This window comes from Natrix helvetica (assembly GCF_964273705.1).
Source record: "Natrix helvetica genome assembly, chromosome: W".
Taxonomy (NCBI): Eukaryota; Metazoa; Chordata; class Lepidosauria; order Squamata; family Natricidae; genus Natrix; species Natrix helvetica.
The window spans coordinates 15592575-15880932 of record NC_138555.1 but is presented as its reverse complement, the minus strand read 5'-3'; the positions used below and the strand labels follow the sequence as shown (position 1 = coordinate 15880932).

The 288358-nt window shown below is 45.6% G+C and overlaps 1 protein-coding gene across 1 annotated transcript; it reads left to right on the top strand.

The window, feature by feature from the left end:
* Positions 1–90727: 90727 nt before the first annotated feature.
* Positions 90728–92038, top strand: LOC309400554 (uncharacterized protein F54H12.2-like; the record flags this gene model as incomplete). The annotated part of the gene is made up of 1 exon (XM_081969124.1): positions 90728–92038. The coding sequence occupies one exon, from the start codon at positions 90728–90730 to the stop codon at positions 92036–92038; it is 1311 nt and encodes a 436-aa protein (XP_081825250.1).
* Positions 92039–288358: the final 196320 nt, after the last annotated feature.

The window sequence follows — 288358 nt, the reverse complement described above, 5'->3', positions numbered from 1 at the left end:
ATTTGGGCGTCCTCCTAGATGCCCGGCTGTCGATGGATGACCATGTGGCAGCCGTGGCAAGGGGGGCGTTCCACCAGGTTTGTCTGGTGCGCCAATTGCGCCCCCTATTGGACCGGGACGCCCTACGCACAGTCACTCATGCGCTGGTGACGTCTCGTCTGGACTACTGCAATGCTCTCTACATGGGGCTCCCCTTGAGATGCACCCGAGGACTACAGCTAGTTCAGAATGCGGCCGCGCGGGCTATCATGGGGAGTACTAGGTACTCCCACATAACACCTCTCCTGCGCGAGCTGCACTGGCTGCCTGTGGTTTTTCGGGTGCGTTTCAAGGTGTTGATCACCATCTTCAAAGCGCTCCATGGCACAGGACCTAGTTATCTGCGGGATCGCATCCTACCGCATACATCCCTGCGACCAATTCGCTCTCACAGGGAGGGACTCCTCCGGGTGCCGTCCACCAAGCAATGCCAACGGGCGGCGCCTAGGAGTAGAGCCTTCTCTGTGATGGGCCCAACCCTCTGGAATTACCTCCCCCCCGATATTAGAACTACTACCGACTTCCGCTCCTTCCGACAAAAACTTAAGGCTCACCTGTTCCAATTAGCCGTCCTGGCCCATCTATAGTTCCACTCTTACCTCCTGGCGGATATTTTTATTTGGGATAGTTTTTAGGGTTAATGTTTTTTAAATTTTTTAAATTTTAATCTAACTTAAACTAAATTTGTACAGTGAACTATTGCTACCTCCTCCAGTCCTATATTTATTTTATTTATCGTATATTTATACTATGTATCTTTATTGTTCAATTGTTTTAATATGACTGTACACCGCCCCGAGTCTCTTCTGAGAGAGGGGCGGTCTAGAAATTGAATAAAGTTAAGTTAAGTTACCCTCAGCTCACAAGCTGGCCAAACTGTTCCTGAAGCACACCTACCGTCTGCATGGAGTACCTCGAAGAATTATCTCAGACAGAGGGGTCCAATTCACAGCTAAGTTCTGGAGGGAGTTCCTGCGGTCCATTGGGCATCCCAGGGCCTTAGCTTGGCTTTTCACCTGAGCACCAATGGTGGTGGTGGGGGGGGGGGGGAGAGAGACTGAATGCTATGGTAGAGCAGTACCTGAGGTGCTACATGAACTATCAGCAGTCCAATTGGGCAAACCTTCTGACCTTCGCTGAGGTTGCATACAATAATGCTGTTCACAGCAGCACAGGACTAACACCGTTCAAAGTAGTAAGCGGCATGGAATTTGTCCCAATGCCTGAGTATCCAAGGGATCCCCCTTCCTCAGTCAGTTTGACTGAGTGGATGTCAATGCTAAAAGCAGCCTGGGAGAATGTAAAAAAAGTGCTAGGTAAAGCAGCACAAACCTATAAAAAACAGGCAGATAAACACCGAGCTCCACAACCACCATTCCTGGTGGGAGAGAAGGTTTACCTCTCCACAAAATATTTGAGGTTAAGACTCCCTAGCAAGAAACTGGGACCAAAGTTTTTGGGACCATTCCCCATAGTAAAGATAATCAACCCAGTCACAGTGCAATTGAAACTGCCTCGATTGTTGGGGAAGATACACCCAGCATTCCATAGCAGCCTCTTAAAACCCATGATTGGATCCACTCTGAGACCACTACCCCAGGAGCCCCCGGGCCCTATGGTCATAGGGGGCCAAACCCATTATGAGGTGCAACACATCCTTGATTCGAGGTGGCACAGGAGGCAACTCCAGTACTTAATTAAGTGGAAGGGCTATCCCTTGTCAGAGGCATCTTGAGTAAAGAGTAGAAATATCCAGGCTGATCGCCTTATAGAGAGATTCCTTGAAAAAAATCCAAACAAGCCTGGGGGGAGGACATAGCCTTGAATCCCATACTGGCACTCAAATTGTTTTTGCTTGCACAGATTGCCTTTGAAAAGTGAGGAGAGCCGGATGTCAACTCTCTGTGTTGACATTCCATGCAGAGCGTCGGCGGAGCCGGATCTCAGATTACAGTAGCTGAGTTGAGATGAATGAAACTATTGGATAACGTGATTTATTGACAAAGACTGAAGGGAGGGAAGAAACATGGGCAAAGTTCAAAAGCAGATAAAGAAAGCAAAAAAGATGGCTGCGAATAAGAAATGCCTAATGAAGAATGCCTAATGAAGCTGTTAATAAATCACTGCTTTTTGTATTACAATATCGGGTCGCTTATTATGAAGCAGGCATCGTTAGGGTACTTTACAAGAGTAAACTCAGCGCCTCCCCTGTTCGGGTTCAGGTACCCCCTCAGGTGTGGCTTTCCTTGAGATGGTGGGTCTCTGCTGTCCTGGCCAAGGGATGTGTGTTCAGGGAGCCGGAAAGGCTCACCCTGACCATGGATGCGAGCCTTTGCGGTTGTGAGGCGTTGCTGGGTACACAATTGGCACAGGGCCGCTGGTACCCCTCGGACCTTACTCATAACATAAATTGGCTGGAACTGCAGGTGGCTCATCTAGCCCTTTGACACTTTCAGGCCCTTGTAGAGCACAAACATGTCCTGCTATTGACAGACAACGTAGCTGCAAAGGCGCATGTAAACAGGCTGGGAGGCACGCATTCCAGGGCCCTCTGGGCAGAGTCTCAACGTCTCGGATTGTGGGCAGAGAGACACCTGCTGTCCATCAAGGTTGAACACATCTCCGGGGAAGGGAATCACCAAGCTGAATGGCTGAGCAGGGCCACGGTGGACCAGACGGAGTGGCAGCTGGACCCGGAGCTGTTTGAGGAGATCTGCCGGAGATTTGGACGGCCAGAGGTGGACCTCTTTACGTCTCCAGAAAATGGGCAACTCCCCAGGTTTTTTACGAGGTTCCCAACTTGGGGAGCAGAGGGGAGCAGTGTCTTGCGCAGCAAGTGGCCCCGGGGGTTGCTTTATGCTTTTCCCCCACTCCCGTTGATTCCGGGGGTGCTGGGGAAGATTGTGGCAGAGGGGGCAGAAGTAATCCTGGTCGCCCCATATTGGCCATGCAGACTGTGGTTCGCGGACCTCGTAGGTCTGTCCATTGCCAAACCCTGGAGGATTCCGCAGGAGAGGATCTCCCTTCGCCAGGGGGTCCTGGTTCATCCGGAGCTGCAGTGGCTCCGGATGACCGCCTGGTATTTGAAAGGGAGATCCTGAAGGAGGTGAGGTTCTCATCACAAGTGATTCACACCATCGTAGCCTCTAGGCGCCCTTCCACGACCAGAGTTTACAACGCCACATGGTCTACCTTTTGTAGTTGGTGTTGTTCGGCACGGGTGGATCCCAAATGCCAATCTCTGCCTGCTATCCTGGAATTTCTCCAGGATGGGCTGGAGAGGGGCCTGTCCCATAATACCCTTCATAGGCAGGTTTCGCCCCTGTCCACTGTCCTGGTGCTGGATGGTTGGGAGGGTCTGAGCTGCCATCCTGTAGTGAAGAGGTTTTTGAAAGGGGCGGCAAATCACTGTCCCCTGGTAGTTCACAGGTTCCCCTTTGTGGGATTTGTCCACGGTTCTTCTGGCTCTTGTGGATCCCCCCTTTGAGCCTCTGAGAACGGTCTCCCTGCAGTTCCTTACCTTGAAGGTGGCCTTCTTGGTCGCCATCACATCTGCACGGAGGATCTCCAAGCTAGGGGCTCTGTCGGTCAGAGAGGACCTCTTTATTTTCCATCCTAACACAGTCATTTTGAGACTTGACCCCGCTTTCATCCCCAAGATTAATTCATACTTTCATAGGGCTCAGGAGCTAGTTCTCCCAGATTTTTGTCCCAATCCCACACACAAAAAGGAGAAGACCTGGCACAAGTTGGATGTACGGAGGGCTCTCCGGTGTTATATTAAGAGGACAAAGCCTTCCAGGAAGACTGAGGCCTTGTTTGTCTCGTTCTAGCCGTTAGTGATAGGATCTAGGGTGTCCCCTTCTACCATTGGGTGGTGGTTATGGGCTTGCATTGCCCGGGCCTATGAGGCCTGGGGTAAGCTGGTGCCTCAAGGGATAACTGCCCATTCCACTAGGAACCATCTCAGGCTGATGTTTGAGGATCCCATTAAAAGAGAAACAGCCACTAGACTACTCAAGGTGCTGCAGCAGGGCCGTGGCTCCTTGCAGGATTATGTCAGCGAATTCCGGCTGCTTAGTCAGGACTCAGCTTGGAATGAGCCAGCCCTCATGGACACTTTTCAGGACGGGCTGTCAGATGACCTGCAGGACGAGCTGGTGAGGGTGGACAGGCCTCCGATGTTCGACGCGTTGGTTCACTTGTGTCTCCGGATAGATGCCTGGCTGCAGAGGCGGAGGCCTTGCCGCGCGTCCCAGGAGACTACTAGGGTGCCGGTCCCTCAGGAGACTACAGTTGCACGGGAGGAGCCCATGGAGTTGGGTGCCGCCAAACCCCGCTTGTCGTGCACGGAGATGGACAGACGGCGTGCAGGGGGGTTGTGTTTCTACTGTGGGGATTCTGGACACCTGGCTTTGGTTTGCCCCAAGAAGGGTAGGGGGGCTGCACGGCCTGCGGCCTCCCCCTCAATTCTGGAACAATGTGTCAAGAAACGGGCGGAGCCCGATCTGAGGGAGACTTTAGGTTGGGCGCAGGCCAAAACAGAGGTGGACGGGCCTCCACGGCACATAATCTTAGCAGCGCACATCCTCTTGTCAGGTAGTCCACAGGGAATTCCGGCCCATGCCTTGGTCAATTCTGGGGCTACCACGAACTTTATGGATGCGGCGTTTGCTACAAAGTACAACGTCCCTCTGTTTCCGGTGGACCCACCGATGCGTGTTGAGACCATTGACGGCTGGGTGCTTCTGTCTGGGCCTATCAAGGCCGCCACGCAGCCTTTGCGCCTGATCCTCAGGGAGCACGAGGAGGCCATCCAATTTTACGTGGCTTCAGGCCTGCATTTCTCCGTGGTTTTGGGCTTGGCTTGTCTGCGGGCACACGACCCTCAGATCTACTGGTCGCAGAACCTGATCACGTTCCCGTCCCTGCAATGCGTCGACCACACCCGGCAGGTCTGTGCGACCCAGGTACCCAGCTCGCCAAAGGTGGACGTGCCTCTGGGTTTAGCGGAGTTCGCAGATGTCTTCAGCGAACAGGAGGCAGATCAACTGCCGCCACACCGGCCTTATGACTGTCCCATCGATCTGGTACCTGATGCGAAGCTCCCTACGGGTCGTCTGTACTCCATGTCTGAGCCGGAGTTGGCTGCATTGTGGGACTTTCTTGACAAGAACCTCGCCCAGGGGTTTATCCGGCCTTCGTCCTCGCCCTTGTCTGCCCCAGTTTTGTTCGTGAAAAAGAAGACCGGGGATCTGAGACTCTGTTGTGATTACCGGCGCCTGAATGCCATCACAGTACGCAACCGTTACCCGCTGCCCCTGATTCCTGAGTTGTTGGAGCGGCTCCGGGAGGCAACAGTGTTCACAAACCTGGACTTGCGTGGGGCTTACAACCTGGTCCGAGTCAGGGCGGGGGACAAATGGAAGATGGCCTTTGGCATGCGATATGGACATTTCAAGTACACGGTCATGCCGTTTGGGTTGACCAATGCCCCGGCAGTCTTCCAACACTTCATGAATGACATCTTCCGGGACCTTTTGGATCAGTTTGTCGTCATTTACCTGGACGACATCTTGATCTACTCGACGTCCCGGAGAGATCATCAACATCACTTGCGTCTGGTCTTGCAGCAACTCTGAGAACATCATTTATTTGCCAAGCTGGAGAAGTGTCAGTTCTGGCAGACTACCATCGAGTTCCTGGTGCACCGTATCTCCCCTGAAGGAATTGCGATGGAGCCGGGCAAGGTGGAGGCGTTACGTAGTTGGCAACCTCCTCGATGTATGAAGGATGTTCAGAGACTCCTCGGGTTTGCCAACTATTACCGGACCTTCATCCCCAGCTTTGATTTCTTGACCGCGCCCCTCACTCGGCTCCTGCAAAAGAAAGTGCTGTTTCGCTGGGGGCCCACGGAGCAACAGGCGTTCGTGGCCCTGAAGCGCGCTTTTACAAGGGAGCCGATCCTGAAGCACCCTGATCCCCATTGTCCATTTGTAGTGGAGGCGGACGCGTCTGACATCACGGTGGGGGCGGTGTTACTGCAGGCACACGCCCCTGATGGTACCCTTTTCCCTTGCGCTTACTACTCTTGGAAAATCAATCCTTCCGAGCGCAATTACACCATCTGGGAGAAGGAGTTGTTGGCTATCAAGGTGGCATTCGAGGCCTGGAGGCATCACCTGGAGGGGGCCAGGCATCAGGTCGAGGTCCGGACGGACCATCGGAATTTAGAGTTTTTGACCACGGCGCGTAAGCTGAACCAACGCCAGATCCGGTGGTCTCTGTTCTTTGCCCGGTTCAATTTTAAAGTGATGTACATCCCTAGTGTGCTGAATCAAAGGGCGGATGCCCTGTCTAGGAAACCGGAGAACTCTGACCCTACAGACTCACTTCCACCCCGGACTGTTCTACCCATCGAATCCTTTGCTGCAGTTCAGTAACCCGTGGACTTACGGTCTGTGATATGGGATCCGCAGCAGGACGACGAGTGGGTAGAACAACGGCGGGCAGAGGTAGGGCCGGCTTCCCCGTGGACTTTGATGATGCCTGCAGGGCCCCTCCGTGGATTGGTTCATGACACTCCAGCAGCGGGACATTTTGGCCTTTTCAAGACATTGCACCTGGTCTCCCGTACTTTCTGGTGGCCCTGTTTGCGACATGACGTGCAGACGTACATCACGTCGTGTGTGCAGTGTCGACAGGCCAAGTCAGCAACGGTAGCTCCTCCAGGCTTGTTGCAGCCATTGCCGACCCCGGACAGACCCTGGGGGGCCGTGTCAATGGACTTCTTGATGGAACTGCCTCCGTCTTCAGGTTTTACCACAGTCTTTGTGGTGGTGGACATGCTCACCAAGATGGCGCATTTCATCCCCTGTCGGAGATTGCCGACAGCCCGCGACACCGCCCACATGTTCATCCAGCACGTGTTCCGGCTGCACGGCCTACCTGACCAGGTCGTATCAGATCGTGGGACACAATTCACGGCCCAGTTCTGGAAAGGGCTGATGGCGGCTCTAGATGTCCAGGTTTGTTTGTCCTCGGTGCACCATCCCGAAACCGATGGGGGGATGGAGAAGGTGATTGGGATTCTGGAACAATATCTGCGCTGCTTCGTGAATCAGCAGCAGAACAACTGGGTGGAGTACCTGGCCGTGGTGGAGTTCGCGTTTAACAACTCGCAGCACACCTCCACACGGACGACGCCCTTCATGGCTAACGTTGGGTACCACCCTCGCTTTTTCCCTCTCACCCCAGTGGACTCTCCGGTCCCTGCAGCGCAGGACTTCCTCTCTGAGCTCCAGGCGGTCCACCAAGTGGTGCGCCGCTATCTGAATCAGGCAAAGGAGGACTACAAAAGGGTAGCAGATAAGTCTCGACATGTGGTGCCGGAGTTGGCTGTGGGAGATTGTGTGTGGCTGTCCACGCGGCATCTTCCGTCCCACCGGCCGACTAAGAAGTTGGACCACCGGTATCTTGGGCCGTTCCCCATGGAGGCCGTTATCAACCCGGTGGCCTATCGCCTGACCCTCCCACGCTCGATGCGAGTGCACCCAGTGTTCCATCGCTCGCTCCTGATCCCTGAGCGGTCGGCTTGTCCTCTCCGCCAACCCTCTTCCCCCCAGCCGTCATCGCGTGAGGTGGACACGCGGCCACCGCACGAAGTGACCCGGATCCATGACTCGAGATGGCTCAAGGGATGGTTCCAGTATTTGGTAGACTGGACGGACGAGGGGTCGGACGGGGGGACCTGGACCGATGCGACGGCTGTGCATGCCCCTGCTCTGGTGCGAACCTATCATGCGCAATATCCCTCGAGGCCACATCCCGAGCGTCAGACCTGGGGGAAGGGCCCTGCGGTGAGGGATAGTGTTGTGGGCCAGCAGGAGCCATTGGAGCTGCCACTGGACTCCAAGAGTGAGGGTCCCTATGAGTCGGCTCTGGAGGATGTGGAGGACCCTGGACAGGGTTCCGACTCCGAGCAGGGATCAGAGAGGCTGGTTGGCCACCAGGAGGCGCCTGAGGCATGGAGCAGTGGTGAAAGCCAAAGGGAGTGTGTTCCTGATGTCATATCTTGGAGCAGTGGGGAGGAGACAAGGGAGTGTGAGTCGGACGTCAGCATTGAGTTGTTGCTGGATGCTCGTCACCGTGGAGCTAATAGGTGTCAGGAACAGTTGCGCAGTTACAGGAGGTAATTGCACTCGGCTGATGGCAATTAGACTCCTCTGCAGACTATAAAAGGACTGCTTGTGCACACGCCCTTTTGCAGAAGTCAACGCATTAACTACTGTTGGAGAACAGTATTGTGGCTTGGCAGGCTGGATTGCTGCTGAAGCTTATCTGTGTTGGATTGCTGCCAAGGACCTGTCTGTCTGTAAATAAATTCTGTAACTTATCTTTGGCTTGGAGTGTGTGTTGGTGGGGGACGAGGGGGGTCAGAACAACAATGTATATATAGGTATTGGTACAACATGGGGAAATTGGATGTAAATTGTAAACAGTGATTTGGAAAGGAAGATTAGAAACCTTTATTACTAAATATTATTGATGTTTAGCTAGAATAGGCCATAAGGAATTGTGTTATTGGGATACTAGATATAGCAAATGAGATGCCAGTATGTGGTTATGTCTTGCATTTTGGTATGTTTTATGATGAAGGACGTTTAAACAATTATAGTCAAATGAGAATGGGGGTATGATGATGGTAATATGTACAAATATATTTGATGTGAAATACTAGAATTAATATGAATCATGGTTGACTGTGAAAGAAACGTACGAAAAAATTTTTGTAACCAACTGATACACTTTCTACAGTATGTAAAAAAAGAGGATTTTTTGTGTTGTGTCTGTTTTGAAAAATAAAAATAAAAAACTTTTAATAAAAAGCACCTTTGGGACAACCATGACCTGGATGACTGAAGATCTCCATAGACATTACATGCACCAGGTTATGCATAGCCAGTGATGGGATTCAAATTGTTTTGCTACTGGTTCTGTGGGCGTGGCTGGGTGGTCATGTGAGTGGCTGAGTGTGGCCAACTCAATGTCATTCCCACCCAGTCACATGGCACACACACACACCCAGCCACACCTACCCAGGTTTTGTGGCTCCCTGTGTTTTCTGTGGGAAATGGGTCATGTGACTGGGTGGGCATGACCAATTTGATTGGTCTCAACCGGTTCTCATCAATAGTTAGCTAATTGCTTATGCAGTTAATTGCTTATGCAATTTCTCCTTAGTCCAACTCACAATAAAAGAGCACTGTTCCAATATTTAGAATAGAATAACAAAGATGGAAGGGACCTTGGAGTCCAACCCCCTGCTTAGGCAGGAAACCCTACACCACTTCAGACAAGTGATTGTCCAATCTCTTCTTAAAAACCTCCAGTGTTGGAGCATTTACAACTTCTGGAGGCAAGTTGTTCCACTGATTAATTGTTCTGACAGAAAATTGAGGAGCTCCTACAAAAATGAGGGGGTCCATCTATTTTCCAAAGCACCAAAAGGCACAACAAGAAACAATGGATGGAAACTAACCAAAGAGAGAAGCAACCTAGGACTAAGGCAAAAATTCCTAAGGGTGAGCTCAATCAACTAATGGAATAGCTTGCCTTCAGAAGTTGTGGGTGCTCCATCCCTAGAGGCTTTCAAAAAGAGTGAGGTAAGTACACCCCAAAAGAACAGTGCCAAGAACCACTAAAACAATGCAGAAAACTTAAAACAGCCATTCCCCTTTTTAAAAAAGAGTCAACCCCAAAGCAAACACAGCAGCTGAGAGGGAAACTAAGAGTTTAACTGTTAAGAGTAACTGTTGGTGAGAACCGGTTGAATCCCACCTGTATGCATGGCTGGCCCTTACCTGAAGTTCCCGATATTGGAGTTCTTCGTCTTCTACAGTTTTCTGCAGGCTGAGGAGGAGATCACTCTGGTGGGATACAGTGTCCTTCAGCTTCCTCACCAGGATCTTCAGAACTGCTGCTTCCTCAGGGATGCAATACAGAGCATGATCGTGGAGAGCTGTCTGTTCCAATGGGCTGGGCTGGGTGGTGGAGAGGCTGGCTGCCACGGTTCGTCCCCTCAACTGCTAAGGTCAGGTCAACAAGACATGGGGCAGCTTCTGCTATGGAGAGATGGGGTTCCAAGTGCTTAAACTGTCACACCGATGGCCCAGGACCTGAGCATTTCTCTGGACCTTGGGCAAACTCTGAGAGAACAGTGGAGGACAGGAGGGGCCTGGCATGCTATGGTCCATGAGGTCGCAAAGAGTCAGATACAACTTAGCAAGTGAATACCACCACCTAAGAATCCACTGACATCCATCTCAATTACCATCATAGGTAGTCCTTGACTTTCAACCATTCATTTAGCGACCATTCAAAATTACAGAGGCACTGAAAAAAACGATTTATGACCAATCCTCACACTTACACCACTCACACCATCCCCTCAGTCACTGATCAAAATTCTGGTGCTTGGCAACTGGCATGTGTTTACAACAATTGCAGGATCACAGGGTCACATGATTGCCATTTGTGACCTTCCCAGCTGGCTTCCGACAAGCAAAGTCAATGGGGGATGCCGGATTCACTTCATCACTACATGAGTCACTTAACAATTACAGATGGTCCTTGGCTTACAATTCACTTAGTGGACCGTTCAAAGTTACAATGGCACTGAAAAAAGTGACTTATGATTTTTCACTCGTATGATTTGCAGAACCCCATGGTCATATGATTTACATTTGGATGCTTGGCAATTTGTTTATATTTATGATGGTTGCAATGTCCCAGGGTCATGTGATCATCTTTTGCGACCTGACAAGCAAAATCAATGGGGAACTCAGCTTCAATTAGCAACCATGTTACTAAAATAACAACTGCAATGATTCACTTAACAAACCTGGCAAGAAAAGTCATAAAATGGGGCAAAATTCACTTAACAAATTTCTCACTTAGCAACATAAATTCTGGGCTCAATTGTGATCGTAAGTCAAGGACTACCTCTATAGTAATAACTATAGCCAAAAAGGTTATAAAATTGGGCATGACTCACTTAACAACTATTACTGACTTAACAAACATTATAATGTTTAGTAATGGAAATTCTTGTCCTGTTGTGGTTGTAAGTCGAGGACTGAAATATGCTATAGTTTCCACAATACAGTTCCTTTCAAGAATTATAGAGCTGAAGTCTTGTTTATAAAGAAGGGCATGGATTATTTACGCAGGTGCTCTCTGGATGCTTGTTGCTAGCTGGAAAGAAGTGAAAACAAAGATTTGTTTTTAAACTAGAGTGGCCATAACACTACAACAGATTATGTCAGGAATTCAAAAATTATTAGAAACAACAGAGAGAGGAGGAGGAGCCAATGTTGCGATGATACAGACGTGCGGTCTCGATGCTCTGAGACTGCAGCCGATACTTTTGCCGCTGGGTGGTCCAATCGGACCTAAACCGTCCCGTAGAGATGGTGAACAGGAAGAATACGTCTTGCTGATCTCAGGGACGTCGCAAAATCCCTGATCGATCCAAGAGAAGTTCTTCAAGCCAGCGACAAAAAGTCCAGCCACCAGGCTGATGAAGTCAGGGCAGCTCCGAAACGGAAGGATACGGGAAGAGAAAGTGTTTCCAGCTGGTGAGGAATTTTTACTGTTTTAAAAGAGACTGCCTATAAAAAAACTGAAAGTTGATTTAAATTTGAGAACAGAATAAATAAGCGGCGGAATTAAGCTTTGAATGGTTTTGGACAGTGGGTCATCTTACTTTTTAAATGTTATTTTCATGGATGGAATTTATGTAAGCCTTTTAAAATGAATGGATTAAGTTTTCTTCCTTTTTCATTATTATTTTTTGCAACCTATGGACTAAAATTCTCCTTCATTACTGCGTGTGTTTTTCCCTTTTTCTTCTCTATTTCATTCAAGAATTTGACTTTTTTTTTTAACTTGGAATAAAAAAAATACAAAAAGCAACAAAGAAAATTGTAACAACAGAGGGAAAGATGACACTACTACTCGGAGGCTGGAGGTTTGTGTATTGGAAACAAAACACTTTTACTTTCCTCACTGATTATTCTGGCTTGGCACTTCAAGGTCTCACTGTTTTGTCTATAGAGAGTGATAAGAAGAAAAGCATACAGATGTTCCTTTGAAGTATATCTTTAACCAGAGAAAAGTGAAAATAAGACCTTATTGTGAATTTATGCTTAATCTTGTAAAAACCTTCCAAGCCAAAGCAGCAGTGTTTGTCAGCTGGAGATAATGGCACAATCTCAACAGCAGAAAGAAACTTGAAGTTTGCAAAAGATATTGTTAGAAATTCAGAAATTATCAAACACATTTGAGAGGACGGAGAAGAAGTTGGAAAATCTAGAGCATCTAACAGCAAAATATGATGAAGAAGTTGGAGATGTTTATCAAGTGGAAAAAGTGGAGGTTAGAGTCCTAAAAACCGAAGAGAAAAATGACCACAAAGAAATTAAATCCGCTGATATCTATGGTGATTGGTTTGTGTCTGGAAATGGAAAGAGTGGAATACAGAAAGAGGAATTAAATGGAGGGGAACTCTACCCCAGATGGCAAGATACAGAAGAAGAAAAAATAAAAGAATTTATGGATTTAAAGAGAAATTTTGTTAGCAACATCATTGAAAACACCACTGACAATTAAAGATAAGCTGATTAAGGAAACAGAAGAAGGGCATCGAAATTACATGAGAGACTTAATAAGCAATGAGTTGCAAAGAAGATTCCATACAAATTTGATTGAGGAGATGATTAGAGGACTGATACCACAAATGGCAGAAGACATGAGATTGTTTTGCTACTGGAAAGATACAAGTTGATAGATGAAAGTGTATTATCTAAAACTAGTTAAACTTAGTGAAATTTAGTGACAATACATACAGTTAAATAAATAATTGATAATGATAATAATGTATACATATGTATTGCTATGATAAGTAATAATTGGATATGAATATTGAATGGTACCTATGAAAGGTAGATTAGTTTTTTTTGGTTATATATAAAGGTTAATAAAAAAGAACTAAGTTGAATTCATCTAAGTTTTGATTATTGGGGGGGAAATGCTATGATAATGGATAGAGTTAAATGAAGGAGGGATAATGATACAAAGGAAAATATATATGCATGGGTACAACATAAGAAAACTGGATGTAAATTGTTAACAGTGATTTGGAAAGGAGGATTAGAAATTTTTGTTACTAGATATTATGGATGTTTAGCCAGAATAGGCCATAAGGATTCAGTGTTATTGGAGGATATTAGAAATAGCAAATGAAATGCCAGTATGTGGTTATGTATTAAATCTTAATATATTTTATGATGAAGGACGTTTAAACAATTGTAGTCAAATGAAAATGGAGGTATGATGGTGGTAATATGTATAAATATATCTGAGTTAAAATACTTGAGTTAATATGAATTATGGTTGATGACTGTGGAAGAGATGCACGAAAGTCTTTTGTAACCAACTGATACACTTTCTACAGTATGTAAAGAAGGAGGATTCTTTGTGTTGTGTCTGTTTTGAAAATTAAAAATTTTATATATATGTATGTATGTATGTATGTATTTGTGTTACAACCCCTGGTATGCCCAAATATGGGAGGGAGCTCACTACTCCCCCTTTCTGTTCTTCGGCTCATTACAGAGGACCATCCAGGCAGAAAACCATATTTTTATTTTCAATGTTGCCTTTTTATATTTGTGTTGCATTTGTGCTGATAAATAAATAAAGGGAGACTAGTATAGCTCTATTTCAAGCTATTTAGCTCTCATCAGCTAGCCATACCCTTACTGGGAATCGAACCAGGGCTGTATTGCATATTAGGCTGATGTAATTGCCACTAAGCCACAGGCTCTCTTCCTTATCAGCTAGGCCAGGGAAATAGGTATGTATTTGTGTTACAACCCCTGGTATGCCCTGGTTCGATTCCCAGTAAGGGTATGGCTAGCTGATGAGAGCTAAATAGCTTGAAATAGATCTATACTAGTCTCCCTTTATTTATTTATCAGCACAAATACAACACAAATATTAAAAGGCAATATTACAACCCCTGGTATGCCCAAATATGGGAGGGAGCTCACTACTCCCCCTTTCTGTCCTTCGGCTCATTACTTATCTTTATATTTATCAGCATACCAGTTCAAATCCCAGTAAGGGTATGGCTAGCTGATGAGAGCTAAATAGCTTGAAATAGATCTATACTAGTCTCCCTTTATTTATTTATCAGCACAAATACTATATATATATGTGTGTGTGTGTGTGTGTGTGTGTGTGTGTGTGTGTGTGTAAGAAACAACAGAGAATTGAGAAGAGATTGGAAAATATTGAAGATATAAACTTTATTGTGGCAAAACCTGATGGAAAAATGGAAGATACTCAGCAAATAGAAGATATTCAGCAAATGGAAAAAGTGGAGGCTGGAGTCCTAAAAACCCAGGGGAAAAATGAACAAAGAAGCAAGATAACCGTGGATATTGACAGTGAACTGAGTGTGGTTGGAGATGGAAAGAGTGGAACAAGGAAAGGGAAGATAGATGGAAAGGTGCTTTACTATAGATTTCATGGTATAGAAGAAAGAAAAAGAGAAGAATGGATGGACTTAAGGAGAGAAATTTTGACCAAAACACTACTGATAACCAAAGATAAACTGGTTAAGGAAGCTGATGGAGGGTTTTGAGATTTTATAAGATATGTAATAAGCAACAAGTTGCGAAGAGAAGTCCACACAAATTTGATTAAGGAAATAACCAGAAGACTAATTCCACAAATGGCAAAAGACATAAGACTGCACTATTACTGGAAAGACACAGGTTGAGATATGAAAACTAATAATAAAATTCTAGTCAAATTTAGTTAAAATTAGAGCATTATGTTAAAAATGTAGTGATAATGACAAAGTTAGGTAAATAATTGATAATGATAGCAATGTATACATATGTATTGGTTTGATAAGAGGAAATTGGGTAAAAAAATTTAATGGTGAAAAAAGGGGAAAAAGTAAGTTAAACTTAGTCAAACTATGTTAAATAAATGACTGATAATGATGATAATGTAATTTGTATTGACAGGATAAAAGGGAAACTGGATATAAATTGTAAACAATGATTAAGAAAAGAGGTTTAAAAATTTTGTTAAAATTAGAGAATTATGTTAAAAATGTAGTTTAATGGATAAAGTTAGATAAATAATTGATAAGGATAACAATATATATATATATATATATATATATATATATATATATATATATATATGTATGTATGTATGTATGTATGTATGTATGTATGTATGTATGTATTGGTTTGATAAGAGGAAATTTGGTAAAAATTTTAAATGATGAAAAAAGGGGGAAAAAGTTAGTTAAACTTAGTCAAACTATTGCTAAATAAATGACTGATAATGATAACAATGTAATAATTTGTATTGACAGGATAAAAGGGAAATTGGATAAAAGTTGTAAACAATGATTAAGAAAAGAGGTTAAAAACTTCATTAAACATAATTAATTTTTTATTTTGAATGTGTTATAAAGGAATAATGTGATTGGATATTGAAAATAGATAAGGGAATGCCACTATGTGGTTTTGTTTTAAATTTTGGAATGTTTGTTATAAAGGGACGTTAAAACAACTATAGTCATATGAAGGATGAGGTATGATGATAGCAATTATATATAAATATATGTGATGTAAAGTAGATAATTTGATATGAATTAGAGGTGATGACGGTGGAAGGGATGCAGGAAAACTCTGTGTAACCAATTGACACACTTTCTACAACTTTGTAATGGAGGATGATTTTATTTGTTTTTATTTAAAAAATAAAAAAATGGGGGGAAAAAAGAATTATAGAGCTGAAGTGCTGAATTGGGACAAGGAAGAATCAGAGTGACAAGCTACTTTCCCAAAGGCTTGTCTGGATAACAGGCCAGTTGTTAGGATGATGTTCACCCAACACACCTTACCTAAGGTGACCAGATTTTAACATTGGTAAAGTGGGACACCATTGATGGGGGGGGGGGGGGGGCTCTTGATTAAAAATTTGGTCTATATCCTTGCACCCCTAACCCTTTAGGGAAAAAAACCCCAGGGGTCTTCAAACCTGACAGCTTTAAGACTTGTGGACTTCAACTCCCAGAATTCCTCCTCCAGTCATGTTGGCTCAGGAACTCTGGCATTGAAGTGTGCAAGTCTTAAAGCTGTCAAGTTACAAGACCCTTGCTCCCCTAACCCTTTAGGGAAAAAAACCCCAGGGGTCTTCAAACCTGACAGCTTTAAGACTTGTGGACTTCAACTCCCAGAATTCCTCCTCCAGTCATGTTGGCTCAGGAACTCTGGCATTGAAGTGTGCAAGTCTTAAAGCTGTCAGGTTACAAGACCCTTGCACCCCTAACCCTTTAGGGAAAAAAACCCCAGGGGTCTTCAAACCTGACAGCTTTAAGACTTGTGGACTTCAACTCCCAGAATTCCTCCTCCAGTCATGTTGTGGCGACATCATCTGCGTGGATCTGCTCCATCTTTGGTTTTTTTCACCAGGGGCAGGGCTGCCGCTGAAGATGCTGATGAGCCCCCGCCGCCACCAGAATAACTGTTGCCGCCTCCTCCTCCTCCAACAGCATCACCACATTTGCTGCCCGGCGCTGCGGCTGAGGTGAAGCTGCCAAAGCTCCCGCTGGCGCCTCCACCCATGGCAGTGGCGGCAGCGCCACCCCCTCCGCTCGGAGCACCTGAGCTCGGCCCCGCGTTACCCCTGCTGCCTCCTCCTCCTCCGCCATGCTTTTGAGAAGCCATGAGGTGTTTTTTTCCTGCTCCCGCCCCCTCCGCCGCCTTCCTACTGGCTCCCGCGGCCTCATGGCTCCTCAAAAGCATGGCGGAGGAGGAGGGGGCAGGGGTAACGCGGGGCCCAGCTCAGGTGCTCCGAGCGGAGGGGGAGGCGCTGCTGCCACGGGCAGGGGCGCCAGCTGGAGCTTTGGCGGCTTCACCTCAGCTGCAGCGCCGGGCAGCAAATGTGGTGGTGCTGTTGGAGGGGGAGGAGGAGGAGGCGGCAGCAGCAGTTATTCTAGTGGCGGCGGGGGCTTTGGGGGTTCACTTCAGCCGCAGCGCCAGGCGCAAGCGGCTAGGACTGGCTGCCCACAAAGGACCTCCCCAGGCTTGCTTTGCTGAACATGGGGCGACTGACAATAGTTTGAGCGGGCGCGGCCGGCGCAAACTACCGTCAGTCGCCTCGCGCTGATCAAAACAAGTCCGGGGAGGTCCTTTGCGGGCGGCCATTTCTAGCCGCCTGCAAAGGACCTCCCCAGCTTCCGGAGCCTGTGACAGTAGAAATCACTGCTCGGCAGTTGCAAACTGCTGCGCGGTGTTTTCTTGCCACGTGCGCGGCCGCACACCTTACCAAAAATCGGGACTTTTTAAAAACGCCGCGGGACAAATTATTAAAAATTGGGACTGTCCCTCCAAAAGCGGGACGTCTGGTCACCTTAACCTTACCACAATTACCCATGCCCATTTTAGCCTAGCGTAGTGTGTGAACGAGGCTCTGTGGATTTGCTATGTCCTGAAAGGGCAGAAAATTGGATTAAAATGAGTAAGCAGGTGATGAAATCAGCTCCATCTCATCTTCAGAAATTGTGAAGACGAAGGAAGCATTCCTGCTTTGATATATGTGCCACTCTGAGCTCCCAGAGAAAAAAAGAAGAAGTATTTAAATGCATCCATTAATAAATAATAAAAAAAATGAGCCAGATTGTTGTGACATTTCTCAGTCGGATGAATGCTAAATTGCTGGAGGCAAGAAATAAACCTCTTTGAAATCCTATCCAAATACATACATGGTGAACCATTGAGATCTTAGTGTAGCATTTCCCAAATAAATCCTACTTGTAGTCTGTTCTTTTTAATTAACTAAAGCCTGTTCTTTATAAGTCACTTCCATAACTGTTTAAGAAATCTTACCAGGTGAAGTTTTTTTAAAAAATTGCTTAGGCCACGGGTGTCAAACTCACTGCGTCACGTTGCCATCACATGACATTTCACGAAGTTTTTGGGGTGGGTGTGGCCTGCACATGACACATCCAGTCCACAGACCGCCAGTTTGACACCCCTGGCTTAGGCCACTAAGATTTATGTAAACCATTATCAAGGGCTGCAACTGAGCTTTTTTAAAATTGTGTTCTTGTATTCACTTTTATTATGTGGTTAAAAAAAGGAAAATGAATGCTATTTGTTTTTAGCTGTTATTCTCGGCAAGCTACTGTCTGATATCAGCAGAGTAGGAAGTTTAATTAATCAGTTGTCTTTCCCAGAGCAGGTAATTCTGCTGCATTCTGCAGTGGGAGTGATTTATTATTTATTTATTGGCTGATAACCAATCTTCAACTTTTGGTTTGGCAGATGTGAAGAGAAATGAAATTTTGAGATGCACAAAGTCCTTGCTCAAAGCTTAAGGGAGTGACGGGGAAGAACAGGGCTACCTTTTCCAATCTGCGTCTTCCGAAGCCTTGGGCTTCAGTTCTCATCACCTCCCACTTGATGGCTCTGCTGGCTGATTTTAAAACATTGAAGTCCACTAGACTGGCAGAGTATTGTGATTGTATTGTGATGGGGCAGCCTGAAATAGAGGACGAAGGATGAGAGTGCCAGGAAAGTATTTTGGGCCAGCCTAATTTTTCTTCTTTGGATACAACTGGAATCCAATTGAAAAACACTATGCCCTACATTTTTCTCTAGAATGTCTGCATACATGGATGCTGCGGCTGGGTGCTCTTTCAGTGTACGGCGTGGATGATTCTGTGTGTTTTGAATTTTTTCCTTGATTAAACCCTGTGGGGCAAGGGGTATCTATAATCAGCAAGCCTTGTTACAAATTGAACTGAAAGGTGAAAAGGCTATTACAGATGATTTTATATGTTTTCATAACATACTGGAGGAGGCAGCTAGGACCCTGGGGGAGCCATGGATTACTATCCCTGCTGGAAGGAGGCGGAGGAAGCGGAGAAAATGGAGGGACAGAAGGAGAAAGAGAGGCTGTCCTGCCAGCATTCTTTTCAAGCTGAGTAAGTTTCCACACAAGCCTTCAATTCCAAGTATATCTCTTACCAATGCAATATTGCTTACTAATGGATGAATTAAGGCTACAGACTGCAATTCGTCAATGACTGCTGTGTTTTATTAATCACAGAAACTTGGCTTCATTCACTCCTTCCGGATGCAACTGTTGAGCTGGTAGGCTATATAGCTCACCGGCAGGACAGGAGTAGAGAGTCCTGTAAGAGCAAAAAAGGTGTCAGGTTTCCGAAATATGCCCTAATTAATTCATGAGCCTCAGCCAAGTTTCAAAAGAAATCCAGTCATTTATTAGGAGCACCATTTCGGCAATACCCTATTGCAGTCAGATCTGATCTCATTTTAATTATGGCTGAACTTTACCCCTGTTTCCTCCCCCCCCCCCCTCAGTCGGTCATAAATCACATTCACCAACGAGGTGCATGGCTCACAAGCCTACTGTAGTAATCTGAGATCCGACTCTAGCTGAAGGTATGCGTGGAATGCGTTCCCCCCCCTTTCCTCACCATGGCAACTTTATGAGTTGGCAGGGGGAGGTTTAAGCCTTTATGTGAACAAAAGCTGGTGTATCAATACAAAGACTAGACAACCACTGCTCCATGGATCTGAAGTATATGACTGTTAAATGTAGACCTATATATCTTCCACAGGAATTCAGTGTGGTGTCAGCCCTCAGGCTGCCATCCAGGGGGACCCTGTCCATCACCATGCCCACCATGCAACGCTGCCATGTTGATGTTGCCTCTCTGATGTAGATTGAGCCTATAGCTGCATGTGGCTCTTCTACCCGGGTGCAACTGTCTCCTCTGATGTAACTCTTCTCCTTGGGTGCAACTGCCTACTCTGATGTAACTCTTCTACTTGGGTGCAATTGCCTACTCTGATGTACCTCTTTTGCTCAGATGCAGCTAACCAGGAAAGAGACTATGATGACACTGAGTGGGGGTGTGGCTGGAGGTGTGGGTCATGGTGATTGGTGATGGTGGGTGGGTGTCATCTGGGTGGAGTTGTGGGTGGAGCTGGGTGGGGTAATGGGTGATGGTGTTAACTTGGTTAGAACTGACTTGGATTTGATTACCTTTGTATCATTGTCATTTAGTGCTGGTTATCACGTAGCTTGTTAGATAGAGATAAACGTTTTTCACCAAACAAACTGAATCTCTGTTTGTATGCAATGTGAACACCGGAATGTGACAGCGTGGTTTTGATTACTGTAGTCTATATCCCACCTGATGCCAATACTACTGTAGCTTTGGGATTCTTGTACAACATTGTTAGTAATCAGCAGAATAAGTATCCTGACGCTGTGCATATTATAGCAGGGGACTTTAATCATGCTGATTTAAAAGCAGTGCTCCCTAAATTCTATCAGCATGTTAAGTGTTCCACTAGAGGAGCAAACATATTGGACAATATGTGACCACAGGTGGCACGCAGAGCAATCTCTGAGGGCATGCTAGCCATTGCCCTAGGTCAGCTGCAGCACTCGTGTGCACTGGCCAACTGATTTTTGGCCTTCAAAGGGCCTCTGGAGGGCCGGGGAGGCCACTTTGACCCTCTCCAGGCTTCAGGAAAGCCTCCAAAGCCTGGTAAGGACGAAAAACGGGCCTACCAGAAGTAGGGGTGGGGGTGGGGGGCAGTGTGTTGTGTGTGTGTCATGCATGCATGCGAGGGGGCGCACTGGGGGATTGAATTATGTGTGTTCATGCACGTGCATGCTTTCGGCACCTGAGCCAAAAAAGGTTAGCTACCACTGGTATATACCAACATTAAACATGGCTATAGGGTTATACAATTACCACATTTGGGACAATCAGACCATATGTCACTGCTTTTAGCACCAGCATACATCCCTCTCAGGAGACAGGCTCCGCCTATAATAAAGATGGTGAAATCTTGGCCATAAGATGCTTCCCAACAACTTCAGGATTGTTTTCAGAACAGAAATTGGGGCATCTTTTACCATCCTGACTTAGAGGAGCACACTGAAGCTGTTCTGTGCTATATCAAACACTGCACAGATACTGTCACTGGATAAATGTATTAGGATCTAATATGGAGCCGCATGCGACTCTTTCAGCCCTCTGCTGTGGCTCCCTGCTGAACCGGATACCATCACTGGCTGGCCCTGCCCCTCCCCCCTCCCCTCCCAGTCACTCCTCGCCTGGCCTGAGAATGTAAGGGCAACGGTGGGGGACGGAGAATGGACCAGGGCTGATTCTCTGGTGTCTCACCTCTTGCTGGGTCCCACGGGTGCTTCTTCCAGCCCTTGTTGGTGTTGGGTGTGCCTTGCTCGGAGAGATGTGCGACCTGCTCTCTGCCCTGAGACACTGACCTGACCCAGCTGTGGCCAACGCCGGCCTCACTAACATGAGGGCTGGTGGTGTGGGAATGGGATCTGGAAGGAGGGGACAACGGAAAGGAGGACAGGCCTGCTGCGTCCAGTTGCAGCTTTAAATCTTACATGGGGGAGTATCGCTGCCCGGAGAGCGCTTTTCAACTGGTCCTTTTCCCATATAGCCCATCGTCTCTCCGTCTCTGTTAGTTTTCGGGAGGTATAAGCGCAAGGCTGCAGGTTCCCATCAGTGTACGTTTGAAGTAATACTGCCCCCACCGCTACATCACTAGTGTCAGCTTGAACGATAAATGGTGCATCCATGTCCGGGTGTTTCAAAATGGGTTCAGCTGCAAAGAGTCGCTTCAGTTTTTCAAATGCGGCTTGAAATTCCATAGTCCATTTTAATGGCTTCCCCGGTTTGGGTTTGGCCTCCCCTTTTGATTTTAGGAGATTTGTAATGGGTAGCGAAATGCTGGCGAACGAGGGAATAAATTGACGATAAAAATTCGCAAATCCCAAAAAACTTTGTAATTGTTTGCTTGTGCGGGGGGGGGGGGGGCATTCGGTGACGGCCTGGACTTTTGCTGGGTCCATCTCGATGCCATTGTGGGAGATGCGATATCCAAGGTAGTCAATTTTTTCCTGATGAAATTCACATTTAGATAATTTGGCGTAGAGTTCCGCGGCCCAGAATTTTTTGAGAACAGAATGCACCAATGTCACGTGTTCTTCACATGTTTCTGTGTAAATAAGGATGTCATCAAGATAGACCATCACACCCTTGTACAGGTGATCATGCAAAACTTCATTTATTAGTTGCATGAAAACTGCTGGTGCCTCCTGTAGGCCAAATGGGAGTACTCGGAATTGGAAACAACCAAGTGGACAGTTGAAAGCAGTTTTCCATTCATCTCCCTTTTCAATCCTGACTCTGTAATAGGCTTCTCTTAGGTCCAATTTCGTGAAAATCTTTCCTTTGCCCAATTGGGCCAACATATCCTTCATCAGAGGGAGGGGGTAAACATTTTGTATACGCACAGCATTTAAGTTTTTGTAATTTACACAGAGACGAAAGGAGCCATCTTTCTTTTCTCTAAGCAACACTGGAGCAGCTACTCGGGGCCTGGCAGGTTCAATAAACCTCCTTTGTAAATTCTTGTCAATACATTTTCGTAATTCATCCATTTCACGGGGGGTCATTGAATAGATTTGGGGTTTTGGAAGTTTTACCCCTGGGAGGATATCAATGGTGCAATCTGTTGCGCGGTGAGAGGGTAATTTATCAGAGGATTTTTCACTCAAAACTTCCCTTAGGTCCCAATATTCTTTTGGGATTTTCTCCTCCCCCACGATTTTTTCTTGCTCTGTGGCTGCCAGGTTAGCTTCAGCGTCAGCAGACTTGGGAGCCCACCCCCTCCCTCAGGGGGTGTAGCAGATCGGATGCGCAACCACCCTTTCCTCCAATTGATGTGTGGGTTCCATTTCCGTAACCAGGGTAAGACCAATATGAGAGGCCGATCCATTCCTGGGGCGACAATAAAACTTATTGTCTCTTGGTGAGTTCCCATCCACATGTCTATTGGTTCAGTCACAAAATGGGCAGGGCTCCCCCCAGCTATTGAGCCGTCCAGCTGGCAAAAAGCAATGGGGACTTTTAAAGTTCTCAGTTTTAGGCCCAATTTTTCCACTACCTCAGGGCTAATGATGCAACGTGTGCAACCCGAATCTAAAAGGGCCAGCATTTTTTCTTGCGCTCCAGTAGAGGGCACTTTAAGTTCTACTGGGTTAGTCATGGGGCCCGATCGGGAACTTACCAGACGTTCGTCGTCAGATTCAGTTTCGTTTTCCTCCGATGAGGATGATGGTTCCTCTTCCCCTGGAGTAGGACGGAACTGTGCAGTAGGCTCCACCCCTTTCATGGCGGTCTCCCTTCTCTTCCCGGGCTTTTTGTCTGGTTTTCTCTCTCCCCCGACAGAAGGCTTTGGGCCCATCTTGGTGCGGCAGTTTGCTGCTCGGTGCCCCTCCTTCCCGCAACGGAAACAGATGATAGGCCTGGGCTGGCTAGTAGACCAATTTTTCCCTCCTTTTGGAGCTCCTTGGGGGGGGGGGGGTTAGGGGGGTAGCCTTCTCTTTTTCACTGTCATCACGGTACTTGTCTCGGGCTAAATCGATTTCCACATCCGCTGCCAATTCATACCAGGGCTGCAATCTACGGGGGCCCCCACTGTTTACACAGTTCTGGTATATATCTTTGTTTAAACCGTCCATGCAGCCATCCAACAGGGCCTCTTCGGACTAACCCCACATATAAACAGACAATTCACGAAATTCTTGTATATATTCAGCAACTGGCCTGTTCCCCTGGGTGAGGGTTTTGAACTTAGTTCTAGCTTTTCGCTCTGTGAGCGGATCATCAAAGTGTTTCCTCACGGCGGCCATAAATCTATTATAGTCTCTCAGTAGGGGGGGATCAGCGTTATGCAGAGCAACCATCCAAGTCGCTGCTTTATCTTCTAATGCCATGGTAACGACTCTTACCTTGGTTTCTTCTGTAGGGAGGTCTTCGCCGAATTGTTGCATGTAATTCCATACTTGAACCAGAAAAAACCCAAGATCTTTAGATTCTCTGCCAAATTTCATACCAAGTGGAGGAAATTTAGCCATCCGGTGTCTGCACCCCCTCCCCTCTTGGGATGGCTCTGGTGGCTGCTGCTGCTGGGGTTGGGGCTCGTTCATCCTGATCAGTTCCACCATCTGCCCCCCCCCCCAGCCTCTCTTGGGCAGAACAGACCCTCTGCAGTTCTCTCCTCAGTTTCTAGGAGATCAGCTTCTCTTTCAGGACCACTCTCAGGTAAGCGTCGCCTCTCCCAAGCCTCTTCAAAGAGTTTCATAGCCTGGAACATCATAAGGTTCTCCTTATTGACCTCCTGCCAAGCAGCTGCTGGTCGCCTCTGTCTCCTTGTGGTGACCCCAATCGGAGTTTCCTCGGAGTCATACTTCTGTCCCACTCCCAACGTCCATCTGGGGCGAACGGATCATTCTTCCAAGTGTAGTCCAGCCATTCGCTCCATTTCCAGGGGGCACGAAGATGCAGCCACCCCTATGTCATCGTCCTGGTCGCTGCCTGGGTGGGACATTCTTTTGAAGGTTGGGATTTTGTTGCACTCCCCTCAGAAGGTGTTAGCTCCGGGTTGAGTGCGAAACTGAGATCTTGCTTAATGTCAGGGCAGCCTCCCTCAGTAACCAAGAAAAAAACCACTCAACTCCATTTTTTTTAGAATTAAGAGATGTACCTCCTTAAATTCTCTGGTATTGTATCTATAAAGATATGCCCACAATCTAAGATTTCCGATCACCACCGTTTAACAAAAATATATATCTTTGGTCTACAGTATTAATAGTCCTGTCAGGTCCATTAATTACTTGTAGATCCCTTAAGGGTAGGTGCTTCCTTTATTCTTCTTCCTCCAGCAATCAAAATTATAATCCACATAGGTCTGTCGATGCTGCTATTGTTATATTCCTTTTGCAAATGCTTTTAAGAATTAAAATATATAGTCCAAATGTCAGGGGAGCCTCCATCAGTAACCAAAAAAGAAACCACTCAACTCCATTTTTCAGAATTAAGAGTACTTTTACTGGTTATGAGTAGATAGCAGCTAGGCAAAGCAAGATCTGAGGCAAAAGCGTGCGTAATCATAGATATCTGTTGTGGCCCAGCAGGAGCCGTTGGAGCTGCAACCAGACTCTGATAGTGAGGGTCCCTATGAGTCGGCTCTGGAGGACACTGGGCAGGGTTCTGACTCTGAGCAGGGATCGGAGAGTCTGGTCGGCCACCAGGAGGTGCCTGAGGCATGGAGCAGCGGTGAGAGCCAAAGGAGGGGGGCTCCTGATGCCATGCCTTGGAGCAGTGGGGAGGAGTCACGGGACAGTGACTCAGACATAAGCAGGGAGCTCTTAGATGCCCGTTATCGCCGCGCCCACAGGCGCAAGGAGCAAGGGCGCAGTTACCGGTGGTAATTGCTCTCAGCTGCTGATAAGTAGACTCCCCTTCAGTCTATAAAAGGATTGATTGAGCATACGCCCTTTGCAGAAGTCAACAAAGGAAATATTCGGAAAGTTCTGTCTTGGAAGCTTAGCATGCTGGACAGCTGCTATCGTGTCTCTGTGCCGGAGGGTTCTGAGAGTCTTGTTGTGGTGGATTGCTGCCAAGGATCTGTCTGTCTGTTGGTGCAATAAATCCTGTTGAAGTAGTTTTGGTCTGGAGTGTATTCTGTGTTGGCGAGGGAAGAAGGGGGGTCAGAACAGATATCAATACGTGACCCAATACCCTCCCCCTGGAAACCCCATCCCACAGTCCAATCTGCACACCGCACCGGTGTCATGTGGGTTTCATCTTCAAAAAGCATCATCAGGTTGGTATGACGGACAGTTGGCCTTGGCGGCAATTCCACTATCTTCAGCATGCGCAGTATTTATTTATTTATTTATTTATTTATTTATTTATTTATTTATTTATTTATTTATTTGACTTCTTAGTCGCCCCCTCTCCCCCAAGGGACTTGGGGCGACGTACAGAAGCAACGGTCACAACAATACAATATGGAGGAGGTGGAACAATATATAAATAAATTGCAGTACTTTAAAACAATTAAAACCCCAATGATAATTAAAGTTTAAAAATTAAAATTACCAATTAAAAATGCCCAAGAGGTGGAGAAGCTCTAAATTAAGCCAGGCCGGCTAATCGGAACAGGTGGGTCTTAAGTTTCATACGGAAGGAGCGGAGGTCAGTTGTTGTCCTAATGTCTGGGGGGAGGTCATTCCAAAGGGTAGGGCCCATCACAGAGAAGGCCCTGTCACGATGTTAAAAAGTTTGCTAGGCCTGAACTGCCTAAACTGACACTCAAGAGTTAAACTAAGAAAGCTTTATTGCGCAGGTCATAAAACAAAAAAAGGTTCTTATCTGAAAGTGATTTATTGCGCACGCGTTACACATTCCAAATTCCTCTCTTCTTTGTTCGGCAGCCAACTTTGGCTGAGGAGCTTTCATTATCAAAATGTAACCTTTAGTTATTTCTGTATCATTTATTTTTTTATTTTATTATTAAAGTTTGTTTATTAATTAGAATATTTTCTTAAAGACTATTTCTTTTCTAAATATCTCAAAAGATATGCGGAAGGGAATCAGCCACGGTCCATCGATCTCCAACAGGGTGTTTTTTTCCCCTGACAACTTGGTAGCAGAGTTTTGGCTTTTGATGATACAAGCTGAGATGACTACAATTTATGGCTGTATTTTCCCTTCATGCTATCTAAAGATAACCGACTAAGCCTAATTAGCCATGTCGAAGAAGAGAAAGAAAAAGAAAGATGGGGCGAACACAGATGGATCAGCTTCCTCTGACAAGGAGGCTCCCTCGGACACAGAGAAGCAAGATCAAAACGTGCTTCAGGAACAACAAATTCCTTCAGGTGCCGAGCCAAATATGGGAGAAGGAGCTACAGGACGCGACATCCACGAAACGAGGTCAGTGGTTCCTCCTTCTAAAATATCTCCAGGAGATTATGAATTTTTGGGGGCCAAGCCAAAACTTCCCACTCTGCCAGAGCCACTCCATTCCCAGACCCTCGCAGATTATCAAACGATTGATGAATGGCAACTGCCGGCACAGAAAAAATCCTCCCACGCAGAAAGCAGATTTTATAACATCTCCCCAGATGAGCAAGAAATGCAAAGCTATCTAGATCAAATAGAACTGTTTGAAAAATATGCTAGGGAGGCGAGAGTGTGTTTTGAAGAGATAAGGCGAAGTAGAAGAAGCTCCCCCACTCCCAAAATGTCTGAGGACGCCATCTTGTCTTCTTCAAAACAACAGCCTAAGACACACCCCACAGAGTTCATTGGTCAATTAGAACAAAGAGACATGTACACGTCACCGAGGTCACGTGGTCCCTTTGAGTCAACTGAACTTCCGCATACGTATAGAAAGGAGAGGCAGCCAAAAAGTGAAGCTGCACTGCCATCTGCTGGCGGAGAAAAATTATTACAGCAAAAGATTAAGCAATTGGACCAGATTTTCAGAGATATGTCTATGAGTTTTACAGAAGCCCAAACTTTGCCCTCAAAGGTTAAGTCTTCAACACCCCCTGGCGGTGTGGAATTCTCCCTAGATGAAAAAAGGCAAAGCCAAAGGCAAATTCGAGGAAGCCAATTTGATGTTGCCACGCAAAGGCCAATGATGCAACCCCAGCATCCCCTGGTTCAACAACCAGCTTTGCAACCTGCGCAACAAATTGTTCCGATGCACATTCCTCAGCAGGTATTCACAGTCACCCCCTTGACTGGTGAGTCCAAATTAAAGGAGTCAGGAGAGAATTATAAAGCCTGGGTCAGTGAAATTGCGCTCTTGCTTCGAAGAGAAGGCACATATTCCATGATTTTTAATCCTCCTCCTCCACCGTGGACGCCTGCAATAAGAGACCTTGAAAACAGAGCTATCACGACTTTACTCATGTCAATGGAAATTGAGATCCAAGGTATCTTTCCACCTGATGCAACTGCCCAAGAAATATGGGCTATTTTGGAAGATTGCTACAGGCCCGTTTCAATTGAATCCTCATGTTTGCTCATGTCTGAGTTCCATGGTTCGAAGTTGAAACCTGGTGAACGAATTGGTGGACATTTGACCAAACTGAAAAGAATGAGAAGTGAATTGAGACAAAATGGCCATGTAATCGATGATATCCAAATGATTAGCATCATCATTAACTCATTGAATTATGAATGGAAAGATGCTGTTGCAAAGATTAACTACGTGCCTATTGCTCAACGCACAGTTAACCACGTTTGCAGACTTTTAGTGGAAGACGAAGCTATCAGGTTAGCTACCCCACATCTGCAACGGCCTCCAGCACCAAAGGCTCCAGCCAGACGTCCCTTCCGAGGAAGAGGCTACGCTCCAAGGATGCCAAAATGCTACACCTGCAACCGTGTGGGACATGACACCCGGGATTGTCCCCAACGAGTTCCAGCTCCCGCCACGTACCAGCCCAGAGGAACAGATTCCAGAGGCAGAGGTAGAGGCGGAAGACAAGGTCGTCGTGGTCCAAGGCGTGATCCACAAGCTCCGCTTGCAACACTGGCCATAACCAACGTTCCACAACCTGATCCAAAGTTCGACAGACGTCTTTTGTGGACTTTAGATAGTGGAGCAGCTGTGCACGTTACCCATAGAAGGGAGCTTTTCACAGAGATGGGCGAACCAGAGCCCGAGTATCGAGAACTGTATTCCTTCACCAACCACACTTGCAAGGTTATGGGAAAAGGAACTGTTTACATTGAAGAGCTCGATACACACATCCCTGATGTTTATTACATACCTTCAGCAACCAGTAATTTGCTTAGTCAAAGTCACTTGTCTAGAGAGTTAAAGTTCCAGGTTCACCACCTCGAAAAAGCAAGTTACTTAGTTAAAGATGGTGATATTGTTGCTGAAACCATGCTGATTGGTGGTGTTTATTACTTAAAGCCAAAGCCTAAAGGGCAAGCACAGGCAAGTATGCAAACTCCAAAAAGGCACAACGCAAACCCAGAGAGAGTTGTCCCAGAGAGAGAAAGCGTTACTGTGCCAAAGGCTCCTAAAGCCAACAAACAAAGAAAACAGAAACAGATTGCTCAGAGTAAGCCTGAGGGTCCTCATGAAACTGTTAATGTTGAGAATTCACTAACTGGTAAACCTTTGCATTCCAGGTGTATTCACAAGTGGCACAGAAGATTGGGGCATGCCAGTTTCCGTGTTCTTAGAAAGATGCCGGAGTTCGCAAAAGGATTGGATCTAAAGGGGTGTAAGGTGTTTTTGGATTGTGCGGTTTGCAAAAAGGCCAAATCCAAGGCGGCTGCAATTCCCAAACACGCTACACGCCGGTCAACACGCATTTTTGATTTGGTACACACTGACATAGTGGGTCCTTTCCCACCAACACTTGGTGGCAGAAAGTATTTTTTAACAATTGTAGATAATCATTCTAGATATGGATTTGTATATCCTATGAGAGAGAAATCTGAGACCTTTCAGATCTTTAAAGACTTTGCAGCGTTTGTTTCTACACAATACCAAGTTCGCATCGCCAGAATCCAGAGTGACCGTGGTGCAGAATTCATGTCTCAGCGTTTCCAGGACTGGATGCGTAAGAATGGAATTCTTCATCAGACATCTGCTCCATATACACCGGCTCATAACGGAGTCGTAGAAAGAAGACAAGGGGTTCTACAAACCATGATGCGTTGTCTTCTAGAAGATGCCAATCTCAGTAACGCATACTGGGGTGAAGCAATCAAATATGCAAATTACATTGTCAACCGTACTTGGAGCAGTGTAATCAATCAAACTCCTTTCTACATGCTGTATGGCTACAAGCCTGATCTCAAGAACCTCCATATTTTTGGTTCATATGCTATGGTGAACACTCCCTTAAGTCAAAGAAGAAAGGGAGGTACAGTAGCAAAGAGACTGAGATTTATGGGTATTGATGATAATTCAAAATGGTACAAATTCATTGATACTAAACATGTGATTGTCATTTCACAATCTGCTAATTTTGAGGAAGACATTGACTGGTCCAGGATTCATTCCAATGATCCTGAAGTTTATTTTCCTAGAGATGGTGTTCCAGATGCCACGCAGCCTGATGACAATTCGCAGGCAGATGTTCCTTCTACCAGTTCTTCACAACCTGATGTTCCGTCTTCTCAAGCCGCGGATGCTGATGCTAGCGACGAACGTGAGGACGAGGATGATGATGAAGAAGAAGAAGAAGACTGGACTGATGTTCCTAGACGCTCCAAGAGGGCCACAAAAGGAATCCCTCCACAACGTTATTCATGGCAACTGACAAAAACACCATTACCTTTGATTTGCAACGTTACTCTTCCTCCAGAGACATTCACACAAATCAAACAGCTTCCTGATTCAGAACAAGACAAATGGTATGATGCAATGCAGGATGAAATGGACAGTTTGAAGAAACTTAATGTATTCACACCTGCAAAAACTCCAGCAAACAAGAAAGTCATTGGCACCCGATGGGTCTACAGAATCAAGAAGAAACCGAATGGTGAGTCTTTATACAAAGCCAGACTGGTAGCTCAGGGTTTCGCTCAACGTTATCCTGAGGACTACACAAACACTTACTCACCAACAGTCAGAACTGAAAGTGTAAAAATTGCTTTAACCACTGCAACTATTCTTGGTTTAGAAGTTTTTCAATTTGATGTGGACACAGCTTATCTACATGCAGACCTAGATGAAGAGATCTACGTGAGAAGCCCTCCAGGATTCCGAAAGCAAGAAGGGGATACCTGGTTCCTGAACAAAAGTCTTTATGGTCTGAAACAGTCAGGTTTAATGTGGTATTTATGTCTTACTGACAAACTAAATTCAATGGGCTTTATTAAGTCCGAAACTGATGAATGCGTGTTCACAAAAAGATCTAACAATGCATATGAGATAATTCTTGTTTATGTTGATGATATTGTTTATATTGGTCCAAATAAGAAAATGAGTGAGATTTTTGCCAAAAGTTTGCAGAGATACTTCACACTAAAATCTTTAGGACACATTAGCACTTATTTAGGTGTTCAAATTGAAAAGACACAGAAGGGGTTTAGTCTTTCACAAGAGGAGAAAATTGACCACATTCTACATCATTGCAACATGAAAGATGCTAGCACAACAAAGACACCCATGCAAACAGATTTTCACAACTTAACACATGAACCAAGTCCTGAGTTCGAGGATCAAACACTCTATCGTTCAGTCATTGGTTCACTATTATACATTAGTAGTTGGACCAGACCTGACATCGCACTTAGTGTTAATCTTTTATCACGACACGTAGGTAAGGCAACACAATTTCATTGGTCATGCATTAAGAAGTTGTTGAAATACCTAAAACACACTAAGCACATGAAGTTATTGCTAGAACCAACACACACTGATCAACCAAAGTTGATTTGTTTTGCCGACGCCGACTGGGCGAGCGACAAGAAGTCACGCAAAAGCACTTCTGGTTACATGATGTTCCTAAATGGTTGTCCTGTTTACTGGCAAGTGAGAAAACAGAGTTTTGTTTCATGTTCATCTACTGAAGCTGAATATGCTTGTGTTTCAGATGCTTGTAATTCTCTAACGTGGTTTGATGCTTTGATCACAGATATCTGGACACGTCCGATTCGACCAATCACCGTGATGGAAGATAATGTATCTGTTGTCTATATTTCTGAGTCACATTTTACAGGTTCTAGGTCCAGACACATTGACATTCGTTATCAAAACACAAAGCAATTAGTTAAGCAAGGTTTTGTTAAATTGCAATATGTTTCTACACATGATCAGATCGCAGACATGCTTAACAAACCACTCGCCGCAAATCAACACGAGTATCTGCGAAAGAAGATGTGCCTTAATTGATGATTTGATGATGTCAGCCCAGACTAGCAAAAGAAGGGGTGTCACGATGTTAAAAAGTTTGCTAGGCCTGAACTGCCTAAACTGACACTCAAGAGTTAAACTAAGAAAGCTTTATTGCGCAGGTCATAAAACAAAAAAAGGTTCTTATCTGAAAGTGATTTATTGCGCACGCGTTACACATTCCAAATTCCTCTCTTCTTTGTTCGGCAGCCAACTTTGGCTGAGGAGCTTTCATTATCAAAATGTAACCTTTAGTTATTTCTGTATCATTTATTTTTTTATTTTATTATTAAAGTTTGTTTATTAATTAGAATATTTTCTTAAAGACTATTTCTTTTCTAAATATCTCAAAAGATATGCGGAAGGGAATCAGCCACGGTCCATCGATCTCCAACAGGGTGTTTTTTTCCCCTGACAGGCCCTACTCCTGGGCGCCGCCCTCTGACACTCTCTGGAGGACGGCACCCGGAGAAGTCCCTCTCTGTGCGAGCGAATAGGTCGCAGGGATGTGTGGGGCAGAACGCGATCCCGCAGGTAACTAGGCCCTGTGCCATGGAGCGCTTTGAAGATGGTGACTAACACCTTGAAGCGCACCCGGTAGGCCACAGGAAGCCAGTGCAGCTCGCGCAGGAGAGGTGCTGTATGGGAGAACCTCGTTCTCCCCATAATTGCCCGCGCGGCTGCATTCTGGACCAACTGCAATCTCCGGGCGCACCTCAAGGGGAGCCCCATGTAGAGAGCATTGCAGTGGTCCAGGCGGGACGTCACCAGCGCGTGAGTGACTGTGCGCAAGGCATCCCGGTCCAAAAGGGGTCGCAATTGGCGCACCAGGCGAACCTGGTGGAACGCCCCCCTCGCCACGGCTGCCACATGGTCATCCATGGCCAGCCGGGCATCTAGGAGGACTCCCAAATTGCGCGCCCGTTCCACCGGGGCTAATTGCTCGTCCCCGATGACCAGAGATGGGATGTACTGGTTGAACCGGGAAGCCGGAAGCCACAGCCACTCTGTCTTGGAGGGGTTGAGCTTGAGCCTGTTGTCCCCCATCCAGACCCGCACGGCTTCCAGACACCGGGACATCACTTCGACGGCCTCGTTGGGGTGGTTTGGGGTGGAAATGTACAGCTGCGTGTCGTCAGCGTACAGGTGGTATCCCACCCCAAAACCACGGATGATCTCGCCTAGCGGCTTCATATATGTGTTGAACAGGAGAGGCGAGAGGACCGACCCCTGTGGGACCCCACAAGTAAGGGGCCTCGGGGTCGACCTCTGCTCCCCTGCCAACACACATTGCGTCCGGCCAGAGAGGTAGGAGCGGAACCACCGCAACATGGTGCCTCCTACCCCCAACCCCTGCAGACGGCGCAATAGGATACCATGGTCGATGGTATCGAAAGCCGCCGAGAGGTCTAATAGGACAAGGACAGAGGAGCAACCCCTATCCTTTGCCCTCCAGAGATCATCTACCAACACGACCAAGGCCGTCTCCGTGCTGTGTCCGGGTCGGAAGCCGGACTGGCGCGGGTCTAGATAATCAGATTCCTCCAGGTGACGCGGGAACTGCTGAGCCACCACACTCTCAACAACCTTCGCTAAGAAAGGAAGGTTGGAGACAGGACGATAATTAGCTAGTTCCGTTGGGTCCAGAGAAGGCTTCTTGAGCAGGGGCCTCACCACTGCCTCTTTCAAGGTGGCTGGTAGAAGGCCCTCACTCAACGAAGCGTTCACCAGTCCCAGTAGCCAGCCTCGTGAGCCCTCCCAGGATGCCAGTACAAGCCAGGAGGGACACGGGTCCAGTAAACATGTGGTGGCTCGCAGTCGCCTGCGCAACCTGTCCAAATCTTTGGTGACAACAGGGTCAAACTCCTCCCAGCGTGGTCTCTCAAGACTCGCCTCGGACGCCCCCCCTGGAGCACTGAAGGGGGTCCATTCCCTCCGGATCTGATCGATTTTATCCTGCAGGTATTCCCCGAATTCCTCTGCCCTGCCCTGCAAAGGGGGATCCCGCTGCCCCTGTGACAGAAGGGAGCGGGTCACCCGAAACAGGGCAGCAGGGCGGTTCTCTGCGGACGCAATAAGGGTGGCACAAAATCGGCGTTTGGCCACTCTTATTGCCACAATGTAGGTCCTTAAGTAGGCTCTTACCTGCGTTCGGTCAGATTCGGAGCGGGAGGATCTCCACTTGCTCTCTAGGCGTCTCCTGTGGCGTTTCATCGCCCTTAGCTCCCCGTTAAACCAGGGATCCCGGGTTGATCATTGCCACCGGAGAGGCCGCAAAGGCGCAACCCGGTCTAAGGCTCCGGCAGCCGCATTATTCCATGCAGCTACCAGGTCCTCTGCCCGGGAGCGGGACAGGTCTGCAGGAGGTGGCCCAAGCTCCGCCTGGAACCTATCTGGTTCCATCAGACGCCTGGGGCGGAACCATCTAGGACAATCTGGTTCCGCCTCCCCGCGGCGGGGGGTAGCGCCAGGGAAGTCCAGCTGAAGAAGTGAGTGATCTGACCATGACAGGGGCGTGATGGCTAAATCCCCTATTCCCAGATCACTCGTCCACTGGTCAGAGACAAACACAAGGTCCAGTGTGTGGCCTCTCTCGTGTGTGGGGTCCCGAATTACTTGAGTCAGATCCATGGCTGTCATGGAAGCCATGAATTCCCGAGCTACCTCGGATGCTTCTCCCATCGACGGCAGGTTGAAATCCCCCATCACTAATAGCTTGGGGGTTTCAACCGCCATCTCAGCGATCCGCTCGAGGAGTCCGGGCAGGGCCGTTGATGTATAGCGGGGAGCCAAGTATACTATCAACAGGCCCAACTGTCTCCCTGGGCCCCATCTCACGCCTAGAGACTCACACCCAGATATCCACCCACCCAGTAGATGGTCAGAACAAACCTCCCTTTTCCACTAACTCCTGCACTAAAAGCTTCCCCTCCCAAATACCACGTCACCCCCTCCCCGTTTCAATGGCAGCCGAAAGCAAGTAGCAAAGCAGAGGCTGACAGGTGGGGAGGGGGGTAAACAATTCAAAGCAACAACAACAAAAGAATCATCCACATAATCTCTTGCTCACTTCATACCTTAATTGCTATGCTTTAAAAGAAAGAGAGGAAAAAGGAAAAGTGAATCAAAACAATAAACAATAAAATCATCTATCCATCATCTCTTGCCTGCTTCAATACTTTAATTGCTTTGCTTTTTATTTTTACTAGCCTCCCAAATTCCCCTCTTCTATCTCTGTATTTGTGTCAGGTTCCTGAGTAACAAACAAAGACTCCAAACCACAGTTAAGAATTGTTAATTCTTTACTGGCTTCCTCAGGCACAAGCTGACATTCATGTTGCAAAATGAATTCATTGGTAGGGCTACTGGCCCGTGGTTCCCATCACCTTATAAGTGCTTGCCTCCCAGCCCCTCCCACTCATGTGCATGGCTCCTCCCACATGACCCTAGATTGCTCCACCCCTATACACACGTGATAAGCAAGTCAAGCGGGAGGAGCTTCCTGGAGGATGGCGGTCGGTCTCTGATCGTATGTTTACGGGGCTCTTTTTGACGGGCTGGGTTGCTGCCGGTCCTCTTCACGATCTGGAGGACCGGGAACCTACTTAATGACCACCCTGGCTCATTCTAGGACCCAGGTGGTCCCCCAGGGTGGTCGGACACTAAAGGAGAACGAGAAGAATGGGCCGACCGTTCAGCCGAAGGGGAAGGCCCCCATATGAAATCTGCGGAGAGCCGGGAAATGGCGGCTGGCGCGCTGGCGGCTAGCGCGCTGGCGCGTTGGTACGTTCCGGGAGGTTGCAGGCGTCGGCGGCGTTGGAGTTGGTGATTTGTGAACAGCGACAACCCGAGGTTTGAGAGCAGCGACGCCCTGAGCGGCTAGCGGCGAGGGAAGCGATGGCGACCCGAGCGAGGGACAGCGGAGGAAGGTGGCGTCGGCGTCCCGAGCGGCGGCGACCTGAACGGCGACCCGGGACGCCAAACACCAGATCCCCGACCTGCCGCGAGCCCCGAACTTACCGGAGGCCTAGCGAAGGCCATGCAAATGGCCGAGCTAGGCTTGAGACGCCGGAGGCGCCGGAGGACGCCGGAGGCCGGCGGAAGGCCGGAGGAAAGATCAGAAGCCGGCTGGAGCGGCGCTGGGGCTTGGAAGGATGGCTGGGAGCCGCTGATCCTCCCCTCGCCCACCACGGACCATCTGCTAGCCCCTTACATCGATTTTCTGACCAGCTTAACCTCCCCTCATCGAGGACTGCGGACTACTGGCTCTTATCTATCCCTTCTCGTCTTGGAGCCCTGGCTGTCAATCTATTTTGGTTCCTAAGGTATATATGCCTAACATCATCAGCACCCAGAAACGACCTCAGGCCCTGTTGAAACTATAATCCATCACGTATCTGAGGTCTGACCTGATTCTACTGCGGGAGTCCCCCCTCTCGCAGGTATGGCCCTCCGCCCTTTCGAGGGCCCACCTTGATGACGGATTCATTAATCCAGAGAGGTGGAGGAAGCGGAGACTCAGGGGTTTTTTATGTAAATGTTTTTTAACTATTTTAGGGGGATCCAGGGTGGGGGGAAGGGTTAACCAAGCCAGGAATGGGGGCAGGGCCAGGCGAACAGGTGTGGTTGGGAGGGAAGTGAGCAGAGTGGGGGAGGGGAAGGAGAATGACGTTCCTGCAGGGGGTTCTTTTATTCCAACGGTCGTTGGAAGGGGTGGATGCGAGGACAGACGGAGATTCTGCAGTCGGTTGGGAGACCGTGGCCGCTGGACACACCCAGTCATCTGTACCAACCCCCGCATTCTAGGTGGTCAGGACCTACAGAGCCATGGCCTGAGGCTGATGTTGTGCAACGCAAGGTCCGTTGTCAATAAGGCCCCCCTCATCTACGATTTGATCTCAGAGGGGGAGCCGGACCTTGCAGGGATTACGGAGACCTGGTTGGGCCACGAGGGGGGCTTACCCCTCGTGGAAATGTGCCCACCAGGATACCGTGCATTCCATCAGCCTCGTGCCCGGGGTAGGGGTGGTGGGGTAGCGGTAATTATACGGGAAGGTCTGGAACCGAGAGAATTCACTATGCCACAGATATCCTGGTGTGAGTCTCTTGGTGTGAGATGGGGCCCAGGGAGTCAGTTGGGCCTGCTGATTGTATACTTGGCTCCTCGCTATGCATCAGCGGCCCTGCCAGAGCTCCTCAAGATGATTGCAGGGATGGCGGTTGAAACCCACAAGCTATTAGTTATGGGTGACTTCAACCTGCCGTCGACGGGCGAGTCATCCGAGGCGGCTCGGGAGTTCATGGCTTCCATGACAGCCATGGACCTGACCCAAATAATTCAGGGCCCCACACACGAGGGAGGCCACACACTGGACCTTATTTTTGTCTCTGGCCAGTGGAAGAGTGATCTGGGAATAGGGGATTTAGTTATTGCACCCCTGTCATGGTCAGATCACTCGCTTCTCCGGCTTGACTTCCCAGGCGTTACCCCCCATCGCGAGGAGGCGGAACCAGAAGGTCCTAGATGGTTCCGCCCCAGGCGACTGATGGAACCTGATAGGTTCCAGACGGAGCTTGGGCCACTTCCTGTAGCCCTGACCCGCTCCCGGATGGAGGACCTGGTGGCTGCATGGAACAATGCGGCGGCCGGGGCCTTGGACCGGGTTGCGCCTTTGCGGCCTCTCCTGCGGCAGCGAACCACCCTGGCCCCTTGGTTTACCGAGGAGCTAAGGGTGATGAAATGCCACAAGAAACGCCTAGAGAGCAGATGGAGATCCTCTCGCTCCGAATCTGACCGAACACAGGTAAGAGCCTACTTACGGACCTACCTTGTGGCACTAAGAGCAGCCAAACATAGACATTGTGCCGCTCTTATTGCGTCCGCTGATAACCGCCCTGCCGCCCTGTTTCGGGTGACCCGCTCCCTCCTTTCACAGAGGCTGCGGGAAGCCCCCCTGCAGGGTAGAGCAGAGGAATTTGGGGAATATCTGCAGGACAAAATCGCTCAGATCCGGAGTGAATGGGTCTCCTTCAGTGATCCAGAGGAGACGTTGGAGGCGAGTCTTGAGGGACCATTCTGGGAGGAGTTTGACTCTGTTGCCTCCGAGGATATGGACAGGTTACATGGGCGACTGCGGGCCACCACATGTTTACTGGACCCGTGTCCCTCCTGGCTTATACTGGCAGCCTGGGAGGTCACACGAGGCTGGCTCCAGGGACTAGTGAACGCTTCGTTGAGCGAGGGGTCCTTGCCGGCCATCTTGAAAGATGCGGTGGTGAGGCCCCTGCTTAAGAAGCCTTCTCTGGACCCAGCAGAGTTAGCCAATTATCGTCCCGTCTCCAACCTTCCCTTCCTAGCGAAGGTTGTAGAGAGTGTGGTGGCGCAACAGTTCCCTCGACACCTGGAGGAAATTTATTATCTAGACCCGCGCCAGTCCGGTTTCTGGCCCGGTCACAGCACGGAGACGGCTTTGGTCGCATTGGTGGATGATCTCTGGAGGGCCAGGGATAGGGGTTGTTCCTCCATCCTGGTCCTATTAGATCTCTCAGCGGCTTTCGATACCATCGACCATGGTATCCTATTGCGTCGGCTGGAGGGGTTGGGGGTGAGGGGCACCGTATTGCGGTGGTTCTCCTCCTACCTCTCCGGTCGGACGCAATGTGTGTTGGCAGGGGAGCAGAGGTCGACCTTGAGGCCACTCACGTGTGGGGTGCCACAGGGGTCGGTCCTCTCACCTCTCCTGTTCAACACATACATGAAACCGCTGGGCGAGATCATTCGAGGGTTCGGGGTTGAGTATCATCTGTATGCCGATGATACTCAGTTATACATCTCTACCCCGAACCACCCCAACGAAGCCGTCGAGGTGATGTCCGGGTGTCTGGAGGCCGTACGGGTCTGGATGGGAGACAACAGACTCAGGCTCAACCCTTCCATGACGGAGTGGCTGTGGTTAACGGCGCCCCGCTTCAGCCAGTGGGTTCCATCTCTGGCCATTGGGGGCGAACAACTGCCCCCCGTGGACAGGGCGCGCAATTTGGGCTTCCTCCTAGATACCCGGCTGTCGCTGGATGACCATGTGACGGCCGTGGCTGGGGGGGCGTTCCACCAGGTTTGCCTGGTCCGCCAATTGCGCCCCCTACTGGATCGGGACGCCCTTCGCACAGTCACTCATGCCCTGGTGACGTCCCGCCTGGACTACTGCAATGCTCTCTACATGGGGCTCCCCTTGAGATGCACCCGAAGGCTGCAGTTGGTCCAGAATGCAGCCGCGCGGGCAATTATGGGGAGTACTAGGTACTCCCATATAACACCGCTCCTGCGCGAGCTGCACTGGCTACCTGTGGCTTTTCGGGTGCGTTTCAAGGTGTTGATTATCACCTTTAAAGTGCTCCATGGCTCAGGACCTAGCTATCTGCGGGATCGCATCCTACCCCACACATCCCTGCGACCAATTCGCTCTCACAGAGAGGGACTCCTCCGGGTACCATCCGCTAAGCAATGCCGGCGGGCGGTGCCCAGGTGTAGGGCCTTCTCTGTGATGGGCCCAACCCTCTGGAATGACCTCCCCCCCCGATATTAGAATTACTGCTGATCTCCGCTCCTTCCGTAAGAAACTCAAGACCCACCTGTTCCAATTAGCTGGCCTGGCCCAATCATAATCATAATCATAATCTAATCCCGACCCTCCTGGCTGGTATTTTAAATTTCAAATTTTGGGGTATTTTAATTGGTTTTAATTATTAGCTAATTTTATGATCATTGTACAGACTTTTTGTTTAATTTGTCTTTCTGGGGTTTTGTATTTCTGTTGTTTATAGTGTATTTTATTTCTGTCTGTACACCGCCCCGAGTCCCTTCAGGGAGAGGGGGCGGTTTATAAGTCTAATAAATGAAATGAAATGAATGACATGCCCGCCTCCAAATTGTGCCTTTCAGGCTGTTGGAAAGACTCTGGCTCTTCCATGGTATGAAAACTCCTGATTGGGTCTGAGTCAGCATGGTAAGCAGTTTGACAGCCTTTTGAATTCAGCGGGCTGTCAGTTCTCCATGGTTGGCTGTCCCATTTCTATGACATCAGGGGCGGCTGACTGCAGGCAAGCGGGCTGGAAGCTTCCAAACGCCTCGGAAACAAAGGAATCTTGCAACAGATGACCCCAGTGGTGAAGGTACAGCTCGTTGAGGCGCCAGGCTGTGAAGACAGTTGAACAACCTCGCCCCGGGATTGGGCTTGTTACTGCTGCCACACACCCTCCCAAATGGCAGCTCCAGGCTGTGTGGCATGTGACCCCCCCCTACCATGGGGACAGCATCTGGAAGACAAAGAGTATGATGAGTGGAGGAAGAAGCAGTAAAAGCCCCTCCCAGTTTCCCAGTATGCTTATGGTGGAACCTAGCTATCAGACTGGGGGCTTGTATGTCTCTCTCAGGGACCCATGAGGCTTCAGAGAATGGGCATCCCTTCCACAATACTAGATACTGTAGCTTTCCTCTGTGCCACAGGGTATCTAGGATCTTTGTGATTTTGAAATGTTGGTCCCCATTTATGGTTACAGGTGGAGACGGCTCTGGGAGGGGGCCCCTTAGGGGTGAGGTGTATGTTGGACGTAAGAACCTGCAATGGAACACAGGGTGCATTTTTCCTAGCAGTTGGGGTAGTTTGAGTTGTACCGTAACGCGGTTGATTATTTTTACCACTGTAAATGGACCGATGTACTTCAGTCCTAGTTTTTTGCAGGGGAACTTTAATTTCAAATACCTTGTAGATAGGTACACTCGTTGCCCTACATAGAAAGGTGTTTTGGCCCAGCAGGATCCGGTTGAGCTGCTGATGGACTCGGATAGGGAGGAACCATATGAGTCTGCCCTGGATGATGTGGAGGACCCTGTGCAGAGTTCAGACTCAGAGCAGGGACCAGAGAGGCTGGTTGGCCACCAGGAGGCGCCTGAGGCATGAATCAGTGGGGAGGATCAAAGGCAGTTTGTCCCTGATGCTAGATTGGGAAGGGCTGAGAAATGGAAGCAGCAACTCCGTAGGCAGACTCACAGAAGATGATTAAGCACAGGTGGTTGTGGATTGGCCCCTCCCAAGAGAGATTATAGGTGAGGCGTTGGGAGGGGACATTTGCAGGAAACAACCGTTCGAATTAGTAGTTAACAAAATCTATCTGTTAGGGTTCTAAATACCATGCAGAAATAAATCATTGTCCAAGGCAAAACATCCTTAAAAGTGCAATTTATTCCGCAGGCATGTTAGCACGGCTATGGAAAATTTCAACTCTGAATTACATCCTGTAAGTTCACCCAGTTGAAAGTTCATGATCTCTCCCCACACCCACAAATCCATCACATGTTCCAATCATCATCTTCCACGCTGGCATGTACACCCATCTTCTTCCGGCCAGGTGTCGAGGTGCTGAGACAAAAGATGACCTTGGCTTCTACAAAAGAATGTCAACAATCCATTCTACAATCCTACTCCTTTCTATTCCCCCCTCCCAACTACTACACTATTGAAACAGCATAGAAAATTATAAGAAAGTGTGGCAGGCCAAAGATCCTAAAAAGAACATAACTACAGGCCTGACAGGCCGCCTCTCCTCAAAAGAAAAACGTTTCCTGCAAAGAGAATAACATAAAAGTTAACATAACAAAATTAACCACCTTTTCTCCACCCAGGGGAACCCCTTGACTTCTCGGGAAACTTCCCATTGACTTGCTTTCCTAACTTCTCCACTTTTAGGTTCCCACTGTTCACCCAATTAAGCTTCAGACCAAGGGTAACCCTTCCAATGCACTAAGTACTGTAAGCAACCCCTATTCAGCCTGAAATCTACAATTTTTTCCACCTCAGATTGTGTTTCCCCTTCCATCACTACAGGAGGAGATTGAGCTTGGGTGGATGCTCTTCTGTTAGACCCAATTACTGGTTTCAACAAGCTACAATGAAATTCTGGGTCAATTTCCCCTAGACTTCTGGGTAGACCGAGTTGAACTGTAACTGAGTTAACTATCTTCACTATTGGGAATGGACCTAGAAATTTTGGACCCAATTCCTTGCTAAGCATTTCTAATCTTATGTATTTGGTAGATACAAAAACATTGTCCCCCACACGGTAGGGGTTTAGGAGTGAGCGACGTTGATCATCTTGCTTCTGGTAGGCTTCTGCCGCAACTGCTAGAGCCTTCTTCGTATTCTCCCATCCTTTCTTTAGCATGTCCATCCATTCACTCAAAGACATGAAAGAAGGAGGTTCTCTAGGCAACTCAGGCATGGCAACAACTTCCATGCCACTGGTAATCTGGAAACCCGCTAATCCTCTGCTGCTGTGGACCGCATCGTTGTACGCCACTTCGGCGAAGGGTAGCAAGTCCGACCAGTTGTCGTGCTGATAGTCCACAAAACACTTGATGTATTGTTCCACCACTGCATTGGCTCCCTCTGCTGCACCGTTCATGCTGGGATGAACCTCTGAGCTCAGTTCTTGTGTGGACCCAATAGATCTCAGGACCTCTCTCCAGAACTTGGTTGTGAACTGGACTCCGCGGTCTGAAATTATCCTCTTGGGTACTCCGTGCAGGCGATAAATGTGTTTCACAAACATTTTCGCTAATTCGTTTGCGGATGGCAATCCTGAGCAAGCAATGAAGTGTGACTGCTTAGAAAACAAATCAATAACAGTCCAAATTACTTTATGCCCACTGCTGTCTGGGAGTTCCACGATGAAGTCCATTGCGACCTCTTCCCATGGCCGTTTAGGGCTCTCTGCTGCAGGTGCTGTAGGTTCTGGGCTCTTGGATTCAATCATCCACGGCTGGCCTTGTTCCTCCTCCGAGGCCTCCCCCTTGGTAGGACTCTTCGTCACCTGAAGTTGAGGGTCCTCTTCCAGAGGTCGGTTGGGCATTTCCCCCTCCGAGGCCTCCCCCTTAGTTGGACTCTTTGTCACCTTCAGTTGGGGAACCTCCTCCGGAGATTGTTTGCCCTTTTCCTCTTCCAAGGCCTCCCCCTTGGTAGGACACTTTGTCACTTTAAGTTGGAGATCCTCTTCCAGAGGCTGTTGGCCCAGATGACTTTTCTGTGCGGGCATCTGGGGCCCTTTCTTAACCACCGTGGCAATTGGTACACACGTTTGTTCTTCGGCAATTCCCTCCTCCAAGGCCTCCCCCTTGGTAGGACTCTTTGTCACCTTAAGTTGGGGATCCTCTTCCAGAGGTCGTTTGCCCAGATGACTTTTCGGTTCTGGCATCTGGGGCCCTCTCTTTACCACCATGGTGACTGGTACACACATTTGTTCTTCGGCAATTCCCTCCTCCGAGGCCTCCCCCTTGGTAGGACTCTTCGCCACCTGAAGTTGGGGATCCTCTTCCAGAGGTCGTTTAGGCTTTTCCCCCTCCGAGGCCTCCCCCTTAGTTGGACTCTTTGTCACCTTAAGTTGGGGATCCTCCTCCGGAGATTGTCTGCCCTTTTCCTCTTCCGAGGCCTCCCCCTTGGTAGGACACTTCCTCACCTTAAGTTGGGGATCCTCTTCCAGAGGTTGTTGGCCCAGATGACTCTTCTGTGGTGGCATCTGGGACCCTCTCTTTACCGCCGTGGTGGTTGGTGTGCACGTTTGTGGCATTGGGGCTGGAGCCAAGCACTCTGACGCTCTGTGGCCAAGTTGACAACAATGGTGGCATTTAATTGCCCCCCACGAGGAATGGAACCTAGTTACATCTCTAAACTTAGGAACCGTTTCATCACACTGCCTTGCTGTCCAACTTGCAGCTGCCCCCTTGGTAAACCCTTCTTCCATGGTGGAGATTGCTTCTCTGTAGGAAGGTGGAGTAAGAACCTTTTGGGGCATTGCAGATGCACCTTGTTCCGCTTCCCATCTTGCAGGCCTGGCTTTGGTAATCCCTTCTTCCATGTTGGTGATTGCTACTCTGTAGGAAGGTGGGGTAAGAACCACTTGTGGCCTTGCAGGCGCACATTTTCCCGCCATCCACAATGCAGGCCTCTGTTTGGTAATCCCTTCTTCCATGGAGATTTCTTCTCTGTAGGAAGGTCTGGTAAGAACCTTTTGGGGCCTTGCAGGGGAGACTGGAACCGGTGGGGAGGTCAATCCCTCGGTTGGCCACTGCCCAGCTTTCTGCCATGGTGCCATCTGCTGAGGGAGGGCAGGTGCCCACTGGCATCCCTCCCATCCATGACCTGGGGTTAAGACCCATCCTGGGGTTGCCTGCTTCACAGGTTGCAGCTCAACCAATGATGGCTGGCTAAGGGGTTTTACGTGCCAAGGACCCTCCTGCTGGCTTGGAGGAGTTATGGGCCAAGTAGGTGCCCTTTGCTGGCTTGGAGCATTTCCCCATGCTGATGGCAAAGGAGTTGGTAAGTAGCATCTCTTCCATCCAAGTCCTGGGAGGAAAGCCCAATTTACTGCCCAATTTGCTTCATTTACTGGTTGCAGCCCCATTTGTGGTGGCTTGCAAGTGACAGATGCTGGAGAAATTCCTTCTTCCTGCCTCCTTTGAAATTCCCATTTTGAAAGGGAATCTTTCTCCCAGCTAGTTGCAGGGTGACAAGCCATTTCATTTATTGCCGTCTGGAAGGAGCCCAAACCTCTGTTCTAGGTTTTTTTTTCCCCAAGCCTTGTTTCCAAGCTGGGGGGAAGGAGGGGGAGCATGCACTCACAATTTGCTGAAGAAATATTTCTGCGACCTTCCTTCGTCTTGTCGTGTCTCCTCCTGCATTCCTCCTGATGCAATTAAACTGGAAGCAGCATTCCATTGCCTTTGAAGTTCCGCACTCAGCTTCTTATCACCAAAAGCTTCTCATTTATTATTCGCTGATATTTACGCTGTCCCGGTCAGCGTTGGGAATGCCGAGACCCCCATCACCAGCCCCCCCCTGCGAGGGGGGGTGCTAGTGAATTATTTTGAGAGAGAGAGTTGAAATAATGTTAGGGTTCTAAATACCATGCAGAAATAAATCATTGTCCAAGGCAAAACATCCTTAAAAGTGCAATTTATTCCGCAGGCATGTTAGCACGGCTATGGAAAATTTCAACTCTGAATTACATCCTGTAAGTTCACCCAGTTGAAAGTTCATGATCTCTCCCCACACCCACAAATCCATCACATGTTCCAATCATCATCTTCCACGCTGGCATGTACACCCATCTTCTTCCGGCCAGGTGTCGAGATGCGAAGACAAAAGATGACCTTGGCTTCTACAAAAGAATGTCAACAATCCATTCTACAATCCTACTCCTTTCTATTCCCCCCTCCCAACTACTACACTATTGAAACAGCATAGAAAATGATAAGAAAGTGTGGCAGGCCAAAGATCCTAAAAAGAACATAACTACAGGCCTGACACTATCTATGTATTCTAGCCGTGTCTATGTCAGCGTTCCAAATACCATGCAGGTATAAATCAAAGTCCGAGGCAGAATCATCCTTAAAGGTCCAATTTAATATACAGGCATGTTGGCACATCTGTGGAATTCCAACTCTGATTTACATCCTGAGAGTTCACCCAGTTGAAAGTTCATGATCTATCCCCACACCCAGAATCAATCACATGCCCCAATCCTTTTCTTCCACGCTGGCATCTCCACCCAGCTTCTTCCGGTCAAATGTCAAGGTGCGGAGACTAAAGATGACCTTGGCTTCTAGAAAAGAATCACAACAACACATTCCACAATCCTACTCCTTTCTATTCCCCCCTCCCAATTACTACACTAATGAAACAGCATAGGAAATTATAAGAGAGTGTGGCAGGCCAAAGATTCTTAAAGGAACCTCTGCAGGCCTAACAGGCGGCCTCTCTTCAAAAAAACCACGTTTTCTGCAAAAGAAGTAAAAGTAGAAATTACTATACACAACTATACACCAGGGGGACCCTTTGGCTTATCAGGGAACTTCTCATGGAATTGTTTCACTAATTTATCCGCTTTCAGATCCCAACTTTTCACCCACGTAGCTTCAGACAAAGGGTAGCCCTTCCAATGCACTAAATATTGTAAGCGACCCCTATACAGCCTGGAATCTAAGATTTTTTTCACCTCATAATGTGTTTCCCCTTCTACCACTACAGGAGGAGGTGGAGCTTGGGTGGATGGCCTTATGCTAGACCCCATTACTGGCTTCAATAAGCTACAATGGAATACCGGGTAAATTTCTCCTAGGAGTCTGGGTAGACTGAGTCGAACTGTAACTGTGGCACTGGGGGTAGGGCAGGGACCAGGGGCTGCCCTGGTGACTAGCAGGAGGCTCAACGCCAGGTTTGGCAGAGGATCCATCGGCCTCCTGCCAGCTGCCTGCTTGGCTGTGTCCATCCGCTCCTCGCTGACTATTTACCAACTATCTGCCCTTGTTTACTATCTGGTTGTGTCCATCCGCTCCCCGCTGACTGTCTGTGCGCGCCTGTTGGATCACCCCCTACCATCTTTACCCCTGCCGTTTTTACTGTCCATTTGCCTCCTCCGCTCACTACCAACTACCAACTATGGGCTATCTGCCCCTTACCGCCCACCACTGATTGCCTTCCAGCCTCCATCTATAGACCATCTGACCAGCTTACCATCCCTCCCATCTAGGATGTGGACTATTAGCACTTGTTAACCTCTTTTCGCATGGAACCCTGGCTTGCTAATTTATGCTAACATCGACAGCACCCAGTAACGAGCTTTGGCCCTGCTGCAGTTATAAGTTCATCATATATCTGAGGTCAGACCTGCTCCTACTGCGGGAGTCCCCCCTCTCGCAGGTATGGCCCTCTGCCCTTTCAAGGGCCCACCTTGATGACGGATTCATTAATCCAGAGAGGTGGAGGAAGCAGAGACTCAGGGGTTTTTTAACTAGATGTTTTTTAACTGTTTTAGGGGGTTCCAGGGTGGGGGGGAGGGTTAACCAGGCCAGGAGTGGGATTAGTGCCAGGCGAACAGGTGTGGTCGGGAGGGGAGTGAGCGGAGGGGGGGAGGGGAGGGAGAATGATATTCCAGCAGAGGGCCTTTTTATTCCAACGGTCGTAGGGAGGGGTGGGTGCGAGGATAGACGAAATTTCTTGTAGTCGGTTGGGAGACCGTGGCCGTTGGACACGCCTGGTCACTTGCACCAACCCCCGCACTCTAGGTGGCCAGGACTTACAGAGCCAGGGCCTGAGGCTGATGTTATGCAACGCGAGGTCTGTTGTCAATAAGGCCCCCCTCATTAATGATCTGATTTCGGAGGGGGAGCCGGACCTTGCAGGGATAACGGAGACCTGGTTGGGCCACGAGGGGGGTTTACCCCTCGTGGAAATGTGCCCACAGGGCTACCGTGCATTCCATCAGCCACGGGCCCTGGGTAGGGGTGGTGGGGTAGCGGTGATTATACGGGAGGGTCTGGAACCGAGAGAGTTCACTGTGCCACAGATATCCGGGTGTGAGTCTCTTGGCGTGAAGTGGGGCCCAGGGAGACAGTTGGGCTTGCTGATTGTATACTTGGCTCCTCGCTATGCATCAGCGGCCCTGCCTGAGCTCCTTGAGCTGATCGCAGAGATAGTGGTTGAGACCCCCAAACTTTTGGTTATGGGGGATTTCAACCTGCCGTTGATGGGTGAAGTATCCGAGGTGGCTCGGGAGTTCATGGCTTCCATGACAGCCATGGACCTGACCCAATTAATTCAGGGCCCCACACACGAGGGAGGCCACACACTGGACCTTGTTTTTGTCTCTGGCCAGTGGACGAGTGATCTGGGAATAGGGGATTTAGTTACTACGCCCCTGTCATGGTAAGATCACTCATCTCTCCGGCTTGACTTCCCTGGCGCTACCCCCCACCACGGGGAGGCGGAGCCAGAATGTCCTAGATGGTTCCGCCCCAGGCGCCTGATGGAACCGGATAGGTTCCAGACGGAGCTTGAGCCACTTCCTGTAGCCCTGACCCGCTCCCGGATGGAGGACCTAGTGGCCGCATGGAATCGTGCGGCTGCCGGGGCCTTGAACCGGGTTGCGCCTTTGCGGCCTCTCCTGCGGCAGCGAACCACCCTGGCCCCTTGGTTCACCGAGGAGCTAAGGGTGATGAAACGCCACAAGAGACGCCTAGAGAGCAGATGGAGATCCTCATGCTCCGAATCTGACCGAACACAGGTAAGAGCCTATTTACGGACCTACCTTGTGGCATTAAGAGTGGCCAAGCGTCGACACTGTGCCGCTCTTATTGCGTCCGCAGACAACCGCCCTGCTGCCCTGTTTTGGGTGACCCGCTCCCTCCTGTAACAGAGGCCGCGGGAAGCCCCCTTGCAGGGCAGAGCAGAGGAATTTGGGGAATATCTGCAGGACATAATCGCTCAAATCCGGAGTGAATGGGTCCCCCTCAGTGGTCTAGAAGGGACGTCGGAGGTGAGTCTTGAGGGACCATTCTGGGAGGAGTTTGACTCTGTTGCCGCCGATGATATGGACAGGTTGCGTGGGCGACTGCGAGCCACGACATGTTTACTGGACCCGTGTCCCTCCTGGCTTATACTGGCATCCTGGGAAGTCACACGAGGCTGGCTCCTGGGACTAGTGAACGCTTCATTGAGTGAAGGGTCCTTGCCGGCCGCCTTGAAAGAGGCGGTGGTGAGGCCCTTACTCAAGAAGCCTTCTCTGGACCCAGCCGAGTTAGCTAATTACCGTCCCGTCTTCAACCTTCCCTTTCTAGCGAAGGTTGTAGAGAGTGTGGTGGCACAACAGTTCCCACGTCACCTGGAGGAAATTGACTATCTAGACCCGCGCCAGTCCGGTTTCCGGCTCGGTCACAGCACGGAGACGGCCTTGGTCGCTTTGGTGGATGATCTCTGGAGGGCCAGGGATAGGGGTTGTTCCTCCATCCTGGTCCTATTAGACCTCTCAGCGGCTTTTGATACCATCGACCATGGTATCCTACTGCGCCGTCTGTAGGGGTTGGGGGTGAGGGGCACCGTTTTGCGGTGGTTCTCCTCCTACCTCTCTGACCGGATGCAATGCGTGTTGGCAGGGGAGCAGAGGTCGAGCCTCAGGCCGCTCACCTGTGGGGTGCCGCAGTGGTCGGTACTCTCACCTCTCCTGTTCAACACATATATGAAGCAGCTGGGTGAGATCATTCGTGGTTTTGGGGTCGAGTACCATCTGTACGCTGATGATACTCAGCTGTACATCTCCACCCCGAACCACCCCAATGAGGCCGTCAAAGTGATGTCCCGGTGTTTGGAAGCCGTACGGGTCTGGATGGGAAGCAACAGACTGAAACTCAACCCCTCCAAGACGGAGTGGCTGTGGCTACCGGCGCCCCGGTTCAACCAGTGGGCTCCATCGCTGGCCATTGGGGGCGAGCAACTGGCCCCTGTGGAGCGGGCGCGCAATTTGGGCGTCCTCCTGGATGACCATGTGGCAGCCGTGTCGAGGGGGGCATTCCACCAGGTTCGCCTGCTGCGCCAATTGCGTCCCCCATTGGACCGGGACACCCTTCGCACAGTCACTCATGCACTGGTGACATCCCGTCTGGACTACTGCAACGCTCTCTACATGGGGCTCCCCTTGAGATGCACCCGAAGACTGCAGCTGGTCCAGAATGCGGCCGCGCGGGCAATTACGGTGAATACTAACTACTCCCATATAACACCGCTCCTGCGCGAGCTGCACTGGCTACCTGTGGTTTTTCGGGTGCGTTTCAAGGTGTTGATTACCATCTTTAAAGCGCTCCATGGCACAGGACCTAGTTACCTGCGGGATCGCATCCTACCCCATACATCCCTGCGACCAATTCGCACTCTCAGCAATGCCAGCGGGCGGCGCCCAGGAGTAGGGCCTTCTCTGTGATGGGCCCAACCCTCTGGAATGACCTCCCCGCCGATATTAGAATCACCACTGACCTCCGCTCCTTCCGCAAGAAACTCAAGACCCACCTGTTCCAATTAGCTGGCCTGGCCCAGTTATAGTTTTATTCTTCAATCCTCCTGGCCGGTATTTTAAATTTTTGGGGTAGATTTTATACAATAATACAATAATACAATAGTAGAGTTGGAAGGGACCTTGGAGGTCTTCTAGTCCAACCCCCTGCCTAGGCAGGAAACCCTATACCGTTCCAGACAAATGGCTATCCAACATCTTCTTAAAGACTTCCAGTGTTGGGGCATTCACAACTTCTGGAGGCAAGCTGTTCCACTGATTAATTGTTCTAACTGTCAGGAAGTTTCTCCTCAGTTCTAAGTTGCTTCTCTCCTTGATTAGTTTCCACCCATTGCTTCTTGTTCTGTCCTCAGGTGCCTTGGAGAATAGCTTGACTCCCTCTTCTTTGTGGCAACCCCTGAGATATTGGAACACTGCTATCATGTCTCCCCTAGTCCTTCTTTCTCTTAAGCTAGACATACCTAGTTCCTGCAACCGTTCTTCATATGTTTTAGTCTCCAGTCCCCTAATCATCTTTGTTGCTCTTCTCTGCACTCTTTCTAGAGTCTCCACATCTTTTTTACATCGTGGCGACCAGAACTGAATGCAGTATTCCAAGTGTGGCCTTACCAAGGCATTATAAAGTAGTATTAACACTTCACGTGATCTTGATTCTATCCCTCTGTTGATGCAGCCTAGAACTGTGTTGGCTTTTTTGGCAGCTGCTGCACACGGCTGGCTCATATTTAAATGATTGTCCACTAGAACTCCAAGATCCCTCTCACAGTTACTACTATTGAGCACGGTACCACCTATACTGTACCTGTGCATTCCGTTTTTGTTGCCTAAATGTAGAACCTTACTCTTTTCACCATTGAATTTCATTTTATTAGATAGTGCCCAATGTTCAAGTTTGTCAAGATCCTTCTGTACCTTAAGCCTATGTTCTGGAGTGTTGGCTATTCCTGCCAGCTTGGTGTCATCTGCAAATTTGATGAGTTCCCCATTTATTCCCTCATCCAAATCATTGATGAAGATGTTGAAGAGTACTGGGCCTAAAACAGAGCCTTGGGGTACTCCACTGCATAACTCCCTCCATGTAGATGCAGTTCCATTGAGGACTACACGTTGAGTGCGGTTGGTCAGCCAGTTACGAATCCATCTGGTGGTGATGCTGTCTAACCCACATTCTTCTACTTTATCTAGTAGTAGGTTATGGTCTACCTTATCAAAAGCCTTACTGAAGTCCAAGTAAACTATATCAACGGCATTCCTCTGGTCCACTAATTTTGTCACATTATCAAAGAATGCAATAAGATTAGTCTGGCATGATCTGTTTTTGACAAATCCATGTTGACTTTTGGCTATTACTTTGTTTGCTTCTAGGTGTTTGCAAATTCGTTGCTTGATTGTTGTGGCCCAGCCGGTGCCGCTGCCACCAGACTCCGACAGCGAGGTGTCCTCTGAGTCGGCTCAAGAGGAGGTGGGGGACCCTGGACAGGGTTCCGACGCTGAGCAGGGCGCAGAGAGGCTGGTTGGCCACCAGGGGGGGCCTGAGGCATGGAGCAGTGGTGAAAGCCAAAGGAAGGGGGCTCCTGATGTCATGCCTTGGAGCAGTGGGGAGGAGTCACAGGACAGTGAGTCAGACAGCAGTGAGCTATTAGATGCTCGTTACCGACATGCTACCCGGCGTAAGGAGCAATTGAGCAATTACTGGAGGTAATGGCTCTCAGCTGCTGATCATTAGACTCCTCTCCAGACTATAAAGGGACTGCTTGTGGACACACCCTTTGCAGGAATCAACTGATCATTGGAGTTGGAGAAGCTCAGATCTGTGTCGTACTTTGGCAGGCTGGATTGCTGCTAAAGGTTTTACCTGGATTACTGTCAATCTGTTCCCTGGACCTTGGCTACTAAGGTGATTATCTGGAGCTTGGTAGCTGGATTGCTGCCAAGGGGTGTCGCTGTAGCTGGATTGCTGCCCAGAGTGCTATCTTGACCTTGGCAGGCTGGATTGCTGCCAAGGTGGAACCTGTATGTCAATAAACATCTTTGAAGAGACTTTGTGTCGGAGTGTCTTGGTATACAAGAGGAGGGGGTCAGAACACTTGATTATTTTTTCCAGAATCTTTCCTGGTATTGAGGTCAGGCTGATAGGTCTGTAGTTTCCTGGATGTATTTTTTTCCCTTTTTTGAAGATGGGAACCACATCAGCTCTTTTCCAGTCCTCTGGTAGTTCCCCGGTGTTCCAGGATCTCTGAAAGATATAATTCAGTGGTTCTGAGATCTCATCTGCTAGTTCCCTCAGAACCCTGGGGTTTAATCCATCCGGTCCTGGTGATTTGAAGTCATCTAGGGTAGACAGGTGCTCACTTACCATTTTCTTCCCTATTTCAATTTGTGTTCCTAATCTGATTTTTGTGGTGCTGCTTTTGACAGGTTGGACTGTTTTATCCCTTTGTGTAAAGACAGATGCAAAACATGAGTTAAATAGTTCTGCTTTCTCCCTGTTGCTTGTCACCTTCTTGCCACTTTCTCCTAGCAATGGACCAATTGTTTCCTTAACTTTTTTCTTGTTTTTAACATGTTGGAATAAGCTTTTTTTGTTAATTTTTACTTTTGTGGCAAGCCTTTCTTCATTGTGAGCCTTAGCTTTCCTCACTTCAACTTTACAGGCTCGGGCTGTTTGCTGATATTCTGCCTTAGTTATGTCCCCCTCCTTCCACTTTTTATACTTACCTTTTTTGTCTTTCAGTTTTAATGAAACTGAAATTTTAATGTTGTTTTAATTTTATTATTATTGTACAGATTTTTATGTAATTCGTTTTTACGGGGTTTGGATGTTTTTTATGTATATGGTATTTTAACTTTTGTCTGTACACCGCCCCGAGTCCCTTCGGGGAGAGGGAGCGGTTTATAAATTTAATAAATAAATAAATAAATAAAAATAAATAAACTGGGTTAATTATCTTTTCTATTGGGAAAGGACCTAGAAATTTTGGACCTAATTTCTTACTAGGCATCCTTAATCTTATGTATTTAGTAGACACAAAAACTTTGTCCCCCACTCGAAAGGGGGGTTGGAGGGAGCGATGTTTATCACCTTGCTGCTTGTAGGCTTCTGCCGCATCTGTTAGGGCCTTTTTCGTATTTTCCCATCCCTTCTTTAGTGCCTCCAGCCATTCATTCAGAGACATGGAGGAGGGAGGTTCTTTAGGTAGTTCAGGCATGGGAACAAATTCCATGCCACTGGTAATCTGGAAAGGAGTTAATCCGGTACTGCTGTGGACCGCATTATTATATGCTACTTTGGCGAAGTGTAGCAAGTCCGACCAATTGTCTTGCTGATAGTCCACATAACACCGGATGTACTGTTCCACCATCGCATTGGCCCTCTCTGCTGCCCCATTTGTGCTGGGATGAAATGCTGAGCTGAGTCCCTGTGTAGACCTGATCGATTTTAGGAATTCTCTCCAGAACTTGGCGGTGAATTGAACTCCGTGATCTGAAATGATCCTTTTTGGTACCCCATGTAGGCGATAAATGTGTTTCACAAACATTTTCACTAATTTCTTTGCAGATGGTAGGCCTGAACAAGCGATAAAATGTGCTTGCTTGGAAAACAAATCAATAACTGTCCAGATTACTCTATTACCACTGCTATCTGGAAGCTCAACGATGAAGTCCATTGCTATCTCTTCCCATGGTCGGCTAGGGTTGGCCACTTGTTGTAGTAGTCCAGGGGGCTTTCCCGGCCGGGTTTTCATCGTGGCACAAGTAGCACACTTTTTACATAATCTTCCACCTCCGATCTCATCTTCGGCCACCAAAATTGATGCCTGGCGAGGTGGAGAGTTTTCAGGAATCCGAAATGACCTCCAAGTTACGCATCATGACTCCGCTGTAGTACTTGCAGTCTCATCTCTGCAGGGACGTACAGTTTGGACCCCTTCCAGGCTACGCCATCATTCATCGTTAGGATGTCCTTGTTGTTGAACCACGGGTCTGTCCGGAGGGCCGCTTTCAGCTCGGTTTTCAGCTTATCTTGGCTTCGAGTGGTGACTTGAGCTGCCTTTTGGTGAGAAGGAGATATGATGGGGTGTACAACTTCTTCCTTCTTACTGTCAAACTGGGGTTTTCTCGACAGCACATCTGCTAACAAGTTCTTTCCTGCGGGGATGTGTTTAATTTCAAATTTGAACCTTTGGAAATATTGGGCCCAACGAACTTGTTTGGGGGATAACTTTCAATGGGCAAGGAGAGCTTTGAGGTTTTTATGATCAGTCCATACCTCGAACGGTATATCCCCCCCCCCTCCAGGAGATGTCTCCAGGTGAGCATGCTCCACTTGATCGTGAATGTCTCCTTCTCCCAAATGGCCCACCTTCTTTCCATAGTGGTGAGTTTCTTGGAGATGTGTTGCGGCCCAGCAGGAGCCGTTGGAGCTGCCATCAGACTCTAACAGCGAGGGTCCCTATGAGTCGGCTCTGGAGGATGTGGAGGACCCTGGACAGGGTTCTGACTCCGAGCAGGGTGCAGAGAGGCTGGTTGGCCACCAGGAGGCGCCTGAGCCTTGGACCAGTGGGGAGGAGACAAGGGAGTGTGAGTCGGACGTCAGCAGTGAGTTGTTTCTGGATGCTCGTCACCGCAGAGCTAATAGGCGTAAGGAACAGTTGCACAGTTACAGGAGGTAAATGCACTCGGCTGATGGTAATTAGACTCCTCTCCAGACTATAAAAGGACTGCTTGTGCACATGCCCTTTTGTAGAAGTCAATGCATGAACTAATGTGGGAGAACAGTCTTGTGAGCGTGGCAGGCTGGATTGCTGCTAATGCTTATCAGTGCCGGGTTGCTGCTAAGGCTTATCTGTGTTGGTTTTCTGCCAAGGACCTGTCTGTCTGTCAATAAATCTTGTAAGGTATCTTTGGCTCGGAGTATTTTGGTGTGGATGAAGAGGGGGGGCGGTCAGAACAGAGATGTAAGCGCATGGCAAGAGGTGGCCTTCTTTACTCTTTTGCAGTAGCACCACGGCTATCGCAACATCACTGGCATCCATTTGGATTATGAAAGGTCGCTCTGGATTGGGGTGTTGCAATATGGGTTCTTGGGCAAAGAGGTGTTTTAATTTCTCAAAGGCCTTTTCACAGTCCATTGTCCATTTTAATGGTTGGTTTGCTTTCGGTTTATTTGGGGAAGGCCCCGTCTTTAATAGTTCAGTCAATGGTAGGGCAATTTCAGCAGATGTCGGAATAAACTGCCTATAAAAATGTATAAATCCAAGGAAGCTTTGTAATTGTTTGCGAGTGCTTGGAGGTTTCCATTCTAACATCGCTTTCACTTTTCCTGGATCCATTTCTACTCCTTCATTGGAGATACGATACCCCAGGTAATCTAGCGAGGTCTTGTGGAACTCACACTTTGACAATTTTGCGTATAGTTTGGCAGCTAGAAGTTTTTTCAGGACTTGCCGACCAGTTTCACATGTTCTTCCAGGGTCTCAGAGAAGATCAAGATGTCATCTAAATAGACGAGTACTCCGCGGTACAGGTGGTGATGTAGCACTTCATTTATGTACTGCATGAATACTGTGAGTGCTCCTTGTAGTCCAAAAGGCATGACTTTATACTGGAAGCTGCCCAGGGGAGTGTTAAAAGCGGTCTTCCACTCATCCCCTTTCTGGATTCGTATACGGTAATATGCCTCTCTCAAGTCCAGCTTGGTGAAGATCTTGCCTTTAGCCAAGTGGTTCAACATATCTTTCATGAGAGGGAGGGGATAGGTATTCTTTTCGCATATCACATTCAGAGCTCGTAAATCCACACAGAGGCAAACTCCGCCATCTTTCTTTTCTCTGAAGAGCACTGGGGCCGCTACTTTCGATTTTGCTGGTTCAATAAAACCTCTTTTCAAATTGGTGTCGATGTAGTTCCTCAATTCTATCATCTCCTTAGGAGTCATAGAGTACATTTTTGGTAATGTTGCCCCAGGTTTGAAGTCTATGGCAGTCTGTGGGGCGGTGAGGTGGAAGGTAGTTTCCGTCTTCCTCACTGAATACCTCCGCCAGATCCCAATAGATCTTTGGGACTCATTGGATTCCCGGAGGTTTAGTGTTTGCTGCGGTTGCTGCAGGTTCTGGATGGGTTGGGTTGTTGGGTTCAAACGTTCCTGGGTGGCCTTTTTGTTCCACTGGTGGTAACGGCCCAAACCCAATAATCACCTTTCTAATGCCATCCTCCCACTTTATAGTAGGTGCCCACTTGTCCAACCATGCAAGTCCCAGGATAATTGACTCCTGCATTCCAGGGGCCACAATGAATCTGAGGAACTCATAGTGGTGGCCTATCACTAGCTTTACTAACTCAGTGATCTTTGTAGCCGAAGCTCCCCCAATTAGGGTTCCATCTACTTGCTCAAATGGAATGGGATGTTTTAGGGGTCTGGTGCGTAAACCTAGTTGCTCCACAATTGACATGCTGATTAAGCATCAGGTGCAGCCGGTATCTATAATCACCCCAAATTCCCCTTCTACCCCCATTTTTGGTATTTGGAGTTTGGCTTTTATCTGGAAGGGTCGGATAGGTGCACTCACCATTGGGTCGTCTTATGGATTTCCTTCCTCCTCCTCTTGGCAGGGGCGTTTTTAGTGGCTTTGCTCTCTGCCTCTGCTGGCTGTTGTACCAGACGACTCTTTTCTGGTGGTTTTCTGGTGGTTTTCTTGATTGTGCTGGCAGGTGGTTGGTGCGGTTGTGGAACTGGGGCTGGAGCCTGGCATGTTGATGCCCGGTGGCCAAGCTGACCACATCGGTAGCACTTTATTTCGGGGTCCCAGGAATGAGGGAATGGTGGGGGCTTTTCAGTTTGCTGCCTCTGTGTTTGGTGGGCCAACGGTTTTTTGGCAGGGGTTCTGGTACCAGGCTTTGGATAGGTGTTAATCTCATGGTCCAGTATGATTGCAGTGGTGTACCAATCTTGGAGACGATCTGGGGTCCCCCTTACGGCACACGCTTCTTTCAGTTTGGGATCTAAGGCCTTTTTGAACGTATAGACCAAGAGTCTTTCTGGCCAGTATCGTAGTCTCCCAGCTATTCTCCGGAACTCCTAAACTAATTCTTTTACCGGACGACCACCCTGTCGTAATTCCTGGATTTGGTCTTCAGCATCCACCTGTTGGCCACATCGTAAAATCGGGCACGCATCAGTTGGATGAACCCCGTTACATCATCTAACTCGGGAGCTGCTTCTTCATGGAGTTCCGCTATCCATTGTGCAGCCTCTCCTTCATTCATCCCCTCTGCTATTTCTTGGATCAATTCTCGATCCGTCGGGTATTGTGGGCCTACTTGGTCAACGTATGCCAATACTCAATTCATGAAGTAAGCTAGCTTGTCTGGGGTCCCATCGAACGTTGCACGAAAACGTGGGGGTGTTGGAGGAGGAGAGGGTGCTGGTGGTTGAACCAGAGCTAACGGTTGGCCTGCTGCTTGGGGTGGTAAGCCCCTTTGTTGGGCCACACCCATCGGTTGGGCAAAAGCCTGCTGAGGCATTGGTGGGTGGGCTGGACCTGGTGGTGGTCTCAGTCCCTGGCTCTGCCTAGGTGCAGCCATCTGAGATGGTGCCATTTGTTGGCAAGGGGCAGGCATCCATTGGCATTGAGCCCATCCATGACCCGGGAAGAAAGCCCAACCTGGAGTGGCTTGATTCATGGGTTCAGAGCCACTACTTTGCAGAGGGGGGAGGTGAAAGTGCTCCAGGCCCCTTTCGGCTGGCTGGCTTTAACTTCCCAACTTTGTTGCACTCCAGGAGGGGGGGGGGGTGCTGATTCGCTGGTGGCTGTGTGGAAAGAACCAAGGTCTCCACTCCACTGCGCAGCAGTTTCTCTGCTGGGAAAGGATAATTTGGGCTTTGCCAGGCTCTACCTGGGTGGTCCTGGGGGGCTGAGGGGTTTGAATTCACTCACATTTAGGCGTCCGAATTGGTCTTGAAGGCCCATCAAAGAATGGCTGTGTGAGGGCGGCTGAGACCTCCATTCATTAGACCTTCTCCCCATCCTCCAGTCGTCTGTCGGAGTTCCCTTGGGGGCCCCCTCTCCTTCTAGCAGGCATTCCTGAGAAGCTATAAATCCTGAAGCTTCATCTCACAGGTCTAATTCCGTCTGCGAGGGAAGTCTGGGTTTCTGTTCCTTTCACCAGGCTCCCAGCTGAAGTTCCCTTTCCCTCACCTCTGCAAGTTCAACTATTTCTTTAGAAGGTGCATAGATAGTATCGACAAATATAAGCGATCCGTTATCCTTAGCCTTCTCTGCTGCATTCTTTCCTTTCTCCATCTTCACTGAAATTTCATCCTGCCCAGTATTGGGTCAGAACTGGGATTCAGTACCCCTATAAAAGTAAAAAAAAAATTATGGGAAAGTTGGAATAATGTCAGCGTTCCAAATACCATGCAGATATAAATCAAAGTCCGAGGCAGAATCATCCTTAAAGGTCCAATTTAATATACAGGCATGTTGGCACATCTGTGGAATTCCAACTCTGATTTACATCCTGAGAGTTCACCCAGTTGAAAGTTCATGATCTATCCCCACACCCATAATCAATCACATGCCCCAATCCTTTTCTTCCACGCTGGCATCTCCACCCAGCTTCTTCCGGTCAAATGTTGAGGTGCGGAGACTAAAGATGACCTTGGCTTCTAGAGAAGAATCACAACAACACGTTCCACAATCCTACTCCTTTCTATTCCCCCCTCCCAATTACTACACTAATGAAACAGCATAGGAAATTATAAGAAAGTGTGGCAGGCCAAAGATTCTTAAAGGAACATCTGCAGGCCTGACAGTCTGCTCGATTGGACTATCTGTGTTGCTTCATTTGAATTATCTGGGTTGCTCTATTGAACGTGAGTTGTATGGGCCCTCAGCCAAAGGATTTGTTATCTCAGTAATTAAACAGTGGCAAACAGCCAAGCCTGTGTTCTGGTTTATTCACAGGCGTGGAGAGGGGGGTCAGAACAGAAAGGAGTTTGTGTTTGTCAGCTTGTTGTTTATATGATATAGCTGCCTTCTCTAAGGCTTCCCGTACCACCGTCCATACTTTTTTCATTCGTGAGACCCATTCCTGTATGTTGGGTGTTTCTTGGGATCCCTGAGGGCATTTGGGTATTGGTACAAACTCTCTACCTGTTGCTACCTGAAAGGGGGTAAAACCGGTACTATCGTGTACGGCATTGTTGTACGCTACTGCTGCAAAAGGAAGCAGGCCGGCCCAGTAGGTCTCTTGATGGTTGATGTAACAGTGTAAGTACCGTTCTACCATTGCGTTAGCTCTTTCTGATGCCCCATTTGTAGCTGGATGGAAGGCAGTACTAAGACCTTGTGTTGATCCCACCCTTGCTAGGAAACCACGCCAGAACTTGGCGGTAAATTGTACACCTCGGTCAGAGATAACACGGGTTGGGATGCTATGGAGCTGACAGACATGAACAATAAAAAGCTTTACCAGTTTCCTAGCAGATGGAAGGCCAGGGCAGGCGACAAAATATGCCTGTTTTGAGAATAGATCAATAACTGTCCAGATGACGGTATTTCCCTGGCTTTCTGGTAGATCTACTGTGAAGTCCATGGTTATCTGCTCCCATGGCTGGGTTGGGGAGGCTACAGGTTGCAAGAGACCAGGAGGTTTTCCAGGCTGACTTTTCATGGTAGCAAAGATTGTACAACTACGCACATATTCTTCAATTTCTTTTTTCATGTGCGGACACCAGAATTGTCAATTTGCTAAATGCATGGTTTTTAAAAACCCAAAATGGCCAGTAGGACAGATGTTGTGGCATTGCCGTAATATGTCTTTTCTAACGGTGCTCGGTATGTATAGCTTGTCCCCCTTCCAACCAAATCCATCCGTCTGGGACAACCATGATAGATTCTCCTGAAACCATTGGTCTGCAGGTACAGCCTCTTGAATAGCTCAAGGTATATCATTATCAGGGGTACACAGTGGCCCTGACACTGGCATCTGCTGAGACGCCTTTGCAGGAATCATCGGCTGTACAGCCTCCCATCCAGTATTGTACTGAGGTTTCCTTGATAAAGTATCCGCCAAGAAGTTATTCCCGCTTGGGATGTACAATACCATAACCAGAAATTAAATCTGCAAAAATACAGGGCCCACCTGACCTGTTTCAGGTACAATTGCCATGCGGTCTGGAGTGCCTCTAGGTTTTTATGGTCCGTCCAGACCTCAAATGGTAACCCACCCACCCTCCAGTAAATGTCTCCAGGTCTGCAATGCCCACCGCACAGCAAATGTCTCCACGTCTGCAATGCCCACCGCACAGCAAATGCCTCCTTCTCTCAAATAGGCCAATTGCACTCCGTGTTGTTCAATTTTCTGGATGTATACACACATGGTTGGAGGGATCCCTGCTCGTTACCCTGTAAAAGGACAGTGCCCACTGCAACATCACTAGCATCTGCCTGTACCACAAAGGGTTTTGACAGATCCAGGTGTCTTAGCACAGGCTTATAAAGGTGCTCATGCAGAACTTCATTGATAAACTGCATGAACACAGCTGGTGCCCCCTGTAAACCGAATGGCATAACCCGGTATTGATAGCTGCCCAAAGGGCAATTGAAGGCCGTTTTCCACTCATCTCCAGATCTTATCTGCACCCTGTAATAAGCTTCCCTGAGATCCAGTTTGGTGAAGATGTGTGCTTCACCCAGATGAGCCATCAGATCTTTTAGTAAAGAGAGGGGGTAGAGGTGTTCTACGCACACCATGTTGATGCCCCTAAAGTCGACACACAGTTGTAGCCCACCATCCTTTTTCTCCCTAAAGAGAACTGGTGCCACAAACTGGGACCTGACTGGCTGGATGAAACCCCTCTTTAAGTTCCATTCTATGTAGGCCCTCATCTCGGCCAGTTCCTGAGGGGTTATTGAATACATCCTGGGTTTTGGCAATTTGGCCCCAGGAAGGATCTCAATGCCACAATCAGTGGACCGGTGGGGCGGTAGAATATCACACTCTTTTTCACTAGTTACTTCTTGTAAGCCACTGGCAGCATTGCCAAACTCTGGAAAGAAACTTGAGGAGGACCTGTTCTTAGTTATCAGGGAGTCACTTTCTGGTCAGTCCTCCTGATTTGGCCTCTTTTAGATTTAATCAGCATTAAGGTATTGCCTGTAACATTTACTTTATATATAATATTTACCTTTCAAAGCCTACAGACAATCTCAATAGGGTTTATATAATTTGAAATCTGTTCATTTTAAATATAGTAAGAAATGCAGATTAATATTGCTGGAAGTAGTAACAAAAGGTCATTCCATGAGTTAAATGCATCAGAAATCAATTTACAATACATAAGATAAAGGTATATGGTGCATTCAGAGAAATGCAATGCTAATGGATTTTAAAGTGATTCTCTTTCCCAAATCTTGGGGTTTTTAATTGCAGTTTTAATTGGTGCAGTTCTCAGTCTGGTTTATTGTATGGGCTTCTGAAACATATAATCAGGAGTTATTTTGAAGGAAATCCTGTTTGTTTTATTCTTTTTAATGGCCTATTTTAAGGAGCCTGAAGCTGCTGCTGTACTGAAGTTAGGCAAGTGACAAGAAAGTGTGTGCTCTCGCTACTGGCTGCACTGGGCGCCCAGGAAAACTCCACGGTGCAGTTCCAGGGTGGCGGAGAGCCCTGCCCTGCTGTTCTCAGCCTGCTTGTTTTGTGGAGCGAGCTGGGAAAAGGATAGCAGGAGTCGCCAGAGAAGCAGCACGCAAACAGCAGTCTTCATTCCTCGGCAAGCTGCTGAAGGCGTCTCGTCAGCAAAACAGAATTCAAGCCTACATGGAAAGGAACAAGATTGGGCCCCTCTTTGAGGTAAGAGCCCCTAAGAGCCTCCGGCTTGCTTGGCTTGGACCGAGGCAGCAGCTCTCACAAGGCGAGAGGCCAGGCAAGGTGCCCCTTGATGTGAGTGACGTCAAGTTGGCCACGCCCACCCAGTCACATGACCAACCAGTTAGGACCAACCAGTCACATGACCAACAAGCCACACCCACCATCACATGACCAACAAGCCACACCCACCAAACAAGCCATGCCCACAGAACCGGTAGTAAAAAAAAATGTGAAACCCACCCCTGCTGCATTCCCATTCATGCCAGTAATACTATTATTAAATTTGCAGATGATACAACAGTGGTGGGACTCATCTCCGGGGGGATGACTCTGCCTATCGAGATGAGGTGGGCCAGTTGCTTTCGTGGTGTGGAGACAATAACTTGGTCCTTAACACCAATAAGACCAAGGAGCTTTTAGTGGACTACAGAAGGAATAGATCAGACATCCAGCCCTTGGTTATCAATGGAGACCAAGTGGAGCAAGTGGCTAGTTTTAAGTTTCTGGGTGTTATCATAAAAGAGGACCTGACCTAGGGCACTCACATTACAGCACTGGTCAAAAGGGCCCAGCAGAGATTATACGACCCGAGACTTCTCAGGAAACAACAACTGAATGAAAAACTGCTGGTGACCTTCTACTGCTGCACCATAGAGAGTATTTTAACTTACTGCACCTGTGTATGGTTTGCCCAGAGGATTATTGGTTGCCCTCTCCCCTCTTTGGAAGAGCTTTATAGCTCCCACTGCCTTAAGAAAGTTCAAAACATTCTTAAAGATACAGCTCATCCTGGGCACTCTTTTTTTTGAACTATACATCTGGCAGATGGTATGGAACAATAAAAATAAGGACAAATAGACTGAAAAACAGCTTCTACCCCAGAGCAGTAATTATATTGAATACTACTGTATAGTGCCCTATGGCACGTGTGCCGGAAGTGGCACACAGTGCCATCTCTCCGGGCACACGGAGCCATCGCCCGTTGCTCTTCCGGGTTCCGGCGCACTGGCCAGCTGGTTTTCATGTGCATGGGTGCGCTGGAAACCGGAAGAGCAACCGCCCATTGTACATGCGTGCACCAGGAAGTTAATCTTCCTGTTTCCAGTGTGCGCATGTGCGTTGGCCACTGGCGTGCATGCACGTGTGAAGACCAGCAATGGGAAGAGCAATGGGCACGCATGCCAAAAGATGCGGAGATCTCGTTGTATGAGGTGCAATGACAATAAAGTAAACTAATTTTCCTTTTCTCTTATTTCTGGCAGATCAACAAAATCAAGGTCAGGGGTGGTCAACTATGGCCCCTTTATGACCTGTGAACTTCAACTTCCAGAATTCCTGAGCCAGGCTGGATTTTTTTGATTATATGGTTGCAGCTGCCATCTTAAATTTTTTGACAGATGGATACCTCTAGATCAGGGTTGTCAAACTCACAGCCCATGGGTCGGATGAATCACGGGCTGGCCATGCCCACGCCCGGTTTAGCGAAGGGGAAAATAGTCCCAATGCGTCACATGATGCCACTGTGACGATGCGAGTTTGACACCCCTCCTCTAGATCCATCCAATCATGCTAATCCAGTAATTCTTTAATCTCCACCACTCTAGGTGAAGATAGTAGAACAAACAGGTGCTCCAATTTGTGCACTCCTGAACGTATAAGTAGTCCTTGTGTCATGACCACAATCAAGATCAGAATTTCCATTGCTACGCAAGACAAATGTTAAGTGAGTTGTCCCCAATTTTATGACCTTTTTGCCATCATTGTTATGTGAATCACAACAGTTAAGTGAATTAAGTGAGCAGTCATTAAGTGAATCTGGCTTTCCCATTGACTTTGCTTGTCAGAAGCCAGCTGGGAAAGTCAAAAATGGCAATCATATGACCCTGGGACACGGCAACTGTTGTAAATATATTGCAAGTTGCCAAGCACCTGAATTTTGATCAGGTGACCATGGTGATGCTGCAATGGTCATTAGTGCGATTACTAGTCATAAATCATTTTTTTCTGTGCCCTTGTAACTTCGAATGGTTGCTAAATGAATGGCTGAAAGTTGAATCTGTATCTGTCAAACGAACTCCAGATCATTTCATTCATTTCATTTCATTTATTGGATTTGTCAACCGCTCCCTCTCCCCAAAGGGACTCGGGGCGGTGTACAGACAGAATAAAAAACATTATATACAACAATTACAAAACCCCATAAAAACAAATTAAACACAAGTCTGTACAATAGTGCAAATTAATTAGTGATTAAAACCAAATTAAAATACCCCAAAATTTAAAATAACCAGCCAGGAGAGTCAAGGGATTAGATCATAATTGTGATTGGGCCAGGCCTGCTAATTGGAACAGGTGGGTCTTTCTTATGGAAGGAGCGGAGATCAGTAATGATTCTAATGTCAGGGGGGAGGTCGTTCCAGAGGGTCGGGCCCATCACAGAGAAGGCCCTACTCCTGGGCGTCACCCGCCGGCATTGTTTGACGGATGGCACCCGGAGGAGTCCCTCTCTGTGAGAGCGAATTGGTCGCAGGGATGTATGGGGTAGGATGCGATCCCGCAAATAACTAGGTCCTGAGCCATGGAGCGCTTTAAAGGTGAGAATGAACACCTTGAAACGCACCCAAAAAGCCACAGGTAGCCAGTACAGCTCGCGCAGGAGAGGTGTTACATGGGAGTACCTAGTACTCCCCATAATTGCCCGTGCGGCCGCATTCTGGACCAGCTGCAGCCCTCGGGTGCATCTCAAGGGGAGCCCCATGTAGAGAGCATTGCAGTAATCCAGACGGGACGTCACCAGGGCATGAGTGACTGTGCGAAGGGGCGTCCCGGTCCAGTAGATCAGCCGATAAAATATCTTACTTGTCCTGTGATCTGCCCCTTGTATTTGGCTTCATGAAACACACAATGGTACTTTTGTTGGAGGTTTAGTATTATGCTTTTACCCAGCCAATTGTGGTTTATTCAATATGCCATGGTTATTATTATGATACATAAACCAGGTCAGCATAGCTCAGTGATTGTAATCCATTTCCTAATCATGGAGATGGTTTGGAAGCTGCTGACTAAGCAGGATATGTGATGCTTGATATCCTTTAGGCACTACCTCATATTAGTTCTATGAAAGCTATAGTAGTTGCCTAGACACTTCTGGCTTGCCTTTTTTATAGCAGGGTCATTCCATGTCAACTGGTCTGATTTCAGAAAAGTGCCCTGCTTGACCATCATGGATTTTGATGAAATTTGGTGTTAACATGCACACACGTCCCCAATGAACATTGGTAAAGTGTTACATTTGCCGATGCAATACTTGTGGAGATATAGTCATTTGTTTGACCCCATAACGCAGCCTTCTACAGCAGTGTTTCTCAAACTTGGCGACTTTAAGTCCTGTGGACTTCAACTCCCAGAATTCCCCAGCCAGCTATGCTGGCTGGGGGATTCTGGGAGTTGAAGTCCACAGGACTTAAAGTCGCCAAGTTTGAGAAACACTGTTCTACAGTATGACTCTGAGGGTTCAGCAACTTTGAGACACAATATCTCCAGCAATATTTTGTTGAGAGAAACAAAACGTGGCCAACTTGTACAACTTGTGCTCTATTAAACAAAATAATAAAAACATTCTCATGAGCGATTTCCATCTAGATAAGTTGGAGCAAAGTTGACCAAAAATGACTGTGGCTCAAAAAAAGGTTAAAGTTTGGCTTTTTGTATCTCTGCAAGGAAAGGTATGAGAAATGTGAAATTTTGTGCGCAATAACTTAGCAACACAAGGTTTTCTAATATAAAATTTCATTCTCCTACTGCTTTCCAATAGTTCACAAATTGAGAGTAAAGTTGACAGTTTTTGTAAAATTGCCAAAAATAGGGTATTTTCAGTCCACTTGTACAAAAAAAGACCTTCTGGAAACTCTGTTAAATCATTCTCATTAGAAAGAGCATGTTTCAACCCCCCCCTAAAAAAGTAGGGTTGGTGTTTCATCGCTGACATATAAAACCCTAGAAATAGGGACAAATTACTACTATTATATTGTGTTGGTCCATGGTGGCATTGTCATTACTAGTTCAGGCACTTGACCCAGCAATCCCATCTCCAAGCCTTGTGTGGGTATCTGTCCAGTTCCCAAGCTGACGATTGGGCAGCTTATCCTAGGTTCCCAAGCCTAAAGTGGATATCTTATATGGTTCCCAAGCCAAAGTTTGTACTGTTCATATAAACTGCCAAATTCCAACGGTCGGTTATTTATTATTGAATTTACGTGCCACGTTCTTTAGAGTCACTTCTGGGAATTGATACTGTCGACCTGATGGTGTAACTGAAGGCGCTGGACGCACGCAAATAAGATGTGGATCTGGAACCTACCAAACATCTTGTCTTTCAGGTAAATAAAATGAATGAGCAGGGCCTCGTGGATGCATAAATGTTACCAACGCGTCATTTTGTTCGATCGAAATTTCCACAATGTTGCCTACCCACCATTATTTGTCATAAATACAGGCAACATAACACCCGGGAAATATGTCAGCCAATTTTAAATTCGGATCTATTGTATTGGACATTTTGGCCACAAAGTTAATTGTGTCACTTGAAACTTTGCTCACAGAAATCAAATTTGAATCACCATACACAAACTGGTGATGATCTCTTGTGCCAGCTATTGTGCTGCTAACCTTCCATCTTTCTTCTTGCAGCATCCTGCTTTCTTCGATTTCTTCATTCGGAACATATATATATTTAATTCCGTGAATGTTTCACCATGTGATTTTGTTTCACCAAATCACCATGCGACAGAGTTGGCAGCACGACTAAACATTTGGCTGCTCGAGCCAGCCTCCAGCAACCATCAACTGACCAAATACTGATGCTGACAGATCTGTTCAACTTTTGTGACAGAAACGTTCATGAAAGTGGCCTGCCAGTTTGACGTCATGGCTCATCTGGAGGATTAGGGTGCGTAGGGATTCTGGGACATAGAGTTTCATCCCCTTCCACACTAGGTCATCTCTAGTCTGCTAGCAGTTCGGTTTTTAGTTTCATGGTTAGATCGCTTGCGGATTGGTCTTGCCAGTCGTGGTGTTGTTGTCTGGTGGTCACTTGGGTGGCTGTTTGGGTAGGGGGAGCGATGGCTTCTACTACCTCCTCCTGTTCGCATTTGTACTGGGGCATGCGGGAGAGGGCATCAGCTAGAAAGTTCCTCCCCCCTGGGATGTGCTTTACCATGAAGTCGAACCAGTTGAAGTAGTCAGCCCAGCAGACTTGTTTGGGCAATAGTTTTCACGGGGTCCAAAGGGCCTCCAGATTTTTGTGGTCATTACAGACTTCAAACGGTCTCTTCCCACCCACCCACCCCTTCCAGCAGGTGGTGCCAGATTAGCAGTGCCCATCTCACTGCAAAAGCCTCTTTTTCCCATGTGGTCCAATGCCTCTCTGTGTCTGTGAGCTTGTGGGAGGTGTTGGCACAGGGCTGTAGGTTTCCTTGGCTATTTCCTTGGAGTAGCACTGCTCCCACTGCCACGTCGCTGGCGTCTGCTTGGATAACAAAGGGTTCTTCTGGGTCAGGATGCTTCAACACCAGTTCCTTTGAAAAAAGTCCTTTTAGTGTTTCAAATGCCTTTTGGCAGGTTAGGTCCCACTCTATGGGTTGTCCTGGGCAGGGTGCGAGGGGGTTGCCAGCCTAGGACGGCTTGTACTTTGGCTGGGTACATCTCTATGCCCTCATTTGACACTTGGTAGCCCAGGTAGTCTAGCCATGCATGGTGAAATTCACATTTTGATAGCTTGATGTACAGGTTGGCTGCCAGAAGTTTTTTCAGTACCCGACAGACATGGGGTATGTTCATGGTCTCAGTGTAGATGAAGATGTCATTCAGGTAGACGAGGACCCCCTTATAGAGGTGCCCATGCAGCACCTCGTTTATTAAATACATGAATATCGCCGAGGGGCCCCTGCAGTTCAAACGGCATCACTTTGAATTGGAAGCTCCCTAGGGGGCAGTTGAATGCTGTTTTCCATTCATCTCCCTCCCTGATGCATACTTGGTAGTATGCTTCTCTGAGGTCTAATTTGGTAAAAACTTTTTCCTTGGCTAGGTGACATAGGTTGTCCTTCATGGGGAGGGGAGTATAAGTTGTGTACACACACGCTGTTTATTGCCCTAAAATCCATGGTCAATCTCATAGTTCTATCTTTTTTTTCTTTGAAGAGGACTGGTGCTGCAACCCATGGCTTGGCTGGCTCGATGAACCCCCTTTCTTGGTTTTTGTCTATGTGTTTGCGCATTTCTTGCATTTCCTGGGGCATCATGGCGTACAGTTTGGGTTTGGGTAGTTTTGCTCCGGGGATGATTTTGATGGTGCAGTCTGTCTCACAGTGGGGAGGCAGGATGTTGCACTCAGGATGTCACACTCAGTCTTGCTGAATAGTTCCGCCAGGTCCTGGTATTCCCTTGGGATCTGTTCAGCCTCTGGGGTTTTGTCGGAGATGGCTGCCAGTTGTTCTGGTGAGCCCTTTGGGAGGGTTCCCTGTGTGGGTGGTGCTTCTATTTGCTGGTGTGGATGGGGTTGGGGTCCCTTTGCTATCCTCAGTCTGCGGCTGCCCCCTTGCCACCAGATGGTCGGTCCCCACTTGCCTACCCAGGAGAGTCCCATTATGACTACATCTGTCATTTTGGGGGCTATTGTGAATCAAATTGCTTCCCAGTGATTCACTAGCTCTAGTTTTACTGGTTCTGTCAGGTGAGTGGCATAGGCTCCCCCCAATAGGGACCCATCGACTTATTCAAACCTGTTCGGGTGGGCCAGCCTTTTCGTTTAATCCCCAGTTTCAGAACCGTGGTTAGATTGATCAAGCATCTAGTGCAGCCTGTGTCTATTAGGGCTTCAAAAGTGCCTTAGGTTCCTGTTGGGTTCCTGTTTTGGGGGCTGTGAGGTGTATTGGGAAAATGAAAGGGTGGACTGGTTCACTCACCATTGGGTCGTTTTCACCCTCGTCCTTGCTGTTGTAGGAATCTGACGACTGGTATTTGTTGGCTGGAGTTTCCCCCCCACCCCTTTTTGGCTGGGAGCTCTGCAGCCTGAAGGACTTTTCGGGACGTGTTGGTGGCATGCCTGGAGCCTCGTTCTGGTTGTGCCCTGGGTGGTGGCTCTGGCTTTAGTTTCGGGGCTGGGGTCACACATGCTGATGCCATGTGGCCTATCCCCCCGTATCTGTAGCCTTTCAGCTGACATCGTGGGAGAGTTGGTTTTGGGGCTGGCTGTGGTGCTGTGGCTCCCCATCAGCTGGATGGTTTCTGGTCTGGTTGACCTCCCTCTTTGGTGTCTGGTTGCCTTCTCATGTCCTTGGTGCTCAATCCGCCGTCGACTTTTTATGGCTACTAGGAACCACTCAGAGAGTTGGTTCCGGATGTCCCGATAGGCAGGAGGAGGAGGAGCTTCCAATGATGATGGCAGGCGTCTCCTGAGCTCCAAGAACACCATGGAGCTCCCGCCCGATTAAGGGTTGCTGCCGGCCCCCGTATCATCCGAGGGGGCCGAGAGTTCGATAGCCCCACCACCCAGGCATGTTTTGGGCTTGTTTTGGCCCGCCAGGGTGGTCGGTGAAGACCGGAGGGAGGAGAGGACTGGAGGGCTGCAAACGGCTGCAAACGGCCACCGGCAGGAAAAAGCAATGGCTGCGCCGGCGGGAAACGCTGAGAAACACCAAGAATAGAAGAGAAACACCGAAAAACCCTAAAAGAGCCAGAAAAGAGCCGGAAAAGCTGAAGGAGAGTGAGAAGAAGGGGGAGAAGAAGGGGGTGAGAGGCCCCGGAGGCATTGGAGGCACCGGAGAGATCCCTGAAACATCAAAGGACCCGAGGGAGAGAAACAGGAAACATTTGATAGGTGAGAAGGACTGGGAGGCAGCCGGAGGCTGCTGGAAGAGACAATGGGAGATGACTGCGACGATGGTTGAATGGAGGAAGTTGCAGCCAGGGACCCCTTGGGATATTTTGTCATCTTGTCATTCCTGGCTACTTGCTTCTGGCCACTCCCATTCCCCCCCCCTCCCGGGCCCCTGCTGGCTCGAGTGGACTAACATTGGGAGCCTAGCAGCTGGGCCAAGAATGCCCCCCCCATCCATCGGGGGGGGGGCACATACACCATGAAACAGATGAATGGAACTATCACCTATCCTGTGCCTACATTTTCCATTTACCACCTTTGCCTTTCCCCCCACCATCTAGGATATTCAATCATGGCTTGCTCTCCCCCCCCCCTTTCTCTCCAAGTTCTAAGTACCACCTGGACGTTGAAAAACCCTCCGCCCTCCATTGAGACTCTAGCCCACTGGTTTTTAACTATTAACTTTTATATCATCTGCACCCCTACCCTATCGGGATGGTCAACAACCTACCAATTTACTCTAGGACAGACCTGCTTCGCCTGCGGGAGGCCCCTCTCTCGCAGGTATGGCCCTTGGCTCTCTCAAGGGCCAGCCTTGATGACGGGTTCGTGAACCCCGAGAGGTGGAAGAAGAGGAAGCTGAGGGGCTTTTTAGTAAAATGTTTTATACTGTTTTTAGGGGGTTCTGGGAAGGGGAGGGGGGATAACCAGGCCAGGAGGGAAGCCAGTGCCACACGAACAGATGAGTCCAGGAGGGAAGTGAGCGGAGTGGGGGGGGAGAGGGAACAAACTATTCCAGTAGAGGGTTGTTTTATTACAACGGTCGCGGGGAGGGGGGGATGCGAGGACAAGAGAAGATCACAAGGTCGGTTGGGAGACCGTGGCTGCTGGCTACGCCCGGTCGTTTGTACCAACCCCCGCAACCTAGGTGGTCGGGATCTACAGAGACAGGGCCTGCGGCTGATGCTTTGCAATGCAAGGTCCGTGACTAACAAGGCCCCCCTCATTAATGAGCTGATCTCTGAGGGGGAGCTGGACCTTGCAGGAATAACAGAGACCTGGTTGGGTCACGAGGGTGGTTTGCCCCTCGTGGAAATGTGCCCACCAGGTTTCCATGCATTTCATCAGCCCCGGGCCCTGGGTAAGGGTGGAGGGGTGGCGGTGGTTATACGGGATGGTCTAGAGCCGAGGGAGTTCACTGTTTCTCAGATACCCGGGTGTGAGTCACTTGGTGTGAAATGGGGCCCAGGGAGGCAGTGGGGTCTGCTGATTGTATACTTGGCTCCTCGCTATACGTCAGCAGCCCTGCCCGAGCTCCTCGAGCTGATCTCGGAGACGGCGGTGGAGATCCCCAAACTTTTGGTTATGGGGGATTTCAACCTGCCGTCGACGGGAGCAGCATCCGAGGTGGCTCGGGAGTTCATGGCTTCCATGACAGCCATGGGCCTGACCCAACTAATTCAGGGCCCCACACATGAAGGTGGCCACACACTGGACCTTGTTTTTGTATCTGAGCAGTGGACGAGTGATCTGGGAATAGGGGACTTAGACATTACTCCCCTGTCATGGTCAGATCACTCCTGTCTCCGGCTAGACTTCCCTGGTGCTACCCCCCACCGCGAGGAGGCGGAACCAGTTTGTCCAAGCTGGTACCGCCCCAAGCATCTGATGGAACCTGATAGGTTCCAGTCGGAGCTTGGGCCGCTACCTGTAGCCCTGACCCGCGCTCGGTCGGAGGACCTAGTGGCCGCCTGGAATAGGGCGACGGCTGGGGCCTTGGACCGGGTTGCGCCTTTGCGACCTCTCCTACGGCAGCGACCCACCCGGGCTCCCTGGTATACCGAGGAGCTGAGGGTGATGAAGCGCCAGAGGAGACGTCTAGAGAGCAGGTGGAGGTCCTCACGCTCCGAGTCTGACCCAACACAGGTAAGAGCCTATTTACGGACTTACCTTGTGGCATTGAGAGCGGCCAAACGTAGACATTGTGCCGCTCTTATTGCGTCTGCGGATAACCGCCCTGCCGCCCTGTTTAGGGTCACCCGCTCCCTCTTGGTGCAAGAGACGCGGGGGGCACCCTTACAGGGTAGAGCAGAGGAGTTTGGAGAATATCTGCAGAACAAAGTCGCTCAGATCCGGAGCGGATGGGCCCCCTCCAGTGGTCTGGACGGGCCGTCAACAGTGAGTCTTGTGAGTCCACTCTGGGAGGAGTTTGACTCTGTTGCCCCCGAGGATTTAGACAGGTTGCGTGGAAGGCTGCGACCCACCACATATTCATTGGACCCGTGTCCCTCCTGGCTGGTACTGGCATCCTGGGAGGTGACACGAGGCTGGCTTCTGGGCCTGGTGAATGCCTCGTTGAGTGAGGGATCCTTACCTACCATCTTGAAAGAGGCGGTGGTGAGGCCCTTACTCAAGAGGCCTTCACTCGACCAAATGGAGCTAGCTAATTATCGTCCAGTCTCCAACCTCCCTTTTTTGGCGAAGGTTGTTGAGAATGTGGTGGCGCAGCAGTTTCCGCGTCACCTCGATGAATCCGATTATCTAGACCCACGCCAGTCCGGATTCCGACCTGGGCACAGCACTGAGACAGCCTTGGTCGCGTTGGTTGATGATCTCTGGAGGGCCAGAGATAGAGGTTGTTCCTCTATCCTGGTCCTATTAGATCTCTCAGCGCCTTTTGATACCATCGACCATGGTATCCTTCTGCGCCGGCTGGAGGGGATGGGAGTCGGAGGCACCGTGTTACGGTGGTTCGACTCTTACCTCTCCGGCCGGATGCAATATGTGTTGACAGGGGGGCAGAGATCGACCCCGAGGCCACTCTCTTGTGGGGTGCCGCAGGGGTCGGTTCTCTCGCCCCTTCTGTTCAATGCATACGTGAAGCCGCTGGGCGAGATCATCCGTGGTTTTGGGGTTGAATACCATCTGTACGCTGATGATACGCAGCTGTACATTTCAACCCCAAACCACCCCAACGAGGCTGTTGCAGTGATGTCCCGGTGTCTGGAAGCCGTCGGGGTCTGGATGGGGGACAACAGACTCAAACTCAACCCCTCCAAGACTGAGTGGCTGTGGCTTCCGGCACCTCGGTTCAGCCAGCTGACTCCATCGCTGGCCATAGGGGACGAGCTACTGCCCCCTGTGGAACGGGCGCGCAATTTGGGCGTCCTCCTTGATGCCCGGCTGTCAATGGATGACCATGTGGCAGCCGTGGCAAGGGGGGCGTTCCACCAGGTTCGCCTGGTGCGCCAATTGCACCCCCTACTGGACCGAGATGCCCTACGCACAGTCACTCATGCGCTGGTGACGCCTCGCCTAGATTACTGTAATGCTCTCTACATGGGGCTTCCCTTGGGATGCGCCCGAAGACTGCAGCTAGTCCAGAACGCGGCCGCGCGGGTTATCATGGGGAGGTCTAGATACTCCCACGTAACACCGCTCCTGCGCGAGCTGCACTGGCTACCTGTGGTTTTTCGGGTGCGTTTCAAGGTCCTGATTACTATCTTTAAAGCACTCCATGGCTCAGGACCTAGTTACTTGCGGGATCGCATCCTCCCACATACATCCCTGCGGCCAATCCGCTCTCACAGAGAGGGCCTTCTCCAGGTGCCGTCCAGTAGGCAATGCCAGCGGGCGGCGCCGAGGAGTAGAGCCTTCTCTGTGATGGGCCCAACCCTCTGGAATGACCTCCCCCCCGACATTAGAACCACCTCGGACTTCCGCTCCTTCCGTCAAAAATTGAAGACTCACCTGTTCCGACTAGCTGGCCTGGCATGATTATAAATGTTACATCTATGAACTCCTGGTAGTATATTCTCATCTGGTTATTTTAAGGGTAATGTTTTAGTTTTAATTGTTTTTAGGGCTTTTAGCTTCATATTTATTTATTCTTCTGTACAGGACTCTTAATTTTAACCTCCTCCACACATATACATACATACATATATTTATAACCCTATTTATATTTGTATTTTATCTGTGATTTATTGTGGACTGTACACCGCCCCGAGTCCCTTTTTGGGAGAGGGGGCGGTTTAGAAATGTGAATAAATAAATAAATAAAGATAGGCGATTTGCTTGTCCAGGCTTGTTCTGAAAAAATGAACTGACAACTGTTCCGCAGAGGGGGTAGCTTCCCCATGACTCTCCTGAATTCATGGATGTGTTCCTTAATGGGTCACCCCCTCTTGGGGGGGCTCTCCTCTTGTGGAGGGCTGCTAGCCATTCCCTAACTTCTCCCTCTAGCCCCTTGGAAATGGTGTTCACCATGGCTCTGCGGAATGGGTAGAGGTGTTCATAGCACTCTAGGTGGATCTCAGCTGAGTCACGAAATAGAGCCAGCTGGTCTGAGTCCCCATCAAACTTTCTCCTGAAGCGGGGCGGTTCATTCAGCACTGCTCCTCCCTCCTCATGTCGGCCCCTGTAACCCTGTGCTTGATGTGGCTGGCCATCTTCCTTGGCTCTAGTTTATAGAGAGGGGGGGCTGTCTGCTCTGGGCAGCTTGCCTGCTGCGTGGAGGAGGCACTGGCTGAAGCCTCGGGCTCCTTCTCCTTCTGGTGGGTAGAGAAGGAGACTGCGTTCCTGTCTGTGTCTCCCCACTTCAAAGGGCTCAGCTGCAACTTTCCTCTCTTTCCTCTCTCATCACGATGGGTGGCCCGGTCAAATTCCTCCCTCAGCTGCTCTATGGATCTCCCCAGGGGTTCCGTCAGGGGCTTTGGGAGCCTGGCCTGTGCCCAGTCACACATCCAATCCACTCTTCCCAGCTCGCTCAGGGGTCTTCCCCCCTTGTGGGCATTAGGGTGGGGGGAACTTGACCTCAGCTGCTTTAGGGATTCTTTTCCACCAATACTCATCCCTTTTTGCTTCGATCGCTGGGGCGTGCGTCTCAGCTTTGATAGTCAGGGAAGACTGCACTCCAGTTGTGATAAGGCTGCTGGGTCCTGGAAGTCCCTGGTTGGAGGCAAGTTCTGTCTCTCTCTGGGTCGCCTGGAGCAGGCTCTCTTTGGATAGTCTGCCCTGTGCCATGGTCGCCTAAGCTTCATTTTGATTAGTTTTGAGAGATCTGGCTTGCTGTCAGGGTTCTGATGGATGCCCTAATTAAATCATGAGCCTGGAGCCAAGCTTCAAAAGAAATCCAGTTATTTTTTAGGAGCTTCATGTCGGCATGTTCCCAAGTGAAGTCAGCTCTGACCTCACATAATTTATGGCCCCAATCATGACCCAGTTCCCCCCCCCCCCCCAGGGTGTGTCATCAATCACATTCGCTAATGGGGCAATTTCGCGGGTTGTAGAGATCACTCCCCTCTGGCAGCTGTAAGTAATCCTGGGGTACAGCCTTGAGAGAGATAAGTCTGGAATGTGCATGTGTCTTTTGCTGCCATGCCATTTCAACGATCTCCCATCCCCCCTTTCCTATGGCAACTTTGAGAGCAGGCCAGGGATGCTTTGCGAGTTGACAAAAAGTGCCTTGCAAAAAACTGGGCCCAAAATATCTGGGCCCTTTTCCAATCATTAGTGTGATCAATCCAGCTACCGTAGAGCTGAAACTTCCCCAGCTACTGGGGTGGGTTCACCCAGTGTTCCACAGCAGCCTGCTAAAGCCGGTGGAAGAGTCACATATCCCACCCCTTCCCCAGCCGCTGGGTCCTGTGGCGGGGGACCATTACGAAATCAACTAGGTGTTGGATTCCCGATTCCATAGGGTCAAGCTACAATACCTGGTACAGTGGAAAGGATATCCCTCCACAGACGCTTCACCGGTAGCAGACAAATATATGAGGGCCACACGACTCCTTAGGAGGTTCCACCAATGGTATCCCCACAAACTGGGGGGGGGGGAGGAATCACTGGTTGTGCATGCTGGGTTGCCGTGTCTAATGTCTGTGTTTACTGTCTTCCACGTGCACCCCTGGTAGAGTGGAGCCGCCTGTCGAACCCCAGCCCTGGGTTCGCCATGCCTGGGGTGTGGGGTCGGACGGCAGAGCGGAGCGAGCAGCAAGCAAGGCTACAGTGGCAGTGGCTACTTCCGGCTGTGCCAACCACTTGGGCATTGGGTGCCTGGGCTGCTTTTGCCTGATTAAAAGTTTTGTAGGCTTGACAGTTCCTGAGTGTGCTTGCTTCAGTTCTACCCCCGTCCGGCTTCGGACCTTTGAGATCATGATTCAATATTGCACTGGGGAATGGCCCAGTGAATTGTTGATTCTTTGGTAGTCGTGAACTCAGGGAAGGGACCCCATGGATCTGAAATGATCCAGGTTCAGGTTTAAAGGTTTAATATGGGTAAGTCCAAGAGCAAAGGGATGGGATAGGTAAAATGCTAAAGGGAGAGGGAGAAGGAAATCTCCCAGGAAAGTCCTCTAGTTTTAATGTTAGAATATTTGTGTACACATAAGAAGACAAGGAGTCTGAAGAAGAGGATTATGATTCAGTATTGTACTCTTAAATGGCCAAAATATACACTTACGGCAGAAGGTTTTCCCCCTATTGTCCCAAGACAACAGAAAATGGAATTAGTATTTATGGCAACCTTTAGAAAGGTGCCTTTGGAAGAAGGCAATCTGGGGTATATTGAAGCCCCCCCAACAGCTTTTGAAATCAGGTAGTTTAAGAAAGAATTGCTGAAACTAATAGAAGAAGCACCAACCAAATGGTTAGACAGGTTAAAGAGTCAACTTTAGATATATGTCACATTCCAGAGTTCACATTGAAAATAAACAAAGAGTCAGTTTGTTTGGTGAAAAACTTTATCTCTATCTACGAAACTGTGATAACTGGCACTAAATGACTATGATACAAAGGTAAGCAAATCCAACTCAGTTCTAACAAAGTTAACCCCATCACCGTATATATACCACTACCCCACCCAGTTCCACCCACAAATCCACCCAGTTACCCAGATGATACCCCTAATCACCAGCACCAATCACCATGACCCTCAGCCACCCTCAGCCACACCCCCATTCAGTGTCATCATTGCTTCCTTCCTTATTGGCTGCACCCAAGTAGAAGTGTTACTTCAGAGTAGGTGGCTGCACCCGAGTAGAAGAGTTACTTCAAAGTAGGCTCTGAAATGCAGCTGCTGTCCAGGAGCCCTGCAGAGTTATGAGGGAAGTCATGTGGAGCCGCTTTGCATTGCCACATGGCCCCCGAAGAGTCCACTCTAGAGGAGACAGCCCAGGAGCCGCGCTGCCCGCATGCAGCCACAGACTCCGTCGACATCAGAGAGCGGAGGGGACGGGCTTCAGCAGCATTAGCGACACAAGCTCCGCTGGTGGCAAAGAGCGGAGGGGAAGGGCATTGGTGGCGACCCCAGCAGCATGGGCGGCGTTGCTGTTGGCGACGCATAAGCACGGCCAAGCGGGGACTGGAAGTTCTCCAGCTGGACAGACGTGGCGGGGTGTGGGCTCTCAAGAGTCTCACATGAAACCTGTCTGACAAACCATCTCCGAGATCTTTCTTAGATCGGAACCCCCCTGGAGGGGGGGCGAAGCATGAGCAGCGTCTCATCAGACCCAGGGGGAGGCAACAGGTCCCTCACAGGTCAGAGATTTGCCCTCTGAATCGGAGTAGGGGCAGCGGCATGGCAACATGCTGCACAAGAAGCTGACTTCCAGCCAAAGCAAATGAACAGGAGTGTGAGGAAGAGATGAAAGACTGGTAAGAAAATTCATCTAACCCACAGCTATAAATCAAATTTGGAAAAGGCAAAGAATCTTGAGAGCATAAATAATATTGATGGTCAGACTGGGATTTTTTCAAAAAGAAAGGAAGAAAGAAAAGGAAAATGGAGGGTTGAAACACTAGCGCCCCCCCCCCCCCAAGCTATTTGTTTGAAACAATTCAGATAGAAAGGGAGAAAGCAGAGAAGTGACAAACCCACTCAAATACTAACTCTAAATTTGGCTTCCGACTTGAAAAGATTGTGTTTTTAAAGAAGTCTAGGAGCATGAAGATTTATTTTGTCCAAGTGTCTTTTAAATAACATATCTTAAGCAATCCCAATTAATGAGAGATGGAATGCAACAAGGGACAAAGATCAAGAAAAAAGCACTACCTCACTGACAACTGATAGCCTAATCTTGCCTGTGTGGGAAATTCTAATTAACCAACAGCCGTAAATCAGAACTTGGAAAAGCAGGAGGCGAAGAAGAAACATACCCGAGTTTTGGCTGTATGCAAGCTTGTTCCAATTAATATATTTTAATCAGCTATGACCAACGAGAGGTGAGGAGTGGCAAGGAAAGGAAATAATAACAGAGTCAAGAACTGGGAAATACGAAGGGGTTTTTTTCCCCCTTCCTTTTTTTTCTGCAAAAGATTAAGATGGCTCCAGCTTCTTTTCCGGTTTCACAGTAGTTGAATTAACTAAATTTAAGGTAGACCAGAACCTCGAAATAAGACTTGTATAAGTAACTGCAATTTTGGAACTGGACATTAAGGAAGAACAAAAGACCAAGATGGCTCCCGTCGCTCTTCCCCAAAGCAGCTGAAGTAGATAAATTTAAGGTGGACCAGAACTCTGAAATAAGAACTGTATAACTAACTGTAACTTTGGAACTGGACATCATGGAAAGCTGGGAATTCGAACTACGTGAAATTATAAAAAATATGCATAAATCATTAAAATCAAGCCTAAATAGAATTCTGAACGCCGAGAAGCAGGTATTTAAAGAAGACATCAAAGAAGAAGGGGGGCGACTTCCGGTGGCTCCGTGGGTCTTGGAAGACACTCTCTTAGAGCGCCAGCCCCGAGATTTAGTAACAAACTGCTGGGACAGCGTTAATCAGCTGTCTAACAGTTTGACACCCCCCCCCCCCCAGCAAAGAGGGAGAGGCGAGCCTGCTGACTCGGGATAGAGATTCCTAGCAACTGCAGAAGTAATTCTGTGGTGTGAAAGGTTTGATCTCTCCAGGGAGTCGGACATTCTCCTCGCCTCGGGACTCGACTGCAGTTTGCAGAACAAACTTGTTGCTCTATCGGTTAATCTACATTTGAACAAAACACAAGCAGAGCAAACCAGGAGGTCTACTTAACAGCAAGTACAAACCTTAACTCCTTAGTTTATACTTCCTTCTATAAATTAAGTGAAGTTAAAGAACATGGCGCCGAGATAATGAGTGTGGTGCAAAACGAAAATGAAGCAGGAAGCAGAATGACACTCGCTAAGTGCCTGCTAATATAGCGGGAAGACTTGAGAGAATAATTGGATTTCTCAAGCTGACTATCAGTTGTAAAAAAGCCTGATTTGAACACTTTGAAATGGCTTCAAGATCTAAAGTAAATGCTTCCAAAAGTGCTGGTAACTCACCCGCACAGGGGCAGAAATTACAGGTTTTATTACCCCCTGGGGAAACACAACCACAAACTCTGACACTGGAGGCTTTGCAGAAAGCATTAAAAGATCAAGCAGTTGCCCTGGAGGGGAAAATTTCAAACGCTTTTAAAGATGTTTCTGAGGAAATATCTGAAATCAAGGACTTAATCCAAACACGTAACCAAGAGATAAGAGAGGACATTGTTGATGCACTTAAAGGACTATTTGGCTATGTAGCATCTCTTGATGAGAAGGTGGAAGAAATTAGTGAGTCTAATATAAAGTTGGAGAATAAACTCACGGAGGCACAAAGGAAAATTGACAACTCTGAGGCGGAGCTTACAATGATACAATACAGGTCAATGGAATTTGCCCTGAGGATAAGGGGTTTGAAGGAACATTCCCAAGAGAATCTAAGAGAAATTTTTGCTGATGCTTTTGCCCAATTAACCGGGGAATCAAAAGTCGAATGTGCCTGGCAATTGAACAAAATTTATCGTGTTAACTCATGGACTGCCAGACAAAGACAACTGCCAAGAGATATTGTAATCTATTTTGTTTCCAGGAAAATTAGGAATGCAATACTACAAGCAACCTATAAAAACAAGTTACAAGTGGCAGATCAAGAAGTGATAGTACTTAAAGAAATTCCCCCCAAAATGCTGAGATCCAAAAGGACTATGCGTTTCTAGTGGATGAACTTAAAAGCCGTCAGATTCAATTTAGATGGGAGGCTCCAGTAGGACTGGTGGTGAACCATCTGGGAGAAAGACATCAACTCAACACAGTTTGGAAAGCAAGAGATTTCTACAGCAGAGTATTAAAGGCAGGATGTCCTCCATCCCCAGGATCCAAAGAAAGAAAAGATACAGAAGATCCCAGCCAGCAAGGCTCGCAGGCACAAGCTGGGGCTGTGAGCTTACTGGAGGAGACAGAAGGAATTATGGAACAAAGACAAACCCGGGCGGTTACTAAACGTAAAGAGCAAGAACTAAAGCTTCAGAAATCTAGATATCAGAAGCTGTGGGGGGAGCGAGACCGAAGGTGAAATCTCATCAAGATTTTCAGGCAGCTCTTTAGAAGCTTCAGCGCGCCGAAGATGACAACTAAATTTTTAACTTGGAATGTTAATGGCTTAAACTCACCACAAAAAAGGAAAAAAATATGTCATTACCTGAAACAATTTAAAAATGATGTAATTTGCCTACAAGAAACACACATTAGAATACAAGATCAGAAATACTTGATGAATCCAAAATTGGGACCACATTTCGCTGCATCTGCTCCGGAGAAGAAAATGGTATAGTTATATATTTAAGAAGGGATTTAAAGGCTGAATTAATTGAAGCTGATCCTCAAGGAAGATATATTGCAATTGAACTATCAACAGAAGGCAAGAAAATACTCTTAATAGGAGTATATGCTCCCAATCAACAACAAGAAAAATTTTATAAGTTGCTTCATACTAAATTAATACAATGGGCTTATAGATCGTGTGTTTTACTGGGTGACTGGAATGGAGTACTGGATCCAGTTCAAGATAAAAAGAGGCTCATACAAAATACCCAAACACGATCAAGACTACCTAAATCTTTTTTTGATATGATAGATGATTTTGAGCTGAGAGATATTTGGAGAGAGCGAAATGCTACAGAACGGGATTTTACTTTTTTTTCAGATAGGCATCAATCTTTTTCTAGAATTGACTTTATATTAATCACAAATGATCTTTTTTCTAGGGTGAAGAAGACTAAGATATGCTCGAGAACCTTAACAGATCATAATCCGGTTTGGATAGAAGTTCAAAATGGAGAGCGACCAAGGAGGTCATGGAGACTGAATGAAAATCTATTTAGATATGAGAAAAATGTTATAGAATGTAAAAAATTATTGAAAGAATATTTTGTTTTTAATATGTGCAAAGGGATACCTATGGATATGGTTTGGGATGCAAGTAAGGCATACATGAGGGGTGTTTTAATGAACTTGAATAATATCCATAGATACAAGCAAGAAAAGAAACGTAGGGAACTAGAAACAGAGATTAAAAAGAAGGAACAGGAGTTAATATCCAAGCCATATGATAAAAAGATAAAGGAGATAATTAGCTTGTTGCGAGGGCAGTTTAACATGTTGATATCAGACCAGGTAGCTACTAACCTTCTATATGCTAAGCATAACACGTTTTGTAACGCCAACAAACCAGGTAGATGGTTATCATATATGCTAAGGAAAACACAAAAGTCTCGTATAATAGAAAAAGTACAGTATAAAGGTAAAGAAGTTTTTCAACAGGATATGATTAAAAAGGCTTTTTTAGAATTTTACACAAGATTGTACGCTGGTGACAAAATACAAGGTTTAGATATTGACAGATACTTAGAGAAAGAGAAAATCTCTATACTTACAGATCAGCAAAGAGCAGGACTGAATCAATCTGTAACCACAGAAGAGATTCTCCTGGCAAGTAAGCAGTTAAAAATGGGTAAGGTTCCTGGCACAGATGGCTTGCCTGCAGTTTATTATAAAAAGCTACAACTAGAGATGGTGGAACCTCTCAAAGAATTATTTAACAAAATCCAAGTGGAAGGCAGAGTTCCACCATCCTGGAGAACTGCTTTTATTTCTCTGATTCCTACAGAGGAACAGGATCCTACCCAGCCAAAAAACTATAGGCCTATCTCACTACTTAACACGGACTATAAAATTTTTGCTAAAATACTGGTAAACAGGTTGATGCCAATCATGCAACAAATGATTCATAATGATCAGTCTGGTTTTATACAAGGGAGACAAATGAAAAATAATGTAAGACAAATCATTAATATAATGGAATATCTGGGAAAGAACAACCAGGTCCCGGCAGTGCTCTTATTTTTAGACGCGGAAAAAGCATTCGACCAAGTCAATTGGCAATTTTTAATAAAAATCTTACAAAAGATGCAGTTTGGAGAACATTTTATACAATCTATTACAGCAATATACCAGAAACAGACAGCTCAAATTATAGTTAATGGAGGTCTAACAGAATCTTTCCAAATCGAGAAAGGAACAAGACAGGGATGTCCCCTGTCTCCATTATTATTTATTTTAACCTTGGAGTTGTTGCTGAATAGAATATGTGGGTCCGATGAGCTGCGAGGAATTAGGATCAGACAGTATGAATACAATACAATACAATACAATAGTAGAGTTGGAAGGGACCTTGGAGGTCTTCTAGTCCAACCCCCTGCCTAGGCAGGAAACCCTATACCGTTCCAGACAAATGGCTATCCAACATCTTCTTAAAGACTTCCAGTGTTGGGGCATTCACAACTTCTGGAGGCAAGCTGTTCCACTGATTAATTGTTCTAACTGTCAGGAAGTTTCTCCTCAGTTCTAAGTTGCTTCTCTCCTTGATTAGTTCCCACCCATTGCTTCTTGTTCTGTCCACAGGTGCCTTGGAGAATAGCTTGACTCCCTCTTCTTTGTGGCAACCCCTGAGATATTGGAACACTGCTATCATGTCTCCCCTAGTTCTTCTTTCTCTTAAGCTAGACATACCTAGTTCCTGCAACTGTTCTTCATATGTTTTAGTCTCCAGTCCCCTAATCATCTTTGTTGCTCTTCTCTGCACTCTTTCTAGAGTCTCCACATCTTTTTTACATCGTGGCGACCAGAACTGAATGCAGTATTCCAAGTGTGGCCTTACCAAGGCATTATAAAGTGGTATTAACACTTCACGTGATCTTGATTCTATCCCTCTGTTGATGCAGCCTAGAACTGTGTTGGCTTTTTTGGCAGCTGCTGCACACTGCTGGCTCATATTTAAATGGTTGTCCACTAGAACTCCAAGATCCCTCTCACAGTTACTACTATTGAGCACGGTACCACCTATACTGTACCTGTGCATTCCATTTTTGTTGCCTAAATGTAGAACCTTACTCTTTTCACCATTGAATTTCATTTTATTAGATAGTGCCCAATGTTCAAGTTTGTCAAGATCCTTCTGTATCTTAAGCCTATCTTCTGGAGTGTTGGCTATTCCTGCCAGCTTGGTGTCATCTGCAAATTTGATGAGTTCCCCATTTATTCCCTCATCCAAATCATTGATGAAGATATTGAAGAGTACTGGGCCTAAAACAGAGCCTTGGGGTACTCCACTGCATACTTCCCTCCATGTAGATGCAGTTCCATTGAGGACTACACGTTGAGTGCGGTTGGTCAGCCAGTTACGAATCCATCTGGTGGTGATGCTGTCTAACCCACATTCTTCTACTTTATCTAGTAGTAGGTTATGGTCTACCTTATCAAAAGCCTTACTGAAGTCCAAGTAAACTATATCAACGGCATTCCTCTGGTCCACTAATTTTGTCACATTATCAAAGAATGCAATAAGATTAGTCTGGCATGATCTGTTTTTGACAAATCCATGTTGACTTTTGGCTATTACTTTGTTTGCTTCTAGGTGTTCGCAAATTCGTTGCTTGATTATTTTTTCCAGAATCTTTCCTGGTATTGAGGTCAGGCTGATAGGTCTGTAGTTTCCTGGATCTATTTTTTCCCCTTTTTTGAAGATGGGAACCACATCAGCTCTTTTCCAGTCCTCTGGTAGTTCACCGGTGTTCCAGGATCTCTGAAAGATATAATTCAGTGGTTCTGAGATCTCGTCTGCTAGTTCCTTCAGAACCCTGGGGTGTAATCCATCCGGTCCTGGTGATTTGAACTCATCTAGGGTAGACAGGTGCTCACTTGCCATTTTCTTCCCTATTTCAATTTGTGTTCCTAATCTGATTTTTGTGGTGCTGCTTTTGACAGGTTGGACTGTTTTATCCCTTTGTGTAAAGACAGATGCAAAACATGAGTTAAATAGTTCTGCTTTCTCCCTGTTGCTTGTCACCTTCTTGCCACTTTCTCCTAGCAATGGACCAATTGTTTCCTTAACCTTTTTCTTGTTTTTAACATGTTGGAAGAAGCTTTTTTTGTTAATTTTTACTTTTGTGGCAAGCCTTTCTTCATTGTGAGCCTTAGCTTTCCTCACTTCATCTTTACATGCTTGGGCTGTTTGCTGATATTCTGCCTTAGTTATGTCCCCCTCCTTCCACTTTTTATACTTACCTTTTTTGTCTTTCAGTTTGTCAGATAGTTCTTTATGCAGCCATGCTGGTTTCTTTTGGGAGCTGATATTTTTCTTCTTCATTGGTATTGTGCTAGACTGGGCTTCTGTAACCTCATTTTTCAAAATTTCCCAAGCTTCTTGAGTTGTTTTCCCCTTGAGGATTCTCATCCATGGAATTTTTCCCAAGCTCTCTCTAAGTTTATTGAAATTAGCTTTCTTAAAGTCCAAGACTCTAGTTTGGCTTTGTTCTACTACTTGTGTTTGGATAATGTTGAATTCCAATATTGCATGGTCACTTGCCCCGAGGGTTCCTATGGCTTCAACACCTTCTATCATTTCCTCTCTGTTAGTGAGGATTAAGTCCAATATGGCTGATCCCCTTGTTCCCTTCTCTACTTTTTGGAAAACAAAATTGTCTGCTAGGTTTCTTAAGAACCTGTTGGATCTTCCACTTGGTGCAGAGTTTGTTTCCCAGTTGATGTCAGGGTAGTTAAAATCTCCCATTACTATTGTGGTGTGCTTCCTACATACCTTAGTTAGCTGAGTAGCAAAAAGTTCATCTACTTCCTCTGCTTGGTTGGGTGGCCTGTAGTATAGACCTATGGCAGTGATGGCGAACCTATGGCACGTGTGCCACAGGTGGCACGGGGAGCCATTTCTCAGACCACGCGAGTCGTGCCCTGACGAGCACGCTTTATAGGAGCCTGGGGAGGGCGAAAAAAGCATGTAAAGATGGGGGGGAAAGTGCCTTTTGTGCACGCATGCGCACTGGGGATCGTGCATTGCATTATGGGTGCGGCACGCACGCACACAACCCCCCTGCGCTCCCCCCACTTGTGGCACGCGAGCCAAAAAAGGTTCGCCATCGCTGACCTATGGCAATGTCATTTCCCCCACAACCTTTAATATTGACCCAAATGCATTCAAGATAGTTCTCATCATTGTTGTGTTCTATTTCTGTAGAGATGTAGTTATTTCTTATATATAGTGCAACTCCACCTCCTCTTTTATTTGGTCTATTTCTTTTAAATAATTTAAATCCTTCTAGCTGTATGTTCCATTTGTCGGTTTCATCCCACCAAGTTTCTGTAATGGCAATAATGTCGTATCTGCCCTCTTTTACTTGAATTTCTTGAATTACTTGAATACAGAGTAAGAGCATTTGCGGACGACCTGGTTGTAACCTTAACCCAGCCGGGGGAATCTGTTATAGGCTTAATGAATGTAATTAATCAATATGGTCAAGTATCTGGGTTTAAAATAAATTTAGGAAAGACAAAGATGATAGTTAAAAACATATCTATAAATCAAAAAGAAGAACTACAAAGAGTAATAGGATGCGAGATAGTAAAAAAGGTCAAATATTTAGGAATTTACATTACAACTTCGAATGGGAAACTATATAAATATAATTATGAACCATTATGGCAAAAAATACAGATAGAAATGAACAAGTGGGAAAAACTACAACTGTCCTGGTTGGGAAGGATAGCAGCAGTTAAAATGAACGTCTTGCCTAAGTTTTTATTCCTTTTTCAAACGGTGCCAATACTTAAAAAAGACGCAAACCTGGAAGAATGGCAGAAAGGTATTAATAAATTTGTTTGGGCAGGGAAGAAACCGAGAATAAAACTTAAAATAATGCAAGATATACGTGAAAGAGGAGGTTTGAAAATGCCCAATTTAAAATTACCGTATATTATGAAGCAGTAGTTTTAACAACAATTAGTGACTGGATTAACCTAACAGAGGATAGAATACTGAATGTTGAGGGTTATGATTTGCTATATGGCTGGCATGCTTACTTAATATATGATAAAAAAGTAGACAACATCTTTAAAAGTCATATCTTAAGGAATGCTTTGCTGCGTGTTTGGAAAAAATATCAATATAGGTTAAATGACAAGATACCTATGTGGGGGGTGCCCAGACACGCAATAGAGAATATAAGTATAGAACAAAAACAAGATGTGACTACATATAGAGAACTTCTTAGTATAGATAGAGGTGTACTACATTTAAAATCCTTGAATGTACTAAGAGAGGAAAGGATAATTCAAACGTGGTTCCAGTATAGACAGCTGCAGGCTAGATGGCAAAAAGATCAGAAAATTGGTATTATTCAAAAGGAGGATAACCTGGTAAAACAAATTAGGGACCAGGGTCCAATGCACATAAAAAGGCTGTATAATGTATTGATAGAAATAGACTCCGAAACAGTTAGTCAAAGATTGCATGATAAAATGGGCACAAAACTTTGAGGAACCAATAATGATGGAAACATGGGAAAAGATCTGGGTAAAAAATGTAAAATTCACACAAGCTCAGAATTTAAGAGAGAACTTTTATAAGATGTTTTATAGATGGCACCTTGATCCAAAAAAAACTAGCATCTATGTACCCAAACTTACAATCCAAATGCTGGAGATGTGATTGTGTTGATGCCACGTATTACCATATCTGGTGGACCTGTAAAAAAGTTAAAGCATTCTGGATAAAAATATGGTGGATTATTCAAAATATTTTGAAAAAGAGGATAAAATTCTTGCCCCAGTTGTTCTTGTTAGGTATAGTTCCAGATTCTACTGTTATAGAGACTAACTTGATTTTGAATCTAACAACCGCAGCAAGATTGTTGGTGGCGCAATATTGGAAGAAGGAAGAGTTGCCTACTATACAAGAATGGAAGTAGATATAGTACATACCTTTTTTTAATGAAAATTATCAGTACTTTTGATCAGTGACATCATCAAAGTAAACAAACCCACGTGCTGATTACGTCACCAGATCATGCCCCTAAGCGGAAGTGACGTGCACAGCCCCCACCCTCCGGATGTGGCGTGCATAGCCCTCCTCCCCGGCTGGGATGTGTATAATTGACCCCCCGTGGTACAGGGGTCACAAAGGTCATAGCCCTAGCCGGATATTTGTATATTGGCCTAAGCCCATCATGATGAGTAACCCTAACAGATAAGGCGTTGTGCAATATCCTAGCCCTATTTTTTCAGATAAGACGTGTTGAAACTTACCCCATCAGGAAAGATGGCAAGATTCTGTGTACATGATTAGTTTAACCCTAGATTAATTCTATGGACATTCAAGGGGGAGGGGGGGGGTTGTGAAATAAAAAAATGTTTTTTATTTGTAATCATTCTCCTAAGGGCTGCATTTAAACCCACATTTTTTCCCTAGAAGGTATTTATTTCTAGGCAATGTTGGTTTTAATTTTTGTGGAGACAGGGGTCTGCATTTAACCCACCTTTTTTTTTTCTAAAAGGTATTTATTTCTAGGTGGATTTAAAAACATTTCCTTGAAGCCTGGGGGGGGGGGAAACACAGCCCTTTTAAACCCTGCAGCTGGTTTTTACCTTTGTAAAATCTAAAGACACATATTTTGCCAATTGCACACTCAAATACTCATGTAACCGTTTTGAAGCCCAGCTACAGGAAAAGACAAGGAATATTAACAGGAATTAAAATGTTCACAAGAGGAAACTCACCAGGTTGCATGCAGGGGATAAGTCTTGTTCAGGCATGCCTGGGAAATGCCCTGGCATGTCACACCCACCCGCCAACCTGACCCCCTGTGATTCTGGGCATGCGCAAGAGACATGTGTGGGACATGTCCGGGCATGCCTTAAAGCCCACTCCCCTGTGATTCTGGGCATGCGCAAGAGCCATGCAGGGACATGCCTGGGCATGTCATACCTCCCATGATTCCAGGCATGCGCAAGGTTCACTTGTCATTACAAGAGCTGGGTAGTTTGCCTTAATTTCAGCAGTCTCTTGAAGATGGCAACCTCAGATTCCAAAGATGTTTTTAAAACAGCAGCAAAAGCCAGCATCGCATGCTCTGACACAAGACCCCAACCGCCAGAATGCAGGAAACCCTGTTGCAAAGGTTATGATAAAGAAGATTTTTTATTCAGACCTGTTTTGCACGGCTGCAGCATGGTGTGTTGTAATTTTAACGATGATGTCCAGAGTACTTACCGGACAGTATGTGAAACAGCGAATGATGCTTCACTATCTTCCAGCAATGGTAAGTAAATATGTTTTTTTGTTTTGTTTTTGTTTTTTATGATATTGTAAATGACACTGGAGTGGATAACTCACTAACAAGAGGCGATTTATATTTTGCAGACTCCAAAATAATGACTCCTAGACAACAAACTCTTCAAGACACCCCGATTTTATATTCCAGTGGTAATTACCGCGGCCATAAAGCTTCTGCAGATTTTTATGATCTAGACTATAACTGGGATTCTGAGCTATCCCAGAGACCACACTATCTACCCAGTGAGCTAAAGAGCTGCAATTTGTGTAAAGACTGGTTTGCTTGCGGCTGCGGACATGATTTGTGGAATACAGACACAACGAATTGTAAAATAGCGTGTTATGCACCTCTATATTCTGCTTCTGATAGTAGTGATGAGGGCTATTTTTCTGATGGAGGGGGCATGACCCTTTGAACTCTGTATAACCAATAAAAGATTGTGTTAATGTCAACGCATGACCCATTTGTCAGTGTTCTTTCAATATAATGATGCATGAAAAAGTTCTAAGCCATATTTATTATACTCCAGGATATGTAGGGAGTTATGGAGGAGTAAATACCCTTTTTCAGGAAGCTAGAAAACATGATAAAAACCTGACCATGAAGCAAGTCAAGACGTGGCTGTCAGGGCAAGATGCTTATACGCTTCATAAGCCTGCAAGAATTAACTTTCCTAGAAATAAAACAGTAGTGTCTGGCTTAGATCATCAATGGCAGGCCGACCTCATAGATGTCTCCAAAATTTCTAAAGAGAACCAGGGAAAAAAATACATCTTAGTAGTTATCGATGTGTTATCTAAATATGCCTGGGCCTCCCCTTTAACTGATAAATCAGGGAGGGAAGTTACATCCGCCTTCCAGAATATCTTTGAAACAGGACGTGCACCCTGAAAAATACAGACAGATGCTGGTAAAGAGTTCTTGAATACGCCGCTGAAGAAACTTTTAACATGTTATGGCATTCATCATTTTGTCACCCATAGTGAAACTAAAGCAGCAGTTATAGAGAGGTTTAATAGAACCCTAAAAAACAAACTCTGGAGATATTTCACAGCTAGGAATACCCATCGGTATGTGGACATTTTGGCAGAAACTCTTCAGGGGTACAATAGCACTTACCATCGTAGCATTGGGACTGCTCCTAAAGCCGTAAATTTGTCTAACGAAAGGGATGTGTGGCTGAGACTTTATGGGGTAAGTTTAAAAAGTAAAAGAAAGGAAAAATGTCTTAAGGTGGGGGATCATGTCAGGGTATCTAGACTGAAGGGGAAGTTTGAAAAGGGCTATCAGCAAACCTATACGGATGAGATATTCATCGTCAAAGAACTGGAGACAAGGGGGGAAAGAGTGGTGTATAGATTAAATGATTACACAGGTGACCCTGTAGAGGGAGCTTTTTACTTTGAGGAGCTCCAAAAGGTTCCTGCTGACCATCAGCGTATATACAGAATAGAGAAAATTATCCAAAAAAGAGGGCGGGGGAGATGCAGAGAGTTTCTAGTCAAATGGAATGGCTGGCCAGAGAAGTTCAACAGTTGGGTTAAGGCTACTGAAGTACAACATCTTTGAAATGTCAGATTTTTACATCACCCTCCCCAGCAATGCATCAGCAGAAATTTTCCCCCAAAACAAAAATTCTAATTTTACTATTCAATTAGCGAGATCGTTGGATCTTCCAGGGTCATGGGAAGTAGGTCTAGCAGAGATACAGTATCCGCATAGTTGGCACACATTAACTTCTCCTGGATATTTTGAAATTGCTAACGAGAGAAAGAAATGGCATTTTTCTTTGAGAAGCGGGTACTATAATAGCATCCGACAACTGTTAGAAAATATGAACAAGCTTATATCAAATGCCAAGGATGGACCTAAGACAACCCTACATTATGATTCAGTGGGTCGAAAAATTAATCTTAAAGGAGATGAACCGCATACCATTCTAGTTAGCGGAGAACTTGGACATCTGTTAGGTATGTTCCCAGGATTCAGCACCTTATATGTTTACACAGACATTGTAGAGCTCCAGATAGTAGGTGACTTCTATGTGCCGTTACTACGCTGTGTGCCTGTGCGGGGGCAAGACAATGATTTCATAACTGTGACCTATGACCGTCCACATTATGTGCCAGTCAGCAAACATCACATTGATACCGTTACTATAGAAATCAAAACCGACCAGGACAAAAACGTGCATTTTTATCACGGGAAGGTGATTGTCAAGCTTCATTTTAGGCCTCGGAAAAGTGAAGGATGGTTGTAAACAAGGAGCACGGGAGACCTCAAGACTACGTAGCTTACTACAGGGCACAAGCTGGGGGAGGCCTTCCAGGCTTCCGAGGAGCCCCCATTATGTACGGGACCGGTTTAGGAGGGTTGTTCCGTGGACTTTTTCGAAAAGCAATGCCTTTTTTGAGGCGGGGATTAGAAATCATAAAGCCGCATGTGAAATCTGCTGCCAAAAACATCGCTAGAGATGTTGCGGGCCATCTTGTATCCCGTGTTGTTGAGAACGGGCAGGATGGATCAGGGCTGGTCATAGCCAGGAAGAATTACGCATTGGGCCCGCCTATTCCGTTTAAAAAGAGAAGACTTGTGAAAAAGCCCCGTCATACCAAGAGGAAACGTGCACAGAAGAGGAAACCCTGTGACAAGGAAGACATATTCTAATACATTATGGCATTTATTCATTCTGCTTCAGAGGAAAGTGTTAAATCTGAACTGGATCTTTTTCAACTGGTGCCTACACAGACCAGTATTGAAAACAGTACCTATATCGAGATCCCTCCTTTATCAGCGCTAACGCCCAACGCCCCCCTGGAATTTTTCATCACAGGGCATGGTGAGCATTACACCGATTTAAACAACACCCTACTGTATGTGAGTTGCAAGATTGTAAAAGCTGACGGGTCGGATATTGATGATGGGGCAAGGGTGGCCCTGGCCAACTACCCCATAGCATCGCTGTTTAACCAGCTGGATTTTACATTGGGAGATCGGCTCATTACACAGAGCCATCATTGCTATTCGTATAGGGCCATAATTGAACTGATTCTCAACTTTGGTGGTGATGCGTTGGGCACCCAATTTACTTCTGGGGGTTTTTACAAAGATGATTCGGACCTCATGGAGAGTACTCTACTGACAGCGGCTGGGAACTCTGGTTTCAAAGCGAGAGCCAGACACACGGCCGGTAGTCGTAAATGGGACCTGCTTGGGCCTCTGCATAGTGATCTGTTTTTTCAAGACAGACTGCTAATTAATGGTGTAGATGTGAAAGTCAAACTCACAAGAAGCAGAAATGAATTTTGTGTGATGAAGGATGGCAATGAGAATTACAAAGTGCAACTCCTGGCTGCTTCTCTCTTTGTAAAACGTGTAAAAGTAGCCCCGGGAGTGCGTCTTGGCCATGCAGAAGCTTTGCTCACCTCCAATGCCAAATACCCCATTGATCGAGTGGGGCTGAAGGTTTACAGCATTCCCGCAGGTAGTCTTGTGTGTAATCAGGAAAATCTATTTCTGGGCCAACTACCTAAACAATTAGTGATTGGGTTTGTGGACAATGCAGCTTTTAGTGGGGATTATGAAAGAAATCCATTCAATTTTCAAAACTGCAATGTCAGTTTTTGCGCCCTGCATTGTGATGGCGAACAGATCCCCGCAAAGCCTCTTCAGCCCCATTATGAGCATGGTCTTTTTGTGAGAGAGTACATGCAGATGGTTCAAGCAACAGGCAAAGGCATGAAAGACAGACCGATGTTAATCAGCCGGGAAGAGTTTAACCGAGGGTATACTTTGTATTGTTTTGACCTGAGTCCTGATCAGGGATGCTCTGAGCACTATTCATTGATCAGGAACGGTAACCTCAGAGCCGAAATTAGATTTGCACAGCCCCTCCCCAACACCGTTAACATGATACTCTATGCAATCTTTGAAAATCTTATTGAAATAAGTCACACAAGGAATGTACTTTTTGATTATATGTGAGTATGGATACACAGCAGCTCCTCCACTTGTTCTCTGGAAATACTACCTTTCTAGGGGTCTACCCTTGTGACCTGTTACCCCAGAGACAAATCTCCAAAAGACCTTTTGGATTAATCGTAAACACCCATCCTCACACATTTCCTGGCGAACACTGGCTGGCCCTCTACTTCCCATCTCCCGGATATGGTGAATTTTTTGATTCTTATGGAAGACCTCCGGATAGCCACGACTTTCCTGGCTCCATAGTGATGTTTTTAGAGCAGCAAGCTGAGAAGTACACATTTCACCAACGGCAATTGCAACACCCCAGTGCTGTGACCTGCGGACAACACTGTGCGTTTTTTCTACTGAACCATATTAAAGGAGTGACCTATGAAAATATTTTAAAGATGTACTCCAATGCTGATATTAAAAATGATCAAATGGTAAAGCTGTTTGTAAAAACTATAAAGGTTGGGAGGGGGCTTGGAATCTGTAACCGTCACCAGTGCATGCAGGCATGCATGCCTTACTGTAAAATAAAGAAAAAGACTTAAACGTTTTTACGTGTATCAGTGTTTTTATTCATTTAAAAAATTGAGCCAGTCACCAAACCTGAGCTGACTTCTAGGTTTTATTGTCCAAGGGCTAGTGGGGGTGCCTGTAAACATAGTCTTCTGAGCCCCAAAAGGTGCTGTCATAACGGAGTCGGGGCTAGCAGCAGTTTCATCCTTAACAACCAGAGTATCTTTCAACTTTTCTATTTGCTCTTTAACAGCAGTAGACCCCAACACAGAAGTTGGAACATTCACCTCTGCCATAGCATTCATAAAATCATCCCATCCTTTAGGTTTCTGCTTCTCAGTAGGGGCTCGGCGTTGCGAGGCGCCTTTCACCAAGTCTAAAATATTAGTACCGGGAACAGGTACACCTTTGTATAAAAAGGTACCGCGATCATCCCAGGTTGAGACGTCCTGGTGTTGCTTCATTTTGTTCAGCAAAAGTTCTGCATTTTTCCTATAACGAGCGCTCACACTGCTTAGGATATCATCCATAGCTGTGCCCTGTGGAGTTGGATGTGGCGGCTGTTCTGGTAATGTTGGAAGTGGCTGAGGGTGTCCCGGTGGATAAATGAGATTCAGTTTGTCCTTTTCAGACTCATTTTGCCTGGTCAGTCTTAGATACCTCTGCAGTACAGAATTGTAGAGCTTAATCTTGTCATCCTCACTCAAATCAGGCCTCTGAAGGATGTTGCGCATCTCATCATCCAACCGGTTAGTGGCTGTAGTCCCCATAGTAGGCGACCTGCCCTGTAGCTGCTCCATCTGATGACGCGACACCAGATACATTTTCTCGGCATGGTCCATGGTTTAGCCTGCTAACAGGCTAGTCAACAGAGGAATAGCCGCCCCTAGTAAGGGCCCTATAAAACCACCCGACTGAAGTATGATCTGCTTCTTCTTTTTGAGTGAAACCTTTCTATCACTCAACTTTTTAATGACACCCTTCTTACTCTTTAGAGACCGGAATTGTGAAGGTTTCAGAGGAAGATTTCCTTTTAGGGTATTCAGTGCTATTTCTGCTATTGACCCCACCAGGTCATTATTAGCATTGCATAAGATGGCTTTTCTCTGTCTTGGTCCGGCCTTTACTAAGATTTTTAAAAGCCCCCAATTTCTACGTAACCTCTCTGACATCTTAAATGAACTAGCACTAAGGTAACCGAGCTACAACTTTTTACTCTTCTTTTTCATTGTGTAAACTGTAGGCCAATCAGGGGGGAAGAGACCTGTTCTTAGCCTATAGGATTCTGGAGTGGTGGCTGACAAATCTACTAATAGGTACCCATGTGGTTTGTGAGTGGCATCTTGGAATACTTCTAAAAAATACTTTGTGTTAGTGGGGTACATCTGCCTGGCCAGTGTGACAATTTGCATCTGATCACGGGGGCTTTTGAATAATACCAAATATTTGGAATTCAGAGCTATTGTCCTCATTTTCTTACCTTGAAAAAACAGGTTTTGTAGTATGAGAATAATGCTAAGGTTTCTGTGATGAACGTACTGTGTAAAAGCCTTCTCAATTTGGTCACTGTCACCGGCAGATGCCATGAGATCATCTATCACAGCTAGAGTTATTTGATTTGGCGGAAACAAGACATCATCTTCAAAAGAAGACGGTAGACCTTCCATAAACTTAATATAAGGGAATTTATTAAGCAGATCTTTGTACAGAGGTTGCCAACAGCTATAAAACCATACAATATTTTGAGGACTTTGAGACAATACCGCATCGCCATGTTCTAACATTTGTTTGATAAAAAAAGATTTGCCAGAATTGGACGGTCCACTTATAATACAGGAAAAAGGGTGTACAAATTGTGCAATGTTTTCCATAATCCTTAATAACTGTAAGGCAGTGTACAGTAATCCTCACTCTTTAATAACCTTTTATTATACACTACTTTTAGAGTTTTTCGGAGGACCCTTGTTTCTAGGGTCCACTGTTTCTTAATCCTGACAATCCCCAACTGTTCTACCCTGATCTCTTTTTTTCTCTCTGCATCAGACAGACAATAATCGTCTACCAAATCTTTCAAACTGTCAAAGTTAACTTTACTGCTATTACCACAATTTAGTGTGATTCCCTTCACCTTTACCACAGCTTCACCGTTGGACAAAGCATAAGCATACGTTTTGGGGCCGGCCGCAACAAACTCTGTTATCGTACTGTTTGGTGGAATTTTGCTTGTCAGTTGTCCTAAATAATCACACAAAGGGGGTGTCCACGCCCCCTCTCTACTTACAAAGATGACTGAATCGGTGTCATGGTACAGACACCTATCACCCAGCCCCTCCAGTAGTCTGTATAATTCCAGCCGTGCATAGGCGGTCGTAAAGCTGGCAATGAATACATTAGTGCATGAGGATTTGGTGGGGTGGTTCTTGGCTGTTTTCCACGTCACGACGGCTGTCTCTGTATCCACAAACTCACATGAGGAAACATCATAATAGGGTACAAAAAGATATTTGAATAATTCCTCAGGGTTTGTCACCACTGATGTGGTCAGGTGGTTGGTGCTCTGGCCAAACTTGCCCCACAGCGAATTTAAAAAGAGTTTGGCAATCTGTCTTTTAGCAGGATTTACTTCAATGTGGTCACGTCGTAAACGGACACCTTCCATCTTTTCGTAATCCTGAATATATTGCTCTTTATCCTGATCTGTTTTGCACCATTCAGGGTAACCACTGGCCTCCTGTTTCTGTCTAAGATGCATGTTCATATATCCTGAAAATAGCTCATTTGAAGTTCTTTCAAAATGCCAGACCTCATAAATTTCAACAATTCTGTAACCTTTTTCTAAGGCTACATTCAATTCAACAGTACACCATGTCCCCGTCAGAGCTCTTTCCTCATCACTGTGTTTACAGGGGGATGTTTGCAGCTTTTCTGTGCAGGTTGCACACAAACTAAACATTAATTTGCCCCCTGATTTGTGAGGTAGGACTGGGAAATAGAGATTTCTTGGCGGGTACACTTTGACTTTGACTAGCCCAAAATATTGCTTTATGTCCCCAAAGTTTTGATAGATGATTTGAGGGTGCCCAACTGGATACTCCTTGGTCTTATTCACAAAAGGGTACAAACTGGTGAAATCGTAGTATAAGATTTGTTCACCAGGTTTTGGTTTGTAGTACAGACATGTAACATTTGTTCTACCACCAAAAAAAGCATCTCGAGGATTCAAAGGAGTTGGGAGCTTATTCTCGACTAGAAACTGCTTCAAAGAGGTGTCATCCTCCACCATGGCCCGCCATTCATGTTCCCAGATGCAGCGCACAGCATAACCCTGTGCCCTGAGGTACTCTTCTTTAATCCTAGTACGGCTGTGCAGGCTGCCATATGTTGAATCAAGTAATTTGTTGAAGTCTTTTTCAGAGTAGCAGACAGGGCACCCATGAAAAAAACAGCCATGAAATTCAAAAGCCGTGGGGGTTCCATTTATGACAGCAAAACCATCCAAAAAATATTTGCCCACTTTCTTTTCACCGCCCTTCAGAGCATGTTGAATATTGAGCTTCTCAGTGTGTTCTATATGCAACAACCATTGAATCGCTGGAGCTGAATACCTTTTCTGTGTATTGTGATAATTGTCCAAAGGATCTAAAGCAATGGTATTGCTTTTCAAATACATGAACCGGTACTGAGCCATGCATACAGATGCCAATGTGATATATTGGAAGGGGTCAAGGCATTGAATCTCCTCAACAATATCCCCCCTGACCCCCCAGTGGTACTCACGCTCAGTCATTTTCATCACTTGATCCCTAAATCGAATGCAGGCCTCTCTTAATATATCTACATCCTGTCTGCAATAGTAAGCCAGAGCCTTCTTTAGTTTAAACACAGTACCTCTATTAGCAGTGTGCCATTTCAGGAATTCTTCTCTCTCCCCGGGCATCATGGTTTCTGGGCTGTAATACTTGGTTTCAGGGAGTGGTCCCACGTAGTCTTGATTGGCCATTGTATTGAACAAGTGGGGGAAATATCCTTTGCAGCCTTGAAACCCCATAGCTTTAGGTAATTTGGATAATTTAAGTGGCAGAAATGAGAGACTATCGATAAACCGAATCTTATAATCTGGAAGGGTAATACACAGAAGTTTCCCCCCCTGACTTATAAGTTGAACCCTAACCTTTTCACGGATCAGCTGCCTCAGTATTAGGTACCCATCATAACCTTTGGAGTTGTGTGCGATAAAAGTACATCCTTTAAACTTATGATTTATAAATTTCTTTACAAACTGTTCTAGGCATCTAATACCATAACATTCCCACCTCACAACATCTTTATCGTCCTCATCCTTCAACATATCCCTGGCGCATGTATAATTAGGTATATGTGTGCCTGTTTCTTGGCAGCATTCAAAGTCATAAATGATGTATCTTTCGCCAATTAATGGTCGGTCCGACGATTTTAGAAAGCATAAATGACCTTCCAAGCTTTCAACCTTCTCAGAGCACTGCCCACACTTGACTTCCTTGCACTTTTTGTGGGGGGTAAAGACATAAACCCCACACGTTTCACAATATTCCTTATTCTTACAGTCTACTTTTCCCTCCTTAGCGAGTTGTGTGTGCCTTTCAACACATTCCTTAGACCGACAATGCACTTTGCACCTACAGCAGCGCATCTTCTCCCCCTCAATCTGCTGACATTCTTGCTTTAGGCAAGCTCTGCAAATATATTGACAGCCATGACTAAATTTGTGGTGGTAGGGCGTGTGGCAGAATTTACAGAAATAGCGTTCACCCAGAAAGCCCTTGATATTTTTTATGCCATAGTAATGCTTGTTGTGTAATAATATAAATACTATTTTTTCTTGCTGTGGGCAACCTGTGACAAAAAACCGCCACCCATCCTGCATATAAAACAAGATCTTTATAGTGACCTGTAAATGTTTTTCAAAGATGTGTATCTGGGAAAAGTCAATCCTGTTTTCTGTGGAAATACCCAGTCTGCTGTGAAGTTCCCTGGCCCTGGTAATAATTTCTTGATTTCTAACATCAGCACCTATCAGACAGAGCAAACAGCTAGCAAAACAAAGAAATTCGCCTTCCACATTGAAATCTACTAGGTGCTGTCTTTTTTTCTCCAGTACTCTGGTGAGTAGCAAAGTGTTTAACTTCCTAAGCCCTCCCCCCTCCTTGTTCTTCACGATGGTAACAACTAATTGCAAATTACCCCTCCACAATATCTCAGCCTTACTTTGAAGCAGATTTTCAACACTGGTCAGAAAATCATCAGCATTTAAATCATTCACACACCTCCTAAGAGAAAAGAGAGGATGGTTTAAACCCTCTGCATCCAACCGGAGTTGAACAAAATCATTTGGGCCTATGTTCATAGCTACATTATTCAAAAGAATCTGTAACACATTATGAATAGCCTCTATAGCAACTACAAAGGACCGGATTTGGTCAAGATTAACAAATCTGTATCGCTGATAGTATTCCACAGCTCTGAAATTTCGGATAGGATTTTCCCATGCCTGCACCATATCCAGATAAACATTGTTCATATTCTGAGAGTTTGCAGAGCTAGAGGATTGTAGCTGGGGCATAGAATGGCATGTATCTTCTTCTGGTTGAGAGACAATCATCGAATCATAACTAACACTGTCTGCTGGGGATGCAGGAAGTCCGGCGCCATGCATTTTTGCTTTTTTGCAGGACAGCTCTGGTTAAAAAAACAAGCAAACAAACAAAAAGTTATCACCAACATAATAAAGTAATGCCAACACACACACACACACACACATACACACACACACACACACACACACCCCTTTAGTTTCTAAAAATAATACTAATAGAGTTGTAGCTGGGTAAAATGATAGATATTATACCTCCTAACATCATTCGTGTTGTATGGCTTGTGGAAGGCTGAGGGGTCATGTTATGTGGGGACCCCTGGGGTTCTGCGGGAATAGTGAGATCCACGAATGGCTGATCGTCCTCCCATTCTGGAGGGAAAAAAAAACCACCCCCAATAGTCAGAATTGTTGCAGTATGTTTATAAGAATCTAAATATATGAAAGTATGAAAGATAAATACCTTCATATGCCCTCAAACATTCTGAGTCTGTCAATTCATTCTAGTGAAAAACAAACAAACAGTCAAACAAACAAGCAAGAAAGCAAGAATGTTATAAGCACATTTTACATCTAAGAGGGGTCAGTGTTTCAAAAAAATAGCCATAAAACTACTTACAATTGTAGCTCCCATCAAACATTCTGAATCTGTCAATTCATTCTAGTGAAAGAAAATATTCAATCAAACAAACAAGCAAGCAGGCAGAGAAGAACTCTATAAAAACCATTTTGCATCTAAGTGTTCAAAATTAGGCATAAAATTACTTACAATAGTAGCTTCCATTCTGAATAGGGGTCTTCTTAGCAGCTCAAATTGATCCAGAGGTATGGTTATGCCTGAAACCAGTAAACATGACTAGACAAGTATCGGTCCTACTTTTATACACCCTGGTGACGTCACAAATTAATCACATCAGAAAAGGGGAGTTCTTCACGCCTTTTGCAAAACTGTCCCCCCTGCCTATCCGGAAGATGCATTTGAATAGAAGATAATGTTGCAAATTAATCCCTTCAGAGTTGGTGAGTTCTTCAGACTTTTTGCAAACACTGGCCAGCCCTCCCCTGCCCCAACCAGCATAGGAAATCCCGAATGAATAACATCACATGAGCTTTCATTAAACTGTATCTCTGTGTTTAACATCTGACAAGATTAAACAGTAGGGTCAGCAAAAGAAAAAAACGTAATGCACCTTTCATGTGTTTTGTAAAGCACATTTTATTATAAATTTCATAGCTTTAACAGTTTCTTGTAATTAATTTCTGTTACATTCTGGCATATGATCCTCTTCAGAGCCAATGGCAATTCAGCTTCAATCTTTGACATTAATGACAGCGGGTTATGACTCTTCTCGATACACTGTATGAATGTCTTGAGATCACCAAGTGTATCCCGGGTGAAATATAATTTATTCACTTTGTCAGTAATACTGATGATGATCCAGAGAACATGCGGCATAGAAAGCCGAATACATAATTTGTTAATAAGTTCGGTTTCACTGTTTCCATCTACAACATCTTCTGATTTTAAACATCCCATTAAACAATGATGTATTATTTTAATAACACATGCTTTCAGAACTTGTGGCATGCTGACATTTTGAGGCTCCACTGTTTCTAAAACAGGAAATAAGATAGAATTAGATTGGGATGTTTCAACTAAGCAAAATAGTGTTTTCTTAATTTTTATATTGCCTTACCATTTGATATTTTGCAGAACCTGCAATAACAAGGCTTTATAAGTTCATTCTCTTCAATGAATCCAGGTCTTTTTCTTATTCTACGCCCATGCTTCGGAGGTTTGGGGGTCAAATTTATATCAAACAAATCTCCATCTGAGGTTGCCATCTTCAAGAGACTGCTGAAATTAAGGCAAACTACCCAGCTCTTGTAATGACAAGTGAGCCTTGCACATGCCTGGAATCATGGGAGGTATGACATGCCCAGGCATGTCCCTGCATGGCTCTTGCGCATGCCCAGAATCACAGGGGAGTGGGCTGGGTGGGTGGGTGGGTAAGGCATGCCCGGACATGTCCCACACATGTCTCTTGCGCATGCCCAGAATCACAGGGGGTCAGGTTGGCGGGTGGGTGTGACATGCCAGGGCATTTCCCAGGCATGCCTGAACAAGACTTATCCCCTGCATGCAACCTGGTGAGTTTCCTCTTGTGAACATTTTAATTCCTGTTAATATTCCTTGTCTTTTCCTGTAGCTGGGCTTCAAAACGGTTACATGAGTATTTGAGTGTGCAATTGGCAAAATATGTGTCTTTAGATTTTACAAAGGTAAAAACCAGCTGCAGGGTTTAAAAGGGCTGTGTTTTTCCCCCCCAGGCTTCAAGGAAATGTTTTTAAATCCACCTAGAAATAAATACCTTTTAGAAAAAAAAAAGGTGGGTTAAATGCAGACCCCTGTCTCCACAAAAAATAAAACCAACATTGCCTAGAAATAAATACCTTCTAGGGAAAAATGTGGGTTTAAATGCAGCCCTTAGGAGAATGATTACAAATAAAAAACATTTTTTTATTTCACAACCCCCCCCCTCCCCCTTGAATGTCCATAGAATTAATCTAGGGTTAAACTAATCATGTACACAGAATCTTGCCATCTTTCCTGATGGGGTAAGTTTCAACACGTCTTATCTGAAAAAATAGGGCTAGGATATTGCACAACGCCTTATCTGTTAGGGCTACTCATCATGATGGGCTTAGGCCAATATACAAATATCCGGCTAGGGCTATGACCTTTGTGACCCCTGTACCACGGGGGGTCAATTATACACATCCCAGCCGGGGAGGAGGGCTATGCACGCCACATCCGGAGGGTGGGGGCTGTGCACGTCACTTCCACTTAGGGGCATGATCTGGTGACGTAATCAGCACGTGGGTTTGTTTACTTTGATGACGTCACTGATCAAAAGTACTGATAATTTTCATTAAAAAATGGTATGTACTATATCTACTAATGGACATTAAAAGTAGTAAACCTAGCCGAGATGGCCAAAATATCAGCGTAATTGAAGGACCACTCAGATGAGAAATACAAGCTGGACTGGAGAAGATGGATTGATTATATTCAAAACAAATATCAGACTAAAAAGCTTCAATTAGCTTATGAATGAAGGCATAAGGAATACTACAATTTATTCAAAGTTAGCTGGAGAAAGGGGGAGTTAAAGCACAAGAATGGTTGAATGTTAAAATTAGTTAGCTTATGTTAGCATATGATTGTTAAATGATTATACCCTGAACTTTGCTCTGGGAGGTCGGGGGGAGGGAGGGATGGAGACGGGGTAGGGTTGGGGGGAGAGGGAGGGAGAAAACAATTGTAAAACTTATCAAAACTTTATTTAAAAAAAAGGGGGGGGCAAGATAATGAAGGGGTAGAAATGGAGGGAAATAAAAAGCAGACAAAAAACTCCATTGGACTTGGCAGTGGTATAGGGAAAATTGTAAAAGGGGGATGTGTCCCAACAAAAGGGAATAAAAAGCAGACAAAAGATGTTTTGGAGGTTGTTAGTGGCATGAGGAAAATTGAAGTTGGAGATTACGCCCCAACAAAGAGAAATATAAAAGATCATTTTGACGGTGGTTTGGGGAAAATTGAAGAGGGTGGACATGTCAAAACAAAGAAAAGGGAGAAGGCAGAAAAGAGAAGTGGGACAAAAGACTTATTAGGAAAAAATCAGACAACTAGAAATTGTTATATGGGAAAATATAAAGCTAAGATAAGGGGTTTATTCCTAAATATGAAAATAAAATGGAGTTGCTAACTGGTTGAATATGATAATGGAAAGATAATTAAGCATGGGTTAAAATATATGAAACATGGACATATATAGAACTTTTAAGATGATGAACAAAGTGAGATGTGTACCGCTTGTTATTCTATATAGTAGATTAAGGGAATTGTAATGAACATTGAACAGTAAGGATTGCCATTTATAGACAATTAAGGGTAATCTAATCCAAGATATGGAAAAATGGAGAGGGAACATGAAATATACTTACAATGGGAAATTATTAAGATTTAAAGACAGAATCACAAATTGGGTCCATTTAAGGATGTATAATTATATAAATATAATGAGAATAGCTGGGAATTGTAACCAGGTCTACATCTCGGCCAAAATTAGGCTGGGGGGGGGGGGGTGTTTAAAAGCACAATGACTATATATATATACTTTTTTGTTCTACTTTTTTTAAAAAAGGAGGAAGATATATGTTAAAATTAAATATGTATATTGAAAAGGAATTATAAATACAATCAACATAAAATGGAGATTGCTCAGAAGTTGAAATACACCAAGTAAATGAGATGAAGAGTGTGAAGTAGAGGAGAGAGGTAAGGGAAGAAGAGGGAGATAGGAGAGAGGGCGGGGGGGGGGAAGGAGGAGAGAAAGGAGGAGTGGAAAGGGGAGAGAGGAGAAGGAGAGAGGAAGGGGAAGTAGAGAAGAGAAGGGTGACAGAGGGAAGAAAGGAGGTAGGGAGGGGGAGGAGAGAGGGAGGAGAAAGTGACAAATATGGTCTATGGAGAGCAGAAGAGCCAATAATTGATGGTAAGATGAATTGATGTCAACAATTAATAATACAGTACGATGTTGGCTATGTAATAGTATACATGTGATTATATGTTATGAAAATGAAAAAATAAAAAACTATATAATTTTTTTAAAAAAAAAGCTCAGCCAAGCAGGTGTGGCGTTAACGGTGGCTGGGCGGGTACACCATTGGCGGCGGCGGCAATGGCGGTGTGGAAACCCTCACCAAGGTCGGGAGGTAGCGGTGCCACAGAAAAGCCACCAACAGTGACCCTGCGAATGTCAACACGAGGACTGACATGCCGCCCCCCACTACCACTGGAGAGGACCCTGGAAGACAAAAGACACCATTAGTGGCACCCCCCCCTAGGTTTATCAGGACAGTGATGATGGAGCCGGCGGACCAGGCATGGGGCACGCACATCAGAAGCACCCACCCACGAGGCGTCCAAAAGCTGGTATCCTTTCCATACTTTACTTTACTTTACTTTATTTCAAACTTTTATACCGCCCCCTCTCCCAAAGGGACTCGGGGCGGTGTACAGTCAGATTAAAACACATAAATACATGGGGATAAATACAAACATAAATAAATACTAAATACTTAAAAGAGGAGGCTGAATACTGTCGCATACCACGATGCCACTAAATACTGTCGCATACCACGATGCCAGCGGGAGTCTACTATTCGATCAATCTCATAATGACGCTCCACTTCCACCTGTACTAAGGAAGGCATCCGGGGAGCCCCACACAATACAGAGGTGGTCACTGGTTTGAGTAAACTGGTGTGGAACACTGGGTGGGTCTTCCCCAACAGGGGAGGCAGCTTTAGTTCTACTGTAACTGGGTTAATCATTCGGACGATTGGGAATGGTTCAATGAATTTGGGACCCAGTTTCCGGCATGGTACCTTGAGACGGATGTGTTTGGTAGACAGGTACACTCTATCCCCCACCCTTCATAGCAGCTGGGGACTTCGTTTCTTGTCCGCGTGCTTTTTATATGCTTCTGCCGCTACTAGCAGCGCAGTTTGAACATTGTCCCACATGGGTTGCATATAATTTAGCCATTCCTTCATGGACTCATGCTCAAGAGGTGTTCTTGGACATTCAGGGATGGCCAAGAAGTCGAACCCATTCACCACCCGGAATGGGGTATAACCCATACTACTATGTACCACGTTATTATGTGCAACCTCAGCAAACAGTAGTAGATCCGCCCAATCCATTTGCTGGTGTTACACATAACAACAGAGGTACTGTTCCACTTTGGCATTTGTCCTTTCTGCTGCCCCATTGGTGGCCGGATGGAATGCTGAACTTAGACCCTGAGAGGACCCCATCATCTTCAAAAAACTGCACCAAAACTGGGCAGTAAATTGTAACTCTCGATCAGATATTATCCATCTGGGTACACCGTGTAATTGGTAGATATTTGCTACAAATAATTTGGCCAATCTTTTATCTGACGGGAGCCCTGGACAGGCGATGAAATGAGCCTGTTTCGAGAATAGATCAATTTCCATCCAGATAACGGTATTTCCCCTGCTTTCCGATAGTTCCATAATGAAGTCCATGGCAATGTCCCCCCAAGGCTGTGTGGGGTTTGCCACCCATTGTAAAAGACCGGGAGGCTTTCCTGACTGGCTTTTCTTTCTTTTTTTTCAAATTTTTTTTTTGGTTTTTACACATATATGGGGAAAGGTATAGGGATATCCAAAAAAATTTGGCAGCTCCCACACTAGTGATAGAAACCCATTCAACACTCACAATTTTTACAATCTTAAAAACAAAATATAAAAGATAAGCAGAAAACAAGGTCTTATTCTATATTGTCAACCATGTGTTCATTCATTTTCCTTTGTCACTTTCTAGAATATCACCAATTGCTATTTATTTCAAATGCTTTTATTTTTGTGATCTGAGCCTTTTTGATATTGCTCCTTCCTCCCTGTCCCCAGAGAAGGCCTCAGCCCCCCCCTCCTTCTTATCTTGCACCATACTGTCCCTTCCACTACCTTCGCTTTGTTCGTCCTCTAGGAGGAGATAATTCTTTTTAATGAAGGCTTCTGCCTCCTGCACTGTATTAATTCTAATCCTGTTTCCCTCCCAAAAGATCAACATTCCTTCTGGCAATAACCATCTAAACCAAATTCCTTTCTTGTATAATTTCTTTGATAAGGAGTAATGCTTCCTCCTTCTCTCTCTTATCTTTTTTGAAATCTGCTTAAGAATGGTGATTTCTTCATCTTTATATTTCAATGGTCTCTCCCTTTGGGTCCCAAGCACCTCATCCCTTGTGGTCCTCCTGAGAAATTTAACATGTACCTCCCTTGGAACATTATGACTTCTAGCATATGCTGAATTTATCCTATAAACTAAGTCCATATCCCACCACAGCTGATTTTTATCTCTCTTAATATAATCTGCTAAGATTGTACTCATGATATCCTTAAGGTCTTCATTTTCTGTCTCTGGTAGGTTCTGGAATCTAAGAAAAAAGGACATTCTTTCAAATTCTACTTTTGCCAAAAAGTTTTCCAAGTCTACATTTCCCTTCCGGATTGTTTTAATTTCTTTCCCCAACCCAGCCGCTCCCTCCTCCAACACCACAATCCTTTGTTTATTTGCTGCAATATGATGTTTAACATCTCTGAGTTCTTCTTTAAGCTCTGTCATTTCTTTTTTCAAATCATTTTGACCCCTAAGTTCTTGAACATTTGAGAGACAGATAGTTCTTTTGGTCCCTCTCCAGACCCCTCTTGCTGTAACATTGAGGTGATTTTTGTTTGTTGCATACTAGGACTGGAGGAGACAGATGAGGGGGCCAAGAGTGACTTGCCCGTCGGTGGCTTCTTAGGCCCCATTTGTTTAAAATTCAGAGATGTAAGTCTTTTCCCAGGAAGATGGCATCCAAGGATTGCGCAGCTGTGCTGATCCCAAAATGCAAAACAAAGGTGAAAGCGACAGTTCACAGTTCCAAGGCACCAAGGCAAACCAAATGAAGGATATCAAATAGTCAAAGTTCAGAAGAGCCACATTCAGGGAGGGGTCTCAGTTTCCCTCAGAGAGAGTAATAAGGCTGAAGGTAGTTTCAAAGGGCAGACTTCATTTATAAGTAAACAAACAGAGAAGGGTGGGCAACATCTTGGCTCCTCTTTCCACAGGGAGAAAGAAAACGAATATCTCTTATCAAAGCTTTTAAAGGAAAAACAGCTCCACAGTCATTACTAGCAGTTGTGATAAAGATCTTTCTCCATTGGCTAGCTGAAGTGACGGGTCAGCCTTTGTTCTCTCTCTTCTAAGAGAGATCGTTCAAATGCCGCTTAATCCGAGGGGGGGGTAGAAGAAAGAAACACCCCCTCTAATCTCCATTCAAATAGGTTGAACACAGAAGTTACAAAAGTCTGCTGCTTTTCTTTTAAACGATCAGAGTGTTCAGGAAGGGTCCCCTACCACCAGGATCCAGCCGCACTTCTCCAGGTACGCTCTCTCCTCTGGATCCATTCAGCAAAAGGGCGGACAGCACAATGCTGTCCCTCGTCCCCCCTCCGCTCCCCGGCTCCTAGGCAAAGCTGAAAAGCACCCCTGCCGGCTGCCGCCGATTCCGGGGGACTTCAGCAAGCCGCCCTTCATCAGAGAACCCCTCCAGGGCCCCCTGTGCTCCCAGCCGGGGAGACGAGCGGCTGACAACACGTCCGTCGCCTTCAGGAACCGGACGTCGTCTCCCTGGCTGGCTTTTCATAGTGGCACAAATGTCACAGCTGTGTACGTAGTCCTCAATATCCCTATTCATTTTGGGCCACTAAAATTGTCGGTTTGTCAAATGCAGAGTTTTAAGGAATCTGAAATGTCCTGCCACTCATGCATCATGACAACGCCTCAAAACTACCATCCGTAGGACTGCTGGTATGTATATTTTTGAATCTTTCCAGTATAATCCATCCCTCTTAGTCAAAGCCTGGCCATTCATTTAGAACCAAGGGTCTAGTGGAAGTGTGGCTCTGATAGCTTGGGTGATATCAGCTGGTAGTTCTCCTCCCTGAGCCTTCCCTTGCACACTTGCAACCAAATGTATATTCGCAGATTGAGGAACAATAGATTGGATCGTCTCTTCTCAACCACTATTAAACTGTGGTTTCCACGATAACGCATCCACCATGAAGTTTCGTCTGCCTAGAATATATTTTAACTGGAAATTAAACCTACAGAAGTACAGAGCCCACCGTACCTGCTTGGGCGATAATTTCTGTGGGGATTGGAGAGCTTTCAGGTTCATATGGTCAGTCCATACCTCGAAAGGGACCACAGACCCTTTGAGTAAATGTCTCCACATAAGCAGTGCCCACCGTACTGTGAATGCCTCCTTCTCCCATATAGCCCACAATCTCCCAGTTTCGCTCAATTTGCGGGATGTGTAGGCACACGGTCGCAACGCTCCTTCCTCATTTACCTGAAGTAGAACAGCTCCCTTTGCTACCTCGCTAGTGTCTGCCTGCACTATAAATTGCTGAGTCAAATCAGGGTGTCTCAATACTGGCTCCCGTGTGAACATTTTCTTTAGTGTTTCAAAAGCCTTTTGACATGATGGATTCGTAACTGGCTGACCAACTGCACTCAACGTGTAGTCCTCAATGGAACTGCATCTACATGGAGGGAGGTATGCAGTGGAGTACCCCAAGGCTCTGTTTTAGGCCCAGTACTCTTCAACATCTTCATCAATGATTTGGATGAGGGAATAAATGGGGAACTCATCAAATTTGCAGATGACACCAAGCTGGCAGGAATAGCCAACACTCCAGAAGACAGGCTTAAGATACAGAAGGATCTTGACAAACTTGAACATTGGGCACTATCTAATAAAATGAAATTCAATGGTGAAAAGAGTAAGGTTCTACATTTAGGCAATAAAAACATAATGCACAGGTACAGTATAGATGATACCTTGCTCAGTAGTAGTAACTGTGAAAGGGATCTTGGAGTCCTAGTGGACAACCATTTAAATATGAGCCAGCAGTGTGCAGCAGCTGCCAAAAAAGCCAACACAGTCCTAGGCTGCATCAACAGAGGGATAGAATCAAGCAATGTTCCCTCTAAAGTGCGCGGCTGCGTGGCCTCGCACATGGCAAGAAAACACCACGCAGCAGTTTTCAACTGCCGCGCAGTGATTTCTATTGCCACAGGCTCCGGAAGCTGGGGAGGTCCTTTGCAGGCAGCTAGAACGGGCTGCCCGCAAAGGACTTACCCAGACTTGCTTTGATGAGCATGGGGCGACTGAGGGTAGTTGTGAAGCCCCAAAGCCCCCGCTGCCACTGGAATAACTGCTGCCACCTCCTCCTCCTCCTCTAACAGCACTGCCGGATTTGGCGCCCGGCGCTGCGGCTGACTTGAAGCCGGCAAAGCTCCAGCCGGCATCCCCGCGCGTGGCAGCGCTGCCTCCCCTCCGCTCAGAGCACCTGAGCTCAGCGCCGCGTTACCCCTGCCCCCTCCTCCTCCTCCGTGCTTTTGAGGAGCCATGAGGCTGCAGGAGCCAGTAGGAAGGCGGGGGGGGAGCAGATCCACGCAGATGATGTCGCTGCAAATGTGGTGGTGCTGTTGGAGGAGGAGGAGGAGGTAGCAGCAGTTATTCTGGTGGCAGCTCGTCGGCATCTTCAGCAGCAGCCCTCCCCATGATGAAGAAACCAAAGATGGAGCAGATCCACGCAGATGACGTCGCTGCAACATGACTGGAGGAGGAATTCTGGGAGTTGAAGTCCACAAGTCTTAAAGCTGTCAAATTTGAAGACCTCTGCGTTTTTTTTCTAGGGGTGGAAGGGTCTTGTAACTTGACAGCTTTAAGACTTGCACACTTCAAATGCCAGAGTTTCTGAGCCAACATGACTGGAGGAGGAATTCTGGGAGTTGAAGTCCACAAGTCTTAAAGCTGTCAGGTTTGAAGACCCCTGGGTTTTTTTCCCCTAAAGGATTAGGGGTGCAAGGATCTTGTAACTTGACAGCTTTAAGACTTGCGTGCTTCAAATGCCAGAGTTTCTGAGCCAACATTTTGGTTGCTAAGCAGGAGCGTTGTTAAGTGATACTGATATTATATAACACTTTGAATTAAGCGGGTACCTTGAAGAAACATAACTTTGAGTTTCAAATAATACTGATTTCGTTGTTGTCTTAGGTGACATCTGTGAAAAAAATTCAGGTGCTCAGGCATGAAAATGTGCCGCTCAAACACTATACTTTTCTGCTCACATCGAAAAAAAATTAGAGGGAACATTGGAATCAAGATCACGTGAAGTGTTAATACCACTTTATAATTCCTTGGTAAGGCCACACTTGGAATACTGCATTCAGTTCTGGTCGCCATGATGTAAAAAAGACGTGGAGACACTAGAAAGAGTGCAGAGAAGAGCAACAAAGATGATTAGGGGACTGGAGACTAAAACATGAACGGTTGCAGGAACTGGGTATGTTTAGCTTAAGAGAAAGAAGGACTAGGGGAGACATGACAGCAGTGTTCCAATATCTCAGGGGTTGCCACAAAGAAGAGGCAGTCAAACTATTCTCCAAGGCACCTGAGGGTAGAACAAGAAGCAATGGGTGGAAACTAATCAAGGAGAGGAGCAACTTAGAACTGAGGAGAAATTTCCTGACAGTTAGAACAATTTAATCAGTGGAACAGCTTGCCTCCAGAAGTTGTGAATGCCCCAACACTGGAAGTCTTTAAGAAGATGTTGGATAGCCATTTGTCTGAAACGGTACAGGGTTTCCTGCCTAGGCAGGGGGTTAGACTAGAAGACCTCCAAGGTCCCTTCCAACTCTACTATTGTATTGTATTATTGTATGCCATATCCCAATGCAAGGGTTGACTTGGGCGTGGTTTTCTGACCAGGTGTCTCATTTTTAACAAACCGGTAAGTGGCAATGCTACCTTGGCAAATGATGGAATGAATTGGTGATAAAAATTAGCAAATCCCAGGAAGCTTTGCAATTGCTTCTGAGTTCTGGATGCCTGCCAATCCCCACCTGAACCTTTGCGGGATCCATTTCAATTCCCGCTCAGGAAACTCTATAACCAAGATAATCCAACCTTTTCTTGTGGAACTCACATTTGGTTCCCTTCACATATAGGTTGGCCTTTAACAATTTGGTAAGAACTTCATGTACCAATTTGACATGCTCCAATCATCAGACACAGGAAAGTTCAAATGAAATGGAGTTAAAGGGCCACTACCTACTCCTCTTTGTCTCTCTGCTTCCCCACTTCCAGCCAGCAGCTCCAATCACCAGCCACAGGAAAGTTCAAATAAAGGTGTAATGTTATTGGATTATATTAGAAATAATTAATGAAATGTCATTATGTTGTTGTGTTTTTAATTTTGGATTATTTCATGCAAAAGGATGTTAAAACAACCACAGTAAAATGAGAAGCGTGGTATGTTGATAGTAAGATATATAAAGATTTTTGATTTAAAATATATAATGTGAAGTTTCACTGGTGTTGGGGTCCTTGACACCTGCAAGGACCGGGGGGAGGCTTGCTTCTCCGGGGACCCTCGCGAGGGTGCGTGCCTCGGCACGGGGGCACCTGGCTCAAGAACGACTCGATACCATGAAGTCCTCGAGGTGGGTGCACACGGATTGCTCCGTGCGACCTCTTTTTATTGGAAAGCTTACACAAAGAAGTAACATTCTATTGGTCAGAGAGTCAAGCATAAGCATAGATAACTACTGCCACATATACAGAAACATGATACTACACATAGTTTGTTCATGGTCATATGATTTACAGGAATTCTTGTAAATGTTCAGGAATAGAAACTTATAGAAAAACGAAACTTATCTTCTTCTTGGGCCTAGCTTCAATCCAGGCCAGAGATCGCTACATTTCCTCTGTTTTTATTTTCTTGAAGCAACTCAAGGCAAGGGGCTTTCGATGTCTCCAGAGTGTAGGTCTGAGGCAGTAGGCCGAGACCCTTCGGTTCCAACCTACTACTCTCACCAAACATCTCTTTGGCATCCAGTTCCCCCTCTAAGTCGCTTTCATTATCAGAAAAATTTAAAAGCGGTTGTTTGACATCATCACCTGAATGTTTAACTACATGACTAAGAAATTGAACCGTCTTACGTGTTTCAGCAACATTGTCATCCAAATTTTGTAAGCGATTCTTTAAAAATTTAAGCAATCTTCCCAACACACATGGTCCTATTGTACAGACAAAAAGGAGGAATATTACGGGGCCTATGATGGCAGAAAGTAAAGTAGTCAACCAAGGAGAAAGAGTAAACAAACCTTGATACCAACTATGTGTTGCTTGCCTTTCCTTTTCTCGTTCCTTAAGGCGTTTGCTCAATTCTGCCATAGAGTCAAGTACAATACCTGAGCTGTCTGTATAAAAGCAGCACTCTTCTTTTAGGGCAACACATAATCCCCCGCTTTTCAAAAACAAAAGATCTAACCCACATCTGTTTTGCAAAACAACTTCAGAAAGAGAGGTCAAAGAGTCTTGGAGGGCCACAATGGATGTTTCTATGCGCTGGAGGTCAGCATCAACGTCAGTGCTAAGGCGGCGAATTTGCTGATCGTTAACCACGAGACCAGCAATTCCAGTGGCAGCTCCTGCTGCCCCCAGGCCCAAAAGGACCGACAGAGTGAGTGCTGTAACGACCTCTCGTTTGGCTTTTAAAAAATAGTGAGAGGGGGCCATGACATCAATAAATTGAGAGTTGGAAAAAACAGATATCTTAGGCAACAAGTGGACTTGGATACAAAAGGAGCGTTGTTGGTGAAGAATGTCTCCTTGAACACAGGCAGTGGCTCCTGTAGAGCAAGCCCAGATGGAGCCATTGGTGGGAATAAAAAAGTATCCTGTAAAATAATTGGAAAGATCAGCAGTGGAGTGGGAAGAAAACAAAGTCACCCAGCCCCCATGAATATCAGATGACTGGACAGAAGAAGACATCCGAGATTTAGGCAAATAGATAGTACATTGATGAAAAATATCTGTAGAGGCATTAATACAATATTGTAAATAATTAGAGGGAACATAGCCTATGCAACAACCCTGACCAATGATAGAAGAAATAGTAGTGGAAGAGTTACTCCAGCGACAGGTGATATCTGAAGTAGCATTTACAAAGGGGAAGGGTGAGCCAATGGCTTCATAAAATGGTGGTTGGGAAGAAAGGCACATCCAACACTCCGGATCAGCATTAGGAAAGGCATGACTGTTATTAAGAACAGAATAGGAGGAAGAAATAAGAGACAATAAAGGGTTTCCTGGCTTCCCTGATGGCTGCAAAAAGGAAGAAACGACATCCTTGTTGGGTCCTACTGGGGGAGACTTGACAGGGGCGATCGTAACCTGAAGGGTAAAAACATTACCATAATCCCCTTCGCTACTCCATTCCCTTCCTCCCCATTGTAACCCCCCCATCCACGTAGTCAGTGGCAAAGTCTGTCCAATCTGTGTAAAAGAAATGTTAAAAGGATTGTGTTTTTGAAAACAACAGTGCCAGTCGTTACAGGAGGGCAGGTTTGCCCTTTGAACATACAATAGAAACATAGTCATTCTTTTCAGGGGGATCCCAGTAAATGTCCCCAGTTGATACGCAGGACCAACTTCCGCAATAAAAATCAGCCATTCCGCCACATCGGTTAAAGGTAGATGTTGATCGTGGTTTGGGGCAAAAATAAACATAAAGGCGGGATAGTTCTTTCGGGCTAACTCGACAAGAGGTTTTGTTCCGAAAAGCTACAGCTCCCACGGCCATTTCGGCAAAGTCAAATTGTAGGATTGGAAACCATGGCCAATTAGTATGATTGGAAATTGTGAAAAGTACGTGTCCTTGAAAGTCCTTTATAGTCCATGTATAATTTTGTGGTCGGTGGTGGTTTTGAAAGTCTAAGTTCTCGCCGATAGCGGGATTGGAAAGGAACAGGAAACAAGGTACGATTGGGTTCTTTTGCCTGTCTGAGAAGCAATGACAACCTAGAGGATGTGGCAAAGCCCTTAACCATTTTTGTAATCTCGCATTGATAAATACCAAAGTCCAGTGTTTGAACTGAGTTTATGGCTAAATGAGTTGCTCTAAAGGTAGAAATGATGGAATATTTGGAAGAGTCCAATAGGTTTTGAGTGTTGTTAAAAAACCACCTCCATATAGTGCCCCGCTTTTTCTTTGGAGACCTTTGAAAGCAAGTGAGAACCTGCGAAGTTAGTCCTAGAAATGCATCGTTGTGGTATCTCCAGGTTCTAATAAGAGTAGTAGTCTTAACAGGACGAGGCAATAAAAAGAGGGATGCTCTTCGTACTCTAGCAAAAAAGGGTGATAAAAATCCGGCTGGCCGCTGGTTACAAAGAGCCGTGCGGGGGTCCCACAAGCAAAAAATAGGGAAACACAAACCATGACAGCGGCCAATTATACGGACAAAAAATGATGAATGTCGTATGGTGTGATTGTGAAAAAAGACATGCCATTTAAAAAAAAACAGGTGACAAAGAAGGGGTATATAGTGAAAAGATAAAATAAAAGGAAACAGTTTGGTTAAAATATTGCCCTTTATAAAATTCCAAGCAGGAATAAGAGCCTATTGTTAGTGGAAATAAAGAAAAAATTAGGCAAGAATGTTGCAAAGATATATCATTATGTTGCAAGTGATAGTTATATACAAAAGGAAAATCGTCAAAAAAGGAAAAATAAACAGAAACACCGGGGGGGGGGGGCAAAATAACATGAGGATAGGCTTGAAAATCAGCCAGAGAATAGGACGTCCAAGTGAAGATCATCAGGATTAACAGGATCATCCTTTTTGATATCAAGGTGACAAGGCCGGACACAAGGAGCGGGCACCCACAAGGTTCGATCCGATAATTGTACGGCAGCGTATCCTTTGCCCCACGTGATGAGCTTCGCAGGTCCTTTCCACGCCGGGTCCGGAAGTTGCCTATAATAAACAAGTGGCCTAGAATCGGGAATAGGAGGTTTAGAAAAGTGACGGGAAGCAGCGGTTGAAGGGGGGGTGCCCGTCAAATTAAGAAAATTTAAAGTATATGAACACAAATTAAGAATGTTTTGTAACGCAGGGAGAGTCGGGGGGCTTGCGCCTTTGGACCCCAAATATCGGTCTAAAGCATTTTTCAATGTTTTATTGTGTCGTTCAACAATCGCCTGACCTTTACTGTTGAACGGAATTCCAAATTTGTGTACAATAGACCACCTGTGGCAAAATTCTCGAAAGGCAGAGCTGCTATAGGCAGGACCATTGTCTGTTTTTAAAGTTTTTGGACTTCCCAGCATTACGAAAGACCGAATTCAGTGATTAATAACATGTTTGGTATTTTCCCCCCTTTGCAAGGTGGCCATAAGGAATCCTGAGTATGTGTCCACGGAAACGTGGATATACTTCCAGGGGGCAAAGGGGGAATACTGAGTTACATCCATTTGCCAAGTATCACAGGCTTGAGTGCCTCTTGGGTTGACACCCTGAGGAATAGATGGAGATTGAAGGCTACAGGTAGGGCATTGCTGTAAAATAGCCGTGGCCTCTTGTATTGAAATGCCAAATTCCTTCATTAAAGCCTTTTTATTTTGATGAAAATAAGTATGACTTTCCCCCGCTGTTAAGGGGGGTAGTTTATCTGAGGCCTGAATAGGGAGAAGCTTGCATGTTTCATCGGCCATATGGTTACCTTCTGACAAGAAGCCGGGGAGGTGTTGATGGCTTCTAATATGGGCAATAAAAAGAAAATGTCGCTGTTGTTTCAACAAATCTTGTAACTGCAAAAAAAGGTTCATTAAAGGGGGAGGGGTCGCAGGGGAAATATATGAATCAAATATACATAAAGCTAGCTGTGCCACATAAAGACTGTCAGTAATGATATTGATGGGTTGGTTGGAAAAAAGTGTAAGTGCTAATATAAGTGCAGCCAGCTCAGCTTGTTGGGCAGAGGGTTGGTGTGTGGTGAGGCGTTTGTGCCATTCCGAGCCTAATTGCCAAACACAAGATCCGACAGTTTTTGAGCCATCTGTAAAAACAGAAAGGCAATCCTTCAAAGGTTTGCTCACCAGAGGGGTGGTAAAGGTAATTGGAATGGTCTTAAATAAGGCAAGTCTATGATCAGGGGGCAGGTGACAAGAAAGGATCCCATTCCATCCCTCCAATGCATCTTGCAATGCGTCTGAATTTTGAAAAAGAGGTTCCCATTGAGTTAGCTTGAAAGGTAAATAAAGTGTGTGTATATCAAGTCCCATAAGGGCTTTTGTCCTCCTCCTGCCCCTTTCAATAAGCTGGGCCATTTGAGATGCTCGGGTGGTTAAGGAGCTTCTGGGAGTATGTGAGAGGTGAATCCATTCCAGAATATATAGTTGTTTTGAGTCAGATATTTGAATAACAGCAGCAGTAAAAAGAACAGGTGTAGATATAATTGCAAAAGAAAGAGGGTGGTTAGATAGCGCTCTATCCACCCATTTTTGCTGCAAGGCTGAATTAACTGCGGACAATGCAGCAAGCTGTGAATCAGTGAGCTGGATAGAGTCCGCTGGATGCTTAAGGCCCACCAATGCTTGAAATAAGGGTGAAAGTACAGAAGTAGAAATAGAAAGATAAGGACGTGCCCAATTAAGCGTACCCAAACATTGCTGCAACTGTACCAAGGTGACAGGTTGGGGAAGGGTTAAAAGCGGAATGGTAGGAGAGGCACTGGAAGCCAATACCTTGTGGCCCAAATATTGTATGGGGTATTGTGATTTTAATTTTCTCAGGTGCAACATGTAAACCGGACTGAGCAAGAAGAAAAGTAAGATAAGGGAAGGTTTTGTTAACTGTACCTTTGGGTCCTTCAGCCGCAACCAAGATGTCGTCCATGTAGTGATAAATTAAAAATCGTGGATACTTTTCCCTATATGGCTGAAGTACCTTGTCCACAAAATACTGGCATATGGTGGGGGAATTTAACATCCCTTGCGGGAGAACCTTCCACTGATAACGTTTAGTGGGTCTTGAATTATTGAGCTCAGGTACAGTAAAGGCAAATAAAATTCTATCCTTAGGCATAAGAGGAATAGAAAAAAAACAATCTTTAAGATCAATGACCATCAAGTCATAACCCTGTGGGATCAAGTTTGGGTTGGGCAAACCACATTGAAGCGGTCCCATAGGTTGCAAAACAGCATTTATTCTCCTCAAGTCCTGTAGGAGGCGCCATTTGCCACTCTTTTTCCTTATAACGAAAATAGGTGTGTTATAAGGACTAGAAGATGGTTCAATGTGACCAGCAGCTAACTGTTGGTGAATAAGATCGTGTAAAACATCAAATTTCTCCTTTGTCAATGGCCACTGATCAATCCAAATTGGGATAGAAGATTTAAAAACAAGGGGGAGAGAAAAAGAAAACATAGCTAAGGGATATGCAAAGAAGCATGAAGTTGCGAAAGGAGATCCCTTCCCCACAAATTACAATGAAGTGGCAAAACGTAGGTTTTAAGATATGCAATAGTAGAAGATTGCGGAGTAGAAGCGGCAAGCCACTGAGTGCTAACCTGGGCAGCCTGAGCTCCTCCAACTCCTTGAACAGAAAGGGTGTCTGCAAGTGGCCAGGAGGGGGGCCACTCCGAAGTTCGGATGACAGAAACGTCAGCTCCAGTGTCGATGAGACCGGAAAAAGAGCGGCCGTTCAGCAGGACAGGAAGAGTGGGTTTGGAAAGTTGAACAGATTGCTGTAAGGCAGAAAGAGAGGGATCAGGAGGAGGTAAAAGGATAAGAGTAGCTATAATAGTATGAGCCGACAAGGTAAAGCATCGATCGCCCATAGCGGCAAGAAAAAGATTATGCAGAGAGGAGGAGTCATACAGAAAGGGAGCCGCAACCACACCTTCAATGGTGAGGGTGGAGTTAGGCATAAGAAGAGCAGGGAGCGAAGGCGGAATATGTTTCATTATAGTAATTGTTAAAGGAAGAGTGAAAACGGAACCAGGATCATCATAGGTGATGTCCTCAGAAAGTTCTACCGGAAAAACTGCAAGATGAGAAAGAGAAATTTCAGGGTGAGTTAAAGCAGCCTTTGGTGTGGGGCTGGCTGCGCGCCCCTCAATCAGTTTTCCGACTGAGGGGGTGGGGGCGGATTAGAACGGCAGAGCGAAGCCCAATGAAAGCCCTTGCGGCAGCGCGGGCAAATTGTCTTAGGTTCACTTGGAGGCGCGGAAGGGGGTGGTCCCCGCGCACCTCCCCGCGGAGCGCCCCCACCTCCCGGGGCGCGACACTGATTTTTAAAATGGCCAGGTTTTCCGCAATTGAAACAGTTACCCCGTGAGGTGGTGATAGGAAAGGCATCAGAAACAGTAGCGGGGGTAGAAAAAGCAGAAAGTTGAGTAGCTAAAGCAGACATCTTATGGGAAGTCGTTCCGACAATACGACATGCCTGAAAAAACTCAGGGAGAGTTACATTGGGTTTATGAGCAAGGGGTTGAAGAACAGCCTGACAGTCAGAGTTAGCATTTTCAAAAGCTAAGGAAAGACAAATCTCATTACGGGCAGCTACATTATCAATTTGCCGCTCAAGAGCGGTTTGCAAGCAAGAAATAAAGGAAGCATAGGACTCTCTTGGTTCCTGTACAATTTTTGTAAAGGTGGCCGTAGCCGAGGAACCTTCCTCATCTACTTTGGCAAGAGCAGCTAAAACATGAGTCCTAATAAAAGGAAAGGCAGCTCTATCAGACAGATTTATTAATCTTTCTTCCTTTCTTTTTGGCTTTCCTGCTTTTCCCCCCCTTTCCTCTAGCCAAGTGTACAATAAATCCCACATGAAGTAGAATTCCGATTCTTCTTTCTCTTTTAGTTCTTTCGTGAGCCTATCCATCTCTGCACATTCCAATTTTTTTATAACATTTTCTTCTGTTGATGTATAATTATTTTTCCAGTTTTGAGTGAATGTAATTCTCGCTGCCGTAATTATGTGTAGAATTAAGTATCTAATATTTTTTTCATAATTTCCTTTTATATTTCCTAACAAAAATAATTCAGGTTTTAGTGCAATTTGGTGTTTAGTAATCTCCTCTAGCCAATCTTTTAATTTTTTCCAATACTTTTTCGCCGATGTGCATGTCCACCACATATGGTAGTAGGTTCCATGTTGTTGGTTGCATTTCCAACAGATAGGTGAACACTCCGGGAACATTTTCGTAATTCTCGCTGGTGGAAGGTGCCATCTGTAGAACATCTTGTACATGTTTTCTCTATATGCCATTGCCATTGTTAATTTGTAATTTTTTTCCCAATTTTTTCCCCATTCTGCCAATTCTATACTATACCCAAAATTTATTCCCCATTTTATCATCGTTTCTTTCACATTTTCTTCTTCCATTTTGAATTTTAATAAATAGTGATATATTTTTTAAATCAATTTTTCTTCGGTTCCCTGTAGAATTTTATCCAGCTCTTGCGGCTCCTTATAGAATCCATCCCTTTCCCTGTCTTTTTTGTACCTTGCCTGTATTTGTAAATAGGGCCACCATCCCTCGTCTTTCAATTCTTGCCTTGTTTTCAGTCTTTCTTGGTTGTCTAATATATCTTTATATCTTATTATCTTGTTTATGTCCAATATGTTAGGGTATATCAGAGCTTCCATGGTGGATAGCCATACTGGGATTTTGTTGTAGTGTTTTGTTTTTATTTTTAACCATATTTGTAGTAGAGCTTTTCTAATTAAATGCTTTTGGAAATAGCTATGAATTTTGTCTTTCCCATCCCAGATGAAGGCGTGCCAACCCAGTTCCAAATTATAACCTTCTATTGTTAGTAATCTTCTGTTTTTTAGATTGATCCAGTCCCTTATCCAGGTGAGAGTCGCTGCTTGATAATAAAGCTCCCAATTGGGAAGTCCAAATCCTCCTCTTTCTCTACTATCCTGTAACAGTTTTGATTTAATTCGTGGTTTTTCCCCTGACCAAATAAAATGTGCAATTAATTTGTTTAAATCTATGAAAAAGTTTTTCCCTAGGCTAATCGGTACCACTTGAAATAAAAATAAAATTTTTGGTAGTATATTCATTTTAACGATGGCAATTCTTCCCATTAATGATATTTGTAGTTTCCTCCAATTTTCCAGATCTTTCTTAATTTTCTGAATTATTTTAACATAATTATCTTCCTTAATTGTTGAGCATTTCCCTGTCAGCCAAATTCCTAAATATTTTACTTTTTTTACTATTTGCATTCCCATGTTTTCTTCTAATTCTTGCTGCTGTTTTTTGGTGAAATTCTTCGTGATGATCTTTGTTTTATTCTTATTAATTTTAAGTCTCGCTATCTTACCAAATTCCTCTATTTTTAGATTTAATTTAATTCCTGATTTTAATGGATCCTCTAATATGAATACCATATCGTCCGCAAATGCCTGTGTATTATATTCCTCTTTTTAAATTTTTAATCCCTTTATTTCTTGACTGTTTCTAATTTCTGTTAACAGAACTTCCAGTGTTAGTATAAATAATAAAGGTGATAATGGACAACCCTGTCTCACTCCTTTCCATATTTTAAATTCTTCTGCAGTGTCACTATTTATTATTACTTTTGCTGTCTGAGCCGAATAAATTGATTCTATCATTTTTATATTTTTTTCTCCAAATCTCATTTTTAACTGTGTGATAATGAAATGCCAATTCAAGTTATCAAAGGCCTTTTGGGCGTCTAAAAAGACCAGTTCAACTTGTTTTCCTGGATTCTCTTCATAATAGTCTAGTGTGTTTATAATTATCCTCATTTTGTTTTTTAACTGGCGTTTTGGTAAGAAGCCATTTTGATCTGTGTGAATGATTTCATTTAATTATTTTTTATTCGCTCTGCCATTATTGATGTAAAGATTTTATAATCTGCGTTTAGTAAAGAGATTGGTCTGTAATTTTTTATTTGTTGATGGTCCGAATCCTCTTTGGGTATCAATGTTATATATGCTTCCCTCCATGATTTTGGTAGCTTCGCTTCCGTAAGTGCTTCATTAAATAGATCTAAAATAACTGTTTCTGTCTGCTCTTGTGTGGCTTTATAAAATTCTACAGGTATACTGTCTGGGCTCGGAGTTTTATTATTTTTTTGTTTCTTCAATGCTTCCTTTAATTCTATTGCTGTGATTTTTTTTGTTTAGCATTTCTCTTTTCTCTTCCTCAATTTCATGTAGATTCTTTTTATTTAAGTATTGTTCGATATTGTCTTGTAATGTATTTTCTTTGCTGTACAGTTTCTCAAACAATTTCTGTAATATATATATATATATATATATATATATATATATATATATATATATATATATATATATATATATATATACATACAATACAATACAATACAATACAATAGTAGAGTTGGAAGGGACCTTGGAGGTCTTCTAGTCCAACCCCGTGCCTAGGCAGGAAACCCTATACCGTTTCAGACAAATAGCTATCCAACATCTTCTTAAAGACTTCCAGTGTTGGGGCATTCACAACTTCTGGAGGCAAGCTGTTCCACTGATTAATTGTTCTCACTGTCAGGAAATTTCTCCTCAGTTCTAAGTTGCTTCTCTCCTTGATTAGTTTCCACCCATTGCTTCTTGTTCTACCCTCAGGTGCTTTGGAGAATAGTTTGACTCCCTCTTCTTTGTGGCAACCTCTGAGATATTGGAATAATGCTATCATGTCTCCCCTAGTCCTTCTTTCTCTTAAGCTAAACATACCCAGTTCCTGCAACCGTTCTTCATATGTTTTAGTCTCCAGTCCCCTAATCATCTTTGTTGCTCTTCTCTGCGCTCTTTCTAGAGTCTCCACATCTTTTTTACATCGTGGCGACCAGAACTGAATGCAGTATTCCAAGTGTGGCCTTACCAAGGCATTATAAAGTGGTATTAACACTTCACGTGATCTTGATTCTATCCCTCTGTTGATGCAGCCTAGAACTGTGTTGGCTTTTTTGGCAGCTGCTGCACACTGCTGGCTCATATTTAAATGGTTGTCCACTAGGACTCCAAGATCCCTTTCACAGTTACTACTACTGAGTAAGGTATCACCTATACTGTACCTGTGCATTCCGTTTTTGTTGCCTAAATGTAGAACCTTACTCTTTTCACCATTGAATTTCATTTTATTAGATAGTGCCCAATGTTCAAGTTTGTCAAGATCCTTCTGTATCTTAAGCCTATCTTCTGGAGTGTTGGCTATTCCTGCCAGCTTGGTATCATCTGCAAATTTGATGAGTTCCCCATTTATTCCCTCATCCAAATCATTGATGAAGATGTTGAAGAGTACTGGGCCTAAAACAGAGCCTTACATACATACATACATACATACATACATACATACATACATACATACATACATATATATATATATCCTCTTTCCGATATTGTATGTTTCCCCTAGTTTGGGAGTTTAGAAGGGCAGCTGTGTTAGGAATGTAAGCTAACAGTTGGGTCAGCAATATATAAGCCATGAGAGTAGTACTGTTTCTTTAAGTACTGCTGTAATGGGATTGGTTGCTGTTACCTCAAGCAGCCATAAGATGGAGCCAGAATGACTGTTAGCTCTCTTTTTGTTAGATGCTGATTGGTGGATACTGCTTGTAGATGTATCGTGAGTTACTGTGATATTGCTACTGTTAGCGACTTTGTGTGCTGAACTGATTATATGATACTGGACTGTGTTCGATGGATCACTCCTTAACTGAGAACATTGATAACTGACTGACTGAACCGTGTGTAAATTGAACTCTGAATACCTCTATTTTCCACATAAGTAAAATACTGTTACTTTTACTATTCGGTGTCCCTGTATGCTGGTTTGTGCGTGTTCTTCCACACCACTCTCATTACGCTTCTCTGCACACTCGCTCTCCTAACGGGGAGCTTACCTAACACTGGTTATGGTCCCAGGTTGTACCAGACGTAGCTAAAAGAGAGTCGGTGTCGATACGCAATACTGTATACAGAGAGCTGTTTAGTTTGTGATTGTTACTATTGTGGAAAAGATGGCACATGCCCCATCAGCAAGTGTATCACTAATAACCCGGTTGGATGGGACAAATTATGTTTCCTGGTCTATGAAATGCAGCCTACTCCTGCGTAAAGAGGGATTATGGGATGCTGTAAAGAATCCACCGGACGTAACTTCTTGGGATCCAGATGATGAGGATGATGCCAAGAAGATAGCAGAGTTTCAACGATGCAATGAACAAGCGTTTTGTATAATTGGTCTAACACTGACTGACCAACAATTAGTTCATATTCGTGGGTAAAATTCTGCTGCAAGATTTTGGGAGAATTTGAAGAAGATTTAAGTACGTGACATTGTAGGTGCAAATGTACATCTTACACACAAACTGTTTAGGGTTAGGGTTAGGGTTACCCTAACCCTAACTCTAACCCTAACCCGAAATGAACTAACATTGACTGACATAACTGCATGTCTGTTGGAAGAGTCAAGAAGAAGGTTGGAAAGAGAACAACTCTTTCGACTAGCCGGCCTGGCCTAATTGTAAATGTAATTGTACTTACAGGGAACATCCACTACTGACCTTCCTGGATGGCTTTTTTTTTTTTTTTAATTGAATTGGATGGCTTTTTAAATTTTAAAATTTGGGGTTTTAAATTGGTTTTAGAAATGTTTTTAATTATTTAATTAGTTTGGGTTGTATATACAGACGGTATGTGTGTGTTGTTTGTCTGATGTTTTATGTTATGTTTTGTTGTTTTATACACGAACGGTCTGTACACCGCCCCGAGTCCCTACGGGGAGAGGGGGCGGTCTATAAATTTAATAAACCTAAACCTAAACCTAACAACTGAGAGAGAAACCACCACAACATGAAAAGTCACCTTCAACTGCCTATACTGTTAGAAAATGTTTTTCTTGTGGGGCTAAGGGGCATATAGCTAGATTCTGTAAAAATGCAAAACAACAGAATACTAGAAAGGATAAGAAAAATGCTAATGTCTACTTAGCTATGTCTACTTTGACTATCTCTAGCAATGCACCAATAAACCATGATTCAATAAACCATGTTGATGGTGGAGCATCACAGTGCATTACTAGAAATAGAAACTTTTGTAAAACTGTTCGCCAGCAAGCAACATGTATCTTTGGCAAATGGATGGAAGGTGAAAGCATCTGGTGAAGGTATGGCATATTGTTCATTTGTAAATGAGCATTTATCCATGTTGTATGTACCTAAACTGAAATTTAATTTATTATCAGTAATATTGGCTATGAAGTAAACTTTAGGGGAGATAACTGTATCATTGAAAAGGAAGGTAATAGGGTTACTGCCAAATTAACAAATGGTTTATATGTTATATCTGATGCCCATACAGCTAACTCAGTGTATGATAATGTGAAACCACATGATGAATGCATACATTTACTACATAGGCGTATGGGGCACATTAATTTCAAGATGCTGCAACAAACTGTTAAATTGTCAGAAGGAGTAAAATTAAAACCTTGCAGTAAATACTTACATTGCAATGTGTGTAGTCAGGAGAAAAGCAAGGTTACTCAAACAAACGGAATGCTTTTAAAACAAAGGAAATGTCAGCCTCTGCTTTGCTGCTTGCTTTCGGCTGCCATTGAAACGGGGAGGGGGGGAGATAACATGGTATTTGGGAGGGGAAGCTTAAGCACAGGAGTGAATGAAGAAGGGAGTGGTTTTCTCACCATCTACTGCGCATGTTGCAGATAGTGGAATTGCCGCCAAGGCCAACCGTCCGGCATACCAACCTGATGATGGGTTTTGAAGCTGCAGCCCACATTACACCTGTGGGGTGTGCGGATTGGACTGGGTGATGGGGTTAGTAGGGGGAGGGAGTTGGGTCACATATTGAAATCTATGATTATGTGCGCTTTTGCCTCAGGTCTTGCTTTGCTAGCTGGTATCTACTCATAACCAGTAAAAGTACTCTTAATTCTGAAAAATGGAGTTGCGTGGTTTCTTTCTTGGTTACTGATGGAGGCTGCCCTGACATTAAGCAAGATCTCAGTTTCGCATTCAACCCAGAGTTAACACCTTCCGAGGGGAGTGCAATAAAATCTCAAACTTCAAAAGAATATCCCACCCAGGCAGCAACCAGGAGGAAGACATAGGAGCAACTGCATCCTCTTGCCCTCTGGAAACGGAGTGAATGGCTGGATTACACTTGGAAGAACAATCCGTTTGCCCCAGATGGACATTGGGAGTGGGGCAGAAGTATGATCCCGAGGAAACTCCGTTTGGGGTCACCACAAGGAGACAGAGACGTCCAACCGCTGACTGGCAAGAGGTCGAGGAGGAGAACCTTATGATGTCTCAGGCCATGAAACTCTTCAAAGAGGCTTGGAAGAGGTGACGTTTACGTGAGAGTGGTCCTGAAAGAGAAGATCTTCTCCCAGAAACAGAGGAGAGAACTGCAGAGGGTCTGTTCTGCCTGAGAGAGACTGGGGGTGCGGATGGTGGTGATGATCAGGATGAACGAGCCCCAACCCCAGTAGCAGCGGCTGCCAGAGCCATCCCAAGAGGGGGAGGGGCCCCCCACAGATGCCGGATGGCCAAAGTTCCTCCACTTGGAATGAAATTCGGTGGGGAGGCAAAAGATCTTGGATTCTTTTAGTTCAAGTATGGAATTATATTCGTCAGTTTGGCGAGGATTTACCTACAGAAGAAGCCAAGGTAAGAATTGTTACCCTGGCATTAGAAGATAAAGCAGCTGCTTGGATGGTTGCTCTGCATAACGCTAATTCCCCCCTACTGAGAGATTGCAATAGGTTTATGGCTGCCCTGAGGAAACGCTTTGATGATCCGCTCACAGAGCGAAAAGCCAGAACTAAGTTCAAAACCCTCACCCAGGGAAACAGGCCAGTTGCTGAATATATACAAGAATTTCATGAATTGTCTGTTTATATGAGGGGTTGGTCCGAACAAGCCCTGCTGGATGGCTTCATGGACGGTTTAAACAAAGATATATACCAGAACTGTGTAAACAGGGGGGCTCCCTGCACATTGCAGCACTGGTATGAATTGGCAGCGGATGTGGAAATTGACTTGGCCCGAGACAAGTACCGTGATGACAGTGAAAAAGAGAAAGCTACTCCCCTCCACAAAGCCCTACAAAGAGTTCCAAAAGGAGGGAAAAGTTGGTCTACTAGCAAGCCCTGAGTCATCACCTGTTTCCGTTGTGGGAAGGAGAGGCACATCGCAGCAAACTGCCGCACCAAGATGGGACCAAAACCTACTACTGGGGGAGAGAGAAAACCAGACAAACAGCCCGGAAAAAGAAGGGAAACCGCCATGAAAGAGGTGGAGCCAACTGTGCAGTTCCATCCCACCCCAAGGGAGGGGGTACCATCCTCCTCATCGGAAGAAAATGAAACTGAATCTGACGACGAACGTCTGGTAAGTTCCCGATTGGGCCCCATGACTATCCCAGTAGAACTAAAAGTACCCTCTACTGGAGCGCAAGAAAAAATGCTGGCCCTCTTAGATTCAGGATGCACACATTGCATCGTTAGTCCTGAGGTGGTGGAAAAACTGCGGCTGAAATTGAAAACTTTAAAAGTCCCCATTGCTTTTTGCCAGCTGGACGGCTCAATAGCTGAGGGGAGGCCTGCTCATTTTGTAACTGAGCCAATAGACATGTGGATGGGAACTCACCAAGAAACTATAAGTTTTATTGTCACCCCAGGAATGGATCAGCCTGTCATACTAGGGTTACCTTGGTTACGGAAGTGGAACCCATGCATCAATTGGTGGAAAGGGTGGTTGTGCATCCGATCCGCTACACCTCCTGAGGGAGGGGGGGCTCCAAAGCCCATTAACGTTAACCTAATGTAGCGGCCACAGGACAAGAAAAAAATGAGGGGGAGGAGAAAATCCCAAAAGAATATCGGGACCTAAAGGATGTTTTCAGTGAGAAATCCTCTGATAAGTTACCCTCTCACCACGCAACAGATTTCAGTATTGATATTCTCCCAGGGGGGAAACTTCCAAAACCCCAAATCTACTGAATGACCCCCCATGAAATGGACGAATTACAGAAATTTATTGATAAAAATTTACGAAGGGGGTTTATTGAACCTGCCAGGCCCCGAGTGGCTGCTCCAGTGCTGTTTAGAGAAAAGAAATATGGCTCTCTTCGCCTCTGTGTGATCTATAAGAACTTAAATGCTGTGTCTGTACACAATGTTTACCCCCTCCCTCTGATGAAGGACATGTTGGCCCATTTGGGTAAAGGGAGGATTTTCACAAAATTGGACTTAAGGGAGGCTTATTACAGAGTCAGGATTAAAAAGGGAGATGAATGGAAAACTGCTTTCAACTGCACACTTGGTTGTTTTCAATTCCAAGTACTCCCTTTTGGCCTACAGGGGGCACCAGCGGTTTTCATGCAACTAATAAATGAACTTTTGCATGACCACCTATACAAAGGCGTGATAGTCTATCTTGATGACATCCTTATTTACACGGAAACATGTGAGGAACACGTGACATTGGTGCATTCTGTTCTCAACAAACTCCGCGCGGCGGAGCTTTATGCCAAATTGTCTAAATGTGAATTTCATCAGGAAAAAATTGACTACTTTGGTTATCGCATCTCCCACAATGGCATCGAAATGGACCCAGCTAAAGTCCAAGCCATCACCGAATGGGCACCCCCCCCCCCCCCCGCACCTGCAAACAATTGTAGAGTTTTTTGGGATTTGCGAATTTTTATCGTCAATTTATTCCCTCGTTCACCAGCATTGCGCTACCCATTACAAATCTCCTAAAGTCAAAAGGGGAGGCCAAACCCAAACCGGGGAAGCCATTAAAATGGACTATGGAATGTCAGGCCACATTCGAGAAACTAAAGCGACTCTTTGCAGCTGAACCCGTTTTGAAACACCCGGACATGGATGCACCATTTATCGTTCAGGCTGACGCTAGTGATGTAGCGGTGGGGGCAGTGTTACTTCAAACAAACACTGACGGGCACCTACAACCTTGCATTTACACCTCTCGAAAAGTGACAGAGACGGAGAGGCGATGGACTATATGGAAAAAAGAAGCTTTTGCAGTCAGGTGGGCTTTGGCGACCTGGCGACATTTTCTTGAGGGAGCTAAACACCCTTTTGAGGTGTGGACTGATCACAAAAATTTAGAAGCGTTAAAGACCCTTCGAAAGCTATCTCCTAAACAAATGTGTTGGGCGCAACATTTCAACTGATTCAATTTCACCCTAAAGTACAACCCTGGAGGGAAGAACTTCATGGCTGATGCATTATCCAGACTCCCTCAATACAACAGTTCCAAGCTAAGCATGGTACTTCCAGTCATCCCAGCGAAACGTCTTGCTGCTCAAATGGTTACCAGAAGCCAAAGCAACTCTAAATTGGAGGTCACAATAGACCTTATCTGCAAACTCAAGGAAAGCCTTGAGTCCAACTACTGGTTTAAGGAACATTCAAATGAATGCACCATGAAAGATGGACTAGCTTGGATAGGCGCTAAATTGTATGTTCCTGCGAGCATGAAGTCTTTGGTGCTACAACGAGCTCATGATTCCCGCATGGCAGGGCATTTTGGGTTTGTGAAAACTCTGCATCTCATCAAAAGACAATTTTGGTGTCCGTCTTTGAAAAAAGACATTGAATCATATGTGGCCAGTTGCCCCATATGCGCTGCTGCTAAGCTGCCACCAGGAAAGCCCCAAGGCCTGCTTTAAGGTGTAGCCCGTCCTGAATCCCCGCGGAAGGAAATATCAATGGATTTCATTGTTGAATTACCGGAGAGTCAAGGAAATACCGTGGTCTGGGTGGTCACGGACTTGTTCTCTAAACAGGTTCATTTTATGCCTTGTTCCAAGATCCCTTCAGCTAAGTCTTTAGCTAAATTGTTCATTACGCATATATACCGTTTGCATGGGGTGCTGGAGTGCATAATATCAGATAGAGGGGTACAGTTCACCTCCCTCTTCTGGAAGGAGTTTTTGAAGTTGATTGGCTCTGCCCAGGGGTTAAGCTCCGCCCACCATCCTCAGACTAATGGAGCTTGTGAAAGGACTAACTCTGTTTTGGAGCAGTATCTCCGGGGGTTTATCAATTATCAGCAGGATAATTGGACTGAACTGTTACCACATGCTGAAGTAGCGTACAATAACTCTGTGCACAGTAGAACTGGTTTCACCCCTTTTAGACTTGTCTTTGGTCAAGACTTTGTGCCAATCCAGAATTGCCCCGTGAAAAACCGCAAGTCTTGTCCCTCTCCGAGTGGAGTGACCAGCTCCAGAAGGTTTGGCCCATAGCCCGAAAGACATTGGAAGCTGCTCATCGAGCACACAAGAAACAAGCTGACAAAAAGAGGGTGAAAGAAAGGGAGTACAAGATTGGGGATCAAGTTTTTCTGTCTACCAAATTTTTCCAAACTACCCAAAAGTCGAAGAAATGTTGGTCCATTTCCTATTGTGAAGATCATTAATCCTGTTTCTGTACGGTTAGAATTGCCAAAGTATCTCAACCGTATTTACCCCGTGTTTCATGTTAACCTTTTGAAACCAGTGCACACCTCCTCTGTTCGGGCACCCATGCCGCCGCCTCCTGGCCCTCTTCTCATTGAAGGAGAGCAGCATTTTGAGATCAAAGAGATTTTGGACTCCAGGAGATGTAGGAATCAGGTTCAATATCTGGTCTCCTGGAAACATTTTCCCCCATCCCAAGCTGAATGGGTTGATAAGTCCCATGTTAGAGCTCCTAGACTTTTGCGGAAATTCTACTCTACCTATCCCGATAAGCCCTGACTCATGTTGCCATATATATGTCTAATCTGTCTTGTTCCTGGTTTTCTCTCTCCGTTTTTTTTTCCAGGGGTGATGTCCTTTCCTGATGGAGGGCCGGATGTCAGCCTCTGCTTTGCTGTTTGCTTTCGGCTCCCATTGAAACAGGGAGGGGGGGAGATAACATGGTATTTGGGAGGGGAAGCTTAAGCACAGGAGTGAATGAAGAAGGGAGTCATTTTCTCACCATGTACTGCGCATGCTGCAGATAGTGGAATTGCCGCTAAGGCCAACCGTCCAGCATACCAAGCTGATGATGGGTTTTGAAGCTGCAGCCCACATGACACCTGTGGGGTGTGCGGATTGGACTGGGGGATGGGGTTACTAGGGGGAGGGAGTTGGGTCACATATTGATATCTATGATTACGTGCGCTTTTGCCTCAGGTCTTGCTTTGCTAGCTGGTATCTACTCATAACCAGTAAAAGTACTCTTAATTCTGAAAAATGGAGTTGAGTGGTTTCTTTCTTGGTTACTGATGGAGGCTGCCCTGACATGAACCTCTGGAAGTTGTTTTTGCTGATCTAATTGGACCTATGAAACCCAGTTTGGGAGGTGCCTGTTATGTTTTGAGTATCATGGATCATTATTCAAGATACAGTTTCTGCTATTTACTGAAAAACAAAACAGAAACGTTTCAACATTTCTTTAATTGGCTAAGATTTGCTGAAAGAAAAATGAAATCTAAGGTGATTACTGTTGTAACCGATAACGGAACTGAGTTTAGAAACTGTAAATTTCAAACAATGTTGAGATCAGCTGGTATTGAGCATAAACGTTCTGCTCCTTATAGGCCACAACATAACTCGTTTATAGAACGAAGGGGGCAAACATTACAAGCCATGGCTCGAACTATGTTAGTTGATTCAGGATTGCCTGAAACACTGTGGGGTGAAGCTATGATGTGTAGTAACCATGTTTTAAATAATGTGGTAAATACAACAACTGGTGAATTACCATTCACTCGTTGGCATGGCAGAAAACCTGATTTAAGTTATCTTCACACATTTGGAGCTCCGGCATGGGTACATATTCCCTCACAAGTAAGACTGAAGGGACAACATAGAGCTCGACAATTATTTTTCGTAGGTTACGAGGCCAACCATAGATCGTTTATGTTTTGGGAAAAAGGCACTACGAAAGTACACTGTAGTGCTAGTGTTTGATTTAGTGAATCCTTTGGGTGAGATAAATTGGAATATAACTATGACGTAGTTATTGCAACCCAGGTATTTCCTAATGGTGAAATAGAAAGACAAGCTATAAAAATTAAAGAGGAAGTGCAAAGTCAGGAGGAGTTAGAAGAATGGGAGCAGACGCAACAGGAGAGTCAACTGGTGAGCCCTGAGTTGCCTAGACGTTCAACCCATGTAACAAGACCACCTGACAGATATCAAGCTAGTATAGCGTGTCAAGTAGATAAAGTTCCTGCTACGTATCATGAACTATCCATGTATCCTAAGGAGGAGCAAATAGTTTGGAAAGCAGCAATGAACAGGGAACTGAAATCTTTACAAGAGTTGGAGGTATATGAAAATGTAAAGTTACCCCCAGGTAAACATGCCATAGGATGTAAATGGATTTACAAGATTAAAACAAGTGTAGATGGGACTGTTACCCATAAAGCCAGATTAGTAACACAGTCAGCCAATGACTATGATGAAGTATTTGCACCTAGTTTAAAAGCTACAACATTACGTGCATCATTAGTTTGGGCGGCAGCTAAGCATGGATATGTAGTGAATCATTTAGATGTTGAGACAGCATATCTCCATGCACCGTTGCAACACACTATATATTTAAAAAAACCTGAAGGGTTAAACACTGATAGCAACACTGATTGTTGGAAGTTAAAAAAGAGTCTTTATGGTTTCAAGCAATCAGGCTATGAATGGAATCAATGCATAGTGAAGGAATTAGCAAAGATAGGTTTCAAAGCTGGAATGGCTGATCCTTGTTTATTTAAGAAAGAAAGTGATGGTATGATTTCATTGTTGCTATTGTTCACTGATGACATAGCATTAATTACTAAAACTGAGCAAAAGGCTATTGAGATTATTACACTATTAAAAATGCGGTTTAAAATAAAACACCTTGGTGAAATTAAGCAATATCTTGGTTTGAAAATAGATAAAACTAGGGGAGGATATAAAATATCACAAACTGAGAAGTTTAACCAGTTACTCGGGACTTTTAAAATGGAACTGTGTAAACCGGCTAAAACTCTGATGAGTCAAGAATTTAGCCATGATGATGTAAAAAGCCCTGTATTTGATAAAGGTATTTATCAATCCCTAATTGGTAGCTTATTTTATCTTAGTAATTTGTCAAGACCAGATATAGCATATAGTGTTAATCAATTAGCCAGATTTAATGCTGAACCTACTGAAAGGCACTGGTAAGCTATTAAACATGTATTGAGATATCTTAAACAGACAATACACTATGCCTTATATTTAGAGCCTAAGGATGAACTGAGATTAACTTCATACGCTGATGCAAGTTTTGCTACAGACGTGTCTACACGTAAATCCATATCAGGTATCGCGATATTCTTAGGAAAAGCGTTAATTGGATGGTGGTCTATTCGTCAAAAACATTTAAGTTTATCAACAATGGAGGCTGAATTCTCATGTTCGTCTTTGTTATGTACGGATTTGGTTTGTTACAAGCAACTCCTACTGGATATGGGGATTGATGTACAGGAACCTATTGTTGTTTATGAAGACAACCTAGCAGCGATTCAGATGGCATCCAATCTTGCTGTAAAGACAAGGACAAAGCATACTGACCTAAGATATCTAAATGTACGGCAAAGTGTTAGTAGTAACATGATTACACTAGAGTATTGTATGTCTGAAGATAACATTGCAGATCATTTTACGAAAGCCCAAGGTATGGTAAAATATAAACATTGTTGTGATGAATACGGACTCAGACTGTAAGGTTAAATATATATTGCTTACCCAAAGGGGAGAATGTTAGGAATGTAAGCTAATGGTTGGGTCAGCAATATATAAGCCATGAGAGTAGTACTGTTTCTTTAAGTACTGCTGTAATGGGATTGGTTGCTGTTACCTCAAGCAGCCATAAGATGGAGCCAGAATGACTGTTAGCTCTCTTTTTGTTAGATGCTGATTGGTGGATACTGCTTGTAGATGTATCGTGAGTTACTGTGATATTGCTACTGTTAGCGACTTTGTGTGCTGAACTGATTATATGATACTGGACTGTGTTCGATGGCTCACTCCTTAACTGAGAACATTGATAACTGACTGACTGAACCGTGTGTAAATTGAACTCTGAATACCTCTATTTTCCACATAAGTAAAATACTGTTACTTTTACTATTCGGTGTCCCTGTATGCTGGTTTGTGCATGTTCTTCCACACCACTCTCATTACGCTTCTCTGCACACTTGCTCTCCTAACGGGGAGCTTACCTAACACAGATGGAAAGCTATGCGACTGGCCAGAACGACTCCTTGTGCACACATTCAAAGATGCCATAGATCCCAAACCGAGAAAGGCATGCAGCATTAGAGGGGTGCCGGAATGTATCCAGAATTGGTACACCACCACAGTTATTCTGGACTGAACTTCACCCCCATTGAACGCCTACCACTGAAAAGCCTGCCAGAAAACCTCTGGGGCGCTGAACCCAAATGAAGCAAGCCGAAATGCCTCCCCCCAAATCAGCGGAAGTCATAAAGTGCTACCAGTGTGGTCAACATGGGCACAGAGCGTCTGAATGTTTGGCCCTGGCCCCAGTCCCACAAGTGTGAAACCAAGCCACCAGTGGAACAAAGAGGGCCCCACGAAAACCACCCAAAAAGAGTCGTCTCGCCCACCAAACAGAAGAAGCCTCTCCCCAGCCTGAAGAGACAGACTCCGCGTGAGGGTGAAACCCCTCCAGGCTCAGAGGAGGAAAACAGCAGCGAAGACAACCCAATGGTAAGTGCAGCCATCCGCCCCTTTGCCATCAAAGCCTATAGTGCCCGAGAAGGGGGTAAAAGGGGAAGATGAGGCAGTTATTGACATGGGCTGCACCCGGTGCTTAATTAGCATGTCCATCGTAGAGCAGCTGGGCATACACACAAGGCCCTTAGCTCAGCCCATCCGTTTTGAGCTAGTTGACGGGACACTTAATTGGAGGGACCCCTGCCAAGGTAATCACCGACATTGGTGAGGTTGCAGATAGGGAGCCTGTCAATGCCTAAAGTGTTTCCATGACTATTATCAACTTGAGAAGGGGGGGGGGGGAATGCCATGCATACTTTTGGCTAGAGTAAAAGTCTCATATTTCTGTACTGGGATGTGAATGTGTATGTCCAGAACCCTGCCATAACGTCCTGTTGGAGAATGTGATTGATGACCTCAGCCAGAGGGGAGGGGAGACAGGGGTAAAGTTCAGAGGCCATTAAGTGGGATTTAGTTTCAGCTACACAGAAGTCCGTGCCAAGATGTTAATCCTAATAAATGAATGGGTTTTTTTAACCTTGTCTTGGGGCTCGTAAATTAATTAGGGAAACTCTTAGAAACTTCACAGATAGCTGAAACTGACTTTTAAAATAATTTTTTCCAGGTTTCTTGAAGCCCTGGCTCTCCGAGCACCCCCCCCCCCCAATGTTTGGGTTGCTTGGAGGAAAAATCAGGCAGCAGGAGATTGATTGCAGCTGGAGGTATGTGGCAAAACTCAGAAGCAGAAGCAAGAGAAGATAAGTACTGGTGGAAATTCCCTTGCCCTAGTCCTCAAATACAGGGAAGGGTCTCAAGCCAGCTGGCAAGGGTGAAGTGGAGGTGGGACTGGAAACAAGCCAGGCTCCCAAAGCCCCAGATGGAATCCCGAGGGAGTGCAAAAGAGCAACAGAGGGAGGATTTTTACAGAGCCACCCTTGCTGATGAGGGGCCATCATGCTGCCCTAAAGAGAGGGGAGGGACATCTGATCTTGTTGAAGAGAGGAGATGCAGACTGGAGCGTAGCCCCCCTCCCCATCTCAATGGAAGGAGAAGGAGCCCAGAACGGCAACCAGTGCCTCTCCCACGCAGCAGGCAGGCTGCCAAAAGCAGGAAAACCCGTCCCTCCCTCCGAACTAGGGGTGAAGGAGATGACCAGCCATATCAGGCGCAAGCATACCAAGGCCGACAGGAGGCTGGGGGATTAGGGCTGGGTGACCCACCCCAATTCAGGGGAAAGTTTGACAGAGACTCAGACCAGCTAGCCCTATTCCTTGATTCAGCTGATATCCACCTAGAACGCTATGGGCACCTCTACCCATCCCCCAAAGCCATGGTGAATACCATCGCAGAGGGTCTAGAGGGAGAAGCAAGGGAATGGCCAGCCGCCCTCCACAAGAGGAGAGCCCCCCAACTGCAAGACATAGATGACTTCCTGCAACTGCTAGAGGCCAGATTTCAGGAGGTGGAGGAGGACCCATATGCGGAAGAGGAACTCAGCAACCTAAAGCAGAGAGGCTGCCCCATCAAAGAGCACATCCGTGAACTTAGGAGGGTCATAGGAAGGCTACCCCCTTTACCAGAGCGGCTGCTGGTGCATTTTTTCAGAACAAGCCTGGACAAGCAAATTGCCCAGGTAACTGCATACTGTGACATCCCAAATCAACTCTCTGAGTGGTTCCGAGTAACAACAAAAGTCGACAGCGGGCTGCGCACCAACAACATGACAAAGCAACTGGACACACAAGAGAGAGGTCAACCCGACCTGAAACCACCCAGCCGGCGGGGAACCACAGCACCACAGCAGGCTCTGAGACCAGCCCTCCCTCGAAGTCCACTGAAATGCTACAGATGCAGGGGGATGGGCCACATGGCAGCTGCATGTCCAACCCCAGCCCCAAAACCAAGGCCAGACCTACCGCCCAGGGCACGACCAGAACGAGGGTCCAAACGGACCACCAACACGTCCGGGAAAGCCCTCCAGGCTGCAAAGGCGCCTATCCCCTCAGGTGAAAGTGATGGAGCCCCAGGCAGCGACAAACAGTCACCCGGATCATATGACAGCGAGGATGAGGGAGAAAATGACCCAATGGTGAGTGAATCAATTCACCCTTTCCTTTTTCCAATACGCCTCACAGCCCCAAAAACAGGAAACCAGGGGGATTTTCAAGCCCTAATAGACTCAGGCTGCACAAGGTGCTTGATCAACCTAACCACAGTCCTGAAACTGGGGATCAGAGCAAAAAGACTGGCCCACCCGATCCTGTTCGAGCAGGTCGACGGCTCCCTAATGGGAGGAGCCTATGCCACCCACCTAACTGAACCAGTGAGGCTAGAGTTAGTGGATCACTGGGAAGTAATTCGATTCATAATAGCCCCCAAAATGACAGACGCAGTCGTACTCGGACTTTCCTGGCTAGACAGGTGGGGACCAACCATCTGGTGGAAAGGGGGTACCTGCAGACTTAGGATATCAAAGGGCCCCCAAACCCTCCCACACCAGCAAGCAGAAACACCACCCATGCTGGAAACCCCCCAAGAAAGCCCACAAGAACAACTGGCAACCACATCCGACAAAACCCCAGAGGCCGAACTGATTCCGATAGAATATCAGGACCTCACAGAAGTATTCAGCAAGGCTGAATGTGATGTTCTGCTTCCCCACCGGGACACAGACTGTTCCATCGAAATCATCCCTGGGGCAAATCTACCCAAGCCCAAACTGTATGCCATGACGCCCCGGGAAATGCAAGAGATGCGCAAATATATAGACAAAAACCTAGCAAGGGGGTTCATTGAGCCAGCCAAGCCACGGGTCGCGGCACCAGTCGTCTTTAAAGAAAAAAAAAGATGGCACCATGAGGCTGTGTGTGGACTTTCGAGGGATAAATGGGGTGTGCGTACACAACCTATACCCCTTTCCCCCTCATGAAAGATATGCTGTCTCATCTGGCCAAGGGATAAGTCTTCACCAAACTAGACCTCAGAGAAGCATACTACCGAGTACAAATCAGAGAGGGAGATGAGTGGAAAACAGCGTTCAACTGCCCCCTAGGGAGCTTTCAATTCAAAGTGATGCCTTCCGCCAAGTACTAGAGAAACCTTTGGCAGCCAACCTGTATGTCAAAGTATCAAAATGTGAATTCCACCGTGCATGGCTAGACTACCTGGGTTACCGAGTGTCAAATGAGGGAATCGAGATGGACCCAGCCAAAGTGCAAGCCATCCTAAGCTGGCATCCCCCTCGCACCTGCAGACAGGTACAAAGCTTCCTAGGGTTCGCGAACTTCTACAGGCAATTCATCCCCTCCTTTGCGAAGATCACCTGACAGACCTCCTGAAGACAGGGAGCCCAGGAACGAAACCTCGTCCGGGACAACCCCTACCATGGGACCTAACCTGCCAAGAGGCGTTCGACACACTAAAATAAATGTTTGCAAAGGAGCCAGTGCTGAAGCATCCTGACCCCGAGCAACCTTTCGTGGTCCAGGCAGACGCCAGCGATGTGGCAGTGGGAGCGGTGCTACTCCAAAGAAACAACCGTGGAAACTTACAACCCTGCGCCTACATCTCCCGCAAGCTCACAGACACAGAGAGACGATGGGCCGCATGGGAAAAGGAGGCTTTTGCAATGAGATGGCACTGCTAACCTGGAGACACCTGTTGGAAGGGAGCCAGAAACAGTTTGACGTCTGGACCGACCACAAAAATCTGGAGGCGCTTAGGACCCCAAGGAAACTATCACCCAAACAAGTCCAATGGGCTCACAGTGCAATTGAAACTACCTCGATTGTTGGGGAAAATACACCCAGCGTTTCATAGTAGCCTCTTAAAACCTGTGGTCGGGTCCACTCGTTTACCACTACCCCGGGAACTCCTATGGTCATAGGGGGCCAAACCCATTATGAAGTTCAATGAATCCTCGATTCAAGGTGGCATAGGAGACAACTCCAATACTTAATCAAGTGGAAGGGCTACCCATTATCGAAGGCATCTTGGGTGAAAAGTAGAAATATCCAGGCTGATCGCCTCATAGAAAAATTCCATGCAGAAAATCCAAGCAAGCCTGGGGGAGGGACACATCCCTAAGTTATACACCTGTACTCAAATTGCTTTGTTTTACACAGGTTGCTTTCAGGAAGTGAGGGGAGCCGGATGTCAATGCCTAAAGCGTTTCCATGACTACTATCAACTTGAGAAGGGGGGGGGAATGCCATGCATACTTTTGGCCAGAGTAAAAGTCTCATATTTCTGTACTCGGATGTGAATGCGCATGTCCAGAACTCTGCCATAACGTCCTGTTGGAGAATGTGATTGATGACCTCAGCCAGAGGGGAGGGGAGACAGGGGTAAAGTTCAGATGCCATTAAGTGGGATTTAGTTTCAGCTACACAGAAGTCTGTGCCAAGATGTTAGTCCTAATAAATGAATGGGGGTTTTTTGAACCTTGTCTTGGGGCTCGTAAATTAATTAGGGAAACTCTTGGAAACTTCACAGTGCCACCATGAACTCCTCAGATTCATCATAGCACCGAAAATGAATGAATTAATCATCTTGGGGGTTGCATGGCTGGACAAATGGGCACCTACCATAAAGTGGGAGGACGACTATCAAATGTTGAGCCTAGGTATTGGCCCGCTACCCCCCGTGAAGCCAGGCCATCCAGGGACCATCAAGCCCCTTAAAGCAGACAATCCAGAGCCTGCCGTCCCTGCAGTAGACGCTAAACTTCCAGGCATCCAGCAAATACTGAAAGAATACTGGGACTTGGAAGGGGTTTTTAGTGAGGAAGATTGCAATTATCTCCCACCTCACCGACCCACCGACTGTGCGATAGAGTTCATGCCTGGGGCAAAATTACCAAAGCCTAAGATGTACTCAATGACCCCTAAAGAAATGGTGGAATTAAGGAAATACATTGATGCAAATTTAGAGCGGGGCTTTATCCAACCAGCGAAGTCGAAAGTAGCAGCCCCAGTTCTCTTCAAAGAGAAGAAAGATGTTTGTGTGTGTGTGTGTGTGTGAATGTGCGTTGACTTCTGGGGGATTTACGCCGTTTGTGTAGAAAACACCTACCCCATCTCCCTCATGAAGGACATGTTGAATCACTTGGCCAAAGGCAAGGTGTTCACCAAGCTGCACTTGAGAGAGGCGTATTACTGCATATGAATCCGAGAGGGGGATGAATGGAAGACTGCATTCAACTGCCCCATTTGCAGTTTCCAATTCATGCTGTTTGGCTTACAAAGGGCCCCTGCGGTTTTCATGCAATTCATCAATGAGGTGCTGCATGTGCACCTTTACAAGGGGGTGCTCATTTGCCTTGATGGCATTCTCATCTTTACGGAGACCCTAGAGCCGTGATGGCGAACCTGTGGCACGCGGAGCCATGTCGCCTGGCACGCCAAGCCTTGCCCAATTGTCTTCCTGGTTTCTGGCGTTAATGTGTGCGCAACAATCAGCTCCCAAATAGTGGCCAGCTGATTGGCGCGTGCGCATGTGCACAGAAACCTAAAGTTAATTGAGCTCCTTTTACTTCGTGCATGAAGCTGAACTTAATGGATCCTCTTCTCCTGCTTGCTGCTCTGGCTCCTCTCTCTTGACTGTAAGTTGCCCAAATGAGATGGGCTAGCGCAGGGGTGGGGGCTGGCTGCAGCCGAGCTGGAGGAGGCGGTGGCTGTGAAGCCTCGGGGCTCCCAGAGCTCATGGTTGCATCTTGCCCCGATGAGTGAGGGGGTCTGCTTCCCCCCTACGAAGCTGGGAAGGCTGGGCCAGGCCGAACAAACAGCCCAAGAGACCACAAGAGAAGCTCCACGCCTGTCTACTGGCAGCTCATCTGGGGGAAGGGAAAGAGGAGGGAGAAACCAGGACAGGGAGGAGACGACCAGGAAAGGGAGAGAGAGTGGGAGAAAGGCTGGGAGGAGGGAGGGAGGGCCGAAGGGTGACTGTGGGGCTCGTTTGTGAATATTAATGTGGGTGCTCTGAGCAGAGACAGACAGCCCAGAGGAGCTGAAGTGACCGCCTCTGGGTCTCTCCCATTCCTCTGCCAGCCCTTCCCGGCTAGGTTTACAGCTGACTCTCCTCGGCTGGGCAAGGCTCAAGTCCGCCCACAGCGACTCCCTCACACCCGCGGCCAATGCAGAGGGGAAAGGGAGGAGGAGGAGACCAGCTGTTCAAGGTTAATGGTTTGGCTCATTGGGTGCCTCTCACCTTTGCAACCCAAAGGCTGGCATTTCGTCTCTGGGGCGCAAATCGGGCCTCGAGCCGTGGCCCGCCTGCCTCCCCTTTGCGCCTCTTGCAGTGCTGGCTGCTCAGGGAAGATGGGAGGCTTTGGCTGGCCAACTTGTGTAAGACAAGACAGGCAGGCTGGCGGGCGTGTGACTCTGCCTGGGAAAACACAGAAGGCACGGAATCAGCTCTGCCTGAAGACGAGAAGGCTCGGACCCCCACCACCCCCGCTCACCTGCCAACAGAAGCCTCCCAGGAGGTTTAGGCTGGCGGGCGCACAGGGGGAGCTCCAAGTCTTTTTGCCTTCAGGCAGAGCAGATTCCGCGCCTTCTACATTTTCCCGGACAGAGTCACGTGCCCTCTCGCCTGCCTGTCTTGTACACAACTTGGTCTGGAGTGGGTGAGAACATCTTTGGGGAAGGGCCGTTCCTTCTGCTCAGCTTACGAACTTGAAAAGATCCCGCAGTTCCACATCCACAGCTGATCCCTTCCTGGCCAAAAGGATGCCTTTTCGATCCCAGCGGGGCTTCTGGAAGAGAGTGGCTGAAGCAGCTTCTCTCTCCTCCTCCTGCCAGCTGAAGGAAAAGCCCTGGGGGGATGGGCTCCGCGTGCTGCTCTGTCAGCACCAGCTGAAGCCTTGAGCAGCCGGCGGCTGCAAGAGGCATGAGGGAAATCAGCTCTGCCTGAAGGCGAGAACGCTTGGAGCTTCCCCCCCCTTGCACGCCAGCCAAAACCTCCTGGGAGGCTTCTCCTTTGCTCCTCTAGGGAGGCATCGGCTAGCGGACGGGGGGGGGGGGGGAAGCTTCGAGCCGTCTCAAACCACTCCATCCTGTTTGTAGATTAGGCTTTTTGCTTTGTGACACTTGGGTTGCAAGATTAAAAAGGATAAGGCAGCGCATCTCCCCGAAAGTTGGAAAAAATTAGGCACTCTGACAATTTGAACAGGGCTTGTTCTCTCGCCTGTAGCTTTAGAACTGGAGAGAGTCACTGTGGGTGGACTCGAGCCTTGCCCAGCAGAGGCGAGGGAAGCCCTCCACCTCCCACTTCCGATGGGCGGGTGGGAGGTTCCTGCTCTGTAGAGGACTGCCAGGTCATTGAAAGTTATAGCAAGATAGCACTGGGATGGGAAGTATTCCATATCATGTTTATTGACACTGAAAAGTCAGGGTCTCATTTAATCTAGTTTCTGTCTAATGCCTTTGACATGTTTTTGACTTCAGCACCCATCATCCACCTGGCTTGACCAAAGGATTATAGGTGGGGGGAGCTTTAGCCCTAAACATGCAAAGTGCATTCTTTTCTGTCTCTCCTTTTACATTTTGCACAGCTCCTTGAAAGGAAATGAATGTAACAGGCACTTTGGAAATAGGATTTATGTTATTGTTTTGAGCCAGTTTGGCACAGCAGTGAAGGGCACCAGGCTAGAAACCGGGAGACCGCAAGTTCTAGTCCTGTCTTAGGCACAAAGCCAGCTGGGTGACCTTGGGACAGTCACTTTCTCTCAGCCCTAGGAAGGAGGCAATGGCAAGCCACTTCTGAAAAAATAAAAACTTGCCAAGAAAAAACTGCAGGGATTTTGTCCAGGCAGTCTCTGAGAATCAGACATGACTGAACAGGAGAAAAAAAAAATGGTATTGCAGGGAAACTCAAAAGATGTTCTGTGAGAGCAGTGTATTCTTTTGTTTACAATTGTAAGAGGGAAAAAAAGAAATAAAGATAATTTTGTGATACTTAAAAAAAAAAGAAAATTATAGCAAGGGAACACCTTGTTTGCAGGAGGGGGGAAGAGGGGAGGTCGTTTCAGCGCCTCTGGGCTGTCTGTCTCAGCTCAGAGCACCCACGTTAATATTCACAAATGAGCCCCGCAGACACCCTTTGGCCCTCCCTCACTCCTCCCAGCCTTTCTCCCGCTCTCTCTCCCTTTCCTGGTCGTCTCATCTCTGTCCTGGCTTCTCCCTCCTCTTTCTCTTCCCCCAGAGGAACTGCAGATAGGCACCGCGGACAGCTATCATCATGTCTAAAAGGAAGATACTCCATCTTTTGTCTGGAGTACTATTTAATCCAGAGCCTGATTTCTGGAATTAAAAGGCTGGTAAAAATGCAAAGACAAGTACAAGGGGCAAATAAAAGACCTTCATGTTGGACCAAATCTTACTGGTGGGACAGAAAACAGCTCTCAGCCCCCTTGTGGCTCTTTGAAAAGCATACCCCGCCCCACCCCACGCTCCAATGCCTGAGGAGGCAGGGGAGGGCTGCAGGTGTCCTGATTGATCCCAAGGGGGTCTGGGAGTGGGTATGAATTTCCCCAGACAAACCATCCACAGCCCTCTGCAGCCCCTCTTCTGTGAAATTGCTTTCTCCCACTTGCTGGTGGTCAGCAAATTCAAAAGAACCCCCAGCTGAGAATTACTGCTGTAGATTGGTTGATTCAGGGAATTTCTTTAGTGTTAACTAATAGTGTTAGTAACCATATTTTTTGGACAATAAGATGCACCGGTGTATAAGACACACCAAGATTTCAAAGAGGTAAGAAAGAAAAAAAAAGTTTTTGTCTTCCCCGGCCCCCAGGAGCACTCTGCAGGCTTCAGCAGGGTTGGGGGAAGGCAAAAACGCCCCATTTTCTGCCCATTTTTCACCAAAACGGGGGCATTTTCCTCTTCCCCCAGGCCTGATGAAGCCTGCAGAGTGCTTCTGGGGGGGGGGGGAGGCAAAAACACCCCCGGTTTGGTGAAAAATGGCCTGTTTTTCACCCATTTTTCACAAAAATGGGATGCGGGGGCAGGGCTTTCAGAGGCAAAAATGGCTGCATTTGGTGTATAAGACACACCAACATTTCCACACTCTTTTGGGGGGGGGGGGAGGTGTGTCTTATACTCTGCAAGCGCTGTTATTGTGGGGTTTTTTTTCAGAGAAAAGACGTTAATCACGTATGAGTTGTTTTTTCTAAACTAAAACCTCATTATTCAGGTTAAATTCCCATATTGGCACTCCGAGATAAATATATGGATTTTTGGTTGTGGTTTGGGCCCTCGGTCTCAAAAAGGTTCGCCATCACTGCCCTAGAGGAACACATAAAGCTGGTGTGGCAAGTCCTGGAAAAACTTCTGGCCACCAAGCTCTGAAACTATCAAAGTGTGAGTTCCACAAAACCTGCCTGGATTATCTTGGGCATTGTATTTCCAGCGAGGCCATAGAAATGGACCCAGGGAAAGTGAAAGCAGTGCTAGACTGGCAACCCTCATGCACCCACAAACAGCTACAAAGTTTCCTGGGATTTGCTAACTTCTATCGGCAATTAATCCCAGTTTTTGCAGAAGTCGCTCTGCCCCTGTTGTGGCCCAGCAGGAGCCGTTGGAGCTGCCACCAGACTCCGACAGCGAGGGTCCCTATGAGTCAGCTCTGGAGGATGTGGAGGACCCTGGACAGGGTTCCGACTCTGAGCAGGGCGCAGAGGGGCTGGTTGGCCACCAGGAGGCGCCTGAGCCTTGGGCCAGTGGGGAGGAGACAAGGGAGTGTGCTCCTGACGTCATGCCTTGGAGCAGTGGGGAGGAAACAAGGGAGTGGTTTCTGGATGCTCGGCAACGGAGAGCTGATAGACGTAGAAACCAGCTACGCACTTATTTCAAGAGATGATTGGATGCAGGTGATCATAATCAGGCTCCTCTCAAGGCTATTTAAGGAAGGGACTTTCCGACAGTTGTTTTGCAGGAATCAACTGATCATTAGAGTTGGAGACGCTCTCAGATCTGTGTCGTACCTTGGCAGGCTGGATTGCTGCCAAGGTCTAGTCTGGATCTCGGCAGGCTGGATTGCTGCCCAAAGTGTTATTTGGATCTTGGCAGACTGGATTGCTGCCAAAGTGTTTCACTGTACCTGGATTGCTGCCAATTTTGTTATTTGGACCTCGGCAGGCTGGATTGCTGCCAAGGTTGAAACTGTATGTAATAAAACATCTTGCAGAGACTTTGTTTCGGAGTGATTTGATATATGAGAAGGGGGGAGTCAGAACAGCCCCTGATCGAACTGTTAAAAACAGGGCCACTGCTGACAAAGCCAAAGCCAAACCAGCCTATTGGGTGGACAATGGACTGTCAAAAAGCATTTGAGAAATTAAAACAGCTCTTTGCCCAAGAGTCCATTCTGCAACACCCCGACCCAGAACAGCAATTCATAATCCAGGCAGATGCCAGTGATGTGGCTGTAGCGGCAGTACTATTGCAAAGGGAGAAAGAGGGACAACTCTTGCCATGCGCTTATGTCTCCAAAAAGCTCACTGCCACGGAAAGAAAGTGGGCCATTTGGGAGGAGGAAGCCTATGCAGTCCGTTGGTCACTACTCACCTGGAGACATTTCCTAGAGGGGGTGAAAATGCCATTCGAGGTTTGGACTGACCATAAAAAACCTTGAAGCCCTAAAAAGCCCCAGGAAGCTGTCTCTAAAGCAAGTCCGCTGGGCACAATACTTCAGCAGATTTAAATTTGAACTGAAGCACATCCCTGCTGGGAAGAACTTGCTGGCGGATGCCTTATCTAGGAAACCGCAGTATGACAGTCAGAGGGAGGAGGCGATTCACACCATAATTCCCCCCAACCAAATGGAAGCTCAAGCCACCACCCGAGGCCAGACCAGATGGCAGCCTACTCTCAGTCAGGACAAACTAACCGCTGCAATAAAATTGGTATTGCCAAAGGACCCCTGGCTCAATGACAACAAAGACATCCTGACAATCAGAGATGGCTTAGCCTGGAAAGGATCCAAACTGTACGCTCCTGCAAACTTGAGGCTGGAAGTACTACAGCAAAGCCAGGACACAAAGCTAGGTGGTCACTTTGGATTCCTAAAAACGCTCCACCTCGCCAGATGTCAATTTTGGTGGTCTGAGATGAAAGCAGAAGTAAAAGACTACGTGAAAAGCTATGCCACTTGTGCAACCATGAAAATACAGCCAGGCAAGCCCCCTAGATTACTGCAACAGGTGGCCAGCCCCAGCAGACCATGGGAAGAGGTCGCAATGGATTTCATCGTAGATCTCCCAGACAGCAGCGGAAATAAAGTAATTTGGACAGTCATCAACTTATTATCCAAGCAAGCTCATTTCATCGCTTGCTCAGGATTACCATCCGCGAAGAAGCTAGCGAAGATGTTTGTCAAACATATACCAGGAGTTGCCGCTTTGGGTCCTCCTGTAAGTCCCAGTCTGGAAAACACTGCGGGCAGCAGAGGTTTTCTCTGCCACCTGCAGCATTTTACCAATGGGAGTGAAATCAGACCCAAAGCTAAATTTTGCTGTGTATGCACGAACCAGTCCAAACTGGCTGAATACCACCTCTGGTGGTGATGATTGCATGAGTCACTGTAGCAAGATCATCTTCTAGGTAGGGGTGCAACTGACAAACCTGCTAGAACATGGGTGTCAAACTCGTGCTGTATCGCAATGTTTTCCCCCTTCGCGGAGCTGGGGTGGGTGTGGGATGTGCGTGACGCATCTGGCCTGCAGGCCACCAGTATGACACCCCTGTGCTAGAACAAAGACAACCTAGGCTATTGCCATCTGCTGTTCCAACAGAGCTGTGAGTCCAGGAGAAAGCCCAAATTGTAGACAAGCTCCTCCCATGGTGCTTCCCCATCAATAGACACCATTGGTACACACTGTAATGGGCTGTGAGAATAACCTTGAGGAAGAGGAAGAACTGCAGCCAACACAACAGTCAGATAAATCTCAGCTGAAAGCAGCAATGGAATCTGAGAAAGAATCTCAGACTTATCACCCTAAGCCTTGCCTGCATAGAGTCAAGACTAGAGCAGATTTTAACTCATCCTTTCACATTAACTGTGCTAACTGGTTCCTGTGATTAGCTGGGAGCTCTTGATGTTGACTCTTCCCCAACAAGGAATTAATCACTCTAAACAAGGTCACTTTACAGCCACGCACTAATGGAATGAGTAAATTAAGATAATGTGACAAAAAAATTAAGAAACAAAATGCTACTTTCTTAAGAGTGGTGGGAGTGTTGGGAGGTAATTATAAAATGAGCTGATCCTGTTCTCCCACTAGGCATTAATTGCTTAGTACAGGGGTGTCAAACTCAAGGCCCACAGGCCAGATCTGGCCCACAATGTGATTAGATCTGGCCTGCAGAGCTGCCCTGGAAACAGTGAAGGACCGGCCCACAGCACCTTGGCCTGTCCCAAGCCAACCGGGCGCTGATCTACAACCTGGCAGTGGCCATCCAGGCCCCAATGCTGTCAGCCTTAGATCTGGGAGGCCAGCCTGGAGCCAGCCTGGAGCCATCCAGGCCACATTGCCCACTAGGCATGCGCATAGGAGGCAGCGAGAGTGCGCGGGACCATCTTGCACCGCAGGCTGACTGCATTCTGAGCACTTCCCTTTCACCCAGGACGCCAGTGCTCACCACCTCCTGTGCACATGATCAAGGCGGTCTCTCACTGGCTCCAGGGCAGCTGCGCAGGTCAGATCTAAGACTGACCGCGTTCAGGCCCGGGTGGCTGCCACAAGTTGTAGATCAGCAACTGGTCAGCCTGGACCAGGCCAAGGTGATGCAGGCCGATCCTTCGCTGTTTCCAGAGTGGCCCCACAGGGCAGGGGGAGAGTTTGGTAGTGATGCTGGCAGCTATGCCACCGGCGGCTATGGCTTTCCCATGCGGGGGCTGGTGCGGTTCCAGTGAAAGAGAAGCCTCACGGGCTGCGTGGCCAGGCTCAGAAAGGGAAGCAGGGAGGGAAAGAGACTGCTTGCGCTTCCCACGGGCTCCCGTGTCCTTTGAATCCACCAGGAAGGAGTTCCACCAGCTTCGCCCCCACACCCTGGGCTCTGAGGTGGTGACCGCAGATGGGGCTTGGCCAGGGACATCCACGGGAGAGGCTCTGAGTCATCGCATCTGGAGGGTGTCGCAGGGCAGAGGTGAGTTTAAAGAAAGCTGGAGGGGCTGCACCCTAGCCTGACACTTGGGTGTGTAGATTGGAGTGAGACTGCAGCCTGAGCCTCTGGGCACGTGCAGAGTGCCCCTCGTTTGCTTCGCCTGGGTTGAGGTCTGCAGGCGAGAAGCCCGGCCATGGCTTTCCAATGGGGGGTGGTCCCAGTGAAAGGGAAGCCTCACAAACCAGGCCAACAAGCAGGGCATGGAGGCTCTGGTGCAGGGGCAGCGATCTATTCTACAACCTGGTGGCAGACATTCGGGCTGGAATTCAGTCAGCCTTATATCTGACTCAAGAGGCCGTCCCCTCCCCACCCTCTGGGTGTGCTCACAGGAGGCAGGGAGCGTGCGGGGGGAATGGTGTCCCTAGGGACTGTCTTGTACCACAGGCTGACTGCATTCTGAGCACCTCCCTTTCAGCAAGGATGCCAGTGCTCACTGCCTCCTGTGTGCACGCTCAGTGGGTGGGGCCGAGGCGGCAGGGTGGTCTCTCACTGGCTCCAGGGTGGCTCCACGGGTTGGATCTAAAGCTGACCATGTTCTGGCATGAATGGCTGCACCAAGTTGCAGATCAGTGCCTCCATGCCCTGCTTGCCAGCCTGGCCTCACAGCCCCCTTTCAATAGGATTACCCCACAAACACGTGGGAAAGCCAGGGCTGGCGACAGCGCTGCCAATTTTTCCCCTTGCCCTCATCCCTTCCTGAGTGCAGAGGAAGATTGGGACTGCATGAAAAGCGTTTGCCAGCTGACGAGACTTTGAGGCACTGAAATCCCTTGCTTAAAGCCTCCCATCACCTTGCAAACACCTTTTGTACTATCCCAATGTCGGTATGAAAAGCATTTGCGAGCCAACGAGACTTTGGGGCAGTGAAATCGCCTTGCTTGAAACCTCCCATCGGCTTGAAAACGCTCTTCATGCCAAGACTGGAACGGTGCAAAAGGCTTTTTCAAGCCAATGGGAGACTTCAAGCAAGGCGATTTCACTGCCCTGAACTCTCGTCTTTGAAAAGCTCTTCAGCCGGATCGGGTACAAACCTCAGTTTGCAGAGAACAGAGGCCTAAACTACTATATTGCAAAATCAGTAGTGTGTGAATAGGGATGAAATTCTAGTTATTTGAGTAAATTGGTTGAGGTTATTTGAGGAACCTGATAGACTCCATCTTGAATATCTGACTAGCCAGCAAGCTACTCTGGAAAATCACGGCTTGGAGCAGAATCAGAAAGCTACAGTGACTTGACCAGAAATAGCCTGATGGGTTGGAACAGGAAATGTTTTCCAGGAAGCCAGTAATGATCTTATTGTGTTTTTTTTAATATTTATTTTTACTTTTAAACAGACAAATATAGACAAATATAAAACATAAAATCATCTTTCAATTTCGTACAGTGTGTCGATTGCTTAAAAAACGTTTGTGCATACTCACCATAGTCTTCACTTACAATTTACATATATAGAATCTCGTATTATCAATCTGATATGCATGTTTGCAATTATTGTTGTTAAACATTTATTTGACTATAACTATTATTACTTCATTTTATGTGAGATATTCTAAATTTTGAATAAATTTATATTATAACATTTCATTACATCATCCTAAGTCCATCCATACTTCTTTATAAAATTCTCTAGCATATTTCACTTCCATATTTTTTTTGTCTAACCATTAATAATATATGTCCCATATTTTATATAATTGTTTATCTTTGATTACAAAACTTTTGTGCATCCTCTCCATAGACCTCACTTACAAATTATATAAAATCTCATATTATCAATCTAGTATATATGTATACATTATTATCATTGTTAATCATTTATTTGACTATTATTACTTCATTTTATGCAAAATATTCTAAATTTAAATAAATTCAAATTAATTTTTATTATGGCATTTAATTACATCATCCTGTATCCATCCAATAGTAGTACAGTCCTTTGTCTCTTGCCATTTGTGATACTTGTATTCTAATTGCTTTTTTAGTAAATCTTATATGGACATCTCTTGGCAACTTGTAATTTCACTGCATATCTTGTAAAGGCTCAAAACCCCATATCTGTTCCTTCCATCATCTTCCCTTTGGTTATCACCAATGCTTCTGCCAGAATTTTTATCATTGCTTTTGACAAATTTTCTCCCTTTTCTTCTTCTATACTCTGGAATCTGAGGTAAAATTCTAGTCCGTCGATCTCCCATTCCAATATTACACTCTTGTCTTTTTCAACCACGCTCCATCTGCTGTCAATATCTCCAATTTTCTTTTCTCTTTGTTCATCTTTTTCTTCATTTTTTTGAAATCTGTCCTCATATTTCATCATTGTTTGGTGGATATTCTCAATTTTTCCATCTATTTTTTCTGTTCTTTGTACAATATTCTCTATTCTCTTTTCAATGTTCTCTGTTCTTACTTGTATTTTTTGAATTTCTTGCACAATTATCTGCAATGTCACTTCCTTTTCTTTTTCCTGCTGCAACATCATCTGCATTGATCTTTTCCTTCAAATAGTAAACACTGCCACTATATAGAATCCAAGGCTCTTTTCCAAAGTTAACAATTCTCTTTCCAAGTTCACTGCAATCTTTCAACTCCAAGCTTTTCACTCCAGTCCAACTACTGATAGTACCCAGAGCAGCACCTGTATAAACAATCCATGCTCATCCCACCATCATTTTCAATAAACAAGCTCAGAGTCCTTGAAATGTCTTACTTTGCACAAGATTATCTAATACTCAAACAAAGAAAAGAAAAAACAATATTTCCAAGCCTCCAAGTGGCAGTGTTACTTCGTTCCATCTACTTTCACTTCCCTCTTTATATTCCATGAAATATTTTTTTTTAAAAAAGAAAAATCCTATAGGGCGTTGAAAAAAGAAAAAGAAAGTCTTAAAAAGTCTTATAAAGAAAAGAAAAATAAAATCAATCCAGTTTAAAAAATAAGAAGCATTTGTAGAAATTCCAGCAGTAAAATGATTAAAGAAAAATAACACACTGAGTTTGACTCAGGCTTAATCTCGTCGCTTGACCTCTTCTGTCTTCAATTTTAACTTTACTTTTAATCTTTTGGGGTGTTCTCTCATCTAATAATAAAGATTATCTCACCAATTCAACACACTTTCTCTCCAGCTTGCCTTCCATTTCTGGAGCTGTCCCAACCTTCAGCAGCTTTATTGGCTGCTTCTCTGTTGCCGGAAAAAAGAGCTTCTCCTGGATTTACCAGGGACTTTGTGATGTCCCTGGGATCAGCAGGATGTGCCCTTCTCTATCACCATCTCTATGGGATGGTTTAGGTCTAAAAGGACCGTCCAGCGACAGAGATATTGACGGTGATCTTGGAGCTTCAAGATCGCAAGTTGTACCATCGCGACGTCAACCCCGCCTCCAGCGGTAACTTTCCTGAAAGGGAAAGGGTGAATTGTGAGAATAGGGATGAAATCCTAGTTATTTGAGTAAATTGGTTGAGGCTATTTGAGGAACCTGATAGACTCCACTTGACTATCTGACTAGCCGGCAAGCTACTCTGGAAAATCACAGCTTGGAGCAGAATCAGAAAGCTACAGTGACTTGACTAGAAATAGCCTGATGGGTTGGAACAGGAAATGTTTTGCAGGAAGCCGGTAATGATCTTATTGTTTAGCTCTGGGAAAGTGAGGTCTTTTGGGGCTTTCTGAACACGTATGTTACTGGAATTTACCTGGGTTTTTCGGAACAGTTGGGGAATTTCCATGTGTTTCACATTGTACATTTTGCACTGTATTTTTGTATCCAAGTTATGACACATTTGATACGTAATTTTGTGTATTTAAGGTGCACCTATGTACCTTGTTGTTATTCTCATTTGTGTGGGAATCCACTTGTGCAAGTGAAATAAACTACAAAAAAAAATTGAATCATAGTCTCCTTGGCCATTTTTTCCCCTCACAATTTGGTGCCTTGGCCGGGAACAAAGGACATCTCATCTTGGGGGGGGGGGGGGGGGATTTTGGGGCCGGGCACACTTCCATTTGAAGTGTTCTGAAGGGGGTTGAAGGTCCTCTCTGGAGAGATTGCCCCTACTCTATATTGGAAGGAGACTTGGACAATGGAAAACCACAAGTAGAGTAAATCCCGAGAACAGTGCACTTGATCCAGGTATGTAATGTATGTATGCAAAGAGATACATATGGAAGGTATATCTGGGTGGCATAATTCCTGTCTTGAATGTTTGATGGTGATGTGTGTTTGGAGCTTTCCTCTGTGGTTTGGCTAAGAACGTTAGCTAAACAGGCTAGAGGTTATGCAAGAGAATGATTCAAGAAGGTAATGTGATTTAGGCTCCTGGGTATAATTATGGGGCCTGATTTGTTAAGGATCCTGAGGAATGTGAGGACATTCCTTCTATGTCCCTTTTATTCCCTTTTATTCCCCTTTGATGGAGGAAGGTCTGTACTGAGTAGTATTGTGATAATATTACTGAGTGATGCACTGGGACTTGGCTGGAATTTATTTTCCTGGAGTCAAACTATAGAGATAAATAGGGTGTTTGAAGAGGACATCTCCAAGGGAGATGGTGATCCAGTGCTTGAAGGGAATAAATTTCGAAGTGTTCATTACAGCTATTAGGCAATAATTGGAGTGAAGTCAAAGTTATCTAAAAATGAATAAGTTGTCTTTGAATAATGTGATGTGATTGCTGTTAACTTTGTTCCGGATGCATATTTTTACTTGAAGTTATGATATGTGTGATCTGCTGGCAGATGACAGACTAAGTACATTTCTTGGCTTAAGCTTGGAACTGTGAGAAAACGATACCATTATTTTTATTGAAAACCATGCCTGAAAGTTTTCCATTGTTTGTAGAACAAGCCATAGGATGATGCCGGTGTTACTGGCTTGATGGGAGGTAGTTTGTTTTGATAGTTTACAGGAAACATAAGAGAACTGAGGTGAAGTGATTTTGAGACCTGTAAATGTCTGTGGTTAGTTTGTATACGACTAATGTATATTAGGGAATAGTAGATTGAAAGGGTTGCTGTTGTTGTAACGACAATAGTTAGTGTTGGAAAGACGAAGGAACTGAGAACGATCCCATGATAGTGGGAGATGTCAGTGAGTTCAAACGTTTTTTGAAAATGTCTTTGTTAAAGTATTTTCCCCCTTCCCTCTCTTGTTTTCTTCTTCTGATGCGTTGCAGCAGCGGGGGGGGGGGGGAGCGAGGGGGAAGGGGGAATGCGGCTTGATTTCCCTTTTTACACATTTTTTCTGTCTCTTTGTTTGAGAGAGAGAGGAGGAGCCAAGGGTGGCTTCCTTCTGCAGAATGACAGCTATGCAGGATTGCTCTGAATTGTGATCTTGATTTCATAATTGCTGGAACTTTTTAAGCCTTAAAGGCATGTCCAAAGTCCGGTCCGCGGGCCATTTGCGGCCCGGGGGGCGGTTTAATACGGCCCTCTAACAGCCCTCCCTGCTCTGTGTAAATGCAGCCCTCCCACGGCCCTCCCTTCTGATTGAGGGCGGCAAGCAGAAGACTGTCTGCTACAGGAGGGAGGGCGGTGAGAGGGCCGCATTTACACAGAGCAGGGAGGGCTGTTAGAGGGCTGTATTAAACCGCCCCCCAGTTTAGACTCTAAAGGCATTAAAAGCAGGGAGCAAGCAGGAATTCTCTGGGGTGCCTCTGAGAAAGCGCACCGAGCGCCACGCTTCCGGCCCCAGCGTGGAGACAGTTTCCTGTTCTCCTACAATGCCGCATCCTCTCCCTCAGGGGTTGTCCTTCCGTCTCGTCTCGTCTCCTCCTCAGTAGTTCCGCAATTTGGTCATAAGAAAAACCGGCAGCCAAACTCTGTCGAAGAGCACTGCGAGAAAAGGGGTGGGGGTGGGGGTGAGGAATAGACTTTCCGAGCGTCCCCCGAACACGGCGGGTAATATATCGGCCACGCCCCCAAGCCCCCGCCGACCAATCGCTAGCTGACTTTCCACCAATGACAGCCCCGGCACCCTTAAGATCTGATCGGCTTTTCGGAAAAGTAAAGCGCCACACTACAGAAACGCGGCAGCATCAAAATACGAAACACCCGAGAAGGGAGGAGGGGAGTTGGGCCAGGATTTATTTGTGTGTGTGTGGGGGGGGGGAGCATTATTTCCGAACAGGCTGTCTTATTATTATTCATGATTTACTTCATCACTTTCTGGCTAGCGTGGTAAAAATGACAAATGCTCCTAAGGGTGGATGTCGAAATCCAGGACTTTTAGGTTTCAGCCAATTCATTTCCGCCTCCCACAATCAAGTGCCCTCACAGTCAATGGTTCTCCGGATCTGAAAAGGGCATTAAAGTGGAAATACAGTTTGATTGCCATGTATCTTCTGTGTTTACATAGCAGCTTCCAAGGTAAACTAATGCTGCAATAAAGTCACATCACAGCACCGCAAAAGATGTTCAATTAATGAAGAAAATAAATGATAAACTACCAGCCACGGTCAGAAATTCCCATGGTTGTTTTTTTTTTTTTACTATCCATTAAAATTTATTTAAAATACATTGTGAAAACTCAACTGTCAGTTGATCTTAATGTTATGAAATGAAAAGTATGCCATTTGCAATTAACTTGGCATAAAATAATTCATTTGCATTTAATTGTAATTGTTCAAAGAATGTTCGGAAAAATGTTCGGCCCTCCAGCATGTTCGCTTCATCCAATCTGGCCCTCTTTGAAAAAAGTTTGGACACCCCTTAAGGTGTTTAGATGTACTTATAGCACGAAGAAGTTGAGGTTAAAGTACAAGCTAAATAGATGTCAGAGTGGAGACCCGAGATATTCCATTTAAGTTTATTTTGTTTCCTTTTACTTTTGAGGGCATTTTGTTTAACACCCTCATTTATGTTTTTATGGCTGAGCATTCTTGAATGCTGAAACTTTCAAATGGAATACAATGCTGAATATTGATTTGTAAGCAAGCAGAGGCATGGTGGGAATTCTAATATGTTAGTGAGGTAGGTTTGAAAGATTTAGTTTATTTTTACTTTTGAGTGATTCCATTTGAATACAAATGGTAAGGGCAGTATAGGTGGCGTGTTCAGCCACAGGGCTTTTCAGGAACTCTGAATGTGGGGCAGGTGTTGTCATTGTTCTTTTATTCTGAATCTGCAAACTGCACATCACAAAGTATACAAAGTTGTAGAAAGATGTCATATTTAACTCTACAGGTGGAACTTGAAAAATTGAGAGTATCGTGCAAAAGTTCATTTCTTTCAGTAATGCAACTTAAAAGGTGAAACTAATATATGAGATAGACTCATTACATGCAAAACAAGATAGTTCAAGCCATGATTTGTCATAATTGTGATGATTATGGCTTACAGCTCATGAAAACCCCAAATCCACCATCTCAGAAAATTAGAATATTACATGCAATCAATAAAACAAGGATTGTACATAGAACAATATCGGACCTCTGAAAAGTATAAGCATGCATATGTACTCAGCAGTGACGTGTGGTGAGGTTTATGACTGGTGAGGCACTGACACAGTGCTGGGTTTCAAATATTTTTAGACTTGTGGACTTCAACTCCCAGAATTCCACAGCCAGGCATGCTCAGTTCCAATTTAAAGCGACAGCATTTGTTTTTCTCCTTTGCTCCTTCTTTCTTTTTCTTTTTCTTCTCCTTCCCCTCCTTCCTCCCTCTCTCCCTTCCTCCCCCTCTCTCAAACACACACACACACACTCACACACACAGAAGTTGGATTGGACTATCTCTCCTACCCCTTCCCTCTCTCACTCACTCTCAAACAAACCCCCCCACACACAAAAGTTGGATTGGATATCTTTTCCAGTGGCTTGAAAGCAGCTCCTCTGCTGTTGTGGAAATTGAAGACTCAAAGACCAGCTCTTTGCAATGCAAGAAAGTTTATTGCGCAGGTTCAAACAGCTCAAACAGCATAAAGGGGTTTGAACCCCGAACAGTCTCAAACAACAATCTTATATAGTCATTTTGACGTAAGCATATACGCAGGCATACATTTGCTAAATTGATAAAAGGAGAAATGGAAAAGTACAGAAAGAGCCGAGAATAAAAATACGTCAAGGAACATTTAACATCTGCGAGACAAACACGGGACTATCCCCTGTCCTAGACAGATAACAGGATACACCCCTCATGGTCTGTCTGAACATACAGATAAAAATATAAATGTTATGCCTCATTGATCTCACCCTGCCTCTGTCTGCAAATATCTTTTTCCTTGACCAGTCTTTTGCAATGTTATAATGAACCAAAGTCTGAACCAAGATTCAGGGCCTGTCTTCCCGATTCAGGGCCTGTCTTCCCTCCTTCCTTAATCCCCCCTTTGTGACTCATCTGAGTTTCCCAGAAGAGTCACATATTCTTCCAACTCTATTGTAGGTCTTAAGTTCTCATATTCTAGCACAGCCATCACTTGAGCAGTTGCCTTTCTTTCTGCTAATAAAGACAGACTATTAGAGATGGTTCGAACAAAAATTGGCAATACACAAGGAAGTATCACACATCCCGCTGCAATCAACCCAATCAAAGCAACTATGGCCTGTAATCCTGGAAGCTTGGGAAACCATCCCCCAAACACCTCCTTCAGATTAAATCCTCGCCATATTTGAGTGGGATTATGTGTAAGTTGTCTAATTTCTGCAGTCAGCTGTTTTACCACCTTCCCTGTTTCATCGATTTGTAGGCAGCAATTAGACAAATTAAATTTTCCACACACCCCTCCTTCTTTAGCCAAGAGGTAGTCTAGGGCCAATCTATTCTGATACACAGCAGTTCTTATCTTGTCAGTGGCTTCTGACAAAACATTAAGTGCTTTGTCTATTCTCACCCCTGCCAGATCCAGAACTGCCTGTAACCGAATGATTCTGTTTAACATGTATATAGGGGTGCGGTACCCCCATGATCCATCTTCTGCCCATGTTGCTCTTCCATATGTACACACTATGCGTTCACTAGTCCATTTCTCATCCTCCTTATCATAAGCAGAATATTCTTTACAAGGGAAGTCTGTGAACACAGTTTGCGCTTCCCTCTTTGCTCTCAATCCTACTTGTTCATATAAGGGGACTCCTAGTATTTGTTTTGATTGAATTGGTAACAAAAAGAAGGATGGTTTTATCCAACCTAAGACACACGAACCTGACCAATTAAAAGGGAGTTGTTCATAAGCTAGTTTTCCACATATCCAATACGTGTCTTTAGGAGCTACCCATTCATCAGCCGTCCGGGATGAGTTCAGGTAACCTAGATATGTTCTATTAAAATGTTCAGGTTTTGTGGCATTACCTGGTGATGTCCATTGGTTATACTTTTCATTCCAAATTCCTAAGCAAATAAGTTCTCCTACATAATGTGTACCATTTCTAGCAAAACAGTTTCTTCCTACAAGATTAGTGGTGAGTGTCCAGACAATACCTGTAAGCTGTTCCCTCTTTGTAATATTTCCTGCCTTGGAAAGATTATTATAGATCAATGGATGAGCCTCCAGAGCCTCCCATGGCCATTGTTCCCCCATATTAGTTCCTCCACACACAAAACAATTCTTGACCGTAAGGGTTTTAGCTACTTCTTCGGCAAGCTCTACAAAAAGATTATTGGCTTTTGCGCTTATTAAAAGGGGTGTTTCTAATTTCCGTAGATTATCGTAAACCGACCATCCCAGGGATTTTACTTCACCTTCAAATACTTTCTCCACCTTTATAGTAAGATACGTTTTTGGATCTGATCCTGTGCCATCTATTCCAAATCCATAACTTACTACAGCAGGATGCCTTCGGTCCACTTCTAACTCTACTACATTTCCACTGCTTCTTCTAAAGGAAGTAATATACTTACAGCCCTTATAACCCCCTCCAGTATAATCACAGATGCACTTCCAGCCAGAGCATTGGGTGTTTCCAGCACAGGGGAGCCATTGGTTTGGGTTGCCATAAGCCCAATTCAAGTTAGCGGAACACAAATATTTATGGTTTGCTTGGTAGGCTGTTACCCAAGACTCGTCTCCACAGATGGAACCCCATCCTTTGCTCAGGGCGATACATGCATCAAAGCTTATTCTTAAGGGGTCTTTTCCTCTTTCTAACTTTAGAGTATAATTGAGAAAATACAACTTCCCGTCACCTTCAGGGGTATTACGGGAGCCATATTTAGCCAATCCAGCATATATGGTCACATTCAATCGTATGGGAGTACTAGGGTTATAACAAATAATTTTTCCATCCTGGTTGCACAAACTATACATGGTTTGGTTATGTATGCAATTGACAAGCTGAGGCTTACAGTTTCTAGGTGATTGTGTGTGGTAGACTAAAGTGTTAAGAATGGTTCTCCCTACTTGTGCCTTTGTAATACAAGGAGAACAGGTGTCAGGGGCCTCAGTGGAGTGAGGTGCCCGTCTAGGTGCTTCTCTTGGTGTAACATGAGATTTTGGTGCACGTGTTTGTGGGAAAAGTCTTTTTACGTGTGCTTTGGTGGGTGTTTGACGAGGGGGTGGATAGTGATTCAATGAGCCGTTGCAATCCTGATAACATAGTACCCCTTCTGTCCCATTACATCTTTTGTATATACTTAGACCTCTTCTGCCGGATCGAGCACAAGTGGTTAAGTCAAACCTGGTACATATTTTTGGTTTCTCCAAACGAAAGAAGAGGGCTCCATTCTTTAAACATTGAGTACAGGGACCTTCCCCTAAAGGCCATTTTCCCCCAACACTCCGCTGTTTCCTTCTCTTCTTTCTCATGAGTCCTAAATCTATGCGGCTATGTTGTAAGGTGCATATCCCTTTCCATCCAGGTTTCAACTGATTGATGTGAGTAACTCGTTCCCCACCCCGAAATATTGGATCCCCACAGTCTAATATAATAGGAGGTCTTTCCTCTCGATATGAAGCATAGCTACACATTCCCTTTCTGAGCATGTAGCCTACGTACTTGCAGAGGAGATGATTTGTGTACTTCCGAGCTAGACAGGCTTCCTTGACTAGTTGATCAAATGCATGGGGGGGCTTGACAAGGATGTGGTAAAATTTCATTCCAGCAATCTGGTGTAAAAACAAGAGGAGGATAGCCCCGGCATTGTCCATTGCCTATTACATAAGACTGGACAATACCTGGACACTCCTCAGGCCTATTCCACTGTCCTAGATTCTGCACGCACACAGAATTACCTAACACCCTTGTAAATAAAACACTTACCCCCAACCAACCGATAGCACAAATGAAATTCATCTTCCGGTATGCTCACCTCCTTCTGATACCTCTGAATAACTTGGTTTATGGTAGGGCAAGATTTAAGTGTACAATAATATGTGTTATCTCTTTGACCTATGTATGGTGATAATGCGTCCTCTATAATTTTTACATCACATTCAATTCCACAATGTGAGTACGCAATACAATCAATACAATGTGTACAGCAACAACACCCACACTTACAATCACAAAACCAACACATACAAACTTATCCTATTTGGTTACGATATAGGTATAGATATGAGGTTTAGGGGTGTTAAGATATATTTGCTATCTATGTGTTACTTATCCACTCTTCACCCATGCGTCGAAAGTCAGCTTCCAGGTGTGACTTAGCAGGGGTTGCTTCTTTCTTCCAGGAATTCAATCCTCGTCACCAACTGTTGGGTTTCAGGCACTGGTGTTGATAATGGAGACAAACTAATCAAAGGATCATTAGGTTTTGGGATGCCACAAACCACTCCCGATAGTGATAAAGCAACACTAGCGTTAGTGATCCTACTATTGCTATCCACCGTCCCTAAACCCAATCTTCAAACATCAATCCATACCAATCTTCAGCCGTGCTTGGGAACCAGCTTCCAGGTGTGGTCCCGCAGGGCTAGGTCCTCTTCTTCAATTTTCTTAAAACAACCTGGTTACACTTAACCTATTTACATACATAACACAAGTGATTTAAGCACTTTTGAATGTCATTTTGGTAGGATTTCTGTGGTCCACTGAAATGCTCCATCCCACGTCAGCAGCTTTAACCCTCGTCCAATGAATCCAGGCGTTGGATTCTGCTATTTTCACTGCCAAGGGTGACACCATTATGTGCCACAGACATCCGGGTGTGAGTCCCTTGTCGTGAGATGGGGCCCAGGGAGGCAGTTGGGCCTGCTGATAGTATACCTGGCTCCTCGCTATACGTCAGCGGCCCTGCCTGAACTCCTCGAGCTGATCTCATCGGTGGCGGTTGAGACCCCCAAACTGTTAGTGATGGGGGATTTTAATCTGCCGTCGATGGGAGAAGCGTCTGAGGGGGTTCGGGAGTTCATGGCTTCCATGACAGCCATGGACCTGACCCAGTTAATTCAGGGCCCTACTCACGAGGGAGGCCACACGCTGGACCTTGTCTTTGTCTCTGGCCAGTGGACGAGTGATCTGGGAATAGGGGATCTAGCCATTATTCTCCTGTCATGGTCGGATCACTCACTTCTCCGGCTTGACTTCCCTGGTGCTACCCCCCACCGCGAGGAGGCGGAACCGGAAGGCATTAGATGGTTCCGCCCCAAGCGCCTGATGGAACCAGATAGGTTCCAGACGGAGCTTGGGCCACCTCCTGTGGATCTGACCCGCCCTCGAGTAGAGGACCTGGTGGACGCATGGAATAGTGCGACTACCGGGGCCCTAGACCGGGTGGCGCCTTTGCGGCCTCTCCTGCGGCGACGAACCACCCTGGCCCCTTGGTTTACTGAGGAGCTAAGGGTGATGAAACGCCACAAGAGACGCCTAGAGAGTCGTTGGAGATCCTCCCGTTCCGAATTTGACCGAGCACAGGCACGAGCCTATTTGAGGACGTACCTTGTGGCATTAAGAGCGGCCAAACGTCAATATTGTGCCGCTCTTATTGCGTCCGCAGATAACCGCCCTGCCGCCCTGTTTCGGGTGACTCGCTCCCTCTTGTTTGAGAGACCGCGGGAAGCCCCTTTACAGGGCAGAGCAGAGGAGTTTGGGAAATATCTACAGGACAAAGTCGCTCAAATCCGGATGGGATGGGCCCCTTTCAGTGGTCCAGTAGAGACGCCCGTGGCGAGTCTTGAGGGACCGCTTTGGGAGGAGTTTGACTCGGTTGCCATCGAGGATTTGGACAGGTTGCGTGGACGTCTGCGACCCACCACATGTTTATTGGACCCGTGTCCCTCCTGGCTTGTACTGGCATCCTGGGAGGTTACGCGCGACTGGCTCCTGGGCCTAGTGAACGCCTCGTTGGGTGAGGGGTCTCTACCGGCCGCCTTGAAAGAGGCGGTGGTGAGGCCCCTGCTCAAGAAGCCTTCCCTGGACCCAACGGACCTAGCCAATTATCGTCCTGTCTCCAACCTTCCTTTTTTAGCGAAGGTTGTAGAGAGTGTGGTGGTACAGCAGTTCCCACGTCACCTGGAGGAAAATGATTATCTAGACCCGCGCCAGTCCGGCTTCCGACCCGGGCACAGCACGGAGACGGCCTTGGTCGCATTGGTTGATGATCTCTGGAGGGCCAGAGATAGGGGTTGTTCCTCTATCCTGGTCCTATTAGATCTCTCGGCGGCGTTCGATACCATCGACCATGGTATCCTGTTGCACCGGCTAGAGGGGCTGGGAGTCAGGGGCACCGTCTTACGGTGGTTTGGCTCCTACCTCTCTGACCGGACGCAACGTGTGTTGGCAGGGGAGCAGAGTTCGACCCGGAGGTCACTCACATGTGGAGTGCCACAGGGATCGGTGCTCTCGCCTCTCCTGTTCAACACATACATGAAACCGCTGGGCGAGATCATCCGTGGCTTTGGGGTGGGATATCATCTGTATGCTGATGATACTCAGCTATACATTTCCACCCCGAACCACCCCAATGAGGCCGTCGAAATGATGTCCCGGTGTTTGGAGGCCGTACGGGTCTGGATGGATGGCAACCGACTAAAACTCAACCCTTCCAAGACGGAGTGGCTGTGGCTTCCGGCCCCCCGGTTCAACCAGGTGCTTCCATCTCTGGCCATTGGGGGCGTGCAACTAGCCCCCATGGAACAGGTGCGCAATTTGGGCGTCCTCCTAGATGCCCGGCTGTCCATGGATGACCATGTAACAGCCGTGGCAAGGGGGGCGTTCCATCAGGTCCGCCTGATGCGCCAATTGCGCCCCTTATTGGACCGGGATGCCCTACGCACAGTCACCCATGCGCTAGTGACGTCTCGCCTGGACTACTGCAATGCTCTCTACATGGGGCTTCCCTTGAGATGCACTCGGAGACTACAGTTGGTCCAGAACGCGGCCGCGCGGGTGATTATGGGGAGGTCTAGATACTCCCCTGTAACACCTCTCCTGCGCGAGCTGCACTGGCTTCCTGTGGTCTACCGAGTGCGTTTCAAGGTTTTGATTATGATCTTTAAAGCGCTTCATGGCATAGGACCTAGTTACATGCAGGATCGCATCCTGCCCCACACATCCCTACGACCAATTCGCTCACACAGAGAGGGACTTCTCCGGGTGCCGTCCGCCAAACAGTGTCGGGGGGCGACATCCAGGAGCAGAGCCTTCTCTGTGATGGGCCCAGCCCTGTGGAATGACCTCCCCCGTGACATCAGGATTATTTCCGATCTCCGCTCCTTCCGTGTACAGTTGAAGACCCACCTCTTTCAATTATCCGGTCTGGCTCAACCATAATTTTTTCATATTCCTCCTGACTGTCTTTTTTAAATTTTAAATTTTTATTGTATATTGGGTTTTTATTAAACGGGGTATGTTAATGGTTTTAATTTGTCTAAATGTTTTAATCTATTACCTCCTCCGTGTCAGGCCTGTAATTCTGTTCCTTTTAGGATCTTTGGCCTGCCACATAATTAAAACATACATATTATGCTGTTTCATTGGTATAGTAGTTGGGAGGGGGGAATAGAAAGGAGTAGGATTGTGGAATGTATTGTTATGGATTTCTTAGAAGCTCAAGGTCGTCTTTTGTCTCCGCACCTCGACACCTGGCCGGAAGAAGAGGGGTGTACATGCCAGCGTGGAAGATGAAGATTGGACCATGTGATGAATTATGGGGTGTGGGGATAGATGATGAACTTTTAACTTGGGGAATTCACCGGATGTACCTTAGAGTTGAAATTTCACCAGCTTAATGCCAACATGCCTGTCTTATTAAATTGGAGTTTTAAGGACTACTTTGCCTTGGACAATGATTTAATTCTGCATGATATTTGGAACGCTGACACTCCGTGCATGTATGTCTTTGTATATATGTATGTTTATATATGTCTTAGTGTACGCCGCCCCGAGTCCTGCCTGGAAAGGGAGCGGCTAATAAATTCAAATTTATTATTATTTATTATTATTATTATTATTATGACCATATATGGACCTTTCCATCTCCCTTCCAACTGTTCCTTCTTCCAATGCTTTACCCACACATGATCTCCCGGCTTAAATGGGTGACATTTAGTTACTAGTGGTGGGGGGTTTTGTTCTTGAACATAATTTCGGAGTTTCTCAACTTGCTTATTTAGTTCTCGCACCATTTCCATATTCCAAACACCCCCCTTATGTCCCAAATCAGGCCATCCCACTAAATTCCTAAGGGTTCTATTCTTTTTTTTTTTTTCCTGATTCCGGGTGATGCGCACTATGGAACCTCCACTTGATCCCCACTGCGTTAGCCACCGCCTGGTTAATGTGATGGACAAACTCAGGCCCATTATCTGATGAGATATGGGATGGAAGTCCGAACCTAGGGATTATCTCTTTAAGGAGCAGTCTAGCCACCTCTCTAGCTTGTTTTGTTTTTGTGGGAAAAGCCTCTGGCCATCCGGTATACATATCAACCATAACCAACATTGCTTTATAAGGGCCACATCTTGGCATGTCTGTAAAATCAATCATCAAATAATCCATTGGGAGATATGACACCGGGATGGTTCCAGGGGGCAAGAGTGGTCCCTGCCTCGGATTTACCTTAGCACATATAATACATTTGGCCACAACTTTCGCTGCTATTCCAGCCAGTCCATTAATGAAATAATCCCTACTCAGGGCAGTTTCTAAGGCAGTTTTCCCCATATGAGTAGTTTCATGTGATAGCTGGACCAATGTCCATGCTACTGACGTCGGCACATATATTCTTTTATCTGGCATCACATACCAACCTTCTTTTATACTAGCATGTAAATCATGAGTGGCCTTAATACATTCCTGTTGAGTGTATGTTGGCTTTATTTCTGGTGGAATCACTCCTAAATCCATTGCCACATGAATTGCTAAATCAGGGGTAGGGCCTGCTCGTTTGGCTGCTTCTCTGGCTTCTAAATCTGCTAGTCGATTTCCCTGGGCTATCCTATTGTCCCCCCTCTGGTGGCCTTTACAATGCATAACAGAAACCTTTGCAGGTTTATGTACTGCATCGATGAGGCGACTAATCAAATGTCCATGCTGGACATACTTCCCTGCAGAATCTCGAAAACCCCTTTCCTTATAAACTGCTCCATGAGCATGTGAGGTCAGGAAAGCGTACTTGCTATCAGTCCACACATTCAAAGTCTCTTTCTCTGCTCTTTCTAAAGCTCTTGTTAATGCCCACAATTCTGCCACCTGAGCACTCCACTTCCCTCCTATCGGTCCGCTTTCTACAACACCTTCATAATCCACAATCGCATATCCGGCCACACGTTTCCCCTCATGCATATAATTGGAGCCATCTGTATACCAATAAAACTTTGCATCTTTCAAACGTATATCAGACAGATCAGAGCGAGTTGAATAAACAGTCTCCAATACTTGCAAACAATCATGTTCCTTTTCAGTCTCTGTAGGCATCAATGTAGCTGGATTCAACCTTACCAACTGTACTTGGGGATTTTCAATCAACATGGCTTGGTACTTAGTCAATCTCTGGTTACTTATCCATAAGTGTCCCTTATTATCTAATACTGACTGTACTGCATGTGGGGTGTGCACATTGATAGGACAAGAAAATGTTAGTTTGTTATAATCCTGTAACAACAATGGCAATACAGGTAGTCCTCAACTTCCAACAGTTCATTTAGCAACATTTCAAACATACAATGGCACTAAAAAAATGACTTACGACCATTTTTCACACTTATGACCATTGCATCATCCCCATGCTCACAAGATCAAAATTTGGACACTTTGCAACTGACTCATATTTATGACAGTTGAGGTGTCCCAGGGTCATGTGATCCCTTTTGCAACCTTCTGGCAAGCAAAGTCAATGGAGAAGCCAGTTTCACTTAACTGTGGCAGAAAGGTCGCAAAATGGGGCAAATTTCACTTAAATAGTTTGCTTAACACCAGAAATTTTGGATTCACTTGTGGTTGTAAGTCGAGGACTATCTGCATATCTTTGCCTTCTATCTACCGTGTTTCCCCGAAAATAAAATAGGGTCTTAATTTCTTTTGATCCCTGAAATAAGCACTTGGCCTTATTTTCAGGGAGGTCTCGTTATTTTTGAGGCACAGAAGACAGCAAGCGTGGTCACTTCATGGCTGCTGCTGTGTGCAATATTTTAGGGAGGGCTTATTTTAGCGCATGAGCTCAAAAGCATGAGCTCAAAAGCCCAATTGAGGTCTTATTTTCAGAGAATCAAGGCAGTATTATTATTACTCTTTTCATCTTTCCTATTACCTATCTTCTTATGACTATAACCTTGTAACTTGTATCTTACGATTTATATTATTTTATTTAGTATCCTAGTATAATTTATGTTGATTACTTATTTAGTATCCTATGACTATCACTAAGTGTTAATACAATACAATACAATAGCAGAGTTGGAAGGAACCTTGGAGGTCTTCTAGTCCAACCCCTTGCCTAGGCAGGAAACCCTATACCGTTTCAGACAAATGGCTATCCAACATCCTCTTAAAGACTTCCAGTGTTGGGGCATTCACAACTTCTGGAGGCAAGCTGTTCCACTGATTAATTGTTCTAACTGTCAGGAAGTTTCTCTTCAGTTCTAAGTTGCTTCTTTTTGTTCTGGTCCTAACGATCTGCGTCCCTGGTCGATGTCACTTTCTCTTTCACCAACTGCGCTTTCAGCCTGGATACTCTATAACCACAATCTAATAACAAATCCAACAACCTTTTGGTATTCTCCCAACAAGTATCTTCACATTGTCCTGTCACCAATACATCATCCACATATTGCAATTCTTCATCTCCCTCCTGTCTAGGAACAAAATATAACAGATCTTGTTTTTTACTCCCACGAATTCCTCCATTTCTCCTGACCCCCCTTCTTCGTCTTCACTCACAGACTTCCCCTCAGTGATTTCTGTTTTTGGCATAACATCTGCAAGTTTCTGCTTCCTACGCACTGCTGGTGACCCCCCCCTCCTGCCGCAGCACGGGGGCCTCACCACATCCTCTTCTTCCACACTCAAAATCTTCTTTTCACTAGCTACATTTTTCTCTGTTTTCTGAAGTTTTGCTATGCTCTCATTACAACAATTGTTACAATTCTTTTTAGATGTTTTACACTTATTTCCCTTCTGTCTGGCAATGCATAACCGCACCATTTCCGCCTGACATTATAAGAGCTCATCCGCCCTCTCTACCACAGTGATACGCCACTGATCTATATAGGGAAATTGATTGGGATATTTCTCCTCATGTTGGTAAATCAAAAGCCACAACTGATTATAACTTGCTCTCTGAAAGATCCCTGAGTTGGCCACCCCACCCCCAGGTGGGGCCAATGTTTCTCACACAAATATCTTAATTTCTCTTTAGAAATTCCAGGATAGGGTGTTGCATAATGGGTGTAAATGAAATAGGACTCAAACCCTTTCAACATGCATCCCAACGGTGTGCTGGGAATGCTCGATGACCCACCCATTTCTAACAGCACATCCACCGACCCGAAGCCTCGGAAACCACGACCACTTACGGGAACTGCGGTGACAACCACCCACACAACCTAACACGGAGTTCTTTAGGGTCGACGCCCCGACTCCAGGGGGGTGATCAGTCCCCCTCTTCTATCTTCAAATGAGATAGGTACTTCACAAAGTTAACATATACTCGCCTGAAAAGTCTTCACACACGTCCTGGCCAGGAAAAGAAGTCTTTCTTGCATTCAAGGGTTCTTGGACTAGGTTTTCCAGCACCGTCGATCCCACAGGAGGCCGCTACCTTTTCCTGGAGATAAGTTTTCCCCACGGCTCCTTGGAAGTCGGGAGTGGCCTCCCCTGGATCCGAAGGGTGAAACCTGCCCTCAGCGAAATTTCGCCTCGTCTAAGAGTCCCATCTGGATGGTGCCATGTTGTTGTGGAAATTGAAGACTCAAAGACCAGCTCTTTGCAATGCAAGAAAGTTTATTGCGCAGGTTCAAACAGCTCAAACAGCATAAAGGGGTTTGAACCCCGAACAGTCTCAAACAACAATCTTATATAGTCATTTTGACGTAAGCATATACGCAGGCATACATTTGCTAAATTGATAAAAGGAGAAATGGAAAAGTACAGAAAGAGCCGAGAATAAAAATACGTCAAGGAACATTTAACATCTGCGAGACAAACACGGGACTATCCCCTGTCCTAGACAGATAACAGGATACACCCCTCATGGTCTGTCTGAACATACAGATAAAAATATATAAATGTTATGCCTCATTGATCTCACCCTGCCTCTGTCTGCAAATATCTTTTTCCTTGACCAGTCTTTTGCAATGTTATAATGAACCAAAGTCTGAACCAAGATTCAGGGCCTGTGTTCCCGATTCAGGGCCTGTCTTCCCTCCTTCCTTACTGCTATCCCCCCCATTCCCCTGCTGCCTTTCCCAAACACCTCCACCATTGCAAATGCAGCCTGCTGTGTGGGTGGGAAATGCCTGGAACACAATAAAGCCCACCAACCACCTCCTGCTGGCAGGCTGGGGTGAGAGGAGAAGCTGAGAAGCCGGAGGGGAGCCGAGCCTTCCAAAAGAAAGAGGCTGGGGGGAAGTGTGTGTACTACAGCATGGCTCTTTGCCTGGCTTCCTGCCTCCTCCTGTGGTCTCCTCAGTGCTCGCTTGCGCTCTCCCTCCCCAAGTGTAGTTTGATTGCAGGTGGAGCCACGTTGCCTTTTCAAACTTGTAATCAGTGAAGCTGGGCTAGATTTTTATATAGTTTTATCCAGCTGTGTGTGTGTGAGAGAGAAATGAATGGGGGCCTGGGGAGGAAGTCACTACACTTGGGGAGGGAGAGCACCACTGAGGAGACCACAGGAGGAGGCAGGAAGCCAGGCAAAGAGCCATGCTGTAGCACACACACCGGCCCCACAACGTGGCTCTGCCTGCAATCAAACTACTCTTGGGTAGGGAGAGCACAAGCGAGCCAGGGTCCTTCCCTCCAGCCTTTGCCCAAAGCCCTGCACAGCACCAGGAGGATGAAGTTTGAATCCCTCCCCCTCCCTCCAACCCACACGTACCTTTTCCAGCTTTTTTTAACAGTTAAGCAGAGTCATCCACGGTGAGGCAGTAACTAGCTCAGCTTTTTCCTTTTACTTTTTTTTTTCATGATGAGAGTGGTGAGGCTGTGCCTCACTTGCCTCACCTGACTGCACGTCACTGGTACTCAGTACTTGGTTTGGGCCCCTTTTGCAGCAATTACTGCCTCAATGTGGCGTGGCATGGAAGCTATCAGCCTGTGGCACTGCTGAGGTGTTATAGAAGACCAGGATGCTTCAATAGCGGCATTCAGACTGACACCAGCAGATGACATGGCTCTCCAAATCAACACAGACTGTGGAAACTTCACACTGGACTTCAAGCATCTTGCAATGTGTGCCTCTCCATTCTTCCTCCATACTCTGGGTCCTTGGTTTCCAAATGAGATGCAAAAGTTGCTCCCATCAGAAGAGAGGACTTTGGATCACTGAGCAACAGACCAGGTCTGTTTTTCTTTAGCCCAGGTAAGACGCTTCTGACGTTGCTTGTTGTTTAGGAGCAGCTTGACAAGAGGAATACGACATTTGAAGCCCATGTCCAGGATCCGTCTGTGTGTGGTGGCTCTTGATGCACTGACTCCAGCCTCAGTCCACTCCTTGTGAAAGTCCCCAACACTTTTGAATGGCCTTTTCCTGACAATCCTCTCCAGGCTGCGGTCATCCCTGCTGCTTGTGCACCTTTTCCTTCCACACTTTCCCCTTCCACATAACGTTCTATTAATGTGCTTTGATACAGCACTTTGGGAACATCCAACCTTTTTTGCAATTCCCTTTTGAGGCTTTCCCTCCTTATGGAGGGTGTCAATGATGGTTTTCTGCACAACTGTCAGGTCAGCAGTCTTTCCCATGATTGTGATTCCTACTGAACCAGACTGAGAGACCATTTAAAGGCCCAGGAACCCTTTGCAGGTGTTATGGCTTAATTAGCTGCTTAGAGTGGGACACTTTGAGCCTAGAATATTGCACCTTTTTACAATATTCTAATTTTCTGAGATTGTGGATTTGGGGTTTTCATGAGCTGTAAGCCATAATCATCACAATTATGACAAATCATGGCTTGAACTATCTTGCTTTGCATGTAATGGGTCTATCTCATATATTAGTTTCACCTTTTAAGTTGCATTACTGGAATAAATGAACTTTTGCACATATTCCAATTTTTTGAGTTTCACCTGTATACTATGTAGAGGTTGCATCATCTTTCCTATAATTTGGGATTTGACCAGGAGCGCCTAAACCTCTGCATACAACTCTACCTTGCTTTAAAACAATGCATTGGATCAGATTGGTTGCTTTGACAGTATCTAGAATATGTGAGCTATTTCTCATACAGTGGATAGTACGGTAGAAAAATGGAATCCCTTGTGGAGCAAGAGGCTTGAAGATAACTTGCAACTTGCTACTCTTGTGCAAAGTCAAATATTCTATGCACTTTCCAGGCAACACAGGTATTTTTGTTCCTATGGGAAATGGGAACTCTTGCTTAGCTAGGTCTTAATATTTCAGCCATACCCACTTGCTGACTCATACTTACTATGCTAAGCTTTGATCCTATAAATCACATCACTGGATTCTTTTTGCACCTTATATTGTGAAGTGGAATTCATGACTGCACTCATTTTAATTCAGCAGTATCATCAAAAGTATTAGTTGGGGATTGAGGTAAAGCATTGTAACATAGAAAGATAATTATGGAGAGCTGCAGAATTCACTAAGTCAGAACACCAGAGCCTTGCGTTACCTGATCAAAGTCTTTCTGGTCCTTTAGTGCCCAATCAAATTATGACAAGCACTTTCCCCCCCTACCCAGCATAAAGTCATCCGTTTCTTCATTTAATTTTAAATATATCCTGTAGCATTACTTATTTTGATCTCTCTGGAACCTGTAATTACTCAACTGCATTGGATGAGTTCAGGTTTTCCACACTATGAATAATTTTATTCATCTCTCTAGCATATTCTCCCTGTTCCACTTCTGTGATAAAGTGTTGGGAAGGCTATAGCTCTAAAAGCTTTAAGCATTCAAATTCATAAACCAAAATAATAGCTGAGAACTGAATGAAATGCACTAGATCTGCAGACACAGAGTTCTTCAACTTGAGTTCAGGGAAAGCTAACAAAGTCTATGGAACAGTATGACTGAAGGGGCCAATACTGGAGAGATACATGCTTTATTTAAGCAAACATGCTCTTTTTCCCCCCCAAATTTTTCTTTATTGTTTTAAACAAAAACACAAAAAAAGAATCATCCTTCATTACATCTTGTAGAAAATGTGTCGATTGGTTACAAATAGATATTGTGCGTTACTACCACAATCATTATTTATACTTCTGTCATATTGAATTGTACATTTTAAATCAAAAATCTTTATGTATTTTACTATCAATGTACCACCATTCTCATTTAACTAGAATTATTTAAACGTGCTTTTATCTGAAGTCATTTGTATTTAAAGGCACAACCACCTACTGGCATTCATTAACTATTCCAATAAATCTCCAATAGTTACCCTCTTATAACATATTCTGAAAAAAAATCAATTAATAAACATTATCCATTAGCATTATTTGTTAATGAATAAACATTTAAAGAAACAATCTAAAAGCATCTACAACGTCCTACTTATTAATCACCAAAAATTAACTAAGTTTTTTATTATCAACATTCATTATCAACCTGTATCTTTCCAGTAACAGAACAGTCTTATCTCTTTTGCCAGTTGTTGTGTCAATTCTCTTATTAACTTCTTTATAAAAAACTTCTCTCCGCACTTTTTTGCTTAAAAGATCTCTCATGTAGTCTCGTTGCCCTTGAACTAGTATTGAAATTAGCACATCTTTAATTATCAAACGTATTTCTGGAACTGTTTCTCTTCTTAATTCCATCATCAATTCCATATCTTGACACACGGGATAGAGCTCCAGATTATCAAATTCATGTTTCCATATTCCCTTCTTTCCACTTTCACTCATGAATGCTCCATTAGTAAGTTCATCTGTTATCTTATCTTTATCTTCTATATCTTCATTTTCTTCTTTAATTTTTGGGGCTCCAACCCCTTCATCTTTTGCTGTATGAGACAATAGTCTATCCAACAAATCTCCCAAATCCTTCCAATATGTTTTGAATTCCAACCAATTTTTTTTGAAAACTTAAGGTTTCCTCATCTGCATATTGATACATATTTCCAAGAAGAAAAAAAGAAAAAAGAGAAAGAAAAAAGAGTCTAAAATCCACTGCCACTCTAGCCTTCAATGTCTCTTTTATATATATGAGTACCTTTATTTTGAAATGACTTAAGCACAAGTTCTTTTAATTTTTTCAAAAAGGAAGGGTTCTATCTTCTTTTCTTTTCCCTCTCTTGCCAAGATATTTCACAAGAGCACCTGCCAAAACAGTCCGTGCCCTTGGCTCCTTATCAGTCTCCACAAGTAAGCTGCAAAGCCTCCAGTTACAGAGTCAGTAAAATCAAAGGAGAGAGGACAAAGGATACATTGTTTCAAAACAGGAAAGAAAAAAACAAGTTCTGGCTTCCGAGTGACAGATTCAACTTTCTCTTATTTTTTTCAAGCTTATGGTAAACAAAGGTCTTTAAATGTCTTTAATGAAGTTTAATAAGCAATAGTAGGGAGGATTGGTAGAATAAAAAAAGGTTTTAGTTCAGCCAAAAAATAAGGTAGCAAAGAATAGAAGAAAGAAAAATCAATTCATTCACTTAAGAAACGGGAAACATTACAATCACTTCAATCCACAAAACATTGTTACAAAGAAAAAGGGAAAAAACTTTCTAAGGCAGTCCAATAAAGATTAATTTCGCCGCTTTATTCTTTTGCTTAAAGGACTAATTTATCTTTAAAAAAAATTTCTTCGGGCAATCATTTTCAAAGAAAAAATCTCATCAGATGGACTCACTTTCACTGCCTTCTTTCTGGAGCCATCTCCGACTTTGTCAGACTGGGGCTGTCTGTTTACCGCCAGCTTGGAGAGCTTCCCTTGGGTCAATCAGGGACTTTGCAATGTCCCTGAGACCAGCAAGGATTTGTCTCCCTGTTCACCGTCTCTTCGGGACGGTTTAGGTCCATATGGACCGTACAGCGGTAAAAGTATCAAAGGCGGTCTCGGACTGTCGAGACCGCACGTTGTCTCGTTGAGACGTTGGCTCCTCTTCTTATCAGAAAACATGCTCTTAAACACTATTCATTACTAACAAGCACTATCAATTAACAAATAGACTGCAATATCCATATCTGAGACTTTGCTCCTTTTCCTTTATAATGAAATTCTTTATTTCTTGTGGTTTCTTGACCAACATAACACAGAGGTAAGCAACCATTTTCTTTTCTTTTCTTATTTCTGTGGAGGGCCATGTTCCTCCAGGAGTAATCAGTCAAGGGCTGCATCACATGCCAAGGTGGACAGGGCTGAAAAACAACTGGTCTATTTAGCTGGAGCAAAGTACATTAAGCCAGTTCTCATTCTTTTTGAAATCTCCTTTTTTTCCTTGCTCTCTCCTCTTTCTGACATCTTCTCTCTCTTTTCTACCATACAAAGCAGACAGCCAGATCAAGGATACATTGCTTTTGCCAGAAAAATGAACATATTGATTGTAAAGGGCTTCTACAATCAATCTCAGGCTGCATGAAATGAGACCAAGAATTGCCAGCAGTCTATCTCTGCTTAAGCCCATTCTGAACTGATCAATATTCATTCAGGTTGGAAGCCAACTGGATTACAGATGTATACTGCAACGGAAGTATTAGGATGCTTTCAGGCTTCACCCAGGAGCCAGAAAAAGTAAACACCACCACAAAGACATGGGGCAAAATGTTAGCCTTAAGAGCAAGATCAGAAAAGAGGTTTATTTCATGCCCTTTCACAATAGTTGATAAAGCTCAGAAACCCAATATTCCAGAGATTTTTCATTTTACCCCACAATTCTGCTCAGCTTTCTAAAATGTCAGAGGAGAAACTTAGGAATGAACACTCAGTATTATAGCTCCTTCTCACTATCAGGGCTGAGATAAGAATGGCAAAAGTCAAATGGGTGCAGACAGAAATCTTAAGTTACCAAAGCACTGGTACCCATGAAGATGGTTAAAGACAGATTCAAAGTTCCTGTTACTTTTAATTTGTCAACATAGTAAACGAACATACAATTAATGTAGCAAGGAAATATTAAAAATCCAACAAAGCAGCTGATACAAAGAAACTAAGGTCAGGAAAGCTGCTCTCAGGAGCAGCTAGTGAGGGCAGTTGTAACATGAATTTTTACTCTGGGGAAGGATAAGGCTTGCCCAGCTACAAATGACAGTGATTCAGAGGCATTTGCAATGAGCTCAGGGCAACAAACCTCCTGTGCCCTTAGGAGATGGCAGTGAAAAGACCTCTTTAAAAAAAGCAGGGGAAGGGGCCAACGGACTTCATTCATTCTGCCACTGTTGTTTATCATTTAACAAATCTAACACCACTCACAAGACTATGGCACAAGATGGATATAAAAAGTAAATCTGAAAGGAAACTGCAGCATCCCAGATAGTTGGCATCCCCTTTGTCTCCTTGAACACCAGAAAAGAGCAAAATTGAAGCCAACAGGACTCATTCAGACATAGGAGGACACCTAGTAACACTTCAGGTTCTCCTGAAGGCCAGACAAGGTCTTCAGAAACATGTGCTAGGCTCATTTAATTAGGGCAGGTAAGAAAATGGAATTAAAGATACTTTAGGTCTTCTGTGCCAATTTTGCCAAACTGTCTAAAAAGCCTTGCCCCAAGGAAAAAAAAATGTGTGAGAATGCCCACTACACTCAGATGCTGTGCTAGAGTCATTAGGCAAGAGATTTACTTTCTCACAAACGTCTGGAAAAGATACAGTATGTGGATTCAGAATGGTAAGCAAATGTAATGGAAGTACCCGCAGAAAGGAGAAACTTACAATGGCATTAAAACTTACATGATTAGACAGGTCACAAGGTTAGATAAGGGCAAACCATGTTGAGATGAAAAGGTTGCTCTCTTCCCCAAGCTGCATTTCAGTGGGAAGACAAGTGACGCTTATGATCAAAAAAATCAGCTCTGAGTAGAACCTGACAGTGCTCTTGGCAGGGACAAACTACCTATAAGGGAGTTTGTCAGGGATGCTAGACATCAATGTTCCCTCTAAGGTGCGCGGCTGCGCGGCCGTGCACGTGGCAAGAAAACACCGCACAGCAGTTTTCAACTGCTGCACAGTGATTTCTATTGCCAGAGGCTCCAGAAGCTGGGGAGGTCGTTTGCAGGCAGTTAGAACGGGCCACCCGCAAAGGACTTCCCCGGACTTGCTTTGATGAGCACGGGGCGACTGAGGGTAGTTGTGAAGCCCCAAAGCCACCACCACCACCAGATTAACTGCTGCCACCTCCTCCTCCTCTAACAGCACTGCCAGATTTGCCGCCCGGCGCTGTGGCTGAGGTGAAGCCGCCAAAGCTCCAGCCGGCATCTCCGCGCGTGGCAGCGGCGCCTCCTCTCCGCTCGGAGCACCTGAGCTCAGCGTCGCGTTACCCCTGCTCCCTCCTCCTCCGCCATGCTTTTGAGGAGCCATGAGGCTGCGGGAGCCAGTAGGAAGGCAGGGGGGGGAGAGCAGGGGGAAAAAAAGCCTCATGGCTCCTCAAAAGCACGGAGGAGGAGGAGGGGGCAGGGGTAATGCGGCGCTGAGCTCAGGTGCAAATCTGGTGGTGCTGTTGGAGGAGGAGGAGTTAGCAGCAGTTATTCTGGTGGCAACTCGTCGGCATCTTCAGCAGCAGCCCTGCCCACGATGAAGAAACCAAAGATGGAGCAGATCCACGCAGATGACGTCGCTGCAACATGACTGGAGGAGGAATTCTGGGAGTTGAAGTCGACAGGTCTTCAAGCTGTCAGGTTTGAAGACCTTTGAGGTTTTTTTCTAAAGGATTAGGGGTGCAAGGATCTTGTAACTTGACAGCTTTAAGACTTGCGTGCTTCAAATGCCAGAGTTTCTGAGCCAACATTTTGGTTGCTAAGCAGGAGCATTGTTAAGTGATACTGATATTATATAACACTTTGAATTAAGCGGGTACCTTGAAGAAACATAACTTTGAGTTTCAAATAATACTGATTTCGTTGTTGTCTTAGGTGACATCTGTGAAAAAAATTCAGGTGCTGCTCAGGCATGAAAATGTGCCGCTCAAACACTATACTTTTCTGCTCACATCGAAAAAAAAATTAGAGGGAACATTGCTAGACATGGACCATTTAGGGCTGCTGTTCCTGGGATTCTTGCCTGAAACAGTTTGGCAAATTTCCTATTCCTACCAATATAGGTGAAGATGTTCTGCTCTATCTGTCTCTCAAAGACATGGTAAGGAAAGGGGAAATTCAAAGACCCAGCAAAAAACCAACCAGAAAAGGGCTAGGAGAGTTTCTTTAGATGTTTAGTATGGAGGGGACTCTTTCCAAACAGCTTTTCCATCCTGATAGTCACATAGACTGAAGCAAAGACTGTCTTGAGCCTACTGAAGAGTTCATAAGTTCAGAATGTAGCCAGATCAGTAGAGGGTCTCTGCATTGCTGTTCCGGGGTCGCTTGATCTTCTCAATATTCTTTATAATCATGTCATGCAGAGTCACCTGGAGGGAGAGAACCTGGTTGTTAGGTTGTTGTTTTTTCCTGACTCTGGTAGGGTATATTTGGCTGGCCATGAATATCATATTTTTCTCCATGGAAAGACAGATCATTGTCCAACAACTTAACATTCTACATTTAAAAGTATTGCAAGGTTAGGGACTCCCTCCTCAAGATGGCTGCTGAATGGCAAGAGGCTTTTTCACTCTTGCCGGTGATCTGCTAATTTTGCTGCTAAAGCTGGTTCTCTGGCAGGGTTGCTCCCTTGATTTGAATGGGAGCACTTAGGAATGGCTCAAGACAGATTTTGGATGGCCATGGAACCATCTGGGAAGGGGAGCCTTGAAAATTCCAGTTCTTTTGGAGCAGTTGGAAAGTCAAGGGCATCCATCATTTTTTAGCAGTTCATTTTTTTAAGCACGCCTGGGTTTTACCTTCACTTTTTGAATTTTCTGTTTCACTTGCTTTTTATCTTCAAGTTGACCTGAATGCTGATTTATTTTAATCCCCTGCTGCACTGGTTTCCCCCCCCTTTGTTGTTGAATAACTTTCGTTTTCTCATAAGGAAACATGGTGTGTCTTTAGATGGTGAAAGTCCTTTCATTTGATATACATCAATATTGGACTCTCACCAGAGTGTTTTTGCATTTTTTAAATTTGCAAAATACTTGGGAGTTTTCTTTATAAAAAAATATTTTTAAAATCTTGGATCGAAATATCCAGAAAATATATTTCCTGTTTTTTTCTGCTTCAGCATTCTTGGCTGCTTTTCCTGGCTATGTTACATAAAGCAACAATGAATCAGATTACAAAGGGTGGCTGATATTCCAAAAATACCTTTTGGCAATATGTAATTTTTAGTTGAAAGTTTGATGAAATGATAACTTGTTGAAAATATTCAGATGTATGTAGATAAATTAGATTCACAAAAGGAATGTGATCTGAAAGCTGCACACCTCTTGGAAAGAGATATTGTTGCAGAAAATGACAGGCTTAGACTTCTCAGGATACAGGAAAAGTTTATTTGGCAGCCAGGTTCAGAAAGCAAGCACGTAGCTAGCATTGGAAATTCTGAACAATCTTTATTATCGAAGCATGCATTCTTATACATTCTCAAAGACAGTGTAACACGGAAACACTTAACTCATTTCTTATTGGTTACCTTGGGGGAAAAGCCCTATAAGGAGATGGGGGTCTTACTTCTCCTTTTGTTACAGGTAAGGGCTACGTGCCATTAACGAACTTTAATTGAACCTTGTGGTTTTGGACTTTTGACATAGGGACTTTTACTGGAACATGTTGTGGTTGAGGGCTGATGACATTTCCCTGTCCCTTTAAGCAAGCTTCTAACTGTTCCTTTTATGCCACGTCTTCATTCTTATATTTTAATCCATATTTTATTCTACTTTATTTCCCCCCTTCTAGACTCTATTAAGGCCCACAATTGAGTCTAGCCTGTTAGATTATTAGCCTGTAAGCTATTCTCCAAGGCCCTGTGGACAGAACAAGAAGCAATGGGTGGAAACTAATCAAGGAGAGAAGCAACTTAGAACTGAGGAGAAACTTCCTGACAGTTAGAACAATTAATCAGTGGAACAGCTTGCCTCCAGAAGTTGTGAATGCCCCAACACTGGAAGTCTTTAAGAAGATGTTGGATAGCCATTTGTCTGGAACGGTATAGGGTTTCCTGCCTAGGCAGGGGGTTGGACTAGATGTCAACCAAACCTCTGCTACCAAGTTGTCAGGGGAAAAAAAAACACCCTGTTAGAGACCGATGGACCGTGGCTGATTCCCTTCCGCATATCTCTTGAGATATTGAGAAAAATAAGTCTTTAAAAGTATTCTAATTAATAAACAAACTTTAATAATAAAATAAAACAGAAAATAACTAATTGGTTACATTTTGATAATGAAAAGCTTCGTTAGCCAAAGTTGGCTGCCGAACAAAGAAGAGAGGAATTTTGGAATGTGTAACGCGTGCGCAATAAATCACTTTCAGATAAGAACCCTTTTTTTGTTTTATGACCTGCGCAATAAAGCTTTCTTAGTTTAACTCTTGAGTGTCAGTTTAGGCAGTTCAGGCCTAGCAAACCTTTTAACATCGTGACACCCCTTCTTTTGCTAGTCTGGGCTGACGTCATCAAATCATCAATTAAGGCACATCTTCTTTCGCAGATACTCGTGTTGATTTGCGGCGAGTGGTTTGTTAAGCATGTCTGCGATCTGATCATGTGTAGAAACATATTGCAATTTAACAAAACCTTGCTTAACTAATTGCTTTGTGTTTTGATAACGAATGTCAATGTGTCTGGACCTAGAACCTGTAAAATGTGACTCAGAAATATAAACAACAGATACATTATCTTCCATCACGGTGATTGGTCGAATCGGACGTGTCCAGATATCTGTGATCAAAGCATCAAACCACGTTAGAGAATTACAAGCATCTGAAACACAAGCATATTCAGCTTCAGTAGATGAACATGAAACAAAACTCTGTTTTCTCACTTGCCAGTAAACAGGACAACCATTTAGGAACATCATGTAACCAGAAGTGCTTTTGCGTGACTTCTTGTCGCTTGCCCAGTCGGAATCGGCAAAACAAATCAACTTTGGTTGATCAGTGTGTGTTGGTTCTAGCAATAACTTCATGTGTTTAGTGTGTTTTAGGTATTTCAACAACTTCTTAATGCATGACCAATGAAATTGTGTTGCCTTACCTACGTGTCGTGATAAAAGATTAACACTAAGTGCGATGTCAGGTCTGGTCCAACTACTAATGTATAATAGTGAACCAATGACTGAACGATAAAGTGTTTGATCCTCGAACTCAGGACTTGGTTCATGTGTTAAGTTGTGAAAATCTGTTTGCATGGGTGTCTTTGTTGTGCTAGCATCTTTCATGTTGCAATGATGTAGAATGTGGTCAATTTTCTCCTCTTGTGAAAGACTAAACCCCTTCTGTGTCTTTTCAATTTGAACACCTAAATAAGTGCTAATGTGTCCTAAAGATTTTAGTGTGAAGTATCTCTGCAAACTTTTAGCAAAAATCTCACTCATTTTCTTATTTGGACCAATATAAACAATATCATCAACATAAACAAGAATTATCTCATATGCATTGTTAGATCTTTTTGTGAACACGCATTCATCAGTTTCGGACTTAATAAAGCCCATTGAATTTAGTTTGTCAGTAAGACATAAATACCACATTAAACCTGACTGTTTCAGACCATAAAGACTTTTGTTCAGGAACCAGGTATCCCCTTCTTGCTTTCGGAATCCTGGAGGGCTTCTCACGTAGATCTCTTCATCTAGGTCTGCATGTAGATAAGCTGTGTCCACATCAAATTGAAAAACTTCTAAACCAAGAATAGTTGCAGTGGTTAAAGCAATTTTTACACTTTCAGTTCTGACTGTTGGTGAGTAAGTGTTTGTGTAGTCCTCAGGATAACGTTGAGCGAAACCCTGAGCTACAAGTCTGGCTTTGTATAAAGACTCACCATTTGGTTTCTTCTTGATTCTGTAGACCCATCGGGTGCCAATGACTTTCTTGTTTGCTGGAGGTTTTGCAGGTGTGAATACATTAAGTTTCTTTAAACTGTCCATTTCATCCTGCATTGCATCATACCACTTGTCTTGTTCTGAATCAGGAAGCTGTTTGATTTGTGTGAATGTCTCTGGAGGAAGAGTAACGTTGCAAATCAAAGGTAATGGTGTTTTTGTCAGTTGCCATGAATAACGTTGTGGAGGGATTCCTTTTGTGGCCCTCTTGGAGCGTCTAGGAACAACAGACCAGTCTTCTTCTTCTTCTTCATCATCATCCTCGTCCTCACGTTCGTCGCTAGCATCAGCATCCGCGGCTTGAGAAGACGGAACATCAGGCTGTGAAGAACTGGTAGAAGGAATATCTGCCTGCGAATTGTCATCAGGCTGCGTGGCATCTGGAACACCATCTCTAGGAAAATAAACTTCAGGATCATTGGAATGAATCCTGGACCAGTCAATGTCTTCCTCAAAATTAGCAGATTGTGAAATGACAATCACATGTTTAGTATCAATGAATTTGTACCATTTTGAATTATCATCAATACCCATAAATCTTAGTCTCTTTGGTCCTTGAGTTATAGGAGTGTTCACCATAGCATATGAACCAAAAATGTGGAGGTTCTTGAGATCAGGCTTGTAGCCATACAGCATGTAGAAAGGAGTTTGATTGATTACACTGCTCCAAGTACGGTTGACAATGTAATTTGCATATTTGATTGCTTCACCCCAGTATGCGTTACTGAGATTGGCATCTTCTAGAAGACAACGCATCATGGTTTGTAGAACCCCTTGTCTTCTTTCTACGACTCCGTTATGAGCCGGTGTATATGGAGCAGATGTCTGATGAAGAATTCCATTCTTACGCATCCAGTCCTGGAAACGCTGAGACATGAATTCTGCACCACGGTCACTCTGGATTCTGGCGATGCGAACTTGGTATTGTGTAGAAACAAACGCTGCAAAGTCTTTAAAGATCTGAAAGGTCTCAGATTTCTCTCTCATAGGATATACAAATCCATATCTAGAATGATTATCTACAATTGTTAAAAAATACTTTCTGCCACCAAGTGTTGGTGGGAAAGGACCCACTATGTCAGTGTGTACCAAATCAAAAATGCGTGTTGACCGGCGTGTAGCGTGTTTGGGAATTGCAGCCGCCTTGGATTTAGCCTTTTTGCAAACCGCACAATCCAAAAACACCTTACACCCCTTTAGATCCAAACCTTTTGCGAACTCCGGCATCTTTCTAAGAACACGGAAACTGGCATGCCCCAATCTTCTGTGCCACTTGTGAATACACCTGGAATGCAAAGGTTTACCAGTTAGTGAATTCTCAACATTAACAGTTTCATGAGGACCCTCAGGCTTGCTCTGAGCAATCTGTTTCTGTTTTCTTTGTTTGTTGGCTTTAGGAGCCTTTGGCACAGTAACGCTTTCTCTCTCTGGGACAACTCTCTCTGGGTCTGCGTTGTGCCTTTTTGGAGTTTGCATACTTGCCTGTGCTTGCCCTTTAGGCTTTGGCTTTAAGTAATAAACACCACCAATCAGCATGGTTTCAGCAACAATATCACCATCTTTAACTAAGTAACTTGCTTTTTCGAGGTGGTGAACCTGGAACTTTAAATCTCTAGACAAGTGACTTTGACTAAGCAAATTACTGGTTGCTGAAGGTATGTAATAAACATCAGGGATGTGTGTATCGAGCTCTTCAATGTAAACAGTTCCTTTTCCCATAACCTTGCAAGTGTGGTTGGTGAAGGAATACAGTTCTCGATACTCGGGCTCTGGTTCGCCCATCTCTGTGAAAAGTTCCCTTCTATGGGTAACGTGCACAGCTGCTCCACTATCTAAAGTCCACAAAAGACGTCTGTCGAACTTTGGATCAGGTTGTGGAACGTTGGTTATGGCCAGTGTTGCAAGTGGAGCTTGTGGATCACGCCTTGGACCACGACGACCTTGTCTTCCGCCTCTACCTCTGCCTCTGGAATCTGTTCCTCTGGGCTGGTACGTGGCGGGAGCTGGAACTCGTTGGGGACAATCCCGGGTGTCATGTCCCACACGGTTGCAGGTGTAGCATTTTGGCATCCTTGGAGCGTAGCCTCTTCCTCGGAAGGGACGTCTGGCTGGAGCCTTCGGTGCTGGAGGCCGTTGCAGATGTGGGGTAGCTAACCTGATAGCTTCGTCTTCCACTAAAAGTCTGCAAACGTGGTTAACTGTGCGTTGAGCAATAGGCACGTAGTTAATCTTTGCAACAGCATCTTTCCATTCATAATTCAATGAGTTAATGATGATGCTAATCATTTGGATATCATCGATTACATGGCCATTTTGTCTCAATTCACTTCTCATTCTTTTCAGTTTGGTCAAATGTCCACCAATTCGTTCACCAGGTTTCAACTTCGAACCATGGAACTCAGACATGAGCAAACATGAGGATTCAATTGAAACGGGCCTGTAGCAATCTTCCAAAATAGCCCAAATTTCTTGGGCAGTTGCATCAGGTGGAAAGATACCTTGGATCTCAATTTCCATTGACATGAGTAAAGTCGTGATAGCTCTGTTTTCAAGGTTTCTTATTGCAGGTGTCCAGGGTTGACGGGGAGGATCAAAAACCATGGAATATGTGCCTTCTCTTCGAAGCAAGAGCGCAATTTCACTGACCCAGGCTTTATAATTCTCTCCTGACTCCTTTAATTTGGACTCACCAGTCAAGGGGGTGACTGTGAATACCTGCTGAGGAACAATTTGTTGCTCTGGTTGCAAATCTGGTTGTTGAACCAGGGGATGCTGGGGTTGCATCATTGGCCTTTGCGTGGCAACATCAAATTGGCTTCCTCGAATTTGCCTCTGGCTTTGCCTTATTCCATCTAGGGAGAATTCCACACCGCCAGGAGGTGTTGAAGACTTAACCTTTGGAGACAAAGTTTTGGCTTCTAAAGGACTCATAGACATATCTCTGAAAATCTGGTCCAATTGCTTAATCTTTTGCTGTAATAATTTTTCTCCGCCAGCAGATGGCAGTGCAGCTTCACTTTTTGGCTGCCTCTCCTTTCTATACGTATGCTGAAGTTCAATGGGCTCAAAGGGACCACGTGACCTCGGTGACGTGTACATGTCTCTTTGTTCTAATTGACCAATGAACTCTGTGGGGTGTGTCTTAGGCTGTTGTTTTGAAGAAGACAAGATGGCGTCCTCAGACATTTTGGGAGTGGGGGAGCTTCTTCTACTTCGCCTTATCTCTTCAAAACACACTCTCGCCTCCCTAGCATATTTTTCAAACAGTTCTATTTGATCTAGATAGCTTTGCATTTCTTGCTCATCTGGGGAGATGTTATAAAATTTGCTTTCTGCGTGGGAGGATTTTAACTCTGCCGGCAGTTGCCATTCATCAATCGTTTGATAATCTGCGAGGGTCTGGGAATGGAGTGGCTCTGGCAGAGTGGGAAGTTTTGGCTTGGCCCCCAAAAATTCATAATCTCCTGGAGATATTTTAGAAGGAGGAACCACTGACCTCGTTTCGTGGATGTCGCGTCCTGTAGCTCCTTCTCCCATATTTGGCTCGGCACCTGAAGGAATTTGTTGTTCCTGAAGCACGTTTTGATCTTGCTTCTCTGTGTCCGAGGGAGCCTCCTTGTCAGAGGAAGCTGATCCTTCTGTGCTCGCCCCATCTTTCTTTTTCTTTTTTTTCTTTTTCTCCGACATTGCTAATTAGGCTTAGTCGGTTATCTTTAGATAGCATGAAGGGAAAATACAGCCATAAATTGTAACCATCTCAGCTGGTATCATCAAAAGCCAAAAACTCTGCTACCAAGGTGTCAACCAAACCTCTGCTACCAAGTTGTCAACCAAACCTCTGCTACCAAGTTGTCAGGGGAAAAAAAAACACCCTGTTAGAGACCGATGGACCGTGGCTGATTCCCTTCCGCATATCTCTTGAGATATTGAGAAAAATAAGTCTTTAAAAGTATTCTAATTAATAAACAAACTTTAATAATAAAATAAAACAGAAAATAACTAATTGGTTACATTTTGATAATGAAAAGCTTCGTTAGCCAAAGTTGGCTGCCGAACAAAGAAGAGAGGAATTTTGGAATGTGTAACGCGTGCGCAATAAATCACTTTCAGATAAGAACCCTTTTTTTGTTTTATGACCTGCGCAATAAAGCTTTCTTAGTTTAACTCTTGAGTGTCAGTTTAGGCAGTTCAGGCCTAGCAAACCTTTTAACATCGTGACACTAGAAGACCTCCAAGGTCCCTTCCAACTCTACTATTGTATTGTATTGTATTGTATTGTATTGTATTGTATTAACAATATAAGCATGCAGGATACAGAATAGCAGAAAAAGCAAGAGTACAAGCAATACACATCTTAGGGCTTATCTTCCGGAATCACTTTCTCTACTTCCAAGAGGGCAATTTGAATATAGGAATTGAATCTGAGACTTCATCTTCCTTGAGGGTATGTGGAATTAGGCTTTCCATTAACATTAATTACTTTTCACCCTGTGTTTCCTTTACAGACCTCATAACGAGTTGTTTAAGCAAGGGTATTATGCAAGGGAGGAAGGCTAAACTTGCGATTCCACATAATAAAAGAAATAGCATTTGCTTGATCCAACCTGTTCCCGGTAGCCAAGAGAACCACACATCTGTTCCTTGTACTTTTTGACCAATAGAGGAAGCTCAAACTCATAGTTCTTGGATCACCCCCCAGACTTTCTCTGATCTATTCATATGGAAACAGCAAACTTTTCCACATAAGAAGAAGACTCCATTTTCCCCTACACACACTCCTATGTTCATAGAAAAGGCATGGGCTCGGAGGTTCTTTTCATTAGTCCAGACCTGTAAGGTTCCTGCCAAGTACATACCAGTTAGGGGCTGTAATGGAACTTCTTGGTTAGGGTCCATTTGCCTATCCCTGAGAACTGGTCCTTCAAAGAGATAGTGGGAACTGGCATTTCCAGGGGGAAAATAACACAAAATCTCATGGTGGATTGTATTGAAAGCCAAATGGGAACCCTTCCAGTAGTCAGATTCCCCTCCCATCGGTAAAAAACAAGTGGGAGTGGGAGCGAGAAAGTGACCCTCTGTTGGAAGAGCTTGTGAGCAGAGGGAGACATGCTGCGAGTTAATTTCACATCTACAAGGGTTTTCCTGGGGGCAAGGTACATTTCAGATGGGCATTGTTCCTCTGATAGTCACCCCACAGGAATGCCAGGTTCCTGATATCATTTGATGCACAAGGACTATCTTAGCTTTGTTGTTGTTGTTGTTGTTGTTGTTTTCAAAGATCTTGCTCAACTGAAACAGCATGATAAGGTAAAGATCCAGCAGACAGACACAACCAGTATTTTTGACCCAGGGCAGGATCAGACTGATTGATTAAGCTTTGACCTAACTCCAGCACTCTTTATAGTCCCCTTTTCTCAATTGTTGCAGGGGTCTGTTTTCCCTATGCTTTGCCCTTTTTCTTACAGGGTTTGTCAAATAATTGACTTTGGGTGTTGGGATTGGCTTACCGTTCTGTCCCCAAGCATAAATGATGCATCGTTGGCAGAAGCAGACCTGTACCACATCCTGTAACTTGATTCCACCCTGTTCTTTGGGATTTATAGCATCCACAGATCTTTCTTCAAGAGCAAGGGGGGTTGCTCGGGTATTTTCACAACATTCAAAACGTTATCACTTAACAAGCTCATTGCCAATAACAGCCAGAGCCACAAAAGGCTCATAATTGTCCCTCATGCAAAACCTCTCCTAACACAATTCTTTTATCCTACTGAATCACTGCAACAGGGAGGGGTTATATATAGTTTAAGGAATGGCAATATCAGCTTTGGGCAATCTACAAAACCAAATCTTATTTGCTAAACATATCACCCACAATCCAAAAACTCCTATTATAGTGCAAAGAACCCATTTCCACGGTTCCTTAAACATAAGTGTCATCAGATGATTCATTTTCCCCTTGATTATAATTAATGATCTTAGCCTCAGCACTGTCTTCCTCTGGAGGGGACAATTCCTGAGGGATGAATATGCAATACAACAAATAAGTACACTCACTAAAGCGAGAGATAGTACAGTTATGACTATGAATACTTGGCTTGCCATTTCCTGACAGGTGCTCAAACTTTCTAATACATCTTATATCTAATAAATGAAACGTTGTCTTCCTCCTCCAAATCTTCAGCCATACGTCGAGAAGTCAGCTTCCAAGTGTGACTTCCGTAGGGCCTCTTCTGCCCTGTAATTCTGCCCATTGCCGGTAGGGCAGTTTTTAGGGGGCGTTTCTTTAAGCATATCACTAGAGGACGGGCTTCTTCCTGGTCTGCATCCCAATACTCATCAGCAGCTGGCTTAACTCGAGTCCAGTGAATCCAAAACTTGGATTCCAACACTTTTGCTGCAAGTGGAGAACACATTACTACAGTATATGGGCCCTTCCATCTAGGTTTCAAATTCTTCCCTTTCCAGTGTTTTACCACACTCTGTCCCCTATCTGAATATTATGACTGGAAGTTGTTAAAAATGGTGGGGGTAAGGGAGACACAATACTGTTGGATTACTTGTATTTACTTATTCAATTCTCCCACCCATGAGGACCCCAGCTGTCCTAGGTCCCTTATATGATTTTTCAAATTATGGCTTATAACTGGTGGCCGTCCAAACATCATTTCAAAAGGAGATAATTTAAGTTCTTTACATGGAGTACATCTCACAGAGCAGAGAGCTAAGGGTAAGGCATCAAAACACACCTTATCTTTTCCTTAACAGTGCAATTCACACATTTGCTTAATTTCTTTCCTGAGGCAGTTAAAAGACCTCTTTCCCTATGATCAGCAGCATTGATATGCAAAGTAAGGAAGGCATACAGAGTCAGTTCAGATGTTCACCCTTTCATTCTTTGTCCTCTCTAATGCATAGCCCATAATTCTGCTACTTGGGCACTAGTGCCTTTTGGGAGAGGTCCACTCTCAAAGACTTGGGCAAGGGAGTCTACTGCATAGCCTGCATAATGTTCTCTCATAGTAATGAAGCTTGATCCATCAGTGAACAAGTTATAGTCTGCATATTTCAACGGCACGTCAGTTAAGTCTGGTCTGCATGAAAACTGATTCTCAATGATTCTCATACAATTATACTCAATTTCGGGTCCTGGTATTGGCAAAAGGGTGGCAGTGTTTAGGGCATTTGTTTGCTTCAAGGTCACTTGTGGATTTTGAGTCAGGAGTGCCTGATACTTGTAAATGTCCCTTCATTTCTAAAATTCCTTGAATTGCGTGGCTAGTGTAGATATTGGTAGGCTGTCTAAAAGTTAATTTATTAGCTTCCTCCATTAGGAGAGCTGTGGCGGCTAGAATTTTAATCCTCATTCTGCAATATCCTGCTGTTCATGGGTTCGCAATTTGGCATACAGCTTCTTTTCACTCACATATTATTACTCTTAAGTATTTAATTTGGAGCTTTTTGTCCCTGCTTTCAAGCTTTTTGCCTTGGGGCATGGTGTCCCTTGTCCATTAACAGATGAAGCAATTGATTGATTGGTATTTTTTTTTCAACAAATCTCCTTCGTCTGTTTGGTTACTGGGATATTATCTACATATTGGAGTAGCACATTTCCATCTTCACAAGGCTGGAAATTTTCTAGGTCTGAGGCAAAGACTCCACCAAAAAGGTAGGTGTATTTTTAAATGCTTGGAGAAACCTAGTCCAAGCAAACAGCCTATTTTGACCCGCTACTTTTCCTACTCAAAAGCAAACAGTTTTTTAGTTGTCTCTATGTATTTGAGATGGTGAAGAACGCATAGGCAAACAGGCATGGCTAGAGGCTTTACTTGTATAATTATTGGTCCATGATGATACACATGGCCTGGTGGATTCTTGAACCACCATTGCCATATCTCATCTGGGGGAGTGCCTCATCATTAGAGCCATTTTATCTTCCTCAAAGGACAGTGTAGCTCCCATTTTGCATAGGATATCACGACCCAAAAGAGGAACTGGGCATTCAAGCATGTCTTGGGACATTCTTGTAGCCAGTGGCCTTCTTTTTTTTTCTTCTCCTTACAACAATTACATCGACCTCTGCTTTGGGCTTTGGAATTATTTGACAATGCAACTGTCAGCAATTCAGCTTTACCTTGCATCCTGTCATCTCTCTTTCTCTCTTTTACTTTTCACAAAGACCTTTCATGCAATTTCCATTTTATTCAATCCACACAAACCTACATGCACAAACACCCTGAAACAACACTTTCAGACCTGGGGAAGAGTCTGTCCCTTTAAATCTTCAATTTTCTTTCCTTGGGAAACATGTGGCTCATTCTCCAAGCAGTGGGAAAATTCAGAGAGCAGTTTATATCCTATCGTTCCCCAACGCCATTCAATTCTACATGTTATTAGTATAGATACACACCTTAGAATTACATCAAATTAATCAAGTCCAATTACCTAGATCTTCCTATTCAATAGGCTTTACCTTTTTATGACCTGCTAAATTTCTTACTTTTGCTTGAAGTTATGCCCATTGTTCTATCTCCTTAAGCATTAGATTGTTAATACCTGTCTCTGCCCTGGTGTTGCGTTTCTAATTTGGATCTCTATTTGCCACACAGCACCTGGGAGCCCTGTAGAAGGACTTCCAAAGGAAGTTTCCATCCTGTCTTTGGGTTGTTTGTCACAACAGAGACAGGCTGCAGCAACCTGATTAACAACAGCATGTGTGCCTCTAACTACCGATCCCCGCAACCTCCTCGACAATTCTTCCGGCAGGTCCCCTTGCCTCCCACTCTATCTAAGAGCCTTAGTGAGAAAAAATGTGTTTCCTCTTGCCTTTTGAAGTTCCTTCTTTTCTGAGGTTTTGAGCCCTTGTATGCACATCCCACAAGTTCGGAGATGCCATTCCTGGCCCCCCTTTTTTCCCTAATGTCATCTGCAGAGTGACCAATGAAGATACAATGCAATACAATAGCAGAGTTGGAATGGACCTTGGAGGTCTTCTAGTCCAACCCCAGGCAGGAAACCCTATACTGTTTCAGACAATTGGCTATCCAGCATCTTCTTAAAGACTTCCAGTGTTGGGGCATTCACAACTTCTGGAGGCAACTTCAGTTCCACTGATTAATTATTCTAACTGTCAGGAAGTTTCTCCTCAGTTCTAAGTTGCTTCTCTCTTTGATTAGTTTCCACCCATTGCTTCTTGTTCTACCCTCAGGTGCCTTGGAAAATAGTTTTTGACTCCCTCTTCTTTGTTGCTCTTTTCTGCACTCTTTCTAGAGTCTCCACATCTTTTCTACATCGTGGTGACCAAAACTGAATGCAAATATTCCAAGTGTGGCCTTACCAAGGCCTTATAAAGTGGTATTAACACTTCACGTGATCTTTATTCTATCCCTCTGTTTATGCAGCCTAGAAATGTGTTGGCTTTGTTTGGCAGCTGCTGCACAATGCTGGCTCATATTTAAATGGTTGTCCACTAGGACTCCAAGATCCCTTTCACAGTTACTACTGTGGAGCAAGGTACCACCTATACTGTACCTGTGCATTTCATTTTTGTTGCCTAAATGTAGAACCTTACTCTTTTCACCATTGAATTTCATTTTATTAGATAGTGCCCAATGTTCAAGTTTGTCAAGATCCTTCTGTATCTTTAGCCTATCTTCTGGAGATCATATTGACCATTCTCTTATTTTCTTCAACCTCAGGATCTAATGTGGTATATTGCTAACAAAACTAAGGTCCAATAGTTTTGCAGCTGAATGTACTAGGTTCCTAATCTGGTTCCTTCAGTAACCATGTCCAGTCTGGATTTTTTTTGTTTTGTTTACATGATCCTTCTGCAAAGGCTTATTCAAAAGACTTATTCTTTTCTCTGTGGTTAATAAAATTTCCATTAGACTTTTTATGTCAGCCCAAGCAGACTGGTGAGTTCAGAAAAATGGATGCAAAAAGGACATGCATCTCATCTGGATTTTCTCTATAAGCAGGAATTTGATTGTTCCAATTATATAAATCAGCCATTGAGAATGGAGCATATATCCAGACCTTACGTAGCTCCCCCTCAGCTTCTGGCAATAAAATTCCCTTAGGGGCAATCTGAGTTTTTATCTCAACTGCTCCCTTGGACCAGGTTTGTGGTCCACTTGATCTGTCCCTTAGATAACCTTTTTGGTTTTCTTTCTCCTGGCCCTACCTAATGGGACCGTTTGTTCTTTCTTTTTAACAAGACAAAAAAACACTTAAACACATCATCAAGGACAACCATGCAAGTTAAAACAGACAGGAACTAAATGTTTCATTGAGCCTCTCTCAAAGCTTTTTCTTTCCTTCTTGAGGCTTTTATAATAGGGGTGAGGATAATTTCTCTGCCAGAGACTTTTTACTAAAACTCTCTCAAAGCTTTTTTTTCTCCTCAACATGCATTGGAGAGGCGTTCGAGGAACGCTCCCCACCTTCCCATGTTCTATTTCTAAGACACTGTCACTGACCTGGGGTGCCGGAATACCACGGTCGCCTTCAGGAACTGCGATGACTTAACCACCCACACAAACCTAGAGCCTCATTAGGATACGCCGGTTCCATTTGGAAGGGACACTATCCCGGGCTCAGGGGGGTGATCGGGCCCCCTCTTCCACTCCTAACCGAGTGGGTCTGCAATTCTTTTGATACTTGCCTGCAGGCGTCTTCTTTCTCAGCCGGCGTAATTTTTATTAACTTGTCCTGATCCTGGTCAGATTCTTGGATCGGTGGTGTCCTCCGGATGCCCAAGAGGGGTCATCGGCCCCCTTCCAGAGAAAGATCTCCCTGGCGCCTGAAGAAGGGCGAGATGGCCTCGATGGGGCACCGGTCGGTCCGTTCCGTCCTCAGCGAAATATCGCTCTAAGTCCTGCTGCCACGGTCGCCAGAATTGTTGCAGAAAATGACAGGCTTAGACTTCTCAGGATGCAGGAAAAGTTTATTTGGCAGCCAGGTTCAGAAACGTTAGCCCATGGCTCATTTCATTCATTTCATTTATTAAATTTATAGACCGCCCCCTCTCCCCGAGGGGACTCGGGGCGGTGTACAGACAGAAGCTAAAACCGTATATACAACAACAATATTAAATACCCCTTATTAAAAACAAATTAAATATAAGGTCTGTACAATGATAATAAAAATTAAAACAGGTTAAAAGGACAACACCTTAAAATTTAAAATGCCGGCCAGGAGGATTGAAAATTAAAACTACGATTGGGCCAGGCCAGCTAATTGGAACAGGTGGGTCTTGAGTTTCTTGCGGAAGGAGCGGAGATCGGTAATAGTTCTGATGTCGGGGGGGAGGTCATTCCAGAGGGTCGGGCCCATCACAGAGAAGGCCCTACTCCTGGGCATCGCCCGCTGGCATTGCCTAGTGGACGGCACCCGGAGGAGTCCCTCCCTGTGAGAGCGAATTGGTCGCAGGGATGTATGGGGTAGGATGCGATCCCGCAGGTAGCTAGGTCCTGTGCCATGGAGCGCTTTAAAGGTGATAATCAACACCTTGAAATGCACCCGAAAAGCCACAGGTAGACAGTGCAGCTCGCGCAGGAGAGGTGTTATATGGGAGTACCTAGTACATCCCATGATTACCCGCGCGGCTGCATTCTGGACCAGCTGCAGCCTTCGGGCGCATCTCAAGGGGAGCCCCATGTAGAGAGCATTGCAATAGTCCAGGCGGGACGTCACAAGCACATGGGTGACTGTGTGAAGGGCATCCCGGTCCAATAGGGGGCGCAATTGGCGCACCAGGCGAACCTGGTGGAACGCCCCCCTTGCCACGGCTGTCACATGGTCATCCATCGACAGCCGAGCATCCAGGAGGACGCCCAAATTGCGCGCCCGTTCCACAGGGGCCAGTTGTTCGCCCCCGATGGCCAGAGATGGAACCCACTGGTTGAACCGGGGCGCTGGTATCCACAGCCACTCCGTCTTGGAGGGGTTGAGTTTGAGTCTGTTGCTTCCCATCCAGACCCGTACGGCCTCCAGGCACTGGGACATCACTTCGATGGCCTCGTTGGGGTGGTTCGGGGTGGAGAAGTACAGCTGAGTATCATCAGCGTACAGATGGTACTCAACCCCAAAACCACGAATGATCTCACCCAGCGGCTTCATGTACGTGTTGAACAGGAGAGGTGAGAGGACCGACCCCTGTGGCACCCCACAGGTGAGTGGCCTCAGGGTCGACCTCTGCTCCCCTGCCAGCACGCATTGCGTCCGGCCAGAGAGGTAGGAGGAGAACCACCGCAAGACCGTGCCCCTCACCCCCAGCCCCTCCAGACGACGCAATAGGATACCATGGTCGATGGTATCAAAAGCCGCTGAGAGATCTAAAGGACCAGGATGGAGGAGCAACCCCTGTCCTTGGCCCTCCAGAGATCATCCACCAACGCGACCAAGGCTGTCTCCGTGCTGTGACCGGGCCGGAAACTGGACTGGCGCGGGTCTAGGCTAACATTGCAAATTCTGAACACTCCATGGCTCAGGACCTAGTTACTTGCGGGATCGTATTCTGCCCCATACATCCCTGCGACCAATCCGCTCGCACAGAGAAGGCCTCCTCCAGGTGCCGTCCACCAGACAGTGTCGAGGGGCGGCGCCTAGGAGTAGAGCCTTCTCTGTGGTGGGCCCAGCCCTGTGGAATGACCTCCCTCCGGATATTAGGAATACCTCTGACCTCCGCTCCTTTCGTGTAAAACTCAAGACCCACCTTTTTTAAGTTGCTGGCCTGGCTCAACTTTGATCCAACTATATCGCTCCTGACGGGTTTTTTATTTGGGGTATTTTAATTGCATTCAATTTATTTAGGGGTTTTTAAACATTGTGTTTTTACTTGTTTTTATCTATCAGTTTACCTCCTCCTTGTATATGTCGTGTATATGTCTTGGTATATGTTTTGTTATATGTATGTCGATATATTTATTTCCTATGTTTTGTTGTACGCCGCCCCGAGTCCTTTGGGAGAGGGTGCGGCTAAGAAATAAATATTTATTATTATTATTATTATTATTATTATTATTGATGCACACATTCTTATACATTCTCAAAGACAGTGTAACATGGAAACACTTTACTCATTTCTTATTGGTTACCTTGAGGAAAAAACCTTATAAGGAGATGGGGGTCTTACTTCTCCTTTGTTACAGGTATGGACTACGTGCCATTAACGAACTTTAATTGAACCTTGTGGTTTTGGACTTTTGACATAGGGACATTTGCTGGAACATGTTGTGGTTGAAGGCTGATGAAGGCTGTCCCTTTAAGCAAGCTTCCAACTGTCCCTTTTATGCCACGTCTTCATTCTTATATTTTAATCCATATTTTATTCTACTTTAATATGGACTATACAGACATAGAAACAACTGAGTCAGCATATATCTCTCTGAAGTATAAGCCTGCATTCTTGTACAATAGCAGATATTTGCCTGAAGGGAGAAGTGACAAATTGGTTTTCCTGGGAGGACTGGAGGAGATTGGGGAATGGATTTGTCACATTTCTTCAGAAATGACTTTCATCTGGACTTTGTTGGGAAGATAGGTAGACTGTGGAGACTGAATTTATTATACTTAATAAGACAACAATTGATAGAGATGGCATTAAGAAATAAATGTGGATATTTGATCCTCTTAACTTTTGGAAGATTTGGGATAGACAAGATACCATGCTAAATTTTCTATCCTTCTTCTTCTTCCTGGTAACTATTTTGTCATTAATATAGCACATGGATGACAGGTCAATAATTTGCAAATAGTTTTGTAGTTTAAATCTGGGCCTATTTTGCAAAGGTTGGGAAACCAATATTGTAGTAATGTATTAATCAATATTCAACTTGGGAGGGGGGCAGTGGTGGGTTCCTGCTGGATCGCACCGGATCGCGCTCGCTCCCTTTCAGCGCTCCACCTGGCTTGCGCGCTCCCTTTCAGCGCTCCACCTGGCTTGCGCGCTCCCTTTCAGCGCTCCACCTGGCTCTCGCGCTCCCTTCCGGCGCTGAAACCGGAAGTACAGTTTTGCCTCCGCTGAGGAAACATCTCCGTTCCCAGCCGAGCTGGTGGAGCGCAGGCAGGCGTCGTTGCTTCGCCAGGGGCGGGCAAAACTGTACTTCCGGTTTCAGCGCCGGAAGGGAGCGCGAGAGCCAGGTGGAGCGCTGAAAGGGAGCGCGCGCGATCCGGTGCGATCCGGGAGGAACCCACCACTGGAGGGGGGGCAATATATGTATGTGTGGGTTTTTTCTTTTTTTAATGCACCTTTTTTTCAATGTCATGTATGCTTTGTGGTTTTTTTTAAAAAATTGTTGGAGTTTTGTATTTTAACTTTTTTTGAATAAAATAAGAGCTAAAAAAAAGAAACGTGAGGTTAGTTTGGAAACTACTAAGTTAAAATTAAACCAATTTCATGGAGTCATGGGTTCCCCACATAGGACTCTAAGATACTATTAACTAAACAGAGGATTCTTTTCACAAAATTAACAAAACTACAGCAGCTGGAAGATTGAGTACCATAACAGTAGTTCAAATTGGCTTGTATTGGAAGTGTTGACAGTCTTGAATACCGTTGTTCTTGAAATGATTAATTGCCATATTTATGATATTTACCAAAATTGTCAAAAAGGTACAAATTAGCTGCATGGCCTATGATTAAACGTTATTTTCATACTGTAGGAAAATATTAGCTATTGGTTAGTGTTGATGACCAACAAATTGTCACTCACCCACAGTGTAAGTCAAAGCTTCCAAACTCCTGGTTGTAGCTGTGCCACATGAAGAGATTGTAAGAAAGATCTCCAAGGATGAGAAAGAAACCAGAATTTTTCAAAGTGCCTCTTGGTGTGCCAATGTGTCACCACTGCTGTGAGAGCTGCAATGGCTACCAATTGCCTTAGAGTGCAATTCAAGGTGCTGGTTATTATCTATAAAGTCCTGCATGACTTAGGGCCGGAATGGCGAACCTGTGGCACGCAGAGCCATTTGTCAGGGCATGCGAGGCCAGCTTACTTCAGCCTTTTCTTAGGCCATTTTTCACCCTCCCCAGGCTCCAGAGGCTTTATAGGAGCCTGGGGAGGGTGAAAAAAGCCCACCCCCCAGAGCACAAAATAACGGCCCTACAGGCAAACCGAAAGTTTGGGAATGGACTTCTGGTTTTCTCGTAGGGCCGTTTTTAGTCCTCTGGAGCGTTCAGAGACCTTCAGGCAGCTTCCCTGAAGGCTCCGGAGGACGAAAAACGACCCTACAAGCAAACCGGAAGTCCAAAAGGGCAAAAACAGCCTCCCCCCCCCCCCCGGAGGCCCTCCGGAAGCTTCAGGAGCTTCCCTGAAGCCTCCAGAGTGCAAAAAAGCGGCCCTACGGACAAACAGCAAATTCAAGAATGGACTTCCGGTTTGCTCATAGGGCCGGTTTTAGCCCTCAGGAGCCTTCAGAGGCCTTCCAGAGGCTTCCCTGAAGGCTCTGGAGGACTAAAAATGGTCCTACGGACAAACCGGAAGTCCATTCCTGAACTTCCGGTTTGCCCATAGGGACAGTTTTTTGCACGCTGGAGGCTTCAGGCTCCTGGGGGGGGGGAGGCTGTTTTCGCCCTCCCCAGGCTCCTATAAAGCCTCTGGAGCCTGGTGAGGGCAAAAAAAGCATGCACAAAATGGGGGGGAGCTCTGGTCATGCGCACATGCACACTGGGGTCACGCATTGCATTATGGGAGTGGCGTGCCCGTGCGCGACCCTCCTGAGCTCCCCCTCCTTTTGGCACGCGAGCCAAAAAAGGTTCGCTATCCCTGACTTAGGGCCTGGTTACCTAAAAGACCACTTGTCTCCGATCATTCCTGTCCATCAGGTTCCAGCAGAGTGGGTATGCTCTAGGTCCCCTCCATGAAATCTTGCCTTCTTGTGGGACCTAGGAAGTGTACCTTTGCGTCATTCTTATCACATTGCCCTCAATTAGCTTACTGCAAAAGACTTTTCACATTTAATTAATTTTAGAACTGAAGCAATTTTAACTTATGGTTTTCTCAGTATAGCATAAAAACATGTAAAATGTCCAAATAAACTGTGGAAATACTAAAAAAAATCTGTTGAAGTAACACAGTTGAATACATTTTTATCGTTATGTCCTGGTTCGCAGACTGTACTATGGCAGTTTGTTTAAATATGGTTTGTGGGAAAACCCACCGTTGCCTGGGGTCACATGGTATATATTCTTTTCTGAATTAGAATAAGAATGTTATGTGAGCCCAGTCTATAAACTCTACATATTATGTGCATAGAGAGTAATATTTCCCTTTCTCATGTCCACCAAAAAAACCAACATGATCTGTGTAAAATAGGTGATCTAATTATTAACCAAGGCAGTAGGCAAAAAATATCAGTTACTCTATCTTTATTTTTAAGTACATACTTCTAATAAGCTATTCAGACTGATCAATGCTAGGCATGAATAGAATTTAGATCAGCAACACTTAAACTCTTGTCTGGCATTTGCAGACATAACAGGTTGGAAAGCTTCACATGTTATCAGTGGAACTGTTCCAAAATCAAGAAGCCTGCACAATTATATGGAGACTGTGCATAAAGATCCGCTTGTGTGTTTCTCTAACCATAACTGCACATAACAGAGACATACATTAGATGTTACTCGTTTGTCTGCCTTTCATTTAGAATATATAGTTATATAGATATGTTAAAAGCGAGATGCCCAAAGGTTTGCTTTATCTGCTAACGAGCATATATTTTATTGTATCTCCTGAGATTTCAATGGTTTGGACAACATTAACCATTATTCTCTCATGGACAGCAACCATGAAATAACAGTTGCATTATAGACTAAAAAGAATAATTTCTCTTCACTAATCATTTCAATCTCTTTCTCAAGTCTCCTAGTACCTATGCAATTTGTTACTCACTAGCTTGTCTATATAAGCATTATTCCTTAGAAAGGAGAAACCACCATATTTCTTTCAGCAAGAATTTGAGACTTGATAATTGCTTCTGCTGGACAGACAAATGATCAGTCTAAATCAGTGGTTGCCAACGTGGGCCCCACGCCCTACAGGGGGGCAATTTGATTTTTAATGCAGACAATTTGAACCTTGTTTAAATTAAGTTAATGGCTTTTTAGGCTTCCTCCACGTGAGTAGAGTTTACTTTTTGAGTAAAGTAAGAATTATATGTCGGGGGGGGGGGGGCATCAGGATTTTAGAGATGCTTAGGTGAGGCATGGACAAAAAAGGTTGGGAACCACTGGTTTAAATAAATAATCTAAAAAAATTGTACAAAAACACAGTACTCTACATACTACTTATTTGCAACTTTCAATACTCCTCACTTGGCTACACTGGCTTAGAGTTCTAGAGTTGAATTCGGTAACACATGGAGGCCAAAAGTCCCTACCTACTGTACTTCTGCTACAGGAAATTCTTAATCAGGAGAAGGGATATTATCTTCCAACCTGGGAGGAAACAATATATTGACTTACATATTGATTTCTGAGCTCTGAAATGATGAGCCGGAGACTGATGTATTCCTTTTCATCCATTTCAGTCACTGTGTGGCGGTAATCCTCCTACAATTATTTAACCAGAAGCTTTTAGTCCCTATCATGCAATAAGGCAGGGGTGAGGAACTTTTAGGATTCTCCGTTACTGATGCTATTGGAAGTTGCAGTACAGATTCTCCACTTCTGCACTAAGACAACTTGTAGCTAAGGAGTCTCATCTCATCTCTGTTTTAATCATACAAAAATCTGTTATCTTCTCATGGTTTTCAAAAACTGAACCTCAACCATTTCTAGAATGTTATTACAGTAATTAAAATCTGGTTGCAAGACTAGTTCTATGTAAAACCTCCAGAAAGGGAATCTGAAGCAAGGAAGTGACCTTAGGGCAGGGTCAGGCAACTTTTTCCAATTGGGAAAGTCTGTGTATGTGTGTGTGTTTCCAGTGACAAGGGCTGAAGTTAAGGCTAATCATGCTTTAAAACAATATTTAACTCATACTTTGGTCCTAAATCTCCAGAAAATGGAACCAATTATTCAGCAATACAAATATGAGGGTTTATAGGGACCATCCACCTTAATCTAATATACAGGTGAAACAGGTGAAACTTGAAAAATTAGCATATCGTGCAAAAGTTCATTTCTTTCAGTAATGCAACTTAAAAGGTGAAACTAATATATGAGATAGACTCATTACATGCAAAGCAAGATAGTTCAAGCCGTGATTTGTCATCATTGTGATGATTATGGCTTACAGCTCATGAAAACCCCAAATCCACAATCTCAGAAAATTAGAATATTACATGCAATCAATAAAAAGAACATTGGTCCTCACCTGAACGATTCTTTTCTGTAGCGTAGGCAGGAGGGGCTACAGCCGGGTTTAGTCACAGCCTGATTGGTCCAGAGACTGAGGAGTTTATCTTAAGTAACTTCCTTTTTCCTCCTGGCTCCCAGTTTCACGAGGTCGAATGGAAAAGCTGCGAGCGGTGTATAAGGAAAACCAAGGCACACACAAATACATTCCCGACCGCCCCTACCCCTACCGATCAAGACCATGGGCGGGATGTAGCCCCTCCTGCCTACGCTACAGAAAAGAATCATTCAGGTAGGGACCAACATTCTTTTTCCTGTAGCTCCGGCAGGCGGGGCTACAGCTGGGACATACCCAAGCTAGGTCCCAGGGTGGGAAGTTGACCCCCGGGGAGGGGAGGTCACCACTTGTTGGAGCACCCTGCGGCCGAAGGCCGTGTCCGCCGAAGCGAAGTGATCCAGACGGTAATGTCTGATAAATAGGGATGGAGATGCCCAAGTGGCTGCCCTGCAGATGTCCTCTAGCGGGGCCCTGGTGGCCCAGGCGGCAGTGGTGGCCACGCTCCTGGTGGAATGGGCTGTAATCCCCTGAGGTGGAACCTGATGTGAGGCCTCGTAGGCCTCCTTAATAGCCTGCCTCAGCCACCTCCCAATGGTAGCGGAGGAGACTCTGGCGCCCATCGTGCTAGGCTGAAATGACACGAACAGGGCTTCTGACCGCCTGAAGGGGGACGTTTGCCTCAGGTAGATGCGCAAGGCGCGGCAAACATCCAGGCGATGCCAGATGACTTCCCTCTCGTGAGAGGGGGAGGGGCAAAAGTTATAATAGAATAGAATAGAATAAATTTAATTTGTTAGCCGCTCCCTCTCCAAAAGGACTCGGGGCGGCGTACAATAAAAACCCATACAAATATACATATACATACAATACATATACACATACATACAAACACATACACGTACATGTACATGGAGGAGGTAACAATCGTTAAATGCATACAATAGTAATAATAGTATTAAAAATTAGCAATTAAAATACCCTCAGTTAAAATTACAAATTTAAAAAAGACTGTAGTTAGGGAGAATGAGTTCCTGTGATCTGTGGAACATGGAGTTAACCTTAGAGAGGAAGGTTGGATCGAGTCTTAGGACCACCCTGTCTTGTTGAAATTGACACAGGTCCTCCTTAGACGATAGGGCCCCCAACTCTGAAATCCTTCTAGCCGAGGTGACGGCGATGAGGAAGGCCACCTTCAAGGTTAGAAACCTAAGATGCACGGTTCTCAATGATTCGAAGGGAGCCCCCGTGAGAGCCCCCAGAACCAAGGGAAGATGCCACGTGGGGAATCTATGAACCGGGGGAGGACACAGGTTTGCCGCCCCTTTGAGGAACCTGTTGATCAGGGGGGACTGGGCTAAGGACAACCGACCCTCACCCGCCAGAATCGAGGATAGAGCGGCTGCCTGCCTCCGTAAGGTGTTATGGGATAGACCCCTACCTAGCCCATGTTGAAGGAACTCGAGAACCTTGGTGACCAAGGCTCTGGGTGGGGAGATGTGGAACCTCTCGCACCAGGAGGCGAACGTCGACCACGTTGAATTATAAATGCGCGTTGTTGACGGACGCCTAGCTGCCTCAATGGTTGAGATGACCTTAGCTGACAAGTTTTTGGCCCTTAGGAGGCGCCGCTCAAGTGCCAGGCAGTCAGCTGGAGCCACTGAGGCTCCGGATGTAACAAGACCCCCTGGCACAGAGCGATCTCCTCCTGAGGGATCCTTCAGGGGGGGGGAGATGGACAACTGGAGCAGGTCCGCAAACCAGGGTCGCCTCGGCCAGAACGGGGCCACCAAGATGATGTGAGCCTCCTCTAAGACAATCTTCCACAGGGTCCCCTGAACGAGAGGGAGGGGAGGGAAAGCATAAAGGAGGCCTGGAGGCCACGGACTTCGAAGAGCAACTGTGTTCTCTGCATTGTGAGCTGGAAAGCGGGAGAAGAACCTGGGTAGCTGGGCATTGGAGGGGCTGGTGAACAAGTCCACCAGTGGGGTGCCGAAGTGAAGACAGATCTTGTTGAAAAGTTCCGGAATCAATTGCCACTCGCCATGGTCGACTGTCGCTCGGCTCAACCAGTCGGCCTGGTGGTTGGAGATGCCCAAGATGTGTTCTGCCACGATAGAAGCTAGGTTCTTCTCCGCCCAGAGCCCGAGCTTCTGGGCTTCCAGCCACAGGTTCCTGGAGTGAGTCCCTCCCCCCCTGGCAATTTATGTGGGCCTTCGCAGCCACATTGTCCATCAGAAGTAGTACGTGATGGTTGGGTAATGAGTCCCAGAAGTGGAGGAGGGCCAGGTGAACCACCTTCAGTTTCAGCCAATTGATATTGTGGCGCAGGTCGGATCTGGTCCATCGACCCTGTGCTATGCTGGTGTTCATCACGGCTCCCCAGCCAAAGAGGCTCACGTCTGTCGTGATGGTCATGTGTTCTGGTTCCCAAAATTCCGCTCCGCGGTTCAAGGCCGGAGATAGCCACCATCTCAGGGACCAGCGGAGACCCGGGGACAGCCGAATTGAGCGTGATGAGTTGCTCATGCGGCGATGTTGAAATGGAATGAGCACCCACTGAAGTGTCCGGGAGTGGAGCCGGGCCCACGGAACGATCCCGATGCACGACACCATCTTGCCCATCAGGCGGGCCAAGGTCAGGATGGAAGCTGACCGACTTGCGTGGACGTGTCATGCTAGGGATCGGAGGCTTGTCAGGCGCTCTGGAGATAAGTGAACAAGTCCTGACCTCGAGTCCATCACTGTGCCCAGATGAAGGATTCTCGTGGAGGGAGAGAGATGACTCTTGGTGAAGTTTATGGAGAACCCTAGGGATTGTAGGGCTCAGATGGTGATGGAGAGGTTGTGAATGGCCTGGCTCCTTGACTGGGCCAGGACTAACACGTCGTCAAGGTAGCAATGGAGTCTCACCGGGAGGGAGCGCAGGTGAGCTGCCAATGCCGCCAGGACCTTCGTGAACGTGCAGGGGGCAGAGGCTAGGCCGAATGGGAGAGCCCTGTACTCAAAGTGTCGCCCCCCATGAGAGAATCGGAGAAATTTGCGATGGGCAGGCCGAATCAGGATGTGGAGGTATGCCTCTGTCAGATCTATTGAGGCCATGAAATCCCCCCGCCGGATCCCCAGGAGGATGGACTTGAGGGAGGACATTTTGAATCTCCGGTAGACCAGGTAAGAGTTGAGGCGCTTTAGGTCCAGAATAGCCCTCCATCCCCCGGAGCTCTTCGGGACAACAAAGAGGTTGGAATACATACCTAACCCCCGTTCCTCTGGGGGAACTAGCTCGATCGCAGGTGCTGAATTGCCAGGAGCATTAGGTGCCACCGCTCCAGATCCCTGGACGGGGGGAAGGTCCTGAAGAGCATTGGGGGAGGGGAGAGAAATTCAAGCCGAAGGCCCTCCCTGACTGTTGACCTGACCCAGGCATCTGACGTTATCTGGTCCCACTGATCTGCGAAGAGTGCCAGGCAGCCACCTATGGGTTGACTCGGATTGGAGTCATTTCCCTCTGCGGAAGGGGCGGCCGCCCCCCCCCCCCTCGAAAGGACCGTTTGGACTGCCCCTGATATCTATTCCTGTCCTGGTAGAAAGGCCTCTGACTCTGCCTATCATATCTGTACGAGGCAAACCGCTGTTGGCGGTAGTCCTGGTCAGGGGCCCTGAAGTAAGAAGAGGAGGAAGCAGAAGGCCTTCGGTACGAAAACGGACGGGAGTCCGACTTCTTAGAGTTAGATGGGAGGACCTTCTTTTTATCCTTATTCTCCATGAGGAGGGGATCAAGCGAAGCCCCGAAGAGGTTGGGGCCAGAGAACGGGGCTGCTGCTAAGTTCCATTTGGACTTGTTGTCCATTTGCCAATTGTGCAGCCACAAATGACGCCTCGAAGTAACCGAGGTGGCCAAAGCCCTAGATGTGAATTTTATAGAGTCTAGGGTGGCATCTGCAGAGAACTGGACAGCCGAGATGATTTTGGTGAGGTGAAGACGCTCAGCTTGCAGCGGGATACGGTCTTGCAGCTGGCGTAGCCACATGACCGTAGTGCGATTAAAATAAGATGCTGCAGCGGCAGATTTAATGGCCCAGGCCGAAGCGTTAAAGTTTTTGCGGAGGTTGAGCTTCGCCCGCTTATCCTCCGGTTTTAGCTTGTCTGCCACGTCGCCCGACACCACTGTGGAGGCGTTGGAGAGCAGGGCGACTGGGGCATCCACCGTGGGAAGTTGAAGGGCCTGGGCGAAGGCCTGTTCCATATTGTAATAGCGCCTATCATTGCTCCCAGGGTTAGGAAGGGAGGAAGGTGGGGACCATTGGTTCCTGAACACTTCCAAAAATAATGGAGGAGCTGGAACCTCCTCCTTGTCCGTGTTGGGATTTATGAACATGGCCAAATTTGGATCCCTGTGTTGTGAGACTGGGGGAGCCCCCGTGCCAATTTGAGTAGTCTTTTTGGCTTTGTGTAGCAGAGGCTTGAAAGCCGGAGGGGGAAAGAGACCTGGGAAGGCGGGTGATTCAGGTATAACCAGGTCCTCATCTTCTGAGAACCCCAACTCTGGATGGGCCACCTCCCCCAGAACAGAATCCTCGCTGACTATAGAGGGGGAAGGGGGCCTAGGATCCCTGCCCCTGGAAGAAGATGGGGATCTATGTCTGGAGGCATTGGGGGCCTGGGTGGTCTCTGAGGTTGCTGTTCTCTTTGGGATAGACCCGAGGAAATGCCCCTGGAAATGGCAGTAGAAATGAGTCTCCTAATACTGTCTGGTAACAAATCCAAATCTTCCAGATCTTCCTCTGAAGGCCCTCGGGAGGAGGGACCCCTGGGGGCCAGCTGAGCTGCAGGTAAGTAATCCCGAGATCCTCCCTCTCCTGGATCCTCAATACCCCCTCTGAATGATCTGGGAGAAATAGGAGAAGACGGAGAAGTCACCCTTCTAGGGGGCCTAGCTGGTGAAATGGATGGAGAGGAAGGACTGAGGCCCCTGAGAGGGGTACCTGAGTGGTGGGAACTGGGCCCTATAGGAGATCTGGATCTACAAGGGGATTCAGGCCTGGCTGCTTGAGCCAGCCTCTCAGCCCTAGCCACCTGCCTTTCTAGGGCTTTTTGCCTCCTGGTCTCATCCCTAGTGGCTGCTCTGGAAGGGCGTTGTTCAGCTGCAGGCTTGGAGGCTGCTGCTCTAGGCCGAAGCCTGCCCTGAGCTTCCTCCACCACTTCTCCCGGGGCCTGGTTGGAATCTGAAGCTGTGGAGGCCATGCCTCACTCACGTGTCCACTGGTTGATTAACTGGACTGGAAGAAGTAGTCTTCTTAGCTCTGAGTGTGGGCCACAGTCTAAGAAAATGGCCACCGCCCACGAGGTCGCTCCAAAATGGCCGCCGCACCTCGTGGGTGAAGAAGAAGACGGAGGCAATTTCTGTTCTAAAAATGGCTCTGAGGTGTAAGCCTCGCGACGAGCCACGCCCCAACGCTACCAAATTCCGTTGTTGCCTCTCTCTCTCCACCGCGCTGCATTTTGGAACGAAAACTGCGCTCCGTGCGCTATTCGCAATGAAAAATGGCTTTTCGGCGTTTAAAGCGGCCGTGGCGGGTTTTAAAAGCCTCGGCGAGCCTCCGGCGGTCGCTTGAAGCAAAAGGCAGCTTCCACTCCTGCGCCCCAGGAATCAGTGCAGCTCTTGCTGGCTCAGGGCGGGGCCGAAGCCCTCGGTGCCCTGAAGGGGCTTTATCAATTCCCCTGGCCGCACTCAAATTGATCTCTCCTTTTTTAAAATTGTTTTGAATTTTTATTTTCCAATTAGTCAAATTCTGTTGTAATGATTAATTTATATTACATGGTACCTCGCTGGAGCCACAGCTAATGCTTGGATCAAAGACTGAGGAAACTGGGAGCCAGGAGGAAAAAGGAAGTTACTTAAGAAAAACTCCTCAGTCTCTGGACCAATCAGGCTGTGACTAAACCCAGGAGGTACAATATGGGACCTCTGAAAAGGATAAGCATGCATATGTACTCAGTACTTGGTTTGGGCCCCTTTTGCAGCAATTACTGCCTCAATGTGGCGTGGCATGGAAGCTATCAGCCTGTGGCACTGCTGAGGTGTTATAGAAGACCAGGATGCTTCAATAGCGGCATTCAGACCGACACCAGCAGATGACATGGCTCCCCAAATCAACACAGACTGTGGAAACTTCACACTTGGACTTCAAGCATCTTGCAGTGTGTGCCTCTCCATTCTTCCTCCATACTCTGGGTCCTTGGTTTCCAAATGAGATGCAAAAGTTGCTCTCATCAGGAAAGAGGACTTTGGACCAATGAGCAACAGACCAGGTCTGTTTTTCTTTAGCCCAGGTAAGATGCTTCTGACGTTGTTTGTTGTTTAGGAGCAGCTTGACAAGAGGAATACGACATTTGAAGCCCATGTCCAGGATCCATCTGTGTGTGGTGGCTCTTGATGCACTGACTCCAGCCTCAGTCCACTCCTTGTGAAAGTCCCCAACACTTTTGAATGGCCTTTTCCTGACAATCCTCTCCAGGCTGTGGTCATCCCTGCTGCTTGTGCACCTTTTCCTTCCACACTTTCCCCTTCCACATAACGTTCTATTAATGTGCTTTGATACAGCACTTTGGGAACATCCAACCTTTTTTGCAATTACATTTTGCATTACTGAAATAAATGAACTTTTGCATGATATTCTAATTTTTCGAGTTTCACCTGTAGCTCTAAGCATTTGATTCATATACTTCATAATATTAATTCCAAGGAGAACATGCTGCAGAAAATTTTCAACTATTTCTAATCTACCTAAAGGCCCTAAATCTGAATTCAGTAATCAATTTAACATACCTCCACTTAACACTTACCACATGAGGATATTTTGCTATTTTAGAAACCAGCTTTGCTCATGTGATGTAGTATCTGAAATAAAAGGGAGAAAGTGCTTAAGTGGATGGTGTAGGGACACAAGTCAATCTATACTCAAAAGAGTTACTCCTATGAGGAAAAATACTGGAAAAGCTCTGCAAGAAGGCACCCACCTAGAGATCTGGTCCAAGTATGAAGCGGCCTCACTCTCCACAGTTCGGAGCTCAGCTACAGTCTCTTCCTGCAAAGGAAGGAGCCAGCAAGAAAATATTAAGACTTATTGAGCCCAATTATACTTGGATATACCCAGGCAGTCTGTACAGGTAGAGTATAGGACCTTGTTTAGTGACCGCAATTGGGACTGGCAGCTCAGTTGTTAAGTGAAATGTTTGCTAAGTAGGAAATCAGGTGCCAGGGACTGCTTTCCTTTCCTTTTCCCAATCCCTGCTGGCTTGAAACTGACAAGGACTAATCAGTTTCATACTCATGGCTTTTGTTTGCCTCCTAACCACTCCCCTGCCCTTTCGAATGCTCACTCCTGTGCTGGGATAATTAGCAAAAGTGGAATTAATGTTTGCATTTACATCCATTGGAGAGGAATGGATTCGAAGAAAACAGGCAATGGGGAATACACATTGAAAGGAATGCAGTGGTGCCAGGGCTGGAGCCATGAGACTGCTATGCAAACAGCCTGGTGTATTCCCCATTGTGTGCCTACTAACTTTCTTGTAATTCCTTCTTCTCCAATATCTCCGGTCTGCAAGGTGTGGGAGGGAAAAAAGCAATTTTAGTATGTCCTGTGCTCGACACATTTTCTCCCTTGCAGAGTGGAGAGACTGGAGAAGAAAGGATTACAAGAGAGTAGGCAGGAACCTAATGGGGAATACACTGGGCTGTTTGCTTAGCACACTCATGGATCCCAGCCATGAGCTGGCACAACATTCCTTTTTATATTTATTTCCCATTGTGTGCCTGCTTTACTCCCCTGAAATCCCTTCCTCTACACTCTCTCCCCACTCTACAAGGGTTAGGTCAGGCACAGGACAATATGTACTGACCATAATGGTGACTGCATGATTGAGGGACAATCCCGGGTGTCATGTCACATACGGTTGCAGATGTAGCATCTTGGCATCCTTGGAGCGTAGGCTCTTCCTCGGAAGGGACGTCTAGTTGGAGCTTTTGATGCTGGGGGTCGTTGCAAATGTGGTGTGGCTAATTTGATAGCTTCCTCCTCAATTAAAAGTCTGCATACATTATTAACAGTGCGTTGAGCAATAGGCACGTGGTTAATCTTTGCAATGGCATCTCTCCATTCATAATTCAATGAGTTAATGATAATGCTGATCATTTGGATATCATCAATAACATGGCCTCTTTCTCTCAATTCACTTCTCATTCCTTTCAGTTTGGTCAAATGTCCACCAATTTGTTCACCAGGTTTCAACTTCGAACCATGGAACTCAGACATGAGCAAACATGAAGATTCAATTGAAATGGGCCTGTAGCACTCTTCCAAAAGGGCCCAAATTTGTTGGGCTGTTGCATCAGGCGGAAAAGTAACCTGCAGTTCAGTATCCATGGACATCAATAATGTTGTGCAAGCCCTAGTCTCTAGGTCTCTTATTGCAGGAGTCCATGGTTGGGCAGGAGGATTAAACACCATACAATGGGTACCTTCTCTGCGAAGCAAGAGTGCAACCTCACTGACCCAGGCTTTATAATTCTGTCCTGACATTTTTAATTTGGACTCACCAGTCAAAGGAGCGACAGAAAATGCCTGTTGAGGAATATGCATTTGAACAACTTGCTGTGCAGGTAAAAATGCTGGTTGTTGAACCAGGGGGTGCTGTAATAGGACCTGTGGTCTCTGTATTACAGGTGCAGTTGATGCTTGAGCAGCATAATTAACTTGGCTTGCTTGGGGGGCAGACATCTATCTTTGCTGCATTAAGTACTGTCTTGTTCTATCTGGAAAGGCACGTGCACCATCAGGAGGTGCTGAAAATTGGGCCTGAGAAGGCATTTGTGGCCTTGCAGCCTGAATACTTGAATAATCTAATGACATTTGTGAAATAGTCTGTTGCATTGCCTGAAATTGCTCGTTGATTTTAAAATGCATGTCGGTTCCTTTTAGTAAATTATTTCTGCCAGGAGATGGCGGTGCAGCTTCACTTCTTGGCTGCAATATTTCTGCCTGCATGGCATATATTGGAGAACAAAGGAGATCACGTGGCAATTGTGATGTGTGCACATCTCTCTGTTCTGATTTGCCTGACACAGTATCCTCCAGGGGGTGTGTCTTAGGCTTTGGAGAAGAAGGCAAGATGGCGTTTTCAGAAGTTTGAAAGATAGGAAAACCCTTCTTATTTGCCTCTAATGCTGCGTAATCTATTTTGGCCTGTAAAAGCTGGTGTTCAAAAAATTCTATGTGATTACGATAGCTTTCCATATCTTGCTCAGAAGCCTGGGAAGATTCAAAAGTTTCTCTTTCTGTGTGGGGGTGAATTTGCTCTAGCGGCAGTGAACGCTTTGGTTTAGCCCTGAGGATTTCAAAATTTCTTGGAGATATTTGGGAACATGCATAATTAGAAGGGAGATGTTCTACTAACCGCAGTTGTAGATTGTTATCTCCTGGAGCAGTCCCATCTTGTTGAGATCTTTCCCCCACAGCTGATTTTTCATCTAGTCCGGTTGCTGAAGCTATCGGAGTTTGGAAACTTGGAAGCCAACGTGAAAAGCTTTCTGCTTCTGTATCAGAGGGGAGGGAGCCATCGGAATGTGCTCCATTTTTCTTTTTCGGCATTGTTAGAAAGATGACCTAATCGTTCCTCAGTCGATTATAAATCATTCTTGTCTAATTAGCCTATACCAGTGATGGCGAACCTATGGCAAGCGTGCCACAAGTGGCACGCAGAGCCATTTGTCAGGGCACGCAAGGCGCTGCCCTGTCAGCTGGCCAGCGTGCATGCACACGCTGGCCAGCTGAGTTCACCTTTTTAAAAGCTATTTTTCCCCTTCCCCAGGCTCCAGAGGCTTTATAGGAGCCTGGGGAGGGCGAACAGAGCCTCCCCCCCCCCCGGAGGCTTCAGGGACCATCCGGAGGCTTCCCTGAAGCCTTCGGAACGCTTAAAACGACCCTCCAAGGGGTTGCTCGGAGGGTCGTTTTAAGCGTTCTGAAGGCTTCAGGGATCATCCGGAGGCTTCCCTGATGCCTTCGGAGCACTCCAGAGGGCCTCGGGGGGTGGGGGAGGCTCTTTTCACCCTCCCCAGGCTCCTATAAAGCCTCTGGAGCCTGGGGAGGGCGAAAAAAGCATGTAAAAATGGGGGGTTCGCGCTTTGTGCGTCATGCGCACTGGGGGGTCGCGCGTTGCATTATGGGTGCGGCACGCCTGCACACGACCCCCCTGCGCTCCCCCCACTTGTGGCACGTGAGCCAAAAAAGGTTCGCCATCGCTGGCCTATACGCTTATCTCTTGGAAGTAACTTAACAAGGAGAAATGCCATAAATTAAGCAACCATGCTCTGTTACCATTTGTTAGGGGGGAGTTCCACCCTGAATTGACGAAGCATGGACCGTGGCTTTCCTTGTAGCATACTTTTGAATAAGCGAAAATAAAACCCGAAGCAAGATCTAATAAAAAACATTTTTAATATAAAAGAAAAAAATACAAAAGTGCTAACTCAATTGACTACATTTCTGCAGAGTTATGTGCCTGCCTCCTGGCAAGCGAACGGAAGATCAGAAGAGAAAGTAAAGGAAGGAATGTGTAGGAGCATGCGTACTAAATCACTTGCAGATAAGAACTGGAGCATGCTCAATAAATGTCAGCACAGCTAAGCAAAACAACGTAGTGACAAAATAAATAATTTATAATGATAATAATGTATGCAATATGTTGTCAGGCCTGTAGTTATGTTCCTTTTAGGATCTTTGGCCTGCCACACTTTCTATTATTTTCCTATGATGTTTCATTAGTGGAGTAGTTGGGAGGGGGGAATAGAAAGGAGTAGAATTGTGGAATGTGTTGTTGTCATTATTTCTAGAAGCTCAAGGTCATCTTTTGTCTCCGCACCTCGACACCTGACCGGAAGCAGAGGGGTGTAGATGCCAGCGTGGAAGATGATGATTGGAACATGTGATGGATTATGGGGTGTGGGGATAAGATCATGAACTTTCAACTGGGTGGAATCCCAGGAAGCAAATCAGATTTGGGATTTCATAGCACAATGCCAACATGTCTGTCTTATTAAATTGGAGTTTTAAGGATATCTCTGCCTTGAATTCTGATTTAATTGTGCATGATATTTGGAACGCTGACATTATCCCAAATCTCCCTTTAAAATAAATCACCAGCACCCCCCCGTCACACAGGGGGAGGGGCTGGAAAGGGGTGCTGAATTCCCAACGCTGACCGGGACAGCGTAAAATATCAGCGAACAATTATGAGTAAGCTTTTGGAGATAAGAAGCTGAGATGAGACGCTTCTCTGCAAATCTTTAAAGGCAAAGGAATTTCTGCTTCAAGATTTATTGCATCTGGCAAGAGGCACAGCCTGATGGAACAGAGGGGACTGGAAAGACTTTTTCTACACCCGACTAGAGGATGGCCAGAAGATCTAATGAATGGAGATCCCAGCCATCCCCACGCAGTGATCTCTGATGGGCTTCCCGGACCATTTCAGACAACTAAACGTGAGTGCATGCTCCCCCTCCTTCCCCCCAGATTGGAAGCAAGGCTTGGAAAAAAACCTGGTGTCAGGCCTGTAATTCTGTTCCCTTTAGGATCTTTGGCCTGCCACATAATTAAAACATATATATATTATGCTGTTTCATTGGTATAGTAGTTGGGAGGGGGGAATAGAAAGGAGTAGGATTGTGGAATGTATTGTTATGAATTTCTTAGAAGCTCAAGGTCGTCTTTTGTCTCTGCACCTCGACACCTGGCCGGAAGAAGAGGGGTGTACATGCCAGCGTGGAAGATGAAGATTGGACCATAGGATGAATTATGGGGTGTGGTGAAAAATGATGAACTTTTAACTGGGTGAATTCACCGGATGTACATTAGAGTTGAAATTCACCAGCCTAATGCCAACATGCCTGTCTTATTAAATTGGAGTTTTAAGGACTACTTTGCCTTGGACAATGATTTAATTCTGCATGATATTTGGAACGCTGACATTATTTCAACTCTCCCTTAAAAAAAATTTTCTTTCATCGGGGTACTGAATCCCAGCTCTGACCCAACCTTGGGCAGGACGAAATTTCAGTGAAGATGGAGGAAGGAAAGAATGCAGCAGAGAAAGCTAAGGATGATGGATCGCTTATTTTTGTCGAAACCATCTATGCACCTTCTAAAGAAATGGTTCAACAAGCAGAGGCGAAGCAAAGGGAGCTTCAGCAGGGCGCCCGGCGAAAGGAACCGAAACCAAGATATCCCTCACAGACGGAGTTTGATCTGCGGGAGGAAGGTTCGGGATTTATTGCTTCTCAGGAATGCTTGCTAGAAGGAGAGGGGCCCCCCAAGGGGGCTCTGACGGACGACTGGAGCATGGGGAGAAGAGCAAATGAATGGAGATCTCAGTCGCTCTCACGCAGCCAGTCTTTGATGGGCCTTCCGGACCAATTCCGACGCCTAAATGTGAGTGAACAAAAACCCCTGGGGCCCCCAGAACCACCCGGGTGGAGCCTAGCAAAGCCCACATTATCCTTTCCCAGCAGAGAAACTGCTGCGCAGTGGAGCGGAGACCTTGGGTCTTTCCACACAGCCATCAGCGAATCAGCACCCCCCCCCTCCTGGAGTGAAAAAAAGTTGGGAAGTAAAACTTAACCAGCCGAAAGGGGCCTGGAACACTTTCACCTCCCCCCCTCTGCAAAGCGATGGCTCTGGACCCATCAATCAAGCCAATTCAGGTTGGGCTTTCTTCCCGGGTCATGGATGGGCTCAATGCCAGTGGACGCCTGCCCCTTCCCAACTAATGGCGCCACCCCAAATAGCTGCTCAGAGGCAGAGCCAGGGACTGGGACCACCACAGGGCCCAGCCCCCCCACCAATGCCTCAGCAGGCTTTTGCCCAACCGATGGGTGTGGCCCCACAAAGACGCTTACCACCCCAAGCAGCAGGCCGACAGGTTGCTCCGGTTCAACCACCAGCACCCCCTCCTCCTCCCACACCCCCAAGGTTCCGTGCAACCTATGATGGCAGCCGAGACAAACTAGCTTACTTTATGAATCGAGTGTTGGCATACGTTGACCAAGTAGGCCCACAATACCTGACGGATCGAGAACTGATCCAAGAAATAGCAGAGGGGATGAATGAAGGAGAGGCAGCACAATGGATAGCGGAACTCCAGGAAGAAGCAGCTCCTGAGTTAGATGACATAACGGGGTTCATCCAACTGATGCGGGCCTGATTTTACGATGTGGCCCAACAGGTAGATGCTGAACACCAGATCCAGGAATTACGACAGGGGGGTCGGCCGGTCAAAGAATTAGTTTGGGAATTCCGGAGAATAGCTGGAAGACTACGTTACTGGCCAGAGAGACTATTGGTCTATACATTCAAAAAGGCCTTAGATCCCAAACTGAAACAAGCTTGTGCCGTAAGGGGGACCCCAGATCGTATCCAAGAATGGTACACCACTGCAATCATACTGGACCACGAGATTAACACCTATCCAAAGCCAGGTACCAGAACCCCTGAAAAAAACCCGTTAGCCCACCGAACGCAGAGGCAGCAAACTGAAAAGCTCCCGCCAACCCCGCGTTCCTGGGGCCCCAAAATAAAGTGCTACCATTGTGGTCAGCTTGGCCACCGGGCATCTACATGCTGGGCTCCAGCCCCAGTTCCACAACCACGCCAACCACCTGCCAGCACAGTCAAGAAAACCCCCAGAAAACCACCAGAAAAAAGTTGTCTGGCACAACAGCCAGCAGGGGCAGAGAGCGGAGCCACTGAAAACGCCCTGGCCACCTCAGAGAAGGAAGAGGAAGGAAACCCAGAAGACGACCCAATGGTGAGCGCACCTATCCGCCCCTTCCAAGTAAAAGCCAAACTCCAAATACCGAAAACGGGGGTAGAAGGGGAAGTTGGGGTGATTATAGATACCGGCTGCACCCGATGCTTAAGCAGCATGTCAATAGTGGAGCAACTAGGTATACGCACCAGACCCCTGAAACAACCCATTCCGTTTGAGCAAGTGGATGGAACCCTAATTGGGGGAGCTCCGGCTACAAAGATCACTGAGTTAGTAAAACTGGTGATAGGCCGCCACTATGAGTTCCTCAGATTCATCGTGGCCCCCGGAATGCAGGAGTCAGTTATCCTAGGGCTTGCATGGTTGGACAAGTGGGAACCTACCATAAAGTGGGAGGATGGTGTTAGAAAGGTGACTATTGGACTTGGGCCGTTACCACCGGTGGAACCAAAAGGCCACCCAGGAACATTGGAACCTAACAGCCCAACCCATCCAGAACCTGCAGCAACCGCAGCAGACACTAAACTTCCGGGAATCCAACGAGTCCCAAAGATCTATTGGGATCTGGCGGAGGTGTTCAGTGAGGAAGACGGAAACTACCTTCCACCTCACCGCGCCACAGATTGTGCCATAGAGTTCAAACCTGGGGTAACCTTACCAAAGCCCAAAATGTACTCTATGACGCCTAAAGAGATGATAGAATTGAGGAAGTACATCGACACCAATTTGAAAAGAGGGTTTATTGAACCAGCAAAATCAAAAGTAGCGGCCCCAGTGCTCTTCAGGGAAAAGAAAGATGGGGGGGTTCGCCTCTGTGTGGACTTACGAGCTTTGAATGCGGTATGCGAAAAGAATACCTATCCTCTCCCTCTCATGAAAGATATGTTGAACCACTTGGCTAAGGGCAAGATCTTCACCAAGCTGGATTTGAGAGAGGCGTATTACCGTATACGAATCCGGAAAGGGGATGAGTGGAAGACCGCTTTTAATACTCCCTTAGGCAGCTTCCAATATAAAGTCATGCCTTTCAGACTACAAGGAGCACCCACAGTATTCATGCAGTACATAAATGAAGTGCTACACGACCACCTGTACTGCGGAGTACTCGTTTATTTAGATGACATCTTGATCTTCTCTGAGACCATGGAAGAACATGTGAAACTGGTACGGCAAGTCCTGAAAAAACTTCTAGCTGCCAAACTTTATGCAAAATTGTCAAAGTGTGAATTCCACAAGACCTCGCTAGATTATCTGGGATATCGTATCTCCAATGAAGGAGTAGAAATGGACCCAGAAAAGGTGAAAGCGGTGTTAGATTGGAAACCTCCAAGCACTCGCAAACAATTACAAAGCTTCCTTGGATTTGCAAACTTTTATAGGCAGTTTATTCCAACCTTTGCTGAAATTGCCCTACCATTGACTGACCTATTAAGAACGGGGCCTTCTCCTACTAAACCAAAAGCAAACCAACCATTAAAATGGACAATCGACTGTCAAAAGGCTTTTGAGAAATTAAAACGGCTCTTTGCCCAAGAACCCATATTGCAACACCCCGATCCAGAGCGACCTTTCATAATCCAAATGGATGCCAGTGATGTCGCGATAGCCGCGGTGCTACTACAAAAGAATAAAGAAGGCCACCTCTTACCATGCGCTTACATCTCCAAGAAACTCACCACTACGGAAAGAAGGTGGCCCATTTGGGAGAAGGAGGCATTCGCGATCAGGTGGAGCATGCTCACCTGGAGGCATCTCCTGGAAGGGGGGGATATACTGTTCGAGGTATGGACTGATCATAAAAACCTCGAAACTCTCCTTGCCCATCAAAAGTTATCCCCCAAACAGGTCCGTTGGGCCCAATATTTCCAAAGGTTCAAATTTGAAATTAAACACATCCCCGCAGGGAAGAACTTATTAGCAGATGCACTGTCGAGAAAACCCCAGTTTGACAGTAAGAAGGAAGAAATTTTCCACCCCATCATATCTCCTTCTCACCAAAAGGCAGCTCAAGTCACCAGTCGAAGCCAAGATAAACTGAGAACCGAACTGAAAGCAGCCCTCCAGACAGACCCATGGTTCAACAACAACAAAGACATCCTAACGATTAATGATGGCGTAGCCTGGAAGGGATCCAAACTGTACGTCCCTGCAGAAATGAGATTGCAAGTGCTACAGCGGAGTCATGATGCGAAACTAGGAGGTCATTTCGGATTCCTGAAAACTATCCACCTCGCTAGACGTCAATTTTGGTGGCCAAAGATGAGGTCGGAGGTGGAAGATTATGTAAGAAGCTGTGCTACTTGTGCAACAATGAAAACCCGTCCGGGAAAGCCCCCTGGACTACTACAACAAATGGCCAACCCTAGCCGACCATGGGAAGAGATAGCAATGGACTTCATTGTCGAACTTCCAGATAGCAGTGGTAATAAAGTAATCTGGACAGTTATTGATTTGTTTTCCAAGCAAGCACACTTTATCGCTTGTTCAAGCCTACCATCCGCAAAGAAATTAGCGAAAATGTTTGTGAAACACATTTATCGCCTACATGGAGTTCCAAAAAGGATCATTTCAGATCGCGGAGTTCAATTCACTGCCAAGTTCTGGAGAGAATTCCTAAAATCAATCGGGTCCACGCAGGGACTCAGCTCAGCATTTCATCCGAGCACAAATGGGGCAGCAGAGAGGGCCAATGCGATGGTGGAACAGTATATCCGGTGTTATGTGGACTATCAGCAAGACAATTGGTCGGACTTGCTACCTTTCGCTGAAGTAGCATATAATAATGCGGTTCACAGCAGTACCGGATTAACTCCTTTCCAGATTACCAGTGGCATGGAATTCGTTCCCATGCCTGAACTACCTAAGGAACCTCCCTCATCCATGTCCCTGAATGAATGGCTGGAGGCACTAAAGAAGGGATGGGAGAATACCAAAAAGGCGCTAACAGATGCGGCAGAAGCCTACAAGAAGCAAGCTGATAAACATCGTTCCCTACAACCCCCCTTTCGAGTGGGGGACAAAGTTTTTTTGTCTACTAAATACATAAGATTAAAGATGCCTAGTAAGAAATTAGGTCCAAAATTTCTAGGTCCTTTCACAATAGAAAAGATAATTAACCCAGTTACAGTTCGACTCAGCCTACCCAGACTCTTAGGGAAAATTTACCCAGTATTCCATTGTAGCTTATTGAAGCCGGTGAGGGAGTCTAGCACGAGACCATCCACCCAAACTCCACCTCCTCCCGTAGTGGTAGAAGGGGAAACACATTATGAAGTGAAAAAAATATTAGATTCCAGGCTGTATAGAGGTCGTTTACAATATTTAGTGCATTGGAAGGGATACCCTTTGTCAGAAGCTACGTGGGTGAAAAGTTGGGATCTGAAAGCAGATAAATTAGTGAAGCAATTCCATGAGAAATTCCCTGATAAGCCAAAGGGTCCCCCTGGGGGAGGAAGAGGTGGTTAAAATTTGATGGTTAACATTTATGTTATTCTCTTTTCAGGAAACGTTTTTCTTTTGAGGAGAGGCCGCCTGTCAGGCCTGTAATTCTGTTCCTTTTAGGATCTTTGGCCTGCCACATAATTAAAACATATATATATTATGCTGTTTCATTGGTATAGTAGTTGGGAGGGGGGAATAGAAAGGAGTAGGATTGTGGAATGTATTGTTATGAATTTCTTAGAAGCTCAAGGTCGTCTTTTGTCTCCGCACCTCGACACCTGGCCGGAAGAAGATGGGTGTACATGCCAGCGTGGAAGATGATGATTGGAACATGTGATGGATTTGTGGGTGTGGGGAGAGATCATGAACTTTCAACTAGGTGAACTTACAGGATGTAATTCAGAGTTGAAATTTCCATAGCCGTACTAACATGCCTGCGGAATAAATTGCACCTTAAAGGATGTTTTGCCTTGGACAATGATTTATTTTTGCATGGTATTTAGAACCCTAACATTATGTCAACTCTCTACTTTAAAAATATTTCACTAACTCCCTCCCCCTATCTTTTGTCTCTGCACCTCGACACCTGGCCGGAAGAAGAGGGGTGTACATGCCAGCGTGGAAGATGAAGATTGGACCATGGGATGAATTATGGGGTGTGGGGAAAAATGATGAACTTTTAACTGGGTGAATTCACCGGATGTACATTAGAGTTGAAATTCACCAGCCTAATGCCAACATGCCTGTCTTATTAAATTGGAGTTTTAAGGACTACTTTGCCTTGGACAATGATTTAATTCTGCATGATATTTGGAACGCTGACACCTGGAGTGGAGATTTTGACTCCTTCCAGACAGTGATAAATGAAATGACTTATTATTCTGCAACTGAGTTGAAGACAGATTCCCTATCAAAATGGGAATTTCAACCCAGCCAGCAAGAAGTGATTTGGCCAGCATCTTTCACTTGCCAGCCACCACAAATTGGGCTGCAGCTTGTGAATGAAGCACCACCAGATTGGGTTTTCTTCCCAGAGTATGGATAGATGAGATGCCACTGGGCACCTCCTGTGCCATCAACATGGGAAAATGCTCCAAGCCAGCAGAGGGCACCTACTTGGCCCATAACTCCTCCAAGCCAGCAGAAGGGTCCTTGGCACATAAACCCCCCTAGTCATCCATCGTTGGTTGAACTGAAACCTGTGAATCAGGAAACCCTGGGATGGATCTTAACCCCAGGTCATGGATGGAGGAGATGCCAGTGGACACCTGCCCTCCCTCAGCAGATGGCACCATGGCAGATAACTGGGCAGTGGCCAACCGAGGTATTGACCTCCCCACTGGTTCCAGTCTCCCCTGCAATGCCCCAACAGGTTCTTACCCCACCTTCCTACAGAGAAGCAATCTCCACAATGGAAGAAGGGATTACCAAAGGGAGGCCTGCAGGATGGATGGCAGGACCATGTGCACCTGCAATGCCCCGACAGGTTCTTACCCCACCTTCCTACAGAGAAGCAATCTCCACCATGGAAGAAGGGATTACCAAAGGGATGAATGAGGGGAAGACTGCAGGATGGATAACAGAACAGTGTGATTAAGTGGTTCCGAAGTTTCGAGATGTAACTAGGTTCCTTTCCTCGTGGGGGCCAATAAAATGCCACCATTGCTGTCAACTTGGCCACAGAGTGTCAGAGTGCTTGGCTCCAGCCCCAATGCCACAAACGTGCACACAAACCACCACGGCGGTAAAGAGAGGGCCCCAGATGCCACCACAGAAGAGTCATCTGGGCCAACAACAACCTCTGGAAGAGGATCCCCAACTTTTGGTGACGAAGAGTCCTACCAAGGGGGAGGCCTCGGAGGAGGGAAATGCCGAAGAACAAACGTGTGTACCAATCGCCACGGCACTAAAGAGAGGGCCCCAGATGCCACCACAGAAGGGTCATCTGGGCCACCAACCTCTGGAAGAGGATCCCCAACTTAAGGTGACAAAGAGTCCTACCAAGGGGGAGGCCTCGGAGGAGGAAAAGGCCAAACAATCTCTGGAGGAGGATCCCCAACTTAAGGTGATGAAAAGTCCTACCAAGGGGGAGGCCTCGGAGGAGGAAAAGGCCAAACAATCTCTGGAAGAGGATCCCCAACTTAAGGTGACAAAGAGTCCTACCAAGGGGGAGGCCTCGGAGGGGGAAAAGCCCAAACGACCTCTGGAAGAGGATCCCCAACTTAAGGTGATGAAAAGTCCTACCAAGGGGGAGGCCTCGGAGGAGTAAAAGGGCCAGCCGTGGATGATTGAATCCAAGAGCCCAGAACCTGCAGCACCTGCAGCAGAGAGCCCTAACCGACCATGGGAAGAGGTCGCAATGGAGTTCATCGTGGAACTCCCAGACAGCAGTGGGAACAGAGTAATCTGGACAGCTATTGATTTGGGTTCCAAGCAGGCACACTTCATTGCTTGCTCAGGATTGCCATCAGCAAAGAAATTAGCGAAAATGTTCGTGAAACACATTTATTGCCTGCACGGAGTGCCCAAGAGGATCATTTCAGACCGCAGAGTCCAGTTCACAGTCAAGTTCTCGAGAGAGGTCCTGAGATCCATTGGGTCCACACAAGAACTGAGCTCAGAGGTTCATCCCAGCACGAACTGCGCAGCAGAGAGAGCCAATGCGGTGGTGGAACAATACATCCAGTGTTTTGTGGTCTATCAGCAAGACAACTGGTTGGACTTGCTACCCTTCGCCGAAGTGGCGTACAACGAGGCGGTCCACAGCAGCACTGGATTAACGGGCTTCCAGATTACCAGTGGCATGGAATTCGTTCCCATGCCTGAGCTGCCGAGAGAACCTCCCTCCTCCATGTCTTTGAATTCTATTATTTTCCTATGCTGTTTCATTAGTGTAGTAGTTGGGAGGGGGGAATAGAAAGGAGTAGAATTGTGGAATGTGTTGTTGTCATTCTTTCTAGAAGCTCAAGGTCATCTTTTGTCTCCGCACCTCGACACCTGACTGGAAGTAGAGGGGTGTAGATGCCAGCGTGGAAGAAGAAGATTGGACCATGTGATTGATTATGGGTGTGGGGATAAGATCATGAACTTTCAACTGGGTGGAATCCCAGGAAGCAAATCAGATTTGGGAATTCATAGCACAATGCCAACCAATGTTCCCTCTAATTTTTTTTCGATGTGAGCAGAAAATTATAGTGTTTGAGCGACACATTTTCATGCCTGAGCACCTGATTTTTTTTCACAGATGTCACCTAAGACAACAACGAAATCAGTATTATTTGAAACTCAAAGTTATGTTTCTTCAAGTTACCCGCTTAATTCAAAATGTTATATAATATCAGTATCACTTAACAACGCTCCTGCTTAGCAACCAAAATGTTGGCTCAGAAACTCTGGCATTTGAAGCACGCAAGTCTTAAAGCTGTCAAGTTACAAGACCCTTGTACCCCTAATCCTTTAGGGAAAAATAACCCAGGGCTGTTCAAACTTGACAGCTTTAAGACTTGTGGACTTCAACTCCCAGAATTCCTCCTCCAGTCATGTTGCAGCGACATCATCTGCATGGATCTGCTCCATCTTTGGTTTCTTCATCGTGGGCAGGGCTGCTGCTGAAGATGCCGACGAGCTGCCACCAGAATAACTGCTGCTACCTCCTCCTCCTCCTCCTCCAACAGCACCACCACATTTGCACCTGAGCTCAGCGCCGCGTTACCCCTGCCCGCTCCTCCTCCTCCGTGCTTTTGAGGAGCCATGAGGCTTTTTTTCCCCTGCTCCCCCCCCCGCCTTCCTACTGGCTCCTGCAGCCTCATGGCTCCTCAAAAGCACGGCGGAGGAGGAGGGGGCAGGGGTAACGTGGCGCTGAGCTCAGGTGCTCCGAGCGGAGGGGAGGCGGTGCTGCCACGCGCGGGGATGCCGGCTGGAGCTTTGCCGGTTTCAAGTCAGCCGCAGCGCTGGGCGCCAAATCCGGCAGTGCTGTTAGAGGAGGAGGAGGTGGTGGCAGCAGTTATTCCGGTGGCGGCGGGGGCTTTGGGGCTTCACAGCTACCCTCAGTCGCCCCGTGCTCATCAAAGCAAGTCCGGGGAAGTCCTTTGTGGGCAGCCCGTTCTAGCTGCCTGCAAAGGACCTCCCCAGCTTCTGGAGCCTGTGGCAATAGAAATCACTGCGCGGCAGTTGAAAACTGCTGTGCGGTGTTTTCTTGCCACGTGCACGGCCGCGCAGCCGCGCACCTTAGAGGGAACATTGATGCCAACATGTCTGTCTTATTAAATGGGAGTTTTAAGGATTTCTCTGCCTTGAATTCTGATTTAATTCTGCATGATATTTGGAACGCTGACATTTGTAGTGTTATGATAAATAATAATGGGATATGAATATTGAATGGTACTCATGAAAGGAAGATTAGAAATCCTTTTGGATTATATATAAAGGTTAATAAAAAAGAACTAAGTTAGATACAGTTAAGTCTTGATTATTAGGGGGGAAATGTTATGATACAGGATATAGTTAAATAAAGGAGGGATAATGATAACAACGTATATACAGGTATGGGTACAACATAAGGAAACTGGATGTAAATTGTAAATAGTGATTTGGAAAGAAAGATTAGAAAACTCTGTTATTAAATATTATGGATGTTTAGCTAGAATTGGACATAAGGATTTAGTGTTATTGAAGGATTTTAGAATTAGTAAATGAAATGCCAGTATGTGGTTATGTATTAAATCTTGGTATATTTTATGATGAAGGGTGTTTAAACAATTATAGTCAAATGAAAATGGAGGTATGATGATGCTAATATGTATAAATATATCTGAGTTAAGATACTTGAGTTTATATGAATTATGTTTGTTGACTGGAAGAGATGCACGAAAGCCTTTTTGTAACCAACTGATACACTTTCTACAGTATGTAAAGAAGGATGTGTTGTGTTTGTTTTGAAAATTAAAAATAAAAAACTTTTTTTTAAAAAAAAACATTGGGTTAACACTGATGGATAGGCTACAGACCTTCAGGCACAGGAGCACAATCATAACTGACTAGTCCTCCACCGAATCAAAAAGTGGCATGTCCAATAATAATTGCCTCTAAATAGAAATGTATTTTTGTACAGCAAAGAAGCAGGCAGTTACATCCATGCTTCTCTACCTTCTGCAACACATGGAACCAATCATGTTTGACAGATGGCGTATAAATTAAAAATATATATAAAACAGCAACAAATTTTGCTTTAATATAATACCCCTGCAAAAGGTATCCCAGAGGTGCAGGGTATATTTATTAAATCTGCATACTGCTAGTTTCAACAAACTGATAATTACTATTACTGCTTTCAGGCATTTGATTTTAACCCTCCCCTCTTAAAAGCAGTATGTCTAATAACTGACCTGTAAGATAGAATCAAATAATGCAAAACAGGCAAACCAGTGCTTACTGTATTGCATTTCTCAATCAGCAGCCGAATCTCTGGTTTTACTTTCTCAATGATGTCCACCAGCTGCTGGTTGCTCTTCAGCATCCCATTATCTGTGATGGGCCCAACCCTCTGGAATGACCTCCCCCCCGACATTAGAACCACCACTGACTTCCGCTCCTTCCGACAAAAATTGAAGACTCACCTGTTCCGATTAGCAGGCCTGGCATAATTATAACTGTAACCTCCTGGCAGACATATTTTTAACTGGTTATTTTAGGGGAATTGCTTTTAAGTTTAATTTATGTGATATTTTTAGGGGTTTTAAAATTATATTTATATATACTTTACTCAGCTGTACAGTTCTTTTTAACTTTCTTTTTAACCTCCTCCATATTTACCTATCTACCTATTTAACAATTTTAATTGTTCAGTTATTTAATTATATTATGATGTATTTCTTGTATGGACTGTACACCGCCCCGAGTCCCTTTTGGGAGAGGGGGCGGTCTAGAAGCGCAGTAAATAAATAAATAAATAAATAAATTAGGCATGACGAAGACTTTGGTACCTGGTACCATAGAAATAGACTAGTTACTTATTCCATGACAGAACGAAGCAGACTACCCCAAATTCTTCATAGAAATTGAAGTCTTTTCCCCCCCCATTCTACTTTTAATCAATTTTTTAAACCCCATAGTGCAGGGGTCTGCAACCTTAAACACTCAAACAGCCATTCGGTTGTGCTTCCCAAACGAAAGAAAACACCGGGAGGCACAAAACCTGGATGGGCGTGGGCAACTCAATGTCACTCCCACTCAGTCACATGACAGCCCCCCCCAGCCACGCCTACCCAGGTTTTGTGCCTCCCGTTTTTTTCTGTGGGAAATGAGTCTGGGTTTCTCTCTCTCTCTTTCCCATTTGTTTTGTTTCCTTCTCCCTCTCCCTCTTTTCTTTCTTTCTTTCTCTCCCCCTTCTCTCTCTCATTTTTTTCTTTTTCCTCTCATTCTATCCATCATTTTCTCATTTCTCTTTCTCTCCCCTTTTCGCTCTCATTTCTCTCTCATTTGTTTTTCTCTTTTTTCCTTCCCTCTACCTCCTCTGCTCTCTCTCTCTTTTCTTTCTCTCCCCTTCTCTCATTTGTTTCTCTCTCTTTTTCCTCTCTCTCATTCACCCTTGCCATCATTTTCTCATTTCTCTCTCTCTCTCTCCCTCCCTCCCTCTCTCTCGGAAAGCTGGGGCTGGGCCGACCCGGCGAGCTCTCTTTGGGGCTCTTCGCTACTCCTTTTCTTTCTTCTTGACAACTTTTTAGAAATCTGGGCTGGCTGAGGAGCGAGCAAGAGGTGGAGGAGGTGGCTTCCCTGAAGACGACCCCCCTCGTTCTCCTCAAACGACTCCCTGGCTGGTTATTTCGGGGCCAGGAGGGCGTGCACAAGTGGAGATAATCTCAAGCGAGCAGAGTGATGCCTCCGGCAGCATTGACTGAAAAGCGTCCTCTGGGCAGCTTTAAAACTCACACAGGCGACTTTCGCCACCCGGAGGACGCTTTTCAATCAACGCTGCCAGCATTACCACTCAGATGGTGTTGTGGCCCAACAGCGGCTGGCTGAGCTGTTGGTGGAATCTGACAGCAATGAACACTATGGGACTGCCCTGGAGGCTGAGGAAGACTCTGGGGGGTGTTTGGAATCAGAGCAGGGACTAGAGAGGACTGTTGGCCACCGGTGGCATCTGAGTCAGGGAGCAGTGAGGAAGAACAGAGGAAAGCTTCTCCCTGACGTACGTATGCATAGGGCTGCGAGGAGGAGGGAGCAGCTTTGGAAAAAGGGGCACAGAAGGAAATAGGAACAGGTGGCTACTGATTGGCCCCTCCCGGAGAGCTTATAGGTGGGGCGATGGGAGGGGAATTTTGCAGGAAACAACAATTTACTGATCCAGCCGTAGAGAAAGATTGAGAGAATTTCGTGAGTTCAAGCCTTGTTTCAAAGAGATAGCTTTCTGGGCTCCCAGCCAAGGGGTTGCTTATCTCCCTCCTTAGTTGTGGCAGACAGCCAAGTCTGCGTCCATATATATTGTAGAGGCTTGGGACAGAACAGCTGGAGGAGTAAAGAAGCACAGGGCAGCGGGAAAAGGGGTCTGGCCCTGCTGAACCTTGCACGCCCACCCTGGGGATCAGGCTCAGAGAAAGCTGGAGCGCCGTCACCAAAGACGCTCGCCCATCAGCTGGTTAACCTGCCTTTGGCCGAGCCCAGCTGCTCACTTGAGGAGGGTATCCCCGTTCGTACGTGTCCTCCCCACCCTGCAATAGCCAGCCAGGGGGTCACATGAGGAGGAGGGTCATCTTTGGGGAAGCTGCTGCTCACTCCTCAGCTGCAGGCCTGTTCCCCTTTCCATCATACCTTCCTCCTGGATCCCATTCCCACCCCAGCAGCCCTCGTGTTAGTGAGGTTGGCATCAGCCATGGCTGGGTTGGGCCAGTGTCCCGGGGTGGAGAACAGGTCGTGCGACTGGGTCAGCAGGCAGTCGCAGGAGAGGGATCAAAGAGCCACATGAGCCACGGGTTGCAGACACCCGCCATAGTGCAAGTGATGCTGATCTTTGGGGGCATGGTCATAGGTAAGCAACTTGCAGCCTTTGGGTTACATCCAATTCTGGAATCTCTACTGTTTTGTTGTGGGAAAGACTCAAGTTATAGCAATGACAAGAGGAGGTTGAAAATAAAACTCAAATTGAAACTAAGGCAACTGTGGCTTCCTTAGAGAACCAAAATGGATTTCCAAATCTGGAAATCACAGGAATAATTTTTGCTACCACTGATTAATGTTCAAAACCCCTATTCTTTCTCTAAGATAGAAAAACAGTATTTCAGAGGATAATTTCAAATTCTAAGGAACTAATCATATATTAAGCAGCCACCTGTAACATACATTTTGTTCATGTTGTGTCCAGATACAAAATGTGCATACGTAAAATACCTGAAATCCCTTGTTTCCATATCAACGTTTTAGGATTCTGGATGTCTTTACATACTTTATGTTCTCAGTGATTACCTCAAATAGGGCAAATTTCCAGAAACAGAATGAGGTAGCTGAGCCAGAACAATTAACTAACACAAAACCTACCTTGGAAGGACTCTTCATAGTCTTCCAACTTTCGCTTTTTCATACTGGGCTTAAAAAAAAGAGGAAATATTATATACATACTCTTCCCTTAAGAGTAGCTTAAGGAAACTGATGTTACAATGCCGATATTTGCTTCAAATGTCAGAATACTTTGTTCTCTTTCCATAGCTTATTAGCAAGTATAATTAATATAATTATGTTGCTTTGATCAGTCATTTACATGTTACAGCAGGTGACCAACCTTACCCCATCCAGTCCATCGTGACTGTTTGTCAGCAAAATCGGGTCCGGAAAGAGAAGGTTCACATCTGAATGGATTTGTGTGAGATCATGAATGTTCAAAATGGGATCTGTTGTGGCCCAGCAGGAGCCGTTGCAACTGCCACCAGACTCGGAGAGTGAGGGTCCCTATGAGTCAGCTCAGGAGGATGTGGAGGACCCTGGACAGGGTTCCGACTCTGAGCAGGGATTGGAGAGTCTAGTCAGCCACCAGGAGGCGCCTGAGGCATGGAGCAGCGGTGAGAGCCAGAGGAGGGGGGCTCCTGATGCCATGCCTTGGAGCAGTGGGGAGGAGTCACGAGACAGTGAACCAGAGATCAGCAGGGAGTTCTTGGACGCCCGTTATCGGCGCGTCCATAGACGCAAGGAGCGAGGGCACAATTATCGGCGGTAAGGGCTCTCAGCTACTGATCAGTAGACTCCTCTTCAGGTTATAAAAGGGTTGACTGAGCATATGCCCTTTGCAGCAGTCAACAAAGAACTCCTGCAAGAAGTTTTGGTCTCGAAAACGTAGCAGGCTGGATAGCTGCTTTCGTGTCTTGTGTTTGTGAGCTTTGTCGTGGTGGTTTACTGCCACGGAACTTTCTGTCTGTCTGTGAAATAAACCCTGTTAATTCGTATTGTTCCGGAGCGTGTTTTGTGTGGGCGAAGGAGGAAGGGGGGGGGGGGTCAGAACAGTTTGACTGCTGCCCCAAACGAACCTCCATTAAGCTATAATGGAGCACCTCCAGGCGGAGAATGCCCTCTTCGCACAACAACTTGCTTTGTTAACAGTGCAGGTTGCTCAACTTTCTGCATCTGCCACCCCCCCCACCCCCACCCCCCCGCCCAGCAGCAATGGAGGAAATGCCCAGTGGCTATGCCGGACAAATTTGATGGCAATCAAAAACTATTTGCGGCATTCCTGGGCCAATGCCAGCTGTTTATCAGCTTGAGAGCGGAGGACTTTCCCACCAGCTTGCTCTCAGGCACAGCCGTGAGGTGGGCTACTCCTTTGTTGTCTCAGCCGAGCCCCCTGCTGGACGATTTTCAGGGTTTTGGTACCCATCTCAGGCTGATGTTTGAAGATCCCATCAAGGGGGAAACAGCCACCAGACTCCTTAAAGATTTGCACCAAGGGTGTGGTTCTTTACAGGATTATGTCAGCGAGTTCTGGCTGCTTAGTCAGGACTCTGCGTGGAATGAGCCAGCCCTTATGGACACTTTTCAGGATGGCCTGTCAGATGACCTGCAGGACGAGCTTGTGAGGGTGGACAGGCCTCCAACGTTTGACGCGTTGGTTCATTTGTGCCTCCGGATTGACAGCCGGCTGCAGAGGCGGAGGCCTCACCGAGCGTCCCAGGAGGTTACTAGAGTGCCGGTCCCACAAGAGACTACTGTTGCACGGGAGGAGCCCATGGAGTTGGGTGCCGCCAAACCCCGCTTGTCATGCACGGAGATGGACAGACGGCGTGCAGGGGGGTTGTGTTTTTACTGTGGGGATCCTGGACATCTGGCTTTGGTTTGCCCCAAGAAGGGAGGTAGGGGGGCTGCACGGTCTACGGCCTCCCCTCCGCAACGGACCACCGTATCGGGAAACGGAGGAAGCCCGATCTGAGGGAGACTTCGGGTCGGGCACAGGCCGGAACAGAGGTGGAGGGGCCTCCACAGCATATGATTTTAGCAGCGCACATTCTCTTGTCGGGTAGTCCGCAGGGAATTCCAGCCCATGCCTTGGTCGATTCCGGGGCTACCACGAACTTTATGGATGCAGCGTTTGCCACTAAATACAATGTCCCCCTGTGTCCGGTGGACCCTCCGATGCGGGTAGAGACCATTGACGGTCGGGTGCTTCTGTCTGGGCCTATCAAGGCCGCCACGCAGCCTTTGCGCTTGATCCTCGGGGAGCATGAGGAGGCCATCCAATTTTACGTGGCTTCGGGCCTGCATTTCCCCGTGGTGTTGGGCTTGGCTTGGCTGCGGGTGCACGACCCTCAGATCTACTGGTCGCAGAACCGGATCTCGTTCCCGTCCTTGCAATGCGTCGACCACACCCGTAAGGGTGGTGCGGCCCAGGTGCCCAGTTCGGCCGAGGTGACAGTGCCGCCAGATTTAGTGGACTTCACGGATGTCTTTAGCGAACAGGAGGCGGATCAACTGCCGCCGCACCGGCCTTATGACTGTCCCATTGACCTCGTACCTGATGCGAAACTCCCGACGGGTCATTTATACTCCATGTCTGAGCCGGAGTTGGCCGCATTGCGGAACTTTATTGACAAGAACCTCGCCCAGGGGTTTATCCAACCTTCGTCTTTGCCCTTGTCTGCCCCAGTTTTGTTCGTAAAAAAGAAGACCAGGGATCTGAGACTCTGTTGCGATTACCAGCGCCTGAATGCGCCTGAATGCCATCACAGTACGTAACCGTTACCCGTTGCCCCTGATTCCTGAGTTGTTGGAGCAGCTCCGGGAGGCAATGGTGTTCACAAAACTGGACTTGCGTGGGGCTTACAACCTGTTCTGAGTCAGGGCGGGGGACGAATGGAAGACGGCCTTTGGCACTCGGTACAGACATTTCGAGTACACGGTCATGCCGTTCGGGTTGACCAGTGGTCGGCAAGCCACGGCTCGCAAGCCACATGCGGCTCTTTACACACTTTAATGCGGCTCTTCTGTGTGCTGGGCGCCCGCTCCCCTCCCTCCTCTCGGGCGGCCGCCCCAAAAGTCAGGACTCTGCAGCTAGCCCCTGTGTGCAGCCCCGGCGGCCGGCTCCACACAGCTCCAGTCGGGTCATGTGGTAGAGGGGGGGCGTGACTTTCTGTGTAGCGCCGCGGCGGCGAGGCAGCATCCTCTCTCTGTCTGCCGCCCTCAGAAGAAGACTGTGCCTCCCAAATCAGCAGCGTGTCATCCGGTAGGTGTAGCAATGGCCTGGCCTGCCTGCCTCTGGGAACTCAATTTCTGTGACAGAAAAAGGAAGGGTTGGGGGGGAATGGAGGGGGGGAGGGGATGAATATGAACTATATGCCTCTGAACTTGGAAATGAGAGATGTGGGCAGGGCCAGGGAGAGACAAATGAAAGGGGTGACTGATGGCCATCATGGAGGGGGGGATGATTATGAATTATGTACTCATATGAGAGATGTGAACTGTGAACAGGGCAAAAAGAAAGGGGTGACTGATGGCCATCATGGGAGGGGGGGTGATTATGAATTAAGTGTGCCTAACTATGGAAATGAGAGATGTGAACAGGGCAGGGTAAAAAGAAAGGCGTGATGGCCATCATGGAGGGGGGGGAATGTGACATGAGGGGGGAGAAATGTGACATGAGGGGGAGAAATGTGACATGAGGGGGTGAAATGTGACATGAGGGGGTGAAATGTGACATGAGGGGGTGAAATGTGACATGAGGGGGTGAAATGTGACATGAGGGGGAGAAATGTGACATGAGGGGGAGAAATGTGACATGAGGGGGTGAAATGTGACATGAGGGGGTGAAATGTGACATGAGGGGGTGAAATGTGACATGAGGGGGTGAAATGTGACATGAGGGGAGAAATGTGACATTGTGGGATTGACATAAAAAGGGTTGATGTGAAAAGGGGGGTGTGGACATAAAATTGCGGAATATCGTAATCTAGGAGCCAGCAAAATAAGTTAGTGGCCAGGTTCTGAGGTCAATATATAACAGTACCAGTGAGGACTATTTGAGTGTGTTTTCACATACTTTTATATGTACTTTTTTAGTTGTATCTTGATTTTTATTTCATTTTATGTTGTCATTTTTTACTTTTATTCAACTTGACTGCAGAGCCAGTGCAATGTGTGCATGCCTGTTTTATTACTTTTACTTCTTGCCTACTGTTTGGGTGTATCCATCAAGGTGGAGAACCCTGCTTAAAATATCCATGATGAGCCCCACTAATTTTATAATACTATTTACACACACATAAGATGCCATATATGCGTCATCCACAGATAAATACCAGTGCATCATCCACAGATCCCCCATAACAGTGCGTCATCCACAGATAAATACCAGTGCGTCTTCCACAGATAAATAACAGTGCGTCATCCACAAATAAATACCAGTGCGTCTTCCACAGATAAATAACAGTGCGTCATCCACAGATAAATACCAGTGCGTCATCCACAGATAAATAACAGTGTGTCATCCAATATTACTTCTTTTATGTGATTAAGGATGCCAGTTTGGTGTTGGTGGCTTTATTTTAAAATGAAACATTTTTATAGGTGCCCTGTTTGACATGGCTACAAAGAAAAAACAACGAAAAACGGAAGACGAAAACCGTGAATTTAAAGTGGAATGGACCGAGACTTTCGCATTTCAGAACGTAAATGGCTTTCCGACCTGTCTTATTTGTAAAGAAAAATTGGCGCATAACAAAAAATCTAATTTGGAGAGACACTTTACAACAAAACACTTGTCCTTTAGTAATAAATATCCTGTTGGTGATGCAAGGAAGAAAGCAGTTGAGGAACTTCTGCAGAGTCAAGAAAAATCAAGTTCTGCGTTTAATCAGTGGGTGGAGTCTCCCAACTATGTTAATTTTGCAAGTTTTGCGGTTAGTCAAGAGATTGTTAAGAGAGGCAAACCATATACAGATGGCGAATACATAAAACGTTGTTTTATAAGTGCATCAGAAGAGTTATTCAGGGATTTTAAGAACAAAGAAGAAATTCTAAAAAAAATTAAAGAGTTGCCATTGTCTGCTAAAACAGTGAAGGATAGAACAGTCAAAATGTCTTCCAATATAACCAACCAACAAGTTGATGATCTTAAAGTGGTTTCAGCTTTATCAATAGCAGTTGACGAGTCTTGTGACTTAAATGATACAGCTCAAGTTTCACTTTTTGTAAGATTTATGTCAGCTACAGGTCCTAAAGAAGAACTTTTAGGATTATTGCCACTGAAAGGTCAAACACGTGGAGATGATATAACAAATGCTGTAATTGGTTGCATTGAAAAATATCATATTCCACTTGATAAAATCGTCTCAATTGCAACAGATGGGGCAAAAAGTATGACCGGCGTAAGAAATGGATTTGTTGCTATTATGAAAGAAAAAATTAGTCATGAGATACTTACATACCATAGCATCATACATCAAGAAGCACTTTGTGCGCAGACATTTCCAGAAGAAATGTGCAAAGTTATGGAATTGGTGATTAAGATGATCAACTCCATTGTAGCTAAAGCTCTTCATCATCGCCAATTTAAAGAATTTTTAGTTGAAATGGAGAGTGAGTACGCAGATCTTCTGCTGCATAACAAGGTACGTTGGTTATCAAGAGGAAAAGTTTTGAAACGTTTTGCTTCCTTATTATCAGAAATCAAAGCATTTTTCCTCGAGAAGGGTGTTCACTATCCAGAATTAACAAACGATCAGTGGATCCAAAAACTGTATTTCATGGTGGATGTTACTTCCCATCTAAATCAGCTTAATCATAAACTACAGGGGAAAGGAAACACAATTTTTTCGATGTTAGAAGAAGTTATTTCGTTTGAAAACAAATTATCTGTTTTTGCTCAAGATTTTGACAGAAAAACTTTGATTCACTTTCCAAGCCTGTTGAAACATCGGCAAGAAAATAATTCTGATATTGACATTACCTATTTTAAAACAGCACTTTTAAATATGAGGGAAGCTTTTCTCAAGAGGTTTCAGGAATTCAGAAACAGCAAAGCGACGTTGGCCTTTGTTAAAAAACCTCTGGATCCCACTGTAACGGAATTAAATTTTTCTCCCTTTAATATCGACATTGGCAACTTTGAAATGCAATTGCTGGATTTAGAAAACAAAGAACTGTGGAGCTCGAAATTTGAACGTCTTTGTGCTGATTTAGAAAGATTGGAGAAAAACAAATGTGAACTTAGTTCACAGCACAAGTGGTCTGCTTTGAAAGACCTGGAGAAGGAAGATATGTTGATTTTTAACACCTGGAATAGTATTCCTGACTCATATAATCAACTAAAAAAGCTAGCGTTTGCTGTTCTTTCCTTGCTCGGGTCTACATATTTATGCGAACAATCATTTTCAAGCATGAACCTTATCAAGAGTAAATTGAGAAATCGTCTCATCGATGAGAACTTGGAATCGTGCCTAAAATTAAAAACAACAACATACAAACCTGACTTACTCAAACTATCCAAGGAAATGCAAGGCCAATGTTCACATTAGTGGTTGTGACTTTGTCAGTCATTGTCAGGATGTAATTTTCTCTACATTGTAAGGCAAATTTTACGGAATTTAACATTATCGATAAATAATATCGTTCTAAAGTTTTTGTTTTATTAGTTGTGTTATTTGTATCCTCCCGACCTATGTGGATACTTGCATGCAGAATATTCTCAATAAAAACTTATTGAAACTAAAAACAGTGTACAATCCTATGTATTTTCGGTTTTAAAAATGTGGCTCTCAAAATAAATTTCAATCGTGGTTTTGGCGAGATTTGGCTCAGTTGAAAAAAAAGGTTGCCCACCACTAGGGTTGACCAATGCCCCGGCTGTCTTCCAACATTTCATGAATGACATCTTCCGGGACCTTTTGGATCAGTTTGTCGTCATTTACCTGGACGACATCTTGATATACTCCACGTCCCGGAAGTATCATCAACGTCATTTGCGTCTGGTCTTGCAGCGACTCCGAGAATATCGCTTATTTGCCAAGCTGGAGAAGTGTCAATTCTGGCAGACTACCATCGAGTTCCTGGGGGACCGTATATCCCCTGAAGATGGAGCCAGGCAAGGTGGAGGCATTACGTAGTTGGCAACCTCCTCGACGTATGAAGGATGTTCAGCGACTCCTTGGGTTTGCCAACTATTACTGGTCCTTCATCCCCAGCTTTGCTTTCTTGACCGCGCCCCTCACTCGGCTCCTGCAAAAGAAAGTGCTGTTTCACTGGGGGCCCACGAAACAACAGGCGTTCGTGGCCCTGAATCGCGCTTTTACGAGGGAGCCGATCCTGAAGCACCCTGATCCCCATCGCCCCTTTGTCGTAGAGGCGGATGCGTCTGACATCGCGGTGGGGGCGGTGTTATCTCAGGCTCACGCCCCTGATGGTACCCTTTTCCCTTGCGCTTATTACTCTCGGAAACTCAATCCTTCCGAGCGCAATTATACCATCTGGGAGAAGGAGTTGTTGGCTATCAAGGTGGCGTTCAAAGCCTGGAGACATCACCTGGAGGAGGCCAGGCATCAGGTCGAGGTCCGGACGGACCATCGGAATTTGGAGTTCTTGATGACAGCGCGTAAGCTGAATCAACGCCAGATCCGGTGGTCTCTATTCTTTGCCCGTTTCCATTTCAAGGTAACGTACATCCCCAGTGTGTTGAACCAAAGGGCGGATGCCCTGTCTAGAAAGCCGGAGTACTCGGACCCTGCAGACTCACTTCCCCCCCGGACGGTTCTACCCGTCGAGTCCTTAGCTGCAATTCAGGAACCCGTGGATTTACGGTCTCTGATACGGGAGGCGCAGCAGAACGACAAGTGGGTGGAACGACAGTTGGCAGAGGTAGGGCTGACATTCCCGTGGACCTTTGACGAGGACCTTTTGAGGTATCGGGATCGGCTCTATGTGCCCGCAGGACCCCTCCGTGGACTGGTTCTCTCCCAGTGTCATGACACTCCAGCAGCGGGACATTTTGGCCTTTTCAAAACATTGCACCTGGTTTCCCGTACTTTCTGGTGGCCCCGCTTGCGACACGACGTGCAGACATACATCACGTCGTGTGTACAGTGTCGACAGGCCAAATCAGCAATGGGAGCTCCTCCAGGCTTGTTACAGCCATTGTCGACTCCGGACAGACCCTGGGGGGCTGTGTCCATGGACTTCTTGACGGAACTGCCTCCGTTGTCAGGTTTTACAATGGTCCTCGTGGTGGTGGACATGCTCACCAAGATGGCGCATTTCATCCCCTGCCAGAGATTGCCGACAGCCCGTGCCACTGCCCGCATGTTCATCCAACACGTGTTCCGGCTACACGGCCTGCCTGACCGGGTCATATCAGATCGTGGGACACAATTTACGGCTTAGTTCTGGAAAGGGCTGATGGCCGCTCTAGATGTCCAGGTTTGTTTATCCTCGGCGCACCATCCCGAAACCGATGGAGGGACAGAGAAGGTGATTGGGATTCTGGAACAATATCTGCGCTGCTTCGTGAACCAGCAGCAGAACAATTGGGCAGAGTACCTGGCCGTGGCGGAGTTTGTGTTTAACAACTCGCAGCACACCTCCACACGGACGACGCCTTTCATGGCGAACGTCAGGTACCACCCTCGTTTTTTCCCTGTCACCCCAGTGGACTCTCCAGTCCCCGCAGTGCAGGACTTCCTCTCTGAGCTTCAGGCGGTTCACCAATTGGTGCGCCGCTATCTGAATCAGGCTAAGGAGGATTACAAGTGAGTAGCGGACAAGTCTCGATGTGCAGTGCCGGAATTGGCTGTGGGTGATCGCGTGTGGCTGTCCACGCGGCATCTTCCGTCCCACCGGCCGACGAGGAAGTTAGACCACCGGTATCTTGGGCTGTTCCCCGTGGAGGCCGTTATCAACCCGGTGGCTTATCGTCTGACCCTCCCGCGCTCGATGCGAGTACACCCGGTGTTCCATCGCTCGCTCCTGATCCCTGAACGGTCGGCTTGTCCTCTCCGGCGTCCCTCTTCGCCCCTGCCGTCGTCGCGTGAGGTGCACACACAGCCATCGCACAGAGTGACCCGGATCCGTGACTTGAGATGGCTCAAGGGACGGTTCCAGTATTTGGTCGACTGGACGGACGAGGGATCGGACGGGGGGACCTGGACTGATGCGACGGCTGTGCATGCCCCTGCTTTGGTGCGGGCTTATCATGTGCAATTTCCCTCGAGACCGCATTCCGAGCGTCAGACCTGGGGGACGGGCCCTGCGGTGAGGGATAGTGTTGTGGCCCAGCAGGAGCCGTTGCAGCTGCCCCCAGACTCCGAGAGTGAGGGTCCCTATGAGTTGGCCCCGGAGGATGTGGAGGACCCTGGACAGGGTTCCGACTCTGAGCAGGGATCGGAGAGTCTGGTCGGCCACCAGGAGGCGCCTGAGGCATGGAGCAGCGGTGAGAGCCAGAGGAGGGGGGCTCCTGATGCCATGCCTTGGAGCAGTGGGGAGGAGTCACAAGACAGTGAATCAGAGATCAGGAGGGAGTTCTTGGACGCCCGTTATCGGTGCGCCCATAGACACAAGGAGCGAGGGCGCAATTATCGGTGGTAAGGGCTCTCAGCTGCTGATCAGTAGACTCCTCTTCAGGTTATAAAAGGGTTGACTGAGCATACGCCCTTTGCAGCAGTCAACAAAGAAATCCTGCAAGAAGTTTTGGTCTTGAAAACGTAGCAGGCTGGATAGCTGCTTTCGTGTCTTGTGTTTGTGAGCTTTGTCGTGGTGGTTTACTGTCACGGAACTTTCTGTCTGTCTGTGAAATAAACCCTGTTGATTCGTATTGTTCCGGAGCGTGTTCTGTGTGGGCGAAGGAGGAAGGGGGGTCAAAACAGGGATCCTAGGAAAAAATATGCAAAGGAGTAAGTTATCCATGCTCACAAACAGCATCCAATACAGTGTTAAAAGCTAATAACAATGACAGACTTTTAATTGACAGTGTGTCGTTCTTGAAATAGAGGTTGCCCAGGGAGAGGCAAACTACCAGTTCTTCTTACCTTAAGGAATCCATCAAGTTCTAAAAGCTTATTTGGAAAAAAATGTGCCACTAGATCCTGAGCCTGAAAGAGAAAGAATACCAGCTATGACACATGAATACAACTGCTGATTCCACAAAAGGAAGTCTAAGACCAAGCCTAGGTATGGGTCAGCAGAAAACACCACACAGATAAACTCCTTGACAGCTGAGCTGTCTCCAAAGGTTAATATCAAAAGTCCTACAGATTCTTGAGGCCAGTAGCACTGAGCTCTTTTGTGAGAACCAGAAGCAAATTTAACTGCCTGGAACCACTAAGCATTAGTTGAAATTGCAAACATAAATCAGACACTTACTTCACCTGTGATCCGCTCCCTGAAAGAGTCTACCTGCAAGATAGAAAAGGTGCAACTTAGTACAGCATATTTGAGTTAAGTGCAAGATAATCACCCAAGGACTCACCTGCATAAATTACAATTCCCCTTACAAATCCAGACTTCTACTTTTCAATGACAGTTTTGGAACACTATTAATGTTACAGAATATAAGATATTTAATAAACTACATACTGGAGAGCCAACAGATACTTCTAGAGTCGTGTGTCAGTGTTCCAAATATCATGCAAAAGTAAATCAGAGTCCAAGGCAGAATCATCCTTAAAGTTCCAATTTAATAATACAGGCATGTTGGCACATCTATGGAACTCCAACTCTGATTTGGAGTTGGAGGGGCGGTGGGGTAGCGGTGATTATCCGGGAAGACTTAGAGCCGAGAGAGTTCACTGTGCCGCAGACATCTGGGTGTGAATCCCTTGTCGTGAGATGGGGCCCAGGGAGACAGTTGGGCCTGCTGATAGTATACCTGGCTCCTCGCTATACATCAGCAGCCCTGCCTGAACTCCTCGAGCTGATGGCATCGGTGGCGGTTGAGACCCCCAAACTTTTAGTGATGGGGGACTTCAACTTGCCGTCGATGGGAGAAGTGTCCGAGGTGGTTCGGGAGTTCATGGCTTCCATGACAGCCATGGACCTGACTCAATTAATTCAGGGCCCCACGCACGAGGGAGGCCACACGCTGGACCTTGTTTTTGTCTCTGGACAGTGGATGAGTGATCTGGGAATAGGGGATTTAGCTATCACTCCCCTGTCATGGTCAGATCACTCACTTCTCCGACTTGACTTCCCTGGCGCTACCCCCCGCTGCGGGGAGGCGGAACCGGAAGGCCTTAGATGGTTCCGCCCCAGGCGCCTGATGGAACCAGATAAGTTCCAGACGGAGCTTGGGCCACCTCCTGTAGACCTGACCCGCCCCCGGATAGAGGACCTGGTAGCCGCATGGAATAGTGCGGCTGCCGGGGCCCTAGACCGGGTGGCGCCTTTGCGGCCTCTCCTGCGGCAACGAACCACCCTGGCCCCTTGGTTTACCGAGGAGCTAAGGGTGATGAAACGCCACAAGAGACGCCTAGAGAGTCGTTGGAGATCCTCACGCGACTGGCTCCTGGGACGAGTGAATGCTTCGTTGGGCGAGGGGTCTCTTCCGGCCGCCTTGAAAGAGGCGGTTGTGAGACCCTTACTCAAGAAGCCTTCCCTGGACCCAACGGAGCTAGCCAATTATCGTCCTGTCTCCAACCTTCCCTTTTTAGCGAAAGTTGTAGAGAGTGTGGTGGCCCAACAGTTCCCACGTCACCTGGAGGAAAATGATTATCTAGACCCGCGCCAGTCCGGCTTCCGACCCGGGCACAGCACGGAGACGGCCTTGGTCGCGTTGGTTGATGATCTCTGGAGGGCCAGAGATAGGGGTTGTTCCTCTATCCTGGTCCTATTAGATCTCTCAGCGGCTTTTGATACCATCGACCATGGTATCCTTTTGCACCGGCTAGAGGGGCTGGGGGTTAGGGGCACCGTTCTACGGTGGTTCGGCTCCTACCTCTCCGGCCGGACGCAACGTGTGTTGGCAGGGGAGCAGAGGTCGACCCTGAGCCCCCTCACTTGTGGGGTGCCACTTGGGTCGGTCCTCTCGCCTCTCCTGTTCAACACATATATGAAGCCGCTGGGCGAGATCATCCGTGGTTTTGGGTTGGGATATCATCTGCACGCTGATGATACGCAGCTGTACATTTCCACCCCGAACCACCCCAACGAGGCCGTCGAACTGATGTCCCGGTGTTTGGAAGCCGTACGGGTCTGGATGGGTGACAACAGACTCAAACTCAACCCCTCCAAGACGGAGTGGCTGTGGCTTTCGGCCCCCCGGTTCAACCAGTTGCTTCCATCTCTGGCCATTGGGGGCGAGCAACTGGCCCCCATGGAGCGGGCGCGCAATTTGGGCGTCCTCCTGGATGCCCGGCTGTCCATGGATGACCATGTAACAGCCGTGGCAAGGGGGGTGTTCCACCAGGTTCGCCTGGTGCGCCAATTGCACCCCCTTATTGGACCGGGATGCCTTACGCACAGTCACCCATGCGCTGGTGATGTCCCGCCTAGACTACTGCAATGCTCTCTACATGGGGCTTCCCTTGAGATGCACTCGAAGACTACAGTTGGTCCAGAATGCGGCCGCGCGGGTGATTATGGGGAGTACTAGATACTCCCATATAACACCTCTCCTGCGCGAGCTGCATTGGCTTCCTGTGGTCTATCGGGTGCGTTTCAAGGTTTTGATTACCATCTTCAAAGCGCTCCATGGCACAGGACCTAGCTACCTGCGGGATCGCATCCTGCCCCATACATCCCTACGACCAATCCGCTCTCACAGAGAGGGACTTCTCCGGGTGCCGTCCACTAAACAATGCCAGAGGGCGACACCCAGGAGTAGGGCCTTCTCTGTGATGGGCCCAGCCCTTTGGAATGACCTCCCCCTCGACATTAGGATTACCTCTGATCTCCGCTCCTTCCGTTCAAAACTCAAGACCCACCTTTTTCAATTATCTGGCCTGGCTCAAGCATAGTTCCATCTTATTCCTCCTGACAGTCTTTTTAAATTAGTAATTTTAAACTGGGGTATTTAATTTCTAATTTCATTATTATTATTTTATGTATTGTAATGGTTGTTACCTCCTCCGTGTAATGTAATATATATATGTGTTTTTATTTATTGTACGCCGCCCCGAGTCCCTTGTGGAGAGGGAGCGGCTAACAAATCAAATAAATTGTAAATTGTAATTGTAATTGTAATTGATTTGCTTCCTGGAATTCCACCCAGTTGAAAGTTCATAATCTTATGCCCACTCCCATAATCCATCACATGGTCCAATCTTCTTCTTCAACCCCAACAACTCCACCTCGCTGGTTCCGGTCAGGTGTCAAGGTGTGGAGACAAAAGATGACCTTGGCCTTCTAGAAAGAATGACAACAACACATTCCACAAATCTACTCCTTTCTATTCCCCCCTCCCAACTACTACACTAATGAAACAGCATAGGAAAATAATAGAAAACGTGGCAGGCCAAAGATCCTAAAAGAAACACTGTGATGGCGAACCTATGGCATGTGTGGCACGTGGAGACATTTCTTAGGGCATGTGAGGCGTTGCCCTGTGAGCTCCAGCACTCATGTGTGCGCTGGCCAACTGATTTTGGCCTTCATTTTCAGTCATTTTTCCCCCTCCGGAGGCTTCCCTGAACTCAACGCATAAACCGGAAGTTTGCTGGAGCTGACAGGGCAGCTGTCAGTTTCTGGCCTCCAGAGGGCCTGCGGGGGGTGGGAGGAGAGGTAGTTTTCGCCCTCCCCAGGCTCCTAGAAAGCCTCTGACCTGATATCCAACTCCATTCTCCACTGCATGTGCAGGACAAGAAAAGTAGTCTTTGCGACTATGGTAAAAAAATACCAGAAATTCAGACCTTCCAACTTCTCAAAAAAATAAAAATAATTCACGAAGTTGGAAGGTTTTTTTTACCATAGTCCCACAGACTACTGTTCTTGTCCTGCACATGGCAATGGAGAATGGAGCAGGAAAGCAGGTTAGTGGAGGGATGTGGCTGCCTTGGAGGGTTGGGTTTAGGGATCTCTCTGGTGCTCTCTCTCTTTTTCTGTCTGTCTGTCTCTCTCTCTCACACACACACACCATCCTTTCCTTGGGAGCTCTGCACAGATGCATGGATTGCAAAGCTGAAGGCTTCGGATAGAGCATTTTGGTGATGTGCGTCTGCGCTGCAATCCCAAGTAAAGAACGATCCCCAGGAAATGGGGGGAGGGGGGATTTGCGTCTTATCCTGTTCTCAGTCTGTGCTGAGCATTAGAACAGGGTGAGAGGCAGGAAAATTCCCCCTCCACATTTTCAAGCCGTTTGCAAAAACGCCCCATTCCGAACCTTCAATGTTGCAATCCTGGAATATACTGAAGGCTCGGAAGGCAGCGATGGGACATTCGGTCGCAGTGGCATGGCCAGGCCGATGGCATGGTGCAGAGTCCTGGGAAGCATGGCTGGAAGCGCGTGCATGGCCGCAGGGATGAAAAGCTGACGAGCGGCTTTGTTGCGCTGCCGCTGGAAGTCCTGTCACTGCCGTCACCTCCCTGTTCTTTGTGCCGGCAGTGCACCTCGTTGCCTGCTGCCACCACTCGCGGCCAGGAGAGTGGCCTGCTGATGAGTGGCTGGCTGCCACAGCCTTGCTTGTTGTTGGACTCGCCAGCTCCAATGGTTACAGCTCTGTGCCCCACCACCACACCCAGGTATGGCGAGCCCCAGATCAGGACTCGACAAGGGGCCCTCACTTGCAAGGTTGCCTGGTGCCACAGCAGGGCCAGGGCTGGCAAGGATGTGCAAGAAACACCTCCAGGCGCCCAGAGATAGAACAAGAGGCAGCTCCTGATCAAGCCCAGCTGATCTGCAGGTCGCGATTAAGGGCCCCAGCTGCCATTAGCTGACCGGGGAAGGGAAGAACTAACTCCTGTGCTAGCCACACTCACCCCTTCACTAGGTCTTATTATAGCGCATATGCTCAAAAGCATGATAGGTCTTATATTCGGGGAAACATGGTAGGTTATAATTCTTTAATTATACCAAAAACACAGGAATTATTCAGTGTTGGTTTCACCTCTGACCGTGCTGATATGATGTACCCAATGAACAGGAGTCTTGAGGCCTCAGAGTCTTGAATTGCTTGGGAGCATTACTCGGAAACATGACATAATATAATTGGTATAATTAAACAATAGATACTGTCCACCCCCCTTGTGTCACAGGTCACGTTAGCCAACCAAGCAGGTGATGAACTTCTCAGCACTCTCTCCTGCCATTGCTAGGGCACGCTGATTTGACCTTGGTTCCCAGGAGCCTTATTGTTGTTAGGTCTGGCACATTGGAGGAAAACATTCTACATTTCATAAGCCCCCCCCCCCCCAATAAGTATGGGAACTAAGAAACAAAGCAAGAAAAATATGGCTTCAGCTAGAGTCATTTCGAGACTTGACAGTCATCTCCACTTATGTGGAAAAGATCATCTGTAAGATGAATCACAAACAGCAATTAAACCCCTTTCAGTCACCCCCTCCCCCCATCTATTGATGCTTTGGGTGTTGGAGGGTGTTAGGGGGTAGTTCCATCCTAAATTAACGAAGCGTGGACCGTGGCTTTCCTTTTAGCATACTTTTGAATAAGCGAAAATAAACCCGAAACAAGATCTAATAAAAACATTTTTAATATAAAAGAAAATAAAAATACAAAAGTTGCTAACTTAATTAATCACATCTTGGCAAAGTTATGTGCCTGCCAACTTGGTAGGCGAACGGAAGATCAGAAGAAAAAGTTAAGGAATGTGAATGAGCATGCGTACTAAATCACTTGCAGATAAGAACTGGAGCATGCTCAATAAATTTTCAGCACAGCTAAGCAAAACAATTAACGCAGTGACACCCCTTCTTTTGCTAGTTGGGCTGATGTCATCAAATCATCAATTAAGGCACATCTTCTTCCGCAGATACTCGTGTTGAGCTGCTGGAAGCGGTTTGTTGAGCATGTCAGCAATTTGATCATGTGTAGAAACATATTGCAATTTAACAAAACCTTGCTTAACTAATTGCTTTGTGTTTTGATAATGAATGTCAATGTGTCTGGACCTAGAACCTGTGAAATGTGACTCAGAAATATAAACCACCGATTCATTATCTTCCATCACGGTGATTGGTCGAATCGGACGTGTCCAGATATCTGCGATCAAAGCATCAAACCATGTTAGAGAATTACATGCATCCGAAACACAAGCATATTCAGCTTCAGTAGATGAACATGAAACAAAATTCTGTTTTCTCACTTGCCAGCAAACAGGACATCCATTCAGGAACATCATGTAACCAGAAGTACTTTTGCGTGATTTCTTATCACTTGCCCAATCAGAATCTGCATAACAACATAATTCTGCATAATCAGTATGTGTTGGTTCTAGCAATAACTTCATGTGTTTAGCGTGTTTCAGGTATTTCAATAACTTCTTAATGCATGTCCAATGAAATTGTGTTGCCGTATCTACGTGTCGTGATAAGAGATTAACACTAAATGCAATGTCGGGTCTGGTCCAACTACTAATGTACAACAGTGACCCAATGACTGAACGATAAAGTGTTTGATCCTCGAACTCAGGACTTGGTTCATGTGTTAAGTTGTGAAAATCTGTTTGCATGGGTGTCTTTGTTGTGTTAGCATCTTTCATGTTGCAATGATGCAGAATGTGGTCAATTTTCTCCTCTTGTGAAAGACTAAACCCCTTCTGTGTTTTGTCAATCTGAACACCTAAGTAAGTGTTAATATGACCTAAAGATTTCAATGTGAAATATCTCTGCAAACTTTTAGCAAAAATCTCACTCATTTTCTTATTTGGACCAATATAAACAATATCATCAACATAAACAAGAATGATCTCATATGCATTGTTAGATCTTTTTGTCATCAGTTTCGGACTTAATAAAGCCCATTGAATTTAGTTTGTCAGTAAGACATAAGTACCACATTAAACCTGACTGTTTCAGACCATAAAGACTTTTGTTCAGGAACCAGGAATCCCCTTCTTGCTGTCGGAATCCTGGAGGGCCTCTCACGTAAATCTCTTCATCTAGGTCAGCATGAAGATAAGCCATGTCCACATCAAATTGGAAAACTTCTAAACCAAGAATAGTTGCAGTGGTTAAAGCAATTTTTACACTCTCAATTCTGACTGTTGGTGAGTAAGTGTTTGTGTAGTCCTCAGGATAACGTTGAGCGAAACCCTGAGCTACAAGTCTGGCTTTGTACAATGACTCACCATTCGGTTTCTTCTTGATTCTGTAGACCCATCGAGTGCCAATGACTTTCTTGTTTGCTGGAGGTTTTGCAGGTGTAAATACATTAAGTTTCTTTAAACTGTCCATTTCATCCTGCATTGCATCATACCATTTGTCTTGCTCTGAATCAGGAAGCTGTTTGATTTGTGTGAACGTATCAGGAGGAAGTGTAACATTGCAAATCAAAGGCAAGGGTGTTTTTGTCAGTTGCCACGAATATCGTTGTGGAGGGATTCCTTTTGTCACCCTCTTGGAACGTCTCGGAACAACAGTCCATTCTTCTTCTTCTTCTTCGTCCTCATCCTCACTTTCGTCACTAGCATCAGCATCTGCGGCTTGCGAAGACGGAACATCAGGTTGTGAAGAACTGGTAGAAGGAATATCTGCCTGTGAACGTTGGTCATCAGGCTGCGTGGCATCTTCAACACCATCTCTAGGAAAATAAACTCCAGGATCATTGGAATGAATCCTGGACCAGTCAATGTCTTCCTCAAAATTTGCAGATTGTGAAATCGCAATTACATGTTTAGGGTCAATAAATTTGCACCATTTTGAATTATCATCAATACCCATAAATCTCAGTCTCTTTGCTACTGGACCTCCTTTTCTTCTTTGACTTAAGGGAATGTTCACCATAGTGTATGAACCAAAAATGTGGAGGTCCTTGAGATCGGGCTTGTAGCCATACATCATGAAGAAAGGAGTCTGATTTATTCCACTGCTCCAAGTATGGTTGACAATGTAATTTGCATATTTGATAGCTTCACCCCAGTATATGCTACCGAGATTGGCATCTTCTAGGAGACAACGCATCATGGTTTGTAGAACCCCTTGTCTTCGTTCTGCAACTCCGTTATGAGCTGGTATATATGGAGCAGATGTCTGATGAAGAATTCCATTCTTACGCATCCAGTCCTGGAAACGCTGAGACATCAATTCTGCACCACGGTCACTCTGGATTCTGGTGATGCGAACTTGATATTAGGTAGAAACAAGTGCTGCAAAGTCTTTAAAGATCTGAAAGGTCTCAGATTTCTCTTTCACAGGATATACAAATCCATATCTAGAATGATTATCAACAATTGTTAGAATATACTTTTTACCACCAATTGTTGGTGGAAAAGGACCTACTATGTCAGTGTGTACCAAATCAAAAATGCGTGTTCACAGGCGTGTAGTGTGTTTGGGAATGGCTGCTGCTTTGGATTTAGCTTTCCTGCAAACTGCACAATCCAAAAACACCTTACACCTCTTTAGATCCAAATCTTTTGTGAACTCTGGCATTTTTCTAAGAACACGGAAACTGGCGTGCCCCTATCTCCTAAGCCACTTGTGGATACACCTGGAATGCAAAGGTTTACCAGTTAGTGAATTTTCAACATTAACAGTTTCATGAGGAACCTCAGGCTTGCTCTGAGCAACCTGCTTCCTTATTTTCTGTTTGTTGGCTTTAGGAGCCTTTGGAGTAGCAAGCTCTTCAACATAAACAGTTCCTTTTCCCATGACCTTACAAGGGTGGTTGGAGAAGGAATATAATTCTCGAAATTCAGGTTCAGGCTTGTGCATCTCTGTGAAAAGTTCCTTTCTGTAGGCAATGTGTAAAGCTGTGTGACTGTTCAAAGACCACAAAAGACGTCTGTCGTACTGTGGATCAGGTTGTGGATCGTTGGTTAAGGCCAATGTGGCGAGTGGAGCTTGTGGATCATGCCTTGGACCACGACGACCTTGTCTTCCGCCTCTACCTCTGCCTCTGGTGTCTGTTCCTCTGGGCTGGTATGTGACGGGAGCTGGAACTCGTTGGGGACAATCCCAGGTGTCATGTCCCATACGGTTACAGATGTAGCATCTTGGCATCCTTGGAGCGTAGACTCTTCCTCGGAAGGGACGTCTAGCTGGAGCTCTTGATGCTGGTGGCCCTCGTAAATGCGGTGTGGCTAACATAAGTGATCCTTCTTCAATTAAGAGCCTGCAAACATTATCTACTGTTTGTTGAGCAATAGGCACATGATTAATCTTTGCAATGGCATCTTTCCATTCATAATTCAATGAGTTAATGATAATGCTGATCATTTGAACATCATCAATAAAATGGCCTCTTTCTCTCAATTCTTTTGTCATTCCTTTCAGTTTGGTCAAATGTCCACCAATTTGTTCCCCAGGTTTCAACTTCGAACCGTGGAACTCAGACATGAGCAAACATGAAGATTCAATTGAAATGGGCCTGTAGCAATCTTCCAAATGGGCCCAAATTTGTTGGGCTGTTGCATTAGGCGAAAACATAACCTGCAGTCCAGTTTCCATGGACATTGATAATGTTGTGCAACCCTTAGTGTCTAAGTCTCTTATTGCAGGAGTCCATGGCTGGACAGGAGGATTAAACACCATACAATCGGTACCTTCTCTGAGAAGCAAAATTTAAATCTCACTGACCCAGGCTTTATAATTTTGTCCTGACATTTTTAATTTGGACTCACCAGTCAATGGAGGAGCAAAAAAAAGCTTGTTGGGGGATGTGCATTTGAAAAGCTTGCTGCTGTTGCACCTGGGGTTGCTGTAATCTAACAGCTGGGGCTGGTGCATGATCAGGAGTAAAAGCATGGCTTGCTTGGGTGGCAGGTATCTGCCTTTGCTGCATTAAGTACTGTTGTGTTCCATCTGAGAAGGCACGTGCACCATCAGGAGGTGCTGAAAATTGGGCCTGTGGAGAGACTTTTTGCCTTGCAGCCTGAATATATGAGTAATCTGTCCTCTGTAGTAAATTATTTCTGCCAGGAGATGGCGCTGCAGCCACATCTCTTGGCTGTAATATTTCTGCCTTCGTGGCATGGGCCATTGGAGAACAAAAGAAATCACGTGACAATTGTGACGTGTGCACATCTCTCTGTTCTGATTTGCCTGACAAAATATCCTCCAGGAGGTGTGTCTTAGGCTTTGGAGAAGGCAAGATGGCGTTATTAGAAGTTTGAAAAGCATAGGAGTTGGGAAGAAGTGTCTTCTTCTTTTTTTTTTTTTTTTGTTAAGCATGGCAACAGAACAAGGGGGGGCTCCCCCAGGTGCTGCAATAAACCTCCAGGATTTGAAGAATTTTATAGGTAAAGAAATTGCTTTTATAGGTAAAGAAATTAATGAGGTTAAAGAAATGGTCCAGGATACCATTAAAAAGTATGATCAGCTTGATAAAAACATCCAAGCAATAGCCACGGGTCTGTCAGAAGTTGTTCTTAAGGTGGATAGTAAGGTTGAGCAACTGGTTTTGGATTTGGAAACTAAAACGAAAGAAACGGATCTGAAATTTGTGGAAATGGAGGGGAATATGCAAAGGATGGATAATGAGATTATTATGATACAACTTAGATCTATGGAGTACGCCATCAGACTGAGGGGTTTAAGAGAAAATCCTAGAGAAGACTTAAGGAAATTTTGTGCCGATGCTTTGGCCACGTTATTAAAAGTGGATGATCCTCATGAGATTTCTGCTAAGATTGATAAAATTTACAGAGCAAATTCACATATAGCATTACAAAGCAGTGACGTGCAGTCAGGTGAGGCAAGTGAGGCACAGCCTCACCACTCTCATCATGAAAAAAAAAGTAAAAGGAAAAAGCTGAGCTAGTTGCTGCCTCACCATGGATGACTCTGCTTAACCTCACTGGTGCTCTCCCTCCCCAAGTGTAGTGACTTCCTCCCCAGGCCCCCATTCATTTCTCTCTCTCACACACACAGCTGGATAAAACTATATAAAAATCTAGCCCAGCTTCATTCATTACAAGTTTGAAAAGGCAATGTGGCTCCACCTGCAATCAAACTACACTTGGGGAGGGAGAGCACAAGTGAGCACTGAGGAGACCACAGGAGGAGGCAGGAAGCCAGGCAAAGAGCCATGCTGTAGTACACACACTTCCCCCCAGCCTCTTTCTTTTGGAAGGCTCAGCTTGCCTCTCCTCTCACCCCAGCCTGCCAGCAGGAGGTGGTGGGTGGGCTTTATTGTGTTCCAGGCATTTCCCACCCAGACAGCAGGCTGCATTTGCAATGGTGGAGGTGTTTGGGAAAGGCAGCAGGGGAATGGGGTGGTGGTGGCAGAGGAGCTGCTTTCAAGCCACTGGAAAAGATATCCAATCCAACTTTTGTGTGTGTGGGGGTTTGTTTGAGAGTGAGTGAGAGAGGGAAGGGTTAGGAGAGATAGTCCAATCCAACTTCTGTGTGTGTGTGTGTGTGTGTGTGTTTGAGGAGGGGAAGGAGAAGAAAAAGAAAAAGAAAGAAGGAGCAAAGGAGAAAAACATGCTGTCGCTTTAAATTGGAACTGAGCATGCCTGGCTGTGGAATTCTGGGAGTTGAAGTCCACAAGTCTAAAAATATTTGAAACCCAGCACTGTGTCAGTGCCTCACCAGTCATAAACATCACCGCACGTCACTGTTACAAAGGCAATTACCAAGAGACATTGTGATATATTTTATTGAGAGAAACTTTAGAAATGACATTTTGCAGAAGTCTTTTTACTCTTCTCTTCAAATAGACGGGAACATGATTGGTGTTTTCAAAGAGCTACCACCAGCGATGTTAAAGTTTAGAAGGGATTTTGGATTTTTGGTAGTGGAGCTGAAGAAAAGAGAGATACAGTATAGGTGGGATGCTCCAATGTGTCAGGCCTGTAATTCTGTTCCTTTTAGGATCTTTGGCCTGCCACATAATTAAAACATACATATTATGCTGTTTCATTGGTATAGTAGTTGGGAGGGGGGAATAGAAAGGAGTAGGATTGTGGAATGTATTGTTATGGATTTCTTAGAAGCTCAAGGTCATCTTTTGTCTCCGCACCTCAACACCTGGCCGGAAGAAGAGGGGTGTACATGCCAGAGTGGAAGATGAAGATTGGACCATGTGATGAATTATGGGGTGTGGGGATAGATGATGAACTTTTAACTTGGGGAATTCACCGGATGTACCTTAGAGTTGAAATTTCACCAGCTTAATGCCAACATGCCTGTCTTATTAAATTGGAGTTTTAAGGACTACTTTGCCTTGGACAATGATTTAATTCTGCATGATATTTGGAACGCTGACATTATTTCAACTCTCCCATAAATTTTTTTCTTTCATCGGGGTACTGAATCCCAGTTCTGACCCAACCCTGGGCAGGACGAAATTTCAGTGAAGATGGAGGAGGGAAAGAATGCAGCAGAGAAAGCTAAGGATGATGGATCGCTTATTTTTGTCGAGACTATCTATGCACCTTCTAAAGAAATAGTTCAACAGGCAGAGGCGAGGGAAAAGGAACCGAAACCAAGATTTTCCTCACAGACGGAGTTAGACCTGCGAGAGGAAGTTTCGGGATTTATTGCTTCTCAGGAATGCCTGCTGGAAGGAGGGGGGCCCCCCAAGGGAACTCTGACAGACGGCAGGAGCATGGGGAGAAGAGCAAATGAATGGAGATCTCAGTCACTCTCACGCAGCCAGTCTTTGATGGGCCTTCAGGACCAATTCCGACGCCTAAATGTGAGTGAACAAAAACCCCTGGGGCCCCCAGAACCACCCGGGTGGAGGCTAGCAAAGCCCACATTATCCTTCCCCAGCAGAGAAACTGCTGCGCAGTGGAGCGGAGACCTTGGGTCTTTCCACACAGCCATCAGCGAATCAGCACCCTCCCCTCCTGGAGTGAAAAAAAGTTGGGAAGTAAAACTTAACCAGCCGAAAGGGGCCTGGAACACTTTCACCTCCCCCCCTCTGCAAAGCGATGGCTCTGGACCCATCAATCAAGCCAATTCAGGTTGGGCTTTCTTCCCGGGTCATGGATGGGCTCAATGCCAGTGGACGCCTGCCCCTTCCCAACCAATGGCGCCACCCCAAATAGCTGCTCAGAGGCAGAGCCAAGGAATGGGACCACCACAGGGCCCAGCCCCCCCACCAATGCCTCAGCAGGCTTTTGCCCAACCGATGGGTGTGGCCCCACAAAGAAGCTTACCACCCCAAGCAGCAGGCCGACAGGTTGCTCCGGTTCAACCACCAGCACCCCCTCCTCCTCCCACACCCCCAAGGTTCCGTGCAACCTATGATGGCAGCCGAGACAAACTAGCTTACTTTATGAATCGAGTGTTGGCATACGTTGACCAAGTAGGCCCACAATACCTGACGGATCGAGAACTGATCCAAGAAATAGCAGAGGGGATGAATGAAGGAGAGGCAGCACAATGGATAGCGGAACTCCATGAAGAAGCAGCTCCTGAGTTGGATGACATAACGGGGTTCATCCAACTGATGCGGGCCCGATTTTACGATGTGGGCCAACAGGTAGATGCTGAAGACCAGATCCAGGAATTACGACAGGGGGGTCGGCCGGTCAAAGAATTAGTTTGGGAATTCCGGAGAATAGCTGGAAGACTACGTTACTGGCCAGAGAGACTATTGGTCTATACGTTCAAAAAGGCCTTAGATCCCAAACTGAAACAAGCTTGTGCCGTAAGGGGGACCCCAGATCGTATCCAAGAATGGTACACCACTGCAATCATACTGGACCACGAGATTAATACCTATCCAAAGCCTGGTACCAGAACCCCTGAAAAAAAACCGTTAGCCCACCGAACGCAGAGGCAGCAAACTGAAAAGCTCCCGCCAACCCCACGTTCCTGGGGCCCCAAAATAAAGTGCTACCGTTGTGGTCAGCTTGGCCACCGGGCATCTACATGCTGGGCTCCAGCCCCAGTTCCAAAACCACGCCAACCACCTGCCAGCACAGTCAAGAAAACCCCCAGAAAACCCCCAGAAAAAAGTCGTCTGGCACAACAGCCAGCAGGGGCAGAGAGCGGAGCCACTGAAAACGCCCTGGACACTTCAGAGGAGGAAGAGGAAGGAAACCCAGAAGACGACCCAATGGTGAGTGCACCTATCCGCCCCTTCCAAATAAAAGCCAAACTCCAAATACCAAAAACGGGGGTAGAAGGGGAAGTTGGGGTGATTATAGATACCGGCTGCACCCGATGCTTAATCAGCATGTCAATAGTGGAGCAACTAGGTATACGCACCAGACCCCTGAAACAACCCATTCCGTTTGAGCAAGTGGATGGAACCCTAATTGGGGGAGCTCCGGCTACAAAGATCACTGAGTTAGTAAAACTGGTGATAGGCCGCCACTATGAGTTCCTCAGATTCATCGTGGCCCCTGGAATGCAGGAGTCAGTTATCCTAGGGCTTGCATGGTTGGACAAGTGGGAACCTACCATAAAGTGGGAGGATGGCGTTAGAAAGGTGACTATTGGACTTGGGCCGTTACCACCAGTGGAACCAAAAGGCCACCCAGGAACATTGGAACCTAACAGCCCAATCCATCCAGAACCTGCAGCAACCGCAGCAGACACTAAACTTCCGGGAATCCAACGAGTCCCAAAGATCTATTGGGATCTGGCGGAGGTGTTCAGTGAGGAAGACGGAAACTACCTTCCACCTCACCGCGCCACAGATTGTGCCATAGAGTTCAAACCTGGGGTAACCTTACCAAAGCCCAAAATGTACTCTATGACGCCTAAAGAGATGATAGAATTGAGGAAGTACATCGACACCAATTTGAAAAGAGGGTTTATTGAACCAGCAAAATCAAAAGTAGCAGCCCCAGTGCTCTTCAGGGAAAAGAAAGATGGGGGGGTTCGCCTCTGTGTGGACTTACGAGCTTTGAATGCGGTATGCGAAAAGAATACCTATCCCCTCCCTCTCATGAAAGATATGTTGAACCACTTGGCTAAGGGAAAGATCTTCACCAAGCTGGATTTGAGAGAGGCGTATTACCGTATACGAATCCGGAAAGGGGATGAGTGGAAGACCGCTTTTAATACTCCCTTAGGCAGCTTCCAATATAAAGTCATGCCTTTCGGACTACAAGGAGCACCCGCAGTATTCATGCAGTACATAAATGAAGTGCTACACGACCACCTGTACCGCGGAGTACTCGTTTATTTAGATGACATCTTGATCTTCTCTGAGACCATGGAAGAACATGTGAAACTGGTACGGCAAGTCCTGAAAAAACTTCTAGCTGCCAAACTTTATGCAAAATTGTCAAAGTGTGAATTCCACAAGACCTCGCTAGATTATCTGGGATATCGTATCTCCAATGAAGGAGTAGAAATGGACCCAGAAAAAGTGAAAGCGGTGTTAGATTGGAAACCTCCAAGCACTCGCAAACAATTACAAAGCTTCCTTGGATTTGCAAACTTTTATAGGCAGTTTATTCCAACCTTTGCTGAAATTGCCCTACCATTGACTGACCTATTAATAACGGGGCCTTCCCCTACTAAACCAAAAGCAAACCAACCATTAAAATGGACAATCGACTGTCAAAAGGCTTTTGAGAAATTAAAACGGCTCTTTGCCCAAGAACCCATATTGCAACACCCCGATCCAGAGCGACCTTTCATAATCCAAACGGATGCCAGTGATGTCGCGATAGCTGCGGTGCTACTACAAAAGAATAAAGAAGGCCACCTCTTACCATGCGCTTACATCTCCAAGAAACTCACCACTACGGAAAGAAGGTGGCCCATTTGGGAGAAGGAGGCATTCGCGATCAGATGGAGCATGCTCACCTGGAGGCATCTCCTGGAAGGGGGGGATATACCGTTCGAGGTATGGACTGATCATAAAAACCTCGAAACTCTCCTTGCCCATCGAAAGTTATCCCCCAAACAGGTCCGTTGGGCCCAATATTTCCAAAGGTTCAAATTTGAAATTAAGCACATCCCCGCAGGGAAGAACTTATTAGCAGATGCACTGTCGAGAAAACCCCAGTTTGACAGTAAGAAGGAAGAAATTTTCCACCCCATCATATCTCCTTCTCACCAAAAGGCAGCTCAAGTCACCAGTCGAAGCCAAGATAAACTGAGAACCGAACTGAAAGCAGCCCTCCAGACAGACCCATGGTTCAACAACAACAAAGACATCCTAACGATTAATGATGGCGTAGCCTGGAAGGGATCCAAACTGTACGTCCCTGCAGATATGAGATTGCAAGTGCTACAGCGGAGTCATGATGCGAAACTAGGAGGTCATTTCGGATTCCTGAAAACTCTCCACCTCGCTAGACGTCAATTTTGGTGGCCAAAGATGAGGTCGGAGGTGGAAGATTATGTAAAAAGCTGTGCTACTTGTGCAACAATGAAAACCCGTCCGGGAAAGCCCCCTGGACTACTACAACAAGTGGCCAACCCTAGCCGACCATGGGAAGAGATAGCAATGGACTTCATTGTCGAACTTCCAGATAGCAGTGGTAATAAAGTAATCTGGACAGTTATTGATTTGTTTTCCAAGCAAGCACACTTTATCGCTTGTTCAAGCCTACCATCCGCAAAGAAATTAGCGAAAATGTTTGTGAAACACATTTATCGCCTACATGGAGTTCCAAAAAGGATCATTTCAGATCGCGGAGTTCAATTCACCGCCAAGTTCTGGAGAGAATTCCTAAAATCGATCGGGTCCACGCAGGGACTCAGCTCAGCATTTCATCCCAGCACAAATGGGGCAGCAGAGAGGGCCAATGCGATGGTGGAACAGTATATCCGGTGTTATGTGGACTATCAGCAAGACAATTGGTCGGACTTGCTACCTTTCGCTGAAGTAGCATATAATAATACGGTTCACAGCAGTACCGGATTAACTCCTTTCCAGATTACCAGTGGCATGGAATTCGTTCCCATGCCTGAACTACCTAAGGAACCTCCCTCATCCATGTCCCTGAATGAATGGCTGGAGGCACTAAAGAAGGGATGGGAGAATACCAAAAAGGCGCTAACAGATGCGGCAGAAGCCTACAAGAAGCAAGCTGATAAACATCGTTCCCTACAACCCCCCTTTCGAGTGGGGGACAAAGTTTTTTTGTCTACTAAATACATAAGATTAAAGATGCCTAGTAAGAAATTAGGTCCAAAATTTCTAGGTCCTTTCCCAATAGAAAAGATAATTAACCCAGTTACAGTTCGACTCAGCCTACCCAGACTCTTAGGGAAAATTTACCCGGTATTCCATTGTAGCTTATTGAAGCCGGTAAGGGAGTCTAGCACGAGACCATCCACCCAAACTCCACCTCCTCCCGTAGTGGTAGAAGGGGAAACACATTATGAAGTGAAAAAAATATTAGATTCCAGGCTGTATAGAGGTCGTTTACAATATTTAGTGCATTGGAAGGGATACCCTTTGTCAGAAGCTACGTCGGTGAAAAGTTGGGATCTGAAAGCAGATAAATTAGTGAAGCAATTCCATGAGAAATTCCCTGATAAGCCAAAGGGTCCCCCTGGGGGAGGAAGAGGTGGTTAAATTTTGATAGTTAACATTTATGTTATTCTCTTTTCAGGAAACGTTTTTCTCTTGAGGAGAGGCCGCCTGTCAGGCCTGTAATTCTGTTCCTTTTAGGATCTTTGGCCTGCCACATAATTAAAACATACATATTATGCTGTTTCATTGGTATAGTAGTTGGGAGGGGGGAATAGAAAGGAGTAGGATTGTGGAATGTATTGTTATGGATTTCTTAGAAGCTCAAGGTCATCTTTTGTCTCCGCACCTCGACACCTGGCCGGAAGAAGAGGGGTGTACATGCCAGAGTGGAAGATGAAGATTGGACCATGTGATGAATTATGGGGTGTGGGGATAGATGATGAACTTTTAACTTGGGGAATTCACCGGATGTACCTTAGAGTTGAAATTTCACCAGCTTAATGCCAACATGCCTGTCTTATTAAATTGGAGTTTTAAGGACTACTTTGCCTTGGACAATGATTTAATTCTGCATGATATTTGGAACGCTGACATAATGGGTGTTATATTCAGATATGAAGGGGTGACGTATCGTTTGAACACTATAGACAAGGCAAGAGATTTTTACTATGAAATACTGAAGGCAACTGCAATGCCCCCACGCACATCTACAACAACACCAGCAGATTTGGATGTTTTAGAGCAAAGGCTGTCTGAGAAAGAGACAGAAGAACAAATAAAGCAGACGCAAAAAGAGAAGGAAGCTCAGGGTACTGTAGATGGATCCCAAGTGGATCCCTCTGGACTTCTTTTAAGTTCTTCCTTGGAGGAACCGTCCAAGACCCTCATTGAAACGCCTTTACTTAAGCCAGTGGAACAACGTGTTACTAGATCTACGACTAGACAAATGGAAGAATCTCAGAAGCAGGGGAAGCCCCAAGCACAATGTGCCAAGAGGGACAAAGGCAAGGAGCAATTTGAAGCCATGGGAAGAGCAGGGTAGAAAATTAGTCTTGTGGAGAGAGATCTTCAGCAAATGCTCTCAACGCTTCAGATCAGGCCAAAAGATGTTTAAACTATTATCTTGGAATGTGAATGGATTGAATTCTCCACAAAAAAGGAAAAAAATATTTTATTATTTGAAGCAATTTAATAATGATGTTGTTTGCCTTCAAGAGACTCATATCAGGCTGCAAGACCAGAAGTATTTAGCGAATTCAAAATTGGGAACATTTTATGCTGCCTCTAATTTGGTAAAGAAAAATGGAGTGGTGATATATATAAATAAAAGATTTTCAACTAAAATTATAGAGGCGGATCATAGTGGTAGATATATAGCAATTGAACTTGACACAGAATTTGGTCCTATTTTGGTGGTAGGAATATATGCACCTAATCAACAACAAGAAAGCTTTTATAAGATGCTTCACTCAAAAATTTTGGATTGGAATTTTAAGAGTATTTTAATTATGGGAGATTGGAATGGAGTGATTTCCCCAAGGATAGATAAGAGAACAATGACTAAATTTACTACCAAATTACCACAGGTTTTTTTTGAATTACAAGACGACTTGGAACTAAAAGATGTTTGGAGGATACAACATCCAAACGAGATGGACTTTTCTTTTTATTCAGATAGACATAAATCCTTCTCAAGGATTGATTTTTTTTTTGCTAACACCGGATTTACTTCCTAAAGCTAAGAAAACCAAGATACTTTCCTGGACACTAACTGATCATAGCCCGGTGTGGTTAGAGATTGAGCTAGGGAAGAGGTCAAGAAGGTCATGGAGAGTAAATGAAAATTTATTTAGATATGAAAAAAATGTTGATGAACTTAAAAAACACATGAAGGAATTTTTTAGTTTTAACATGAATAAGGGTACTCTCATTGAAACAGTTTGGGATGCAAGTAAAGCTTATATGCGCGGGGTTCTGATACATATGAATTTTAAACATAAACAAAGCAGACAGAAAAAGAGAATGGAATTGGAAGATGAAATAAAAAAGAAGGAGCAGCTACTTATAGCAACTCCAAAAGATGAGGCACTCCAGATGGCGATAAAGCTGTTGAAAGATCAATTTCAAATGCTTATATCAGAACAAACAGCAACCAACTTACAATTTGCCAAACATAACACCTTTGCTAATGCTAACAAACCTGGTAGGTGGTTGGCTTATACCTTGAGAAAAAACATGAATAATAGAATTATTGATAGAATTGAGTATGGAGGGAAAACGGTATATCAACAAGAATTGATTAAAAAATCATTTGTGGACTATTATGCTAAGTTATATGTACAGGACAATATACAGAACAAGTCAATAGATGATTTTTTGGAAGGAAAAAGGGTTACCAAAATACCCGAGCTTCAAAAGGCAAATTTGGAATGTTTGATAACTGCTGATGAGATTATTTTAGCTATAAACCAACTTAAACTAGGCAAGGCTCCAGGGACTGATGGTTTGACTGCAATGTACTATAAAACTAGAGGATTACAGACCGATATCTCTTCTGAACACAGATTATAAAATATTTGCTAAAGTACTAGCCAACAGATTAATGCCAGTTATCCAAGAGGTTATTCATTATGACCAAGCAGGATTTATTGAAGGTAGACATATGAAGGAGAATGTAAGGCAAATCATAGACTTAATTGACTATCTTGATAAGAATAAGCAGATCTCCGCAGTGCTGGTTTTCTTGGATGCGGAGAAGGCCTTCAATCGAGTGAATTGGAATTTTCTAACCAAGACTTTGGAAAAGATGGACATGGGACCTCGATTTCGACAGGCGATTGGAACAATTTACCAGCAACAAAATGCACAACTTATTATTAATGGAAATTTGTCTACAACCTTCGAGATACAAAAAGGTACAAGACAAGGTTGCCCATTATCTCCATTGTTATTTATTTTAACCTTGGAAGTCTTGCTGAATACAATTCGGGACTCAAACTCCTTAAATGGCTTAGTTATTAGACAAAAGGAATACAGAACTAGAGCATTTGCCGATGATCTGGTTGTTACCCTTTCACATCCTTTGAATTCAATAATTCAGATGAAAAATATCATAGCAGAATTTGGCATGGTGTCTGGGTTTAGACTAAATCAAAATAAAACGAAAATGATGGTTAAAAACATGACAGAGACTCAAAGAAAGAGACTTGTAAGTTTGGCAGGTTTCGAAATAGTTTCCAAGGTCAAATATTTAGGAATACAAATTGCAGAATCAAATACAAAACTTTTTCCAAATAATTATGAAGTGTTGTGGCAAAAGATACAGAAAGATCTTCAAGTATGGAAAAAGGTACAACCATCTTTGCTTGGAAGGATTGCAGCAATTAAAATGAACATTCTACCTAGATTCATTTTTTTATTCCAGATGATACCGGTGCTTAAATCAGATAAAATCTTGTTAGAATGGCAAGCAACACTAAATAAATTTGTTTGGAAGGAGAAAAAACCGAGAGTAAAGATGAAGATTATGCAAGATACTCGTGAAAGAGGTGGCCTCAGACTCCCAAACCTTCGATTGTATTATGAAGCTGCGGTATTGACGTATGTAGCAGACTGGTTTGGGAAAACAAAAGCGGAACTGTTGAATATAGAAGGTCATGACCTTGTTCTGGGATGGCATGCATATCTTTTTTATGAAGATAGGGTGGATAAAGTGTTTATTAATCATGTTCTCCGAAGTGCCTTGATGAGAATATGGAAGAAGCACCGGCCTAACTGGGATTATAAAATACCGCTTTGGTTGGATCTTGCAGACACCATGTGGATTACAAATACTAAGTCACTCGGGGGGTGTTTATATAAAGACGTGCTTATTGCTGACGGGGGCGAATGGAAGTTAAAAACTTTGGAACAACTGTTGGAAGAAGGAATTACTTTAAATTGGTTACATTATATACAGTTACAGAAGAGATGGAAAGAAGATCGCAGGGTTGGTTTTATGGATAAAGAAGTGGAACTGATCAAGCAGTTAAAAGAGACTGGCCCAAAACATGTTAAAAGAATATATAATGTATTGTTAGAAAGAGACTCAGAAAGTGAACTGGTCAAGGATTGCATGATCAAATGGGCTCAGAATTTTGATGAATTGGTTATGTTGGATACGTGGGAAAAAATATGGGTTCAGAATGTTAAATTTACACAGTCACAGAATTTAAGGGAGAATTTTTATAAAATGTTTTACAGATGGTATTTAGATCCTAAGAAATTATCATGTATGTACCCAAATGTTCAACCAAAATGCTGGAGATGCGGGTGTTTAGATGCTACTTTTTTCATGTATGGTGGACTTGCAATAAGGCTAAAGCTTTTTGGATAAAAATATGGTGGGTTATGCAAAATGTATTTAAGAAAAGTATACAATTTACTCCGCAAATGTTTTTATTGGGTATAATTAAGGATTTTACTAAAGGGGAAACAAAATTGGTTTTGTATATGGTTACAGCAGCTAGGTTGTTGATTGCTCAACACTGGAAAAAAGATTTTTTACCGACAATCGATCAATGGATTCAGAAAGTGGCGGGGTTTGCGGAAATGGCAAAAATGTCAGCTTTCTTAAAAGGTCAGAAGCAGGAGAATTATACACAGGAATGGGTAAAATGGATTGATTGTATACAGAATAAATATCAGACTAGAAAGTATTATGTAGCCTTTAGGTAAGAATGTTTAGATTGACAGATGAACAGAGTAAATAACATATGGGATGTTTGGAATTACTGGAGTGGTGCATAGCGGAAGTCAGGGGGGTGGGTTTGATTGAAAGACGGGGGAGGGTTAGGGTGGAGGGTGGGGAAATATATATGTATAATTAATTTAGAAGATGGGGTTAATGGGATATTGTTACTTTAAGAGAAATTTATGTTATGATTTATATATGTTCAATTAATTTAGAAGATGGGGTTAATGGGCTATTGTCACTATAAGAGAAATTTAAATTATGATTGTTGGGAGATGAGGGGGTACAATATTTGAATGAGAAACTTATCTTAAGACGGGGGGAGGGAAAAGGGTATAGAATTTGTATGTGATCTATATTATATGTTGGGGGGGTAAAAAGGGGGGGGAAACTTGTTTGTATAAAACTTTTTCAATAAAAAAAAGAAAAGAAAAAAAAGAAAAGCATAGGAGTCTCTCTTCTCTGATTTGAGCATGGAATAAGCCCTTTTGGCTTGAAACAGCTGGTTTTCAAAGAATTCTATTTGATTAGGATAGCTTTCCATAGCTTGCTCATAGTTTTGAAAAGAATCATATTTTTCCTCCTGTGTGTGGGAGTGAATTTCCTGCAGCCGCGAGAGCTTTGGCCAAGCGTCGAGCGTTTCAAACTCAGTAAGATTTTGGGAGCATGCATAATCAGAAGGGAGTATCACTGACCTCGGTCTGGATGCCTAATTTTCTGGAGCAGTCCCACCTTGTTGATATCTGGGTGAGATCTGTCCCACAGCAGATTCTCCATCCAGTCTGGTTGCTGAAGCTATCGGCATTTGAAAACTTGGAAGCCAGCGTAAAATGCTTTTCGCTTCTCCATCAGAGGGGAGGGAGCCTTCGGAATGTGTTTTCTTTTTCTTTTTCTTCAGCATGTTAGGAGTGATTTAATCATTCCTCAGTCGATAAATCATCCTGTCTAATTAGCCTATTATGCTTATCTCTTGGAAAGTAGCTAATAAGGAAAAAGCCATATATTATATAACCAAACTCTGTTACAATTTGTTAGGGGGTAGTTCCACCCTGAATTAACGATGCGTGGAGCATGGCTTTCCTTGTAGCATACTTTTGAATAAGCGAAAATAAACCCGAAACAAGATCTAATAAAAAACATTTTTAATATAAAAGAAAATAAAAATACAAAAGTTGCTAACTTAATTAATCACATCTTGGCAAAGTTATGTGCCTGCCAACTTGGTAGGCGAACGGAAGATCAGAAGAGAAAGTTAAGGAATGTGAATGAGCAGGCGCACTAAATCACTTGCAGATAAGAACTGGAGCATGCTCAATAAATTTTCAGCACAGCTAAGCAAAACAATTAACACAATGACAGAGGGTTCTTATCATGGAATTTCTTTACTAGTCTTCTGCTCTCACGTTGCTCTTAACCCAGGTGGCCTCTGATAAAGGATATCCTTTGCATTGCACTAAATATTGTAACTTCTCCTTATAGAGGCTACAATCTAGAATCCACTTTACTTTATAATGGGTCTCCCCTTCCACCCCAATGGGCTTTGGTGCCACTGAAGCTATCAATCTCAATGTAGAGCCGACTACTGGCTTTAACAAGCAACTGTGGAATACCGGGTGCACCTTCCCCAAAAAGCGGGGGAGTTTTAGTTCCGCGGTAACTGGATTGATTACCTTTATGATGGGGAATGGCCCCAAGAACTTAGGACCTATTTTTTTGCAGGGCAACTTTAGCCGTAAGTACTTTGTGGAGAGATTAACCTTCTCCCCCACCTGGGTCTCTGGGTGGCCCGTTTCTTATCAGGTGGAGGGGCCTCCACGGCACATGATTTTAGCAGCGGACATTCTCTTGTCGGGTAGTCCGCAGGGAATTCCGGCCCATGCCTTGGTCAATTCCGGGGCTACCACCAACTTTATGGATGCAGCGTTTGCTACTAAATACAACGTCCCTCTGTGGCCGGTGGACCCTCCAATGTGCGTTGAGACCATTGACAGTCGGGTGCTTCTATCAAGGCCGCCACGCAGCCTTTGCGCGTGGAACACGAGGAGGCCATCCAATTTTACGTGGCTTCGGGCCTGCATTTCCCCGTGGTGTTGGGCTTGGCTTGGCTGCGGGCGCACGACCCTCAAATCTACTGGTTGCAGAACTTGATCACGTTCCCGTCCTTGCAATGCGTCGACCACACCCCTCAGGTTTGTGCGGCCCAGGTGCCCAGTTCGGCCGAGGTGACAGTGCCGCCGGATTTAGCGGAGTTCGCGGATGTCTTTAGCGAACAGGAGGCGGATCAACTGCCGCCGCACCGGCCTTATGACTGTCCCATTGACCTAGTACCTGATGCGAAACTCCCGACGGGTCGTTTATATTCCATGTCTGAGGTCTTTTTGTCCAACCTCCTGCTTAGGCAGGAAACCCTACACTACACTATCAATGTGTTGGAGCATTCACAGCTTCTGGAGACAAGTTGTTCCACTAGTTAACTGTTCTAACTATCAGGAAGTTTCCTTTCTAGCTTTTACATATTACCATTCCCAATGTGGCTCAATAAACAACATTTGATTTTTCAAAATGAGATAGAAATATCTCAATACTATCAAAATATTTTAAAAGGGATAATTTACGGTACTCAAAGATATGGATATTAAACAGGTTGTCCACCAAATAGCTGAATCTATATTCAACTTTATGGAACAGTGAGGACCAGTATACGTATTCTAAAGACTGTCTATCTTCATGATCTTGGAATCTAATTTTGAATGTTGCTGTTAATAAAGATTATTAAACTAAAATATGTCAAATTCTTGGTTTGGAAATTCAACTTTTGTGACAGAGGCATTACCTTCCCTTGAAGTTTCTTTTTACAGAACTACTTGCATATCTTGTCCTTGACCTTTGCTGTGAAGGAGACCAACAAAAATCCTCAGGTCTTGCCAAATATCACTCTTGGCTTTGCTTTATATAACAACTGTTTCACGGCAACATGGACCTACCATGCTTCTATGGAGCTTCTTTCTTCACATGACAGATTTGTTCCCAACTATAAATGCAGCCTCCACCAAAGCTTAGTATGCGTTATTGCTGGGCCAAACTCTCATCTCTCTCAGGTTATGGAAGACATCTTGAGCATTTACAAGATTCCACAGGTAAGGCCTGCTCAAGAAAAAAGCAAAAGTCCTTTTTAATGGAGTTTACTGGATTGGTTGTAAACTGTCGACAATCAGAAGATGCATAACTTCAGGCTACACTTTAACATTTTTCCTGTCCTGGTTTAATGAAAATTATACTGATTTTGAGGACCTTGTCTTAAATTGAAAGAAAAGAAAAGAAGAGAAGAGAAGAGAAAAGAAGAGAAGAGAAGATACAATAATACAATACAATACAATAGTAGAGTTGGAAGGGACCTTGGAGGCCTTCTAGTCCAACCCCCTGCCTAGGCAGGAAACCCTATACCATTCCAGGCAAATGGCTATCCAACATCTTCTTAAAGACTTCCAGTGTTGGGGCATTCACAACTTCTGGTGGAAGGTTGTTCCACTGATTAATTGTTCCAACTGTCAGGAAGTTTCTCCTCAGTTCTAAGTTGCTTCTCTCCTTGATTAGTTTCCACCCATTGCTTCTTGTTCTGCCCTCAGGTGCCTTGGAGAATAGTTTGACTCCCTCTTCTTTGTGGCAACCCCTGAGATATTGGAACAATGCTATCATGTCTCCCCTAGTCCTTCTTTCTATTAAACTAGACATACCCAATTCCTGCAACAGTTCCTCATATGTTTTAGTCTCCAGTCCCCTAATCATCTTTGTTGCTCTTCTCTGCACTCTTTCTAGACTCTCCACATCTTTTTTACATCGTGGCGACCAGAACTGAATGCAGTATTCCAAGTGTGGCCTCACCAAGGCATTATAAAGCGGCATCAGCACTTCACGTGATCTTGATTCTATCCCTCTGTTGATGCAGCCTAGGACTGTGTTGGCCTTTTTTGGCAGCTGCTGCACACTGCTGGCTCATATTTAAATGGTTGTCCACTAGGACTCCAAGATCCCTTTCACAGTTACTACTACTGAGCAAGGTACCACCTATACTGTACCTGTGCATTCCCTTTTTGTTGCCTAAATGTAGAACCTTACTCTTTTCACCACTGAATTTCATATCATTAGCTAGTGCCCAATGTTCAAGTTTGTCAAGATCCTTCTGTATCTTAAGCCTATCTTCTGGAGTGTTGGCTATTCCTGCCAGCTTGGTGTCATCTGCAAATTTGATGAGTTCCCCATTTATTCCCTCATCCAAATCATTGATGAAGATGTTGAAGAGTCCTGGGCCTAAAACAGAGCCTTGGGGTACTCCACTGCATACCTCCCTCCATGTAGATGCAGTTCCATTGAGGACTACACGTTGAGTGTGGTTGGTCAGCCAGTTACGAATCCATCTGGTGGTGATGCTGTCTAACCCACTTTTTTCTACTTTATCTAGTAGTAGGTTATGGTCTACCTTATCAAAAGCCTTAGTGAAGTCCAAGTAAATTATATCAACGGCATTCCTCTGGTCCACTAATTTTGTCACATTATCAAAGAATGCAATAAGATTAGTCTGGCATGATCTGTTTTTAACAAATCCATGTTGGCTTTTGGATATTACTTTGTTTGCTTCTAGGTGTTCGCTAATTCGTTGCTTGATTATTTTTTCCAGAATCTTTCCTGGTATTGAGGTCAGGCTGATAGGTCTGTAGTTTCCTGGATCTATTTTTTCCCCTTTTTTGAAGATGGGAACCACATCAGCTCTTTTCCAGTCCTCTGGTAGTTCCCCGGTGTTCCAGGATCTTTGAAAGATATAATTCAGTGGTTCTGAGATCTTGTCTGCTACTTCCTTCAGAACCTTGGGGTGTAATCCATCCGGTCCTGGTGATTTGAACTCGTCTAGGGTAGATAGGTGCTCACTTACCATTTTCTTCCCTATTTCAATTTGTGTTCCTAATCTGATTTTTGTGGTGCTGCTTTTGATAGGTTCGACTGTTTTATCCCTTTGTGTAAAGACAGATGCAAAACATGAGTTAAATAGTTCTGCTTTCTCCCTGTTGCTTGTCACCTTCTTGCCACTTTCTCCTAGCAATGGACCAATTGTTTCCTTAACTTTTTTCTTGTTTTTAACATTTTGGAAGAAGCTTTTTTTGTTAATTTTTACTTTTGTGGCAAGCCTTTCTTCATTGTGAGCCTTAGCTTTCCTCACTTCATCTTTACAGGCTCGGGCTATTTGCTGATATTCTGCCTCAGTTATGTCCCCCTCCTTCCACTTGTTATACTTACCTTTTTTGTCTTTCAGTTTGTCAGATAGTTCTTTATGCAGCCATGCTGGTTTCTTTTGGGAGCTGTTATTTTTCTTCTTCATTGGTATTGTGCTAGACTGGGCTTTTGTAATCTCATTTTTCAAAATTTCCCAAGCTTCTTGAGTTGTTTTCCCCTTGAGGATTCTCATCCATGGAATTTTTCCCAAGCTCTCTCTAAGTTTATTGAAATTAGCTTTCTTAAAGTCCAAGACTCTAGTTTGACTTTGTTCTACTACTTGTGTTTGGCTAATGTTGAATTCCAATATTGCATGGTCACTTGCCCCGAGGGTTCCTATGGCTTCAACACCTTCTATCATTTCCTCTCTGTTAGTGAGAATTAAGTCCAATATGGCTGATCCCCTTGTTCCCTTCTCTACTTTTTGGAAAACAAAGTTGTCTGCTAGGTTTGTTAGGAACCTGTTGGATCTTCCACTTGGTGCAGAGTTTGTTTCCCAGTTGATGTCAGGGTAGTTAAAATCTCCCATTGCTATTGTGGTGTGCTTCCTACATACCTTAGTTAGCTGACTAGCAAAAAGTTCATCTACTTCCTCTGCTTCGTTGGGTGGCCTGTAGTATAGACCTATGGCAATGTCATTTCCCCCACAACATTTAATATTGACCCAAATGCATTCAAGATTGTTCTCATCATTGTTGTTCTCTATTTCTGTAGAGACGTAGTTATTTCTTATATATAGTGCAACTCCACCTCCTCTTTTATTTGGTCTATTTCTTTTAAATAATTTAAATCCTTCTAGCTGTATGTTCCATTTGTCGGTTTCATCCCACCAAGTTTCTGTAATGGCAATAATATCATATCTGCCCTCTTTTACTTGAATTTCTAATTCGCCCTGTTTATTCCTCATACTCTGTGCATTGGTGTATAGACATTTGAGTCCATTTTGATTGACCTTGTGTTTACTGTCTACATAACCTGTGTTATAACTGACTGCCCCTATTTTCTTGCCATTTGTGTGATTCATGCACATGGTATGGCAATCACTATTAAATGCTTGGTTTTGCTTGACAGCAGGAGTGATAATCTTACCCACACACGCATCTATGTTACATGCACTTATAACCCTATGGATTTTAGTTTGCTGGGGACAGAAATGTTTTCTATCTATTAATTCTCTGTCCCCGCTCTTCAGTTTAAATGTTTATCAAGAAAATCTGTGAATTTAATGCTAAGTAACTCAGTCCCTTTCTTGGATGGGTGCAACCCATCTCTTTTGTACAGTTTTTCATTGGACCAGCTACAGGCATCATGACCAATAAAACCAAAGCCTTCCCTTGTACACCACTCCTTTAGCCAAACATTAAACTCTGCTACACGCTGGCCCTTCCCTTTTTGTTCCTTATATACAGGTAAAACCTCTGAAAAGATAAGCCTACAACCCATACTATTAAGTTCATACCCGAAGTTCTGGAAATCATTCTGCACAGAAAGTACATCTTTCTGGGACAGATCATTAGTGCCAAGATGTATAATAGCATCAACGTCACAGTCCTTACTTGCATTCTTGACTATCTTAAGAATACGCCTCTTGTCTCTGCTGGCAGTAGCACCTGGCAGACACCTGACCTCTTTTAAAACCTCCATATCCTCTCCTAAATTTACATCCCTTACAATTGAATCACCAACCAGAAGGTGGCTTCTCTTTTTGCTTACCTTGCTCTTCTTCTGTGACTGATGTGTGATACCTGGTTCCCCATTTCGCATTTCCGAAGAAGGTACTTCGTTTTGGACCACGATCCCCTGCTTATTTGAGTCATCATTATCACAACTACCTTGATCTATCTCTTTAGTGTCCCCATTAAGGTCAGCAAGGGAACTATATCTGTTTTGCTGGGTCACAGCAAAAGCTTTGTGTTCATGGTTCACAGCTCTCAACCTGCCAGATCCCACGGTTGTCCAGACTGCTCATCTCCTGCAAGATCTTTGTGGCAGAGGGGGCTGATAGCATGGCATCGCCATAGAGTGGAACGGCTGAAGTAGAGACCTAGTTTCTGCTTGGAGAGCACAGATTACAGATTCTAGATAGGTAATCTGTCTATGTAGACTAGTAATTTGTTTACAAAGGGGACAGTATCCAAATCTGAAAAGAGTACTGCGAAAGACAGGTGCAAAACAGCTATTAAATTGAACTAAGCCGGTCATTTTGAAATAAAATAAAATCACAATCTCAAGTACACTAATCCAGAATGTATTATTGCTATTTTGGTTTATAGATATATGATTCGCGCGCCGTTAGGCACGCGGGCCCCCACCTCAGTCTCTTTGTCTCTGTGACTCACCCCCCTTCTATCCAGCAGCTCCAATCCCAGCTTCAGGAAGGTTCAAATGATATGGAGTTTAAGGGCTCCCACCACAGTCTCTTTGTCTCTGTGACTCACCCGCTTTCTATCCAGCAGCTCCAATCCTAGCTTCAGGAAGGTTCAAATGATATGGAGTTTAAGGGCCCCCACCTCAGTCTCTTTCTTTGTCTCTGTGACTCACCCCCCTTCTATCCAGCTGCTCCAATCCCAGCTTCAGGAAGGTTCAAATGATATGGAGTTTAAGGGCCCCCACCTCAGTCCCTTTCTTTGTCTCTGTGACTCACCACCCCTCTATCCAGCTGCTCCAATCCCAGCTTCAGGAAGGTTCAAATGATATGGAGTTTAAAGGTCCCCACCTCAGTCCCTTTCTTTGTCTCTGTGACTCACCCCCCTTCTATCCAGCTGCTCCAATCCCAGCTTCAGGAAGGTTCAAATGATATGGAGTTTAAGGGCCCCCACCTCTGTGAGCTCTTTGTCTCTGTGACTCACCCCACTTCTATCCAGCAAGCTCCAATCCCAGCTTCAGGAAGGTTCAAATGATATGGAGTTTAAGGGCCCCCACCTCTGTGAGCTCTTTGTCTCTGTGACTCACCCCCCTTCTATCCAGCAAGCTCCAATCCCAGCTTCAGGAAGGTTCAAATGATATGGAGTTTAAGGGCCCCCACCTCTGTGAGCTCTTTGTCTCTGTGACTCACCCCCCTTCTATCCAGCAAGCTCCAATCCCAGCTTCAGGAAGGTTCAAATGATATGGAGTTTAAGGGCCCCCACCTCTGTGAGCTCTTTGTCTCTGTGACTCACCCCCCTTCTATCCAGCAAGCTCCAATCCCAGCTTCAGGAAGGTTCAAATGATATGGAGTTTAAGGGCCCCCACCTCTGTGAGCTCTTTGTCTCTGTGACTCACCCCCCTTCTATCCAGCAAGCTCCAATCTTGGAAGATGAATCCTCTTGGTCTTAAGAGAGATTTTTCTTTTAATTTGTAATATTTTTCTGTTGATTTTTATGCAATTTCCAAACCAATCAAGGTAATAACATAACTAAAATAACAAGAAATTGAAACGTATTTTATGTTTTGAAGGTAAAAATTTTGACTTTATAATAAAGAAAGCATATATGACTGAATAGTGATTTGTTCCTACAAATAATTCAAAATAGCATTTTGGTTTGTTTGCAGACAATTATCGAAGCAGCTGTTCTATTGAGGCTACATGTTGGTGGGGTTTTGGTTCAATTTTCTCTCTTTCCCTCACTGGAATCTGGAGTGAGAAGATGATTGGAAATTACACTTAGAAGACAATTACAATTATCCAGAAGTATTACTTGCATGCCAAATTTATTTGGTTGATAAGTAGTAATAATCTAATACAGATAGTTGCAGTTCCAATAATCTCAGACACAATACTTTCTTCCATGAAAACATATGATTGCTTTAACTAGTGTATTAATTCCATAACATATGCCCCAGCATTTCTATCTACAAGAATATAGCTGCATTTATTTTCTTACTAAGAAAAGGAAGGAAGGAAGGAAGGAAGGAAGGAAGGAAGGAAGGAAGGAAGGAAGGAAGGAAGGAAGGAAGGCTTATGGTTCTTAAACAAAAAATAATCGAATCGAATTGGTACAAGTCATTCATAATGATGATGAATAGAATAGAATAGAATAGAATAGAATAGAATAGAATAGAATAGAATAGAATAGAATAGAATAGAATAGAATTCTTTATTCTTTATTGGCCAAGTGTGATTGGACACACAAAGAATTTGTCTTTGGTACATATGCTCTCAGTGTACATAAAAGACAAGATACATTCATCAAGAATCATAAGGTACAACACTTAATGATAGTCATAGGGTACAAGTAAGCAATTCAATCATACTAGGAAACAATCAATATAAATCATAAGGATACAAGCAACAAAGTTACAGTCATACAGTCATAAGTGGGAGGAGATGGGTAAGAGGAATGATGAGAAGATTAATAGTAATAGTAATGCAGACTTAGTAAATAGTTTGACATTGTTGAGGGAATTCTTTGTTTAGCAGAGTGATGCTTTTGAACAACTTTTTTCTTCTTCAACTGGCTCTTTTAGAAAAAAATACAACAAAATAGTGCAATAAGGCATTTTTGTTAAATTAGTACCTAATGGAACTTCGGTGTTACAAAACCTTACTGAGAAGTTACTGAGATCATCAAATTCTGCCAATGGAATATTTTGCTAGTCATTGATATATCCATTTTTTTCTGGACAAATATGCAACTATGATGTGTAAAACTTCAGAGAAAACACAATACTAAATTGTTCAATTAATATTTTACGCCTATAGTCAAACTGGATGAAAACCAGTTTTTGGAAGGTCTGAAATACCCCATTGGTGATAGGAAAGAAGTAACAATACTACATAAATCCTGAATTCAACTCTATCATTAGTTTAGACTACTCTGATTCACCATAGAAACTGGTTTGTTCTATTTTAAATCTTCTCCCAAACGTAATGCATTCTGGCCCCATTGAAAGTGGTCCATTTTTAAAAACAATGAATTTCCAAAAATTGTGCAATTTTAGTGTCGTTGTCTTCATAGAAATTAATGGAATATTCTTAATGAGTTATGATTAATCCCTGAAAGTTTTAAAAAACCCAATATGGATCAGTTGGATTTAATCATTTATCACTTATATAAAAGACATATGCCTACATTATGGGTTTTCTTTTTCTCCTAAGCTCATGTATGGCTCTGCTCCAGTGATGGATAACATGATTCATACAGCTTTCATCTACCAAATGTTTCAAAATGAACATCTTCAAATTATGGGGATTCTCCAGTTGCTGCTTCATTTTAAGTGGTCCTGGATTGGGATGCTTTTTCAACAAAATGGAGATTGCTGAAACATTTCTCAGAGAAGTGCTTATCATATTTTCCCAGAATGGAATCTGTTTTGATTACATTGAAGAGTGTCCAACAGTAGCTTTTTCAAATGATTTCAGAGAGAAAATTGATCATTTTATTCAAATATACAAAGTCATTATGACAAGCATCTCTAGTGTTCTGATCGTATACTGTGAAAACCAGGTTATGACTCTTTTCAGAATGATCTCCTCTGTTTCAGAATATTGGGATACAACAGTAGAGAGAAAGGACAAAGTCTGGATTTTTTCAGCCCAAATGGAATATACTTCAGTTCCGTTTCAAAGAGACTGGAGTATGGACTTCATCCATGGTGCCCTTTCTTTCACAGTGTTGTCAAAAGAATTATTACAATTCAAGACATTTCTTCAAATGAGAAACAGTGTTCCAGAAGAGGAGGACAGTTTTTCAAGGGTCTTTGGGGAACAAGCTTTTGGATGCTCCTTCTCAAATTCAACCTTAAAACCAAAGTCAGAGAAAAGATGCACAGGGTAAGAGAAGCTCTGTTTTTGAACTGAGCATGACTGGGCAAAGCTACAGTATCTACAATGCAGTCTATGCCGTGGCACATGCTCTCCATGCCATGCTTACATCCCACTCGAAGTACAGAACAATGGCTGCTAGAGGGAAGCAGAAGCAGGCAGTGTGGCAGGTAAATTTCTATATCTGTTAATGTAGCAGGTGATTTTGCTTCCATATCTACCATTGTATCTGTTAGATTGGGTAATGAAAGGCACAAAAGGCTAAAATAACAACAGCTCTTTATTTGGTCGAGTACAGGCATCCACTGAGTGAGAGGTCTGGCAGCTCCCTTTTTAAAGGGGAGCTGGCCAGCGCTTCAGCCAATCAGGTCTCTCTCTGTTCCCGCCTGAAAAGAGAGGACCTGACTGGAAACTACTATTGTCCTTGCAACAACTAGAGGGGGGAGTATCTAACACCCCTCCCCTCTAGGATGGAACATCCTAACGAGTGACGTAGTAAATCTAAATAAAGTAAAGTAAATGCAGGTACGCGGGCCTCTGGATCGACCTGCTGGACCTGCACAGTTCAGATGGTGGGGTTTCTCCGCGCTGGGCGGTCGGACCTGTTGCTTCTCCAGACTCATCGGGTGGAAACTCCTGGAAGCTTCCGGAGGCCTCGGCTGGCACCGTCGGTGGAGGACTCGCCCGTGCCCCGTCGGAGTCAGATAAGTCCCTGGGTTCCTCCGTAGTGGTCTGTGGGTGGTGCGGCTTGGCCTGTGATGGTGTTGGTGGCATTTGCCAGAGTGGGGAGTTCTCCACTCGTCCCCTGAGTTGGTCGATGTGCCTCCTCCAATGTTGTCCGTCCTCGAGCCTGACGGAGTAGGATCGTGGACCCGAAACTCCGACGATGGTTGCGGGTAACCACAGGATCCCCCCTGTGTAATTGTGGGCGTAGACAGGGTCGCCTATGTTAAATGTCTGGCTCTTTCCCGTGGAGTCGGGAGGCGTGTTGGAAGAGTAGTTGGGGTGCAGCCGGTCTAAGTGGGACCTGAGTCGGTGTCCCATGAGTAGCTCCGCTGGGCTCCTGCCGGTGGTGGCGCTCGCCGTGATGTGTTGGACCAGGAGGTAGTGGTCTATTCGCGTTTTCCAGTCACCCGGGCCCATTCTGCTTAAGGCCTCCTTGGTAGACCTTACCATCCATTCCGCCTGGCCATTGGTCACCGGGTGGAACGGGGCGACGAGGGCGTGCCGTATTCCCTGTGCCGCTAGGAACTCTTTGAATGATTTGGCCATGAACTGTGGGCCATTATCAGACACAAGCACGTCGGGGAACCCGTGGGTTGCGAACAGCCTCCGTAGTGCCCTGATGACAGTGTCTGTGGTGGTGGATGTCATCAGGACTACCTCCAACCACTTCGAGAACGCGTCCACAACTATAAGGAAGGTTTGCCCGTGCACTGGCCCTGCGAAGTCTATGTGGACTCTGGACCACGGTGCTTGGGGTCGCTCCCATTCTTTTGCAGGTGCCTCTGGGGGAGCCGGCCTGGACTCTTGGCATGGTGTGCATGTGGCCACCCACTCCTGAATGTCTCTGTCCATATTGGGCCACCACACATAGCTCCGTGCCAACGCCTTCATTCTTACTATCCCAGGGTGACCCTTGTGGAGAGCCTCCAGCACGGCTACTCGCAGCTGTTTCGGGATGACCACCCGGTCCTCCCACAATAGACAACCCCGGATGGCGGACAATTGGTCGCGTTTTGTGACGAAAGTGTTGAGTTCTGTTTCCACCGGTCCCTTGGGCCACCCCCTCCACACCCAGTTCAAAATCTGCTTGATGATGGGGTCTTTTTCAGAATGGTGTGCAACGTCTCTTGAGGAGATGGGTCCCGAGTCTAGGCAGTTGATCAGGAGTACCACGGCCTCGGGTGTCGGGTCGGCGAGCAGCTCCGGTAGGGGGCATCGACTCAGTGTGTCTGCGTGCCCCAACGTGGTGCCCGGACGGTGGATAAGCTGGTATGAGTATGCTGCCAGGAAGATCGTCCAACGGGTCATGCAGGGGGAGAGTGACACCGGGGTCGGGCGGTCTCCAGCCAGTAGTCCCAGTAGCAGGTCGAAGTCCCTGCCGTACAGGTATTTGTGGAACTGCTTGACCCCCACCACTGGGGCCAGCGCTTCCCGGTCCAGCTGGCTGTAGTTCCGTTCAGCGGCGGACAGCGTCCTTGAATAGAACGCGATGGGGGCTTCCGTGCCGTTTGGCATCTGGTGGCTTAGGACAGCGCCAACTCCGAAGGGGGATGCGTCAGAGGTCAGCACCAGTGGCAGGGTTTGACTGTATTGGACCAGGAAGGAGTCTGCTGATAAAAGTCCCTTCACCGCGGCGAACGCCTTGGCTTCAGCTTTCCCCCACGACAACTCCATGTTCTTCGCTAGCAGGCGGTGTAGTGGTTCAGCAACCGTCGCTTTCTGCTTGAGGAACACACTATAAAAGTTAAGGAGTCTGAGGAACGCCTGGAGCTCGGTCTGATTTCTTGGAGTGGGGGCTTCCCTAATGGCCCTGATTTTCTGGTTGGTCGGGTGAATCCCAGAGCCATCGATCATGTAGCCTAAGAACTCCACCCTGGGTACGTTTATTTTGCACTTTTCCTTTTTTAAACAGAGGCCCTTCGATCAGATTCTGTCGAATACAGTGCAAACTATTTTTAAAAGTTGCGCTTCATTTGCTGCGGATACCAATATGTCGTCAAAATAGAGGACGACTCCTGGTATCCCCTGCAACAGTCATTCCATGATACTTTGGAACAGCCCCGGGGCGATACTAACTCCGAATTGTAGGCGGTTGCACTTGAACGCCCCCCTGTGCATTACAATGGTCTGGGCCTCTGTGGTAGCGCCATCTACTGGCAGCTGCTGGTACGCCTGCACCAAGTCCAGTTTTGCAAATATTTTCCCCTGGCCGAGGGAATGCAACAGATGTTGGACTACGGGTACGGGGTACGCACTTTGCTGCAACCCCTTGTTGATTGTGCATTTGTAATCGGCACACAATCTGATAGACCCGTCAGGCTTGACCGGAGTCACTATTGGCATTTCCCAGCGGGTGTGATCGACTGGTTCGAGGATCCCCTGGCTCACCAGTTTGTCTATTTCTTTGTCAATTTTCGGTCGGAGGGCGAAAGGCACTCTCCTGGGTTTGAGCTGAATTGGGGCCACATTGGGGTCTAGGCTAAACGATATGGGGTCCCCCTTGTACTCACCCAGACTGGAGGCAAAAATGTCCTTGAACTCCCTAAAAATGGTTTCTGCGGCGTTCCCGGGGGCGGCAGCGGTTGGTGCTTGGCCTGCTTCGTCTAGGGCATTGACTTTGGCCACGACCATCCCTAGAGCCTGAAACCAGTCTGGTCCGAAAAGGCTCTGGAGGTTGTCCCACACCACGATCGCCTGCAGCTTCTTGGTGATCCGCTTGTAGCGGACGGTGAACGTGCCTTGCCCCACGAGGGGAACCAGGTTTCCCTGATAGTCGCGGAGGCGGACATCGGGGCTCTTGAGGTCCTCCTTCCGTATTGTGGGGATCATCCGTTTCAGCACTGCCCATGAGATGATCATGAGAGATGACCCGGTGTCTATCTCCATCTCGCAGGGGGCACCCTCGAGGAAGACTGTGTCTTTCAGCTTCCTGGGTCGGCTGATTCGGATGTGCCTTACCGGGACCGGGACGTTCGGTTTCGGGTGGCGGCTCTGGTGTTCCTGGGCGGATGCGGTGAGGTTGGCCACTTGGTCGTCGGCCTCTGACCATAGGGGGTGTCTCTGGCTGGGAAGTTGTCTTCGGTTTGCCCCCTTCTCCGCTCTTTCGGGGCGACCGATTGTTGCCGGGAACTCGCTGCGGCACACTCTGGCGATGTGTCCCCTCCGCTCGCATTGCTGGCATGTCGCGTCCCGGAACCGGCAGGTTGCTCTTGTGTGGTTTCCTTCGCAGCTGGCACAGGGCAGGCCGGGCGACTTGAAGTTTCGTGCTGGTGCTGCGTGGGTACTGTGCATGTGGTGGCTGCTCTCTTCGTCACTTTCAGAGCTCTCCTGCTCGACAGTCTCACGGTGGACGCGGACGCTCTTGGTTGCCACAGCGGGTGCGTGGAGGCGCTGGAGGGTCTCGATGGACTTCTGCGCTGACTCGGCTGCTCTTACCTCGTCGAGAGCAACCTGGAGGGAGAGGTTGCTTCTTGTCAGCAGTCTTGCCTGTAGGTTCTGGTCTCGGACCCCCATGATGATCCGGTCCAAGATGACGTCATCCAGCTCGCGGAACTTGCAATGGGCTGCAGCTTTCAAGAGCGCGGCGATGTACTCGTTTATTGTCTCACCGTCCATCTGGTTCCTCATGTTGAAGTGATAGCGCTGAACGTACTTGGATGGCTTCGGAGTGTAGTGCGTCTTCAACGTTTGCTGGAGGGTGGTCCAGAAGACAGCGTGCAGTGGCATCGGCGCGGAGAGGTTCTTGGCGGTCTCTAGAACTTCGGGGCCGCAGTAACCCAGGAACAGGTTCTTTTTCCGGGGTTCTGGAACGCCACCGAGATCGTTCGCCTCCAAGAAAACCTCGAACCGCAGCAGATAAGTGTCCCAGTCGTCCGATGCTGGGTTGAACGGAGGTGGATGGGCATAGGTGGCCATCGTGTCTCTCTCTGGGTTCGTAATGGCCGGTTGATGCCTTCCTGTGCTCCGGGTGGAATCACTGCCTTGTGACCGAGCTCTTTGTTAGTGAGTTTCGCTCTTTTGTCTACCTAATTGCCTTCCAATCCCACCTTCGTCACCAGTGTTAGATTGGGTAATGAAAGGCACAAAAGGCTAAGATAACAACAGCTCTTTATTTGGTCAAGTAGAGGCATCCACTGAGTGAGAGGTCTGGCAGCTCCCTTTTTAAAGGGGAGCTGGCCAGTGCTTCAGCCAATCAGGTCTCTCTCTGTTCCCGCCTGAAAAGAGAGGACCTGACTGGAAACTACTATTGTCCTTGCAACAACTAGAGGGGGGAGTATCTAACAGTATCCATATCAGAGGTGGTATTCTACCAGTTCAGACCAGTTCGCCCAAACTACTAGAGGAAATCGTTGGTAGCCCCGGCTCAACGGCATCCCATTTAGGCCCTTTTTTAGCTAAAAGTGCATGTGGCGCACACACGGGCACTCACATTTGCGAACCAGTAGGGAAGGTAAGTGAATACAACCCCTGCTACATATTATAGAATAGAATAGAATAACAGAGTTGGAAGGGACCATGGAGGTCTTCTAGTCCAACCCCCTGCCTAGGGAGGAAACCCTACACCACTTCAGACAAATGGTTATCCAACATCTTCTTAAAAACCTCCAGTGTTGGAGCATTCACAACTTCTGGAGGCAAGTCGTTCCACTGATTAATTGTTCTAACTGTCAGGAAATTTCTCCTCAGTTCTAAGTTGCTTCTCTCCTTGATTAGTTTCCACCCATTGCTTCTTGTCCTGCCCTCAGGTGCCTTGGAGAATAGTTTGACTCCCTCTTCTTTGTGGCAACCCCTGAGATATTGGAACACTGCTATCATGTCTCCCCTAGTCCTTCTTTTCATTCAACTAGACATACCCAGTTCCTGCAACCGTTCTTCATATGTTTTAGCCTCCAATCCCCTAATCATCCTTGTTGCTCTTGCTCTTCTCTGCACTCTTTCTAGAGTCTCCACATCTTTTTTACATCGTGGCAACCAAAACTGAATGCAGTATTCCAAGTGTGGCCTTACCAAGGCCAATAGGATTCCAAGATCCCTCTCACAGTTACTACTATTGAGCAAGGTACCACCTATACTGTACCTGTGCATTTCGTTTTTGTTGCCTAAATGTAGAACCTTACTCTTTTCACCATTGAATTTCATTTTATTAGATAGTGCCCAATGTTCAAGTTTGTCAAGATCCTTCTGTATCTTAAGCCTATCTTCTGGAGTGTTGGCTATTCCTGCCAGCTTGGTGTCATCTGCAAATTTGATGAGTTCCCCATTTATCTCCTCATCTAAATCATTGATGAAGATGTTGAAGAGTACTGGGCCTAAAACAGAGCCTTGGGGTACTCCACTGTTTATATAGAAAGTAATTTAAGTACAATGCTGGAGGAATGATTTAGACAGTTCATAATGTCCACATCTCCCCATCTTGTATCAAATGGTTAATTTCCCCCAGAATGTTTCTTTATGATACAAAGTACCAAGTATTCCAAGGTGTTTGGGTTTCAAAGAACTTTGATAATCAGTTGACTAAAGTATTGCTGGAAACAAAAAATGCTGCCAGTTCCAGGTTGCAACAATACATTAGTTATTGGATAATCCAACTAGATGTGCAATTATTTTTTTTGTCATTTCTCCATGACATTTTTTTTTACTAAATTGTAAATAAGGACCCTAAAAGGAACATATCATTGAAACTTTCACATTAGTGAGATTGCTATCACTTCTCAGAGAGAATTCAGTTGTTTAGGAATGGTGGGACAAGCTCTTTCTGTCCTGGTGAAATACAAGGATACAGTGCATCAAATATTTCTCTCAGCTTGTAACACAGACTTTTGAAAACCATTTAGTACTTTGGAAAAGTTGAATACATAGAGGGAGAACATAAAAAAATGTGGTGGCTTTGGGCACTGAAAATAAAAATTACAATGCAGTGAGGATGCAAAGGTGAGGAAGGAGATAGCAAATGATGGCATGGCTGGCAAGTGACACTAAGGAGAAAGAAGACATGATGTTGGTGGCTGTGGCAATTACTTCCAGGTGATAGGGACTGTTTCACCCCACTAGGATTGGCCCATACCGCTCATGCTGGTCAGTGGTACGGTTCCAAATCTTTTCCTACCAGTTCTATGAGAGAGAGCTTTGCGCGTACACACAGCACTCAAAGACCACCCTCAGTGTCAGCGCTGGTGACCTGAGCTGTTTTTTAGCTCAGCTGAGGTGTGGCAATCTGCTTTGCCATGCAAATCAGCTGAGCTAAAAAACAAGGGAATATAGGACAAGGAATGACATGGGAGGGAGGGAGGGGCCAAACAGAGGTGGTATTTGCCAGTTCTTCGAACTACTCCAAATTTCCGCTACCGGTTCGCCCTAACCAGATCAAACCAGCTGAATACCATCTCTGATGCTGGTAGAGGAAGCAAGCATTCTGGCTGGTGGGGTGTAGGAGGAGGGTCTTCTCTGCTGTTTGCTCCTGCCCTCTGGAACACCTTGCCCCCTGATGTGAGGGTTGCCCCAACCCTACTATCTTTTTGTAAGGGCCTAAAGACATTGCTGTGCCAGTCAGCTTGGGGCCCGAGTGGGGGATCAGTGCAATGGAGGTTGATTGAGTAATAACAGATCCCACCTCCCCCACACTCCATCCCCGTCCTTGCCATGTGTCTTTGGTTTTAAGGATTGATTTTAACATTTTTGTTTTAACTAAGAGGTAACTGTAAGCCTCCCAGAGTTACCCTATGGTAAGATAGGCGGCTAATACATTTCATTGGAGGTGGTATTCTGCCGGTTCAGACTGGTTTGCCTGAACTGGTAGCGGAAATCGGAGGTGGCCCCATCCAACCACCCCGGCTCTATAGCATCCCATTTAGACCCTTTTTTAGCCAAAAGCGCATGCGCGGAAGGTCGAGCACGTGTGCTAACATTTGCGAACCGGTAGGGAAGGTAAATGTATACCACCCCTGCATTTCATAAGTAAATAAATAGCCATTAAAAAGGGACTGTAAGGGTCCTGTAGCACGTATCCATCTTTATTGGTGAGCATTCTGAATGCTGTTCATGTAAGGGATGAATTAATACTATTTCACGGCAATAACTTTTGAAATAATATTGCTGTATATTTTTCCCATTCTTGCATACCTTTATTAATTACTGTCATGTTCTTCCCTTGAGCTTCATCACTACCTGAGAAAAGTTTCATTTAACAACAGTGCTGGAAAAAACATTTTCTTTGACCAGAAAGGGAAGGTTGCAACTGGCTTTAACATCATCAACTGGATCACCTTCCCAAATCAATCCTTTCTTAGGATCCAAGTTGGAAAAGTACATCCATCCGCTCAACTAGAAAGCCTTTTCTCTCTATCAGCAGATAACATTGTCTGGCCCAACCTTTTTAATCAGGTATCTATTATTCATTTTTCAAGAGGTAGTTTACTGCTCATGGTGCAGAAGATCTCTTAACACCTACACAAGCTATTGTATCAAATGGAAGAAAAACAATATTCTTGATACACCGGAACTTGAAGAGAATTTTGCAGAAGGAAAAGAAATGGAATGTACTTCAATGTATGAGTTAATTAACTCCAAAATGTGAAATTATCAGATAAATAAGAGATATTTCATTTACATGACTCATTATGCTAGAAGGATATTTTAAGAGATAAGAGATAAGATAAGCCTTGCACACTAGCATTGAATGTTTCATAACTCTGATCCTAAATGGAAAGAAAACATTAATCAAAGATGAAGTTTTCTAGATTACTATTGTTTAAATTCTAAATACATTTCACTTTCATTTATTAACAGACTCAACCTCTTTCTTTGTGCAATGCCCATTGCTCCTTGGGGTACAGCAAGATCAAAATAGAAGGGAAGCCATTTTGCTGTTACAAATGCCTATGTTGCCCAGAAGGGAAAATTGCCAACCAGACAGGTAAGAGATTCTATGCAAGAAGTGTTGGAATCTATCCATCTATCATCTATCTATCATCTATCATCTATCATCTATCATCTATCATCTATCATCTATCATCTATCATCTATCATCTATCATCTATCATCTATCATCTATCATCTATCATCTATCATCTATCATCTATCATCTATATCATCTATCATCTATCATCTATCTATCATCGTTTTGTTGCTGATAAATTGCTCCAATCGCCTGCTGAAATCGTGGTCCCATATCCATCTTTTCCAAAGTCTTGGTTAGAAAATTCCAATTCACTCGATCGAAGGCCTTCTCCGCATCCAAGAAAACCAGCACTGCAGAGATCTGCTTATTCTTATCAAGATAGTCAATTAAGTCTATGAGTTGCCTTACATTCTCCTTCATGTGTCTGCCTTCAATAAATCCTGCTTGGTCATGATGAATAACCTCTTGGATAACTGGCATCAATCTGTTGGCTAGTACTTTAGCAAATATTTTATAATCTGTGTTCAGAAGAGATATCCATGCTTGCCACCGCCGCCCCCTCACCCCCACGGCAGCTTCTCCTTCTTCTGGCTGCTCCAGCATCCCAGCCAGAAGCAGCACTGTGACAACCGCTGGGGGTGAGGGGGCGGCGGTGGCAAGCATGGGCAAGGGTTTCCCTCCCTCCCCACATGAGCGGGCTGCTTGCACGGCTCTAGCCCGCGCCTCTAATAAAGATCTGCAGTCCAGAGCGCTGCTACTTCCAGCCGGGATATATTCTGCCATACCCTTGGCGCCGTCTTTATGCGGGTAGCTCGCCTCTCTGCCAGCAGCTCATCCAGCGTCCCGGCTGGAAGCAGCAGCACAACAGTCGCCGTTACCAGGGGTGAAGGGGTGGCGGTGGAGAGAATGGGCGACCACCGCCCCTTCATCTTCTCCCCAACAGCAGCTGTTGCGCTTCTGCTTCCAGCCATGATGCTGGCAAAGAGGAGAGCTACCCACATAAAGACACCACCGAGGGTCTGGCAGAATATATCCCGGCTGGAAGAAGCAGCGCAACAGCAAAGGAGTAGCGATGGCAAGGACGAGCGGTCTCAGGCGTCCCTCCCTCCCCTCCCCCCCACCTGAGCAGACTTCTTCAGAGCTCCAGCCTGCAGCTCTGATGAGGATCCACGGTCTGGAGCGCTGCCGCTTCCAGCCGGGATATATTCTGCCAGACCCTCGGCGGCGTCTTTATGCAGGTAGCTCGCCTCCCTGCCAGCAGCTCCTCCGCCAGCATCCCAGCTGGAAGCGGAAGCGCAACAGCCGCTGTTGGGGAAGAGACAAAGGGGCGGCAGTCGCCCGTTCTCGCCACCGCCACCCCTTCGCCCCTGGTAACGGTGACTGTTATGCTGCTGCTTCCAGCCGGTGGCTGCCCGGTTGCTTCTATGCAAGAAACCCACTCACGCGGGGGAGGGAGGGAAGCCCCGACCACAGCTCTACTAAGAAGCGATGGCCAGGAACCCCTCTCTGTGTCTTTGGGCACGCGCGGCCGTTGCTCTTCCTGTTGCTGGATTTTGGTGTGCATGCGTGCCAGGAACCAGATCACAAAATGGCCGACACGCATGTGCACCCTGGAAACAAAAAGATAATTTTCCTAGCGTGCGCATGCGCACCAGACGGCTCCACTTCTGCTTTCTGGCAGGCCAATGCGTGTCAAGACCAGCTGGCTGCTGCGCCCGAACCCGGAAGAGGAACTGGAGATGGCTCCGCGTGCCAGGAGAAATGGCTCTGCATGCCACTTCTGGCACGCGTGCCATAGGTTCGCCATCACAGGTCTATAGTATTCAAATGATACCTCACCCCTTCATATCTGAATATAACACCCATTGGGGCATCCCACCTATACTGTAGCTCTCTTTTCTTCAGCTCCGCTACCAAAAATCCAAAATCCCTTCTAAACTTTAACATCGCTGGTGGTAGCTCCTTGAAAATACCAATCATGTTCCAGTCTATTTGAAGAGAAGAGTAAAAGGACTTCTGCAAGATGTCATTTCTAATGTTTCTCTCAGTAAAATATATCACAACATCTCTTGGTAATTGCCTTTGTAATGCTATGCGTGAATTTACTCTGTAAATTTTATCAATCTTAGCAGAAATCTCACGAGGATCATCCACTTTTAATAACGTGGCCAAAGCATCGGCACAAACTTTTCTTAAGTCCTCTCTAGGGTTTTCTCTTAAACCCCTCAGTCTGATAGCGTACTCCATAGATCTAAATTGTATCATAATAATCTCATTATCCATCCTTTGCATATTCCCCTCCATTTCCACAAATTTCAGATCCGTTTCTTTCGTTTTAGTGTCCAAATCCAAAGCCAGTTGCTCCACCTTACTATCCACCATAAGAACAACTTCTGACAGACCCGTGGCTATTGCTTGCATGTTTCTATCAAGCTGATCATACTTTTTTATGGTATCCAGGACCAATACTTTAACCTCATTAATCTCTTTACCTATAAAGTTCTTCAAGTCCTCGAGGTTTGTTGTGGTAACTGGGGGAGCCCCCCCTTGTTCCGCTGCCATGCTTAAGAAAAAGAAAAAAAAACACTTCTTCCCAACTTTCTCACAAAATGCTCTTCCAAGTAGATCAGGTTATATAAACTAACTTTAGAGTTATTAATAGTTATTTCAGCCGTTCCACCTTTACTCCCTTTCCACCTCCAGCTGTCACCAATCAGTTAACTTTCGTTTTCTTTAAGTTTTCAGCCATAAATTAATGCCATTTTGAAGCCTTTGTTCTGAATCCTTTGTTCTAAGCCCACGCCTTTCAAGTTCAGCAATACCGTTCTTTAACAAAATTTTTCAAACTTTGAACTTAAGATACTTGCAAATGTTTCCTTCTTTGGGTTGCTTGGAGTTAAAAGTTGTTCACGGCGTATTGCTCTGCTAAATCCTTAGCGGAGGATCCCAGTAGAATGGAGCATACAGCAGCTGCAAAGGGGGGCTCTCCTTGCCCACACCCCAGAGGCTATAAAACCTTCTGGAGAGCTACACAAGTGGCTCTACCCAACAGCGCTAACTCTCTCCTAAGTTCCTGAGGAATTTGGAGTATCCAAGGCTTTTACGATCTTTAAAAAAACGCCTCTACAGGCTACTGAGTCGACAAGCTCAGAAAAAGCCTGCCCGCGACGTCCATAGCACAACCCGGAAGATTAATCTTCGATGAAATGTGTCTTGTGACGGTTGTTCCTTCTCAGGGGCTTTTGGTTGCAAAAAGGAAGTTAATTGCGTTTGCGAGAGAACCGGGCTTGAAGCAGCAGACGATGGAGCCGATGCTGGCTTGGGTGGGGGCTTTTTTGGAGGCATTTCAAAGTTCAAGAAAAGTTATAATTCAAAGCAGGAAAAGAAATGGTGACTGTAGGGATGCACCGCCGGGTGGGACCAGGACGCAAGCAAAGTCTAGTGTGGGATATCGATCTTCAAAACAGCTCCCCTCTGATTATATTCAATTTTCCCCAATCCAAGGGATTATATAAAGAGATTCCTCTAGGGTTCACCCAGGTTTTATAATTCCAGCCCAAAATATTTTTCAATGACGGCAGTTCATTTGTAACAACAACACGAGCGCGGGATGAAACGCCATTTTGGCTCAGCCTTCCCCAGGGAATGGAGAACAGTCATTTAGAAAGTTTATTCGCGGGGGACTTCCTGTGGTGACGTCAGCGTGTCTGGAGCTGAGAAACGGGAGCTCTCCTGATCTTTAGCTCCAACTTCTTCGCTTGGGCTCATATTTGAGTGCTGTCGATCCTGTAGGGACCAACAGATTAAGGGGGAAACTCTGAAGACGCTGGGATGATAAGGCAAATCCTCCCAGCGGCAGGAGAAACCCACTAAACGGACGAAGAAGCACCCCTGCCACTTTGTCAGGACGAAGCAATGGCGCCCACATAAGAAGGAAGCAAGTATTTGGAACAGCTGGGACAGAGGTAGCCGTTACTACAACCTAAAGAAGAGAAAAACAACAAATCACGCTGGGCAGAAAGGTGAGCTGGAAGAAGGAAGCTCTGAGAAGGGGTTTTTTATCAGACTTTTGCCGAAAAGCTGTGAGAGCTGATTTACGATCTGTGAATTGCCAGAGTAAATAACTTGAACTAAACAGCCCAGAGGAGGAAACGAAATCCCGGCATGGATAAATAGGACTGGGAATTTTTGAAAAGACTTGGAAAGTACAAAAGAACTGCTCAGCATTGGGGCTGGTTGTGGATTTGCTGACTTTTTCTTTATTGCTCTTCTGGATCAGAGGGCCCCATCTTTACTTACCCTGACGGCTGGACGGGTGATATTAACTAACTGATACTAACACGGATACTGAATAGATGGTGACATCTAGTGGATCAAAACAGGAACCTGCGGTCTGGAAAAATCAGTAACCTTTTACTACCTATTACCCTTATAACTGTTACACTGGAGAGATATTATTCTGTATAAAAAAACTGTGTGAATTTAACGTTAAGATATATGATAATTAAGGATTTAAGTAGAATGGAATAATACATAGGAATGTGTAGGAATGTGTAGATATTGAAACGGGATTTTAAGGAAGATTATTATTAAACATTGAGATAGAAAATTTAGTGTTAAAATTGGCAAGTCTGATAGCATTGATAAGGTGGATAAAGTAGAAGCTAAGTGGAACTTATATGCAAGTGTGGACAAGGATAATTAGGGGGATAAAAATGGCAACCTCAGGAAAGCTAATTAAAAAAACCACAGCTAATATGACTATGGCAACACCTCCCTCCTCAAACCAAAGATCGATTGAGAATGCACTAGGTCTGGAGAAAGGTGGAAAGATGGCAGAATCAACAGGGCCAGCAGCAACTTTGCAAAGTATGCAATTAATACTCCAAACGATACAAGAGACGCTTATTAATAACCAAGGAGTGACAGCTGCAAATCATGAAGAGACAAGGAGAAATCATGAAGAAGTGAAAAATGAAATAGGAGAACTAAAAGGAGATATTAAAACCGTTGATGATAAAATCGAAAAGATACAGACCGCCTTAGCAATCAATGAGCAGAAAATCCAGAACATTGAAACAAAAATAGAACAAACAGACCAGAAGGTGGAAAAAATGGAGCTAGAATATAGACAATTGAATAAAGAATTGGAGTTATCAATAATGCGACTTGAAAATGAAAGAACTGCATTTTACTTAAGATTCCAAAACATACCGGAAGAGCAGGAGGAATTTTTGAAAGTAAAGATGACTGAGATTTTTGCCGAAATTCTACAGAGAACAGAACACGAATTGAGAGGAGATATTGATGAAGCCTATCGAGTCCATACTAATTATGCCAGAAGACACAGGCTCCCAAGAGAAGTACATGTAAGGTTTGCCAAAAAAACAACCAGAGATGAGATATACAAAAAAACTAGAGAAGGGACGTTTACATACCAGGGAAAGGAGTTGATCACGCTTAATCAGATTCCACAGAGAATCCGGGAACGTCGTAGACAATACCAATTCCTAACAAATCAGTTAAATAAAAACAGAATAATGTACAGATGGCTGATACCAGAAGGGGTACTGGTGACATGGCAAGGGAAAAGATATAAGATAGAGAATATAGAGGAAGCGCAGGAATTTTATGAAAAATACTGTACAGGGGAAGAAGAACAAGGAAGTAAAGAGGAGCTAGAAAGGGGAAGGTGAGGCCAAGAGGAAGAAACATCAGGAGATAAAGAAAGAAACAGGAAAGAAGAACAGAGGCAAGAAAGAGAGAGAGCAGAAAAGGAAGGTGCGAGTGGGAAGAGTCAGATACAAACTAGAAGTAACAAGAAAAACCCCATCTAAGGATGGACCAGGAAATAACAGTTATCTCATTAAACTTGAACGGATTGAACGCACCAAAAAAAAGAGCGCAGATGTTTAACAAACTTAAGAAACTGAAGGTAGATATAATCTGCATACAGGAAGTGCATATTAAAAGGGACCATAAGAACTTATTGGAAAATAAAAAACTAGGGAAATTATACGCAACACTAGCAGAAAAAAAAAAGAGGGATAGCAATCTACATAAAGGAAAAAATAAATTCCAAGGAAGTCTACGCTGATGAAGAAGGTAGGATACTAATGATTGAATTAGAGACAACAGAAAAACCGATACTATTAATAGTCATATATGCACCAAATCAGAAACAAGAGGAATTTTACAGGAAACTACACAACAAAATAAACGAATTAGAATACGAAAATATTTGCTTAATTGGGGACTATAATGCAATAGCGGACAAGAAAATGGACTATGAAAGCAAAAAGAAAAACAAAAGAAAAAAAAAATGCTGCCCAAAGCCTTCTTTGAGATGGCAGCCGAACACAAATTGCACGACATTTGGAGAGAAAGGCACCAAACAAGAAAGCAATATACCTTTTATTCGAACCCCCATCAGTCACTATCAAGAATTGACATGGCTTGGATCTCATCCGGACTATGCAATCAAGTAGATGAAATTGAAATAGAACCAAATGAGTGGGCTGATCATAATCCAATAAAATTAAGATGGAAAGGTCAAAGAAGAAGAAAAAGATGGATGATGAGTTCAAGCATCATAAATGAAATAGAATACTCCCAAATGCTGGAGAAAGAACTAAAACAATTTTTTAGAATAAATAAAAGAGAAGATACCTCAATTCAAAATATCTGGGACACGATGAAAGCATACATAAGAGGCCTTACGATCGCCTATATGGTGAGGAAAACTAGAAAACAAAAAGAGCAACAAGAAAGTATGCAAAGGGATCTCATGGAAGCTGAAGATGAACTCCAGAAAGACCCAAAGAATAAAAAGAAAAAAGAAAAAAGAGAGATAATCAAATGTATGTATATGTGTTTATTAATCATGTATGTATATGTGTTTATTTGTATTTGTATATGTGTTGTATATATATGTTGTATATATATGTATATTGTATGTGTTTTATTGTACGCCGCCCCGAGTCCTTTTGGAGAGGGTGCGGCTAACAAATTAAATTTCAATTTCAATTTCAAACATAAGCTCAACCTAATGAATCAAAAGGAATTGGCGCAGAAAATTAAAGCAGCCAGACAAAACTATTTTGAACAAGCCAATAAACCAGGACGATGGCTGGCATACAGACTGAAGAATGAAAGAGAAAAAAGGATGATATACCAATTGAAAGACGAGAAGGGAACGATTCAATACAAAGCAAAAGAAAAGAAGAAAATTATACATAAATACTTCACAAAATTATACGCACAAGACAGTATGGAGGAAAATAAAATAAGGCATTACTTAAACAAAGCAAAGATAAACCCAATCTCAAAAGAGCAAAGGGAGCTGATAAACAGGCCAATAACATTAGCCGAAGTGGAATCAGCTCTGAAAAACCAGAAAAGTAATAAAACACCAGGACCAGATGGAATACCGGTGGAGCTATACAAAAATAATAAAATAATACTGGAAGAATTAGGGGTAGACATGTTTAATGAAATCTTAGGAAAAGCCAAGATACCAGAAACATGGACAGAAGCAATAATCTCGTTAATCCCAAAAGAAGAACCCAGCCAACAAGAAATTCAAAATTACAGACCAATTTCATTATTAAATTCTGACTATAAAATATTTGCAGCAATTATGGCAGGAAGAATCAAACAAGTTTTAAATGAACGAATACACCCAGACCAAAACGGATTCCTACCTCACAGACACATCAGAAATAATACGAGAATCATCCTAGACATAATAGAGTATTATGAGGCGCACCCAGAAAAACAAATGGTACTGGTTTTCCTTGATGCACAAAAAGCATTTGACAATGTAGTTTGGAAATTTATGATAACAGTATTGGATGAGATGAAATTCGGTGAAAAATTTATAAAAATGATAGAAGGATTTTATAATAACCAGACAGCCAAAGTTCTGATGAATGGAGAACTAACAGAGAAGATCGAAATAAAAAAGGGAGTCAGACAGGGATGCCCCCTCTCTCCTTTGCTGTTCATACTGACTTTGGAAATCTTACTAAATGAAATCCGGAAAGATCAGGGAATAAAAGGTCTAAGACTCAAAAATGAAGAATACAAGGCACAAGCCTATGCCAATGACTTAGTATTTGTATTAGAGGACCCTTTAGATTCTAGTCGAAAATTAATTCAAAAATTAGAAGAATATGGCGAAGTGGCAGGATTAAAGATCAATAAAAACAAAACAAAAATGATAACCAAAAACATGACCAAAAAGCAAAAAGAGGAACTGGAAATAATAACCAATATGCAAATAGCTAAGAAAGTAAAATACCTGGGGATCTGGGTGTCGGCAAAATGTTCCACAATTAAAGATGATAACTATAACAAATTAGTGATACAAATAAAGAAAGATTTAGAAAATTGGAAAAATATTCAACTATCGGTCATGGGACACATAGCGACAATCAAAATGAATATATTACCAAGAATCCTATTCCTGTTACAAGCCGCACCTATTAACCCAGGTAAAAAATTCTTTCAAGAATTAAAGAACATAACCACTAGGTTTATTTGGCAAGGACGAAAAGCAAGGATCAAACTAAAGTCATTGCAGGACAGCAAAGAGAGAGGAGGTTTAGCACTACCAAATTGGGATTTATACGCATTGGCAGTATCAATAACATGGGTGAAGGATTGGATAGAGCTAAAGAATAAAAGAATTTTGACCCTGGAAGGCCATGATTTGCAAGCAGGCTGGCACACTTTCCTATGGGATGATAAAAATAAAACACACAAATACTTTCAAAAACATTTAATTAGAAGAGCGTTATTGCAAAAATGGCTCAAAATAAAAAAAATCCATTACGTGAAAATCCCGAATTGGCTATCACCAACAGAAAGGACGACTCATCCAAATTTTATAGATTGGAACAAAATACTAAGATATAGAGACTTAATTGATAGACAGGGAAACTTAAAAACAGTTGAAGAGTTGGCAGAACGGAACAAGAAAGTGGACTGGTTAACCTACTTTCAAATCAAAACTAAATACAATAATGATACCAAATTATATGACATGGAAACAGAATCACACGAATTGGATAAAATCATCCAAAGCCCAGATAGAAAATTGATAGGGAGAATTTACAAATTTCTCCTGAAATACGAAATGGAAGAGGAAATTGTGAAAGAACAAATGATAAAATGGGCACAGAACTTTGGACACAACATTGAATTAGACAAATGGGAAAAATTTTGGGGAACAAACTTAAAAATGACACTCTCGGTCGCATATAAGGAAAACCAGTATAAAATGTTTTACAGATGGCACCTAGCACCAACAAGGTTAGCCAAAATATCGGCAAACACATCCCCAAAATGTTGGAAATGTGAATCAATACATGGAACATACTATCATCTATGGTGGACCTGTGAGGAGGCAAAAAAGTTTTGGAAAAAGATCCAAAAGTGGCTGGAGGCAATAACGGGATTTAAAATAGATTGGAAACCGGAAATTTTCTTATTAGGATTACTGCCTACAAAATACAAAAAAGAAATCCAGTACTTAATATTGCATATAATAACGGCGGCAAGGATTGCCTATGCCCAGAAATGGAAAAACAAGCTAACCCCAAGCGAAGAGGAAATAATAAGAAAGGTGATGGACTGTGCCGAAATGGACAAATTAACTAAAGAAATCCAGGGAAAAGAAGAATCAGAATTCTATCAGATATGGGATAAATGGTATAGGTGGATGGAGGAAAGAAATAGGAATCCTAGGCGATAAATAAACAGAATGTGGTAGCTCTCATAGATGGTTGTCGGTGTTAAAATGTTTATCCATTGAATAATATAAATACGAATGTCTCTTGATAAAAGTACTCTCAAAACAAATGTAGCTAATGGAGAATGTGGGTATCGTTTTTGATTTAAAATGCACAATTTAATGTGAATGAAGTATAAAGAATGATTGTAGTAATGCACGGAACTCAAATGTAACCAATTGACATGCTAGCTGGCAGTTGTATTGAAGAGTGTTTTGTGTGTGTGTTATTTTTCTAATTAAAACAATAAAAAAAAAAGTTTATTCGCAACTTTTAAGGTCGACACACTTTCTTTCTTCCGCAATTGTTAAAGAAGATCATTAGTCCATTGCTTGAAAGAAGTGAATGTCAAAGGATTTTTTTCTCCCCAATTTTCTCTTTGTAAGAGAGATAGTTTAAAGCCGCTTTTCCGAGAAGGGGGGGAGAACCCCCCCCTCTCCAATCTTAGCACTTCGTGGAGATCAAAGAGTCTTAAGAATACTGCTAATCCATTTAGCTAATTGTTCAAAGGGAGTAGAAATAAGACCCCAGGGAGGGTTCCCTCCTCACCGCATTTCTGCTGTTGCCTTCAAGTAAAGCATTTTCTTCCGATCTCCTCCGGACGAAAGTGGCAAGCACCCCCCCCCAAAAGCCTCCCAGTGCCTAGGGCAAAGCCGGCAGCCCCCCTGCAACCGCCACTGCTCCAGGGGGCTACAGCGAGCCGCCCCCTCGGCAAGACGCCCCTACAGGGCATCTTGTGCCCCCCCCCTTGACCAGGGGGGCCCGCCGGGACGGCGAGCGGCGGACAGCATGTCCGTCGTCCACAGAAACAGGAAGTGAATAAACCTTCCAAGCTATCTTTAAGAGATAAGTGACCAGGCTAATTAGAAAGAATTCTAGCCATGCCAAGGAAGAAAAAGAAAAAAGACAGATATGAAACACGCTTGGAGGGACACAGAAATGCAATACTTCTCACGCTAGCTTCCAACTTCCCAAACTCTAGTAACCGGACTGGATGAAGACCCTGCTGTGGGGGAAGGAGCTACAGGAGGTGAAATCTACGAACCGAGGTCAGTGCTTCCCCCTTCTGATTATGCACGTTCCCAAATATCTCCAAGAGATTATGACATGCTCGGGGCAAAGCCAAAACGTTCCACCTTGCCAGAGCAACTTCACTCCAAAACTTTTGGAGATTTTGAAACGATTGATGTCTGGCCAAAGCCCTCGCGGCAACTGCCGGCAGAGGAAAAACACCCCCATGCAGAAAGTAAAACTTATGAATCCTTCTCAGGCCCTGGGGAAGATATGAAAAGCTATCGTGATCGGATAGAATTCTTTGAAAAACAGGTCCTAGAAGCTAAAAAACACTATAAAAATTAGAGGCAAGTAGGAGGGGTTTCCCCATTTCCAAAATGTCTGAGGATGCCATCTTGCCTTCTTCTAAACAACCTAAGACACACCCCCTAGAGGACATTGCCTTAGGCGAATTAGAACAGAGAGATATGTACACGTCACCGAGGTCACGTGATCTTCTTTGTTCTTCAGATTCTGCCACGTACCCAGGCCTGTTGCAGCCAAGAAGTGAAGCTGCACTGCCATCTCATGGCGGAAATAATTTATTAGAGCAACAGTTAAATGAATTGCAGCAAACCTGGACAGATTTATCTATAAGTCGTCCAGATGTCCAAGCTGCAATGCAACAAAGGCCTCCAAGGGTTAAGTCTTCAACTCCCCCTGGTGGTGTTGGATTTTCCCTAGATGGAACAAGGCAAAGCCAAAGGCAAATGCCACCCCCTCAAGCAAGCCAATTTAATGTTGCCACACAAAGACCAATGCTGCAATTACAGCGCCCCCTGGTTCAACAACCAGCTTTTCAACCTGCACAGCAAGTTGTTCAAATGCATATCCCTCAGCAGGCATTTTCTGTCACTCCTTTGACTGGTGAGTCAAAATTAAAGGAGTCAGGAGAGAATTATAAAGCCTGGATCAGTGAAATTGCACTCTTGCTTCGCAGAGAAGGCACACACTGTATGGTTTTTAATCCTCCTGCCCAGCCATGGACTCCTGCAATGAGAGACCTAGAGACTAGGGCGTGCACAACTTTGCTCATGTCGATGGACACTGAACTGCAGGTTACTTTTCCACCTGATGCAACAGCCCAACAAATTTGGGCTATTTTGGAAGATTGTTACAGGCCCATTTCAACTGAATCTTCATGTTTGCTCATGTCTGAGTTCCATGGTTCGAAGTTGAAACCTGGTGAATGAATTGGTGGACATTTGACCAAACTGAAAAGAATGAGAAGTGAATTGAGAGAAAGTGGCCATGTAATTGATGATATCCAAATGATTAGCATCATCATTAACTCATTGAATTATGAATGGAAAGATGCCATTGCAAAGATTAACCACGTGCCTATTGCTCAACGCACAATTAACCATGTCTGCAGACTTTTAGTGGAGGAGGAAGCTATCAAATTAGCTATGCCACATCTGCAACGACCCCCAGCATCAAAGGCTCCAGCTAGACGTCCCTTCCGAGGAAGAGGCTACGCTCCAAGGATGCCAAAATGTTACAACTGCAATCGTGTGGGACATGACACCCGGGATTGTCCCCAACGAGTTCCAGCTCCCGTCACATACCAGCCCAGAGGAACAGACTCCAGAGGCAGAGGTAGAGGCGGAAGACAAGGTCGTCGTGGTCCAAGGCGTGATCCACAAGCTCCACTCGCAACATTGGCCATAACCAACGTTCCACAACCTGATCCAAAGTACGACAGACGTCTTTTGTGGACTTTAGATAGTGGAGCAGCTATACACGTTACCCACAGAAAGGAACTTTTCACAGAGAGGGGCGAGCCAGAGCCCGAATATCGAGAACTGTACACCTTTTCCAACCACACTTGCAAGGTCATGGGAAAAGGAACTGTTTACATTGAAGAGCTCGATACATACATCCCTGATGTTTATTACATACCTTCAGCAACCAGTAATTTGCTTAGTCAAAGTCATTTGTCTGGAGATTTAAAGTTCCAGGTTCACCACCTCGAGAAAGCAAGTTACATAGTTAAAGATGGAGATATTGTTGCTGAAACGATGCTGATTGGTGGTGTTTATTACTTAAAGCCAAAGCCTAAAAGGCAAGCACAGGCAAGTATGCAAACCCCAAAAAGGGACAGCACGGGCCCAGAGAGAGTTGGTTCAGAAAGAGAACCCGTTGCTATGCCAAAGGCTCCTAAAGCCAACAAACAGAGAAAACAGAAGCAGGTTGCTCAGAGCAAGCCTGAGATTCCTCATGAAACTGTTAATGTTGAGAATTCACTAACTGGTAAACCTTTGCATTCCAGGTGTATCCACAAGTGGCATAGAAGATTGGGGCACACCAGTTTCCGTGTTCTTAGAAAGATGCCGGAGTTCGCAAAAGGTTTGGATCTAAAGGGGTGTAAGGTGTTTTTGGATTGTGCAGTTTGCAGGAAAGCTAAATCCAAAGCAGCTGCAATTCCCAAACACGCTACACGCCTGTCAACATGCATTTTTGATTTGGTACACACTGACATAGTGGGTCCTTTCCCACCATCATTTGGTGGTAGAAAGTATTTCCTAACAATTCTAGATAATCATTCTAGATATGGATTTGTATATCCTATGAGAGAGAAATCTGAGATTTTTCAGATCTTTAAAGACTTTGCAGCTTTTGTTTCTACACAATAACAAGTTCGCATCGCCAGAATCCAGAGTGACCGTGGTGCAGAATTCATGTCTTAGCGTTTCCAGGACTGGATGCGTAAGAATGGAATTCTTCATCAGACATCCACTCCATATACACCGGCTCATAACGGAGTCGTAGAAAGAAGACAAGGAGTTCTACAGACCATGATGCGTTGTCTCCTAGAAGATGCCAACCCCGGTGTCAGGCCTGTAGTTATGTTCTTTTTAGGATCTTTGGCCTGCCACACTTCCTTATAATTTTCTATGCTGTTTCAATAGTGTAGTAGTTGGGAGGGGGGAATAGAAAGGAGTAGGATTGTAGAATGGATTGTTGACATTCTTTTGTAGAAGCCAAGGTCATCTTTTGTCTCAGCACCTCGACACCTGGCCGGAAGAAGATGGGTGTACATGCCAGCGTGGAAGATGATGATTGGAACATGTGATGGATTTGTGGGTGTGGGGAGAGATCATGAACTTTCAACTAGGTGAACTTACAGGATGTAATTCAGAGTTGAAATTTCCATAGCCGTACTAACATGCCTGCGGAATAAATTGCACCTTAAAGGATGTTTTGCCTTGGACAATGATTTATTTCTGCATGGTATTTAGAACCCTAACATTATGTCAACTCTCTACTTTAAAAATATTTCACTAACTCCCTCCCCCTATCAAGGGGGAAGGGCTGGTGATGGAAGATCTGGTGATGAGGTCTCGGCATTCCCAATGCTGACCGGGACAGCGTAAATATCAGCAAAGAATAAATGAGAAGCTTTTGGTGATAAGAAGCTGAACACGGAACTTCAAAGGCAATGGAATGCTGCTTCCAGTTTAATTGCATCAGGAGGAATGCAGGAGGAGACGCGACAAGACGAAGGAAGGTGGCAGAAATATTTCTTCAGCAAATTGTGAGTGCATGCTCCCCCTCCTTCCCCCCAGCTTGGAAACAAGGCTTGGAAAAAAAAAACCCTAGAACAGAGGTTTGGGCTCCTTCCAGACGGCAATAAATGAAATGGCATATCACCCTGCAACTAGATGGGAGAGAGATTCCCTTTCAAAATGGGAATTTCAAAGGAGGCAGGAAGAAGGAATTTTTCCAGCATCTGTCACTTGCAAGCCACCACAAATGGGGCTGCAACCAGTAAATGAAGCAAATTGGGCAGTAAATTGGGCTTTCCTCCCAGGACTTGGATGGAAGAGATGCTACTTACAAACTCCTTTGCCATCAGCATGGGGAAATGCTCCAAGCCAGCAGAGGGCACCTACTTGGCCCATAACTCATCCAAGCCAGCAAAGGGCACCTACTTGGCCCATAACTCCTCCAAGCCAGCAGGAGGGTCCTTGGCACGTAAAACCCCCTAGCCAGCCATCATTGGTTGAGCTGCAACCTGTGAAGCAGGCAACCCCGGGATGGGTCTTAACCCCAGGTCATGGATGGGAGGGATGCCAGTGGGCACCTGCCCTCCCTCAGCAGATGGCACCATGGCAGAAAGCTGGGCAGTGGCCAACCGAGGGATTGACCTCCCCACCGGTTCCAGTCTCCCCTGCAAGGCCCCAAAAGGTTCTTACCAGACCTTCCTACAGAGAAGAAATCTCCATGGAAGAAGGTATTATCAAAGGGAGGCCTGCGGGATGGATGGCGGGAAATTGTGCGCCTGTAAGGCCCCAAGTGGTTCTTACCCCACCTTCCTACAGAGTAGCAATCACCAACATGGAAGAAGGGATTACCAAAGCCAGGCCTGCAAGATGGGAAGCGGGACAAGGTGC